At 43.7% G+C, this 288358-nt stretch overlaps 1 protein-coding gene across 2 annotated transcripts; it reads right to left on the minus strand.

Annotated features, from left to right (window-relative positions):
* Nucleotides 1-10066: 10066 nt before the first annotated feature.
* RASA1 (RAS p21 protein activator 1) lies at nt 10067-169075 on the minus strand. Of its 2 annotated transcripts, XM_077462433.1 has the most exons (26): nt 168623-169075; nt 115866-116018; nt 105823-105958; nt 97559-97629; nt 96646-96763; nt 94092-94123; nt 89632-89684; nt 81780-81930; nt 79557-79635; nt 76183-76303; nt 69719-69875; nt 62999-63086; nt 57104-57181; nt 55003-55160; nt 53103-53179; nt 52835-53007; nt 50093-50252; nt 48745-48887; nt 42665-42780; nt 40638-40724; nt 34412-34479; nt 33002-33090; nt 15617-15664; nt 14017-14094; nt 11854-11988; nt 10067-10843 (listed from the first exon to the last, which is right to left on the minus strand). In XM_077462433.1, the coding sequence occupies exons 1-26, from the start codon at nt 168877-168879 to the stop codon at nt 10760-10762; spliced, it is 2910 nt and encodes a 969-aa protein (XP_077318559.1). In that variant the 5' UTR covers nt 168880-169075; the 3' UTR covers nt 10067-10759. The 2 variants fall into 2 exon arrangements, with proteins under 2 accessions (XP_077318559.1, XP_077318561.1); XM_077462435.1 differs by lacking the exon at nt 15617-15664 and having other exon boundaries at nt 168623-169074.
* Between the last annotated feature and the right edge of the window lie 119283 nt (nt 169076-288358).

The following is a 288358-nucleotide window of genomic DNA, read 5'->3' on the forward strand; positions in this document are numbered from 1 at the left end:
ACAAGCATGCTCCTCCTTTCAACTTACCTCTGCCCAGCCAAGCAAGGAATTTCCTAACTTGGTGGATCTCCAGCCCCAGCTGACAATAGGGAAGTCTTTTTTTATTTTTTTATTTTTTTTTAATTATAATTATTATTGAAAAGTAATAACACATGCCAGTCTTTCAGGCTGGGGAGCAGTGCTCCAGTCCCTTTTAGTCCAGGGAATACAGTCACTGGTGAAAGCCAAGCACCCCATCAACATTCTGAAACTCCGAGCAATAAGTGACTCTCCAACACTGGACTCTCCTTTCTGCAGGGACACGCAACCAAGGTGCAGTCAGACAATACAACAGCTGTGGTCAACATCTGTCAAGGGGGGCACCAGGAGTCGTGCAACCTCGAAGGAAGCAAACCAGATAATCTCATAAAGACACCTGTACAGTGATTTCTGCAGTCCATCTGAGCAGTGGAAAGCAATTACCTGAGGTGCCACTGCCTGCATCAAGGGGAAGAGATCGTTTACCCAGACATCTCTAAACTGGTATGTTCAAAATGGAGAACCTCTGACATTGACATCCTAGCCTCCAGATTCAGCAACAAACTACCTGTTTGTGTCTAGGACATTGATTGCGAACCTTGACACCCCAGATGTTTTGGAACAAAATTTACCATGATGCTCATGCACTCTGCAGTGTAGTAGAGCATCATAGGAATTGTAGTTGCAAAACATCTGGGGTGCCAAGGCTTGCCCTCACCTTTTAGTGGTGATATTGGATGCCTTGGTAATCTTCTGGTCTCGGTTAGAATAATCTGACTCTGAGGACTCTGGAGTGGGGTATATAACTCAGTCTATGAATACTCAGCCTGTGTCCTGTACTCCAAGATATGGAATTTAAAATATGATATTAATTACGTTTGTGCCAAACCATGAAATATTTACCCCATGGTTGGGGTACATTAAAAAGGTTTTTTTGCTAGAAAATTACTTAGAACCCCCAAACATTATACTTTTTCTAACACCCTAGAGCAGTGATGGCGAACCCATGGCACGCGTGCCGCTTCCGGCACGCTGAGCCGTCTCTGTGGGCACGCCGTGACAATTACACTGTCATCGTTAGTCCGCTCCCGTGAACTACATTTCCCACAGTCCTCTTGGGATAGCGGTGACGTGTCCGAGTGGTCATGGTGCATGCTCCGAACGCTGAAGCCACGCCCCCCGTTCTCAAACATCTGACGCACCTGTTGACGTGCCTGCGTGGGAAATCTGACATACGGACACCACCGGAGCGACTGGAGCCTGACCCCGCACTGATTTCAACAACTCAAATGTGAGTGTTATAACCAATTGCCGACCGGGCCACAGTCAAAAGATGGCTTATTCTGGTAGAGCGTCCATGGACGCCCTCCCAGAATCTTTCTCCCGCGCGCCCTACAGTGCGAGGGGAGAGGGGAAGAGGGAGTGAGATGCAATGCTATGCCCATACTCTGCAGTACCCTGCCAATACTATGCAATACTCTGCAGTACCCTGCCCATACTCTGCCAATACTATGCAATACTCTGCAGTACCCTGCCCATACTCTGCCAATACTATGCAATACTCTGCAGTACCCTGCCCATACTCTGCCAATACTATGCAATACTCTGCAGTACCCTGCCCATACTCTGCAGTACCCTGCCCATACTCTGCCAATACTATGCAATACTCTGCAGTACCCTGCCCATACTCTGCCAATACTATGCAATACTCTGCAGTACCCTGCCAATACTATACAATACTCTGCAATACCCTGCCCATACTATGACAATACTCTGCCCATACTATGCCATACCCTGCCCATACTATGCAATACTCTACAGTACTCTGCCCATACTATGCAATACTCTACAGTACTCTGCCCATACTATGCAATACTCTGCCCATAAACTGAATAAAGCCTTTTTTTAACTAACTTACTACTCTTAGAGCGGCACTGCTCTATCTAAAAAAAAAAAAGGGGGGGGGGGATCATTATTAGTGTCATTGTGAAACGACTGTACGAATAGTTTTTTCTAAACTAAAACCTCGTTAGTCAGGTTTAATTGCAGTAATGGCACTTTGAAAAAAATAAGTCATTTATTTTGGTTTGCAGTTTGGGCACTTGGGCTCAAAAAGGTTCGCCATCACTGCCCTAGAGAATAAAATGGCAGTCGTTGCAATACTTTCTGTCACACCGTATTTGCGCAGCGGTCTTACAAGCACACTTTTATTTATTTTTTTGAAAAAAAAAATACACTTTCTTAAGTAAAAAAAAAAAAAATAGGATTTTTTGTACTCACCGTAAAATCCTTTTCTCTGTAATTCACTGACTGACAAAGCTCCTCTCTGTAACAAATAGGTTGTTAGCCTTATCACTAGGAGAATACTAGGCATAGTTGTAACACAACACTCAGAACTCTTAGTTCCGCCCAGGGGGGCGGTCCCTTGGGCTACAACCCTGCCATGCAGCCATCAGTACGTCAACAAGCAGTATAACGCAAAGATAAAAAGGAGGGGCGGGTGCTGCGTCGGTCGGTGAATTATAGAGAATAGGACTTTACGGTGAGTACAAAAAATAAAATCCTATTTTCTCTTATTCACCGACCGACACAGCTCCACTCTGTAACAAATGGGATGTCCCCAAGCAGTGCCAAACGAGGGGTGGGAAAACGGCATAAAACTTCACCCACCATGGCAAGTGGCAACTAGTGATACTTTACCCACAAAAAACAGTGCGTGGAAAACCACCACAAAAAAACTGGTATCCTCAACAGGAGTGAGCACCCAAGACCGCACCAAATTGCGGAAGTAATGCAACAGTGCATTAACATAACAGTACTGTGATTTTTTTTTTTTTTTTACGAAAAACCAGGAAAAACAGAAAACATATATTGCATATTCAATTGCAACTACACAGCCGCCTGCAAAACTTTGTGGCCAAAACAGGCATCAGCCGATGCACTGACGTTTACCTTGTGGAACTTGGTAAACGTGTGGACAGATGACCAGGTTGCCGCTTTACACACCTGAGCAGCAGACGCTTGGTGTCGGAAGGACCAAGATGTATCGCTTGCCCTTGTGGAGTGGGCCGTGGTCGGAAAGGGGGGCACCTGCCCCTTCAAGACGTAGGCTTGTACTACAATCTGTCTGATCCACCTGGAAATGGTGGCCGATGAGACCGCCATGCCCTTCTTTGGACCAGTCACCGACACAAACAGTGATTCTGACTTCCGGAAGGGAGCCGTGGCAGACAAATACACCTTAAGAGCCCGAACCGCATCCAGAGTGTGAAGGGGCACCTCCTTAGGTGCTTCAGCTTAGGACACAGAGATGGCAATACAATATCCTCATTGATATGAAAAGCCGAGACCACTTTCAGTAGAAAAGACGGTTGCGGACACAATACCACCTTATCCTTGTGGATAACGAGATGGGGGACTTGCAAGACAAGGCCGCCAGCTCCGAAACCCTCCTGGCCGCTGTGATGACCACTAGGAAGACCACTTTCTGGGAAAGAGTCAACGGGAATATCCCTGATGTTATTAAATGGCGGTTTTTGAAGCGCCGACAACACCAGGTTCAGATCCCAAGTGGGGAACGGTGGACGCACCGGAGGGACTACATGTCGTACCCCATGAATGAAGGTACTCACTAAGGAGTGAGATGCCAGGGGTTGCTGAAAAAAGACATCTAAGGCTGAAATTTGCCCTTTAATGGTGCTTAATGCCAATTTCTGGTCTAGTCCTTGCGGAAGAAACAGCAGGACCTGGATATGGAAAAGGAGCGCGGATGCAGCACAGTGGTGAGGGTGGTGTAGTGGTTAGCACTCTCACCTAGAAGTAAAAAGGGTCGCTGATTCGAATCCCAACCACAACACTACCTGCCTTGAGTTTGCATGTTCTCCCTGTGCCTGCGTGGGTTTCCTCCGGGTACTCCGGTTTCCTCCCACACTCCAAAGACATGCAGGTAGGTTAATTGGCTTCTGTCCAAAATTGGCCCTAGTATATGAATGGGGACCTTGGCTTGTGGGCTCCTTGAGGGTAGGGACCAATGTGAGTGTGCTATGTACAGGGATAGGGGCAATTGTAGACACTCACTCAGGTTGAACTGGATGGACTGGTGTCTTTATTCAACCTTACTATGAAACTATGCCATCCTTTCTCCTAACACACGGAGATGTAGGCCTTCCAGGTACGATGGTATATCTTCTGAGAAGAAGCTTTCCGTGCTCTTGACATAGTTGGGATCACAGATCCCAACAGACCCTGGTTCCTCAACACCAGGCTCTCAATAGCCATGCCATTAAAGCCAGCGATGGTAAAGCAGGATGAAGAATCGGACCTGAGACAGAAGGTCCTCTCGCAACGGCAGTTGCCAGGGAGCGTCTGCCACCAGACTCACCAGGTCTGCGTACCAAGGACACTGAGGCCAATCTGGGGCAACCAGTATTACTGGGATCCCCTTGGCTTCCACTCTGCGAATCAGACGTGGTAACAGTTTCAGTGGAGGAAAGGTGTAGATCATCTGGTACTGATCAGACGGAGCCACCAGCACGTCTGCCCACGGATCTCTTGTCCTGGACACGAATCTTGGCACCTATTGATTGATAGAGGAGGCCAGCAGATTCACGTCTGGTGTGCCCCACCTCAGGCACAGCAACCTGAATGTCTCCAGATGGAATGCCCATTGTCCTGGGTCCAGCATCTGTCGACTCAAATAGTCCGCCTGCCAGTTCTCCACTCCCGGGATGTAAATGGCCGACAGGGCTGGTACATGTCGCTCTGCACACCGAAGTATGTGAGCGACCTCCCGTGTAGCGGTTGAGCTTCTTTTCCCCCTTTGGTGATTGACGTATGCTACGGCCGTGGCATTGTCTGACTGAATCCTGATCGGACACCCTTGCAGTCTCATCGACCATGTGGAGAGGCACAGCCTGATTGCTCTCAATTCGAGCAGATTGATCGCCAACTTGGATTGTTCCATCGACCAGAGGCCCTGAGCCGACTGAACCTCCATAACTCCACCCCATCCGGATAGACCGGCATCCGTTGTGATCACCGTCCATTTCAGAGGAAGGAGTGAGGCTACCATGAGTCCCAATACTCGCATGCAAAAGAGGAGCGACGACCACTTGCGGATCATCAGCAGTTTTACAGCGGATCTCAGAGTCTGCTGCTTGTCTGAAGGGAAAACACTCTCTCGCTTCCCTGGAGTCCAGCAGCAAGCCTAGGTACTCCAGACGCTGGGTCGGCACAAGCACCGACTTCTTTAGGTTCAACAGCCACCCAAATTCTTGCAGGGTCTGCATGGTGATCGCCGCATCCTCCTCTAATTCTGAGGCGGAAGATGCCCTCAGGAGGAGATAGTCTATGTATCCCACGATTGCGATCCCATGTTGCCGTAGCAATGCCAAAACTGGAGCCAACTCCAGAACTGGGGGGGGGGGGCTGAAGCCAGACCACAGGGACCACAGGGAAGCCACAAACTGGTAGCGGGCTTCCCCGACTGCAAACCACAGAAACTTTTGATGCCGGAGGCATATGGGTATGTGCAGGTACGCATCGTGGATGTCAAAGGATGCCAGGGAGTCCCCTTGATGGAGTGCAGCAACTACTGAGTGAACTGATTCCATTCTGAACCTCTGCACTTTTACAGAGTGATTGAGGGCCTTTAGGTCCAAGATCAGAGGTACCCCTTCCTTCTTGGGAACCACAAACAGATTTGAGTAGAATCCCTGGAAGCGTTCCGATTCCGGAACCGGTACAATCACCCTGCGATTCAACAAATCATTTAACACCCCCAAGAGGGCCTCCCGGGGATACGGGTATGCTGGAGGGGAAGAATCTGTTTTGCGGCCAAGAGAGAAACTCTATCTTGTAGCCTGTGGAAATCAGATCGCAGACCCATTGGTCGGCTAACTGGGAGGACCACCGGGCTGTAAACTCCCAAAGGCCCATGTCTCGGGTGGGGGCAAATCTTCATGCGGTAGCGCTTTTATTCACAGGCTTGTGGTTCCAGGGACGTTTTTGACCGTCCGTGGATGTCCTGTCGGGCTGGGGAAGAGGGCCCTTGCCTATGGCGTGGCTCCTTAGCCTTCCTGGCCTGTGGGAGTAAAGTACTCTTACCACCAGTGGCATTTTTAATAATGTCATCTAATGAGGCTCCAAAGAGCCGATCGCCAAGGAAGGGTAGATCCGTCAAGGCTTTTTATCCAAAAAAGGATTTTAGCCAAATTAGGCGCCTCAGCAGCACAGCTGACACTGAAGCCCTGGATAGCAGAGGGAGAGTATCCAGGGCCGCGTCAGAGACTTATTTAAGGCCTTGCACTAGTTGGTCTGCTAGTTCCACGCAGACAGGGGAAGCCTGTTGCTCTCCCAATTCATGGTGTAAGTTGTACCCACTCAGTCAGTGTCTGTGACACAAGTGCGGATGCCAGTACTGGTCGCACGGCTGACCCCACCACCGTAAACGAGGAACAAGCCACTGCCTCGGCCTTCCTGTCTGTGGGATCCTTGAATGCAGGAGTCCCCTCAACCGGGATCGTGGTTACTTTATTTATCCTGGATACTGAGGGTCCACGACCGGAGGAGCTGACCATTTTTTGAGAAGGCTCTCCTCAAAAGGCTAACGCACCGCCATGTATTTGGGGACCGAAAAGGTCAGTTGCAGGCGACCCCATTCATTGTAAATTAACTTTTTTATATAATTCAGATACGGGAACACCTTGGGAACGTGCTGGCTTGCGGGACCCAAAAGGGACCGGTACATCAGCAGAGGGATCTTCAGGGTATCACACACAGCTGTGATAAGTACTGCAACAAGTGCTTTGTCGCGCCCGGGCCCGGACAGGGACAGGGACTCATCCTCACTGTCCCAACGGACCTTTCTTCCCACGCACCGTCTCCACCTTGGCAACGAACGAATTGAGGATCGCCGTCAGGATGTCCATGGGCACTGCGCAGTCTGCAGGTGACCCGGTTGCAATTGCCTGGATTTCGGGGGAAGAAAGCTGGTACCTAGTTTTGACAGGCGATCTGAGTGGAAGTGCTCCACTCCCCCATCCCTGTAATCTTAAGGGACACATCACAGGTCCCAAAAGATTGCCCGACCCTTAAGGAGGCATAGCACCGGATTGTGGGACAGGTGAGTGTGTCAAGTCAGCAGCTAAACACATAAATGAGTGGCGTTCCACTTTAAAGCATTTTTTTTTTTTGCTAGAAAATTACGTAGGACCAGTGCATTTTAGCACAGCTGTAAACGCAGATTAACAGAAGGACATCTGAAAAAAAAATTGATTTTTTTTTTTACTTACTGTAAAATCCATTCAGTTCATTGACACACAGCGCTCCATTATTCAGAACCATCGGGTTATACTGCCACCCACAGGAGTAGGACACTAGGCAGAAAAAAAAAAGACTTGGCTACGCCTATGGGCAGTCCTAGGTGGTATACACCCCCCTCTCTGCTCTAGGCCTTCAGTTTAGTAACGAGCAGTGTCAGAAGTATTAAAAATCCTTAGAGGCGTGGGTGCAGTGTCTGTCAATGGACTCAGAGAAATGGATTTTACGGTAAGTCAAAAATCCCATTTTCTTTTTCGCTCATTGACAGACACAGCGCTTCATTATTCAGAACCATAGGGACATCCCAAAGCAGTGCCAACCATGAGGGATGGGACAATGAAAAATCCTAAGGCTAACACACGAGCCAACCAGGTAACAGGAGCCCAACCTGAACAATACCCCTTCAAGAAGGAATAGACCCTCTAAAGAGCAGCCTGCAAAACCTTGCGGCCAAAAGATGCATCCGCAGATGCCAACACATCCACATCGTAGAACTTTGTGAAAGGGTACACCGATGCCCAACTGGCCGCCTTGCAAACTTGCGCAATGGATTCCTGATGACAGAAGGCCCAAGAGCACTAAGCGCCATAACAGGGAAAGGAGGAACCTGATCCCTGACAGAATAGGTCAGTGTCATCATCTGTCTGATCCATCCAGAAATGGTCACAGAAGCAGACAGCCCCTTTTTTGGCCTGTCCATGATCAGTGAGTCTGACCTCCAAAAATCCAAATCCCCCAAACCACATCCAGGGCAGATAAGGCAAATTCCTTAGGATCTGTTGACCAGGGACACAAGGAAGGCAACTCAATGTCTTTATTCGAAGGGAAATCCGAGGAAGGAACGATGGGAAAGAGTGAAGAACCACCTTAACCTTGTGTAACGCTGGGTAATGTGTACGACAAGATAATGCCACCATTTCCGACACCCTGCAAGCAGAGGCGATAGCCACTAAGAGGCCACCTTCCAAGACAGAGTAAGCAGTGGAATCTCCCGAATATATTGAGAGATGCTTCTGTAGAACAAAATCACCAAGTTCAGATCCTACAGCTGTAGAAGAGACCACAATGGTGGAACCAGACGTCAAACCCCTTGAATAAAGATATGCACCAGGGAGTGCGAGACCAGGGGACGCCGAAGAAGACCACCAAGGCTGGCACCTGGATGGTACTCAAGGCCCATTCCTTCTCAACCCCCCCCCCCCAGTGAAGGGAGGCCAGAATCTGAGCCACCAAGAACAAGGATGAATGCCCGGCGACTCACACCTGGATATATGTGCTTTCCACATCCGGAGGTAGGCTCCCTAGCCATGAACAGCAGCATCTGGCTCATCACATATGGGCAGTTTCTCTCATTCTAATTTTCAGGACCACTCAAGCTCCATCAGGTTATCAAGTCTTTTGTTATCTTAGCTGTGTGCTTAGGTTCGTTGTCCTGTTGGAAAATGAACCTTTGCACTCTGGAGCAGGTTTTCATCAAGGATGTCTCTGTACATTGCTGCATTCGTCTTTCCCTCGATCCCGACTAGTCTCCCAGTTCCTGCCACTGAAAAGCCTCCCCATAGCATGATCCTGCCACCACCATGCTTCACTGTAGGGATGGTATTGGCCAGGTGATGAGCGGTGCCTGCTTTCCTCCAGACCATATGCTAGCCATTCAGGCAAAAGAGTTCAAACTTTGTTTTGTCAGACCAGAGAATTTTGTTTCTCATGGTCACAGTTCTTCAGGTGCCTTTTGGCAAAATTGTGCCTTTTACTGAGGAATGGCTTGTCTGGCCACTCTACCATACAAGTCTAATTGGTGGAGTGCTGCAGAAATGGTTGTTCTTATAGAAAGTTCTCCTCTCCAGAGAAATTCTGGAGCTTTGTCAGAGTGACCATCGGGTTTTTGGTCACCTCCCTAAGGCCCTTCTCTCTCTCTCTCAATTTGGCTGAATGGCCCGCTCTAGGATCCTGGTGGTTACAAACTTCTTCCATTTATAAATGATGGAGGCCACTGTGCACATTGGGACTTTCAATGCTGCAGAAATGTTTCTGTACCATTCCTTAGATTTGGGCCTCGATAAAATCCTGTCTTGGCGGTTTACAAACAATTCCTTTAACGTCATGACTTGGTAAATGCTCTCATGTGCATTAACTGTGGAACCTTATATAGACAGGTATGTGCCTTTCCAAAATTGTCCTTTCAACTAAATTTACCACAGGTAGATTTCAAGCAAGTTGTAGAAACATCTCAAGGATGACCAGTGGAAGCAGGAGGCACCTGAGCTCAATTGCGAGTGTTATGGCAAAGGCTGTGAATACTTATGTACATGTGATTTTTTTTCATTTTTTATTTTTAATAAATTTGCAAAGATTTCAAACAAACTTCTTTTACATTGTCATTATGGGGTATTGTTTGTAGAATTTTGAGGAAGATAATGAATTTAATCCATTTTGGAATAAGGCTGTAACATAACAAAATGTGGAAAAGTGAAGTGCTGTGAATACTTTCCAGATGCACTGTAGCTCCATACTGAACAGAATAGCAGGAAAGCGAATACAGGCTGCTGTTGGAGCAGACATTAGTTGGGTGATTTACCCTCCATGGGCAAAGTTTAAGTTCACATGAAAATAGTAGAATACTTTCTGAAAACCATGTCTTCAGCACTGAACAAAATGCCACAAAGAGGAAACCGTGAAAAAGGATCTTACACACAGTATCACACAGAGCTAAAGTATGACTAAAAACTGGGTGTATAATAGTGATCTTTAATAGAATAAACGACAAAATACTTTACAAAATGTTTAATGCATGCACATCAGATACAACAATAAATTTAATGAAATCAATAGTGTAAACATTTTACAAAAGCTTTTCATTATACATATAGTTTGGACAAGAAAAAAAAAAAAAAAATCTACCATAGAAGATCAGTGGCACATAAAAAGTCTTTCATAATATGATCCCAGAAAGATAGTACACAAAAATAATAACACTTGTTCCTTTGTCAGTTTTGGGAATCAAAGAACATGTCAGGTTGGTTGAACAGTCGCAAGCAATACTATCAGAAACCATTTAGAAATACCAGTATAAAAATAGCTTGTAATCCAGTTACAAATGGCTGTTGAATAGCAGACTGTGTCCACCATCAGCCACCAGATTGTAGACTTTGGCATAATGCAGTGAACTGGAGTTCTTCTTGAGATCAACAGACAAAGGCTCAGAGGTTTGTACATGTCAGTTCCGAGTGTGAACCGTTCTTTCAGAGACCGTCTATCTCTACACTGCTGGCGCACACATTTCTGTCAGCAAAGAGTGCTTACTGCATAGTCCCACACGACAGATGTGGCTATTCTGTGCTATTTTTGGAAAGAGCAATTGGAAGTGATATTGTGAGGGAAATTTCCAGGTGTTCACATGCAAGCTCGGTGCAGGTATATGCTACCTGGTATTGTTTGATACACAATACTGGTTTTGTTTCTGCTGGAGAAGCTCTGTGATTGCCAGAAGTTTTTTGAGAACATGCTGTTGGAAGTAAAAAAATAAATAAATAAAATAAAGCTAATGCATGGAACTAAATGAGACTAATAATTTTACAATGTACTTCACTATAAGAATACAAATCATACATTAGCGAAGCAATAGTGAATAAAAGCCCAGCTATTTCCATATACTTATACTGTTATACATGTAGTACATCTACTGAGGCTACTGTGAGCTGCACTGTACAATCAGGAGGAGGAGTTTCTGACAGCTAAACCAATATAATCTGCATAAATGATATGCAGAAAAAAAAAGTAAAAAACAACACTCCCTGAAGCCCTATTGGCTTTGTTTGGCTTTGCAGTCTTTGCTGCTCTGCCCCAATGACAATGGTGAGTAATTCTTTGGAGGAGTAGAGAGAACGGTTTGGGAATCTTACTTTTGCACACAATATTTTATTCAACCGCCAAACTGAAAGGGTTTCTTTTCAGAGGAGGTCATCTACCCAAAGGATAGGTTCACCTGTGACCTTACCATATATAGGGTGTAGCATGCAACATGTTACTAAATCAACTGACCGCCCCCCACTGTGACAGCAAATGAGGACTGCTCCCCTGCTGTCAAAATTCAAAAACAGCGGGGCTCCACCCACGCAGCCACATCATTGATTTACAGAGTTCTGTGTGAACTACAACTAGTAAGTGCCCTCAGAGTTCACTGAACCTCCTGGACTTTAGTAACTGCCTGTCCTATGAAAGGTATGGGCAGACCGCTCTACTGACAGTCTGGCATTGCACCCATGATCTGCTGATTGTGGGTATGATGCTTTACAGGCTCTTAGGGGGGAAAAACAACACTTTGACCTGGAAAAAAATGTGCATTTTTTTTTTTTTTTAAGGTGAACTTAGCCTTCAATTCTGTGTTCTTTATATGTAATTATAAAAATCCAGGCAGCTTTATCATTAGTGGGCAATAGACATGATCATTCCTTAGGCTTTAAAGGGAGCTGAAAGCACCAGTTTAACTGTAAAAAAAGAAAATAAATAAAGTACCTGTTGTGCTCCTCGCTCATTGCTGATCGTTCGGAGTTCATCAGAATGTGCCACACACATTTCGTGCAAAGCTGCCAAGTTACGGGACAGGTCAGTCCTACAGTGTTCAGTAGTATCAGGAAGTTCAGGTACATTCTAGTGGAGATAAAAAATAAAGAACACAGGCTTTTTTGTAAGAATGTAAGTGTAAGAAACTTAAAGTAGCACGGTGATAAGTTCAATTAGAAAAGCCAATTACATCTCAAAGACAGCTCAGTTCTTATGAAAATGCCTGAGCTGTCTCCAAATATTGTAGTCTTAAAGAAGAATGCCAGGTATGGCTATTTTTCCAGTCTGGAACAACGTAACTATGCATATACAGTGTCTCTGGGATCCCTCTAGTAGCTAATAATCACTAGTAGTAGACACTGCTAGCACAATGGTCTACACCAGCTTCCTGGTCCCATGCCAAGTGACTTTCCTACTGCATTGTGAACAGAGGTGGTCAGCTGCTTGGCACTTGTGCCATACAGAGATCACTTTGCATCTACTCAATAAATGCAAATGGTTCTCTGATTAAATGAGGTGGAGAGGTGAGGTGGTGGTGCAAATTTTAAAAAGGTACAGGCTTTTGGACTGTCATTCTGACTATGACTTCAACTACCTAGTGAGACACTGACTTGGAACAAGCATGCAACCTGTAAGGAACTTCTACCCTGCATAAACATTTCATATCAGAGACTTGCTAGGTAGATGAAGGATGACCGCAATGGAAACTTCACCTTAACGAAACACACAAATCCATCCATTTAGGCCTCATGCACACTGCATGCATTACAGCTGCTTCTAGGGGTTTCCCCTTCATGTTAGCCTAAAAAAAAAAAAAAAAAAAAAAAAAAAAACAACACAGGAAACCCCTAGAAGCAGCTGTAAAAACATCCACTGTGCACTGGGCCTAAATGTCATGTCTGAGTTTTCTATGCACACATTGGCTTTTAGCAGCTGTGGCAGAGCGTTGCCTACCAGGGTCTAGGAGGAAGCTGTGACCCAGAATTCTCAACCAGGCGGGTTGAGGGGCTCCAGGGAGCATGTAACAAGAGGAGGAAACTGGCCTTTCAGTTTCCTCAGTGTTTTCTAAAGTCCACTTTGGGACCTGGAGCTCAGGGATTTCTGAGAAATTCGGGTGGGATGGAATCCATAGTCCTGGGTCCTGATTTTGAGAACAGCCAGCATACTGATTGGTCAGGTGTGTGTTGGGCTTTCAGTAGTAACCTGACCATGGTTCTGGGCTCCACTCCAGCAGATAGGAAGTCTGAGTACCAGGAGTTAGGAATGCTCCACAGTGGAGCCAGTGCAGCAAGAGGCTGCTAGCTAGGTGGTCGGTGAAAAAGTCTGTAGGAAACAGACAAGGGCTTGGAGTGTAAGGCCAGAGCAGCCGTGCTGCAAGTGAGAGCCAACTAGGCTGAATGTCATTTTGTTGATGGAAAAAGGAATGCTGAAACCCCTGCGAGGGAAACCTATGTTTGCTGAACTTTCTTTTAATAAAAATGGGTAAACAAAGCCCTTAAAAAGAAAACCAGCGAGTGGTGGTGTCCTTCAAACTCTACATTTGATGCTAGTAGAAGTTCGATAAAATACCCCGCGTGCATGAGGCCTTGTTGTCTTTGATGATTACTGCAGCAAAGCCCCACATATTGTATTAACCACTTGACCTCCGGAAGGTTTTACCCCCTCTGCATGTCCAGGGTATTTTTCACTATTCAGCACTGGCAATTGCACGGTCATGCAACACTGTACACAAAATTAAATTGATATAATTTCCACACAAATAGCCCTTTCTTTTGGTGGTATTTAAATCACCAGTTTTTTTTTTCATTTTTTGCTATAGCAATGAAAAAAAGTTTCATACAAAAAAAAACAAAAAAAACAAAACAAGGTTAGCCCAATTTTCTTGTATAATCTGAAAGATGAAGTTACGCTGAGTAAATAGATACCCAACATGTCACGCTTGTAGAATGGCGCCAAACTTCAGTAATTAAAAATCCCAATACACAAAATATTGCTCTCTGAATACTCTCTAGCTTGAATCAGGTGGAAATATTTTTTTCAACCAGGTCAGTGTTTTTCTTTTTTGCTGCACACTGAGTACAGAAAAGGCAAGGTTTTCTGAGAAATTCCACTCACCCCAAGTTCATCTAAGAACATGATCATACGATGCTTGTTACATTTTATGAATGGATTTACACCTTCCATGTAGGGTTCCTGCAATACAAAAGGTTTGAATAATCCTCTGTTTACAATGTTGTCATAATATTATTGCATTTACGTGTCAGACATGCCATTTCTGTCACATTTAAAGGGATTTTCTAGAATTAACACATTTAATCCTTGCTGGAAACCTCACCCACAAAAACAGTATAAAAATGTGGAGGGGCCAATTCTTCTAACGAATTAGGCTGACCTTTCAAAATTAGTAATGCCTACTTTCAAAGATTTATATGTCAGCAGTTGTCCATTAATGACTTAATTTAGCTGCAGGTAACTGGGCAGGCAAAAACAATGCTTGAATTAAGATGAAGTGCTTGGCCACGGACACCGGTGCTGTCCAGCAAGGGTCCATCTTTTAATTATTTCTTGAAAAAGCCCTTTAAACATGTGTCACAGATATTCTCAAATCTACAAACAAATACAAACAAGGTTTGCTTTGCCATTCAATTACAAAACAAGAAAAAGTTTAAACAATTTTAAGGATGCAAGAAATGGCAGAAAAGTGTAAAATGTGTGGCAAGAACAGATAATCATTAGACATACAAGTTACACATTTACACCATACAAATAAATCGATTCACATTAAAAGCCACACAAGAAACTGCTACAGGCCATTGTACAGAGTACCAATAAAAAGACTGATAATGAACGGCTGAAAACCGTAAGCTTTGCACCAGATGTCTGGGATGAATCTGCTTTTGCATGGGAGAAGAGGTGCCAGTCTGATAAGGTGGGCGTTATTTATCAACGTGCATTATATAAGATCTTGCTACATTGCTCCATAGTCATCAGATTCAAACTATCATCGTCCAGTTGTCATTCTTTCTGCATAGGATAAAATATGAATCTGCTTGCTATGAGGCAAGTTGATAAATAAGTCTCAATATAGGAACCAACGAAGCTTTTCTATATTGAAAAATACCACAAAATTTGGAGACAATATCAATTCCACCATTTAAAAAAGGTCCACTGTCATGAATTTCACATTAGTGATTTTACATTTGTGACTATGTACTTATGTTTACTAAAAGATACACTATATAATACAAATACAAAAGATTATTTACTCCTTTGTGTAATTGCAGTATGTGGAATGTGCTTCTAAATGACCAATGTGGCTTCTACGATGGTGAAGTGGTCTGCAATATACCTTATGTCTGTCGCAGGCATTTAACAGTAAAGCAATGGATACACAGACATTGAACCCTCTCTCACAGTAGATTGAAAGGCCCTATAAAGGCTCTCATTAACAGCAGTACAAAAGAACAGCCCAATTGCAGCAAGCACTGTCTGTAATTTCCAAAGTCTAGATAGATAAACGAAAACTTTAGAAACATATTTTACTGTAGATATCCTTGTAGGTTTTTCCACTTAGTGGCTACAGTACAGTGAGAGTGGCAAAAAAAGATGAGAGATGAACTACACTCACAATGAAATGGAGATCATGCAATGGCAAGTGCAAAAGCGTTACCAGTTAGAAGAATAAAAGATAAAAAAATAAAGCTTTTTTTCTTACAGCTCCAGAGGAAAAAACGCAGCTTTGTGGCACAGCAGCATCATGTCCCTCCCGTGCCAACCAGAATAAAAGGAATTGTTATTAGATCGTATTATGTACTTGGTGCATACTAAGAGTGCATCAACTAATTGTAAACACTGTATGTCAATATTACTTTAATTGGGATGTATGGTCTAAAACAATGGTGTGTGTCCTGCTTTGCATTGCACATTAGCATATACTAATCAATAAGTTATACAAGTAGTTTTAAATGAAATTTGTGCGATTTTTCATATTACCCATGAGCTGTCTCTTAAAGTGTATGTTAAGCCAAACTTTATTTCAGTTTTCAATAGAGTAGGGAAGGCTTAAAGGGGTTGTAAAGGTAATTTTTTTTATTTTCTACATAGGTTCCTTTAAGCTAGTGCATTGTTGGTTCACTTATCTTTTCCTTCGATTTCCCTTCTAAATGTTTTTTTTCTTTGTTTTCTTTGTCTAAATTTCTCACTTCCTGTTTCACCCCAGTAAGCTGTTCAGTAAGCTGTTCTGGCTGACTAACCACCAGCTCGGATGATGGTGAGAAGTTTACTGAGGAGAAACAGGAAGTGAGATATTCAGACAAAGCAAAAAAACATTTAGAAGGGAAATCAAAGGAAAAGGTAAGTGAACCAACAATGCACTAGCTTAGAGGAACCTATGTAGAAAATAAAAAAATTACCTTTACAACCCCTTTAAGAGCCGTACACATAGGCCAAATATCAGGTGGTATTGGCCAGTTCAATGGAAAACGGCCAACATTTGGCCCATGTGTACAGCAGCCAGTGTGGCTTCTGTCGAAGGGTCATGACTGAAAAACGTCTGCTGATCGAAATCAGATCGGCATGTTCTGAGAGAGCCCGCTGGGTTGAATGAAAAAAAAAAAAGCCTCACAGTGTGTACTAGGCTTTAGACAGTTCTATTGTTATCTGGCTCCCCACAGAAAATTTTCACCCCTAGTTCTAGTTGACCATCGTCATCAAAAGGGATGAACTCGGGCATGTTTGGATCCTAGCTTGAACCAACTTGAGCAAGCCTACCAGTCTAGGCCACTGCTAACCCCACAGCGGCATATATACAAGCCACCTATGATTGATGCAGTACACAGATTCACTCAGGTGGGTTTGAACTAGGATGTCAGAGCACATCCCTAGTCATCAAGGCAAAAAGTGTGGGGAGATCCAGTTTACAGATGTCAACAGAACAGAAGATGAAAGATAATCCTCCAACGGGACACCCGATTCTGAAACAATTCTTTATGATGGGAAATCTGTTCACTTTGGAGAGATTTCCTCTTATTTATTTGTCTCCGAGAGAGGAAATTAAGAGAAGAGAACTCTCCCCAGCAGGAAAGTCTCCAAAATCTTATAATGGCATTATAAAATCTTTTATAACCTTAAAGGGTTTTTACCTTGCCAATTCTTTTTTTTTCAAACTAAAAGAAAAAAAGTTTGGGTTTCACATGCACTTTAGAACAAATGATGTGGTATTAACACATTTCACAGCTAGCAGGTCAACTGTAGTGTATTCCATGTTTTTCAAAGTCATATTTTTATGGGGGTATTTTATTTACACATTCTGTAGATTTTCACTCTTGTGGCAGTCTCTCTAACAAGCCCAATCAGCCCCCTTGACTAAGCAGCTGCTATAATAGGATACACCATCTAAGCATTGTATTGTTCTTTGCATTCAAAAAGGAGCAGAATAAATTGGCATGCCAGTACAGAGACGCAGAGAATGCAAAGAACATGCCAAACATCTGTTTCAAAAATTTAAAGAGAAAAAAAAAAAAACATGATCATATTGGTTATTGTTGGTAATGGCACATTAAGATAAATTACATTCATTCATAATATATCTAAAATAAAAAACAAACAAAAAAAGAATTTACTTTAAAACAAACCTGTGACATATTTAAATGTATAAAAGGTTAATAGCAGACACGTTGAGAGCCTCAAAACGAAAGCTGGGCCATACGAGGATGGATATTCAACCACTTCAGCAGTAACCAGTCAAATTTCGTTCCAAGTATGGCCATTGTGATTGAACAGAAGTCAGTCTGCTGAATGACTTCTGTTTAACCACCTTATTGGAAAATTGACACTCAGTCAGTGGTGTGGGCTACAGACTGCAGCATTGATCAGTGTATTCTGATGGTGGGAATGTCTCCCAGCTGTCAGAATACAAAGACACAGCGAGGTGGATTCTCCCCCCATCCACCTAGAATGGGTGGATAGTGACTCATCTACAGCTAGTCCTAAGCTCTCTGGAGTTTGTACTTGCCTGCTCTCTTACCACAACTAGCATGAACAGTCTCACTAGCCAACAGCGATGCAAGGTTGGCAATTTGGACAAGTTCAGGTTTCTGGGAGAAAATCTGTATTTGCATAACACAGCACCCCAGGCTTCCATGTTACATAAACAGCTACCCTGCAATTTTTGACAGGGTAAATAAAATGACCAGTGAAACCTTCTGCCCAATATATATTTTTTTTTTTAAAGAACTTTGAAGAGAGAGTTCAAGAGGGCATGAAACCGTTAAAGAGGTAAACTGGATTTTTTTATTTTTTAAAAGGTGAAATCCAGGCAAATCAAAGAAGAAGAAAAAAATGTCTGCAGGTTCTGCTTCTTAACTGTCCAATCATAGGCTGAAGGCAGAGACAAGACCTAGCTGCACTACCTAACTGGAGTAGGGAAAGGATTTTTGTACTCACTGAAAAATTTTTTTCTCAGTCAGAGACACAGCTCAGCAATAAGCAACCTAGTGTTATACTGTTGCCTAAATGGGAAATTGAAGTTAGACACATAAACAGCATATGTGATGATGGAGCTTTGTCCCCCAAAGGACTCCTTGAAAAGCATTTTATGGTGAGTAGAGAAATACTAAGCAGGCATGTTATCAAGCTACTCATAGTCCTGCACAATAACCTGTGGAATCAACTTAGAAATAGTGGTTCTGAAAGATGGAAAACCTCTTTTAGGGCCTTCTAGAATGACAAACCACTAATCAGTCTGCCTAAAAGAAACAGTAACAGAAAAGTAAATCCTGATGGCCCTCACTACATACAGGCAATGGAGTGCAACCTTCTTGGGGCAAACCAGTGCTGGACACAGCGAAGACAACACAATATCTTCATTAATGAGAAAAGCAGATTTTCCTTTAGGTAAAAATGTGGGTTCTTGGTCTTAAAAGGACCTTACGTTTATATAACATCAATGGGGCTACTTACTGGATGATGCAGATAGCTCAGAAAACTTTTTTGTTTGACGTAATGGTCACAAAAAAAAAAAAAGACTGCCTTACAGGACAACACCACCAATATGTCCCAGATAGGTTTGAACAGAGATTTAACTACCACAGTTTAAGGGAAAGCCTAAAAATGAGCAACATGCTTAACCCCTTGTATAAAAGTACAAACCAGAGAATGGTCGGCAGAGAATGGATTGACAGGACAGGCATCCAAGTCATGATAGTGCCATGGGACAAGTGTTTTTCATGCCCCAACTGAAGGAAAGAACAAACAAGGCACCTTGAAAAAGTAAGTGGACCCAGAGAACCTCGCACTACTGAAAATAAGTCTCCCGCATTCAATGACTAACCTTGCAAGAAGAAGTAGATTTGTGAGCATTTATCATGATCAGGATTATTACATCCCAAATGATCAATCACTTAAAACCAGAGTTTCAACAGCCAGACCACCAAAGCCAGTGCAATGCATAGATGGGGCATATCGATCCCACTGTTCCACCAAGGCTTCTACTGCATCTGCCATTTAAAACCACATCCTGGAGACAAAATTTGTTCAGCTTCTTGCTGAACCAAAAAGCAAGCAAATTCACATTCACATCCCCCAAAGTAAGCCACATGTCCCCAAAAACCTCTGGATGGAGGGACACATTTGAGTCCAAAGCCAAGGAGATTTGCTCTCCCAGCAGATCATCCAGGTAACATATAACTAGAATGCTTCTGAAGCAAAGGCAGCTCAGAACGGACGTGAAGACCTTAGTGAACACATTTGGGGCTAGGTCAAAGGGAAGATCCACAAACTGTCAGTGATAGTCTTGAACAGCAGATCAAAGAAATCACTAAAGACCTGAAAAGATGAGAATGTGTAAAAAAAAAATTCTTATGTAAACGAGACAATAACTAGACTCCATTCAGTATTTTGTAGAGGTATAAAGGCATTGTGAGCCTCTAAATCCAAGATGGGATGAATATTGCCTTTTGCGCGTACACACGATCAAACTATCCGGCGGAATCCACCCGTGTGTGAGCTCCGGCGGACTTTTTTTTTTTTACCCAAAACTCGCAGTCTGGCAGACAATACGGCCGTGTGTGTGCTAGTCCGCCATACTTTTAAAACGAACAGACCGCACGGAGAAAAGTCCGTTCATTTTGAGCGCAGCTCCAGGTAGCCAGGACTAGTGAAGGAAGTCGCTGGCCCCATCACCTTGTATGGACTTAAAGGGGAAGCCCTACGCCGAAAAAACGGCGTGGGGGTCCCCCCCCAGGTCAATATAAGACCCTTATCCGAGCACGCTACCCGGCCGGTCAGGAAAGGGGGTGGGGATGAGTGAGCACGCCCCCCCTCCTGAGCCGTACCAGGCAGCGTGCCCTCAACATGGGGGGGTGCTTTGGGGAAAGGGAGGGCCACACCCCCCCCACCCCAAAGCACCTTGTGCCCATGTTGAGGAGGACAAGGGCCTCTTCCCGACAACCCTGGTCATTGGTTGTTGGGGTGTGCGGGCGGGGGACTTATCTGAGTCCGGGAGCCTCCTTTAATAAGGGGGCCCCTGGATCCCGGCCCCCCACCCTATGTGAATGAGTATGGGGTACAATGTACCCCTACCCATTCACCTGTGAAAAAAATGTAAATAAAACACAACACACAAGGGTTAAAAATAATTTATTGCACAGCTCCGAGGGTCTTCTTCCGTCCTGGGGGGTCTTCTCACCTCACTCCTCTGCTATCTTCTGCTCTTTTGCTAGCTCTTTTACTAGCAGAGGAGCCCGGATTTCTTCGTCGCCGCTGACCAGGGGTCTTCTTCCAACTTTTGGGGGCCTTGTCCCTTGTTCTTGCCGAGCCTCCGCTCCTTCTTCCAGCTCTTTTAATGGCGGTGGCCCGGTCGTCTGTCGCCGCTGTCTTCGCCGCCTTCTGTTCTTCTCTTCTTGAGATGTTGACTCGTCGCGGTCTCCGGCCGTAACGACAGGGACGTGGTGTGCGGCGATTTATATAGGGACATTGCCGGGTGATGTCCCCGCCCATTATGATGTCACAGTCCCAGAGGATGCTGGGACTGTGACATCATAATGGGCGAGGACATCACCCGGTGACCCCGCCCATTGTCCCTATATAAGTTGCCGCGTGTCCCTGTCATTACGGCCAGAGACAGCGACGAGTCAACATCTTAAGAAGAGAAGAACAGAAGGCGGCGAAGACAGCGGTGACAGAAGACCGGGCCACCACCAGTAAAAGAGCTGGAAGAAGGAGCGGAGGCCCGGCAAGAAGAACCAAAGAGGGGGACAAGACCCCCGAAGTCGGAAGATGAAAGCCGGGCTCCTCCGCTAGTAAAAGAGCTAGCAAAAGAGCAGAAGACCCCCCAAGACGGAAGAAGACCCCCGGAGCTGTGCAATAAGTTATTTTTAACCCTTGTGTGCTTTATTAAATTTTTTTTCACAGGTGAATGGATAGGGGTACATTGTACCCCATACTCATTCACATAGGGTGGGGGGCCGGGATCCGGCAGCCCCCTTATTAAAGGGGGCTCCCGGCCGGATTCCGATAAGCTTCCCGTCCGCAGACCCCGACAACCAACGGCCAGGGTTGTCGGGAAGAGGCCCTTGTCCTCATCAACATGGGGACAAGGTGGTTTGGGGTGGGTGGGCTGCGCGGCCCCCCTTTCCCCAAAGCACCCCCCATGGCCTGGTACGGCTCAGGAAGGGGCGCTCGCTCGTCCCCACCCCTTTCCTGACTGGCCAGGTTGCGTGCTCGTATAAGGGTCTTATATGGACCTTGGGGGGGACCCCCCACACCATTTTTTTGGTGTAGGGCTTCCCCTTTAAGTCCATACCAGGTGACGGGGCCAGCGACGAGTCAATCTCTCCACGAAAGGCGGCAACATTGACTTCCTTCGCTAGTCCCGGCTACCAGGAGCCACCTTCAAAAGAACGGACTTTCCTACGTGTGTGGGCAAGTCCGTTCATTTCAAAAGTCCGCGGTTTGTCCGTCAGACTAAGTCTACCGGATAGTCTGATCGTGTGTACGCAGCATTTGCCTTTTGAAACTGTAAACAGATTTCACCACCTCAATACAGGGCACTTTCCTACCCAGAAAATTTTTCAGCTTTCAGCGCTGACACATTTTGAATGACAACTGCGTGGTCATACTACACTGTAACCACGTGACATTTTTTATCATTTTCTTCGCACAAATATAGCTTTCTTTTGGTGGTATTTAATCACTGCTGTATTTTTTATTTATTTTTTTTAAATAAAATTGAAAAAAGTTTTTTAGTTTTTTCAGTAATTTTGTAAATAAGTAATTTTTCTCCTTCACTGATGTGCCCTGATATGCTGCACTTATGGCCACTAATAGGTGGCATGGATAGGCGGTACCAATGAGCAGCACGGACTAGCATCACTAATGGCACCGATTGGCAGCACTGGTGGCACTATATTGTAATCAGGGCACTGATCATCAGTGCCCTGATTACATGTGTAGCTGTCCCCTGCTAAGAGATGCCACTGATCGGCTCTCCTCGCCAGACACTATCAGCATGAGGCAAGGAGCGCCAATTACCGGAATCTCTGCGTTTACATGTGACCGGCTGTGATTGGACACAGCCGATCACATGGTTAAAGAACTACGGCCTTTTAAAGAGATCAGGGTCATGGCGTCATATGAAGTCGTCCCAGAACAAGAGTCACACCGCTCCTCCGTCATTTGATGGTGGGCGGACGAAAAGTGGTTAAAGGAGAAGTCCAGCCTGGGCTCATTCGGCTGGGCTCATTCGGCTGGGCTTCTCCTATGGGTCACAGGAGTGCAATTCGTTTTGCACTCCTGTAAACCACCAGAGAGCGGACTTAAGACCGCTCTCTGCTGACCTCACCAGGATCAGTCCAGGCACCACGTCATCCATACTTAAGAAGTCTGGATCCGCCAGGTGCGTGGACTGATGGCAGTCCCAGCCTCTCAGTGAGCCGCTGAGACAGCCACCCCCCACCCCTCCAATGAGCGTGGAGGAGCCGAGCAGGAGAGATGCTGACAGGCAGCTCAGGGAGGTGAGAAAACCAAGCCATAAGCGATGTTCGTTAGCTTGCTTCGATGCTGTATCCACCTAGGTAAGTATTAATATGGGATAAAAAAAAAAATGAAAAAATCCCATACTTTGCTTTTAAGTCAAAAATTTTAAACTTTTCAGTTGGGGAATAGAAAAATAACCTCCTAGGACAACAATGCTTAAAGAGGAAGTAAACCCTGATGAGTTTACTTCCTCTTTTTTTCCCTGCAAAGGTAAAGCATAATGGACTACTATGCATCGCATAGTAGCCCATTATGTGTCACTTACCTGACACAGGAGCCAGTGAAGTCGCCGCTGTCCCCTGTAGTCCGCCGCATCCATCTTGCTTGTGGCGTCTCGCAGCTCCGCCGAATGACAGCGGCGAAGCCGCGATGACGTCACTCCCGCGCATGCGCACAGGAGTGGCGTCTCGCAGCTCCGCCGCTGTCATTCGGCAAAGCCGCGATGACGTCACTCCCGCGCATGCGCACGGGAGTCGACAAATGCGGCAGCTCCATTCTTGGAACTGCCGCGTTTAGTGCGCCTGCGCGCCGCTGTCTACGGCGCATGCGCCGTAGACAGCGGTGCCCGTTTTCGGGCAAATATCTCCTAAACCATATAGGTTTAGGAGATATTTCTTGGACCTACAGGTAAGCCTTAATCTAGGCTTACCTGTAGGTCAAAGTGGTTTGTAAGGGTTTACTTCCTCTTTAAATGGCTGAAAGGAAGCCCATCTGACGTTGCTAAGAAACTGAAGATGTAATCTCGTGCACCCAGGAGTTGGTTGTGTGAGCTTCCCAAGACGTCTGCCCACCATGGATGGAACTGGCAGGGGTGGACCTTCATGTGGGTGTTGTATTTATCCTCAGGTCTGGATCCTTTGGTTTGCTAAAACATTTAGAACCCCCTGAACTCAGAGGGGTGGAAAGCTTTGGAAACTGGAACCTGAGGAATGAAAGGATTGTTTTGAAGGCATTGACCTGCTTCTGTTGATCCTTAGCTTTGCTAGGACTAAGTAAGTGACTCTCACTCCAACTCAACTTTAATCACTAGCTTCAGTAAAGAGCCTAAAAGACAGTTTCCCACAAAGGGCAGGTGTAACAAGAAACTCGCTCGTTTTTTCTGCCAACCAACACTTAAAGTGGTAGTAAATTTCAGACATGAAATATGAACAAAGCATATCCCTCTATAGAGCATACTTGTCACAACCCAGAACACCAAGTGTAATTTCTATCTGCTGCCTTGTTCCTCTGCTATCAGCACGAGTCAGTTCTGACAAGTTTTCCTGACACCAACAGAAAAAAAGTTGACATGGGAAGGATCTCCAGCACACAACCTGCGATTGACGGCCTCATCTTTGTTCCTGTGTGAAAGGGGTGGGGAGGGGGTGCATATTTTCCTTCCAATCAGCTCTCAGAGCTCTCCTCACTGAGCGCTGCAGAGTATAATTTAAGCTCCCTGCCCTCTGCCTTCTGGACAATCAGGCAAACTATAAATTCTACAATTTGAACAGAATGTAGAGGAGAGAGCTAAAAATAGACAACAACTTATGTAGGATGATTTGATTTATCTCGGTCTGTCTTTCAAAAAAAAAGTTAGTTGACAAGCCCAGTAGTAAAAGAAGAAATCTTACCCACTTCATAAAATGGCCTTACAGCTACAGCCTCTTCTGCAGCAAATACCGTACACATAGCCTCAGATACAAACAGAAGAAAAACCTCAACACATAATATAGCCTGCTAGCCACTCACAAGAGCGAGTCTAGGGACAGAAAAACGACTGTGACAGAACACCAGTATACCTAATAAACTGGGAAAACCTATGCTTGTTTGCTGCTTTAATCTACCAGTAGCTGTTAATGTCTTCCAATTTAAGCCATTCTCCTAGGGACACTAAGCAATACTGAACAGGAAGTGTAGAAGGGGTTATAGCTCTATGGGGATGATCTTTAAGGGCCATACACACAGGCTGATCACTGATGTGTTCTAGGGGGGTACTGAGGCGCCCTCTATCAGAACACAATAGCTCAGTGGGGGAGGACATAGGATTGTTAGCACAGTGGCTCCTCCAGAGCGCTTCAGTTTCTCCCCCCTTCACTGGGTTGAAGGAGGAAAAACTCACAATGAGTACCAGGCTTTCGTTTTCTATGTGCCTAGTATCTTTTTTTTTTTTCCAATAGGCAGCAATATAACCCCAGGTTGCTTATTGACCAGCTGTGTCCCTCAACGAACAATAGGTAAAGTCAGGTTTCCAGGTGCTTTCTGGAAGATGTAAATCTCATGAATGAATGGGCAGGACTACCAATTCTGTGGTAGGTAATATAGCTCTTATATGTGCAGTATTTAATCTATTCAGCAATTTGCCTGCATAATAATCACGTGCCTATAGCTATACACAGGTCCTTTACATATCCTTAAGGGCCCTTTTCTCCACAACATGTTGGCAGGGGACAGGCTGGCTGTGGATGCTTTCTAAAGAATACAATCCAACATTGAACACCTTTGTTTTGATGTACCCAAATGTATTTAGCCCACTAAAACTGAAAGTTCAATTGAGCTTTAAAGAGGAAGTAAACCCAGGTGGGTTTTTCTTCCATTCTTCTTACCCGCAAAGTAAAGGCATAATGTGCTAGTATGCATCACATAACTAGCACATTATGCGAAAAACTTACCTGCAAACACAGGCCGCGTCGTCCCCTCTACAGGCCGCATCCATCTTCCTTCCAGGAATGCGGACGTCACTCCCGTGCATGCGTGCGGGAGCCGCCGTTCACCGCACACGCTCCTGAAGGAATGGCATGGGCGGCCGTTCCTTCAGAGCGCATGCGCCACTGACAATCAGTGCAGTATACAGTAAATATCTCCTAAACAGTGCACGTTTAGGAGATATTTACAGTACCTGTAAGGTGAGCCTAATTCTAGGCTTACCTATGGGTACAGCTTACACAGGGAGGTTTACAAGCTCTTTAATATAACTTAAAATTGGGATTTAAGAAACACTGAAACCTAGCGCCCAGGCTCACATCGGTTTTTTCAGTGCTTGCATTCTTTTACAACTGCTAATAGACTACTATAAGGATGAATTTGGCTATTGCATGTATTGTCAAAATGGTTACAGATTAGAGGTCGGCCGATATATCGGCCGATATTTGCCGTTTTTTTAATAATCGGCATCGGCCGATTGTGCTGATAAAAAGCCGATTTAGAACTACAGCAGGACTTTGAAATGACTTCTGTATAGAAGTCAGTGTAAGTTGCCTGAGTCGTCATAGAAACACTTTCCTCCTCTCTGGGCAGGCTGCCAAGAAAAGAACAAAATGATACAATGTTTACACTTGAATGAATGAAGTCAACTCAGTGTGTAGAAGTTCTCAGTTTAACCATTTAAAGACTAAATCTTTTCTGACACTTGTTGCTTACAAGTAAAAATCCTGTATTTTCTGCCAGAAAATTACTTAGACCCCCCAAAAATTATATATATATTTTTAGCAGAGATCCTAGGGAATAAAATAGCGGTTGTTGCAATATTTTATGTCACACGGCATTTGCACAGAGGTCTTTCCAATGCATTTTTTTGGGAAAAAAATACACTATTTAAAAAATAAAAATAAAATAAAAACAGTAAAGTTAAAGTTTTTTTTAATCTAAATCATACATACACTGATTGGAGGTTTGTTTTGTTTAATAAATGTTTAAATGTAAGAAATTTTCTGTATATGAAGACTGCTTTCACACTGGAGCGGGCAGGCGTTGATGGTAAAACGCAAGTTTTAGCGGCTCTTTACCATCATTTTAGCGGGGCTATTTGGCTGCTAGTGGGGCACATATAACCCAGCTAGCGGCCAAGGAAGAGGTTAAATGCGCCCATGAAGCACTGCTGCCAAATCGCACTGCATGCGCTTCGGCAGTGGTGCCCATTCATATCAATGGGCAGGAGTGGTGGAGGAGCGGTATACACCACTCCAAACGTGCTGCTTGCAGGACTTTTTTTTTTTTTTAAGATCCTGCCAGCGCATCGCCTCAGTGTGAAAGCACTCTGTCTTTCACACAGACTGCAGGGGAGCCATTTTGCAGGCACTTTACAGGCGCTATTTTTAGCCCAAAAGCGCCTGAAAAATGCCCCAATAGGAAAGGTGTGTTGGGGGGATTAAAAAAAAAATAATAAAATCGGCCTAACTTATCGGCCCAAAAAATCGGCATCATATATCGGCCATCGGCCACCATGATTTCTAAATATCGGCATCGGCATCGGCCAGAGAAAAACCCATATCGGTCGACCTCTATTACAGATTGGTGAATTTTAGAACATACAGGCATTTTTACTGTGCACAGCTGAAATCTTCGCCTTAAATATTTGAACACAATCAGTACTGCAATATTACTTGGAGTCCAGGTGCATTAGAAAGATCTCCTTTTTAAATATACTCCACAGTAGACCTTACAGTCAAGTAAATGCCTAACAAACATATTAAAAACATTTGCATTCCTTTGGTGAAAGTTTTTAAAGCTGAAAAAAAAAAAAGACCCTTTCAGTGACCTTCTCCTGGCACTGCGAAGGTATATGTACCTTATCCTCCAGGAAGTGTTGATATAATATGTTGCTTCATTACATTACATTACATAACATAACCACTTCAGCCCGGAAGGATTTACCCCCATCCTGACCAATCCCTTTTTTGTGATATGGCACTGCATCGGTTTAACTGACAATTGCGCAGTCGTGTGACATTGTACCCAAACAAAATGGACGTCCTTTTTTTCTCACAAATAGAGCTTTCTTTTGGTTGTATGTGATCACCTCTGCGGTTTTTATTTTTTTGCGCTATAAACAAAAAAAAAAAAAAGGAGGGACAATTTTGAAAGAAAAAAAAAAAAAACACATTTTTTTTTTTTTTACATTTTGCTATAATAAATAGCCCCAAAAAATATATATAAAAAAGGAAATTCTACCACAGTTTAGGCCAATATGTATTCGCCTACATATTTTTGGAAGAAAAAACAAAAAAAATCGCAATAAGTGCATTGATTGGTTTGTGCAAAAGTTATAGAGTCTACAAAACAGGGGATTTATTGCATTTTTATCAATGCGACATACAGATGATCGGACACTTTTGACACCATTTATACATATGGCATTTATACAGCAATCAGTGCTATACAAATTCACTGATTACTGCATAAATGACACTGGCAGGGAAGGTGTTAAACACTAGGGGGCGATCAAGGGGTTAACAGTGTTCCCTCAGCGTTTTCTAACTGTAGGGGGGATGGGCTCACTAGAACATGACCGAGATGCAGTAGATCACGGTCATGTTGTTAGGCAGAACAAGGAAATGGCTAGTTTAAATAGGCATCTCTCCGTTCTGCTTCTTTGTGCCATGATCACGGGACACCGGCGGACATAAGAGTCCTCAGGACCTGTGGTCGCGTGCCGCTGGTAGAATGTGTGCACCACCCGCTAGCCACAGATGACGCAGCAACATGGGTACATTGTTTGGGCACCCATGCAACTTTGCCACCGTGAGCCAGTCGGCAAGTGGTTAAAGTTTAAGATTTGTACTATATAATGTTATGTGGACAATTACAGGAAATCCATTTTATGATTCATAGTTTCATAGTTAGTAGTAAGGTTGAATAAAGACACCAGTCCATCCAGTTCAACCTGAGTGAGTGTCTACCCCTATTCCTGTACATTGCACACTCACATTGGTCCCTACCCTCAAGGAGCCCACAATCTAAGGTCCCCACTCATATACTAAGGCCAATTTTGGACAGAAGCCAATTAACCTACCTGCATGTCTTCGGAGTGTGGGAGGAAACCGGAGTACCCGGAGGAAACCCACGCAGGCACAGGGAGAACATGCAAACTCCAGGCAGGTAGTGTCGTGGTTGGGATTTGAACCAGCAACCCTTTTTACTGCTAGGCGAGAGTGCTAACCACTACACCACTGTGCCGCCCACTAATGATTGAGATAATAATAATAATAATAAATCATGTTTTAAGATTGGACTTTTGAGGCACAAAATTGATTTCAGTGCAATTTTCTAGCGCACCCCCCCCCCCCCTTTGATAGTATATAGGGATGTTGCATTATCCTCAATCATTTCATTTATATCCTCAAGTTGAATAGCCAGTCCCCCCCAAAACAGCTTCTCTTGACTGCTCAGCTGGTTGTAGGCACTGACATCTGACACAATGCAGGACCACTGGTTTTGGATTGTAAGTGAGGATGCCGAGGGCCCAGCCACAAAAAAACAGAGAAGACAAGCACCAACAGGATAGTGGATGGAAAAGGACCTGGGAGGCCTAGAAGATGATAGGCTCAGCAATGGCAAGCAATGCCAAACTGCTGCTAATAAAGCAAACTGAATATTGGCATGCATTAAAAAGGGGATCAACTCAAGAGATAAAGCCATAATTGTCCCGCTCTACAAGACTCTGGTCCGGCCGCACCTAGATTATGCTGTCCAGTTCTGGGCACCAGTCCTCAGGAAGGATGTACTGGAATGGAGAGAGTACAAAGAAGGGCAACAAAGCTAATAAAGTGTCTAGAGGATATTAGTTATGAGGAAAGGTTGTGAGCACTGAACTTATTCTCTCTGGAGAAGAGACGCTTGAGAGGGGATATGATTACAATTTACAAATATCATACCGGTGACCCCACAATAGGGATAAAACTTTTTTGAGGAAGGGAGTTTAACAAGACATGTGGCCACTCATTAAAATTAGAAGAAAAGAGTTTCAACCTTAAACTGCGTAGAGGGTTCTTTACTGTAAGAGCGACAAGGATGTAGAATTCCCTTCCACAGGAGGTGGTCTCAGCGGGCAGCATCGATAGTTTAAAAAAACTATTCGATAAGCACCTGAACTACCACAAGATACAAGGATATACAATGTAATACTGACATATAATCACACACATAGGTTTGACTTGCTGGACTTGTGTCTTTTTTAACCTCACCTACTATGCAACTGTGTAACAGAGAGATATGAGGCAAATATACTGCCGTTGCTTTGTTCTGTTCCCCCTAGACAAGACAAGCATTTAAAGGGGTTGTAAAGTTATTTATTTTTTAAAATAACAAACATGTTATACTTACCTCCACTGTGCAGCTTGTTTTGCACAGAGTGGCTCCGAACCTGCTCTTCTGGGGTCCCTCGGCGGCTGTCTCTGCTTCCACCCGCAAGTACTTCTCACCTTCATGCGAGCCCCCGCATGGTGAGAAGCACTTGCGGGCATGCTCCCGTGATATAGCCGCTCGCTGTATCACTCAGCTCCGGCGCGCCACATCATTGGGTGTGATTGACAGCAGCGCGAGCCAATGGCTGCGCTGCTTTCAATCCATCCACTCCAGCCAATCAGCGGCCAGGCTGAGAGGCGAAGAGGATGTCGGGGGCGAGCACGGGACTTTCAAGGGGTCAGGTAAGTAAAACGGGGGGGGGGGGGGGGGGGCACTGTGAGATGTTTTTTCACCTTAATGCATAGAATGTATTAAGGTGAAAAAATATTTACCTTTACAACCCCTTTAACGTTTGCAGTGTTGGGGGGACCCTACTACAGAGGTTTTTGCTTCAACTTTAAAAATGTGCTAAAAATCTAATTAAATTTGCTCATCACAATAAGTATTGGAATAGCTGACTTGTATCAAGTTACTATTACTGAAGGGTTGCTAAAAATTCTTTAGGTAATTTAAGTAGGTTTTATAATTAATCAACAGAACCCTTCTACTGAACAGAAATGTAAGTTCAGAAGAAGATAATTCTATGCACATATTTATCTTTACCTCAGTATTTGTCACTCATTTACAAATATTCTTAAAATACAAATGTAAGAAAAGTTACATTTAGACAAAAGTTCAGATATATAACAAAGGGAAATTTGGGACTTTAAATGAAGCAGTTGGAATGCGGAGGCAAGAGTAAAAAGGTTTTTTATTCATAACATAGTAATGGTAGAGAAATAATTTTATAAACACACACGCACAAACACACAAACACACTTAATTGGCACAAGATTTAGAATGATGGATAAAAAATACATATCAATGAACTAGGGCAGTGGAAATTAAAGATTAATTCCTCAATTAATCGCTACATTTTTTTGATCGATCAAAATTCTTTTGATCGGTACTCGCCTCTCTGCCACCTTCCGGGTATTCAGGGAGTTCCGTCGGAGATCCGGTGACATCACCGACATCGATGTCACTTGACCCCTCCCCCCCCCTTCCCCTAAGTGCCTCCATCTGCTAATGAAGGGAAGGGGGAGGAGTCTGGTGACCTTGAAGTTCTGATTGAATGTAACGAGTACGGGGGAGGAGCTACGCATGACATTTTCTTTCTACCCATATCTATATATAAAATTATTCCTCTACCATTACTATGTTATGAATAAAAAACTTTTTTTACTCTTACCTCCGCATTCCAACTGCTTCATTTAAAGTCCCAAATTTCCCTTTGTTATATACCTGAACCAGGGATGGAGGCACTGAACCGGGCCTCATTTAAAGTCCCAAATCCCCCTTCTATAAAATTTAGACAAACGTTAACAAAGTTACAAGATACCAGTGTTTTGAAGTGATAATCGCTTAAAATGAATTGCAAGAAGCCTTAGAAACATATGTTTGCACTGTCCACAATGCTGAAGACATGATGGACAAGTTTGTGTTTCATAATTATGTTAATATAGACTTAAATTCTTTTAAAATTAAATATTAATGTCTAACTTGTATTCATAAATATGGAGCATAATCCCCCAACATTCCATAAAGCAAGCACAGGGAAAGCAATTAACTGTATGGTGCTTCCGTTGACATTCGGGATCTAAATCTATATTAGTACAATACTATTTGCACCTCGTGTCTTATTAGCTACAATAGATCCTACTGTACCTATTTTAAATTGTCCTCTCTGTATACCCTGACAGAGAATTTGGCAGAGTCTCCCACCTACCACCAACGAGACACCAATCCAGAGTTCCTGTACGCTCAACACTGTTCCAAACAGAAATGCAATTTAACATTTTTTTTAAATATGAGGAGACACGGTATGGGATTGGTCAAATTGATTCAACCAGGAGATGGAAATTAACATTAATTTCCCAACAAGGAAGGACTCACAGCCTAACCATGGACAACACAGATACAGAAGCCCCCTCCAAGGATTAGAGGAGTTGCCATGTCAGGGAAATAAATACTCAGAATGAATGCAGAGAATAACTAGTTCACAGGTAACCCCAGGGTGAGGTCAGACAGATTCTGGTGATCAGGAAGCGGCAGGACATCAATTCACTGTGGTCACATGATTGGGCAGGGAGCGGTTAAAAATACAGCCAGCATGTTGCCAAGTTTTTTTGTTTTTATACTTTTATACACAAACTAAGATCCTTGGCATAATTACATTTTTAAGCAACATGTCTATGGAGATACATGCATCTATAGTTTAAGATTCCTAAGTTTCTAAATTACAACTTTCATATCACACCCCTGCACACAAATAGAAATACCTAATAGAAACACACAATAATAAAACTGGATTTGTGGTTCTGGACAACTGTGATAAGAGGTATGAATTGACCTGTTCAAATGCCATACCTAGTGTAATCTAGGTGTTCACACAATTGTTCTGTATAGGCTTACAAACTGTACCCCAAAATAACCAGATTTAATTGGTTGCTATGGGTTTTTTTCCCCATTTTGTTTTACATGTATTTATATAGTGCTGTTTATTTAGGCAGGGCATACGGTACCATTCACATCAGTCCCTGCCCTCAAAGAGCTTACAATCTAAGGTCCCTATCTCCCATGCATACATGCATGCACACACAAACTAGGGCCAATTTAAACAGGAGCCAATTAACTTTCCAGCAAGTCTCTTGAGGTTGGGAGGAAACCGAAGTACCTAGTAGAAACTTGCAACCACAGAGAGAACCTGCAACCTTCACGCAGATAGTGTCCTGGCTGGGATGTGAACCAAGGACACCATTGCTGCAAGGCACACGTGCTCCTTTGTAATTTTTTATTTAGTAGCTTAGTGCCTAGATAGACTGTATTTCTTCAAATCGGTTTTAAATGTATTCTGCTATTTACTTACTTTGGATCTAAATTCAACCAAATTTGCTAAATTTTGCAGAGACTTGGCGACCAGCGTCAATGTCCTTGCAGCAGTTGGAGAAGGAGAATCTATCAGAGAATAAATATCAAAACAGTAAAGATTAGATCCTAAGAATACTTTACAGTTACCAGCTATGATACAAGCTCTTATAAATACAAGGTAATTACGTGTTTATACATTTCATTCTGTTCCCATCAAAGCATGTGGACACAGACATTTTAAAAAGAGAAGTATGACCAAAGCTTTTTTGGCCATACTTCTCTTGTGGGCCAAAGGAGTGCACTTGTGCCTTCCTGTGACCCAGAATCAGACAAAAGCGGGATAAAATCAGCTGACATCACAGAGCCACTGCAGACTCTGAAGGCACCCGACAATGTTGGGATCTACACAGATACCTTACAGGCAGCTGGCCCATCCTCTTAGCACACCGCTGAAAACCTGAGCCAGCCGCTCCAGTGATTGCTGACAGTCACCTCTCTCTACTTAGAGCGGGCCCAAGAACTCCTAATTTCTTGTATAAGCAAACAGAGGTTCTGCAGCTCTGAAGTCCCAGCCAGCATTGTCAACCCTGTCTGGTTTGTACCTTCTGGATTACAGAAGGCCTTCAGTCAGGGCTAACATCACTGCTTGGGATTTCAGTGCAGTAGAAACAGCTTTGTCAGCTCTATATAAGAAGTTGGGAGCTCAATGGATTTCTACCAGGTTCAACAGCTATTTTCTCTACTTTCAGTGCTTTTAAAGAGGTCACAACAAAGGAACGATATATACATTTCACAAATATACTATTTTTTTTTCACAGAAATGATTATACAGATATGTATGCAGATGTGTGAGGCTAAAAACTTTTTTCTAAGCATTACAAAGTTTTGTTATGGTAAAGTGTTGTTAAAGCTTCAAATATTAAAAACATATGGCCTCAGCACTTGCCATGCTAAAGGAAAAGTTCACCTTTGGTAATATGTTAACGGTGAGTACCTGCATGCGACCTCCTGGTCCCAAGCTGTGACAGAGGTCAGAGAATCTTCTCGCCGCTGTCACTATTTAAAAGGTTTAACTGCGAAGGGCTCCACCCAATGGGTCACATCATTTATTCAGAACGATCTGTGAATGAATGAACTACAACTACTGCCTGCCACTACGCAGACAACTTGTAGTTATCACTGAACTCGGAGGGCACTAGCAAGCTCTCTCTGAGTTCACCGATCTTCCTGCTTTCTAGTAACTGCCTGCCTGTACAGACATCTCTCCAGACTTGCATCCTGGACAAGATCAATAACTTAACAGTGCCCCCTATTAATAAGAAAAAATGCAGCACATTCTTATATTAGAAGCTACATCATACTTATTTTGTAACACTAAAGCGAGCACATTAAGGATTCTTTTTCTTACCTGAGATGATATTAAACATCCTTGGATTAAGGATAGCAGGACAGATTAGTCGTAGAAAAACAAAGCCGCTGAAAAATAGACACAGGAAAGGATTAAAAAAAACTGATATACTGAAGACTAATTCACACTAAATATGTTAAAACCTAGTAGCAAACACTGTTTTACAGAGCCCACAGTAGTTAAAGTGTTTGTGAAGCTGAAACATTTTTTTTACCGTAATGCATTTCCTGCATTAAGGTAAAAAATATTTCCGTTTGTGTATCACTCTCTCAACTCCCCTTATACTTACCCGAGCCGGATCTCAATCCAGGGATGTGCCCATCTGTAGCTCTCACAGGCTTCGGCTAAGAGCAGTGGGAACCATTGGCAAATCTTGTGATGAGGAAGCGGATCCGAGCCACGCTGTCGGTCTTTAGACACAGGCAGCGCAGCTCAGGATCAAGATCACAGGTGCACCGCCATAGGAAGTAGCCTCCTATGGTGGAAAACCGAGAAGAGAAGGAGCCAGACGCACTGGCAGGGGACCCCAGAGTAAGTGGCTTTGGTCTGCTCTGTGCAATACTACTGCACAGAGAAGGCAAGTATAACATGGATTAAAAGAAGAAAGATTTATTTTACTAACGATTTTTTATTTTTAAATAACAAATATGTCATACTTACCTCTACTGTGCAGTTCATTTTGCACAGTGTGGCCCCAATCTACCTCTTCTGGGGTTCTTCAGCAGTGTTGGTGGCTCCTCCCCGAATCGAGTGTCCATGTTGGAGAAGGCTCTCCTATGGTGGACACCCATGCGGGCTCGCTCCCAAGCCCGCACCTATGTCTATTCACACAGAATGCAGGAGGTTGTACCCCATACTCATTCACATAGGGTGGGGGGCCGGGATCCGGGGCCCCCTTATTAAAGGGGGCTCACGGATTCTGATAAGCCTCCCGCCCGCAGACCCCGACAACCAACGGCCAGGGTTGTTGGGAAGAGGCCCCTGTCCTCATCAACATGAGGACAAGGTGCTTTGGGGTGGGGGGGGGGGGGGGGGGCGCGCGGGTTGCGCTCGCTTGTCCCCACCCCCTTTCCTGGCCGGCCAGGTAGCGTGCTTGGAAAAGGGTCTTATATGGACCTAGGGAGGACCCTCATGACGATTTTTTGGTGTAGGGGTTCCCCTTTAAGTCCATACCAGGTGACGGGGCCAGCGATGCCTCCTTTGCTGGCCCCGGCTACCTGGAGACACGCTCAAAATGAGCGGACTTTCCTCTGCATGTGTGGCCGAGTCCGTTCATTTCAAAAGTATGGCGGATAGTCAGACGGACTTAGTACACCATATTAGTCCGCTGAAAAAGTGCCGCGTGTGGGCAAGTAGCTCGTTTCGGGAAGTCCGCTAGACTAAGTCCGCCGGATAGTCTGTTACGTGTGTACGGGGCATTAAGCCCCTTTAACATGATCTGTCTGACCCAATCTGACCCTCCATTCACCTCTATGGAGCGGCAGATGTAAACAGACTTGTGTCTGTTTACACCTGCCTCCTTCCAATCCGATATGTTAAAAAAAATGGAAAGTGGATCTGTCCCCTTCCATTTGATCAGATGAGAGGGCCCATAGAGTAGAGTGGGCTGTGTCTGTGTCCCCTTTGCATATGCAGAGTGGACACAGAACTGTCATCTTGCTCATTGTGGCCCACGACTGGTTACTAAGTCGCTTAAGTGGCCCTCGCTCTTCAAAAGGTTGGGCACCCCTGGTGTAAATGCATACCTTATTATGTTGCTTCTCTAGCTCTGTGTCAGCAGACAGTATGTTGGGTCCAGCCAATTCAGGAACATATTCAAGGTGGGCAGTCCTGGATTGCAGGGGAAGTTTGCATGTATGTAATCTTGCTGCAGCTTCTCCCCCCTGGGGAAAGTAGGGGTTGGAGACTACAAACAGCCTGGTTTGTTCCCCCACCCCCTTTACGGCATCCAGGTTCAACATGAAGTTGGATGACTGTATCTAGGACGAGGGATCCACTCGCATGCAGAACAGATGCGTTGGTGACCCCGTAGGATCAGTTCTCACCAATTTATGCATTTCTCCCTATTCAGCTGCTGCCACAACTTCTTTGCAGAATCAAGCTGGAAAGAAAGTCGGTAATTCTTGAAGCCCCAGCATGGCCCAGAAGGTCCTGGTATGCAGAAATCATAAAAATGGCGGTGGGGGATCCATGGCTCATTCCACTGCGTCCAGACCTACTCTCACAGGGGACGATATTCCATCCTACCTTACAAACTCTAAATTTAATGACTTGGCTATTGAGGCCCACATTTTGAAGAAACGTGGGCTATCCGCGTCAGTTGTCTCTACCTTGATTAATGCAAGGAAGCCATCTTCCAGAATCATATATTATAGAGTCTGGAGGGCTTATCTTTCCTGGTGCGAGTCCAAGGGTTGGCACCCTCGGAAGTATAGCATAGGCAGAATTCTTGCCTTTCTACAATTAGGAGTAGAGATGAATGAGTACTATTAAGGGCTTTAGGCTTTATCGTTTTTATTTTAAAGGCCACTTTCTTCGCATTCTTTGGTTCGGGTTTTTATGCAAGGGGTGATGCGGATTAGTCCGCCAGTTAGATCACCTTTGAACCCTTGGGACTTGAACTTAGTTTTGTCAGCGTTGCAGAAACAGCCCTTTGAACCAATAAAGCATACTCCTTTAGTCCTGACAAAGAAATTAGCGCTCTTGGTTGCTGTATCCTCAGCAAGGAGGGTTTTGGAATTTACTACTTTTCCCTGTAAGGAGCCATAGTTAATTATTCACAGAGGACAGGGTCGTGTTGCGTCCTCGTCCAGGTTTTCTACCTAAGGTGGTCTCAGGTTATCACCTGAACCAAGAGATTGTCCTACCATAGTTTTTTCCAAAACCACGTTCTAAGGAAGAGAAGTCACTACATTGTCTTGATGTGGTGAGAGCGGCCAAGGTCTATTTAGAGGGGACTGCCCAGATCCAGAAGACTGATGTCTTATTTGTGCTGCCAGAAGGTCCTAGGAAAGGACAGGCAGCGTCGTAATCCACAATTTCTAAGTGGATTCAGCAAGTTATAATTCAGGCCCATGGTTTAAAAGGTAAGGTTCCTCCTTTTTAAATCAAAGCGCACTCTACCAGAGCGGTTAGTGCTTCTTGGGCAGTGCATCACCAGGCTTCCATGGCTCAGATCTGCAAGGTCGCAACTTGGTCTTCAGTCCACACATTCATCAGATTTTATCAGGTGGATGTGAAAAGGCATGAGGATATCGCCTTTGGGTGCAGTGTGCTGCAGGCAGCGGTATAGGTCCTCAAGTCTGATGGCTCCCTGCTGGTTGTGTCTCCCGGCCCTCAAATAGCATGAGCTGGTGACAGGTACTCGGGTAATCAGATGAGCTGGTGACAGGTCCTCTTTATTGGGGGGGGGGGTCCAATCAGTGTGATTGGGTGTACACTGTAAGCAGTAATGAGCTGTTACCACAATCTTCTCCTCGCACACGATTACTGTGCGAGGAGGAGAGCCCGGGAACAACTTGTTACTGTGGGTTGACATTCTGTGATCAGCATGTGACTGGCTGTGTCCAATGAGCCAATTTCATTGGCTCTTTAGCACGATCGGGGATGGGCTGTGTCAGGGTGACAAGCCTCGTTCCCGATCGCTGTTCTGCGAGCCTCTAGGGGCACGCACGAGAACAGTGCACGTGACCAGCTGTGATTGGACACAGCCAGGCACGTGTTAAAGAGACGATTTTGCTCTTTACACTGATCTGGAATGGGCAGTGTCCAAGGTATACACCTCATCCCCAATCGCTATAGGAGCGGCGAATAGAAGAGGATGTCGTATGATGCCTGCCCAAGATGGCAGAGTGCTCCTGCGGATGTCATGACTATAGGCTGGTAGGGAAGTGGTTAAAGAGGTGTTCCACCCGTTTAAGTTTATTACAAGTCAGCAGCTACAAAAAGTGTAGCTGCTAACTTTTAATAAACAGACACTCACCTGTCCCACAGTCCAGCGATGGGGCTGCCCGAAGCCTCACTCCTTTTTCTCTCCGCAGCACTGGCTGTGACAGCTTGCAGTTTTCACAGCCAGATGTGCGCTGCACCTTCTCAGTGACCGGGCAATCTTCTGCAATGTGTCCCAGAAGATTACAGGAAAGGAGGGGGGAGAGGAGTCACCGCCTAGGCGTGAGAGCGGAAGTGGGTGCTGCCCCCCCCCCAAAAAAAAATTTGCATTCCAAATGTGGCACTTTTGAGTGAGAGAACTCCGCTTTAATGGGGTAAATCCTTCCGGGGCCAAAGTGATTAAAACAAACATATTATGATAGTACTTGATTTCACACACTACTAAGCACTAAAAATACATTGTGCACATCAGAAGATGAACGTGCTTCATTTGGTGATGTTCAGTATCTACTGAATGTTGAAATGTGCAGAAAAGCACATTAGTGGGGGTGGTTGGAGGAACTGACAATTTAATAACTTCTAGTGATATTTTAGCTGAAAGTCATGTCATTTTAAAGGCTGAGGGAAATTACTATCAATTAAAAATATTTAAAACATAAAAAGCATGATTTCACCCAATTAAAGAGCTCTAATAATTACTGAAATTACCTGTAAATGCTTTATCTATGCAATATGAGAGTTGCTATTAAAGAAGAATGGGCTTAAAAAAAAAACATCCATACTCCACTTCATGCTGAAGCTGTGCCATGCCTACTCTGAGAACTGGGCGGCAATCACATGGCCACTGATGGCACAGTTCTCTGTCTGCTCCAAGTGAAGAATGGTGATTGTCAGTCACCAATTTATGCTTTGGCAGCCCTCACTGAAGGGGCAGGCACTGTTGGCTCTGTCTCTCAGAGCCAGGTTATCAGTAAAGGGGTGGATCCCAATAATATTTTTATATCCCTTTGGAGTCTGGCATGGCCTGGCTACATCAGCCGATAGTTGGAAATAGCTTGCTATAAACTGGCTCTAGGTCACAGGAGAACAGAAGTACATGTAATTCCACAAGAAAAGCTTGGCTAAAAAAAAAAAAACACTTTGGCCATACATATCTATTAACTACTTCAGCCGCAGAAGGATTTGGCCCCTTGATGACCAGGCCATTTTTTTCAATACGGCACTGCGTTGCTTTCAACTGACAATTGCACAGTCGTGTGGCATTGTACTCAAACAAAGTTTACTTTTTTTTCCCCACAAGGAGAGCTTTCTTTTGGTGGTATTTGCTCAAAAAAAAGAAGAGCGACAATTTAAAAAAATAAAAATAAAGAAATAATAAATATGCCCAAAAAAGAATTTAAAAAAATGACATTTCTTCATCAGTTTAGGCCAATGTGTTCTACATATTTTTGGTAAAAAAATAAACGCAATAAGCGTATACTGATTGGTTTGAACAAAAGTTATAGTGTCTACAAAATAGGGAATACATTTATGGCATTTTTTATCATTTATTTTTTACTAGTAATGGCGGCGATCTATGATTTTTAGAGACTGTCATCACGAGGGGGACAGATCGGACAATTGACACTTTTTTTGGAACCATTGACATTTATACAGTGATCAGTGCTATAAAAATGCAGGGATTACTGTGTAAATGTCACTGGCAGGGAGAGGGTTAACACTGGGGGGCGATCAAGGGGTTAAGTGTGTTTCTAACTGTGAAGAGATGGGACCAACTAGAGGAGTCCTTAGTAGGAACAGACCATCTTTCTCTCCTCCCCTGTCAAAACAAGGATTTGTGTTTCCCCCACCGTGCAGCGAACATGCGCGCCTCTGGCAGCGTGCACAAGCTTCCATTCAAAGTACCTGCAGCTACTGAGGCCAGCGAGTGTTTGTTTCAAAGCTTATTTCTTGCTTGTTAAAGCCTCAATCTGGGCACCATATGAATTAACTCTAAACCCTCCCTTTCATCCTCCCGAACCCACTCTGAATGAGTTTCTATCTTTCTTACCTGGTGAAGCAAGATATGTTCATATCTTGCTTCAACAGGTTCACATAAGTCCCCCGTTTGCTATCCCTTGTTGTGGTGAACAACTAACCCAGTGGGGGTGGGGTGGTATGGGGGCTAACATATCCTGGAGAGCGACCAAGTATACGTAAATATTTGAATGCTCATAGCCTTGCCACAATTTTACTTTAATGTAGGATTTCATTATTATTCTACTTAAAAAAAAAAAAAAGATTGCCACGTCCATTTCCTTCAATAGTATATTTTCAATAATATAGTTTAGTCACTTACCTAACAACTCTGGTTCTCATAGTTGTGTTAGAAGTCCACTTTTGTTGAACAGATCTTTGTAAGCACCCATATATATACCTCAAAGTACTGTAAAAAATAAAACAGCAGAAAAGAAAATGTTAGCTAAGAAAATAAATATAATTCAATGGTTCCTAAACAGCGACTAACATGTCCCATATCCATATAATTCTTTAAATGCAGCTTCCATAACTTTTAAAAAGATGCTAAGCATCTAATCTTATATTTCTTACTATAGTCGTCAACATGAAGTATTGACAAGCATTCTTCAAAACATCCTGTTGCTCCCTAATGTCTGGGAGCATATTAATGTACTGAACAGAGTAGCTCAATACATATGAACAACCATAATATTCTCTCCATTTCCACCCCCAATCAGCTATCCCACATGGCAAAGCCCTAATAATGGGACCAGCAGAGGAAACAAAGCAAACCTATGTTTTTCTTAAAGGGGTCTTTAGGGATTGGGTACCACAGCGATGGAACACAGCCCTCCACCTGTATAACACCCTGCAGCTAACTCAATATGCTGCATCAATTTTAAGGTGAGTGCAGATACAGCTCCCAAAATTAACACAAATTCAGATGCACTTCTTCTATTTGTGGTATTAGAAGGTAGTGTGGCGTTGATTGAAAAAATTGAAGATAAAATAATAAAAAGAACTCTTAAAGTGGTTGTAAACCCTTACAAACCACTTTGACCTACAGGTAAGCCTAGATTAAGGCTTACCCGTAGGTCTGAGAAATATGTCCTAAACCTACACGGTTTAGGAGAGATTTCCAAAAAACGCATGCACCGTAGACTGCGGCGCGCAGGCGCACTGGGCATGCCGCTGCTAACGGCGTTATGCCGTTAGTGGCGGCGCCCGTGTGCATGCGCGGGAGTGACATCATTGCTGCTCCGGTGCTGTGAGTGGTCGAAGCAGCGATACCCGGAAGAAGATGGCCACTCCATGCTACAGGGGACAGCGGTGACATCGCTGGCTCCTGTGTCAGGTAAGTGACACATAATGTGCTACTATGCGATGCATAGTAGCCCATTATGCTTTACCTTTGCAGGGAGACAAAGAGGAAGTAAACCCATCAGGGTTTACTTACTCTTTAAGCAAAGAGATTTCTCTGAACAAAATCCATCACCTTATGACATTAGCACAAAACTTCATTGAGTGGGATAGGGTTATAGGGGTCCTCGAAATCTTGTCAGCATCCGTTCACCAGAAAGAAAGAGTCTAACACTGGGTACAAACTGTCTGCAAATCTGCTGGTTCAGGAGGAACCGGACGACTTTTGGTCAGTGTGTACATCAGACTGTCCGACAGAGGTCAGTCTAAAGACCAACTTTTGTCAACGGGACATGCTGGAAAACCAGCATCTGATTAGTGCATTTTGCAGTGTGTACTTAGCTCCAAGCCCAGGGTCTATGAATACGTTGCCTCTGCCCTGTATGATTAAGATATGTCTTTTTAAAACTTTGCAAATTTCTTAGGGAGACTTGGAAAGCCTGGGGAGAATCAAGTGTGACCATACTGAAGCTTTTGTGTTGAAGCAAGCATATCTACATTGGTAAGCATATTGTGTGCAGCCATAGCATCATGTGTATCGGAGGCTGGGGTAAGAAAATCTTCTGCAGCCTCTTCTTTTTTTCAAGTTTCAAGGTTTTCAAGTCTACCTCTTCTAAGGGATGTAGTGCAATTTCCACTTTTAGCCTATAGACCGTAATGGTAAAGGCCAGAACTAAGCCTGAGAAATTCTTCAAAATTTGGGCACCATAGAAATGGACCACAGCTCTGGACCTGTATAGCAGCCTGTGGCTAACAAAATGCACTGAGAAACTAAAGTCTCACAAAGTGGGGTAGAGTTATAGGGGTATGCCCAAAAAGGGCATGTCCAATCACCTGAAAGTAGCAGTCTATAATCCAGGGTCTATGAATATTCTCCTTGTGTCCTGTACTGTACAATTTTTTAATAAGATGTAACTGAACATATGCACACAAATAATGGTGACTTACGGTGGAAGGATTTCGGCTGCCATAAAAATCTTCTCCACCAATTCAGAAAGTAAGCCTAGGAGGTGTGCCAAGTTAGTGTGCACATCTTCATTTTTTTCCAACTTTGAGGGATTTAACTGTAAAAGATTTGAAAATAGCCATATAAACACCATACAAAGCTTTAATAATATATTCTAGCAATATTGATTTTGCAGAGTGTAAATGAAAATTGTGGTAACACCGCCTAACTAAATACTGTAAACAAAAATGGTGTAACTATATTTAGTGTCAGCACTGGGGTTCATGTACATAAACTGGAGTAAAGCAACCTAGGACAAAAGAAAAGATGTCGCCAGTAAGAATTAAGGTTTGATATTACATAGGCTGAATTGGCACGCTTTCCAGGAATATTTACAAGGGCAAAACAATGGTATGACACCAACCCATCGAAATAATGTGATTTTTGCACTCACCGTAAAATCCTTTTTTCTTGACGGACACAGTTCATTGATGGACACAGCTCCTTTAAATCTTGACCTTAGGGTCATCATGCCACCTTCAGGAGAGGACTAGGCAGAACATGTAACACATGTAAAAACAGCAAGACTGCACAGGGGGCGGTCCCACTGGCTATAACTCCTCATCCTGCTTCCTGCAGCTCAGTTCATCAAAAAGCAGTACAAACAAAACTAGGAGGGGTGGGGGTGCTGTGTCAGTCAATGAACTTTAGAGAAAAGGATTTTACGGTGAGTACAAAAATCCAATTTTCTCTTTCGCTCATTGACTGACACAGCTCCTTTAAATCTTGACCTTAGGGACATCCCCAAGCAGTGTAAAAAAAAAACGAGGGGTGGAAACAGCAAGAAATAACTTCACCCACAAGAGGAACTCCTCAGAGAAATTGCCAACTTAAAACGGCCGCCATCAAAATCTACAGCCAACTTATGCATTTAAAGATGCGTTCACAACAAACTTGTAACTTAATGAAAGTGTGAATTGCAATAAAAGCCCAGGAGATTCCAATTGTCCTGGTGGAATTAGCCGTGACAGGAAAAGGGGGCACCCCTTTAAGGCATAGGCCTGAACCACAATCTGATCCACCGAGAGATGGTGGTCGATGAGACCGCCAGACCTTTCTTCGGACCAACCACGAGACAAACAGAGTCTGACCTCCGGAAAGGAGACGTAGCAGACAGATACCATGTCCAGGGAAGTAAAGCAACTTCTTTCAGATGTGTCAGCTTAGGACATAGGGATGGTAACACAATGTCCTCATTTAGATGAAAGGCCGAAACCACCTTTGGAAGAAAAAAGGGCTGCAGACGGAGCACCGCCTTATCCTTGTGGGGGACCAAGTAGGTACAAAGTAGGGAGACGTGCACGACAAGGCCACCAACTCAGAAACCCTTCTGGCAGATGTAATAGCCACTAGAAAGACTACTTTCTGAGAAAGAGTCAACAAGGGAATCTCCCTAATATTTTCAACCATTTTTACCATGAGGCCCAGGACTCACATGTAGAAGCGCAGCAACGACCACCTGAGGTTCACCAACAACTTCACCGCAGCTTGAAAAGTCTGCAGCTTGTCTGATGGGAGAAAAACTCTTGCTTCTGAGGAGTCCAGCAGTAAGCCCAGGTACTCCAGGCGTTGAGTCAACATTAACACCGACTTTTTTAGGTTCAGTACCCAACCAAACTCCCCGGGAGTCTGTATGGTGATTGCTACATCCTCCCTTAATTCTGAGGCGGAAGCTGCCCTCAGAGGTCGTCTAGGTAACCCACGATTGAGATCCCACGTTGCCTCAACACCAGAACTGGCACCAACACCTTGGTGAAGACTCAGGGTGCTGACGCCAGGCCAAAAGGGAGGGCCACGAATTGGTAGTGCTCTTCCCTGACTGAAAATCTCAGAAACCTGATGCCTGAGGCATATGGGTACATGTAAGCATGCGTCCTTGATATCCAAGGACCCCAGGAAGTCCCCCTGATGGAGTGCAGTGACCACGGAGTGAACTGATTCCATCCTGAACCTTTGCACTTTCACAAAGCTGTTGAGGGCCTTGAGGTCCAGGATTGGACGCACCCTTTACTTCTTTGGGATTACAAACAGATTGGAGTAGAATCCCTGAAACTTTTCCAGTGCCAGTACAGATACTATCACCCCATCAGCAGCAGGTCCTGTACTGCCCTGAACAGGGCTTTCCGATGAGCCTAGAGGCGATTCAGTTCGCATTGTGCGCTATACAAGTATTTCATTCATTCATTCAGATGAAGGTTGGAGGGAAAGAATCTGTCTGACAAGAAAGAAACTAACTTGTATCCCGATGAAACCAGTTTGCAGACCCATTGGTCGGACAGTAGGGAGGTCCACCGAGCTGCAAACTCCGGAACGCGACCCCCCACCTGAGAGTCAGGCGGAGTTAAACCTTCATGCGGTAACATTTTTGCTCGCAGACTTGTTTGGCTTGCGAAACCAGGGGCGCTTTTGTCCTTCAGCTGGCGCCTTGTCGGACTGGGATCTCTTACCTGCCGACCCGGAGGGGGGTGGAAAAGCAGTTTCTGAGTGGAAAAAGAGGGCCCTTGCCTACGGCGTGTCTCCTTACCCTCTCTGGACTGTGGGAGCAACATGCTCTTCCCATCGGTAAGATTTTTAATGAGGTCATCCAGCGAGGCTCCAAATAGCCTATCATCTTGGAAGGGCAAATCCGCCAGTGCTTTTTTAGATGCCTGGTCTGCAGATCAGCAGTTTAGCCAAATCAGGCGCCGTAGCACTACTGCTGATACTGATTCTCTAGAGAGCAGGGGGACCGTATCCAGGGCCGCATCACAGAAACACTTAAGGCCATGCACCTACTGATCTGCCAGTTCTACGCAGACCAGGCAAGTCTATTGCTTCTCCAATTCACGGTGCAACAACTTTGCCCATTCAGTAAGTGTCTGTGACACCAAGGCCGTGGCCAGCACAGGTCGTAAGGCTGATCCCACCACCGTAAACATGGACCGGGCCACTGCTTCGGCCCTCCTGTCGGCAGAGTCCTTGAAGGCAGGAGACCCTTCTACCAGAATCGTGGTTACTTTATTCAACCTGGATACCAGGGGGTCAATGACCGGAGTAGTCGCCCATTTTTTTCAGGAGGCTCTCCTCAAAGGGGTAATGCACCGCCATTCTTCTTGTGATTGAAAAGACCCATTGCGAGCTTCCCCATTCCTTGTAGATGAACTTATCAAAATAAGTCAAATACGTAAACACCTTAGGCGTGCGGGATGGTTTGCGGGACCCAAAAGGGACTGCCACTTATGCAGATGTCCCTGCTGCATCCTGTATCTTCAGGGTATTCCACACTGCTGTGATAAGTGTTCCTACTATCGCTTTTTCCTGCGTTAACCCGGACACAGTCTCACTCACTGTCCAAAAAGTCCTGGTCCACATCCTCTGACATGTCAGAACAGGGGCCACCTGTCACCGTGGGTGGGGGGCAGGGCGCAGTTTTTACCCCCTTGCGCCCGCATGCCGCCTCCACCCTGGCCACAAAGGTCTCCAGGACCACTGACAAAGAGTCCATAGGCACCGCATTTTGTGCGGGTGAGCCGGTTGCAATAGCAGGGATGTCTGGGGAAGAAGTGCCGGCTTTTGACACCATGCTGACCCTCGCTCGCTTGCCACAACTCAGGAACTTAAGGTAAGGTACACATAATCCCACCCTTCTAGCTGCTTTTTAGACTGAGACCGCCCCCCCCCCCCCCCCCCGCAGGGCTCACCACCCTGACCGAGTACTGCACGGTCCTGCCGCCGTACCCAGAGTAAAAGTCACGCTGTTCTATAAGTATACAGACACCAACACTAGAGGTAAACCACGCTGAGGCTACAAGAAAATGGCCGCCGGTCGTTATAGCAAAAAAAAAATCACCAAGAAAATGGCTGCTGAACCTTCTAGAAAATGGCTGGCAGCATATATATATATATATATATATATATATATATATATATATATTTTGCATAAGGCTACAGGAAAATGGCCGCGGCCTCAGCAAAATGGTGACGGCCTCCCCTCATGGCGAACAGCTTGAATACCAAACTGACAGGAAAAAAGCAGGCAAAGAAAGAGCGGACCCTGACAGCCAGTGCAGCCCCCCTGCCAGGTACATGCACCACACCTCATGCACAGTCACACAGTGGCCCCAGCAGGGGGAGGAGGGAATGAGGGACAGGGAGAGAGGAAAGGGAGAGTGAGAGACCCCCAGTCGACCTCCCAGGGAATGCCCAGCTGCTCCATACTGCCGAGGCAGGGTGAGCCGTACTTATCCCTCCTGTCGGGACTGCTGGACGCATTCCACCACAGACCCATCACCCGAGCAGTACGGAGTGGCTGTCGGCCATTTCACACTGTGACACGGACAGCAGTAGCCCAGTCATATGTGTGCCCGGAGCATATAGCCCACCGGCCGCCCCTGGATTAGAAGGGGTATATCGTGGCCGACCCAGCGTGTAGCTAAGGTCTGATCACACTAGATGGCCAGGCTGGGGAGACTACTTCAAGGATCTATATTATCCAGCCTGTCACCCAGCCCAGCTGTTGATTGTAGATCACAGGATCAAAATTGCAGAAAAAAAATGAAAAATTCCCAAGACCAATGGTCCCCTCAGGGAGCCAGGTCCTTCTCCTACACTAGGCAGAAAAAAACTGAGCTGCAGGAAGCAGGGTGAGGGGTTATAACTATAATATGTCTGCTGTGTCGGTCGGTGAATATAAGAGAAAGCGGTGCTTTTTTATAAAAAAAAAAGTGATCAAACTCCAGGGAAATTAAGTAGTAATTTTGAAGGAGTTGCCCTACAGCCTTTACACTTAAAACGAGCTGACACCACCAGGAGTCCACCTGCTTAGCAGGGAATTTTTCCGCCGATTTCTGCTGAGCAGGCAGATGGCTGATTCGTGTCTGCTCTGCTTATGCAGAGTGGACACAGACACAGCTCGCTCTCCTCTATGGACAGTCAGTTGTAAAACGGAACATGTTTACACCTGACAGCCATCCGATGCAATAGACACCTGGGGAACAAATCTTCTTCCCTCTGTTCTTAGCATATCGGATGTCGGAGGGTGTCAAGACATATGTCCATTGACACCCGCCACTCTATAGAGGGCAATGGATGGCCTGATCAGGTCTGCCTAGAAAACTGACAGGCAGACCAGATCGGTCCGGCCGTGTGAAAGGGGCCTAAAATGCACATCTAGTCTGGTTGAATTACAGCGTCTAATATTAAATCAAATTATGTTTTTCTTTACTGAGTTTTCATGGCATTCTCACAGCATTGGAAACCTTGCTTCTAAAATCTTAATTCATAAATACAAACCTAGTTTTCAAGAGCAGCTTGTTATTAAAGGATAACAAGACCAAACAATTAGCTATATAAAAGCGATTAATAGTATTTAGAAGGATATGCAAGGTTTCAGGCACTTACCAGTACAAAAAACATTTGCCAATAATTCATATCTTACTACACACAGACTTCCAGTGAAGAATGCCAATTTATTTGATACAGACATTTTGCAGGGTATACAGACTGTCTACATCAGTTCCTACAACCTAATCTGTTAGGCAGGCCATACATGTTGCAAATTTTTTTCCTACAATCACGGTTGCAGGAAAGAAATATACACGATTCCTCCAACATCAAAAGTGCCGACTCCTGCCGAGCAATCGTCTGCGGAAGCCATCCCCGTCAGAAAAAGACAGTGATTATCGCTAGCGGCTATAACAGAAGCTAGCAATAATCGCAAAAGAATCCAGCAGGCTGGTTGTACCCAAGTTGATCAATCAACTTGGTACATTCAGCCTGCCCATTAACGGTTTGAATCTCGGCTGCTTCCTGCTCAACTGTGAGACTGGAAGCGTGCAAGGCCAGCCTTACACGTAGAAAAAATCCACTGCAGACTGGTCAGCAGAGAGATGGTACAGGCCATTTAATTATTTGACTGTCATGACATTTTTTAGATGCCTTTTTAACAGCAGACAGCTGCTGGGCTGTGACATAGCCTGCAACTGAAGCTTTGTTTATCTGTGCCTAACACCAAACTGTTTCTCATTTGTTCACATTTACTTACCTCACAAGACTGTTTGCTTTCCATTATTTTCAAAATTGTGTCTTTGAGAGCATGATGAACAAATGGAGTTGCAGTAGCTTTCATGTATTGCTCCATGAGTGTGCTTGCCAAAGTTGTGGCACGGAACAGAGTTGTAGCTTCATCTAAAATTATAAAGAACCCAAATCATACATTGAGGACATATTTCTCACACTGAACTATAACAATGCTAGGTTAAAACTGATATCAGGTCCCAAAAGGCTACGGGACCATTCCCAAAGCACAGCATGGCCCGCGCAGTGGGAAGCCAAATGTGAATTTGCAAGGAGTTACAGCAGGCTTCCCTTAGTCTCTTTTCACACTGGGGTGTAAAACGCCACAATTTTTAGCGGCGCTTTACCGGCAATTTTGCTGCACTATTCGGCTGCTAGCGTTCAAAAAAGGGTTAAAACCAACACAAAGCACTGCTGCAGTAGCACTATGCCGGCGTACTAGCCGCACTGCCCCATTGATTTCAATGGGCAGGAGCGGTGTATACACCGCTCCTTCCCTGCTTCAACGATACTGCTGAGCAGGACTTTTTTTTTTTTTACCGGCCTGCCAGCACACTGCTCCAGTGTGAAAGGAGACACAGCAGTGGCTCTTTCAGGGCACTTTGCAGGCACTATTTTTAGTGCTGTAGCGCCTGCAAAGCTCCCCAGTGTGAAAGGGGTTTTAGTAAATATGTTGGGACTAGGGGCCCGAAGGCTAGAGAACTGGCTGGGGCGAGAACAGCACTCGATCCCTGGATAGGCAAGGCCTTTTATTGGAATTCAGAAGCTAAAGTATGACCCTTTTTCCTTGTGGTTCATGGTTTGCTACAAAAACTAAAGCCTTGCCAAGCTGGGAGGGTTTTATGCCAAGGAGGGTCTTTTTGCCAGTGTCCCATCACCTAAAGGTGGTAGCAAAACCCTATCATCATGGCTATGATGATGCTCGGTGTTCTGTGATGTACAGTAAAATAACAGGAACATCAAAAACCCAATTTTTGTTATAATCAAACTGAGATTTTAATGGAATTTTGTTTGACACCTAAAAAGTCTCACTATTGTTGTGGATTTTTTTTTGCATTGTTATAGGTCACAGTAGTATACAGTATACACACGGGATGTGGTTCCACTAAATGAGTACCACTACTAGTTATTCCCTCGTTCAGAACAAGTAAATACTTTGCATAGCCTGGTCTATACTCGACTATGCGATTCAGATAAACTGTAAACCTTACACATTCTGCCAACTTATGAGCACAGCTATATTTGTTACACTTGTATACTTACTGCCAAGCACATCATAGCAGATATTTGGTAATAAAGATCTGTATAGCAAGTACCTTCCGCACTAATCTCTCGGTCATTTAGTGTTCGCAGAAGTAATGACTCCACTTTTTCGTGTAGAAAAATCCTTAATAAAATGCTAGCTAGTAGTGTACGATCTTGTCCACACACATGTGATAATGCTGTGACTACATGAAGCTCTTTTTGAAGAATTAGCTACAAAGAGAAGAAAGGCAATCATAATCAAGAAATCAAATACACATTATACTGTGGTTCTACAATACTATGCAGAAGTCAAAATGTAAATTGTTCATCCTGACATTTAACCTAGCCCCTTAGCTTAGGGCCCCTTCAGACTGGTGAACTTTTGCAATGCTAGAACAGACCTTACCAGCGCGACAAAAGTGGACGAAAAGGATTCCCCTCTAAATCCTATGGAACTGTGCAGCGTTATGAAATCACCTGGAATGAGGGATCTTTTGTACACTATTCAAAAATTCACCAAAAATACACCTTCTATTGGAAATATATCAAAAGTGCACAGCATCTGTGTTTTTGGTTAATTATTTGAGTTACATGTTTCACAGGTGCATGCTGGGAGTCAGGAAGCCAGAAACACACCAAAATTGTGGTAAAAGCGTGTTATGCATTTTTGAAAAAAAAAAGCATACCATGTTTAAAGCGCACCGGTGTGAAAGCACCCTTAATCTTAAAGTGATTGTAAATGATCACAGTGTAAAACAACTCATTCAGATTAACCACTTCAGCTCCAGAAGGTTTTACCCCCTTCCTGACCGGGCCATTTTTTGCGATACAGCACTATGTTATTTTAACTGACAATTGCATGGTCGTGCGACTCTAAACCCAAATAAAATTGATGTCCTTTTTCCCCCACATACAGAGCTTTATTTTGGTGGTATTTGATCACCCCTGTGGTTTTTTTTTATTTTTATTTATAGCGCAAAAATAAGACCGACAATTTTGAAAAAAACAAACAAACAAAAAAAAAACCTGTCTTACTGCTATAAAAAATTCCCAATAAAAAAAAAAAAAGTGTAAATCAAAATTTCTTCATCAATTTAGGTCAATATGTATTCTGCTACATATTTTTGGTAAAAAAAAAATCCCTAAAAGTGTATATTGATTGGTTTGCGCAAAAGTTATAGCGTCTACAAAGGATGGTAAGATTTATAGAATTTTTTTTAAATTGTAATGGCAGCGGTCAGCAATTTTTAGCGGGACTGCAACATTGTGGAAAACAGACACCTGGCACTTTTTGGGACCATTGCCATTATTACAGTGATCAGTGCTAAAAAGAATGCAGAACTAATACTAATAATGTGATAATGACACTGGCAGGGAAGGGGTTAACATCAGGGCTGATAAAAGGGTTAAATTGATTTTAAAGCTTTGTGTTTTATTTCTTTAGTATAACAAACATGTCATACTTCCCTCCACTGTGCAGCTCGTTTTGCACAGAGTGGCCCCTCCTCGCATTAGATAACCCCTAGAAGTGCTCTCCCAAGGGAAGTTACCTTGCGGGCGCACTCCCAAGTCCAGCATTTGCGTGCATATTGGACGTTGGATTTGATTGACAGCAACGGGAGCCAATGGCTGCGCTGCTATCAATCTATCCAATCAAGAGCCGGGACCCAGTGCAGAGGGGGAGATGAGGGTTTGCAACCCCTTTAAGTGTGCTCCTTGTTGTTTACATAGGCAGACTGCTGTTCTGCCTCTCCTCAGAACAATTGGCGTGTCCTGGTGGATATTGTAGTACACAAATAGAAGTACACTGAGCTTGCCAGTGAATGCCTGTGCAGCATGGGCGTGAGGACAAGTCTGATCATTGGAGGAGCGTACACTCACACCTGAAAACAATTTTATTACCAAATAATTAAAGGCCAAGATCTTAAATCACTAAAATTTTGCCACAAAACAAAAAATGACTAGACTGTATAGCCTTGTACACACAATCAGATTGTTGTCAGACTTTTGTCCGAAGGGCCTGTGTCTGGATTTTGTGTTGTATACTAATGGCACACACTTGTCGGCCAACAAACAGGAATGTAGCAACATACTACGTGGAATTTCATCTCTTGAGCACCACCCTTTTGGGCACCTTCTGCAAATGTGGTGTTTCGTGAGCATTGATTCCAAGCATGCGTGTTTGTACTTTGGACATTTGTGTGACGACGGACTTGTGTACACATGATATGAAAATCTGACAACAGACTGTTGTCCGCAGAAAATCTTTTAGCCTGCTATCCAACATTGGCGGAAAGTTGGACAACAATTGTCTGCTGAAGCATACTAACGGTTGGATTTTTAGGCAAACAGTCTATCATCACACAATTCCCTGCCAAAAATCTGATCGTGTGTACGAGGCTCTATACTAGCTCCATGAAATCCTACGTTTTTGGGTACATCACAAAATAAGTCATGTGCTGCTTTCTGATTTTAATTCCCCTTTGCTGTGGTAGAAATGATCATAATAGGATTTGGGCTAAGAAGGGGTCACACACTCCCTTTGCTGGATTATTTATAGCAATCATTTTTTTAATTGCAAGACCAAGAACTAAAGTATAGTTGTAGCCAGTTTAAATTTGTTTTATTCTTGAGGAAGATTAAACAGGTAACAAGATTGTCAAGACTGAATACTCCCATTTTGTTTCCATATTTCTTCTCGCAAATCCCTATAGTCTATTTGCTGCATTGTGATGGCCTAAGGGCCGCATAGCAGTGCATAGACAGGGAGCTCTGGACAAAAAATGTTTTGGGTAGACATAGCAAAACAATACCTCTTTGAACTCGTTGTACTCTTCTTCTGGCATGATTTTCTCCATAGAGTACCTTGCCCGGACACGCAAAGACCCTGGTTCGATACCTTTCAGAGGTATGTGGGAACTCAGCTGAAACCATTCATCTATTGCATGTCCTTTTTGCAATCGGTGTAACTGGCAACGCATAAATACTGCAACAATAGGGAATGACAATTGGTGATAAGGAGAACATTCTAGAAATGCGTCTTCATGGCGGCATATATATAAAATCTAAAACCATACTCACAAATGTCAGGGTCTTTGCTTTTCTTTGTTTTGTTACTGAGGCTAATCTCAAATCTGTTTATGTCAGGCGATAAATCACTAGGAAAAGAATACATATTTGCACTGAATAATTTAATGAAAACATATAAATCATTAGGGAATGTTTTAGCAGATTACCACGTATTTATTATAAGTATACAAGTTACTCAAAAAAAGGATAATGAAAGTTTTCATCACAGTAAAAGAATTGCACAAGTTATTGAGTTTACCACACGATCACTGTGGTACAGCAGACTTAGTCGTTACCAAATAACAGTTATTCACATCATCATCATGCATGTGGCCCCAGTAAACATAGCTGAAAACTCATACTTGCTGATTAGCAGGAAACATTCAAACCTTCATGTTCTGGCATACTAATCTGTATTGAAGTACTGCTGCCCATTCAAACGAATAGGCTGTCAATGAAAAAAAAAAAAATAGATCTGCCTCATTTTCTCCAAGTGCAGTGTATGACACTATACTGAGCAACCACAGGCTAACACATGTAACAATGTTACCACAATTGAGGGGTATGAATGAGTCCTAAAGGAAACTAATGGTTTTAGGTGATCTTTATTTTTTAGGTTATTTTTTTTCCAACTGTTTTATGGCAGATATTCACCATCTAGGGACATTTATTTTTCAAAAAATAAAGTTTTGATGCATGGAAAAAGGTTTCCAGGGCACTATAGGTCATCTAAATAGCAGCTAGTTTTTCCCTTTATCTGACATATAAAGTGGGTAGTCTGGGAAGATTCACTGCTCTGAAGAACTAGCATTCCACAGAATGAACTGACAAGACCAAACAGAAAATAGCTAACAGGAGCAGTAATGTTTGTATCGCCCTTCAAAGAAACCTGTACTGCCAGAACATTTGGGCTGCTATTGCTGACCTCTTTCTGAATATGCCATTTGCCTGGCTCTCTTGCTCATTCAGTGACTTCAATACTTTCTGAGGCACTAAAAGGGATGTATGCATATCAACAGTTCTAAAATTACTTTGACTTCCTTTTCTGTATGCTTATCCTGTGATAATGACTCAGTGTACTAAAGCTAGTGAAAGCCAAACAATTATTTTTAAGAGGTCAGCAGTGACAGCCCTCCTATTTCTTTCTCTAAAGCAAGGATAGGCAACCAGTAGCCCTCCAGCTGCTGTGGAACTACATTTCCCATGAGGCATTACAAGGCTGGCAATTACAATTACTCCCAGAGGCATGATGGGACTTGTAGTTCTGTTACAGCTGGAGGGCCCCAGAATGCCTACCCCTGCTATAAAGGCATAACGATAGTTGCGCTTTAACTCTCTTTCTTTAGACCCCTTTCTCACTGGGGCGGGAGGCGTTCACAGTAAAAACGACGCTAGTTTTAGCGGCGCTTTACCGCTGTTTTAGCGCCACTATTCGGTCACTAGAGGGCCATTTTTGAGCCCTACTAGCAGCAGAGGAAAGGGTTAATAGTGCCAAAAAGTGCCACTGCCGAAACGCTTTGCAGGCGCTCCAGCAGCGGTGCCCATTCATGTCAATGGACAGGAGCGTTGCACTGCATACACTGCTCCTTCACCACCTCTAAAGATGCTGTTTGCAGGACATTTTCTAACGTCCTGCAATCGCACTGTCCCAGTGTGAAAGCACTCAGGCTCCCACACTGGGGCTGCAGGGGAGGCATTTTTTAGGTGCTTTACAGATGCCATTTTTGTCCCAAAAGCGCCTGAAAAAACTCCTCCATGTGAAAGGGGTCTTACTATTAAGTATACATATCAGAGTGGAAAGGACAGTTTTTAAATGAGACATACTTGGTAAAAAATAAGAACGGCATAAATAAGGATTGAAAAAGACATATACAGAGTTTTACACAAAATATATTCAGGTCATAAAACTTACTCAAAGAAAAACTCTTCTGACCAAACAGGATTTTGGCCATCACGAGCATGTGTCTTGGCTACCTGAACACTATTCAGGTAAATATTGCAGTACGGACTAGTGAAGTGTTTGACTGGGAGCTTGTGTGCTTCTTCTATGTGCAAGTGGAGACTGCTGACCTGGAAAGAGGAATGAAATGCTTGATTAGACTGTAGCACAAATGTTCACTCAATAAGAACACTGTTTCAATCTAAGAAACCTAGGCAGAATTAGTGCTGGCACTGCTTTGAATACTCACCTCAGTACGGTCTCCTTCTACAACACTTCCTGTCAGAGAGCTATCCTGTGCTAGGTCAAAACTCACCCAGCTCTGTCCTGTGAACAGAGTCTAGAGGATGATTTTACTTTAAGGGAGTGGCATTTGACAGTGAAAGTAGCAAAAAAAGTGGTAAATGTTTACACTCTTCTTTTGTGGTGATAGCTTTGTTCTTTTTATATTTAACTGAAATTATTGCTTTAACAACACACATGCACAACTGCTTCCAACTGAATATTTATATACTTAAAGAGGAACTGTCTGCTCACATAATTTGTAATAAAAACCCCTTTGCCATTCCGAAGCTTCCCTCCAACCACTTTGCATATTTTATATATACTGTGATCCTGTACTTGCCAAATATGTTGCAGAAATCTCCCTCCACTGAGCTGGCTGCAGCCATTTTAACTGTGGGCAGCTGAAGCTGCTGCCTGTTCACTTCCTTGGTTTAAACAGACACACACCTTTAGCTCTGCAGCTTTCATCACCCCTCCCTTGCTGGCAAACTAACAAGAGAGAGAGCTGTGCATGATGTCATAAGCCTAGGATTTTTACCAGACAAGAAACAGGAAGTGGACTGTATAAGGCAGTGATGGCGAACCTTGGCACTCCAGATGTTTTGGAACTACTTTTCCCATGATGCTCATGCACTCTGCAGTGTAGCCGAGCATCATGGGAAATGTAGTTCCAAAACACCTGGGGTGCCAAGGTTCGCCATCACTGGTATAAGGTATTTACTGGCAGAAAAAAAAAAAAAAAGTTTTACTATCCAAAGTTGAAACAACAAGGGCAGAAGATTAAATAGATGGAAATTTGAAAAAAAATTATTGAAGGTACGCTTTAAGTGATAGTATTAATGCAGTACTGGGAGAGGGAGGGGCGGCAGTAGGAGTCAAACCATGCTGCATGTCCATGTGTGGACAATGAATATTATGAGTAACATTAGAGAGCACAGAAAGCAGAGCTAATGACCTATCCGTGTGCTGGCTGCTCCTTCACATCTAATCAGTAAGCAGTGGTTGGGGAGCTGAAAACACTATTAATCAATAGGAATGGGCTCGGGCGTGTTTGGATCGAACCCACCAGGAAGCCAGCACTGCACACCTCCAATCATAGGCAGCATGTGTATGTGCAGCTGCCGGTTGGGAAATGCCTCACTGCCTATGATTTGCGGTGTGCAGTGAGGACTTCCTGGTGGGTTCCACCTGAATACGCCCGAGCCCATCACTATTCCTTAACTCACCCAACAGAAAAAGTGGAATCACTTTCCTGGTTGCGCTGTCAAAAGTGACTGTTTATACATGGGCATTCCAGCTGGATAGTAAAGTATAAATAAGGGATTTTTTTTTTTCGATTTGGATACAGTAGGGGCATGTTATAACCCTTGTCTGTTTGTCATCTGTATCTCATTGGGGAGATTTCCTGTCACTACCATTGTTATAGCCAAAACAGGAAATTACTCAAAATTCCTTCAAAGTGAGGCAATTATTGGCTGTGACCAGAACCAACGACCCCAATGGAAGATTTCCCCTCTGGTTCTGTTCTGGTGACAACCCAAAATTTGTGAATTTCTTTCACTTGCACACTCGGATAATAGTAAAAAGGACAAATAGAGAGGTTGAATCTGTCTAAAGAGGACACAGACAACAAATAAAACCCTGACAGGTATTTGAATCCCTCTCCACCCTAATTAAAAAAAAAAAAAAATTACTTTAACAGTTTGCCTGGAGTTCAGTTTTTAATATAAGCCATGAAGTGTTTGTTGCTTTCACACAATAGCTTTACAATATTCACTTAAATACAAACCTGTCGAAGACGCTTATTGGATGTGGCTTGCGTAGTCTTCCGTAAGCTACAAAATGCCTGAAGACTTTTCATCCAATCCTAGTATAGGAAAAATAGAAGTTAAAGCGCAATAAAAGAAAGCCATTTATAGCTACTCTTTTGAAGATGACAGTTTGAAACCAAGGTAGAAACCCTATCTTAACAGACTGAATAAATGTGATGCATCAAGGGAGAACAGGGTGTTGGTTATGTATAGAACGATACAAAACATGTTCTATCCCAATGCCAGAATCAAGGGCTCTCGTTATAAAGACTAGGAGTGTTTAGGCATAGTGTGCCATCTGAATCAATATTCAGTATTTATTAATATAGTTAGAAAATGCTGCAGGTACTGAATGCACATCAAACAATTAAGCAACAAATGTAGAAAAAAAAAAAAGCTGTTCTCAAAGGAATAACTGCTTTCATCAGTTTGATACCAAATGTTGACAGGTAAAAAATTGTGTCGCAATTGCATATCACCTTATAAAACACAGGGAACGGTACAGAAAACGTCACATAAAAACAAAGAACCAATTTAGATGTTGAAAAATGGCTGAAAATATATGGTAAACTGATGGTGACAGATGTTTGTCCTTTTACAAACAGACTAATAATGTTGGTTGTTTTGTATTTGGACCCAACGTCATGCATAGCAATGAGCAGGAAAATTAACTGGATTCTTCCCATCTGGGCTACACATTTCTAACCCTAAAAACTAATATCTTCCCCTATTACTAAACAAACTCTTACATGTACATCTAAAGACTCCTCTATGATCATCTAAGAGGGTAATAATTGTATTACTTGTTGATCTTATGAGTATGTTATTTTTATCAGTTTTTTTTCCACTTCTCTATAGAAGATCAAGCTAGTTGTCTAGCAAAACTAGCAGTTACAGGACTGGGGGAAAGCATATTACACTGAAGCAGGGATTGATTCTTAAGACTGAATTATATGCCAAATTTAAGGCACTGGGGAAAAGCTTTGCTGGGACTGTGCCCAAAATGTACCCATATAACCCTGCTCACATCATGAGGGCCTTTTTTTCTTTTTTAATCATGCAATAAGGAGATCACAGAGAAAAGAGGGGAGAGACTTGTGCTGTAAACAAAGAGGTAACACTTATAGGGAAAGCCAAAATACTGATTATGCGAACTGTATAGTACAGGACACAAATTGATTCTTAGATCAAGGGACATGACAAGCAATAATTCAAGCGACGAGCAACAAACCAGCCAAAACATGAACAAGTCACAGGAAAAAAACAAGAAGGGTCAACAAACTAACAGACTGCTGAGAGCAGAAGCGCTTTGCATGCGAAGAATGGATCAGCAGAGGTTTAAATAGCCACCCATCAAAAGCAATTTTGAAAACAAAGAAGGAAACGGGTGGTGGCCATGCAACTTGTGAGAAAAGCAAATGCTAGATGCTGTAAAAAGCCCAAGAACCCAGATAATCTTTGTGAGAATGGGCTCAGGTATGTTAATAGGCACTCACTCCCTGAGTTGAAAAACCATTAAAAAAAACCTATTCAGTGGAGTGCAAGAGATAAGAATCCCATAAGGGGAATGTCCTGTGAGGAAACAAGTAGCAAGTTCCCAAGTGAAGGTGAGGCAGGCAGCCACACCCCTAAGGCCGCGTACACACGGGCGGACTGTTCGCCCAACTTTGTCCGCTGAACAGTGTTTGGGCGGACAGTCCGCTCGTGTGTGGGCTTTCAGCGGACAGTTTCAGCGGACAGTTTGACGAACAAGGTTTTTCGGAAATTCCGTAAAACTGTCCGCTGAAACCTTGTTTGAGCGAACAGTCCGCCCGTGTGTAGGCTTGTTCGTCAAACTAAGTTCCGCGCATGCTCAGAAAGGATTTACACGCCGAAAGTTGTAATGCAGTGTATAGGACGTCGTATTTTTCGTCCCGTCGTACGTGCCGTTCACGTCATCGCGCACGGTTTCAGCAAACTGTTCGTTCGTCGTGTGTGGCCATGTCCGTCCATGCTAATTTTGAGCGGACTGTTTGCCGAAACTGTTTGACGGACAAAGTTGGGCGAACAGTCCGCCCGTGTGTACGCGGCCTTAGGTGAAGTGTTTGACAAGCCTTCAAAGCAGGACATGGGAGGGAGAATTACATTTCCAAAGATAAGAGCCCCAGGGAAGCAAGAACTGACTTCGAGGATAATTTGTTCCCATGTCATGTAAGAACAAGCAGGGGCTCCCAAGAAGGAGGAGGGGAAGCTAAGGCAGAACTACAGCTGCCAGCACAATGGAGAGAATAAGGCTCTGTTTTTGGAGAGGACCTACCAAGCCAAACCATTTGAATATAGAGGAGGGCTCTACACGGGTAACATAACCTGAGGAAGATTCCAGAGGGACAAAGAGTTGCAACAGGCACCAAGGAAGCAACTTCTTGAAAAAAAAAAAAAATAAAGAGTGCACAAGACTTGCAAAAGTCAAGGTGTTAGGAAGAGGATATACAAGTCCAAACCAAGACCAGAAAAGGTACAAAGGTTGCAGGATGAGTAATAGGAAAATAAAGCGTAATGGGAAATTTGCATGCCTGAATGGAAGAGGGGCACCCAACCAAGTGGTTGGAATGTGCCTAACTCATGAACATCAGTGAATTTCAGATGATGGGAGATCTCTGGGTGAAAGTCTGTATAGCAGTTCTACAACCGAAGATGTTTGGTGAGCAAGGAAAGCAAGTGCCACAACATCTACAGAAAGCATGTAATGGGGTCTATTTAATAGAGATAAATAACCTCCCCACGTAGGAAGGAGCATCTCAGTGACCTTGCATGGAGACACCCAGAAACTGTCAGTCTCTAAGGAGTCTGCCAGTATACCTTGAGAGAAAATCTGAAGGAGCAATTGAGTAGTGTCAATGGGATTACATTCCTGAACGTGAGATCAGCCAGGAACAAGAAAGCCAAGCTGAAGGAAAGGAAAGTGGTGATTTTTCAGCAATGTAAGGACTTTAACAATGTGTAGGTAGATTGGCAAAATAACCCATCAATGCGACTGAATCAACAATCTTGGTGAATTACCTATAAATTACCTATAAATGTTAATAACCAGTTATATTATTTTGTATATTGAGTAAAGCAACCAGACTTTCTTTATAAAAACATATGGAGCTGGCCACAAGTTGGAGGGAGTCTACTCCACATTTTTACAGCTCTTACTGTTAAGAAGCCCTTATGTATGTGGAGTTTAAATCTATTTTAATCCAGATGTAAATAGTGCTCCCTTTTCCTTTGTGATTACCTTAAAATTAATAATTTTACACCAAATTTCACTATATGCACCACTTATGTATTTATACATGGTGATAGTATCCCCTTAATCACCTCTTCCAATGACAGAATAAATTCAGTTCAACTCATTTTTGCTCATAGCCAAGGTTCTCCATGCCTCTCAGTTTGGTTGCCTGACTTTCTCCAGTTCCCAAATAAATTTTTTTGAAAAATTGTGCCAAAAACTTAAACCTCATTTCCAGAGGTCTTAATGATGCTTTGTAAAGGGGCAAAATGTCTCTCTCTCTGGAGTCCATAACTCCCTATACAAGAAATTATTTTTCTTGCTTTAGAAACTGCAGCTTGGAATTGTTAAAAAGTGGTATTAAACCCCCAAAAAACCTAATAAATAGCAACTCAAAAATACTTAGATGTAGTGCTTGCGTTCTTGCAGAGCAACTGCAGTCAGAAGGTGGCAGCGAATATCTTACTACATCTTGAATTTCAGATTAATTTTAGCAATAAAGTGAGTGTGAGTATATATATATATATATATATATATATATATATATATATATATATATATATATATATATATATATATATATACATACATACATACATACATACACACACACACACACAGACATCTGTGATGCTGTTTGGATGTTACATTTTGAAAGAAGCTGGACGTCAGCAGTAGGAAGGTGGTGGAGGCCATGTTGGTACACCCCGCCCTGCTCAGCGCTAAACCTTTAGGCTTTTAAAATTAAACATACAAACAGCATCACAGATGGCAATATACTGAATTTATTTATATACGCTCACTTTATTGCTAAAATTACTATTAAATTCAAGACATAGGTGCTGGGTGTAGTAAGATGTTCACTGCCGCCTTCTGACTGCAGGTTTTATGTCAGATTAGCAAACCTGGTAGCGGTGAAACACATGTGCAGCTGACAGAATGTCACTTCTGTTACCTAAACTGATGCCCCCCCCCTCATTTTCACCTTGTAATCCAGCCCCTAATCGTTATTTTCAACTTCCAAGCTGTCCAGACAAAATAACAGATGAGACAATTTAGTACTGACAGGGGTGTTTACAATAGTCAGCTTTTATTCATGTAGAGCCTTCAAAAGGGAAAAAAAAACAGTTTGTTGTACCTGCATAAAAAGTGTTAGCTGGAGTTAAGCTTCAGTTTGTTAGTAAAGTTCATGTGCTGGTCTAACACTACCTTCCGCCTAGACTGGCAATGCTGCTGTCCAAAAGTGTCTGCTTTGCCACTTCATCCAGATACCCAAGGGAATGAAGTATGTTTACTAGCAGGATAACCAGGTGAAATAAAGGGGGAAAAAAGCCTAAAAAAGGAATGTGCCCACCACATATAAGGATTGGTAAGCTGCAACATATTAAATTTGGGTTTATTACCACTTAAGTCTATAACCTATGAGAACATCCAGATTGTTCTAGACTATTGACTCTCCTAGTTGTAATTATGCTAGAATATATGATGTATGCCTGTTTTTAATCTCCAAGAACATTAAACCCAATTTACCACATTGTGGCCCAATTAAACAAATATATTAAAGCGGAGGTCCACCCTAAAGTGGACCTTCCGCTCATTGGAATCCTCCCCCCCTCAGGCGCCACAATTGGCACCTTTCAGGGGGGAGGGGGTGCAGGTACCTGTACAGTACAGGTATCTGCACCCATTTCCGGGATAGCTCTCTGCGGAAAGGGGCGTAGATTACGCCCCTTTCCGAAAGTCCCCCGCTGCCTGCTGGGAAACACACAGATCCCAGAGGCAGCGGGTCCATCCTTATTGCGCAGCGCGACTCGCGCATGCGCAGTAGGGAACAGAGAAATGAAGCCGAAAGGCTCCACTTCCTGATTCCCATACCCAAGATGGCGGCGGCAGCACCCGAGAGACGATCGAGAGATCGGCTTCGGGTGCCAACATCGCGGGCGCGCTGGACAGGTAAGTGTCACTATTTTAAAAGTCAGCAGCTGCAGTATTTGTAGCTGCTGGCTTTAAAAAAAAAAAAAAAAAAAAAAAAAAACATGGACTCCCGGCGGACTCCCGCTTTAAGATAGTAGTTTTAAGGCTCCTAACTGCACTCTTCCAGCCACCATTATGCAGTTGCAGCATGGTGGTGTAGGTATTAATGGGTTAAAACAGGCATAGAGGCAGGCCACATAACATTGTCTCAGCACATGATAAACACTCTGCAGAGCAAACCACCACAGATCACTCTTCAGAAGGCTAATGCTAGTGTAAACTGCCCCTAAATCAGGTTCTAAGGCTATACATACATGACCTAACAAAGAGGACACAAAGAAAAGCTTCATTCAGCTGATGTCAGGCTCATGCATAGCTTTTCTGCAATGCTCTACAAGTATAAAAATTACAAAGCTTCGTAGTGCAGTCTCCGTCACTCAGCTCTTCATGAGCCCCTTCCAAGCCAGACCACCAGGTTTGTACCACAGCCCAACCTGTAACACAATACATTTCTCCATGACCCATCCAAATTGGCTTCATGTGTTGGGTATGCAGCATGTGCTTTGTCTGATGCTGGACTGCAATGTAAAGTGGAGAAACCAATTCCAGAAGTCTACAGAGAAAAAATATTTCATGTGTTCGTTACCTCCGCTTGTTCAGGCGTTTCACCGGCAAAATAGAAAATGTAATGCTCCTCACTAAAGTGCTGAACTACAATCTGGAAACAGTTTGGCCTAAAATAAAAAGAGGGGACAAACCCAGACAGTAGGTTATTTTTCCCCCATTTAAAGCCAATACATTTTTAGTTTATAAATACAATGGGGACAGAAAGTATTCAGACCCCCTTAAATTTTTTACTCCGTTATATTGCAGCCATTTGCTAAAATCATTTAAGTACATTTTTTCCCTCACTAATGTACACACAGCACCCATATTGACAGAAAAACACAGAATTGTTGTCATTTTTGCAGATTACAAAAGAAAAACTTAAATATCACATGGTCCCAAGTATTCAGACCCTGTGCTCAGTATTTAGTAGAAGCACCCTTTTGATCTAATACAGCCATGAGTCTTTTTGGGAAAGATGCAACAAGTTTTTCACACCTGGATTTGGGGATCCTCTGCCATTCCTCCTTGCAGATCCTCTCCGGTTCTGTCAGGTTGGATGGTAAACATTGGTGGACAGCCATTTTTAGGTTTCTCCAGAGATGCTCAATTGGGTTAAAGTCAGGGGTCTGGCTGGGCCATTTAAGAACAGTCACGGAGTTGTTGTGAAGCCACTTTTTCATTATTTTAGCTGTGTGTTTAGGGTCATTGTCTTGTTGGAAAGTAAACCTTCGGGCCAGTCTGAGGTCCTGAGCACTCTGCAGGAGGTTTTCGTTCAGGATATCCCTGTACTTGGCCGCATTCATCTTTCCCTCGATAGCAACCAGTCGTCCTGTCCCTGCAGCTGAAAAACACCCCCACAGCATGATGCTGCCACCACCATGCTTCAATGTTGGGACTGTATTGGACAGGTGACAAGCAGTGCCTGTTTTTCTCCATCCAATCCGCTTAGAATTAAAGCCAAAAAGTTCTATCTTGATCTCATCAGACCAGAGAATCTTATTTCCCACCATCTTGGAGTCCTTCAGGTGTTTTTTTTTTTTAGCAAACTCCATGCAGGCTTTCATGTGTCTTACACTGAGGAGAGGCTTCCATCCGGCCACTCTGTCATAAAGCCCCAACTGGTGGAGGGCTGCAGTGATGGTTGACTTTCTACAACTTTCTCCCATCTCCCGACTGCATCTCTGGAGCTCAGCCACAGTGATTTTGGGTTCTTCTTTACCTCTCTCACCAAGGCTCTTCTTCCCCAATAGCTCAGTTTGGCCAGACGGCCAGCTCTAGGAATGGTTCTGGTCGTCCCAAACGTCTTCCATTTAAGGATTATGGAGGCCACTGTGCTCTTAGAAACCTTAAGTGCGGCAGAATTTTTTTTTTTTGTAACCTTAGCCAGATCTGTGCTTTGCCACAATTCTGTCACTGAGCTCTTCAGGCAGTTCCTTTGACCTCTCATTCTCATTGGCTCTGACATGCACTGTGAGCTGTAAGGTCTTATATAGACAGGTGTGTGGCTTTCCTAATCAAGTCCAATCAGTATAATCAAACACAGCTGGTCTCAAAGTTGTAGAACCATCTCAAAGATGATCAGAAGAAATGAGTTAAATATAGGAGTGTCACAGCAAAGGGTCTGAATTCTTAGGACCATGTGATATTTCAGTTTTTCTTTTTTAATAAATCTACAAAAATGTCAACACGGGGTGCTGTGTTTATATTAAGGAGGAAAATGTTTTACTTAAAATGATATTAGCAAATGGCTTCAATATAAAAATTAGTGAAAAATGTAAGGGGGTCTGAATACTTTCCGTCCCCACTGCATGTCATAATTTTAACATCAAATAGAAAAACACATTTCTATTAACCAATAATTCAGTAAAACAAAATTATACTATATGGAAGCTGTAAAATCATTTGTTGTAATGTAAATTGAATTGTAGTGAAATAGCATTTAAAAGAGAAGAATGGCCAAAGTCAAGAGTCAGTGATTGACAGTCACTGATCTCTGCTCAGTGATGACAGAGAACTGAGCTATCAGTGGTTATGTGATTACTCGGTTCTCGTTCTTACAGCCGGCGATGAACAGTTACAGCATTGCACCGATGCTGCAGCCACATAAGCAAGTACATATATTCTATTTTTTGTTGTGTGCCATCAAAATCCCAACCAGTTGAAAAAAGTTTTTCTGATATGCATTAGGAATGGGGGCACTTTACAATTGCATCAGACCTAATTGACAGGCAAGTATGTAAGTTTTTTTTTTTTTTTTTTTTTTTTTTTTTACATCGTGCACTTCTCTTTTAAAGAAGAAGTCCAGGCAAAACCTAACTAATTCTAAACCTGCTCTGTGCCACATTCTAAACCTAATCTATCTAACCCTGTAAACAAAAATCACTGTACTCGCCTATCCTGCAGCCGGTCCGGTCCCAACATCAGCTGTCAGTCACGGCTTTGCTGTGTAGGTGGCTGGAGTAGAGGCATCAGACATACTATGGGGCTTCCGTTGTCTATGGGTGACGTCACTTCCTATTCATTTCACAGCCGTTGTAAGTCCTCTCCTGCACACAGAATCCACCGATAGAGACCGTCCCGTACTGGGTGCAGAATAGGCAAGTACAGCGTGTGTTTTGCTTTACAGGGTTAGAGAGGTTAGGCTTAGAATGTGGCACAAAGCAGGTTTAACGTTAGTTAGGTTTTGTTTGGACTTATCCTTTAACTTTAATATTATGTTTTCAATTCAGAGCACAGTAAAGGCTCTGTCACAATATGGGCAGTGACCCGTTTTTTTCTGCATTGGAAAAATGCAGATCACCACAAAGGCCACATGTTTTTATGTGCCCTGTTCAGACAACACTGGTGTGATGTGCAGGGCAGTGCAGGAAATATTGCAGTATGTGAAACTCATATGGAGCATACACCAAAAGCACAACAGTACCTTTTACTGTGAAAATCATACTAAACATCTCACAACTTACAAAAGCACGCCAAAAATAAAGCCCAAAATACAGAAAATGGAAACATTAGTAGTCAATTATACGAGAAAAGTTTATATTTATATATATATATATACACACACACACACACACACACACACACACACACACACACACACACACACATATATATATATATATATATATATATATATATATACATACATACATACACACACACACACATAAATATATACACACTATATATGTATTTTACATGCAAAATTGTATTCTTTATGAATACCCAGGGGAACTCTTATGCATGCAGAACTTGGTCTTGTTCGATCTGCACTGTGATTGTTGAGCTAGTGTAATTGACAGCGCATCTTCCCTCTCCCACTACTGTCTGAGCACAATGCTCAAAAGGAGAGAAATACTTGCCAGTTCTGACCAACAGCACAGGAGGGGGCGTGGCAGAACATACAGTACATATAGGAAGGTCTGCACAACCCACACCCCCTGTAACCTGCCAGGATCAAACATCTGTAGTCCTCCAATCTTAGAGCCCTGTTTCACCCTAAGCACAACCCATAACACACACTTGTAACTGCTCCAGTCTCTTTCAGGGAACAGAGCCCAGACCCAAACACCTGCTATTCTGGAGAGAGAGCCTACAATGGGGTAACAGGTTTCTTGTTGAGGACTTGTTTTTTTAATTCGGCTCAGTCATTCACAACAAGACAAGCTGTGCTAGCTAGTACGCTAGTTTCTCTCCTCCGAATTGCTGGCAGGTTGTTTTTGGCCTTAGTACTGCTGGGTTTTTCAGTGTGAGGAAGAGGGCGGAGGGTTACAGCAGAAGAGGCACAGGGCTGCAAGATTAGGCGGGATGGCTGCAGAATGAGTGGCATCAACTGGCTGGCTGTAGTTGTACCATAAAACACCAAAAAGTTAAGCTTAAACCTGGGTTGGCACTACATCCGGTATAAAAACAGAAAAAATATACTTTGATAACCAACTGCACAGATCTAAACAGGACCAAGCATTGTGCATTGGGTCGCACAGAGGATTCAAGAAGAATGTTAAACATTTAGTGAAGCTCCTTTAATGGTTTCAATTCACTAAACAATTTTCTAAGAACAGCATGAAAAACATAAAATACACATCTACAATCTTCTATCTTGACTAAAGTGGTGGAAAAGATAAACCTTAAATCATTAATAAGATTTTAAAAATTGAAACCCCAGTGCACAACATGAAAACACCATGGACACACAAAAGATGCAACTAGAAAATATATTTTTTTGTATGTAACACTTTATGGATAGTTTTTAGCTTTTATCCAACTATATTGCAAGTTCAATTCCCCTTACACTACATACAATATGCACCATTTCAATATTGTGTCCATTTAAAAATATTAAACATATTGTAACAAAGCCAGCTTAAAACCTGCATCTTATCCGGATATTAATCAGCCTCCTGTAATCAAAAGTATAATTCACCCGAGGGGGTCAGCACTTTTGACCGATTAGGCTTAGTACCAAAGCTGCTAGCCGAATTTTGGCCAAGGTTTCCAAACAGCATGAAGATTTCATCTGGGCGCTAGTTCTTATGCTTTGCCAGATTGGCTGCTAGGTGTTTATTTACTTTTATTTGGGACCTCCGTTTACCTCCTGTGACATGGGAATCCAAAAGGAGAGTGATCTATAGAGGGTGCCAAGGAAAATATCTTGGATGATTGGTTGTCAGAGCACTTTTTTTTCCTTATTTACACTTATACAGTGCATCCGGAAAGTATTCACAGCACTTCTTTTTCCACATTTTATTTTATTACAGCCTTATTCCAAAATGGATTCAACTATTTTCCTCAAAATTTTACAAACAACACCCCATAATGACAACATGAAAGAAGTTTGTTTGAAATCTTTGCAAATGTATTAAATAAAAAAAAAAAACGAAAAAAAATAAATCCCATGTACATAAGTATTCAAACTTTGCTCAATACTTAGTTGAAGCACTTTTGGCATTAATCGCAGCCTCAAGTCTTTTTGTTGTATGATGCTACAAGCTTGACGCACCTATTTTTTGGCCAATTCCTCACATTCTTTGCTAAATCTTTCAAGCTCCATCGGGTTGGATGGGGAGCGTTGGTACGCAGCCATTTTCAGATATCTCCAGAGATGTTCAATCGGGTTCAAGTCTGAGCCACTCAAGGACATTCAGAGTTGTCCCATAGCCACTCCTTTGTTATCATGGCTCTGTACTTAGGGTTGTTGTCCTGTTGGAAGATAAACCTTCGCCACAGTCTGAGGTCTATAGCGCACTGGAGCAGGTTTTCATCAAGGATGTCTCTGTACATTGCTGCATTCATCTTTACCTCGATCCTGACTAGTCTCCTAGTTCCTGCCACTGAAAAACATCCCCACAGCATGATGCTGCCACCACCAAGCTTCAATGTAGGGATGGTATTGGCCAGGTGATGAGCAGTGCCTGGTTTCCCCAGACATGACATTTGCCATTCAGGCCAAAGAATTCAATCTTTGTTTCATCAGACAAGAGAATTTTGTTTCTCATGGTCTGAGAGTCCTTCAGGTGCCTTTTGGCAAACTCCAGGTGGGCTGTCATGTACCTCTCTTACAGAGGAGTGGCTTCCATCTGGCCACTTTACCATCCAAGCCTGACTGGTGGAGTGCTGCAGAGATGGTTGTTCTGGAAGGTTCTCCCCTCTCCATAGAGATAGCTGGAGCTCTGTCAGAATGACCATCGGGTTCTTGGTCACCTCCCTGACTATGGCCCTTCTCACCGATCGCTCAGCTTGGTCGGGCGGCCCCGCTCTAGGAGTCCTGGTGGTTCCAAACCTCTTCCATTCACGAATGATGGAGGCCATGTGCTCATGGGGACCTCTAATGCTACATACATTTTCTGTACCCTTCCCCAGATATGTGCTTCCATACAATCCTGTCACGAAGGTCTACAGGCAATTCCTTGGACTTCATGGCTTGGTTTGTACTCTGACTGTTAACTGTAGGACCTTACTTAGACAGGTGTGTGCCTTTCTAAATCATGTTTAATCAACTGAATTTACCACAGGTGGACACCAATCAAGTTGTAGAAGGATAATCAGTGGAAACAGGATGCACCTGCACTCCGTTTGTCATGGCAACATTTCAAAACACACTTCCTTCACGTTGTCATTATGGGGTATGGTTTGTAGATATTTGAGGAAAATAATGAGTTTTGGAATAAGGCTGTAACATAACGAAATATGGGAAAAGTGAAGCGCTATGAATACTTGCCAGATACACTATAGGTCATGGAATTAGATGACCTGCACTCTAACATGTGGTGGAGGTTTACGAACAATTGTGCAGTAGGATTTCCACTTATGGGTGGAGGTGAACACATTGTGGTGCAGGAAGATAGCCATAACCGATTGATGTGCAAATGTAAATTTCTTTTTACCAGACTATGTTATTTTAAGTGTATTTGATACTTTTGTGTGGTTTAAAAGTGCTTTCTGCCATGGTTACCTAGATCATAATATTGCCGAACCCAATTATAAATCTTTGGACTGAGAATTTTGCGCTATATTGTGCGCATTTGTGTAGGCAAGCTATGGGGGTACGCAAATTGACACAGCTGCAATTCTCCAGTCCTGATTCACCATCTTCCACTTATGCAGTAAAGGGTGCTATTACTATGCTAACTAAATCCTTTACGATTTGATACAGCAGAGGCATTTCAAATTTGTGCGGTAAAGAAAAAGAAAAACAATTGGTAGTGACAAAACTGTGAAACTCTCAGAACATGTTAACAGAGGATTTGGAACCTCTCACCTGCCAAACAGACTGTCATGGACTACATAGACAGAACATACACTTAAATCAATTAATCCTTTGGGCTTTGTGGCACGTTTTTCACTTTCAAAATAAATAAGTTGGGCATCATTACCCTCTAATATAAAATACAAGTTCTTCCACCGTTTGCCTTTACCTATGGGGGAAAAAAAAAACAACACACAAAAAAGCAATACATTAGCCTTTGTTATAAGCTAAAATCACAACCATAGTGACCTAAAATACAGCTGACAGATCATCTGGGGTTATTTATGAATATATATTATTTAATATCCCCTTAGAAGTCGTCTGGGTTTCATAGGGATGACAAAGACCCTGGACCCGCATAGCACCCTGCAACTAACCACATGAGTTGCATCAAGTGCCGAGGTAAGCACCGAAAACAGGATCAAGTCCCAGAAGCAACTTTACAAGCCGCCTCCATAATATACATTCTGGGTACCACTCCCAAGGTTTTATAAAAGTTACACTGATCTGGATGTGCTGCTTCTTTTATGCTATAAGACAGTGAACTGTTGATTGAAATGTTGTTGACAGTGAAGAGCTGATTGAAGAATCAAAAGTAAGATAATAAACTAGTTAAGCCAAGATTATCTGTAAGGGGGGAAAAGCTTCATCATCTTAGGACTGTAGCAAAAAAATGAGGGTTCACACAGTGGGATTGAGTTAAAAGGGGTATGGGGGAGCGTAGTTGTCAAGATTGAGCCTTGTTGTTATGGGGCAAGTTGTGGGTGTGTTGCAACCCGCCCTTAGACACAGGCAAATCCTGCCATTCAACACACCAAACCCATCCTGCAACGCAGACAAAACCCACCCTTCAGCTCACAGAAAACCCGCCCCACAACAGCGAGGCACAATCTGACAAGTACGTTCTCCATCCGCTGTTTGCGTAGCATTGAATACTGCCTGTCAAATACCGTCTCCCGTCGAAAAATGCCTCAGACAATCTGCGCATGCGATACGTTTACATCACCCCAGCTGAACAACATATCACCTGGAGTAACGTTTGTTACTGTGCAAGCGCAGATCCATCGTGGGCATTTTTCAACGGGAGGCATTTCTTGATAGAACACTGGCTCACCTGTCCTCCTGCGCTGTCAGCATGAGGTGAGGAATGCCTATAACTGGCATTTTCTGTTTATTCTGTGATAGAGCTGCACTATTTTGGCTAAAAAATTGCATTTTTAATTTGTTAAAGTGTATTTTTTTTTTAAATGCATTCGAAGACCGCTGCAAAAATGCTGTGCGACATAAAATATTGCAACCACCACCATTTATTCTCTGGGGTCTCTCCTAAAAAACTATTATATATATATATCACATTTGGCTATTCCAAGTAGAAAATAATGATTTTTACTTGTAAGCAACAAATGTCAGAAAAGGTTTGGTCTTTAAATGGTTAAATTCTCACTCATTTACATCAGTTCTTTCCTTTGATGAAAGAACAAAAAGATACTTTTGTTTCTATTTATTCCCAGTGTTGTGCTAAAACTTGGCAGGCTGCCTGTTTTTTTTTTTTGTTTTCCAGCTGTGAAAACTCTCTGCACTTGTTAAAAAAAAATATTGACATGCTGTTTTGAAAATCAGGAAGGGAAAAAGATTGCGATATAGATTCTTAACAATTAAAGTGGTTGTAAACCCTTACAACACACTTTGACCTACAGGTAAGCCTAGATTAAGGCTTACCTGTAGGTCCAAGAAATATCTCCTAAACCTAGATATTTGCCGAAAGACGGGCACCGCTGTCTACGGCGCACTGAGTGCCCCGCGGTCAACAGCGATATGCCGCGAGTGGCGGCTCCCGTGCGAATGCGAATGACAGCGGCGGAGCAGCGAGACCCACAGAGAAGATGGATGCGCCGGACTACAGGGGACAGCGGTGACTTCACTGGCTCCTGTGTCAGGTAAGTGACACATAATGGACAATTGTGTGATGCATAGTAGTCCATTATGCTTTACCTTTGCAGGGAATAAAAGAGGAAGTAAACCCATCAGGGTTTACTTCCTCTTTAATCATGCAGCTCTACTCTGTGACATGGTAAAGAGCCTATTGTCACAGGATCTTTACCGTGATAGCCAAAGCATTGTGTCTGAGGGGGGAAGAATGAGAGGACGTCATATGACATCCTCCCAGAACGAGACTGCTTCCCACCCGCCGTATAGTGAAATGACAGGCGGGCAGGAAGCAGGTAAGATACAGTGGTGTGAAAAAGTGTTTGCCCCCTTCCTCATTTCCTGTTCCTTTGCATGTTTGTCACACTTAAGTGTTTCGGAACATCAAACCAATTTAAACAATAGTCAAGGACAACACAAGTAAACACAAAATGCAATTTGTAAATGAAGGTGTTTATTATTAAAGGTGAAAAAAAATCCAAACCATCATGGCCCTGTGTGAAAAAGTGATTGCCCCCCCCTTGTTAAAACATACTATAACTGTGGTTGTCCACACCTGAGTTCAATTTCTCTAGCCACACCCAGGCCTGATTATTGCAACACCTGTTCACAATCAAGGCATCACTTAAATAGGAGCTGCTTGACACAGTAAGGTCCACCAGAAGATCCTTAAAAGCTACACATCATGCCGAGACCCAAAGAAATTCAGGAACAATTGAGAAAGAAAGTAATTGAGATCCATCAGTCTGGAAAGGGTTATAAAGCCATTTCCAAAGCTTTGGGAATCCAGCGAACCACAGTGAGAGCCATTATCCACAAATGGCGAAGACATGGAACAGTGGTGAACCTTCCCAGGAGTGTCCGGCCGCCCAAAATTAAGCAAGAGAGGACAATTCTGCAAAGATGAGTGGGCCAAAATTCCTCCAGGACGCTGTAAAAGCCTCATTGCACGTTATCGCAAACGCTTGGTTGCAGTTGTTGCTGCTAAGGGTGGCCCAACCAGTTATTAGGTTTAGGGGGCAATCACTTTTTCACACAGGGCCATGATGGTTTGGATTTTTTTTCACCTTTAATAATAAACACCTTCATTTACAAATTGCATTTTGTGTTTACTTGTGTTGTCCTTGACTATTGTTTAAATTGGTTTGATGTTCCGAAACACTTAAGTGTGACAAACATGCAAAGGAACAGGAAATGAGGAAGGGGGCAAACACTTTTTCACACCACTGTAATATATTACCAGGCACATAAACAATATATAAATTCAGTGCCAACAGCGGGGTGAAATGAAAAAGAAGAGTGAAAGGCACTGGGCTGCTGAATTGTACAGAAATATCTGTGCCTTAGGTCCACTAGTTTTATGGGCTGCATAAATTTAACAGAAAACCGTCTATTTATTCTGCTGGATGTTAACAGAATCTGCACATTCTTGATTTTCACATTTCTTTCAAAGGAATCAGTTCTATAGCAATGCATGTGCTTAAACGTCATCAATAGTGAATGTAGAAATCATAACATAAGTTGCCCGGTGGAATGTTTCGGTCACATCTTGGAGGCCTTTTCTGCTAATGCGAACATCAAAATAAACCAAATACCATGTCCCCCAAAAATAAGCCCGGGTCTTAAATTAATTTTGCCAACAAAATACACAGTAGGGCTTATTTCCGGGGTAGGTCTTACCATGCAATGTCTTCTCTTCCCCTCTCCCTCCATGCCTGACAAGAATCCCCAGTGTAAACTGAGACACACCATGAACCTGTGTAATCTGATGCTGTACTTTTCTTGCAATTAGTACCATGCTTCCCCGAAAAAAAGGCCTAGCGTTATTTTCCAGGAAGGCTGCAATATATGTCCTACCACAAAAATAAGTCCTAGTTTAAAATTGGTACTTTGATGGGCACTGACAGGCATTTCTGATGGGGTACTGACTGGCAGCTGATGGCCACTGATTGGTGGTACATCTGATGGGGGCTGTGCTGATTATCAGCACAAACCCCCACTCTGACAGGGAGAGCCATGATTGGCTCTCCCTGTCAGCACGAACCAAGTAAAGCCATTTACCAGGTCACTTCCTGGTTCACACTGATCAGCTGCGATGGTCACAGCTGATCAAGTGGTAAGGAGCCTCCTTCAGAGGCTCCTTACCACGATCGGAGATGCAGTGTGTCAGAGTGAGGGCTCGCGCCGGCATGTTAACCTGCTGGACATCATGACGTCCAGTCAGGATAACTGAACCACCGCCCAGTCATCATACAGCTATAGGCCGGCGGGAAGTGGTTAAGTAAATCAGCCCTGATTCTGTGTTTTTCCATATTTAGGTTTCTATGCATTACTGGGCCATTATAATTTTTTTACATTCCTGGCCCAACATAGCAATCTTAGGATAAAATCTACTTCTTCTGCCTTTATGTACTAGTTTCTATAAAGGTATAAAGGGGATGGCAGCCTAAATCATACTGGGTAGAGCCTACACCTCAGATTTAGATATTGAGGCCCATGAGCAAAATTAATCCCAAACAGGAACCGAAAAAAAACTGGATAAGGCAGTTAACAGCCGTCACCAAATTTCATTTTATATAGTCAAACTGAAGGACAGGTTCACTTTAAAGCCATTGTCAAAGCGGAGTTCCAGTCCGCCAAACATTTTTTTTTTAGGACTGCTCTGTAACGGTCTCAACCTGTAAATGAACATTTCTAACATGTCATATTTTTTGCGCTATTACCTTCTTTAAAAATAGTTGCTTACTGATCTCGAAAGCAGGCAGGTTCCATAATTTTATAATATATATATATATATTTATTAATTTTTGGATATACTGTGGCTGATTCTCCCAGGGCTTTTCTGGGGCACATCTTTGCCCCATTTTCTTTATTACTCAATAGTGCCTTTTTTGCTCTGAAGATATCCCATCTAATACATGACGAATCAGTAATCCTCCCTTTTTTCAAATTTTATTAAGCTCCTCAACAACAGCAAATTGGATTCATGTCAGTTTTCATTTTTTACTTGTCTTGTAATGTAACTGCATGCAGGGAGAGAGCAGAGCTGTCAGAATTCATCGGTGATGTCGGAGGTGGGTGGGACCAAGCAGCTATTGAACACTAGCCAATTACTGGGCTTCTTAAGAAAGGGGGCAGAGCCGCATACATGTAGCGACCCGTCCTTACGCCATCCTATTGGCTCGTGTTCGATAGCTGCTCGGTCCCACCCACCCCCAACATCACAGATGAATTCTGACAGCTACGCTCTCTCCCTGCATAGTTACATTACAAGACAAAGTCACACACATCGGTGATGGGGATGGGCGGGACTGAGCAGCTATCAAACATCAGCCAATAGGATGGGGTCAGGGAGGGCCGCTATGTGTATTTATATCATAAATCATCAAAACAACAGAGAAGAGGAATATAGGATCCATTTTAGATGTTTTGCCTATCGGCCCATAGGATATAGTCCAAACCTATAAAAGGTAGAAGTAAACAAATATCCAAAAGGGGAAAATACGTAAATATCCGGTGTATAGCAATATACGCCGATTAATGCGCATCTCAATATCTATTAAAGACAGAGGGGATAAATCCAAAATACCAAGAAAACCAGGCATCACAGTGACAATCACATATGCTGGTATTGTGGCAAGTACATATCCACCTCTCCTCTGGCAAACTGGATACGTACTTACAATGCCAGCATATGTGATCGCCACAGAGATGCCTGGTTTTCTTGGTATTTTGGATTTATCCCCTCTGTCTTAAATAGATATTGAGATGTACATGGTTCGGAGCATATTGCTATACAACAGATATTTATTTTCCCCCCTTGGACATTTATTTTTACTTCTACCTTTATAGGTCCGGACTATATCCTATGGGCCAATATGCAAACCATCTAAGACAGCTCATATAGTCCTATCCTCTGTTTTTGATGATTTATGATATTCAGTAACAAACTCTGTATACAAACACACTTGCAATATATGTATGGCCCTGAAAAAGTTGGGGATCCCAGGTAACACGTAGACCAGTTACCAGAACATGTATCTTTCAGATATACATATTTCTCTATTTATTGCAAAGTTTCTCTATGCATATCTAAGTTTTTAATATTGTGTCTATGATAATTTTTATGTGTAATAAAATGTATCTAGATTTTTAAATTGGTTCTGTTCTCTTTTGGCATATTTAAAGTCCCACTACTGTTCTGTTTAAAAAATACCATATTTACTTATGCGATGATGCCAACCTGAACTTGAGATTGGATTTTATGACATTTCCTTTACCATAAAACTTTCTTTGTACTGATCTTTCCTGTGAACGGCTATGCAGGGGGATCATGTCAGCACATGTTTTTGCCACTAGTGGAAAGGCAGGCTTTTCTGCCAGCACAGCCAGAAACCCGATCACACTGGGCTGAATATGCTCTAATGCCTAGTGTTGTCAAATTGAAATAAGAAAACAGGGAGACTGGCAGGATCAGCAGGAATTGGGTAAGCTGCCAAAGGATCGGAATGATCTGACATGCAAATCGCTTAGGTACACAGACTACTCACTCTTCTTCCAAAGATATCCTTTCTTCACAATGTTTTTGTAAAATGCATCCTTTGTTTTGCGTTTGATTGTATTATAGATTTCTCTGCCATCAACTACATCATTAAGCACTTGCTCTTGATGCTGAAAAAAAATAAAATAAATAAGGGAAAAACACACACACTATTTTTTATATATATATATATATATATATATATATACACATACATATATATATATATATATATACATATATACACATACATATATATACATATATACATATATATATATATATATATACATACATACACAGACACACACACACACACACAGTGCTTTGCCAATTCCCCCCTGGGCATTTTTCATGCTTTGTTGCCTCACAACCTGGAATTAACATGGATTGTTTGAGGATTTGCATAATTTAATTTACAGACCATGCCCATAACTTTGAAGACTTTTTTTTTTTATTGTGAAACAACAAATAAGACAAAATAACAGAAAAAGTCAATGTGCATAACTATTCACCCCTCTAAAGTCAATACTTTGTAGAGCCACCTTTTTCAGCTATCACAGCTCCAAGTCGCTTTGGATAAGTCTCTATGAGCTTGCCACATCTTACCACTGGGATTTTTGCCCAAGAATATCCCTGCATTTAACACCACCTATCTTTCCCTCAACTCGGACCAGTTTTCTAGTCCTGACTGCTGAAAAACATTCCCATAGCATGATTCTGCCACCACCATGTTTCACTGTGGGGATGGTGTTCTTTGGGTGATGTCATCTGTTGGGTTTGCGCCAGACATAGCGTTTTCTTTGATGACCAAAAAGTTAAATTTCAGTCTCATCAGACCAAATCACCTTCCTCCATACATATTGGGAGCCTCTCAAAAAAAAAAAAAAAAAAAAAAAACACCTTGCAAGGTAAAGGCATAATGAGCTAGTATGCATAGCATACTAGCCCATTATGAATTACTTACCCGAGAACAAAGCCCCCGCCGCCGTCGTCCTCCTCCTCTCCCCCTCCAGCCGGCGACATCTATCCCAGAGGTTACTTCTGGGTATTGCGGCTCCGGCGCTGTGATTGGCCAGAGCCGCATTGATGTCACTCCCATGCGGGAGCCGCCGGGAACGGCACAGTACAACTGAAGCAAAGACACGTACGTACCATTGCTTCAGTTGGCTTAAGTGCGCATGTGCCGCATGACATCAGCACATGCAAATACAGGGATATCTCCTAAAACCTGCAGGTTTAGGAGATATCCAGTGCAGCTACAAGTAAGCCTAATTATAGGCTTGCCTGTAGTTTAAAGTGGTTGTAAAGGGTTTACAACCACTTTAATGCCCTCCTTGCCCGGTCCGTGAGTTTTGGTATGCAGCCTTCTCTTGGCAGGTTTTGCTGTTGTGCCATGTTCTTTCCATTTGGTTATTGATGGTGTGCCTAGGGATCATCAAAGATTTGGATATTTTTTTTATAACCTAACCCTGACTTGTACTTCTCAACAACATTGTCCCTTACTTGTTTGGAGAGTCTCTTGGTCTTCATGGCAGTGTTTGGTTAGTGGTACCTCTTGCTTAGATGTTGCAGCCTCTGGGGCCTTTCAAAAAGGTGTGTATATGTAATGACAGGTCATGTGACACTTACAGGTGGATATCATTTCACTAATTATGACTTCTGAAGGTAATTGGTTGCACCAGAGCTTTTTATGGGCTTCATAACAAAGGGGTGAATACATACGCACATGCCAATTATCAGTTTATTTCTGAAAAATAGTTTTATGTATATATTTTTCCAATTTTACTTCACCATGGTGAAGGTTTAGTTCATGGTGTTCTGATCCATCTGATTGAACTAAAGGCTGTAAAATAACATAATGGGTAAAAAGCCAAGGGAGGTGAATACTTCTGTAAGGCAGAGTGAGTGTGTGTATATATATATATATATATATATATATATACACACACACACACACACACACACACATACATACATATATATATATATATATATATATATACACATATACACACACACACACACACACACATACACACATACACCTTCTTGGAAAACAAGCGATTTTGAAAATACTCAAATGGACCCGATACAGTTAAGAGTTCCTTTTAGCAAAGTCCGCTGCTCCATCTAGTGGCAATTATTATACAATTATACGAATATGGAATCTTGACTTGTACAGCAAATTTACTACAAAATTTGACACTTCTGAGTATTCTGGTCTAAAGCCCTATGCTTTATAATGTCTCTCTGTTGTCATCTAATGCCCCCTAATAGAGTAGAGTAATCTGACAGTTGTAGTGAGGAGTATTCATTTTGCCCTTTTACAGAATGCATTTGTATTATGTGAACCATTCACAGAATACAAAGAGTTCTGTGAATGGGCAAGGGGTGAGGAGGGGCAGACAAATAACAGTGTGGCTTCTCTGTATAAGAAAGCCCATCTTTCAACTTTGCAGAGCTGAAACTATGTTGAGAACTATACTATCCAGCCTCATGGAAAGTTTAAATATTACAGAAAGTAGAACGACACTTAATGGCTAATTCCACCATTAAAGCGGAGTTCACCCAAAAAAATGGAACTTACACTTTAAGGGAGGTGACCCCTTGAAATGTGACGTTTGGCATGTCATTTTCTTGGGTGGTGGGCCGTACCCTCTTTTCAGAGGGTCCAATCTACCACTTCCTCCCGGCTCCCCCCTGCCTCTCGGCAATGACCTGGCACAGGTCCCAGATGATTGCCCGGCCAGTCGCGGCACGCCTCGCGCATGCGCAGTGGGTGCCCAGCTGCGAAGCCACAACCGGGCGCCCATACTTACAATGCCAGCACCGCAGAGAGGAGGGGGAGACGAGCGGAGCTTCACTCCCCCGCATCGCTGGACCCTGGGACAGGTAAGTGTCGGATTATTAAAAGTCAGCAGCTGCAGTATTTGTAGCTGCTGACTTTTTTTTTTTTTAGCAGAACTCCGTTTTAAGGCCATGTAATACCCATTTACCACCCGCCCCCGCCAGACACTGCCCAAACAGCCATGTCATTTATTCAGAGAAATCTGTGAATTAAAAAAAACTGTCTGAGACCACGACAGATGGACTTGTAGTCCTAAATGAAACACAAGTGCAGCTAGTACCGCACCCATAATCCATTGAGGCTTCCTCCAGCTCTCTAGCTGAAAGTCCATCTTGGTATGGACACAGAGCTGAAGGAAGAGACTGCAGGAGCTTACAATTAATGCACATTTTAGTTTGCAAAAATATTTGCAATTACTATCTTTTTTGCAAAAGGTGGATTTTGCCTTTAAAAGTGACATACATCTCTTGCAGATAAAAAAAATAAATGCTGCTTTACATACAAGATTTAAAGTAGAATCAAAGTTTTCTTACTTGTACAGGAACAGGGTCTTTCAAGTAATAGCCTTCAACTATTTGCTCTTTCCTATAGTGTTCTATAATATCATCAATTCTGTTTTTAAACAAAAATAAATTAAAAAAATAAAATAATTATATATATTCACTAATTACACTACACAGCAAATACCTATATGCTTGTTTCAGAAGAATGAAAAAAGTACAGTACAATGAAATTACATAGTTAACCACTTCAGTACTAGGCCATAGACATATGACATCCGCAGATGGGATATCCCATCCTGGATGGGTGTCATATGATGTCGTCGGCGCTCATGTGGGCCCCAGCCCATCAGAGTAACCGAGTACCTGTGACCAGCCCATCAGAGTACCAAAGTACTTATCTGCAGCCCATCAGAGTGCCTATCTGCAGGCCCATGCCTCATAGAATATACGTTGGGGTGTTTGCTTTCCAAAATGGGGTCATTTTGTGAGAAATTCCTGGTGCTCTAGGACCTTCAAAAGCGTGATAGGAAGGAATAAAATGAGATGTGTAATTTATGCTCCTAGAATGCCTGGATGTACTACTTTAATGTTGTACCTCTGTAGGTGGCCAGGCTGTGTAAAAGTCTCACACGTGGTATTGTCATACTCAGGACAAGTAGCAGAATATATTTTGGGGTGTAATTTTTGCTATATACATGCTATGTGTTAGAAATATTTTATAAATTGACAACTTTGTGTAAAAAAAAAAAGAAGAGAAAAAAAAGTGTTTTATTTCCACAATTTTCGCGCTTTGCTCACTTATATCTCAAAAAATAAAAAACCCAGTGGTGATTAAATACCACCAAATGAAAGCTCTATTTGTATGAACAAAAATGAGAAAAATTGTTTGGGTACAGTGTTGCAGTATTTGGTATTCAAAATGTGAGAGCACTGAAAGCTGAAAATTGGTCTGGGCAGGAAGGGTCTACAAGTGCCCTGTATTGAAGTGGTTAAATATTTGGACAAAAACTGTTCTCTGTATAGACAATAAACCAAAAACAGAATAAAGGAAATTTACAGGACGACTGTAAACACATTGTTTGAACGCCTTTAACAACTTAATGACCAGCCACCGCAGATATACTGCAGCAGGGAGGCCGCTCTGTGCCGGATCACGTACCTAGTACGTGATCCGCTCGCTGGGGTAGAGAGTGCGTCCCCACTCCCCTGGGTGTGCTGCAATTGGCTCTGGAGACTGTGTAGGTAGGTAAACAAACACAGGGCTCTCTTCTGAGAGCAGCAATATGCTGTTTTTTTCTTAGTAAAATCAGCACACACAGTAAAAAATGTTAAGCATACATTTTACCCCTTGATCACCCTAGATGTTAACCCCTTCCCTGTCAATGTCATTAGTGCAGTGACAGTGCATGTTTTTTTTGTTTTGTTTTTTAGCACTGATCACTGAATTGGTATCACTGGTTCCCAAAAAAAAAAAAGTGTCCGATTTGTCCACCGCAATCCCACTATAAGTCACTGATCGCCGATATTACTAGTAAAAAATAAATAAAAATTCCATAAATCTATTCCATGCTACATTTTTTGTACAAACCAATCAATACATGCTTAGTGGGATTTTTTTTTTTTTTTTTTTTACCAAAAATATGTAGCAGAATACATTTTGGCCTAAATCGATGAAGAAATTTACATTTTGTTTATAGCAGAAATTAAAACTGTTTTTTTCTAAATTATCACTTTGTTTATAGTTCAAAAAATAAAAACCTTACCGGTGATCAAATACCACCAAAAGAAAGCTCTATTTGTGGGGGGGGGGGGGGGGGGGGGGGGGGGAAAGAACATCGATTTTATTTGGGTACAGCATCGCACAATGGCGCAATTGTCAATTAAAGTAATGCAATGCCGTATCGCTAAGAATGGCCTGGTCATGAAGGGGGAAAACCTTCCGGAGCTGAAGTGGTTAATCTTGCAATAACCACATTATTATGGGACAAATTTTCAGATGTAGCACCACCTGCTGGTAAACTCTTGTATTCTTTTCTAAAAATCGTAGCTAAATGTGCTATGATGTTTATTCATCTTGTATTACAGTTTATATGGATCAGTAGGAAAGCTCAGTCCTTAATACCACCTTTAAGACAAATACAAATTGATACCTTTACCTGAAACAAAATGTACTGTAAAGAAAAAAAACTAAAAACAACAACATAACCTCTATATTAAACACACATTATGACAAACTATTTCCACCAGTGTTACCTGTTATAGTACCGACCTCCCATCATGAACTGATTGTTTGATGTTGGGCAGATCTTAAACCGCTGAATGTTTTCATTGGTCCGAAAATATAGTGAATAATCACCAGGAGTATTGTCAGAAGGCCTCACCAGGAAACTGCTGATCTGGCCAACTATGAACAGTAGAGAAGTGGAATCAGATAAAAAATGAAATGGATAAAACACTACATAATAAAACTACCATATAATTTTCAGTAAGAAACTCAATAAGGTAATGTTTATCCAGATTAGAAGATTAAACCAAAGGACAAAATTTCAAGAAAATGGTAAATAGTAGCAAAGAAAAACAGTCCCAGGCTCATCAAGATAATTGCACACATGTTCAGTTGATATTCCGGATTATGATAACGACACACAACAATCTGATTGTTCAATTTCCTTCACATCTACAGACAATTGTGGTAAATTAATTCAGCTTTGTACTACACAGCTGTTGGTTAATTTAAAGCTGTACTATTGGACTGTAATGTGTGGCCAAAATTAAGCAACTTGGGACCAAAATATGCATACTATTACTGGCCACAAAATGTATTATGAAGTCTCATTTGCCAACAGCAAGATGTGTGTGTGTATGGCAAGCAAGGTACAACCAATCAAAGCTCTGACTGATCTGCATAACAGGGTACACATAGGAATGAGTGCAAGAACCTGGAGGTCTCTGGTGCCAGTATAGTATGGCACAAGTAGCTTCAAGCAAATTCCTAGCAGGTACACTCCACTGCTGTTTCATTCATTGGAGAAAGCCCAATAAAATACTGGGTACTTCTGTCTATAGAAAAGAATGTGACAGCACTATTACAATCAGCGCTGTCACATGGGATGTCCATAAACCTAGCCTGCAATGACTTTTAGCTTAACAGATCTTTCCTTTCAACACTCTGCAGCTTAAAGCAGAACTATACTCACCTTGGATACAGTGTTCTGGAGTTCCCCGCTAGCTGCTGATATCGTCGGGTGGTCGGATTTTGGGTCTTTATCACCAGCTGCTTTCATTGGCCAGGCAGGGTTGACATCACTTCCACGCATGCAGGGGAGTGTAGTCAGCATTGCCAAATTTCTACAGTGAGGCATGTGGACAGTTCACTATACAGGGCGGACAGGCAGATAAGTAACTTTAATGAAGAAACAAAGCGTGTCTCTTTTACATTAAAAATCTTGTCTGGGGGTGTGGTTTGGCTATGGTGGTATGAGGACGCTTGTTCTGGGAGCTTTGCATGGACCAGGACTTACTTTCAGCTGACAAGCCTCTCTTTACAGCCACCTTCACATGTCTGGTGACTGAAGACAACAGCTGCATCCAGGACACCCGAGAGGAGCAGACTATTTTCTCAGCAAACACACCGCCCGTTCTTCTCCCGTGGCCCCTGCCAAGATGGCGCCGACATGCGGCGGCCCCGCTTCTAGTAAAGACACTGCAACCTTCAGTGTCTGTTGTAAGGGAGGATGCAGCAGCTCTACCGTGCCCTTCCTCTCCCATAATGTCCCCAGAGCTCCCATAGGCAGACTCCCCAGCCTACTCCAGGCAGACACAGGAGCTGGATGCTCATGCAGGGAACTCCTGGCAGACATCTCCACTAAGCAGGACCTACAGGCAATGGTCACTTCAATAGTCAATGCTCTCTCCCATAAACTGGTGGATTCAGTGGAGGAATGGGTAACTGATCTAGAGGCCTCTGCAAACTCTGACAGCAGGCTCACTGCACTAGAGGCTGACCAGAGCAGGCATTTCGCTGCCACCTCGTTGATGTGCAACTACGGTGAGAACCGTAATAGGCCAAACAACCTACACCCCTTAGGGGGATTCCGGAAGCCATTATGGGCACAGATTTGCATGCTACAGTGTCAGCGATCCTCAACCAGCTGCTGGGCAAACCACCTACTGCATAGCTGGAACTAGACTAGCACCGGGTCCAGCGAGTGCAAAAGCCCTGTCCATCACCCTTAACTTCAGCAGCCTCTGCAGTTCCTCTGAGAGACTCCCTTTGCCGGGTCCATTTTTAACACCATCAAAGAAGAAATATTACGTCTAAAGGCTCTATTGACTTTGACGGTGCCACAATTAGAGTGTATCCTGATGTCTTCCAGGCAGACCCGAGCAATGCGGGGGATGCTGCATCCCCTGTTGGAAGTTATCCGGGAGACAAAGGCGACCTACAGATGGGGCCACCCGTTCCATCTTATTGTCCGTAAACAGGGAGTGCAGTTTTCTATGCTCCCATGAGCAGTTGCCAGCGCTGTTTGACTTCTTGGACAAGCCCATTGTCGAGGTCCCGAACTGGTTGGACTTCTTGTTGAATACAGGGGCTTCCTACTCATCTTTGCCAAGATCACAGCGGACCAGGTGATCTCGTTCCAGAGACTCCAGTCGAGTCCTCCACATGCTGCCTCGGAAGACGGATTCAAGTTCATCCACTTCATTAGGCTCTATCACTGTAGGCCTGGTTTCTCCCTCCTGAAGAACACTTTCTGGATCATTCACTTCATAGTTGATCTTATATACATATATACACACACACACACGCGTCACCAATGCATATCTCTGCTATATTTGGCTTTCCTCCCCTGTATGTTGCCTTTGGACCCCCACCCCGAGCCTCCTCATACCAGCCCCACCTTGCACGCATTTGGCTTAGACAGCCACTAATCTCTAGAATAGTCTCTAGAGACCAGGGGCCTTGGAGCACCCACACGGTTCGGGATATACATGTGTCTCAATGGCCAATACCCAATCGGTGGTTTCCCTGGTCACGGCCGATTGCTGCTCCCTCCCTTTCTTTTTTTTCTGGGGGGCGGTGAGTCGGTCGCCCAAAGAGATTACTGCTGCTATGCAGATGGACCTCCTTCTCCTTAGTTTTTTTTCACATAGGACATGGATCGGCTGCTGATCAACAGCCCCACCATTGTTCACCTAGAGAAAGAGTTTTGCAGTTTTAAATTTTTTCACTCCTCCCATTCCAATGTGGGCATTGCCTGTTTTCGTGGGGCTATGGGGTCCATCTCGCAGCAGAGTACTTTATGAATATCTTCATTATGGGTTCTAGACTTATGCTCACATTATACTAGTTGACATAGGGCAGGGTTTTAGATATCTTACACATTGTGCCATCAGGCCAGGGATTAGTTTCGCCCCTGTGTTTCCCACCTCGATTTTCCCCTCCTCTCCCCCCCTCCCCTCTGTCGCTCTTTTATCTACCATCTCCTCTCTCCCGTGATCTTCCTTCTCTTGGGTTCCGCTGTCGCTCGTCCAGGGCTACCCTGTGGGTTTTTCTCCCTTAACCTCCCTGTCCGTGGACTTTCCATGGGCGTACCACAGTCCCTCGCCTATGTCTAAATCGAAAGGAGTCAGTATACTGGTCGCTAAGTCAGTACTGTGGACTCTGGATGAGGTGCAGATAGACACCCAAGGTCACTTCCTCCTACTGAAGGGGAAGTTTAGGATGTTCAGATCACCTTTGCCAATGTCTATTTTGTGGATCATCCCCAATTCCTCCAGGACCTTCTTCCTGTTCTTTTGGAATTTTCTGAAGGACTCTTATGCCGCATACACACGATCGGAATTTCGGCCAGCAAAAGACCGATAAGAGCTTTTCATCGGAAAATGTGACCGTGTGTATGCTCCATCGGAATTTAACTGGCTAAATTCCCACCAACAAAAATTTGAGAGCATGTTCTCAATTTTTCCGACGGAAATTCCGATCGTGTGTATGCAATTCTTGATGGTGGGAATTTGGTGTGACCGTGTGTATGCAAGACAGCTTGAGCGAAATTCCATCGGGAAAACCATCAGAGCTTTTTCAGACCAAAATTCCCATCGCGTGTACACAGCAGTCTTTGGGGGAGATCTTAATCTCGCTATGGATCCCCTATTGGACGTGTCGCGGGGTTCCCCTCACCTTTCTTATTCTCGCCTCAAACGTTTGAAGGCAGATCTGCAGCTCTTGCATCTGGTGGACCCTTGGCGTTTTTTGAACCCTCAGGAGTGGGATTACTCTTTTCTCTTCCGTCCACCACACATACGCGACTTGATTATCTCATCAGGCTTTACCTAGAGTTCCGGCTGCAAGCATTGATGTTATTTCCCTCTCTGACCATGCTCCTGTCCATGCAACCGGGTGCCGTCTCACACAGTCCCCCTTCGTGGAGACTGAATAAGTCAGTAATACAGTCCCCAGAGAACCATTTTACACTGCAGATAACCTTGACGGAGTGCTTTTGCATTAACCGCGAGTCGGTGGATAATCCGTTGGGTGGTTAGGGAGGCACATAAGCCGGTTGGGCAAAATGCACCAATTAGGAACGGTGGTCGCATTAAAAGGGAACGCACCTGCCGCGCGGAAGAACGTCTCGCAGAGTTGCGCAGATTGGAATGCTCCCACAAAGCGACTCTTGCACGCTCCGCTTACCAGGATCTTCTTAAAGTGTGGGAGGAGTTGGCGGTCTCTTATCTACTATAAGACGAAGCAAAAATTAGCGTGGGCCCATCTCACTATATATGAATTTTCCAAAAAAACAGGTACGTTACTGGCTCTGACCTTACCTGGTCCGCGTACCAAAACTTTTATTCCATACATTAAGGACCCCTCTGGACAGAAACTGGCCACCTCTAAGTTGATGGCGTCCGCCTTTAAAACTTTTTATCATGACTTGTATAACCTTGGTGGCTCTGCCCGATCAGCCTCCCCCTTGGTGGAAGCCTCCAGGATACAGCCCTACCTAATGTCTTCGGGAATGCTGTCCATGCCTCCCGAGATTCAGGAGGAATTGGAGGAGCCAATCACAATGTCAGAGTTGGAGAACTTCCCTCAGGTCTGGATGGCCTTACTCCAGCTTATTACAAAGCTTTCTTTGAGGTATTGGCCCCTCATTTGACTTCTGCGCTTAACTTCATAACAGATGGGAAGAACATGCCCCTGGACAGTCTGAGAGCTTACATCACATTGATCCCAAAGGAGGGGAAGGACCTCTCTCATTATGAGAATTACCGCCTGATCACCCTTCTAAATTCAGATCTGAAACGGTTTGCCAAAATCCTGGCCAACCGGTTACCTTTCCCATGTCCCTCGTCTCATCCACAGGGATAAGACGGGCTTTGTGCCTCTCCGTGAACCCAGGGATAACACAATCCGAGTCCTCAATTTGATCCCGCCATCTCTTCCTCCTGCGGTCTATGGATGCGGAGAAGGTTTTTGATAGGGTAAACTGGCAGTTTATGCAAGCCACTCTGGAACATATTGGTCTGGGGTCCTCTATGTTAAGCTGGATCCTCTCCCTATATTCTTGTCTCTCAGCTGCAGTTAAAGTTAGTGAAACAAGGTCTAATTTCTTTGCAATCATGAATGGTATTCAGGGATGCCCGCTCTCGCCCCTGATCTTCAATCTTACTCTGGAACCCTTTCTATGCACAGTGAGACTTGATTCTAGCATTGTGGGCCTCTGGAAAACCTCAGGCCTTCACAGATGATTTGATTTTCTGACGGATCCACTGACATCCTTGCCAAATCTACTACACTCAATCCATGAGTATGGCACCCTGTCATACTTCCAAATCAATTTATCCAAATCCTCTGCTCTCAACTTTATAGTGAAGCAGGCTGTAATCAGATGTCTCCGTCCCTCTTTTCCCTTTTCACTGGGCAACTGACTTTGTTCGTTATTTGGAAATGTCACGCCAGACCTTGCTACTCTTTAGTCTGCAAATTTTGAGCCACTTCTTTTAAACATGAGAGCTGACTTTGCTGGCATTCACTCATGTTGACCTGGTTTGGCCATTGCAATGCCCTCAAGATGACATTATTGCCAAAAGGTACTTTATCTTCTACAAGCTCTCCTCATCAGATTACCTCCCTGTTTTTCAAGCGAATGAACTCTCTTCCGGGAATTTGCGTGGTTCCATCGGAAATCCCATCTCCAACGCCAACTTCTCCATCACCCTCAACAGGGTGGAGTTGGCCTCCCAGATGTGCGGGCTTACTTTAGGGCGACTCACCTCACCAGGTTGGTGGACTGGCATTGCCATGCTGAGACAAAACTCTAGGTGGCTATGGAGCTGGAGGTCTCCGGTGACACGGCAAAGAGCTGGCCCTGGATCACCTCCCAACTGCCAAAAGACCTAAATACCCATCCTACTCTAGGTAACACTTTGATGGTTACGAGGGACACCTTTCTGAGCTCTTCACTTTCACCATTGCCATCACCCATGATACCTATTCCAAGGGAATCCGGGGTTCCAGCCATGCCCCCACAACCCAGTTCCAAAGTTTAGCAAGCTTTCCTCCACTGCCCTTACGAACACCTCGGTTCCCCCAATAGACATTTGGGGTAGCTTCCAGCTCAGGCATTTCCTTGGCCAGTGTGCTTGTTCTCTGGGCGTTTCCCCCCATCAACTTACAGAAACAGAGAGGGAACCAATTCACCACTGCCTTTCCAGTATCTATGCTGCCTTGATCCAACCAAAAGAAGATTTTACCAAGGTGTTCCTTTCTAAGTGGGAATCAGATCTTCCTATGTATTTCACTGATCAATAAAAGGAGAAAATTCTTCATTTTGCTCAGAAATCTTTAATTGCCACTAAGGTCTAAGAATCCAGCTACAAGATTTTGACTAGGTGGCATAGGGTTCCCGTGACTCTACGCTGCATTTTTCCACAGGTACCAGATAGACGCTGATGCAACCTGACCGAGGCACAATGTTCCACATTTTCTGGGACTGCCCAAAAATTAAACCATTCTGGCAGGGGGTGGATGACCTCCACCATCTGACCAATGTTGATCTAGCAGGAAACCCGGTGGCGTGTCTGCTGCAGCTCAAAACACGGGCATTAAAAAAAATAAGGCCTCTCTCACGATCCAGTTGTTGAATGTTGCAAAGGCTTGTATTTGACTGTGCTGGAGATCTGTGATTCCACCCTCGAGGTCTCTTTGGTACTCCAAAATGAATGAGCTTAGGGACATGGAGGATCTTGCGCGACCTTATACAAATCGGGAGACCTTTCGGGACACTTGGAGGCCATGGCAACATTTTGTATACATGGACGCCTATTTACGATATATTTCGGAACCCGTGTGAATTCCTGGGTTATGTCCGATTTTGGCCTTGGCCGGGCAACCCGATCTTACTTCTCTGGTCATAAGTCTCTTCACCCCCTCCACCCTTCATCATTTTACCTTCTTTACCCACTCCTCTCTTCCCCCTTTTGGAGCCAAGTGCCCAAAAACATGTTTTCAAGGCCCCTGGGGCCCCCTAAGTGACCCAAGGATTTTATTACATTACTTAGAGATGATATCTGTTGCCTCTAGCTAAGCCAGTAGTTCTGTTGGCTGATAACCGATTTAAAGTTTGTTTGATCTCTAAGCTCTGATGGCTGCGATCCGTTTTGCCATTTGTTTTACTCTATTATGTTTATTATAGCTGAGCAGTCCATATTATGCACAATTTATACTCCATGTTGGCCATCTGTGTACCCCTTTATGCTCTTTCCTGTTTGGTTTAAAAGAATTACAAAAAAATAATAATAATCTTGTCTGCCCGCCTATCTATATATATTATATATATATATATATATATATATATATATATATATATATATATATATATATATATATATACACGTTCCACTCTGACAGAGCAGACTGGGAGTAAAAAATATAAATATATGCCATTGGGCAGGACTAAATATAGTGAACCTGCATGGGCAAAGCATTTATTCACAAAGCTGTGTTTGCTGTAATACACATTAAAGGGACCATTATTTACAATTGGATAACAAGGCAGAACAACATGCTAAACTACACAAATGCATTTTAGAAATAATATACCCGTCATAAGATGATTATATGCCTCCTGTTTGTTGATTTTCCCATGGAACCACCTTTTGAAGTTAAAGGGGGAAAAAAAAAAAGGATTAGAGAAAAAATAAACAAACAACACACAGGTTTTGCTTTGTGTTTACAATATGATCATGGTGTCATTTTGTTTTCTCAATACTGCATACCAAATTAAACCATGGCCCCCCCACCCCAAAGCACCTTGCCCCCATGTTGATGAGGACAAGGGCCTCTTTCCGACAACCCTGGCCGTTGGTTGTCGGGGTCTGCGGGCGGGGTTTTATCGGAATCCGTGAGCCCCCTTTAATAAGGGGGCCCCCGGATCCCAGCCCCCACCCTATGTGAATGAGTATGGGGTACAATGTACCCCTACCCATTCACCTGTGAAAAAAAAAGTAAAAAAATAAAAAAAAAAACACAGGTGAATGGGTAGGGGTACATTGTACCCCATACTCCTTCACATAGGGTGGGGGGCTGGGATCCGGGGGCCCCCTTATTAAAGGGGGCTCACGGATTCTGATAAGCCCCCCGCTCGCAGACCCTGGCCGTTGGTTGTCGGGAAGAGGCCCTTGTCCTCATCAACATGGGGACAAGGTGCTTTGGGGTGGGCGCGCGGCCCCCCTTTCCCCAAGGCACCCCCCCATGTTGAGGGCACGCGACCTGGTACGGCTCAGGAGGGGGAGCTCACTCGTCCCCACCCCCTTTCCTGGCCGGCCGGGTAGCGTGCTCGGATAAGAGTCTGGTATGGATCTGGGGGGGGGACCCCCATGCCATTTTTTCGGCGTAGGGGGGTTCCCCTTTAAATCCATACCAGACCTAAGGGCCTGGTATGCTCTCGGAGGGGGAACCCATGCCGTTTTATTTTTTTAAATTTGGCGTGGAGTTCCCCCCCTTCAGAGCTCATTCTCTGATTGGCCACTGCAAAAGTTGCCTGGCCTGGAGCGACTTAAAGTCGTGTTGTAAGTCACCCCAAGTCGTGTCCAAGTTGCCTCCAAAAGTCGTGTTGAAAGTCGTGTTGCCCCTGTGTGACCCAACCCTAATTTTCCACTTCTTAATAAGTCATTAAACAGTACTGGACTAGCATAGTCAAGGCTTTGGATATCCTTTTTATACGCTTTTACATCTTTGTAAAGTTTCATTACCTTGTTACTCTGCTCTTATGACTGTTCTTTTCTACCTCCCCATGTGGCTTAGTATCAAGCCTGCTTAGTGCATCCATGTGAGAGCTAACAAACTCATTGACTATTTTTGCACAGACACCAATAGTGATTTAAATGTGGGAAATTAACCTTTAATTGCCATTTTAACCTGTGTGTGGCGCCTTTGTGTCTGTACCAAGGCCAAACATTCCAGGGTATGTAAACTTTTTATGAGAGCCATTTGGGTGATTTCTGTTATGATTTAACCACTTCAGCCTCGGACCATTTTGCTGGTCAAAGACCAGACCACTTTTTGCGATTCGGCACTGCGCCGCTTTAACTGACAATTGCGCGGTCATGCGATGTGGCTCCCAAACAAAATTGACGTCCTTTTTTTCCCACAAATAGAGATTTCTTTTAGTGGTATTTGATCACCACTGCGTTTTTTATTTTTTGCGCTATAAACAAAAATAGAGCGACAATTTTGAAAAAAAACTCATTTTTTTTTTACTTTTTGTTATAATAAATATCCCCCAAAAATATATAAAAACAATTTTTTTCCCTCAGTTTAGGCCGATATGTATTCTTCTACATATATTTGGTATAAAAAAAATAAAATAAATCGCAATAAGCGATTATTGATTGGTTTGCGCAAAAGTTATAGCGTTTACAAAATAGGGGATAGTTTTATGGCATTTTTATTTTATTTTTTTTTACTAGTAATGGCGGTGATCAGCAATTTTTATTGTGACTGCGACATTATGGCGGACACATCAGACATTTTTGACACATTTTTGGGACCATTGTCATTTATACAGCAATCACTGCTATACAAATGCAGTGATTCCTGTGTAAATGACACTGGCAGTTAAGGGGTTAACTAGTGGGTGGCAGTGTAGGGGTTAAGTGTTCCTAGGGGTGTGTTACTAACTGTTGAGGGCTGGGCTTTCATTTAGTGAACACTGATCTCTGCTCCAATCACATGGAGCAGAGATCAGCGTCACTAGTTGCTAGGCAGAACAGGGAGATGCTGTTTATAACGGCATCTCTCCGTTCAGCCGCCCCGTGAGACGATCGCGGGTAAGCCCGCGGCGATCGAGTCGGCGGGACCTGCGACCAGACACACGGGGGTCCCGACCAGAGCGCGGCAGCGCGCTCGCGATGGTAGGGCGCGACGTACATCGGCGTGCGCTGGTCGGGAATCAGTTAAAAAGGATCCAAAAAACTATGTGATAATAAATGGCATCATGTGATTGCTATCCTTAAAAAGAGACGTATGTTTTTTTTTTATTCATACTTAACTCAGTGGATGGAGCATCAGACGAATGCTGCAGCTGTCCCCCGCCATCTCTGCACTGAGAACCAAGCCACCGGACATCGCCGATGGCTCTGTTCTCACAGATCCCCCAGAGGAAAGCTGCTGTCACAGTCAGTGTCTCTCCTCTCTGATCCTCCACACTCACTGGTTTGCCGAGTTGTGGAGGGGCGGGGAGATGCTGTCTTGGCAGCTCGTTGAGCCACTGAGACTGCCATCAATCAAGGCAACTGGTGGAACCAGACTTGGGAAGTTGGGATGATGCGCTGCCTCAACTGAAAGTGGAATTCAGACCACTCTTCGCAGACCATTCCTGTGACCCATAGGAGAAGTCCAGCTTAAAAAGCTCAGGCAGGACTTTAAATAAAAGACAATTTTTTTGGCATGATCAGCCATATTGTCAATATTAACCACTTCAGCCCCAGAAGATTTTACCCCCATCCTGACCAGAGCACGTTTTAGAATTTGGCACTGCGTTGCTTTAACTGACAATTGCACGGTCATGCAATGCTGTACCCAAACAAAATTTACGTTCTTTTTTTACCCACGAATAGAGCTTTTTTATGGTGGTACTTGGTCACCTCTGTGGTTTTTATTTTTTGCGCTATAAACAAAAAAAGCGTAAATTTTTTTTTTTTTTTTTACTTTTTTGCTATAATAAATATATAAATATCCCCCAATTTAAAAAAATAAAATAAAAAATTTCATTTCATTCAATCAGTGTACTCTTCTACAGATTTTTGGTCAGAATAAATATCGCAATAAGCGTATATTTTGATTGGCTTGCACAAAAGTTATAGTGTCTACAAACTATGGGAAAGATTTATGCCATTTTTATTATTATTGTTTTTTTTACTAGTAATGGCGGTGATCTGCAATTTTTTGCGGTATTGCGACGGACAGATCGGACATTTTTGACACATTTTCAGGACCACTGACAATTCTACAGTGATCAGTGCTCTAAAAATGCACAGATTACTGTGTAAATGTCACTGGCAGGTAAGGGGTTAACACTAGGGGGCGATCAACGTGTGTTCCCTTAGTGTGTTCTAGCTGTATGGGGATAGAACTGAGTAGGAGGAGACATATCGCTGTTCCTACTTAGTAGGAAAAAACGGCATGTCTCCTCTCCTCTGACAGCACAGACAAATCCCTATGCTGGCGCTCATGCACACGATCGCATGTGGCCAGAAAGGGGAAGGACCTACCCATACGGGGTTTCGCCCAGGAGAGCCGTTCTGCCGCAGTATATCTGCGTGAGCCGGTTAAATCGGATTTCCGGACACATTATTTTTATTTTTTTTCTTCAGGAATCCGAGTATAGTGCATTATTAACATAAAGAACAATATTATATGTTTGCGAGTGGATGTCGATAATATATTTATTTTATACTCACAACTTAGTAAATCCTCTTCTGGTCTTTGCCATGATGATTGTGGGCATGTGAAGCCCAATCGCAATAATTTCCTTGATCACCGATGGAGAAGTGCATGCTGGGTAACCAGCATGCACCTCTCGATATCGTGCATGTGTGATGCTCCGGCGGCCGTAGCGCCATTTAGAAAGTTGACATAACAATTGTCTTGCTCCGTGGTTATGGCAACAGCCTTAAATTGCATAATTTCCTGCTGGAAAATAGCACAATTTTTGCTCACGGTACTGCCCACAGAGTCTCGGAAATGATGACTCACATTTCTCAGGAGCACAGGCAGGGGAGGAAGTGGCGAGGTGCTCCACGGACCAGGAAGTGTCAGATTAGGAGCATTACATAGCAACAGGGCATTTATGGCAAGTATTTAAAAAAAAAAATTCCCCCAAATGTTTCTTTAGGATTAAAGGTCTGTGATTATGTAAAACTATTTTCAGGGTAGAACTCCTCTTTAATACCAAAATTTCACATTTTCTGCCAGGGTATGCTAACTTTTGAGCACAACTGTATGTGGAAAAAACTTCAGTAATAATGCAACTGATATCATTTTTCTTGTGCTATACTTACAGCTTGCCTTCATGTGGATCTTCTTCCCTCCCCTTAAAAAATAAATAAAAATAAAATAGACATTTGTCAAAATCCTTTTTTTATTTTCCATGATACACATCACTCATTTCTTTTGCTTTATGATCCTCTTATAGTACCGCTAGATTACCACCACCTAGAAGGCCCTAACAGGATCCTCTCATTCCAAACTTAAAAGCCAATGCAATATGGCAATCTGGAGGCGCTCTGTACAGAGCATCCCCCCAGAAATGCAAGTTCCTCCTTGTGTGATTGGCTCACTGATTTTCCCAGTAGTCTGCACTAAGATACAAATTAGATTTTGGGAATCCAACAAAAATTGCATTTTTGGTGAGCTACTTCCAAAGGGAAATCCCATCTAAAGGGATTCAGACCCTGCTAGTTTCCTCATTAGAACAGCCGCAGATGATTGATAAAGTCACTCCTATTGACACAAACAGCTATTTCCTCAAAATAAAAAGGTAGGAATCTGCAACAAAATTTGTTTAAATCCCTGCAATGTACGTAGATCACACAGAGGGGGATTTCTTTTATTTCTCAGCAAATGGAGTTAAGAGTGGTGCAAATTGCCTCAAAGGGAACTTTTTAGGTACCTTCAGGTTAAACAATTTTACAATATGCTGACAACATTCTCTGGACCAGCTCACTAACTTTGAACGCACATGCACCGAGAATGCCCACTCAACTAATTTGTAGGCTCTATCAGCATGTAGATAAATGGAAATCAGACCCCAGTGTCAATTTGGAACTAGAAGACATGCTCAGCACTTGGGTAGCAACTAAATCTTGCTCACGAAATGTGGCTGCTCTGGAAACTATCGACAAAGTTCTCTCAAGATGGTACCTAGTCCCACAAAGGATAGCCACATTTTTTCCAAATTATCCACTGTTCTTTTTTACAAGCTGGAAAGACAGGGCTACCTATCCACATATCTGGTGAGGAGATAAAGCTAAGCAACTCCAGGTAAGAACAATCTTTCTATCCAACCTTCCAGTGCAAGTCCAGCACGCGATCTGGATGAGAAGTCAATAGAACAGGAAAAGGTTGACTGCAGTCGCAGGTGTGAAGCAATAGTGATAACTTTGAGATTAACGCATTTCACAAACCAAAATTTGCTTAATCATGATTAAGCGAATTTTGATTTGTGAAATGTGTCATTCTCTGCCAGGTCTGCATTGATGTTTTATGATTTCATATGAAGTCGCTTTGATGGATTTTTATCTTCAATGAAGTTATCAATATTGCTTCACACCTGCGAGTGCAATCAACCTTTTCCTGTTCTATTGACTACTTATCCACATGTCTGGTGGTCCTGCCCTATGTTCAGAAACTTTTGGACTGAAATCTTCAACATCCCCTGCCATATTGAAAAAACTCAAAATGACTAGACCGGTTGATCCTGCTACTCAATCAGCATTTCCCAGCCATTACCAGATCATAATCCAACTTCAAACTAGTGGGCACAAATTACCAATAGTTTAAATATAATGGCAGATAAAAGTATCATGAAATATTGATCATAACAAGTATAAAAACATGCAGACACAAGCCAACTTTCTCTGAAGGACCCTCAGGGCCAGACGTAGTTTCCCTAGTAATCAGTGAGGTTATGAACACGTTGGTCTATTTTTTAAAAGACATAAAAACCTACCCACTGGGTGAGAGTTACAAAAAGGAATGGACAAGAGCAAGTATAAACCAATAAAGTTTCTTGATTACGCCTTCCCTTTCATCGAGAGATGTTATATCTAGTAGTCTGAGGGCTTGACATACATGCCACTCCTGAAGATGTCCATTGGATGAAACATGCTGACTGGGAAGTGCTACATCAGATGATACCAGGAAGTTTGGTCACAATAGCCATTGCCAGAGGGGGGCAGCATTTTTATATGTTCCCACTCAACTGCTGTAACACCATCTTCTTACATACACACTGAACCAAAGCGTGTTTATATGAAGCAGGATTAAAATGGAGCGCTTCTGACCTTAATAGTAAAAGGTATCACTTGGCTCTGGTGAGTGAGCTGTATCTGATATATGCACAAAAAGCCATTTCAAATTTGAAGAGAGATTGAACACAAAAAGCAGCAATATGTTACATCACAACAGAGTGGACTTTTTACTTTCACATTGAACTCTGTTTTGCTGAAATTGTATGGGAGCATACTAGTATTCATATAGGTTTGTTTAATAAGCATACATTTATTCATTAATCTAATCAAACCCAGGTTTTACGCATAATTTACTTTTTAATTATATTTATTCAGTGCAGGGCACATTTAAGGTATTATAGAAGTAAAAAATGCCACATCAACCAGGGTTAACATAAACCAAGACTTGACCACAATTGCTGGGATTAGGGACTTGCAAATATAAAAAACAAGGTGCATAAAAAGTGTAAGCACTTATTAATGCCCCTACATGTTCCAAGCTTTCTTTTAAGTCGCTTGTCTCCACAAATGACTCAACATCAAGAACTATTAAAATATGTAAGCAAATGTACATCTAAACCAAGAAGAAACCACACAGACTAACCACTTCTTTCACCAAATCTTCAACTATAAGCCCCTGCTCGTTTGTACGAAGATTGGTAACCCACATCCATCCGTCTTCTAACTCATTGTGGACAATAAACATATCACCTTTCAAGAAACTGCAAAAAAAAAAAAAAAAAAAAAAGACAATTAGTATATATATACATACTCCATGCCACAAGCCTCAAATAGAGTTTGTACCTTAGACACGGTAAGTACGAGCCTGTGACAAAGCACAGAATTATATTTGCACAGGTTCTATACAGTGACAGTCGTTTTAAAGATAAAACTAGACAAAATTGTTTTCTTGCATCTCTGTATTTAAAGGAGAAGTTCACCTTTGTAAAAAAAAAAAATCTATATATATTAAATGCAATCTTTTTTCCGGTAAAAAAAATAGATTTTTTTTTTTTTTTTTTAAACTAGGAGACTGCAAAGCATTGCAGATCACAGGTGCAATGCAGGGCTCCTGCAGATTTTCAGTGTAAGCCGTCTGCTCCAACATCACATGAGCAGGCAGTTACACAATGACAGGTTCATCACTGAACTAGTTCATTGAGAACTACGATCCGACAAGTGCCTGTTGGTACTTGTAGTTCTCTCATTCTCAGAACTCTGAATGAATGACGCAGCCAGGTGGGCGGAGCCTTGCATGGTCGCTTTCTTTTTTAATTGTGACAGAAGGTGCAGGGAGAAGATCTGCAGCACACTGTCACAATGGAGGGGGGGGGGGGCATTATGTTACTGCTTGTGATACTGTAGTACATGGTTTGTGACCAAACAATATGATCATAGCTGAAATGTAAACTGGTCATATCACTGGTCCTTATCAGATATACAGCGTTTAAATCTTTTTTTTAATCTGAGAAACCAGAAAATATAGCTAGAATATGTCAACCTCCTAAATAATTTACCTTATTTCATCTGTGTCTGGGACTTTAGTGTATGGAAGAATGGCACGCACTCGCCGTCTGTCTTCAACTGGCTGCAAATAGAGTATAAGGCTCAAAATAATTTTCTGTACATAATATGAACATTTGTTAACTACCTTTTCTCAATAGTTTGCTAATAAAATTATTATAAAACTTCTTATGATTCACAATAGAAAAAGTATAACAAATATACAAAAAAATCAAGACCCCAGCAACCAGAAAAACTCTGCAAATAGCCATCTACAGGAAACATCTTTATTGAAATAAACCTATTAGAGAATAGGTGTGACAACCACCCAATGTCTTGCTAATCTGAGCACAGGACAATGTAAATTTCCAGGCTGTGCTGGCCAACCTCATACATTCTCCAGTGATCCACAGGAGCCAAACAATGGCACTACCACATGCTTTTCTTTAGGTACAGTGCCTTGAAAAAGTATTCACACCCATTGAAATTTCCCACATTTTGTCATTTTACAGCCAAAAAAAAATGTAAATGTATTTTATAGAGATTTTATGTGATAGACCAACACAACGTGGCACATAATTGTGAAGTGGAAGGAAAACGATAAATTGTTTTCAACATTTTTTTTACATAGCAGAAAAGTATGGTGTGCATTTGAATTCAGCCCCCCCCCCCCAAGTCAATACTTTGTAGAACCAGCCTTCGTGACAATTACAGCTGCAAGTCTTTTTGGGGATGTCTCCTCCAGTTTTGTACAACTAGAGTGAAATTGTTGCCCGTTCTTCTTTGCAAAATAGTAGCTCAAGCTCTGTCAGATTGGTTGGAGAGCATCTGTGAACAGCAATTTTAAAATCTTGACACAAATTCTCAATTGGATTTAGGTCTGGACTTTGACTGGGCCATTCTAACACATGGATATGCTTTGATCTAAACCATTCCATTTTAGCGCTGGCTGTATGTTTAGGGTGGTTTTCCTGCGGGAAGGTGAACCCCCGCCCCAGCCTTAAGTCTTTTGTAGACTCTAAAGCCCCATACACACTATCAGATTTTCTGCCGATTTACCAAAACCATGTAGTAGAAGGGCCTGCCTGATTGTATATAAATTTAAACTCCTAAGGTTTGACCTAATATTATATGGTTTTGGTAAATCTGAAAGAAAAAAAAAAAAAAATCAGCAAAAGATCTGATGGGCTTTACAGGTTTTCTTCTAACATTGACCTGTATTTGGCTCCATCCATCTTTCCATCAACTGACCAGCTTCCCTGTCCCTGCTGAAGAAAAGCATTCCCACAACATGAGGCTGTCGCCACTGTTTTTCACAGTGGGGATGATGTGTTCAGGGTGACATGCAGAGTTACTTTTCCACCACACATACAGTGGGGCAAAAAAGTATTTAGTCAGCCACCAATTGTGCAAGTTCTCCCACTTAAAAAGATGAGAGGCCTGTAATTGTCATCATAGGTATACCTCAACTATGAGAGACAAAATGTGGAAACAAATCCAGACAATCACATTGTCTGATTTTTGAAAGAATTTATTTGCAAATTATGGTGGAAAATAAGTATTTGGTCACCTACAAACGAGCAACATTTCTGGCTCTCACAGACCTGTATCTTCTTCTTTAAGAGGCTCCTCTGTCCTCCACTCATTACCTGTAATAATGGCACCTGTTTGAACTTGTTATCAGTATAAAAGACACAAGTCCACAAACCTCAAAACAGTCACACTCCAAACTCCACTATGGTGAAGACCAAAGAGCTGTTGAAGGACACCAGAAACAAAATTGTAGACCTGCACCAGGCTGGGGAGACTGAATCTGCACTAGGCAAGCAGCTTGGTGTGAAGAAATCAACTGTGGGAGCAATAATTAGAAAATGGAAAACATACAAGACCACTGATAATCTCCCTAGATCTGGGGCTCCACGCAAGATCTCCCCCCGTGGGGTCAAAATGATGACAAGAACAGTGAGAAAAAATCCCAGAACCACACGGGGGGGACCTAGTGAATGACCTGCAGAGAGCTGGGACCAACGTAATAAAGGCTACCATCAGTAACACACTATGCCTCCAGGGACTCAGATCCTGCAGTGCCAGACGTGTCCCCCTGCTTAAGCCAGTACACGTCTGAGCCCATCTGAGGTTTGCTAGAGAGCATTTGGATGATCCAGAAGAGGAGTGGGAGAATGTCATATGGTCAGATGAAACTAAAGTAAAACTGTTTGGTAGAAACACAAATCGGCGTGTTTGGAGGAGAGTGAATGCAGAGTTGCAACCAAAGAACACCATACCTACGTTAAAGCATGGGGGTGGCAACATCATGCTTTGGGGCTGTTTCTCTGCAAAAGAAATAGGACAACTGATCAGTGTACATGAAGGAATGAATGGGGCCATGTATCGTGAGATTTTGAGTGCAAACCTCCTCCCATCAGCAAGGGCATTGAAGATGAAATGTGGCTGGGTCTTTTAGCATGACAATGATCCCAAACGCACCACCCGGGCAACGAAGGAGTGGCTTCGTAAGAAGTATTTCAAGGTCCTGGAGTGGCCTAGCCAGTCTCCAGTTCTCAACCCCATAGAAAACCTTTGGAGGGAGTTAAAGTCCATGTTGCCCAGCGACAGCCCCAAAACATCACTGTTCTAGAGGAGATCTGCATGGAGGAATGGGCCAACATACCACCAGCAAGTGTGTGACAACCTTGTGAAGACTTATGCCGCGTACACACGAGCGGACTTTTCAACATCCAAAGTCCGAAGGACCGAGTCCGTCAGACTATCCGATCGTGTGTGGGCTGCAACGGACTTTTGATTCACCAAAGTCTGACGGACTTTAGAATATGGAACATGCTTCAAATTTTCCAGAAGGAACTCCGCCGGACCCGGTCCCCTTCGAAAACTCCGCTCGTGTGTATGCTACTCCGACGGACTAAAACCGACGCTAGGGCAGCTATTGGCTACTGGCTATGAACTTCCTTATTCGAGTCGGGTCGTACGTCATCACGTTCGAATCCGTCGGAGTTTAGTGTGATCGTGTGTGGCCAAGTCCGTTCGGCCGAAAAGTCTGTCAGAACTCCGTCGGAACTCCGGCGGAACTCCTTTGGAAGTCTGTCGGACATAAGTCCTCTCGTGTGTACGGGGCATTACAGAAAAAGTTTGACCTCTGTCACTGCCAAAGGATATATAACAAAGTATCGAGATGAACTTTTGATATTGACCAAATACTTATTTTCCACCATCATTTGCAAATAAATTCTTTCCAAATCAGACAATGTGATTGTCTGGATTTGTTTCCACATTTTGTCTCTCATAGTTGAGATATACCTATGATGAAAATTACAGGCCTCTCATCTTTTTAAGTGGGACTTTATAGGCATAATATGTGACACATATTTTGCCTATAAAGTCCCACCTGACAAGGGGAAATTTTTGTATATTCAAGATCGGGATGTTGGCTGTTAATTAGCAGAATTTGGTACAAACCTCCATATTTTTTGATATTCATCTTTTTAAGTGGGAGAACTTGCACAATTGGTGGCTGACTTTTTTGCCCCACTGTAGCATTTTGATTTTTGGCCAAAAAGTTCAATTTTGGTCTCATCTGAGCAGATCACCTTCTTCCACATGTTTGCTGTGCCCCCCACATGGTTTCTCCCAAACAGGACTTCTTATAGTTTTCTTTCAGCAATGGCATTTTTGCATTCCATTAAGGCCAGATTTGTGGAGTGCATGACTAATAGTTGTCCTGTGGACAGACTCTCCCACCTGAGCTACGGCTCTCTGCAGCTCCTCCAGAGTTACCATGGGCCTCTTGACTGCTTCTCTGATTAATGCTCTCCTTGCCTGGCCTGTCAGTTTATGTAGATGGCCATGTCTTGGAAGGTTTGCAGTTGTGTCACACTTATGCCATTTTCGGATGATGGATTGAACACCGCTCCATGAGATGTTCAAAGCTTGGGATATTTTATTATAACCTAACCCCGCTTTGAACTTCTCCACAACTTTATCCCTGACCTGTCTGGTGTGTTCATTGGCCTTCATGATGGTGTTTGTTCACCAAGGTTCTAAACAGCTGTATTTATACCAAGATTAAATTACACACAGTAGGGACTCTGTGTACTAATTAGGTGACTTCATTAAGGCAACTGGTTCCGCTAGATTTTAGTTTGGGACATCACAGTAAAAGGGGGCTGAATCCAAATGCGCTCCACACTTTTCACATTTGTAAAAGAAATTGAAAACCATTAATCATTTTACTTTCACTTCACAATTATGTGCCACTTTGTGTTGGTCATAAAATTCCAATAAAACACATTTACATTTTTGGTTGTAACAAGCCAAAATGTGAAAAATGTAAAAGGGGTATGAATATACCAGATGCTTTATTTTTTTCTTTTATCCCGTTTTGTTTTTTTCCTTCACTGTACTGGGGTCCAGTGCATTTTTGTTGAGTTCCAGCACAGTCTAGTGCGGAAAAAATGCAGCATGTTCTACTTTTTTCTCTGGAACTGGAACACCCTGGAACTGACCGCACTGGTGTGAACTATGCCATTGGAAACCATATAACCTACTTTCCATGTTTTTTTGATGCAGAAAAAAGATGCACTGGACTGCATGTGGTGTGAACTGGCCCTGAGAAGAATTTTGAAAATTAAGATCATTAGGGGCCGGTTCTAACTAGATGCAGCGAGCTGAGAAATTGTGGTACTAGCCCTGAGTCCCTGATCTTTTGTGAGACTTTTTTTGTTCGAAGGTTCTTCTTTCCTAATTGGTACTAAAATTCTGAATCATCCACCTAGAAAAGAGTCAGTGCTATTCAATGAATCTTTAAAAAGCAATTCCCCCATTATCTTAGTGTCGGAAACAAAACTGGAAAAAAACATCCTCTTAGGAGTTGCAGCTTTATTTTCTTCCATATGACATCTAGCACTGGATTGTATGTAGATACTTACACTGCCATAGCCATTCATTTATTTTATTGTAGAACATTCCCTATGATTTTCAGTACAGCATTTACCGTATATACTCGAGTATAGGCCGACCCGAATATAAGCCGAGGCCCCCAATTTACCCCCAAAAAAACTGGCAAACTTATTGACTCGTGTATAAGCCGAGGGTAAGACATGCCTGTCCATCCCTGTGTGTGTGTCCGTCCATCCCTGTGTGTCCGTCCATCCCTGTGTGTCCGTCCATCCCTGTGTGTCCGTCCATCCATCCCTGTGTGTGTGTGTCTCCATCCATCCATCCATCCCTGTGTGTGTGTGTATCCGTGTGTGTGTGTGTGTGTGTGTGTGTGTGTGTGTGTGTGTGTGTGTGTCCAGCCTACCTGTGTCCTGAGCCTTTGTCCCGAGCCTCCGTCCCGTGCCGAGCCTCCTTGCCTCCGTGCCTCGCCGCCGTGCCTCGCCGCCGTGCCTCGCCGCCGTGCCTCGCCGCCATGCCTTGCCTCCGGTCCCGTCCCGTCCCGTCCCGTGCCGTGCCGTCCTGTGCCTTGCCTCCGTCCCGTGCCCTCTTCGTTCGTCGGCGGCCATTGTAAAATTCAAAAGCTGCGCCGCCGCCTTCGCCTGTGATAGGCGGAACACTGAATTTCCCAGCAGCCTGTGTTCCGCCTATCACAGACGTCGTATCATCCTCGTCCGTAGTACGAGGATGATACGAAGTCCGTGATAGGCGGAACACAGGCTGCTGGGAAATTCAGTGTTCCGCCTATCACAGGCGAAGGGGGAGCCGGAGGCGCGGCTTTTGAATCAGAATGGCCGCTGTCTGTCTGCTCGACACGCTGATCGAGCGGGCAGACAGCGATGACTCGAGTATAAGCCGAGGGGGCACTTTCAGCCTCAAAAAAGAGGCTGAAAATCTCGGCTTATACTCGAGTATATACGGTAAGTTTGCATCAATGGTCTCCATCGGACTGTTTCCGTCGGAGTATCCAAAGGACCAAGTTTTCCAACTTGTCCGTAAAATTTTCCGACAAAATGCTCCGATCGGACATACTCCGACGGACAAAGTGCCACGCATGCTCAGATCAAATTCCTAGACCAAAGCTATTGGCTACTAGCCTGAACATAGTCCCGTCGTAACGAAATAACGTCATCACGTTATGTACAATCAGATTTTCCGACAAATTTGTCCGACCGTGTGTATGCAACAGTTTCGGACAAAATCCGTTGGACAAAATCCAACGGATTTGGTTGTCAGAATGTCGACCGTGTGTACAAGGGCTTACAAAGTGGAATTAACATGGATTGTTTGAGGATTTGCATCATTTAGTTTACAGCCCACAACTTTGCATCACAATAAAAAGAAAAAAAAAAAATCTTCAAACAACAAATAGGACAAAATAACAGAAAAAATTTCAATGTGCAAAACTATTCACCCCCCTAAAGTCAATACTTTGTAAATCCACCTTTTGTGACTATCACAGCTCCAAGTCGCTTTGGATAAGTCTCCATGAGCTTGCCATATGTTACCACTGGGATTTTTGCCCATTCCTCCTTGTAAAACTGCTCCAGCTCCTTCAAGTTGGATGGTTTGTGCTTGTGAACAGCAATCTTGAAGTCTGACCACAGATTTTTCTATTGGATTGAGGTCTGGGCTTTGACTACGCCATTCCAACACATTTACACGTTACCTCTTAAACCACTCAAGTGTTGCTTTAGCAGTGTGTTTGGGGTCATTGTCCTGCACGAAGGTGAACCTCCGTCCTAGCCTCAAATCACACACAGAGTGGTACAGGTTTTGCTCAAGAATATCCCTGCATTTAGCACCATCCATCTTTCCCTCAACTCTGACCAGTTTCCCAGTCCCGACTGCTGAAAAACATCCCCCCAGCATGATGCTGCCACCACCCTGTTTCACTGTGGGGATGGTGTTCTTTGGGTGATATGAGGTGTTGGGTTTGCGCCAGACATAGCGTTTTCTTTGATGGCCAAAAAGTTAAGTTTCAGACCAGAGCACCTTCCTCCATACATATTAGGAGTCTCCCACGTGCCTTTTTCGCAAATGCAAAATGTGCTATTTTGTTTTTTGCTGAAAGCAATGTCTTTCTGAAGATAATTGGATGCACCAGAGCTTTTTATGAGCTTTATAACAAAGGGGGTGAATACATACACACATGCCAATTTTATCAGTTTTTTTATTTTTAAATATATACATAAAACAATTTTTTCGAATTTTACTTCACCAACTTAGACAATTGTGTTCTGATCCATCACATATAAAAAAAATATATGAATATATATATATATGAAAAAAAAAAACAGAACTAAAGGCAGTAATGTAACAAAATAGGTAAAAAGGCAAGGAGGGTGAATACTTTTGCAAGGTACTGTATAACCTTTTTTATAGAACAATTCTGATAACAGTCTGAGATAGCTAGTTCTGCCTTTTGGGTCAGGGCATATTCAGGGGTAGAGTGCTACATTTAGTCCATGTGGTATTCTGAGGATGATAGCTGGCACTGTGGAGATAACTGCATTGGACAGTTTGTTTACTGTATGCCGAGGGGTGCAGTGAGAATACTGTGGCGTTCAGCAATTTTACTGAGGTGAATACACACCAATCAGCCATAAGATCAAAGACAGGCAAAGTGAATAACATAAAAGATCTCCAGTGTCCCTCAATGGACAGGAAAGGATTATATGGTGTACAATGTTAAGGTATCTGTATTCCAAGTCTGCCTTCAACAAGTTACCAAATTTTACCCCCCATCTTACTTCCCAAACTAAAGTAAATGTCATCAAGGGGCCATTTACACTAGTGCAATGACGAGCGTTGTTTTCTGTCTGTCCTATTCACACTGCAAAGTAGCCCGGAGGTGCACAGCAATGATCTAAAATGTTGGATTTTAGTGCACTGGACAGGATCGCAATGCGCTGCTGTACATCGACATGAAGTGTCTTTTGTTCACTTCAAATTGTTTTTTCTTCAAACAAAAAGGTAGCTGTGTGATGCGCTGAATCACACATACCACACTGCCGCTACAGCTGGTTCACTGAAGCTAGAACGGACAAATGTCACATCGTAAACTGGTTTACTGTGCAGCAGCTACCCCTTTGTTTGTAAAGGGGCCCTAAGAGTTGGAAAGTTATGCATTTGTATAACTAGGATGAGCAGTGTATGAGCACCGTTCAGTGAGGATGATTCCCATTTTTGTTAAGGATGTTACTATACAGATATTCTAAATCCATAGTCACTAGCAATGCATTTTGTTATAAATGCTGTATACTGTGACATTTGTTCAGGAAATCAGTAGCAGCATTTGTGGAAAATGGGTATACACTGCACTTACCTCTGGTGGTGCCACAGGAAACAAGAGCTTCTCTTCTTTCAATAAACAGGACACATGACTGTAATATCCTATAAGATCTGAAAGTGAAGAAAACCGTCTGCCTCCAATGTAGAAGTCACCACACATTGCTATAATCCTAAAAATAAATAAAAAAGTAAAAGTAAATTAAATATATTTGGGAATATGCTCTTCCTTATCCGGCATAACCATGCACCTAATGCTAAAGTATTAAACTGCATCCACCACTGACAAAAAACTGCATTCTTTAAGCAGGCGGCACAATATTTACATAATTTCCTTCTGTTTAACTTTTTTTTAAAAAGTAAGATCTCTCTGGACCTAGATTGGTAGAGCTAGTCACTATGGCAACTAAGAGCTACACCAGTGATGACATTTTAGTGAATTGGCTTGCATAAGTGAAACTTTTTTCTCAGGAAATCTAGCAAAATTAGGTAAATGGGTTACATATAGCCTGTAGCACCAACACATTCTGCAAGTCGACTGGTTGCTATGGACAACATCAGCACGGTTTTCATACATCAAGCCCTATATAGCAAAAGGAAACACTCTTCCTTTAGAAAGTTAAAAAAAAAAAAAAAGCAAAAGAAGCAAATCCCAGAGATATACATGTAGCGTTTTTATTTAACCTGTTGATTATGGATAACAGTAGTTGACCTTCTTCTGAGGCACAATATATGTGCCACTCTATGCATGTCCCCAGCAGGGAGACCAAGCAGTTACAGACACATCTGTAACATACTAATGATCAGGATGACTGTACCCAATCACAATTGCTGTGATAGGTTACCACAGTGATAGCTTTGTGAAACCCACCCATGTATTGGCTTTCTTCTCTGAATTATACAATGAAGGGAATTACTAGAGGGACTGGAGCAGCTATGCATGGCAACCAACTTCTAGCTTTCGTTTTCAAAGCTCAACTGAACAAGCTAAAACTAATTGGTTGCCATGCATAGATTCTTCAGACTCTGGCTGCTCCAGTTTTATTTGTAATTTTCCCCAGAGAAGTAGAAAATAGGATTTTTATAACGGCTTACCTGTAAAATCCTTTTCTTTTGAAGTACATCTTGGGACACAGAGCAATAAATAATTACCATGTGGCTTATAGTCCACCATAGCTCCATTTTTTTTTTTTTATTTCTTTTATTTTTTTGATTCTCAAAAGAAAAATTGACCCAAAATAGTGAAAAAGAAACAAATTTCTTTTAAGACCCCTTTCACATTGAGCCTAGGGCAGCATTAGTTTTAGTGCCAATTTTACCGCTGTTTTAGCAGCACTCTTTCGGCTGAAGAAAGGTTTAAATGTGCCGTGTATCGTCGGCCCTGGCATTAAACTTGATCAAGTGCAAATCTAGCTGTTTTATGTTTGGCTTTTTATATACTTTTTCTTTAATCGTACATCACGGGACACAGAGCAAAAGTAATTACTATGTGGGCTATAGCCCACCTTCAGGTGCTGGACACTGGCACACCCTAAACAGGAAGTTGCCTCCCTATATAACCCCCTCCCATACTGGGAGCATCTCAGTTTTGTAGCAAAGCAATACACGTGTATACTAGAAAGATGTACTTCAAAAGAAAAGGATTTTATAGGTAAGCTGTTATAAAAATCCTATTTTCTTTAATTGTACATCACGGGGCACAGAACCATAGTAATTACTGTGTGGGATGTCCCAGAGCAATGCCAACTGAGGGGAGGGAGACAAAACAAAAAGTAGGGCACCATGAGATCAGAGGACTTATACTGCTGCCAGCAGTACACTGTGCCCAAAGACAACATCCTCATGTATTTTTACATCCACGTGATAGAATCTCGTAAATGTATGGATTGAAGACCAAGTTGCGGCCTTTGAGCCATGGAGGCTTGGTGATGCACTGCCCACGAAGCACTAACAGCCCTAGAGGAGTGTGTTTTGATTTGAGAGGGTAGAAAACTACCTGTTTAAAGTGGTTGTAAACCCTTACAGACCACTTTCACCTACAGGTAAGCCTAGATTAAGGCTTACCTGTAGGACCATGAAATATCACCTAAACCTACAAGGTTTAGTAGATATTTGCAAAAAGACAGGCACCGCTGTCTACGACGCATGCGCCGTAGACAGCGGTGTGCAGGCACACTCAGCATGCCGCTGCTAACGGCGACAGTTGCCCATTATGCTTTACCGTTGCAGGGAGGCAAAGAGGAAGTAAACCCATCAAGGTTTACTTCCTCTTTAAACCATCAGCTAGAACGATTACTTGTCAAATCCATTTAGAATAGTAGATTCCCATGCTGCCTGTCCTCTTTCAGGACCTTCAGGCAATATGAACAAAACTATTTTCTGATTCTGAGCAGTAGTCTCTAAGTAGACTGCTCTCACCACATCAAGAGAATGTAGTGATTTTTCTTCCATAGAACAGGGTTCTGGAAAAAAATTAAGATAGAACAATATTCTGGTTTAGATGAAAACCTGATATTACCGTCAGTAAAAAGTTAGGCTGGGGACGCCATACTACCTTATTCTTGTCAACAATAATAGTATGGCTCTTTACAAGAAAAAGCAGTCAATTTTGAAACCCTTCTTGCAGCAGATATGGTTACCAGAAAAAATAGTTTCCTTGTCAAAAAAAGGACCAAGGGAATATGTTGTATTGGTCCAAAAAAAAAAAAAAAGGCTGTTTTGTAATGCCGCCAAAAACTAAATTCAAGTCTCAAGGATTCAGGGGTGACCTAACCGGGGAATAAAGTTACGAACCAAAGAAAGCGAAGCAAGTGGTCATTGAAATAATACCAATAAGTCCAAGACCTGTCCTTAGAAAGCATTCAAGGCCAGCTTTATTTCTCATCCCATCTGCAGAAAGTCAAGGATTCTACCTTTGACTTATTTCCTGGGGTGCAACCTCTGATTTCACACCAGGAGACATATGCTTCCCAGACTCCATAATATACAATTATGGAGGCCGGCTCCCTTGCATTAACCAAGATGGAAACCACTGAACCTGATAGCCCATGTTTCTTCAGCGTGTGGGTCTCAATAGCCAAACTGTTAAATTTATCTTATAAAGTAAAATAATAAAAATAGTGTAGCGCTTCAATAATAAGTGTAATCAACACAAATTATATAAAAATAGTAATAGCAAAACAGAAATCGCACAGAACCAAATGCCTAGAAATAAAAGTCCAACTTAAGGCACTCATTCAACTATGTTGATGGCGTAGGGGTGACCAAACCGTCACATAGAAGGAAAATGGTGTACTGGACGAATGTGTTCATGCGGGTAAACTTGATTGTAAGCATCAAAATGAAAAGTGGATAAATACTTCTTACCGGAGCAGTTGGACTCACACAGTCATATGACGGTAGAGTCTAGAAGGCTTGGGGTCACACTCTGGGACCAAAGACTGTAAGGAGAGAGGTCAGTTGAGCTGGTGGAGGAGATCCAGGCGGTTGTAGGCTCAATGGTGGATCCTTTCAGATGAAACATCAAAGGTCAAGGTAATCAAGCTCAGACGCAGCCCGTTGTACCAATACTCCAGCCTCCCCCGAATGGGGAGGGGGGTGTTTGTGAAGTTTTACACCAAAGCAATGGAGAGAAGAAAAAAGAAAAAAAGGCTCCACATGGTGCGGGTCAAACAATATAAAAACGTTGGTTTATTAAAGTCAAAAGGTAATAAATGACTTGGTGATCACATAAAAAACAAAATGAACTAAAAGCAATGTGGGGTACCAACAGCTCGCCCGACGCGTTTCGACATATGTGTCTTCAACTGATGCCCCAGTTGAAGACACATATGTCGAAACGCGTCGGGCGAGCTGTTGGTACCCCACATTGCTTTTAGTTCATTTTGTTTTTTATGTGATCACCAAGTCATTTATTACCTTTTGACTTTAATAAACCAACGTTTTTATATTGTTTGACCCGCACCATGTGGAGCCTTTTTTTCTTTTTTCTTCTCTCCATTGCTTTGGTGTAAAACTTCACAAACACCCCCCTCCCCATTCGGGGGAGGCTGGAGTATTGGTACAACGGGCTGCGTCTGAGCTTGATTACCTTGACCTTTGATGTTTCATCTGAAAGGATCCACCATTGAGCCTACAACCGCCTGGATCTCCTCCACCAGCTCAACTGACCTCTCTCCTTACAGTCTTTGGTCCCAGAGTGTGACCCCAAGCCTTCTAGACTCTACCGTCATATGACTGTGTGAGTCCAACTGCTCCGGTAAGAAGTATTTATCCACTTTTCATTTTGATGCTTACAATCAAGTTTACCCGCATGAACACATTCGTCCAGTACACCATTTTCCTTCTATGTGACGGTTTGGTCACCCCTACGCCATCAACATAGTTGAATGAGTGCCTTAAGTTGGACTTTTATTTCTAGGCATTTGGTTCTGTGCGATTTCTGTTTTGCTATTACTATTTTTATATAATTTGTGTTGATTACACTTATTATTGAAGCGCTACACTATTTTTATTATTTTATCTGTTGAACTTTGTTTGTTTTTGGTGTTGGCTGCTGTTGTGGCCGTTGTGGCCATCTTTTCATAAACTATAGCGCAGTGTTTTCCCTTTTTATATTTATCTTATAAAGTAGGATGGAATACCGGACCTTGCGAAAGAAGGTCTGGCCGCGGCAGTAGGGACCACAGGTCCTCTGCTGTCATCTTTAAGATCTCTGCATACCGAGATTTCCTGTCCCCGCTGGAGGACACAAGAATAACCAACTTCCCTTCCTGCTTGATCCTGCGAAATAGTAGTGGACGCAGGCAGAATAAGAGGGAATGCCTAAATCAGTGAGAAACGATTCCACAGAAATAGCAAAGCATCTGTTCCGCATGCTAGCGGATCCTTTGTTTTTGACACAAAGTTGTCTATTTCTTTGTTGGACCTGGACGTAAACAGATCTATGTCTGGGATCCTCCATCTTTGACATATTGACAGGAAGATATCACGTGAAGGAACAATTATCCCGGGAACAACTGCTGGCGATTCAAGTAGCCTGTCTGCCAATTTTCTATTCCTAGAATGAAGACCAACGATAGGCAAAGTACATTGTTTTCTGCCCAAGATAGGATATGACTCACCTTTCTCTAGGCTGCACAACTTCTTGTGCTCCCTTGGTTATTAATATAGGCCACTGCTGTGGCATAGACAGATTTAATCCTGGCAAGACAATACCTTAACTGAACTCAGAATTGCTCTGCCTAGTTTTTTTAGTATGATAATGGGCAAGGTCATTTCTGATATGGGCCACTTCCATGGTAACTAAAGGAAGTATTTTCCTCTTTGCAGATTTTTGGATATTAACCATAAACTAAGGCTCGGCATACCCAGCCTACAGTACCTGGTATTTCCAGGTGGTCCATCCGAGTGCTAACCAGGCCCGAACCTGCTTAGTCTTCAAGATCAGACACTTTCAGGGTGATGTGGCCATAAGATCTGGAGTCAGACACATTGGCAATCTAGAGCTTGAACCCTTTGTTCCAAGCCGATAGGATAATGTTTTGCGGCAGTCTCGAATGAAACGGAGCATAAGGAATGGCCTCGAATGAAGCCACCATCTTTCCCAACAACCTCATGAAAAGTTGAATGAAGAATTCATCTTGCTTCGACCACCTAAATCAGTTCCTTTATGGCGCTTATCTTTACCTGGGGCAAGAATACCCTTATCTGGGTGTAACAATGATCAGAACCAAGTATCTTAGCCCTTTTCATGCTTTTAATTTCTCCTAGGCTGAGAAACCAATCTAGATATTCCAGGTAGTTGAATGTGATGACCAAACTTTGGTCTAAACGGCTACTGACTGGTCTATCAAGAACAGATCGTCCAGGTAAACCATAATCATTATACCTTGGGCCCTTAATCTGGCTAGAAGAGGGGTCAGAACCTTTGTAAACACTCAAGGTGCAGTATCTAGACCGGAAAGCAGAGCTACACACTGAAAATGAAAATTTTCCACCTTGAAAAGTAGATATATTACTAGTGAGTGAGGAAATGGGCATATGGAGATATGCATCTTTGACGTTGACTGACGCCAGAAGTTTGCCTCCTTGTAGGATGGAGATAACGGATTGGATTGATTCCATGCAAAAAAATAAATAAAAAATTGTGGCTATATTCAGGAAGTGAATTTAGATTTTTGAGATCCAGAATGTCCATTTGGTTTTAACCAAACCTCTGTTCTTACTTGGGGGCCACCATGATCACTTTTTGGCAAAAGATAGTCCAATGCTTGAAAGACTTATTTTTCTCTGGATCCTTAGGAATGTATATTCTGAGAAAACGAGGAGAGGGGAACTCTTGGAACTCTAGTTTGTACCTTGGAGCTATTGAGGAAGTCCTCCATTCGTCTTGACACTCTTCCTGCCAGATCCTTGAGAACGGCAGAAGAATACCCCCCATAGAGAGCAGGGGTGCCTCTTCATAAGGAGGCTTCAGTATCTTGTAGATTTCCTACCCAGGACCTCTTTTATCCCTGGGGTTATCCCTGAGGATTACCTTTTGAACCTGATGGCGAAAACTGTCGTGACTGCCTGGGGGCTGATGCCCCTGGCACAGAAGGAGCTTTAAAAACTAAAAAATAAATTTACTCCTTTTCTTCAATGGCAAAAGGGGTACTTTTTCCACTAGAATATCTTTGGATGTATTATCCAAAACATAAATAGCTGTTTCACCGCAAAAAGGAAGACTAGCCAGGAGCTTCTGCATAATGCTTAGCGAAGGGCACAAGGCCTGAAGGGTAGAATCTCTCATAGCAACTATTGCAAACATAAATCTGGCAGATCCTGGGCCTGCTGAGCAGGATAACCTTGAACACCTGTTTAAACTGGTCTTTCAATGATTAAGCAATTACTGTCAGCGCAGTCAATGTGCCAGAGAAAAAAAGTGTTTTTTTTTTTTTTTTTTAATAGGAATTCCAACTTTTTATCCCTTGGCTCCCTAAGCATTTGAGCATTTTCGACAAGGCAAACTCTTATTCACAAGGGATAACACAGCGTTAATTGCTGGTATACCCTACTTAGTGAATTTCCTCCACCATAGGATAAAGTGTGAAAACTTTTTAGGAGGAAAAATAATGTTCATCTGGGTGATCCTCTCAGATACGAAAAAAGCTTTTCCAACAAGGAATGGACAGGAAAAGGCATGCACAGCTTGAGGAGGCTTTAGAGAACCCAAACACTCAGTTAAGGGTACATAAATGTGGAGGGGACCATTCAGCAAGAAATTGCACCAGCAATCTCAAGATTGAAACAGCTCATTCTCCCGCATTTGACACCCCAGAAGAGGAGTCGTCAGCCTCACCACAGTCCCCTGAGGGAATTCGTCTTCTCCCACCCCTAGTTCCTCAGTTTGAGGGTCCTGAGCAATGGAAGAGAACCTTTCGCATTTTTACCCACTGGGATGCAATTAAAGTCACTAAACTTTTCTCTCTCTTTTTTTTTTTTTTAAACCTATCCTGACCTTAGACCGATGCACAAAGCAGAGGTACTACCAGAAGAAATTGCATCCACTGCTTGAGCAATAGCTCAGCCACTGCCGCTGCTATTAATGCTCAGCCTGATGCAAATAGTAAATGTGTCAAATAGGAAATGCCTGTGCCACCAAAACCTCACTCATGCTCTTATGTCTCTCTGACAATTTTGCAGCCAGCGCAAATGGAGTTTTTTTTAATTTATTTTTTTTAAACACACTCGTGCGTTGGAGGATGCCAATGCAGTGCTAAGCCGGCCCCCAGCTTGCATCGAGCCCCCCTCTCTTTCAAAAATAGTTTTTATGAGACTGCTTATAAGGGAGAAATGAAGAGGGTAAGAATTCAGCCCAGGTGGGGGTGTCTGGAGGAAACAAACCCCCAAAACTTACTGGAGGTCTGCCTGCTAGCCAGATGAAAAAAAAAAAAAAAAGTGTCTGCTGCTTCTGACACAGAGTGATCTCCGAGCAAAGCATGATAAAGTACGTGCTCCATACAGCCCCCAGTGGTGACACTTAGGCATGACAACATTTACTTTAAAGGAGACATGTCAAAAAAAATCCTTAGAAAACGCCACTTACCTTTCCCGCCGCAGGGTTTTCTGTGGTAAAAACCAACAGACCCAATCTTTACCCTTCACGGTGGGTTCCGTTAAAAACCTTCAGGAACTGGGGACCCTTGGGGAACCCACAATTCTGGACCTGTAATAGCACCCAGCCAGTAAATCTTTATGGCCTTAATACCAAAAGTACTGGCTCCTGGGGTCCAGCTCTCTAAAAAGAAAAAGGTTTACAAGCAAAACTTTGTTTCTTCAGATACGAGGCCTGAGCACCATTCAATTTGGCCTAAAAGACGCTTTGAATGGATCCAGCTACAAAGCTAGCCAAAGCAAGGATTGCTCCAGTGGAGCACAGCACAGCACAGCACATGTTCACTCGATACTAACACCTTAGACACTGGCGAAAAATCTGAAATGCTCCCGGTATGGGAAGGGTTATATAGGGAGGCAACTTCCTGTTTAGGGTGTGCCAGTGTCCAGCACCTGAAGGTGGGCTATAGCCCACATAGTAATTACTATGGCCCTGTGTCCCGTGATGTACGATTAAAGAAAAAGTATATAAAAAGCAAAACATAAAACAGCTAGATTTGCACTTGATCAAGTTTAATGCCAGGGCCGACGATACACAGACGCATTTAACCCTTTCTTCGGCCGAAAGAGTGCTGCTAAAACAGCGGTAAAATCGGCACTAAAACTAAAGCTGCCCTAGGCTCAATGTGAAAGGGGTCTTAAAAGAAATTTGTTTTTTTTTCACTATTTTGGGTCAGTTTTCTTTTGAGAATGAGAATCAAAAAAAATAAATTTTAAAAAATTTTAAAAAGAAAAGAAATAAAAAAAATGGAGCTATCCATTTACCACCAAATAAAGATCCAATTTGTCTAACAAAACCAGATATAATTTACATTGATATATACAGTTTTACCAACAGGCACCAAAGTTGCAAACTGCATTCAGGCATCAAGGGAATGGGTTAATCAGAACACTGACTCAAATAATCAAAAAGTTTCCTAAATAATTATTGTACAACATTTAAATATTTAACAGCTGCAGAAAAAAATATATATTTTACAGATCGACATTAAAAGTGGAAATATAGGCAAACCTTTTTTTCCCGATTTTGGTGGAAGGGAGGGATAACCCTTGAAGGTCTATTTTTGCTATCTGTGTCTCATTGGGGAGATTTACCTTCACTTCCTGTCCCATAGCCAAAAAGGAAGAGAGGAAATTCCAGCAAACTAAGGGAATCTCTTGGGGACCCCCAGGTTACCAGAACTAGTGACCCCCATTGGAAGATTTCCCCTCTATTACTTTTCTGGGGACAACCCAAAATTTTGAATTTTCTTTTACTTTCACTGATAATAGTAAACAAGACAAATAGAGAGGGGGAATCTCCTTAACGGGGGCACAGACAGCAATAACCTGATAGATGTTCTAATCAATCTCCACTATCCAAAACAAAGAATGTTGGCTTTAGTTATACTTTAAGCAAAAAAAAAAAAAAAAAAAAGAAAAAAGAAAAGAAAACCTACTATGAGATTACAGTTTTATACAATTACCCATTGCAACTGTCACAGCCTGAAACAGGCAAAATTTGCATCTTTTTTTTTTTTTAGCTAGCCAATTAGGGGAGAAAGAGGGAGCAGCCAGGTCGGTGCTGTGTGTCTGAACGGACACACGGAGCTGTGACTTGGCTCGGGTGTCCCCATAGCAAGCTGCTTGCTGTGGGGGGGGGGGGGGGGGGGGGTGAAGAGGGAGGGGCCAGAATCACAGGAGAGGGACCCGAGAAGAGGAGGATCCGGGCTGCTCTGTGCCAATCCACTGCAACAGAGTAGGTAAGTATAACATGGTTATTATTTTTATAGGGAAAAAAAAAATTTGACTTTACACTCACTTCAAACTCTATAACAAAATAGGTCTTATCCATTCATTTCACAGCTGAATATGGAAAAAAGAAAGCAGCAGCCAAAAACATGATAAAAGCATTTGTCTATTAAGGATTAATATATGACTTACCTAAAATGTGTGACAACATTTGTTTTACTAAGAAAGGAAAGCACAAAAGATCCCGGCCTACGATCACTCTCCCTGATCAGATAGCTTCCAGTCCTTCCAGCTTGATGCAGTCTCTCCTCTGCAATCATTCTATCCAGTTTGCCATGATACCATCTGAAACAAAGCAGAGGGGATATGTTATTTATATTGAAAAGTTAAAACAGAAAAAATAAATCAAACTTGTGCACCCTCATTCTCTATTGTCAGTTGTCACATGATGTCACCCATGCCTTGAATGAACCGGAAAGGGGGCTGACAAGGGCCAGAGCACTGCATATGGGGGGAAAACCAACTCAAACTTGCCCGAACGCTTTCAAAGCCGACAGTAAATCCTAGGCAGCAGAGGCATTCCCTACTGCTTCCCAGCTTGAGAGCTCAGGCAATAAAACGCCTGAGCTCATCAATTCTGTGCTCTGTGACTCGGGGGGACTAAGCACTTGAGGGTCAGCAGGGCCGAGGGTGCGATCTACCTACCACCTGCTGGTGGTCAACAGGTAGATCACGATTGACGGGTCCAGTAACATGAGTAAGCATAATTTAAAATCTGATTGGTTGAGGCCACACAAAACTTTTAATTATCCTACAAAAATTGTCTGGAAGAAAATTTTAAATCACAAGATTGTTCAATGTGCTACACACACCTAAAGTAATACTAAAGTTATACACTTAGTACCGCTTTCCTAATTGATATACAGCTGTCACATGACCCAGATCTTTTCCAGCCTGTCTGCAGGGAAACATAAGCAGTAGGAGCGTCTAGTCCTCTGCTGCTGGTCACATATTTATATAAAAAAAAAGCCTTTGGAATACAGAGTAAAAATAAATATTATCAATAAACAGTTTTAAAATACAAATATATACTTGAAATCAAATCTTTATTATTTGGAAATCACATGTTGTGGGCGGATTTCTGTCAGTCACAGGCTGTCACTCCCCTTCACCCTTTGTCTTAGAATAAGAGGGAGGTGAATCCTCCATCTACATGTAACATCCAGCCCCTATTGTGTTTAGCTGGTTAGTGGGTATGGAGGAGGGAGGGAGTGGCCTGTCATTTATCACATTGTATATACCCACGTGACTCTATAGTCACATGGGCTGCTCACATGTGATAGGGAGTAAATGCTCAGCATAGAAATTCACAGAAAAATTAACATGCGATACAGGTACCTTAACGACTACAACACTTCCCCCAAATCAGCGGCAATGCTGAGCTGTGAGGCGGAGGTAGCTCAGGTATTCCCAGCAGAGGATTGGAGGGCTATGGTTGAAAATATGCATAACTGACTTTCCGGACGTCGACCTGGTGGACAAAATCCTACATGGCCTTAATACCGTCTACAAGTTGGCCCCTAACGAAACCCAATTGAAAATTGTACATCGGGCCCATATCCCCTTCCGGCCCATATCCCCTTCCTCTCCATGCCTCAGATGAAAACAGCTTCGACGTGTCCTCTCTGCCAACACCCCAAGCCCTCTATGACGCATCGTTTCTGGACCTGCTCTTTTATCTCAACCTTCTGGGACCAAATACTAGCCTATATCTTCGAGATAACTTTGCTGAAACTACCTAAAGATCCTCTGCTCCTTATCTTTGGGCACTGGGACCCCCAACTGCTCCCCTGGTCACTTACCCTCACACCTCCTGGCAAGGACTGGTCTTTGATATGCCTCCTGCTCGCTAGGAGAGCCATCCTAACTAACTGGATCTCCAACTCAAAGCCAACCATTCCTCAAGTCAAAAGAGACCTTCTACAGCTCCTATTTATAGACAAACTCAACACATCTGTCACATGACAAAGCTAAAAAGCGCTTCTACCACAGATGGGAACTCTTTCTGGCCTCAACACTCAGTCCACTGGAACAAGCACAGCTCGAAGAGCATTCATTCTTGTACCACGGACCCTCGCCTACTTTACCTACATCGCAAGCACAACAGTCCTCTGAACCACAGGCTCCTGCATGAGCTCAACTCTCTCAAACTGAACTCCTCCCTCTAGCTCACTGACTATAATCGGCTACCCTCTTGTCTCTTCCCAACTCAGAGCTCAGGTTACATCCTGTTTACCAACTCATATGCACTGCATTGTGTTTGTTATGTAATTGACTACTCTCTTTGAATTTACTTCACTTATACGAAAAACTCTGTTATTGTTGCAAACTTACTCTCTGTCTGTGGTATCTTTCAATAAAATCTTATAAAAAACAAAAAAAACACACCTTTACAAATCACTTGAGCATTCCCACCTTATGGCTTTAAGAAACAAAATAAAAATAAAAAAAAAAGTACAAAAACAGTAGTCAATTGCAACTGTTTTTGCAGATCAAGCAGAGGAAAAAATATGGAATCTGAGGAATGCATGGAATCGTAAAAAAAAAAAAAAAAAAAAAAACAAACAAACAAGAAAAACAAAAAAATAAAAAACAAACACTACAGTGCACCACCTCTGCCTTTTATAACAGCTTGAGATAGATATAGAGATATATATTCGGATGGAGTAAGGGAGGGTATAATGTGTATTTGTGATCCATTGGTAAGATTTACCTTCACTTGCTGCCCTATAGTCAAAACAGGAAGTGAGAGGAAATCCCTACAAATTCAGGATATCCCCTGGGACCCCCAGGTCACCAGAAATTGGGGTCCCATTTAAAGATTCCCCCTCTATTACTGTTCTAGGGATAACCCAAAATTTGGAATTTTCTTTTACTTCTACTTTTGATGAGAAAGGTAAACATGAAAAATAGAGGGGGTGAATCTTCCTAATGGGGGCACGGACAGCAATAAAAACCTTCTAATCTCTCTCCACTCTGTCCAAAATGTAAAAATGTTTTGTATTTAGTTATATTTTAAATTGATAGTTAACCACTTCATTACCCGCCCATAGTCATATGACGTCCGCAGGAGGGATCTCCCATCCTGGGCAGACGTCATATGACGTCCTCGGCTTCCCGGCCGTCTAGGGGGCGCACTCCTGCCACAAAGCTCGGGACCCAATGCACGTGCCCGGCAGCCGCGATGTCCGCCGGGCACCCGTGATTGCCCGTGAACACAGCAGGACCATGGTTCTGTGTGTGTAAACACACATATCCACGTCCGGTCAGGTGAGAGGAAACTGATGGCGTGTTCTCAGTACAGAGGAACACCGATCGGTTTCCTCCCCTTGTGAGTCCCCGCCCCCTACAGTTATAGTCACTCCCTAGGAAACATAATTAACCCCTCGATCACCCCCTAGTGTTAACCTCTTCCCTGCCAGTCACATTTACACAGTAATCAGTGCAATTATATAGCACTGATCGCTGTACAAATGTGAATGGTCCCATAAAATGCGTCAAAAGTGTCCGATATGTCCGTCGCAACATCAGTCACGAAAGAAAAATTGCAGATTGCTGCCATTACTGGTAAAAAAAAAAAAATGCCATAAATCTATCCCATATTTTGTAGACGCTATAATTTTTGCGCAAACCAATCAATATACGCTTATTGCTATTTTTTTACCAAACATGTAGAAGAAAACAAAAAATAAAAATTGGGATATTATAGCAAAAAGTGCGAAAAGCGAAAAAAAAACATAAAAATTTCAATTGGGTACAGTGTTGCATGACCGCACAATTGTCATTCAAAGTGCAACAGCGCTGAAAACTAAAAATTGTTCTGGGCAGGAAGGGGTGAAAATGCCTGGAATTGAAGTGGTTAAATACCCCTTTTATTCAGTGGAAGTGGTTGAGTGGTCATGTGACTTTGTCCTTACCGCAGTTCAACTGGGAGTGGGGCAAAGCTGGAGTGGGTCACATGTCCTGTGACATTGCTTTTTCAGGCCCTCCTCTCAGACCAGGTGAAGAAGAGTGAAGCTGTCAGTCACGGATCTGATCCGCATGCCAATGCTTTTGGGCTGATCAGATCCTTGACAGACAGTTCCAATCTACTTTGCATGGTCCACAGGGAGGGAGTGAAATAGCGATGTCACAGGGCATGTGACCCAAACCAGCTTAACACCACCCCCTATCTCGGTTGCAGTAATCAGGGAATAAGGAGTGTTTAGACATGGCTTACTTACATAGCAGAAGTGGAGCATGTGCAGTGGCTCTATGAGCCCGCTGATCATTGCCACCACACTATTGGTGCTGCATGCTGTACTAGAGCTGGGCAATTTTTCTTTTTTTGATGGACACCGCGCCGGTCCTGAGGAGCTTCTGGCAGGGGTTTTTAAGCAAGGCCGCGGCTTCGGTCTAGTCCGCTGTGTCCGGCCTTGGGTTTCCTGAAATTTTAAATCGATTTGACCTCTCAACTCGATTCAGGATTTAAATCTATTTTTTCCCCCAGCCCTAGGTTGTACAAGAAAAATAGTTCTAACTCAAGCTGTTCGAGCTAAACAAAGGGCATAGATATATTATAATAAGAACTGGGAAGGATTTTTTTTTTGTTTTGACTTTAGTGGTACTTTAAGTGGATTGCTTAGGTAGAGGTCTGCTGCATAGATTTCGTATAGAGAGATAGAGATACAAATATACACACACTGCTGCAGGAGAGCAACCATAAATGCACATTACATATTGATTCTTTAGTGGCATTCATAATTTAAAGTGGTTATCTGGGACCTGTTAATTCAGTAGAACAGTTTAGGATAAACTACAATTTAAGTGGATCTTCAGCAAACTTGTTTTTCCAGCGTAGGGAAGGGTTGGTACTTCTGTCATGCTTATGTGGATTTCTAGGTCCCATTGAATAGATTTCCCTCACTTCCTGTCCCAGGACACAACAGACATACACTATGAAGGAAGTCTCCCGAGTGGCACAGAAAAAACTTTGGCTTTCTTCACCTGAACTTATGTTTGTATTGGAAGATTTCTCCTTACTTCTGATCCAGTTCTTGTTCATACTTCAGCGTTTTGTAGCTTGAAGCTCAAAGGGCACTCAACAAGCAAAAAACTATTGTTTTCAATAGCCCTTGTTCATACCTGAGCATCCTCTTGTTTGTAGCAAAAGGTCTGTTGCTCAAGAAAGCTACTTTTTAGGCAGATTTTCAGTTTTTTTTCTGGAAAGGCCTGAAAAGCGCAACATGAGATTTCTTTTGAGTAAATTTTTAAGTGTTTTGTTGCTAATTTTTTATTCAAACAGCAGCTCTCTGCCTTTTTCAGCAGCACTCCACAACTCCACACTTAACGCCTGACAAAAGCCACAAAAATGCACATTCTGCTCCAAAAAATGCTCAAACAGGCTTGAAAATGTGATGCTTAGATGTGAACGCAGCCAGTGACACTTAAAACATTGGGAATCCCTTCCATCCCGAATGGCGATGGTCACCACGACAGAAGGTGAAAGTTAATACTGCAAATGGGATGACCGACAGCGGAAAAAAAAAAGCTTATGTTTCACATTTCTTATGTATCCAAAATAAATAACCCTTAGAAGAGAGATTCAGTCCAAAACATGTCGGGTTGCAACGTGGGACCCCTATAGCTAGATCACGGTCAGGCTGCTATTTTGATCCCACAGTTCTGGGTACCCTTGCTTTGTACATGTATATACAAGTTTCCACTATGTAATGTACTATGTTTTATAGACTATGTTTGATTTTATGATCATACACCAATAAAATTGTCACTAGCCTTTTAACTTTACTACTTGCCTCCTAACTGCCTTAAAGTCCCGGGGGGGGGGGTGACAAGTCCATGTCCACCCTGCATATGCAGAGCGGACACAGACATAGCTTTCTCTACTCTATGGGCCCTCTGATCTGATCTGCCATGATGGAATGGGACGGATCCCCCTTCTGGTTTTTTTAGTGGACCGGATTGGAGGTAGGTGGGTGTATACGGCCACAAATCTGTTTACATCTGCGGCTCAATAGAGGTGAACGGAGGGCCCGATTGGGTTGGACTGATCATGCCAAAGGGGCCTAATGCAGCTTTCACACTGACATGCTGTGGATTACCTGTACTGCAGGTGCAGCGCAGTACACCTGTAGCTTTCCTGCGGGTTAGCTGCACTTAGACATCTATTATATCATGCAGGTGTGGTGCACTTTCTGAAAGCTCACCACACCTGCAGGTAAATAACAGAAGTCTATGGCTCAATGCAGGTAACCCACCAGTGTTTTGCGCTGCACCTTTGAATCAGTTTGAAAGCAGCCCAGTAACCACTGTAGAAGAGAGATGTCCATATATACACTGTGGTTTTAGTAATAAACGTATCTTTAATAAGTCTTCCTTTCAGGTATCGCTGTTGCTGTCCCAGGCAGAGTACATTTGGTATCACTCCACCTATGACAGGAGGCAGCGCTATACAGGGAGCATCGGTTTATGCAGCTCTGTAGCCACTTGCTTTCTCTACCGCCGGCTTTATTAACAACACTGATGCTCTGGGATGACGGGTCCACAACCCACAATCTGGGCTTGCCAACCCACCATCCCAGAGCAGGAGGTTGCGGGCCACATCAGAGGGCTCCGCGGGCCACATGTGGCCCCTGGGCCACTGGTTGGGCACCCCTGCACTAGAGGAAGAACCTACAGCCCAATTAGTTTTGCAGTCCTGTGACACTTCAGCCCGTTCTCTGCTGATGTCAGTCCAGTCACTGCATCATCCTGACTCCAGGAATCTGGATCCGTCAGGTGCCTGGACTAATAGCTGTCTCAGCGAGCCACTAAGGCGGGTGCTCCCTGCCCCCGATTGACAACGGCTCTCTCTGCTCGGGGAGATTGGTTTGCAAAAAAGTTATAGCGTCTACAAAATAGGGGATAGATTTATGGCATTTTTTAAACTAGTAAATGGTGGCGATTTTTATTGGGACTGCGACATTTACACACACACACACACACACACACACACACACAACCTCCCTGCCCTTAATCAGTACACTGTTTAGCCGTGTAGATGTCCCCTTTTACACAAGCTGGTTACTGGCTTTTCTTGTGCAGTCACAAGAAAGGAAATGAATGCCGATAACCGGCAAGTGGGTTTAGATTAGGGCTGCAACTAACGATTATTTTCATAATCGATTAGTTGGCCGATTATTGTTTCGATTAATCGGTTAATAAACTTAAAAAAAAAAAAAAAGAAGAAGTGGGTCAAATTGACATTCATTTTCAACCACAATGACGGGAAAATTTGTAAATAATAGAAAACCTCTTGGTCAAAGGAATTTTCAGACAGTGTATGTGGTTTTTGTTCAGAAATGAAGTGAAAGTTTCAAACAAAATTCTTTCATTCAGCGAATGTACAAAGATTTTTCATCTTAATATTCTCACCTGAAAATTGATCCGTGATGCCAGCATAAGGCTCGGTACACACCTATGCAGCTTTTGATTTTTGAATAGTAGTGATGGGCTAATGGCGCTACCTCAAACCTTATATTACCTTTTATCTTCCCTATAGGCTCTGTGCAACCCAATATATGTTTGCTATAATGTCCCAATTTTTTTGTGTTTATGTCCAACAAATTTTTTCTGTTAACCCAAATTCAAGCACGTGCCACTACAAACCAATTATATTGATTACCCTACGTTGGATAACCTCGAAAAAGGTGGACACGTTCAGTTATTCACCAACGTAGTCAATCAGTCAGAATCCCAAAGGGATAATTAATAAATAAATTAAACCCTAAAGCACCCAAAACCACATATGAAATCCAAGAATCCCAAGCAATGTTCAAAATATTTTTTTTGTGATACTAATTTTTGTGATACTAAAAATATTAGTATACTAAACAAAAACAAACGCACTCCGTGTACAAAGCCCCTTATAGGGGAAAATATAACACCTATAATCGCACTGCGCTTGCGCAGTTCCTGTGCTAATAATTACTTTCACTGTGCACAATTATATTTCCACTATAATACCCCAGTGAGTGAAAAAAGTTATTGCAGTAAAGAAACAAAGACAACCAAAACCATGAAAAATAAAAATAAAAAATGAGATAAAAAATAAAACGAATGTGCGGGGTAATTCTAACCCCCTTACGAATGTAAAAAAAATACAAAAACCTAGAAAAAATGTGAATAAGATCAGAATATCAATAGATATATATATATATATATATAAAGTCCACCCGGGATGAGCATCTTCTGTAGCAAAATAAAGCAGGGATGATTCCATGCTGTCTCATAAACAATCCAGAGGGCAATGTAGAACCTATCTGTAAAGTAAATATTTTTTTTAAAAATCCCCCTTTCTTTGAAATAAAATTAACATAAGTGAAATAGAAATAAAAATTAATATAAACGAGCTACGTGGATACACTAAAGATTCTACAAAAAAAAAACCCTTTTTTGTTCCTGTGTAAGTCCGGTTCTCTTTCTCCTTAAGAGCATTATGTACAAAGTAAGGAGTATTAAGAAGACATTCACCATTATTCTTATATGTTCCCTTATGATAGTAGAAATCATCTTCTTAGTATATAAGCATTAGGAGTATGGTCACAAAAGATTGGCCCGCTTGATATAATGAGGAACGCAATATGTAAACAAACCTGTAGACCCACCCAGACCAGCGATTGGCTGGAGGCTGGGAATGGGCGGTACAGGTACCTTCAAAGACGTGGGTATGGGTGTACGTGATATCGCTGCTGATTGACTACGTTGGTGAATAACTGAACGTGTCCACCTTTTTCGAGGTTATCCAACGTAGGGTAATCAATATAATTGGTTTGTAGTGGCACGTGGTTGAATTTGGGTTAACAGAAAAAATTTGTTGGACATAAACACAAAAAAATTGGGACATTATAGCAAACATATATTGGGTTTCACAGAGCCTATAGGGAAGATAAAAGGTAATATAAGGTTTGAGGTAGCGCCATTAGCCCATCACTACTATTCAATTTTTAAACATAACCTGGTTTGCAGATTGTGTTCTTAGGGAGGCAGCAACCTCATAACGATTAATATAAATAGGTCCAACTTTTACATATGTGTTTTCTACATTGTTATACCTCATAAAAACTGAAACTAGTAATACATTATCAATAGAGCCTGGGGGAGGCACAGGCGTTCACATATATCCCTGTTTGACTGTGACCTACTCCATAAGCGCGGCCTTCCGTGTATAATTAGCTTTTGATTTTTATCTGTTTCTGCAGTGCTTTTTGCTGTACGTTTTGATTTTTGTGCACGTGATTTTACTGCAATTTGCGTTTTTTGCATTTTTTTTGGGGCAGATTAAAAAAAAACACATTTTGCGTTAAAAGTCCCTGACCCTTTCCAAATATGCAGCTGCTGAAAAAAGCACAGATATGAACGTGTCCCATAGGAAACCATGTAAATGAACTGTAGTGCATTTCTGCAAAAATCACCAATAAACATATAGATGTGAACCAGGCCTAAGACGTTTAGTAACATAACGGGGTTAAAAAAACTAAAAATTAGCCCTTTATAGTACAAAAAAAAAGCAGATAATCACTACTGGAAGGGGTTCATTTTTTTTTACTGTAGAACAGTGAAAGTAATATTTGCAGTAGTGATTATATTTTTGTACTATAAAGGGCTCATTTTAGTTTTTTTTTCAACCACATTATGTTCCTGGCCGATCGATTATGAAAATAGTAATCGATTAATTTAATAATCGATTAATCGATTAGTTGTTTCAGCCCTAGTTTACATTGTAATCAGCAGTGATTAGACACAGCGTATCACATGGTAAAGGGCTGCTGTGATTAGCCATTTACCTTGATCCGAGATCAGCTGTGTCCTAAGGACTGGGTGTGGTTCTGGGAGGACGTCAATAGATGCCCTACCAGAACTGGACGACTGAGCAGTAGCCATCATTTGGCTATAGTGTGGTCAGTAAGTGGTTAAAAGAATATCATTCCTGTCTATAGATGCTGAGAAAGCATTTGACAGGGTAGACTGGGGACTCATGATAGAAACGTTGGAAGTCATGGGTATAGGCCCGAGAATGATCCAATGGATCCAGGTACTCTATAACTATCCGCAGGCCTCGGTAAAAATTAATGGAGAATCCTCTTCTCAATTTCAAATGGGAAACGGTACTAGACAGGGGTGCCCACTGTCCCCACTTCTCTTTGCCTTATCTTTGGAGCCGTTACTGACTTTTATCCGAAAAAAACAGGATATAAGGGGGATCGGGTTGGGAAGGGACGAACATAAATTAGCCGCTTACGCGGACGATGTGCTTTTTTTCATTACCAATCCTAGGATTACGATCCCAAACTTGCTGAGGGCGTTGGAAAAATTCGGCAAAATATCGAATTTGAAAATAAACCTCGGCAAGTCCGAAGTTATGAATGTCAATATTAGTAACCAGGAAGAAGAGAAACTCCGGGCAGAATTCCGTTTCCCCTGGCGCAAGGAGATTAGATATTTGGGAGTTTTTCTTTCGGATACCATAAGGAAAATATTTACGAATAATTACATCCCCTTACTCGATGAAATAAAAAGAGAAATAAAAAAAATCTCAACATGCCCCCTCTCCTGGTTAGGACGTATCAATGCAGTTAAAATGATATTGGTCCCGAAGATCATATATAAGTTTCAAATGTTGCCCATTCCGCTCTCTCAGGCCTATTTTAGATTAATGAAAAATATAATTTCGAAGTACATATGGCAACATAAAAAGCCGAGAATTGCCTCGGCTGTGTTAAGCAGGGGGAAAAGACAAGGGGGATTGGCAATCCCGGACTTAAAAAGATATTACAATGCAGTGGTTTTGTCACGCGTAGTGGAATGGGCGAAAGAGGTAAACGAAAAGAGATGGGTGAGTGTAGAGAACGCAATGAGTCAAGCACTTTTAGGACGCACAATATGGAATCCTCCTCAGTTCAGGTCCATCGGACCAAAAGCTCATGAGATAACACGTTTAGCACTAAAGATTTGGGATCGTACACATTCACAAAATAAATGGGGATATAATTCACCCTTGATTTTTCTTAAAGAAAATGATTATTTCACACCTGGTAAACAGGAGGTGGGGGGTAACTGGATAATAAAAGAAAACGCACAATTAAAAGATATACTAGTTAATGGTAAAATAGCCCCATTTCAAGTACTGTGTGCGGACACAGAACTTATGAAGATGGATGTATGGCGGTTCCTCCAGCTAAGTCATTTCATCTCAAACTTACCTCAGCCAATCCGTAGTGAAGAGGAATTGTGACCGCTTGAGCGGCTATGCCTGAGAGAAAAATCAGAAAAAAAACATAACTCTTTTATATAAGATTCTCTCAGAGGGAGATGAGCTGGAGGACCCGCCATACATCCAAAAGTGGGAAAAAGAGTTGGGGTCACTATGTAGCACACAAATCCGCAATAAGATATTTAAATTAATTCACTCGGGGGTAGTAGACAATAAGCTGATAGAAACAAACTACAAGTGCTTAGCAAGGTGGTACGCGACACCCGATAAAATGGCCAAATATGTAGTAGAGCAATCTGCGGATTGTTGGCGTGGGTGTAAAAAAATTGGGACCATGGCCCACATTTGGTGGGACTGCCCCATTATTAAAAATTACTGGAGAAAAATCTTAGAGATAATAAAAGTAGTAACTAAAAAGGAAATTAGAGAAGATCCGTGGACGGTCCTATTTCATGGGACAGACGAACCCATAAAGCAATATAAAACCTCTTTAATACCCATACTGCTAGACACCGCCAAAAATCTAATCCCAAAAAAATGGAGAGAAAGTGTGAGCCCCAAAATATCGGAATGGATTTTCCGTATAAATGAAATACAAAAAATTGAAAATTATAATGAAGGGGACGAAGCCCTAACAGTAGATGAGGGAGGCTTAGATAAATGGGCCTCGTGGGAAGAATTTAAATTGTCTTGGAGATATGTTGAGGAAATTACACAATAAACACAAGAAGAAATCAATACCCGGTTAGAAACAACGGTCATAAATAAGAAACCCATTTGAAACCTGCAAGGAAAGGGGGGGGAGGGTAGGGGTAGGGGGGGGGGGGGGTAGGGGAAAGCAGAGGGGTATTTAATATTAGGATGGTGTAGGTTTTAACCACAAAGAAATTAAGGAATGTTTGTATATATGTGTAAACAAGGTTTTTTCCTTTTTTCTTTTTTTTCCTTTTTCTGGTTTGAAATTGTTCTAAATACACTCTGCTGGAAGAAAAAAAAAAAATAATTTTTTGAGATAAAGAATAAAAAAAAAAAAAAAAAAAGAATATCATTATTCCTTTGTTTTGTGTTTTTTTTTTTTTTTTTTAAGTAGGGTAGCAGAATGGAAGCTGAAAGTGAACACATGCATTTTACTTAGGCCCCTTTCACACTGGGGCGGTTTTCATGCGTTACAGCGCTAAAAATAGCACCTGTGTAGCGCCTGAAAAAAACGGGCCCCTTTCACTTCAGTGTGAAAGCCGGAGGGCTTTCACACTGGAGCGGTGTGCTGGCAGGACAGTGAAAAAAGTCCTGCTAGCCGCATCTTTGGAGCGGTGAAGGAACGGTGTATTCACCGCTCCTACCCATTGAAATCAATGGGACAGCGCAGCAATACCGCCGGCAAAGCGCCGCTGCAGCGGCGCTTTGCGGGCGGTTTTAACCCTTTTTCGGCCGCTAGCGGGGGTTAAAACCACCCCGCTAGCGCCCGCAGACCGCCGCTAAAATGACGCTAAAAATAGCGGCGCTTTACCGCCGACGCCCGCACCGCCCCAGTGTGAAAGGGGCCTTAAGGAAAACTTTAAGGCCTCATGCACACGGGACGTTAAAACAACATTATAAAAACGCCAGTAGCTTTTCAGTGATTTTTTCTATGTTTTTCATCATTTTTGCAATAGCGTTTTTTTCCCAATGGATCAAAAACACCGGTGAGCCACTTTTTTTTACAGCTGAAAAACTCCTCAGAACCCACTAGTTTTGAGTGGGGGTTTTTTTGTTTGTTTTTTAGGCCAAAACACTCCCCAGCCAAAAACTGCTGATAACAGCCTATGTGTGCATGGATACACAAGAGAACATTATGGGGAGTTTGACTGTAGAAAAAACGTCTGAAGCCAAAAACAGCTGCTGTAAAAATGCCCAGTGTGCATGAGGCCTAAATGCTACATTGTGGTGAAGACAGGGGAGGAAAAAAAAATGGTTTCTATAGTATTTATATAAAAAATAAACAATAAAAGGAAAAACAGGAAAGTGCGTTGCAAAATGTAAGCTACTGTATACCAAAACCCATCCAGGGCAGCCGCTACCCGCAGAGAAAAACAGTACAGAACACTTTCCTCTGGGGGTGGTATGAACCCAGCCTAAAAAAGACCCCCAAAACTTTAATAAATTTATATATATTAGAGCTGCGCGATTAATCGTTATAAAACCGCGATCTCGATTCTCTCCTCTGACGATCTCTCCCACTGAGAATAGGCGATTCTTTCATATAAACAAGTGGAGAGATTATCTGCTCACTCAGCTGTCAAAATAAAGCATCCCGGGCAATCTGCCAAGTTTAGAACTTGCATGAAACATTGTAACTAACTTCTTAGTTCAAAAGGCATAGAACTTCTTGTGTAAACAAATAATCTGGACAGTCTGCCAAGCTTTCAACCAGTGTAAATGCAGGAAGTTTAACCACTTAAAGTCAATCTTTTTCTGACACTTCTTTCTTAAGTTAAAATCAATATTTTTTGCTAGAAAATTACTTGGAAGTGGAACCCCAAACATTAATAAATAAATAAGTGTGTGTGTGTGTGTGTGTGTGTGTGTGTGTATGTGTGTATGTGTGTATGTGTGTATGTGTGTATGTGTATATATATATATATATATATATACACATACATATACATATACACACACACACATACATACACACACACACACACCAAAAGGTTATAGGCGAGCGTTTCAGAAAAGACCCATAAACCAAGTTACACGGGTTAGGTTTGTGGAATTCCTCCCTGGAATACAAGTTGGGCAACCAATACCTAAACAAGCAACCAGATGTCTCTGTGGTCTTGTCTGAAGACCCATAAACAAGCATCACCTGCGAGGCCTGAGGATAGGCCTGTGAACCACTTCTTGAGCAGAAAGCATAAGAAGTGCACAGCATAAACATTCGTAATCAATGTGAACTTTCAAACCAAGCAAACATCAAAAAATAAGGAACTAAGCTTTTCTTTTTACTAACATACTTTTGAAGCCACATCCTCAGCAATGCTTCAATTATCTAATTATTTTGAAGCAGCACAAGTTGAATACTGAGATTAAGCAGACCTTTGGTTGATTGGTGACAGTGGTTCATTTGAGCAGCATTCGGCAATTAAAAAGAAAGAAAAGCATGAACTCAATATCCTCAGGAAACCCCTCACTGTACACATTTACAAAAAAAACAGGATATACGTAGTAGTTGAAATTAAGATAGAAACTAGCTTATGGCATTTTATCACCATATGCAAGCAAAACAGAAAATTAGAACTTTTAGCAGCAGCAAAAAGTATGTCTGTGTCTCGGTCCTTCAATATTACAATCATCTGGTTTAGGGAATTATTTTATTTAAATTTTTAACACTTAATTTTCACATTCTATTTAATTTTCAGAAAACTCAAATTAAACCTGAATGTTTGATATTTTATAGATTTTCTTTGTTGAGATCCTGGCATATTTATCATCAAATTCTGTGACACGTATTCACTATGCTGTATTACACTGCTGGTGTTCTAAAATTAAAGCGTAGAATGACCATAGAACTCCTTAAACAAATCGAAAACAAAAACAAAACAAAAAACAGTTCACCAATTTAAAGCAGTACTAGAGGCAAGACTTTTTCTTTTGATTTATACTTAGCGACGTTGCATCTGTCCCCTGGTGCCTCTAACACTGGGACCTGAGCGATCGAACACCGACGATCACTCGGTTCTCAGTTCCCCAAGCAGAGAGCTGCTGTAAGTCATTCACAGGGGGCATGTGATAGCCAAGTCGTGGCACCTCCCTGCATTAAAGCCTAGTTATAGGGCAACTGGGTGGTAGCGTGAATGGATTACAATTCTGAGAAAAGGTTTGTCTCTTTCTCCATGTCAGTCAACCTCTGGAGACTATCACAGCATACATGTGAGGAACCTTGTTGACATACAGTGCGCACACCACCCACAATCCTGCCAGCCAGTGCCTAACTATATTTGTAACTTTTAAAAATAAATTTTTGCCCTAATAAGGCAGACAATACATATAATATAATCAAATGTAGTCTCTCTAAAAAATCCTGTGGATTTTTCAAACGTATTAACTTTCACTTTATTTTTGAACACATTTCTTAAAAAAGAATCTTAGGTTATATTATCTCCTACTGAACAAGGGAAAGAAAAAAAAAGGCCAGATGAGTTTGGTACACTAAAAGCTTGATCCATTAGTTGTGGGTGCAAAGTAAAAAGAAGAGTACATGAAATGACTTTCAGTGGTAATTTGTGGTATAAAACCACATCCTGTCAACAGCAATATGACAACCACATTTACTGCAAAGTACACCATCATAACTAGTATATTAAATGGCATCAAAACGTGAAGCCGTGTTATAAAGAATACATCATACAACGTTGGTCTTAAAAGAACTCGCACATGAAAACGGTTCTAACATTCCAATTTAAAAACAGTTTGCGCTTCATTGCAATGACGTTCATACTTGTTTTTCAAACTGCATTCAACTTCATGAAGGTTTTCAGATGTGCTTGTTCATGTGCTATATAGCTTTTTATGTGCATTTTCAACACACTTTTCAGACACACTAAGTGCCTGGAAAAATGACAGAAAAATGATCATAAATGCTCCTATTGCACATGCGTTTGCATTTATTGTTTTTTATTACAAAACACTCCCCTCTGCTCATTTTTACTATAATCAAATTTACACTTGAAAAAGCCAAATGCATCTAAACACAGCATTTATGTTAAAGCATTTTTTTTTGGCTGAACACTCCTCTTAAAAAAACACGCTTGTGGGTTTTTTTTTATTCAGCCTATAAAAACACCCAAATGTGCATGGATAGTTGCTTCTACAGGCTTAAACGCCAAATGTCTGTATAAGCAGCATTTTTTATGCCCAATGTGCAGGGCTGCTGATAGAAACCATGGGGCCCCGTACAGCCTACCTAATGGGGCCCCCTTCTGCCCCAACCTCAACCCCACCCCTTCATCCAGCGAAAGAGCTGATATGGGTGGGAAGGGGTTAATGATGCCAAGAGGTGCCCATGTCTTTACTTTGTAAACTTACAATCTTTATATATGTGCATTATATTAAAATATGCAGCAAAGTCAGTATAACTGGCAGAAGATGCGGGGGGTAAGTCAGTAGAACAACGGACAGAGTCCCCCATTTCACATCAGAGGCCCCTCCGTCACATCAGAGCCCCCCTCCGTCACATCAGAGCCCCCCTCCGTCACATCAGAGCCCCGCTCCGTCACATCAGAGCCCCGCTCCGTCACATCAGAGCCCCGCCCCATCACATCAGAGCCCCGCTCCATCACATCAGAGCCCGCTCCATCACATCAGAGCCCGCTCCATCACATGAGAACACCTCTCAACATCAGTCCCCATTTCAGGTTGGTGGGGGAGGGGGCCTCTCAGGAGGTGTTAGGATTGTTTACATTATAAAACATTTCTGACTGTTCATGTTGTGTCTGTGCTGGCAGGCCAGATGCAGTGTCAGTGGGCCTGTTTTAATCTGTGCCCACATGAGAGAACTCTCCTGCACAGCAGCGAGTCTCTTACCTAAGAAGCTCCTGTCCCGGGCTGCTAATCCTCAGACTTCTCTCCTCCAACCAATAAGAGCAGCGGAGGGGTGTGGTCTTGGGTCTGGGGAGAAGGCAAACTAGAACCTCTGGACTGGATTACAGAGCTCAGGTGAGGTCCTGGGAGACACAGATTTCTGGATTCTGTTTCCAGGATTTTGTAATGGAAAGATCCAGTGTGTAGTGTACAAGGAGCGCAGGGAGCCACGGGCCCCCTGGGGGTGTAAATTAGAAAGCGTTTTTTGTGTTTTCTCCACTGAACTGTCTTTGAAGCTGCACAGGCCCCCCCTGCTGGTCGGGCCCGGTACAACAGGGCTGGTTGTACTGGATTATCAGCGGCCCTGCCAATGTGAACAAGGCCTTATACAATCCTCTATGCTGCATATTTTAATAGTTCATGACTACACAAAAGGTGAAGCTAAAATGCTGTACACTGTGATACACAGTCTATACTCCATAATGCTGATCACCACCATATGCAATGCTGTATCTTGGCCTAGGCCGACAAGGCCCAGGGCTAGGGTGGCAATTTGCAGGGGGGCAGCACAAAAAGAGATCCCAGCAGCATGCGCTTCACTTTTAGTGTAGCGCCAAGCTTTTCGGATGGACTGGGCAGAAGGCAAATCAGTCTGGCACCCCATTAAGTGGCCGCACTGCTGCCAGTATGTGAACGGTCGGTGTTCCACAACTGGGGGGCCCTACACTTCTAGTTTTCTCACCTGCGTTTTCAGCTACAGAGAGACAGATGCCATGTCAGGAGGCTGAAACTGTCTGGAGGAGAAAGTCAGCTGACAGAGCGGGCCAGTACAGTGAAGAGGAGCAGCTCTCCACTGTGTGAGGAGATCCAATGTTGGGAAAGGTACAGTGGAGACATATGAAGGGAGCCTGGCAGGCTGCAAGTACCCAGGCTGAAAGGAAAACCACACCAGTTGAGTAGAAATTGCAGGACAACTACCTAGCTACCATGTGGCTTCTAATCTGTGTAGTAGGGATGGTGCATTATATAGCATGGGGTACCCAGGGTAGAAGGAAAGCTACACTATTTGGGTGAAACTTGCATGGCACTTAGCTAGCTGCCAAAGGGCTTTTATTCTAGGGATGGTGCAGATACAAGGGACACCGACATGGTTGATCACCTATACCTCACAGGTAGGTAGGACTCTCCTGCAAGTCTTTGCTTGTGTCAGTTGTACATATTAAGGAATCTTACATTTTATTTCTGTTGATTATGAGAAAAACAGATTGATTTATCCTTCCTTTGCTCAATGTCTGGACCACATCCCTTCACCACTGTGATATATGTTTTCTGCTGCACCACTGACATGGTTGATGTTCGTCCTCTTCTCTTCATAAATGTAGCAGAAATTTGTGCTTAACCAGATAACAACTGGTCCATAGCCGAATGACGGCTACAGGGCGGTTGCTTAACTCTGGGAGGGCGTACTATGACGTCATCCCAGAATTCCACTCCCGGGCACGCACTCAAGAACATCCGTGATCAAATGACGGAGCAATCACTTGTAAACAAACCAGTGTCATGTCATGACGCCGGTTCCTCCCTCCCCTCTCTGTACCAATCAATACAGTGTGAGATGGGAGAGATCGGTTACAGAAGCGCTGTGGGCTAGATCTGTAGTGCCCACAGCGCTGCTCACTGACAATTAACCCTGCCAATACCCTGCCCACGCCCAGCCAATACTCAGTGATACCCAGCCATGCGCGGCCATACTCGGCCTCTGTATGTGGCCAGGCTGTGAAAGTCTCACACATGTGGTATCACCGTACTCAGGAGGAGTAGGAGAATCTATTTTGCGGTGTCATTTTTGCTATGTGCATGCTATGTGTTAGAAATATTGTACAAATGGACAACTTTGTGTTAAAATAAAAAATGCATTTTAACCACTTCCCGCCCGCCGGGCGTCATTTGTGCGGTGATATCTGAATGATGCCTGCCGTTACAGGCATCATTCAGATATCAGCTTTTTCAGCCGGCGATTCCCTACACCATAAGAATGATCATAACGGCTGTTCTGCTGCTTGATTGTTCTTACAGGAGGCGAGAGGGGACAACCCCCCCCCCCGCCTCCCGTCAACCTCCGGTGCGTCTACTTACTCAACGCTACAATCGAAGCCAGGATTGTTTTTTTTTTATTTCAGGCTTCCCAGCCTAGTGGTGAAATGTGGGTTCTTATTGACTTATCTCACTGTAAAGAGGACCTGTTTTGCCATATTCCTATTACAAGGGATGTTTACATTCCTTGTAATAGGAATAAAAGTTATAAAAAATTTATTTTTGGGGGAAAACAGTGTCAAACTAAAATAAAGTAAATTGAAAAAAAAAAACAATAAAAATGTAAAGCACCCCTGTCCCCGTGTGCTCGCATGCAGAAGCGAACGCATGCGTAAGTCCCACCCACATATGAAAACGATGTTCAAAGCACACACGTGAGGTATCGCTGTGAACGTTAGAGCGGGAGCAATAATTTTGGCCCTAGACCTCGTCTGTAACTCAAAACATGTAACCAGTAAACATTTTTAAAGCAACGCCTATGGGGATTTTTAAGTAGCTAAGTTAGGGGCCACTACATGAGTGTGTGCAATTTTGAAGGGCAACATGTTGGGTATCTATTTACTCTGCGTAACTTCATCTTTCACATTATGCAAAAACATTGGGCTAACCTTACTGTTTTTTTTTTTTTTAAAGCACAAACCTTTTTTCCAAAAAAAAAAAAACACGTTTCAAAAATTGCTGCGCAAATACTGTGCAAGATAAAAAGTTGCAACGACCGCCATTGTATTCTCTAGGGTCTTTGCTAAAAAATAATATCTAATGTTTTGGGGTTCTATGTAATTTTCAAGCAAATAAATTACGATTTTTACATGTAGGAGAGAAAATGTCAGAATTGGCCTGTGTGCTCCAGAACGCCTGATGGTGCTCCCTGCATGTTGGGCCTCTGTATTAGAGCTGCACAAATCTGGCTAAAATGAGAATCACAATTTTTTTTGCTTAGAAGATAGATCACGATTCTCGCGGCGTAACATCATCTTTCACATTAAAACAAAAAAATTTTGCTAACTTTACTGTTTTTTTTTTAAATTATTATTGAAGTGTATTTTTTCCCAAACAATTGCATTTGAAAGACTGCTGGGCAAACAGTGTGACATAAAATATTGCAGCAATTGCCATTTTACTCCCTAGGGTCTCTGCTAAAATTATATACATTTATATTATATAATTCTTTTTTTTTAAATTTATTAATGTTTGGGGGTTCCAAGTAATTTTCTAGCTAAAAATATTGATTTTAACTTAAGAAAGAAGTGTCAGAAAAAGATTTAGACTAAGTGCATTTACACTGGTTGAAAGCTTGGCAGACTGCCCAGATTATTGAGCTGAGTGAGCAGATAATCTCTCCATTTGTTTATATGAAAGAATCGCCTATTCTCAGTGGGAGAGATCAGAGGAGAGAATCGAGATCGCGTTTTTTTAACGATTAATCGCGCAGCTCTACTCTGTATGTGGCCACACTGTGTAATAGTCTCACACCCGAGGTATCACCATACTCGGGAGTCATAGCAGAATGTGTTTTGGGGTGTAATTTGTGGCATGCATATGCTGTGTGTGAGAAATAACCTGATAATATGACAATTTTGTGAATAAAGGAAAAAAAAAAATCTTGATTTTGCAAAGAATTGTGGGAAAAAAATGACAACTTCAAAAAACTCACCATGCCTCTTACTAAATACCTTGGAATGTCTTCTTTCCAAAAAGGGGTACTGTTCTGGCATGTCAGGGTGTCAAGAAATGAGATAGGCTATCAGTACATCAGGGGTGATCAATTTTCAGATATTGGCACCATAGCTTGTGGACACAAATTTGTACTTATTTTTACCAAAGATATGTAGTAGTATAATTAAAGTACTAATTTGCAAAATTTTATAACAGAAACAAAGACATTTTTTTATTTTACAGAATTTTCTGTCTTTTTTCTTTTATAGCACAAAAAATAACTTTGTACTTAGTTTGTGAATCGGCCTTTAGTGTTTGTCACACTGCAATGCGATTTCCCAAAACTGCTTACAGGGTGTGATATACCACAGTAAAATGTACCCCCAACCACTCAGTTTCCCCAATTGGGGGGAGAGGAAATAAAGAACCCCCTCCAACTGCTAGGACACAGACTGTTGTAGCACAGAATGAAAGGGGATGTGTATTCTTACTCCCTCTAGAGGAGACTTTAAGGCATTAATGTTACATATGGAAGAAAAGGCCTAGGTGGACTTTGCAGTTACTAAGCTTTTCTCTTACCTTTCCCTCACTGCAGGATACTGCTGAAAAGACAGATTCAAACTTCACCCATCATGGCAGGCAGCGTTAGTAAAACCATCGAAGACCGGATCCCTTAATAGGGGTTCCACTCCTTTGGACCTGTATAGCACCCGTCAGGACAACTTTAGGTAATGTAGCAAGACCAAAAAAAGTTCAGATTCCTAGGGTCCAGCCCTCAAAGAGAAGCATTACAGGCAAAACTTGGTTCTTCTATGCGAGGCCCGGGTACCATCCTGTGGCCGCAGTGGCGTGCATGGATGCGGTTGTGGAGGTTTTTAAAATCCAGCACTGATCCCTCCTGGAGGGGTTATATAGGGGAATGAACTTCCTGCATTGGGTATACCAGTATCAACACCTGAAGGTGGCCCATAACCCATTAAGTAATTACATAAGGCGCTGTGTCCCATGATGTACGATAAAGAAAATGCACTGTCACTGTATAAATGACACTGGCCAAGAAGGGGTTAACATCGGGGTGATCCAAGGGTTAAATGTGCACCTAGGGGGTGCTTGCTACCTGTGTGGGGGATAGTTTGACTGGGGAAAGAGAGAGTAGAGGTTGATCAATATATGATGCCGATCTTTGTGGCCGATATTTTAGGCCTATTAAAAACACACGCGCACACACACACACACACACACACACACACACACACACACACACACACACACACACACACACACACCTCACCCACTCCGCTCCTCTCTGCTTGCTCCTGTCACTCTACCATACACTTGATATCCTCTGTACAGATTGCACTGGTTGGCTTAGGCAGGTGGCATTGGCTGGTGCTGACAGGTGGCACAGGCAGATGGCACTAACTGGCACTGGCAGGTGGCACTGGTTTGGAACTGACAGATGGCATTGGTGGGCACTGGTAGGTGGCGCTGGCACTGATTAGCAGTGTCAGGTGGCACTGATTGGCAGTGGCACTGGTTTGGAACTAACAGGTGGCACTATTGGCACTGGCAGCTGGCACTGATTGGCGATGGCAGGTGACAGACAGTTGCCACTGGTTGGCACCGGCAGGTTTCACACTGAGCGGAGTGTAACTGTGTAAAACTGACAAGTAACAGTAGAGAGGAGCTGTCAGAATTGAGCTTAATGTCGGGGGTGGGTAGGACCAGGCCAGGGTGGGCGGGACCCAGCAGCTTTCAAACACCAGCCAATGATTTGGCTGCTTAATGGGTGGGGCCACAGACACACAGCAGTCCACCCAGATCCCATCCCATTGGCTGGTGTTTGATAGCTGCCGGATTCCGCCGACCCCAACATAAAGCTCAATTCTGACAGATCCTGTGTTACCTGTCAGTTTCGCCGCGCTGAGTGTGGAGAAGGGAGGAGGAACGGCAGTAAGTGTTAAATAATAATGTTTTGATAATAATTGGCCGCTGCCGATTTATCAAAAATGACCAAATATCGTCCGGCCAATATATCGGTCGACCTCTAGGAGAGAGAGATCAGTGTTCCTACTTAGCAGAAACAAGATCTCCCTCTTCCCCGCTGACAGACCGCCGTTCTGCCTCTATAAATGATAGTGGGTTCCCGGCGGACATCGTGTCCGCTGTACCTGCTGATTGTTTCCCGCTACGTCCAATCACAGTGGGAGCGTGTCACTGGGGGCACGCTACCCAGACCCGGAAGAAGCCAACAATGTACGTGTAAGTTGTTTCGCGCAGCAGTATATATGCAGTGGGAGGTCCGGAAGCAGTTAAAATTGTTTTTAGGCAAAAGAGAATTTTTAAAGTCAATTCTACCTGGCAAATTTTAAAAATGTAACTCTGTTTTAAAGTGCATTTCCACATTTGTTTTCTGGCGATTTTGTAGGTTTGCCCACTATATTATAGACTCTTCAGTTCTTTGTATCATAGGTGTATTTTAAATGAGAGACAGCACATCAACCAAAAAAAAACAGATAAAAAAAAAACACAAAACAAAAGCCAAAATCGAGTTGCAGTTCAGCGAGTAGAATAAGTATTTGATCCTTAAGTAAAACATGACTTTGTGCTTGCTTACAAGGGTTTCTCCACCAAGTACTGAGGTAAGAGGTTTCTTGTAGTTGGTGACCAGGTTTGCACACATCTTAGGAGGGATTTTGTGCATTCTTTACAGATCTTCTCTAAAGTCTTAGCCCTTGTACACACGGTCGGAGAATCTGTCGGAATGTGTCCTATCGGACCGTGTCTTTGGATAATCCGACTGTGTGTGGTATGCATCGGACTGATTCTTTCGGAATATCCGTCGGACCCAATTTTCCAACATGTTGGAAATATTTCCCGACCAACTGGGCCGATCGGACATACTCCGATCATGTGTAGAGAATTTTGATCGGACCAAGTGCCACGCATGCTCAGATCAAATTCCTACATCAAAGCTATTGGCTACTAGCCTGAATGTAGTCCCATCGTAACGAAATTACGTCATCACATTATGAAAGATCGGATTTTTCGCCAACTTTGTCCGACCGTGTGTATGCAACAGTTTCGGACAAGATCCGACGGGCAAAATCTGACGGATTTCATAGTTTTCATAGTTGCTAAGGTTGAATAAAGACACCAGTCCATCCAGTTCAACCTGAGTGAGTGTCTACAATTGTCCCTATCCCTGTACATTGCACACTCACATCGATCCCTACCCTCAAGGAGCACACAATCCAAGGTTCCCATTCATATATTAGGGCCAATTTTGGGCAGAGGCCAATTAACCTACCTGCATGTCTTTGGATTTGGTTGTGGAAATCTCCGACCGTGTGTACAGGGGCTTAGAGTTTCTTCAAGCAGGGTTTGTACAGCATAGAACAGGACAATTGACATAACAAAAGCACTGGGCTATATCTTGTGCCTTAAAGGACAAGAGCGTTTTTTTTTTTTGTTTTTTTAAGAGTTACAACCACTTCCAGTTATGCTATGTGAATGGGGGCATGTAACAAAAGTAGGAATCACCAATTCTAAATGTGTATACTACGTTTGTTTACTAACACATTCTTCTAATTTTATTTCAGAACTATGCCACAAAGTAGTGCAGCAATACCACAGTTCCCCAGGGTCAACCACAGAACTATTACAGTGAAGAGAAAATCTGTTTTTTGCACATGATGTAACCTGTATTTTTTTTTTGGAACCACACAAACCACAAACCTCTAAACCAGCCCAAAGCTCTCACTGAAGGGACAAGTCAGGGTGGATGTAAATCAAAAAAAAAAAAGTAATCAGATTTTTTTGATTTTTAAATCAAATTTATTTTAACCACTTCCCGTCAGCCATTATATGATGTCCTTGACTTTGTGCGGGTATATCTGAATGAAGCCTGCAGCTACAGGTATTGTCTTTTTCAGCTGGTGATTCCCTATGCGATAAGAACGGTCATAGCAGCTGGTCAGCCTCGTGATCATTCTTACAGGTGGCGAGAGGGACATCCCCACCCCTCTGCCCTCCAGTGCTTCTACCAACTCACCATCTGTCATCGGATCTGCCCCAGATGTTTCCCATAGAGATTTCTGGCAGACCAGATGGTTGCCATATCTCCCTGTAAAGAGGACCAACCATGCCATATTCCTTTGACAAGGGATGTTTACATTCCGTATTATAGGAATAAATACGATTAAAACATCTATTTTTTTTTAAAGTGTAAAAACTAAACATTTTTCAGTAAAAGTAACAAGAAAAAAAAAATGTAAAAAAGCGGAAGCGAACGCATACGCAAGTCCTGCCCACATATGAAAGTGGTCATCAAACCACACATGTGAGGTGTCGCCGCGAACGTCAAAGCCAGAGCAATAATTCTAGCCCTAGACCTCTAATGCAAAACATGTTACCAGTAAAAAAATAAAAATAAATAAATAAAAGCGTTGCCTATGGGGATTTTTAAGTAATTTTGGCCCTAGACCTCCTCACTCAAAACATGTAACCAGTAAATTTTTTTAAAGCATCGCCTATGGGGATTTTTAAATAGCGAAGTTTGGCACCATTCCATGAGCGTGTGCAATTTAGAAGTGTGACATGTGTATCCATTTACTCGGCTTAAATTCATCCTTCACATTATGCAAAAAAATTGGGCTAACTTTACTGTTTTTTTTTCTCTTTTAGGCCGGGTTCACACCGCTGCGATGCGGGAACGCCGCGAATCCGCGGCGTTTTCCCGCATCGCATTACTCCCGCCGGCAGTTCACACTGCCCTATGCGGACGGCTGGGAGTGTCAATGATATGTTAATGACACCCCCAGATCCGTCCGCATATCGCAGTGCGATCTGCCGACTCGCACAGGAATCGGATCGCATGGTGTGAACCCCCATGCGATCCGATTCTGTTGCGGACCAAAAAAAGGGTCCCGTGCGAGTTTGCTGCGGGAGCGATGCGAATTCAGCCATAATATCTGTATGGCTGAACTCGCATCGCTACGGAGATCGGATGTGATTTGCACTGCAGTGCGGGTGCGAATCACATCCGGATCTCCCCCCGCAGCAGTGTGAACCCAGCCTTAAAAGCGTTGAACTGTTTTTTTCATTGATTGCAAATATTAAAGATTCTAACTACCAGCAAGAATATGTCCTTACATTTAACCACCTGCTTACTGGGCACTTAAACACCCTTCCTGCCCAGACCAATTTTCAGCTTTCGGTGCTCTCACACTTTGAATGACAATTACTCAGTCATGCGATACTGTACCCAAATGAATTTTTTGTCCTTTTTTTCCCACAAATAGAGCTTTCTTTTGGTGGTATTTGATCACCTCTGGGGTTTTTATTTTTTGCGCTATAAAAGAAAAAAGACCGAAAATTTTGAAAAAAAAACGCATATTTCTTTGTTTCTGTGACAAAATTATGCAAATTATTAATTTTTCTTCATAAATTTTGGCCACAATTTATACTGCTACATATCTTTGGTAAAAATAACCCAAATTAGTGGATATTTTTTGTTCTTTGTGAAAGTTAGAGAGTCTACAAGCTGTGGTTGCGAATCATACAAAATCGATCACATCTGATGTACTGGTGGCCTATCTCATTTCTTGTGACCCGAACAAGCCAGGAAAGTACAAATACCCCCCAAATGACCCCTTTTTGGAAAGTAGACATTCCAAGGTATTTAGTAAGAGGCATGGTGAGCTTTTTGATGTTGTCATTTTTTTCCCCACAATTCTTTGCAAAATTAAGATTTTTCATTTTTTTATTTTTTCCCACAAATTGTCATTGTAATAGGTTATTTCTCTCACATGGCATGTGTATATCACAAATGACACCCCCCAAAAAAAGTCTGCTACTCCTCCTGAGTATTTCAATACCACATGCGTGGGACTTTTTCACAGCCTGGCCACATAGAGAGGCCCAACATGCAGGGAGCGCCATCAGGTGTTCTAGGAGCATAAATTACACATCTAACTTGTTGACTACCTATTACACTTTTGAAGGCCCTGGAGCACCAAGACAAGGACACGTGACACTGATGACAGATGGCACTGATACGTGGCAATGATGACACTTATACGTGGCACTGATGACAGACGGCACTGATGACAGATGGCACTAATATGTGGCACTGATGACAGATGGCACTAATACATGGCACCGATGACAGATGGCACTAATACGTGGCACCGATGACGCGTGACACTGATGACAGATGGCACTGATAAGTGGCATTGATGACATGTGACACTGACTACAGATTGCCACGTGACACTGACAGGTGGCACTGATGACAAATGGCCCTGATACGTGGCACTGATGACAGGTGGCACTAATATGTGGGGCGCTTCACCCAAGAAATGATCCGGCGTTACGGTCAGCTGCTCCCATAGGAGATCAAAGAGTTAACACTCTAATCGACTCTATGGTCTTTGGAGGACAGGAGCAACGTCACAACGTCCCTTCCAGTCCAGGCTGGAAGAATTTTTTTTTTTTTTTTTTTTTTTTGAGCCTTTGCTATTAAAAAAGTAAATACGAGATTTGGGGTCCGTTTGACCCCAGAACTCTTCATAAAGGAGGACCTGACATCCTTCTTTCTATTACAATGGATGTTTACATTCCCAGTAATAGGAATAAAAGTGCTAAAGAAAAAAAAAATATTAAATTAAAAATGGGACAGTGTAAAAATAAACAACACTTTTTGTATAGTGCCCCCATCCCTTCGCGCTCTCACATGGAGGCAAAACGCATACATAAACGGTATCTGAATCACACGTGAGGTAACGCCGTGAACATTAGAGCAAGAGCAGCAATTCTAGCACAAGACCTCCTCTAACTGTAAACAGGTAACCTGTAAAGGAGTCTAAAGCCCCGACACTCCACGAGTCTGCACAATTTTTTAAAACGTGACATGTTAACCATTTACTCAGTATAACATGATCTTTCACATTATACAAAAAAAACTGGGGTAACTTTTTTTTTACCACTTACCCTCGGGGGTCTTAAACCCCCTTCCTAACCAGGCCAATTTTCAGTTTTCAGAGCTCTAACATTTTGGATGACAATTACTCAGTCATGCAACACTGTACCTATATGAAATTGTTGTCCTTTTTTTCACACAAATAAAGCTTTCTTTTGGTGGTATTTAATCACCACAGTTTTTTGTTTTTTTTTTGCACTAGGAGAAAAAAAAAAAAAAAAAAAGACTAAAAATTCTGTAAAAAAAATGCATTTGTTTTCCTTTGTTATAAAATTTTGCAAATTAGTCATTTTTCTTCATATATTTTGGGCAAAATTTATACTGCTACATATCTTTGGTAAAAATAACACAAATCTGTGTATATTATTTGGTCTTTGTGAAAGTTGTAGAGTCCACAAGCTATGGTGCTAATCTCTGAAAATTGATCACACCTGAAGTACTGACGGCCTATTTCTTGAGACCCTAACAAGCCAGGAAAGTACAAATACCCCCCAAATGACCCATCTTTGGAAAGTAGACATTCCAAGGTATTTAGTAAGAAGCATGGTGAGTTTTTTGAAGTTGTAATTTTTTCCCCACAATTCTTTGTAAGATTTTTTTGTCTTTTTCACAAAATTGTTAATTAGCAGTAGAGCTGCACGATTCTGGCCAAAATGAGAATCACCATTTTTTTGCTTAGAATAATAAGGATCATGATTCTGAGGACGTGAAATCTTTTACATTATAAAAAAAAAAAAAAAAAAAAAGGGCTAACTTTACTGGTTAGTTTTTTGTTTTGTTTTTTAATAATAATAAAAAAAAAATAATAATCACATTTGAAAGACTGCTGCGCAAATACAGTGTGACATAACATATTGCAACAACCACCATTTTATTCTCTAGGGTGTCTACTAAAAAATATATAGAATGTTTGGGGGTTCCAAGTAATTTTCTAGCAAAAAAAAGTGATTTTAACTTGAAACCAACAAATGTCAGAAAAAGGTTTAGTGTTTAAACTTTTTTCACTTGCAAAGTCTATTCCATTGACAAATTGTTACAATGTTTATACTTAAGTTCAACTGATAAAGAATGTTTTGATGCTTGGCAGCCTGCCCGGTTTTTCTTTCTTTTGAGGTCTGTGGCTTCAGAAGGGCAGAGAGAATTCTTTGCATAGAAAGAATTGTGAAACACTTTAGTCAAGATTGCAATAACTATTTATCTATGCAAGAAAGTAAAGTAAGCATAACCTCATAAAACGTTCAGGGTTTGGGTGATTCAAATAAAAGAGCCATGGTCTTGTCAACACAAGAGGGGAGGGGACCTGGATTGTTTCTGCAGGAAACGCATTTAACCCCTGATACGGTGTCACAGCTCACTAGTCGGAAGTTCCAAGCCCAATACCACTCGTTCCACTCCTCCTATTCAAGGGGAGTGAGTATTCTTCTTGGGAGAGGGGTAGCATTCTCCTGTAGATAGACTTGCATCGATGAACAGGGCCAGTGTTCAATCGGAAAACAACTTTATGTACTGGCAAATATTTATATACCCCCCCCCCCCCCGTTAAGCTAGAGGTTTTGTATAAGCTGAGTTTGTAATGGATAAGGCAGGAACCCCGATAACAGCGTTAGGCGATTTTAATGACGTATTGGACAGGAGCTTAGATAGATTCCCGCTGCTTGATAGGTCCAATATAACAGGCGAGAGCTGGCCATCATGATTTTTGACTAAAATAGGACTAAGCGATATATGGCGAAGACACCATTTGCAAGATAGCCAGTACTCTTGCTTTTCAAGCTCCCATCTTACTCTCTCTAGAATTGATATGGTCTTGGGGAATAGGGAGGCAATTCCGCTAGTGAATGATATAGAATATGGCCCAAGAGGAGTCTCGGACCACTCTCCGCTGGTACTTACAATAAGTGCCGGGGGTAGAGTCTGTCCAGGGAATGGAAAATCAATTCTTGCTGGCTGGAACTGATTGACAACCCTAGTGAATTGACCTCTAGGGTAAGTGAATTTATACAAATTAATGTAGATACAGAATTACCTGGGGTGGTCTGGGACTCCTTGAAGGCCTACCTCAGAGGTCTATTGACTCAACAGGTGGCAAGATTTAAGAGGAAGTCAAGGGACTGGGAGAGGGAAATTAGGAATGTGGTAACCCAGGCAGAGAGGCGCTATGTTGAAGGTCCAATCTTGGATAGACAGAGGGAATGGTTGGACAGACAAGCCTATAAAATGGCAATTACTAAGAGGATGGAGAATAGACGAATATTCCAGCACCAGTATTATTTTGGGGAAGGGGAAAGGGTTGGCCGTACCCACTCTCCTTTGGGCTAAATCTAATAATTCCCCTCCTGCGATTTTGGCAATTAGGACGTCAAGTGGGGATCTTACTACTGATCCATTAGAGATAATGTACGCATTCGGCAATTATTATAAGTCCTTGTAGAAATCTACCAGGGGAGTGGGTGGGACAAAAGTGGTTGCTTTTTTGCAGCAAATAATCCCAACCCTGTCAGAAAAAAAGACTAAATGGATATGGAGGCGCCAGTGACCCTAGAAAGGTTAAAACGGGCAGTAGCAGCGATGCCCAATCAAAAATCCCCAGGCCCGGATGGGCTGCCAATAGAAATATACAAGTGTTATGGAGAGGTATTGTTACCAGAAGAACTGTTGGAAACATTGGGATGGGCACTGGATGGTGGTAAATTACCCACCTCATTGTTGGAAGCTATTATCTTAATATTTAAAGAAAGACCAACAGGAAGTGTCCTCGTATTGCCCATATCATCTTATTACTATGCTCCGATGTTAAAATCCTGGCTAAAGTTCTAGCAACCTGGTTAAATAAATGCATATTCAAGCCAATACACCCTGATCAGTCAGGTTTTATTTCCAACAGATCAACTAGCACCAACATTAGAAGAGTTTTTTTAAACATGCAAACCCCAGCTGATAATGTAGGCTCCAAGGCCATTTTGGCCTTGGATGCTGCTAAAGCCTTTGATAGCTTGGAATGGGACTACCTATGGTTGGTGCTAGAGCGATTTGGTTTTTGTCCTCCTTTTATTAAATGGGTGAAATTACTTTATAATGAACCTAGAGCAAAAATTTGTATTGGTAGCGAATACTCTGAGACGTTCCAGTTGGAGAGAGGGACAAAACAGGGATGTCCCCTGTCTCCCTTTCTGTTTGTCCTGGCAATGGAACCCCAGGCGATCATGATGAGATCACGTTCGGATATTCAGGGATTCAAGCTAGAGGTCGACCGATATATCGGGCGATACTTGCCATTTTTAATTAATCGGCATCGGCCGATTGAGCTGATAAAAAGGCCAATTTAGAACTACAGCGCGACTTGCAAATGACTTCTGTAATAGAAGTCAGTGTAAGTTGCCTGAGTCTTCCTAGAAGCGACTTGTTTCCTCTCTGGGCAGTCTGCCAAGAAAAGAGCAAAAAGATACAATGTTTACACTTGAATGAATGAACTCAACTCAACTCAGTGTGTAGAAGTTCTCAGTTTAACCATTTAAAGACTAAATCTTTTCTGACACTTGTTGCTTACAAGTAAAAGTCCTGTATTTTCTGCCACAAAATCACTTAGACCCCCAAAAATTTATATATATTTTTTTAGCAGAGATCCTAGGGAATAAAATAGCAGTTGTTGCAATATTTTATGTCACACGGCATTTGCACAGAGGTCTTTCAAATGCAATTTTTTGGGGGAAAAAATACACTAAAAAACCTAAAACAGTAAAGTTAGCCCAATTTTTTTTTCGTCCAAAAGTTTTGACTACCTGTTTTTATTTTATAGGTTTTTTTTTTTTTTTTTAAGCTAAATCATACATACAAGTAAACTGATTGGAGATTTGTTTTGTTTAATAAATGTTTAAATGTAAGACATTTTCTGTATCACTTATGAATGCTGCTTTGATGGTAAAAAGCGGCAGGCGTTTGATGGAGCGGGCAGGCGTTGATGGTAAAACGCTGCTAGTTTTAGCGGCGCTTTACCATCATTTTAGCGGTGCTATTCGGCTGCTAGTGGCCAGCTAGAGGCCGAAGAAGAGGTTAAATGCGCCTGTGAAGCACCGCTGCCAAATCGCATTGCATGCGCTTCGGCAGTGATGCCCATTAATATCAATGGGCAGGAGTGGCACTCCAAACGTGCTGCTTGCAGGACTTTTTTTTTAACATCCTGCCAGCACATCACCTCAGTGTGAAGGCACTCTTTCTTTCACACAGACTGCAGGGGAGCCGTTTTGCCTGGAATCCCCTCCCTGGATGTAGTGACCAAGTTAAAATATTTGGATGTTTGGATTACTAGTGACATAAACCACTATGTCAAAGATAATTTAGTTCCATTATTGCTGAAACTGAAATAACTTAAGAAAATTCCCCTCTGCCATCGTCTCCTCCACAAATCTCTTCTTTATAGTTTTCTTACCCACACTGTTGATTTTAGAGATGAGTTCTCTCCTTCTCTATCCCCACTTCCCTTTATCATTAATCAATGGGTACCTTGACCTATACAACCTGGGATCTGGAGGTGTGCAGTGGAGGGTTGGGTTTAGGTGGGTTGAGCGGGTAGAAAAGGGAGTATAAAAAAAAACAATAGCTCTTTTCTAATCATTCTCTGCATCTGTTGTATTATATTTTGATAATGTATGTTTTTAAATTTGTCAATATGAACCTCAATAAAAAGTAAAGAATAAAAAAAAAAAAAAAAAGGATTGCGATAATGATTCTTGATGATTAATTGTGCAGCTCTAATTAGCAGGTTATTTCTCACACACAGAATATTCATAGCACAAAACACATTCTACTACTCCTCCCAAGTATAGCGATTCCACGTGTGTGAGACTTTTACACAACGTGGCCACATAAAGAGGCCCAACATGCAGGGAGCACCATCAGGCGCTCTTGGAGCATAAATTACACATATAATTTCTTGACAACCTCTTACATTTTTGAAGGCCCTGGAGCACCAGGATGACAAAAATGCCCCAAAAATGACCCCATTTTGGAAAGAAACCAACCCAATGTATAATCTTTCAGCCATATTGAGTCTTTTGAACATCATTTTTTTTCTACAAGTTTTTGGAAAACATGTAAAGAAAGCAAAAAACGCATATTTTTTTTTTTTTTTTTTACACACAATGTTGTCCATTTACACAATGTTTCCAACACATAGCATGTACATATCAAAAATTGACACCTTAAAATAGATTCTCTTACTCCTCCTGAGTACAGCAATACCACGTGTGAGACTTTCCCATAGCATGGCCACATGCAGAGGACCAACATGCAGGGAGCACCGTCAGGTGTTCTAGGGGTATAATTTTCAAATCTAATTTGACTACCTATTACACTTTTGTGAAGCACTGTAGTGGCATGGATGATAACTGATGTGGCATGGATGAGCACGGATGGGTACGGCTGAGCAGTGATAGGTACTGCTGAGTACGGATGGATATAGATGGGGTGGCTGGATATGGCTAATTATGGATGGGGGTGGATGGGATGGCTGAGCATGGATGGATGAGTACGCTGAGTATGGATGGATATGGCTGAGCACGGATGGGTACGGATAGGTACTGCCAATTATGGATGGGGGTGGATGGGATGACTGAGCATGGATCAGTATTGCTGAGGGTGGATGGATGGCTGAGCATGGATGAGTATGCCGAGCATGGATGGATGAGTATGCAGAGTATGCATGAGGATGGATGGATGGGTATGCTGAGCATGGATGGCTGAGTATGCCGAGTATGGATGGCTGTGTATGGATGAGTAAGTCGAGGATGGATGGATGGATGGATGAGTATGCCGAGTATGGATGGATGAGGCTGTAATGGGCACATACCAGCACTGTGGGCACTACACATCCAGCCCACAGCGCTGCTGCCACGATCTCTCCCCTCGCACTGTACCAATAGGTACGGGGAGGGGAAAGGGATCGGACGTGACACAGGTTTGTTTACTAGTGATTGCTCCGTCATTTGACGTGATTCGCTGGGTCCTCTGGACCCATCGTCACGGATGTTCCCAGGGGAGCACAAGAGCAGGATTCTGGGAGGATGTCAATTTATGCCCTCCCAGAGTTATCCGACCATGCTGCAGCCGTCATTCGGCTATATCGCGGTTGGCAATCGGTTAGTGTATTTTTTCCCAAAAAAGTGTTTGCAAAACCGCTGCGCAAATACCATGCGACATAAAAAATTAACGATTTCCATTTTATTCCCTAGGGTCTCTGTTAAAAATAAATAAATATATAAGTATATTGTTTGGGGGTTACAAGTCATTTTCTAGCAAAAAATACAAAAATGCAAGTGGTTAAATATTGGACGAATATCTGCATATTTGCATGTAGGGCTGCAACTAACAATTATTTTAATAAATCGATTAGTTGGCCGATTGTTTTGATTTTTTGATTAATCGGTTAATAACCTAAAAAAAAATAAAAATAAAAAATATATAAAAAAAAAAAGTGTGGTGTATGATTTAGTTAATATGTAAAGGTTAAAAAAGGCATTTATTCCTAAATATCTCTATAAGCAGGGGTAAATATAAATAACCAACTATATGGTTAGGGAGTAAAATCTTTAATCCACTCTGAGAATAACAGACAGAAGAGATATACTCTATATACTAATAGAAGTTGAATCTGGAAAATATCATTAGACTCGGATCAAATTTTGTTTATTTAAAGACTATTGCAGATTTTCAAACAGAACTGTAATATTACATGCTTTTCTGTAGCTTCTCCATCAAAGTATATTGAACCAAAAAAGCACAGTTTTGCATTGAAAAAGGTCCTTGACCCTTTCCAAATACACAGCAGCTGGAAAAAGCATAGATGTGAATGTTAAATGAACTGTAGTGCATATCTGCAAAAAGCACCAAAAAACACACGGGTGGGGAACCAAGCCTAAGACATTTAGTAACATAATGGAGTTAAAAATAAATAAATTGGCCCTTCGCTTTTTTACTGTGCAACAGTGAAAGTAATATTTACATTAGAGATTATTTGCTCTTTTTGAACTATAAAATGGCCAATTTTAGTTTATTTTTTTAACCCTATTATGCTACTGGTCGATTAATCGACTATAAAAATAGTAATCAATTTCATAATCGATTAGTTGTCGATTGATTAGTTGTTTCAGGCCTACTTGCATGCATATGAATCATCCTATGACTTTTTCTAATCTGTTAAGAAGAATCACTTACCAAGGGTTGTCATTGTGACAAAGTACAACTGATTCTATATGTACTGCATGACCCTTCATAAAGTGTCTGCATGGTGAAAGGGACCGGTGCAGCTAACATGTAGGTTATGAGACCATATGCTATTAATACAACTGATCTTCTAAATTAATAAAAAGAGGTAGGTTTATTTATTTTTACTACTTTATCTAATGCGGTTAGTGAAAGATTTTTATTCACAGTAAAATATATTTTAAAACAAGTGAACATATAATAATTCCCTTAAGTGTGTTGTCTGCACTCAGTAATGTCGTACCCCATCATAGTGACCCAATCATCAGTTTACAATTCCTCTATGCTCACAGATTCTCTGGACTGACTCTTGCATATGTAGACAGACATGCGTAAAGTAGAATGATCGTCAAAACTTTTTTTTTGGAACACAGTAAAAGGAGGGTTATAACCCGTGTCAGTTTTTTTTGCCATCTGCCTTGCCAATGCTCTGTGTGTCGATTCAGACATGAAGCCATGCTTCAGCCCTGCCCCCCTCTCTCCTCATTGGCTCACTGACATTCAATGACAGCAGCAGGAATCCATGGCGCTTGCTGCTGTGTCTCAGCCAATCAGAAGGGAGAGTCCTGGGCAGCCAAGGTTCTTGTGCAACTTTGCTGGATCGAGATAGGGCTCAGGTGAGTAGTAGGGGGCCCACTGCACACAAAAGGTTTTTTATTTTAACCACTTACGGGCCGCCGCACGCCGATATACGTCCTACGTTTGAAGAGGAATATTGTTGTTATGGCAGCAGCTAGCTGCCATAACCCCGGTATCCTCTTCTTTGGCCCTAGACCTCCTCTGTAACTCAAAACATGCAACCTGTAGAATTTTTTAAGCATCGCCTATTCGAGATTTTTAAGGGTAAAAGTTTGTCGCAATTACACAAGCGGGCACGGTTTTAAATCGCAACATGTTGTTTATCAATTTATTCAGCGTATTACTATCTTTCACAATATATAAAATATAAATAATATAATAAATTTTAAAAAAAATGGGCTAACTTTACTGTTGTATTACTTAATTCAAAAAGGTGTATTTTTTCCAAAAAAGTACGTTTGCAAAACCGCTTCGCAAATGCGGTGTGACAAAGTATTGCAACAACCGCCATTTTATTCTCTAGGGTGTTAGATTTAAAAAAATATATATAATGTTTGGGGGTTCAAAGTAATTTTCTAGCAAAAAAAACTGTTTTTAACTTGTAAACAACATCTCAAAAAGAGGTTTGGTTCTTAAGTGGTTAAAGCATAGAATGCAATAAGATACAAAACCTTCTGCCTTTAAAACCCCTTAATTATGGCAAACATTAAAGCCTAACTAAGCCTTTACTATAAAACAAAACCAAAAAAATAAAAATAAAAAGAATCAGCACAAGGGACACATTACTCTTACAATCAATACCACATACTCCCTGTGCTGTTGTCTCGTGCTTTAGTAGAAATTTTCCTTTTTTGCGCACAATGCCTTGTGAGCTTTGACTAATTGATGAGGCTCCTTCTCTGCGTAACACCACAATATGCGCTTTATATGCATCTTTTTGATTACCTTTGTTTAAATATTCTTAGGCTCAAATCGACCAAACGTATTATCTTGAGATTCCTCTCGATTTCCTACCACCACTTGACAGGCCTTTGTATTTTGTCAAGAAAAAACCTTTAGATGTGTATGATTTGCTATTATGTTACTATAAACCAGGGCTCGACAAAACCCGGTCGCCAGGTCGCATTGGCGACTAGAAATAGCGACCTCGCGCCTGGGGCAGCACAGCTGGGGGTATTCTGTGTCTGTGGACCCCCCCAGCGTGATCGCGTCGGGCCGTTCCGCCGGCGGCTGAAAATTTAGGCCGCGGCTTTGAGGCCTTCTGCGGTCCTATGATTCCTTATGGAATCTGGCGCCCTCTTGTGGTCGCCGTTGGTATGACAAACCAGCAATGTTAATGAAGATTCCTCTGCCTGTATTATATTACCTGCCTCTTCTTCCCTTTATTTAGAACCCCCTAAACATTATATATATTTTTTATTCTAACACCCTAGAGAATAAAATGGTGGTTGTTGCAATACTGTCTGTCACACCGTATTTGTGCAGCGGACTTACAAGCGCACTTTTGTTGGGAAAAATAATTTAGTTAATAAAAAAATAAGACAACAGTAAAGTTAGCCCAATTATTTTTTATATTGTGAAAGATAATGTTACGCCGAGTAAATTGATACCCAACATGTCACGCTTCAAAATTGCACCCGCTCGTGGAATGGCGACAAACTTTTACCCTTTAAAATCTCCATAGGCGACGTTTAAAAAAATTCTACAGGTTGCACGTTTTGAGTTACAGAGGAGGTCTGGGGTAGAATTATTGCTCTCGCTCTACCGATCACGGCGCTACCTCCTATGTGTGGTTCGAACACCGATTTTTATATGCGGGCAATCGTTTAAAAATTATTATTTTTTCTGCTTTATTTTAACTTTTTTTTTTTCCACTGTTCTTTTAAAAAAAATGTTGTGTCACTTTTATTCTTATTACAAGGAATGTAAAAATCCCTTGTAATAGAAAAAGCATGACAGGTCCTCTTAAATATGAGATCTGGGGTCAGAGAGACCTCACATCTCATATTTACACTAAAATGCAATTGAAAAAAAAATTGCCATTTGAAAAAAATAAAATGTCCCTCTAAGAGCTATGGGCAATGACTTGGAGACGGGGGGGCGGCGACGGCGCTGCTATCTTCCCCTCACTCGTCTCCATGTCAGGCCAGGGACAGGTCCGGATCGTCGTCACGGACCTGGCTCCTAACTTTTTAAGCTGGCTCCTAGATTCCAAGCAAATTTGTCAACCCCTGCTATAAACCATCTGAGGAGGTCTATGATAACTGTACCACTAATTTTGTGGACCTGTATCAAGTCCTTTTCAGAACCTTACATAATTTATCTTTACCAGTACTTGCCTCCTACCTGATTGCCACACTCGCCCAGGAGACTGCAATTTTAGCTTCACAGGTCCATGTGTTATTGATGTGGGTCCTATGGTGAGCACAGCTATATCTTGCTTGTGTGACTTTTTGGCATTGGTTGAGGATTTTCAGGGTCTATTTCTGCTTATTTTTATTTTATTTTTGCTCCCTAGTAGTCAGTACAATAAGCATCTGTGCTTCTTGAGCACACACACACATTATATATATCATCTGAAATATGTTTATATGAGTCTTCTATTATTGTTGTTTTGTATTCCTCATGAACAAAACTCCTAAAGAAGCAGTCATCCTGCAAAACATGTAAAGTGTGAGATTGGAACCACGTCTATTGAGGTCCTTCATGACCAGGGGGACACCTTATCCAATGTCAAATCTTTATAAAAGAGGAATATGTGTTTTATTGGAATTTTCTTACAGTCATTAACCACTTCCAAATCGCTGCACGTCGACATACCTCCTAAATTTGAAGAGGGATATCTTTGTTATGGCAGCAGCTAGCGCTTGTAAGATCGCTGCGCAAATACGGTGTGACAGAAAGTACTGCAACCAATCTAGGGCTGCAACGAACGATTATTTTCATAATCGATTAGTTGGCCAATTATTGTTTTTTCGATTAATCGGTTAGTAACCAAAAAAAAGTGGGTCAAATTGACGTTCATTTTCAACCACAGTGACAGGAAAGTTTTGAAATAGAAAACCTCTTGGTCAAAGGAATTTTCAGACAGTGTATGTGATTTTTATTCAGAAATTAAGTGAAAATTTCAAACAAAATTCTTTCATTCAGCGAATGTACAAAGATTTTTCATCTGAATATTCTCACCTGAAAATTGATCCGTGTGACCAGCATAAGGCTCGGTACACATCTATGCAGCTTTTGATCTGTTTCTGCAGTGCTGTTTGCTCACGCGATTCTACTGCAATTTTGCGTTTTTTGGGCAGATTAAAAAACACAAATTGCTGCAAAAATGCATTACATTATTTTCTACAGCTTCTCCATTAAAGTATATTGAACCAAAAAAGCACTGTGTTGCATTAAAAGTCCCTGACCCTTTCCAAATATGCAGCGGCTGAAAAAAAGCACAGATATGAACGTGTCCCATAGGAAACCATGTAAATGAACTGTAGTGTGTTTCTGCAAAAAGCACCAAAAAAAAAACATATAGATGTGAACCAGGCCTAAGACGTTTAGTAACATAATGGGGTTAAAAAGACTAAAATTAGCCCTTTATAGTACAAAAAAAGCAGATAATCACTACTGGAAGGGGTTCATTTTTACAGTAGTGATTATATTTTTGTACTATAAAGGACTCATTTTAGTTTTTTTTTTTTAACCCCATTATGTTACTGCCGATTAATCAATTATGAAAATAGTAATCTATTCATTTCATAATCGATTAGTTGTTTCAGCCCTAGCTTCATTGCTGGGTGCACTTACTACGAATGGTGGCGGCAGCACCCGAGAGCCGATGGAAACTTTGGCTGGGGTGCCGACATCACTGGATTCCAGGACAGGTAAGATTTGTATATATTCAGAAGCTACAGTATGTGTAGCCATTGACTTATTTATTTATTTTTTTGCTTGGGTAGGGGCGGAACTCCTCTTTAACCACTTATAAACAAATATATTTTTAGTGCTGGCATCCCTGGAGTTCAGCTTTAATTTACATCCAGTCAGGTATCTGCTCAGTTTACAGTTACTGGTACACATTGCTGATTAAATAAGTGGTGCACTACCATGATATTACAACTTTGGATTCTTAACACTTCAAAACTGTATTACTTTAAAAATCATAACAATATGACAAGAATGTAAAAACCTTTACGGCTTTCACACAGAGCTGCCCTTAAAAGCAGTTACATTGTTTCCTCCTGTACAAGTTCAGATTTTGACGCTTTGACCCTGTAAATGGTCTAGTTTTCCATTATGACTAACCACAAATTCAATTCAGTACTTAAAGAGTCTGCTGGGTAAAAAAAATAAAAAATAAAAGTCAGCAGCTACAGATAATGAACAAGTCATTTTTTAAGATACGGCACTGCGTTGCTTTAACTGACAATTGCACGGTTGTGTGACGTTGTACCCAAACAAAATTCGTCCTTTTTTCCCCACAAACAGAGCTTTCTTTTGGTGGTATTTGATCACCTCTGCGGTTTTTATTTTTTGCGCTATAAAACAAAAAAAACGCAACAATTTTGAAAAAAATAAAAACAATATTTTTTACTTTTTGCACTATAAACAGAAAAAAAAAAGCAGCAATTAAAAAAAAAAATTTTTTTTAATTTTTCTACAAAAAATAATAAAAAACAAAATTTCTTCATCAGTTTAGGCCAATATGTAATCTACATATTTTTGGTAAAAAAATAAAAATAAGCATACAGTATATTGATAGTGTCTACAAAATGGATAGATTTATAGCACTGATTATTTTTACTAGTAGTGGTGGCAATCTGCAATTTTTAGCGGGGCTACGACATTGCGGTGGACAGATTGGTCACTTCGGACTCTTTTTTGGGACCATTGATATTTATACAGCGATCAGTGCTATAAAAATGCACTGGTTACTGTGCAAATGTCACTGGCAGGGAAGGGGTTATCACTAGGGGGCAAGATCAAGGGGTTAAATGTGTTTCCTCGTGTGTGTTTAACTGTGGAGGGTTGTAACTGACTGGGGGAGGAAAGAGATTGCTAGCAGTTCCTAATTACTAGGAACAGCAGATCCGTCTCTCCTCCCCTGTCACAATGGGGATTTATGTGTTCGCATACAAACATCGTCGCTGCCGGCCACACACCTCGCGTTCCCCGCTGTGCAGGGAGCGCGCGCCTGCTATGGCTCTTAAAAAGCAGCTGACGTACCAATACAGCGGTTCCAGAGAATGAGCCGACCTGCCGCCGTATGACGGCAACTGGTCAGCAATGGTTAAAGTGAAACCACAGTCTGCTCATATAATTTGTAATAAAAACATCTTTGCCATTCTGAAGCTTCCTTCCAACCACTTTACATATTTTATGTATACTGCGATTCTGTACTTGCCAAATATGCTGCAGAAATCTCCCTCTAAGTTTGGCTACAGTCATTTTAACTGTAGGCAGCTGAAGCTGCTGACTGTCCATCTCTAGATTTACACAGAGGCACACCTGCAGCTCTGATTGGCCCTCCTATGACTTGGGGGGGGGGGGGACTATTTAGTATAGTATGTTTTTTAATGTGCCCACCCTTATTTATATTTGTTTCACATATAAAATGACCAAGGCCTCATTCACACGGCTGTAAAAAAATTACCGATCATGAACGCAATGACAGGTAATTTTTTTGCTATTCAGCACTGCGTTACTTTACAATTGCGCAGTCATGCAACACTGTAAACAAACCAAACTTATATCATTTTTTTTCACACAAATAGAGCTTTCGTTTTGATTCATTTTGAGAACCACTGGGTTTTTTATTTTTTGGAAAAAAAATATTTTTTTTTATTTACTTTCTGCTATAAAACATATTAAATCAAAAAATATGTTTAAAAGATAAAGTTTCTTCATGAATTTTGGCCAAAAATGTATTCTGCTACATGTCATTGGTAAAGGTAAAAAAAAAAAAAAAAATAATAATAATAATAATATATCCCAATAAGTTTATATTATATTTGTGTGACAGTTATAGCATCAAACCAGAAATATACAGGACTTTTTATTACATTTTTTACACTACTAATGGCGGTGATCAGAGACTTCTAACAAGGCTGCAATAATGCAGCGAGAAATCTGACATTAACCGACACTGACATTAACCACTTGCCGACCAGCCGCTGCAGTTGTACTGCAGCAACATGGTTCGGCTGCGTGAATCACCGTTAAGTTACGATGCTTCCTTTTTTTTTTTTTTTCGCCTCTAGGGGCGCGCGCCGCCTGCTCACCCATGGAGCTGATGTGAGTGCCAGCGATCGCGATCACTGCCGGGCTCCTGCGATTGCTCAGGGCACACTTGAGAACCAGGATTTGTGTGTGTGTGTGTAAACACACAGTTTCCGGTCTCTGAGGGGAGAAGAGACAGATCGTCCAGAGAACGGGGAAAAGAGACAGATTGTACAGAATATGAACAGCAATCTATCATCTCCCCTACACCGTCCCCTCCCCCTTCAGTTAGAACACACACTGCCAGTGAAATTTTTACAGTAATCAATGCATTTTTATAGCACTGATCGCTGTATAAATGCCAATGGTCCCAAAAATGTGTCAAAATTGTCTGCCATAATGTCGCAGTCCCGATAAAAATAGCAGATCCCTGCCACTATAATAAAAATGTCATAAAACTATCCCCTATTTTGTAGATGCTAAACGTTTGTTTTGCGCAAAACCAATCAATATACGCTTGTGATTTTTTTTTTACCTGACCACCTCCTGTACCATGTGCCCAGTCTCTGACCATCTCCTGTACCATGTGCCCAGTCTCTGACCATCTCCTGTACCATGTGCCCAGTCTCTGACCATCTCCTGTACCATGTGCCCAGTCTCTGACCATCTCCTGTATGTATAAAAATACTTTTTTTTTTTAAAACAGTCATTTTCGGTATCGGTCAGTTTTGGTTTTCGGCCTAGAGTATTTTTAATTTTCGGTGTCGGCACCAAAAAACCCATTTGGTGCACCCCTAGTAACCTACGATTGCGATCTTGCGTTGTCGTAACAATGCCAAAATTGGAGCCAATACCTTGGTAAAGACTCGGGGTGCTGATTCCAAGCCAACAGGGAGAGACACAAACTGGTAGTGGGCTTCCTCAACTGCAAATCGCAGAAACCTCTGATGCTGGAGGAATATGGATATGTGCAGGTACGTATCCAGGCTGTTCAAAGACGCCAGGGAGTCCCCTTGATGGAGTGCAGCGACTACCGAGCGAACTAATTCCATTCTGAACCTCTATACTTTTACAAAGCTATTGAGGGCTTTCAGGTCCAAGATTGGACGTACCCCTTCTTTTTTGGGGACTACAAAAAGATTGGAGTGGAACCCCTGGAACCTGACTCCGGAACAGGCACTATCACCCCGCGGCTTAGCAGGTCCCTTACCACCCCCAATAGGGCATCCCGGCGAGCCGGGATTAAAGGTTTTTTGGAGGGGAAGAATCTGTTTGGTGGCCAAGAGAAGAAGTCCATCTTGTAGCCAGAGGAAATCAGTTTGCAGACCCATTGGTTGGACAGCCAAGAGGCCCACTGGGCTGTAAACTCTCGAAGACGACCCCCCCACCTGAGAGACAGACGGGGCAAATCTTCATGCGGTAGCACTTTTGCTCGCAGGCTTGTTAGGTTTACGGTTCCAGGGATGCTTTTGTCCCTCAGAGGTCGTCCTATCGGACTGGGAACGTTTAGCCAAAGTCCCGGACAGACGAAAAAGCCTTTTTTGAGTGGAAAATGAGGGCTCTTGCCTGTGGTGTGGCTCCTTCGTCTTCCTAGCCTGTGGGAGTAAGGGGAGTCTTCCCACCTGTGACATTCTTAATAATGTCATCCAATGAGGCTCCAAAAAGCCGCTCGCTCACAAAGGAATGGTAGATCCATCAAGGCTTTTTTTTTTTATTTTTTTTTTTAAGATACCTGGTCTGCAGACCAGAATTTTAGCCAAATCAGGCGCCGCAGCACCACTGCTGACACTGAAGCCCTGGAGAGCAAGGGAAAAGTAACCAGGGCCGCATCAAACGTACTTAAGGCCATGCACTAACTAGTCTGCTAGTTCCACGCAGACGGGAGTAGCCTGCTGCTTCTCCAATTCGTGGTGCAAAAGTTTTGCCCATTCAGCAAGTGTCTGCGACCCCACAACCGTAAACAAGGAACGGGCCACTGCCTCGGCCTTCCTGTCAGTAGGGTCCTTAAATGCAGGAGTCCCCTCTACCAGGATCGTGGTTACTTTCTTTAACCTGGATACTGGGGTGTCCGTGACCGGAGGAGCCGACCATTTTTTAAGAAGGCTCTCCTCAAAGGGGTAGCGCACCGCCATTCTTTTAGGGACCAAGAAGGTCCGTTGCAGGCTCTCTCATTCCTTGTATATGAACTTATCAAAATAAGTCAGATACGGAAACAGCTTAGGTATGCTTGCCATTGGAATATATTTACATGCCAAGTGTGTTTGTGTGCATTTTTCTGCTCACAAGCTCCTCTCTGAATATATCTTTAATAGGTTTTTTTGAAAATGTGTGCATGGCTAACAAAGTTCTTTTTACAGGCAAAAAAAATAAACAATTTTGTATAATGGGGCTCATAGTAATGTGTTACACTTTAATTCACTGCATTTACTAGAGATACCTGGTAGATCTTCCTGGCCCCCTTCTTCCCTATTGTAAACTGACAGGGCTTGCTTTACAGAAGTACAGGATGCAGTGCTAATGCACAGAGTTCCTGCATCTTCCTTAAACTCTTTACCTGCCCCTCTAACCCATCCCAGCCTTGAGGATTGGCAGCCAGGTTGGGGCTAGGAGCAACTATTAGCTGCTCAAAGCTAGTAGAGATGCAGCGTTTCCCCATGTGAGCGATAGAAAGATCAGCTTCTTCCCTGCCCTAACTTGTTGATTGACAGAGAGGCTCCAGCTGTCAGCTGCTCAGAGCTAGAAGAGCTCCAGGAGGTTTTCGTGCGAGTGACTTGGAGACGCTGCCCCCACCATACAGAAAAGGGTGGAAAAGAAGGATGTGCAGGCCATGACCGCATCATAAGTCAGACAAAAGTAAAAAAATAAAAAAAAGTTAACAAATTTGCTAGTATGGCCAATATATAATCTTAACGTTGCTACCATGAGCCTATGTCGTTTTATGTTCACATAAAGATTGTTACAGAAGGGACTGAGCAAAAACACAAAATAAAATTGGCCCTGTGCAATGTGATCGCTGTGACCAATCACAGTGATCACAAAGGCTGCGTGCTAAAGTCATCGACTGTTTCCCCTCACACAGACAGCAGTGTAAGAGGAGAGGAGTTCTAAAAAATCAAAAACAAAAAAAAAACATTGCAGCCATCTTCATTGCCCGATTGCAACTACAACAGTGTAATTGACACACAACCATCCATTGTGTCCCCGATTGCAGACACATTTGTCTCAGTGTCCCTAGTGCAGCATCAACATCTGTATCAATGTCACCAGCACATCAGTACCCGATCACCATCAAACCAGTAGTGTCATCAGTGCAGCCATCAACATCAGTAGTAGCATCATAATCATACTTGTACCTGATCACTATCAAAAACGGTAGTGTCACCAGTGCCACTATCAACAACTGTACTCATGTCACCATCACAGCGGTACCTGATCATGGTTTAGCAAGTACAGTGTCACCCATGCAGCCATCAACCTCTGTACCAGCATCACCTTCATACCAGTTCCTGATCATGGTAAAACCAGCAGTGTGTCACCAGAGTCATCTTAACCTAAATGGCATGTCAAAAAAAAAAAAAAGTACAGAAGCAAGGGGGCCTTCCAGAGTCTGAGCATGACAGATGACAGTAGTATAGCTCTCTGTCAGATTTGGATTCTGAATGTGAACTTGTGGAGAGCAGTGGTTTAGTAACCAATTCAGAGGAGGAAAGGGCTCCAATAAAAAGAATCCGGTTTACTGAACAGCAGCAAGCAGGCACTGTACATCCTGGTGATGTGACAAGCACCAGCAGTGCAGCACACCCAGGTGAAAGGCCAAGTACAAGTAGAGAGGTGTCACATCAGCCAGAAGGGGCATTTTCAAATCCTTTATCCTCTAATTCAGCAGCAATTATCTTCCCATTTACAGTGCAACCAGGCATTCAGGCAAAAACTTAAATCAATACGCCAATTCGTTTTTTAATCATTGATTTATTCAATGTGGATTATAATGACCAAATTATGCAATCCTACCCGACAACCAAAAGATCCATTCTTTTTTTTTCCGCATAGGTGTCCATATACTTATTTCCAATTGCCCATTTACAACCCCTACATCCTCTATCACAAGTTCACAGACAGACCTAGCTCCCTCCTAAACTATCAAGAGAAGATTGTAGCAGCCTTATTTACCAGGAAGGCCCAGCACCTAAAAACCCTTTGTCCTGATACAGTCAACAGGCTTCCCAAATATTATCCTCTCACCCAAACAGGTCGAAGACCCCAGAGAAAAAAAAAAAAAAAAAAGTGTATGGATTGAGTGACAGACATTACTTTATATTATCAAAAAGTAAATTAATTTCAGTAATTAAATAAGTGAAACTCATTCTATAGATTCATCACAGAGTGATATATTTCAAGCATTTCTTTCAATTTTGATAAATGTAGCTGTAAGCCATTGAAAACCCCAAAAATTCAGTATCTCAGAAAATTAGAATGTTGCATAAGACCAATAAATATTAATAAAAAAAAAGAAAGAATTATTTTTAATACAGAAATGTTGGCTTACTGAAAAACACAGTATGCACTCAATACTTGGTGAGGGCTCCTTTTGCATGAATTACTGCATTAATGAAGCATGTCATGGAGGTGATTGGGCTATGGCACTGCTGAGGTCTTATGGAAGCCCTGGTTGCTTTGATAGAGGCCTTCAGCTCATCTGCTTTGTTGGGCCTGATATCTCATCTTCCTCTTGACAATACCCCACAGATTCTCTATGGGGTTTAGGTCAGGCGAGTTTGCTGGCAAATCAAGCACAGTTATACCATGATCGTTAAACCAGGTATTGGTACTCTTGGCAGTGTGGGCACGTGCCAAGTCCTGCTGGAAAATTAATTTGGCATCTCCATAAAGCTGCAGTTTCTAAAGGAGATCATGCCGTGACTGGCAGCTCCCGCACGCATGCATGGGAGTGATGTCATCGCGGCTCCGGCCAATCACAGTGTCGGAGCCGCGATACCCAGAAGGAAGAGGGTGAAAGATGGACACTTCGTGGAGGTGAGGAAATTAGGGACATCCCAGGCTTCGGTTTCAGGTAATTGACCTTTGCAGGGAAACAAAGAGGAAGTAAAAGTCATTAGGTTTACTCTTTAACACAGGGCACACTAGCCTCCACTCGTGGTTTGGCTGCTGTAACATACAAAAATTTAGGGAGAATACAAATTTTGAGTTATCTCTTTCAGTCCTTACCTATCCACATCCCTGCGAGTTACTTTAAACAAACACACTCAACATACATAGAATTCATTTGGGCCCACAAACGACCATGTCTAAGCAGGAAAATACTTTCCCTACCTAAACACAGTGGCCTGGTGATGCCACACATCTGCACTTACTACCATGCAAAACATCGTAGGCTAATATAATGGTGCCGACACTGATACTATGGGCTCAATTGGAGCAAGCCCAAAGTGACATATCCCTTATTCCCTATACTGGGAAACCCTCTGTTCGCGTTGGGACTTCATGACACGATTTTTCAAAATTTGATCAGCTCAGGCTTTTTCCAAGCCTCTCATTTCCGAGCCGTAGGAAGACCATTGCGCGATCCCTTTCCACTTAGATTTTTTAAGAGCACTTCAGCTCCGCCATTTCTTACAGTCCGTACCGCCTCCCAATGACCCTAGCCAACCCTCTAACAACCTTAGAAGAATTTTGTAGATGAGACTGGAGTTCTACCAAACACACACACACACTTTCTCTCACCTACAACCTGTTGATTGCGTGCCCAGCGGACTACCAACCCCTGGACCTGACTGGGTGGGAACAGGGTCTAAATCGTCAATTCAACCCCAATTCAAGAAACTAACTACAAAATTATGTCAAGGTGGTACAGAACCCCATCACTACTGCATAAATTCATCCCCTCAACATCAGACTTATGTTGGCGGTGCCAGAGGGACCAAGGAACTCTCCTACATATCTTCTGGTCATGCCCCAAGATTGTAGACATTTGTAGAAATGTCCACCAAATCGTACAGAAATTCACGGAATGTCCTATTCCAGACAACCTTGCCTTTTTTTCTTCTCCATGCTTCCATGATCCTGGAAAACACTTATAAGAGGTCCATAGTCCATCACCTTCTTGACGCTGCCAAAGCATGTATTCCTCTCCACTGGAAATCCCCACATCCACTGACCATCACCCTGTGGCTCAGAAGGGTTGAGGACAGACATCGAGGGGACCAGTACTCCAAAGACGGACAGAAGACCCCCGGAGCTGTGCAATAAACTATTTTAACCCTTGTGTGTTGTTTTTTTTAACAGGTGAATGGGTAGGGGTACATTGTACCCCATACTCATTCATATAGGGTGGGGGGGGTATTCGGGAGCCCCCTTATTAAAGGGGACTCCCGGATTACGATAAGCCCCCCGCCCGCAGACCCCGACAACCAATGGCCAGGGTTGTTGGGAAGAGGCCCTTGTCCTCATCAACATGGGGACAAGGGGCTTTGGGGTGGGGGGGCCGCGCGCCCCCCCTTCCCCAAGGCACCCCCCCATGTTGAGAGCACGCGGCCTGGCACGGCTCAGGAGGGGGGGCGCTCGCTCGTCCCCACCCCCTTTCCTGGCCGGCCGGGTAGCGTGCTCGGACAAGGGTCTGATGTGGACCTGGGGGGGACCCCCACGCCGATTTATCGGCGTAGGAGTTCCCCATTAAGTGCATACCAGGTGACGGGGCCAGCGACGCCTCCTTCGCTGGCCCCGGCTACCTGGAGACGCGCTCAAAATGAGCGGACTTTTCTCAAAAGTCCGTTCATTTCAAAAGTACGGCAGACTGGCACACACACGGCCGGATCGTCTGCCGAAATGCGAGTCCGGCGGAAAGATTGGAGTGCAAAACTACTTTCTAAGTCCGCCGTACTTTTGGGTAAAAAAAGTCCGCCGGAGGCTACACACGGGCGGATTGTCCGGCGGACTTGAGTTTGCCGGACTTTTCCACCGGAATGTTTGATCGTGTGTACGCGGCATAATAATATATATACATATATATGTAGACAGAGAATTTGATATTTAATTCATGTCCCTAATAAGCCTGAAGGTTCTCCTTGGATGTGGGGCCACTCTATGTGGCTAGGCTGTGAAAAAGTCTCACACATGTGGCATCCCCAAACTCAGAAGTAGTACAATGTGCTTTGAGATATAATTCTAAAGTCTGATACACAATGTTAGTTTTTTTTTTTCCAGTCAATCCGGCAGGCTGATTGGGAAAACAAAAACAGACAGATCGCAGTACCAACACAAGCGATGTCTGTGTGGTGATCTCTGTTGTGCCTTTATAGTCTGACAAGGGGAAGTCCGGTCATGGTGGTTGTGGTATGACATTTGGAGGGTTAAAACAGCCAGTGAAGGGGCAACATCTTCTCCTCTTAAACACCCACAAATTCCCATTGAAAAGGAACTTTTTTTTTTCTAAAGCGGAGCTGAAGTTGTAAGAGATAGTGAGCAGGCAGGCTTCTCTGGCACTGTAAACTGAGCTGGGCAGGCCAGATTAGTGCTAGGCTGGTTTCTGAGTGGCAGGATGACTTTCTCCTGCACAGGACTGATGTCATCCCTTGCCAGTCAATGAAGAGGCCTGAAGACTGGAAACCAGAAGAATATGCAAGGGACCGTTGGACAGGTAAGTATTCACCCTTTAGCTCCGCTTTAAAGCAGAACTAAACCCATCGATTTAACAGTTTCAAAAAAACTGTTACTGATAACTGTCACATTTGTTAATGCTCTCAACCAAACTGTCAAACCATTAAATGGCTGGTGTCATAACCGATCATCATGTGCAGCATCATGGCAGTTGTAGATCAAACAGCGGCAGGTGGCAGCTTTCTTGGCTGAAAAGGAAAGCAGCGTTAAGGCCCCTTTCACACTGGGGCGGTTTTCAGGCGCTACAGCGCTAAAAATAGCGCCTGTAAAAACCGGCCTCTTTCACTCCAGTATGAAAGCCCCGGGGGCTTTCACACTGGAGCGGTGTGCTAGCCTCATCTTTGGAGCGGTGTATTCACCGCTCCTAACCATTGAAATCAATGGGACAGCGCAGCTATACTGCTGGCAAAGTGCTGCTGCAGAGGCACTTTGCGGGTGGTTTTAACCCTTTTTCGGCCGCTAGCGGGGGTTAAAACCCCCCGCTAACGTCCGAAGAGCGCCGCTAAAAATAGCGGCGCTTTACCGCTGACGCCCGCACCGCCCCAGTGTGAAAGGGGCCTTAGTTCTGCTTTAGGCTAGGTCCTGAGAGCCGTGATTTGCATAGGCACAGCAACCCATTAAAACAGGGCTGCTGAACCCGTGACGTGTGTGCACAAACATGCACGCGGAACCCGCATATATGCGGAGAGGAGGGTGAGCGGTCACACAGATGGAGAGGTGGGCGTAAAGTAAGTACCTCTCCTTATCCATGCACTCCAAGACAGGACCACACAAGAATGGAGAGACACCTTTCTACACCCCATTTCAATTGCAATGCATCTGACACCTCAAACACAGGTTGCAAACGCACCCATGTGATCCTGTTGTGCATTTAAAAAAAGTAGAGCATGAACTACTTTAGATGTGGTGCATTTTCAGCCCATTCAAAATGAACTGTCCGAAGTTGCGCTGCACATGAATCACGCAGTGTACATTTCACATGCAGTTCCTAGTGTGAATGGGTCTTCAGGCCTCATGCACACTAGGCTCTTCTGAACATTTTTCTCCTGACAGGAGAAAGGCGACCTTAAAAATGCACCTAAAGCCCCGCTTTTCACACAGGTTTAGATGTAGCAAGGCGTTCGGTCATGCATTCTTTAGTTGGCCAGAACAGTTACTTATTCTGCCCATTGAAATGAACGTCCAAGTGCTGCTAAACATGCTTAGCATTTAGGCACATTTAGTCGCGTCAGGCGTTTCTTCTGCTCAAATATTTCTCTCCTGAACGCAAATTTTGGTGAACTTAGATTTCTGCCCCTAGACGCCCCAGCCTCTAAATGCCTGTAAAAAATAATGCCCCGTACACATGATCCAAAAGTCAGACGACAGATCGCCCATTTTTTTTTGCATGCTAGTTGTATATCAAACCTGAAGAATTTACTAAAGTTACGAAAAATTCTCGTACGACAGAATAAAAAAAAATTGGAAGTGATCTCCTGTGTTGTAGTTTAATTGTATTTTCGGATGACAACTGTACTGATTAAGCGAAAATCGCACGAGAACGATTTTCATGCTTGTCCAATAAAATATCAGATGAACTGTCGTGATCTCTGTACTAAATATCCGATTATTGTACGATCATATCAAAAACGGTACAATTGCATCCAATTTTTGGATTCTGCGTATGGCCATAAGGCTCCATGTACACTGGCAGACTCCTAAACTTGAGTTTAGCAGCTATTGGCATTTGGCAAAGCTCCTAAATTCAACTCCATAAAAGCTTGTGTGTCCATGTACACTCGATTTACAAGCAATTTTGCTGCGTTTTCCCGTGGCCAGCAGTCAAAGTAGTTCAAGCGTACATGAAGCCTTAAAGTAATTGTAAATAATCACCAAGTAAAATAACCCATTCAGTTTAAAATAAAAATGAAAGGCAAAACATTGGGGCTGATTTACTAAAGGCAAAACCACTTTGCACTGGAAGTGCAGTCGCTGTAGATCTGAGGGGGAAGCTCTGCTGATTTTATCATCCAATCATGTACAAGCAAACATGCTGTTTATTTTCCTTGCATGTCCCCCTCAGATCTACAGAGACTGCACTTGCAGTGCAAAGTGGTTTTGCCTTCAGTAAATAAACCCCATTGCCTCTGTTCTCAGCTGCATAAGAGCTGGGGGAGGAGAAGCAGCAGCACACTGATCTTGACAGTGAATGGCTGTGCAGCAGGGGCGTGTCAGGAAAAGTCTGACTGACCAAGCTGTGCTCTCCTGCTTAGAGTGGTATTTATTTATTAGGAAAGCAAGGGGACTAGCAAGAACGCTGAGGATTTCACATACAGGAAGCAATACAAAGAGAACAGGATACTTTCTCATACAAGTACACACCGAACAACTGGCTGACAACCAATGGCTGAGAGCGTTGACCGGAGTGTTCTGGTGGGGGGGGGGGGCGCCTCCTCCCCCAGCAGGGGAGATTGATGTACTAACATTGGATTGTTAGTACAGCAGCTTCGGCCTGAGCTGTCAGTATGTAGGAGGCTCTATGTGTGGATGGAGACACAGGATAACATGGGGAGGGGACCAAGGTATGTTTATGTGACATTCCCAGAGGTGATTCTGCCTGGAGATGGGAATGACTTGTCCATAACCTGGCCCAGCAGATCAGCCCCTGTAGTATTGGGGGGGGGGGAGGCACTGCCTGCTGACAGCTGTCCGTGTGGGGACCGGAGGTAGGCTGGGTGTGCCCAGGGTGTGTGTGTGCCCTGTATCACTGGTAGGTTGTGCTGTACTGACTGATAGTCACTGGTTGGGGGGGAGGGGAAGGGGTCAGTAGGTACTCACTGGGTGGAGGGAAAGGGGTCAGTAGGTACTCACTGGTGGGTTGGAGTTAGTAGGTAGTCACTGGTTGGTAGATGTGGGGGGGGGGAGGGGTCAGTAGGTAGTCACTGGTTGGTAGGTGGGGGGGAAGGGGTCAGTAGGTAGTCACTGGTTGGTAGGTGGGGGGGAAGGGGTCAGTAGGTAGTCACTGGTTGGTAGGTGGGGGGGAAGGGGTCAGTAGGTAGTCACTGGTTGGTAGGTGGGGGGGAAGGGGTCAGTAGGTAGTCACTGGTTGGTAGGTGGGGGGGAAGGGGTCAGTAGGTAGTCACTGGTTGGTAGGTGGGGGGAAGGGGTCAGTAGGTAGTCACTGGTTGGTAGGTGGGGGAGGGGGTCAGTAGGTAGTCACTGGTTGGTAGGTGGGGGAGGGGGTCAGTAGGTAGTCACTGGTTGGTAGGTGAGGGAGGGGGGAAGGGGTAGGTAGTCACTGGTTGGTTGGTGGGGAGGCGGTAGGTAGTCACTGGTTGGTGGAGGGGAGGGGTCGGTACTCACTGGTTGGTTGGTAGGTGGGGGGAGGGGCCGGTAGGTAGTCACTGGGTGGTTGGTGGGGGGGGTCAGTAGGTGGGGGGAGGGGTCGGTAGGTACTCACTGGTTGGTTGGTAGGTGGGGGAGGGGTCGGTAGGTACTCACTAGTTGGTACTCACTGGTTAGTAGGTGGGGGGGTCGGTAGGTAGTCACTGGTTGGTTGGTGGGGGGAGGGGTCAGTAGGTGTGGGGAGGGGTCGGTAGGTACTCACTGGTTGGTAGGTGTGGGGGGGAGGGGTCGGTAGGTACTCACTGGTTAGTAGGAGGCGCGCTGAGCGGGATCTCCACCTCCTCCTCCTCATACTCCGGTCCGTCCAGGGAGTCGGCTTCTTCCACTGGGCCCAGCACCAGGCCGTCGAAGGGTAAGGGCAGGGAGGGCAGCGGCGGTAGCGGAGGGAAGGCGTCCGAGGCCTGGTTAGACAGCAGTGAGGCGCTGGTGGCCAGAAGTGCCGCCTCCCCCCCGCCACCTCCTCCTGTCAGCAGCCCGAGAGAGCCGGGAGCCGCCGACATCCCTGAACTGCACACAGGCACGGTCCAGCGGCGGAAAGAAGCGGGTATGTGCGGGTGGCCGGCCGGTGTCGGCTGACTGACGGGGTCGTCTTCTCCCTCTCTCTATCTCTCTCACACACACACCGAGCTGACTGTGGGGAGGGGGCGGGGACCGCACGCGCCTCACACCAGCCCCTCACGCGACGTTCTTTCTCGAGGCCCCGCGCGTCAGGCTCGAGCACGCACCCGCAGACCAGCCCGGGACTTAGCCCGTGCCCACTACTCTGGAGAAGGAGGTTTTTTTTTCCCCTCAATAACTTTATTGAGAGTAAAACTTTTCCAGCAGAGCAGCGTTTATTATCCTCATAGAAGCCCTTCACACAGGGGAAAGTTTTACACCGTTATAAAAAAAGAAGAAAATTCCTTCCAGGACTGTTTGATGTGAATCTGTTCAGGAGCAGTCCTTAAAGTGGAACTTTATCCATAATAACTTGATAAAAAAAACAATGTTCTCTAGCGAGGAACAGGCATTCCCCATTAATACAATATGCTACCAAAATTAGCGTGTGACGTAAATTGCTTCCAGCATTGCTCCTTTATTTTCTTACTGGTGGTGGCCATATTTCTGAAGCCCAGAGCCCCTGAACAGCAGTAAATCCTAAAGCGGAAGTAAATCCATCAATTTAATGGTTTCAGGGCCAATTCACACCATAGAAACACAGTCCAGATGCATTTCTGCATGCACGCATCTACAGATCGTTCACTTCTCTGAGCTGGCCGCTCAGCTGTTGGCAAATTGCCAGCTCCTATCTCTCCACAGTGACTCGCCTGTTGATGATATCCTGCTTGTCAGTCCTGCTATCTTAAGCCGTCCAGTCGATCTCTGCCTTTACCTTAGTCACTTCTCTAGAGATGCTCGCCTGTGTTCCTGTTAAAGACTTACCTGGCTGACATTCCCTCTGGCTCCAGATCCTGCTTGCTGTTCTACTACGCTGTTCTCTGGCTCCCTGATGTTTTAGCTTGTCTGACTATCCCTTCCGGATCCTGAACTCTGGCTATGTTTTGACTACACTGGCCTGTGTAAGGGGTTTGGAAAGACAGAAGGACCTTCTAGCTTCCAGTACTGCCCCTTTAGTTAGGACCTCCCTTGGTTGTGACGTTGTATTAATTTATTTGTCATTGTCATGGCCGGTCTATTGTTGTTGCCTTGTTGGGTTTATTTTGGCAAAACTTATTTACTTTTTCAGCCTTGGTATGTCAGAGTGTGGCATTGTTGGAAGGGTCATTGTCATCCAGAACCAGGGAACCTATACATCAGTGGCTTCTTCAGTGGGTAAGCAATACAGTTTCAGTGGCCCAGCTTGAACCATCCTATTAGTTATACTGATTGGCTCGGCCTTACAGTAGCAGCAGCGGATTTCATATAAACTGTACTAGACGTCACTTGTTGCGCTCTTGTTCCCCTGATGATGCTGTTTGACAGTGAAACATGTTGGTATTAATCTGTGATGTTACTACGCCCACTGGCTGGATGATGGCGAGGCACTACTACTTGTTACATGCTGCATCTGCTTTTACATCTGTAAGTATATGTCTTTTTTTTTAATATGAAATTATTTGGCGGGTTTTACACTATACTCATAAGGGGCCCTTGTTCCCCTCTATGAGTATAGCTGCTATCTGTTCCAATCTTTGAGCCTAAGGCTGGCAGGGGCCTTTCACCATGGATGGATGCCTAGAGAAAAACTCATCCAAGCTCAACGCTATATAGTAAAGTTGGTGTGTCGAGTAGGTGGTGCTCTGGCTCAGTGTTTCTCAACTCCAGTCCTCAAGGTGCCCCAACAGGTCATGGTTTTTAGGCCCTCCATTATTTTGCAGAGGTGATTTGATCAGTTTCACTGCCTTTAGTAATTGCCACAGCTGTTTCATCTGAGGGGAATCCTGAAAACATGACCTGTTGGGGCGCCTTGAGGACTGTAGTTGAGAAACATTGCTCTGGCTAATCAAGCCCACAAAAGATCCATAGAAAGTACAGGCCATCAACTCAACAGCTTCTCCATAGAAATGTTTTAAGCATTGCAGCAATAACATCATCCAAAAATACTGACGCGTTTCGGCCTTAGGCATTGCTTTTGATGAAGGCCTAAGGCCGGAACACGTTGGTATTTTTGGATGATGTTATTGCTGTAATGCTTAAAGGGATTGTAAGGAGAATTTTTTTTTTTTTTTTTTTTTTTTTTAAATAACAAACATGTTATACTTACCTCCACTGTGCAGCTCGTTTTGCACAGAGTGGCCCCGAACCTGCTCTTCTGGGGTCCCTCGGCGGCTGTCTCAGCTTCCTCCCTCAGATGCTTCTCACGTTCATGCGAGCTCCCTCGCATGGTGAGAAGCATCTGCGGGCACGCTCCCGTGATACAGCCGGCGGCTATAACCGCTTGCTGTATCACACGGCCCCGGCGCTCCACGTCAGTGGATGTGATTGACAGCAGCGCGAGCCAATGGCTGCGCTGCTTTCCATTCATCCACTCCAGCCAATCAGCGGCCAGGCTGAAAGGTGGAAATACGTCGAGGGGGACGAGCGTGGGATTTTCGAGGGGTCAGGTAAGTAAAATGGGGGGCTGGGGGGCCGGCACTGTCAGATGTTTTTTCACCTTAATGCATTAAGGTGAAAAAACATTTACCTTTACAACCCCCTTTAACCTCCTCCCGCCCGCCCTATAGCCGAATGACGACCTTAGAGCGGGCGGCTTCCTTCGCCTGGCCGTCCCTGGACGGCCTGGTGTTTACTTCCGCAATGCGCGCCGCCGGGGGCGCGCATCACGGAAGTATTGTATTTGCCGTGTCTCCCGGAGACAGGCAAATACAGATCGCCGTGAACGGCCAATCAAAGCGGCCGTTCACAGCGCGATCGCAGCTGCCAATGGGAGATGATCTCATATGTAAACATATGAGATCATCTCCCATTGCCGTGTCTCTCCCTCCTCACACAGAGACAGCGTGTGAGGAGGGAGAGCGATCTATGTGTCAGCCCCAGTGCCATCTGCCAGTAGTGCCAGTGCCACCTGCCAGCGCCTGCCGTCAGCCCCAGTGCCGCCCGTCAGCCCCAGTGCCGCCCGTCAGCACCAGTGCCAGTGCCGCCAGCGCCAGTGCCGCCAGCGCAAATAGTGCCACCTGCCAGCGCCACCTGCCAGCGCCAGTGCCGTCAGCCCCAGTGCCGCCAGTGCCACCTGCCAGCGCCACCTGCCAGCGCCAGTGCCACCTGCCAGTGCCATCCGTCAGTGCCGCCAGTGCCACCTGCCACCACCAGTGCCGCCAGTGCCAGTGCCGCCAGTGCCACTTGCTAGTGCCACTTGCTAGTGCCACCTGCCAGCCCCAGTGCCGCCAGCCCCAGTGCCGCCAGCCCCAGTGCCAGTGCCACCTGCCAGCGCCAGCGCCACCTGCCAGCGCCATCTGGCAGCCGCAGTGCCATCTGCCAGCCCCATTTGCCAGAGCAATTAGCCAGAGCAAATAGCCAGCACCATCTGCCAGTGCCAGCCCCAGTGCCAGCGCCATCTGCCTCCAGCGCCATCTGCCTCCAGCGCCATCTGCCTCCAGCGCCATCTGCCTCCAGTGCCATCTGTTGTCAGTGCCACGTGGGGTCACTTTGTGGGCATTTCCATTGTCCTGGTGCTCCAGGGCCTTCAAAACTGTAATAGGTGGTTGAGAAATAAGATGTGTAATTTATGCTCCTAGAACGCCTGATGGTGCTATTTCAATATTGGGCCTCTGTATGTGGTCAGGCTGTGTAAAAGTCTCACACATTTGGTATCGTTATACTCAGGAGGAGTAGTAGAACGTATTTTGGGGTGTCATTTTTGCTATGTACATGCTATGTGTTGGAAATATCTTATAAATGGACAACTTTGCGTAAAAAAAATGCGTTTTCATTTTTATTCCACATTTTCCCAAAACTTCTGAAAAAAAAATGAACCATTCAAACGACTCATTATGCCTCATAGATTATACGTTGGGGTGTTAGCTTTCCAAAATGGGGTCACTTTGTGGGCATTTCCATTGTCCTGGTGCTCCAGGGCCTTCAAAACTGTAATAGGGGGTTGAGAAATAAGATGTGTAATTTATGCTCCTAGAACGCCTGATGGTGCTATTTCAATATTGGGCCTCTGTATGTGGCCAGGCTGTGTAAAAGTCTCACACATTTGGTATCGTAATACTCAGAAGGAGTAGCAGAACGTATTTTGGGGTGTCATTTGTGGTATACACATGCCATGTGAGAGAAATAACCTATTACATTGAAAATTTTGTGAGAAAAAAAAATCTTCATTTTGCAAAGAATTGTGGGAAAAAGATGACAACATCAAAAACCTCACCATGCATCTTAGTAAATACCTTGGAATGTCTACTTTCAAAAAAGGGGTCATTTGGGGGGTATTTGTACTTTCCTGACTTGTTCGGGTCGCAAGAAATGAGATAGGCCATCAGTACATCAGATGTGATCAATTTTGTGCGATTCGCACCACAGATTGTAGACTCTCTAACTTTCACAAAGACCAAATAATATCCACTAATTTGGGTTATTTTTTACCAAAGATATGTAGCAGTATAAATTGTGGCCAAAATGTATGAAAAAAAAATTATAATTTGCAAAATTTTATCACAGAAACAAAGAAATATGCGTTTTTTTTTCAAAATTTTCGGTCTTTTTTCATTTATAGCGCAAAAAATAAAAACCCCAGAGGTGATCAAATACCACCAAAAGAAAGCTCTATTTGTGGGAAAAAAAGGACACAATTCATTTGGGTAGTGTCGCATGACTGAGTAATTGTCATTCAAAGTATGAGAGCACCAAAAGCTGAAAATTGGTCTGGTCAGGAAGGGTGTTTAAGTGCCCAGTAAGCAGGTGGTTAAATAAATATTTTCTATGGAGAAGCTGTCAATTTGCCAGTCTGTACTTTCTATGGATCTTTCATGGATGGATGCCTAGATGGTCATTGTTGAATATGTGTGTTTGATCTTTGTTATGGGGATACAGTTAGTTTTTCAGGCCTTTGTCGTCTGTGGTGGAGGGCACAAAGTGGTTGGTTTTTCACGATATCTACACCTGGATCAGTAGATGGTTGATTGTTTCACTGACTCTTTTTGAAATGTATTATTTGAACTCTTTGTTGTTTCATGAACTGTGTGGAAGAGTATCACATCACAGAAATCTGAATGTCTTTTCACATAATCTGTTTTATTGGACTTTATTTGGGTTGATGCACATTTATTATATATATTTAGATCTAACGTCCAATATTCTGATATTTTATAGGTTCAGCTCTGTATGCATATTGTTGCACTAAGCGTACATTTTTTTTTTTCTTTTATTTGTTATGCATATACCATACTTGTGGGATGTCTCTAGAAGCTGGAAATTGCTGTAGTAGACATCGCTACTCCAGTGATCTCCACTAGATTCTGGGTCCTGTGCCAAGCAGATGACTTGCTGAATTCTAAACACAAGAGGTCGCCCAATCGGCAGGGGTACCATTCAGAGAATGGGCAACCACTCGGCACAGGACCCGGAAACTAGTAGATATCTGTGAAGTAGCATGGCCAAGCTGGACCAATGTAACTATGTAATAATGTCATACCTGGACTTCTTTAACCACTTCCCACCCGGCCTATAGCAAAATGACGGCCGGGCAGTGGTTCAGTTATCCTGAGTGGGCGTCATATAACTTCCTTCAGGATAACAGCCGCTGCGCTCCCGTGGGGGCGCGAATCGTGGCGATGTGCGGTGTGTCAGTCTGACACACACACCGCTAAACCGATCTTGGTAAAGAGCCGCCGGAGGCTCTTTACCGCGTGATCCGCCGTGTTCAATCACAGCTGATCAACAGCTTTTCCTCACTTATGTCTGACAGGCTGCTCTCCTGACGGGGGGTCTTGTTTATCAGAGCACCCCCCCCCCTCGGATGCCCACACTAGACCACCAGGGAAGCCGCCAGGACCACCAGGGAAGGGGGGGCAACATGTGGATGGCCAGGTATGTACCCCATGGCCATCCACATGTGCCAATCGGTGCTCCCAAATGGGCACTGACTGGCACTATTATGTAACATCAGTGATGCCCAGCAATGCCACCCATCAGTGCCACTAATCAGTAGAGGTCGACCGATATATCGGCCGATATTTGCCATTTTTTAATTAATCGGCATCGGCCGATTGTGTTGATAAAAAGGCCGATTTAAAACTACAGTGCGACTTGCAAATGACTTCTGTAATAGGCGTCAGTGCAAGTTGCCAGAGTCTTCATAGAAGTGACTTTCCTCCTCTGGGCAGTCTGCCAAGAAAAGAGCAAAGAGATACAATGTTTACACTTGAATGATCTCAACTCGGTGTGTAGCGTTCTCAGTTTAACCATTTAAAGACTAAATCTTTTCTGACACTTGTTGCTTACAAGTAAAAGTCCTGTATTTTCTGCCAGAAAATCACGTAGACCCCCCAAAAATGAGATATATATATATATATATATATATATATAATTTTTTTTATTTTTTTTTTTTTAGCAGAGATCCTAGGGAATTGTATAGCGGTTGTTGCAATATTTTATGTCGCACGGCATTTGCGCAGAGGTTTTTCAAATGCAATTTTTTAGGGAAAAAAATGCACTAATGATTTAAAAAAAAAAAAAGTAAAACAGTAAAGTTAGCCCATTTTTTATTTTTCGTCCAAAAGTTTTGACTACCTGTTTTTATTTAATATATATAGTTCGTTTGTTTTTTTTTGTTTTTTTGTTTTTTTTTATCTAAAGCATACATACAAGTAAACTGATTGGAGGTTTGTTTTGTTTAATAAATGTTTAAATGTAAGAAATTTTCTGTATCACTTATGAAGGCTGCTTTCACACTGGAGCGGGCAGGCGTTGATGGTAAAACGCTGCTAGTTTTAGCGGCGCTTTACCATCATTTTAGCGGTGCTATTCGGCTGCTAGTGGGGCACATATAACCCAGCTAGCGGCCGAGGAAGAGTTTAAATTCACCTTTGAAGCACCGCTGCCAAATCGCATTGCATGCGATTCGGCAGTGGTGCCCATTAATATCAATGGGCAGGAGTGGTGGAGGAGCGGTATACACCACTCCAAATGTGCTGCTTTCAAGACTTTTTATAACATCCTGCCAGCGCATCGCCTCAGTGTGAAAGCACTCTGTCTTTCACACAGACTGCAGGGGAGCCATTTTGCAGGCACTTTACAGGCGCTCTTTTTAGCCCAAAAGCGCCTGAAAAACGCCCTAGTGGGAAAGGTGTCTGTTAGATTTTGAGATGAAAGGGGATTTAAAAAAAAATTAAAAAAAATCGGCCTAACATATCGGCCCAAAAAAAATCGGCATCATCATCGGCCGCCATGATTTCTAAATATCGGCATCGGCCAGAGAAAAACCCATATCGGTTGGCCTCTACTAATCAGTGTCCATCAGTGCCACCTATCAGTGCTGCCATATCAGTGCCCGTCCTTGAAAACGAAAATGTACTTATTTACAAACAATTGTAACAGAAACAAAAAAAAAGTTGTTCTTTTCCTCAAAATTTTTGGTCTTTTTTTATTTGTTGCGCAAAAAATAAAAACGCAGAGGTGATCAAATACCACCAAAAGAAAGCTCTATTTGTGGGAAAAAAATTATAAAAAATTTGTTTGGGTACAATGTTGTCTGACCGCGCAATTGTCATTCAAATTGCAACAGCACTGAAAGCTGGAAATTGGCCTGGGCAGGAAGGTGTCTAACTGCCTGGTATTGAAGTGGTTAAAAAACGATTTCAGGTTCAGCAAGGGTTCTTTCTTATTCCAGCAATCAAGCTCGAGTTTTACACATTGAAAGACCCAGCAATTGCAAAATGACTTGCCTGTTAGTAATGGTGAGATCATCAGTTTATGGATGATTGTCTCGCTTCTTATTCTAGTGATGAGAAAATATGCTAAGTGCCAGATCTTAGGTAATGTTTAGTCAGCAACAGCAATATTTTAAATAAGTGTCCGCTATTGACATATCATATCATTATTATTTAAAATCAAACCGAAGCACCATATCGTCTGTCATTTATATTGCAGCAATACAAACTCTTCCAAAGCCATTTTATGCAACTGGAATGTAGAGAGGAAATTTCTCTTTCTTTCTGTGAAAGCATTTAATTATGAAATGTGTGCATATCTTCTATTCATTGAGGTATCTAACTGTAGTTACGGAATGCTGAGTTTCTGTTTTAGATGTACTCTTCATTTTCTTTTTTTTTTTTGCACCAGTACCATCACAACGTGGTTATGCTTCGGTAAGAATCTATTTATTGTGATTTGCAGTTACAAAGAAACAAATCCCACTGCTCTGCAAATGTAGTCATGCAGATTGAATTCATCATAACATGTTTAAAAAAATAAAAATAAAAATGGATTTTCTATTCCATAATGGAATTTGAATGTTGAAGATTGCTGAAGATTGCATGTGGGCAAACGCATGGTGGTACCTTTTGCGTGGAGCACGCTCATCAATGCCCAGAACTAGGCAGGGACAGCGTTGGGGGGAGGGGGGGGAGGAATCAAACATTATGGTGGTACCCCGGCGTAGAGATGAGCCGTATGCTGTGTGCAGTAATACATGTACAGAGTTCATTGTAAAGTACTGTCCCATGTCGCTACCAACACTTTCCTTCTGTATATTGCACTTAGCAGGGACCCCATGCATGCACTTTCTAACTTCTTCCTTACCATACTATGTGGCCAGGCTTTGGGCAACCGACCACTGGGGAGGGAGCCAGAACACTGACCCCCCTCGCTATCAGAGGACCTGTCACCTACACCAGGTACTATGCTTCACAACTGGTCACGAGGTACCTTGCACTAGTTCTTGGCTACTCGTAGCAACTGCATTCCTCTCTCGACTTGTGCTGCCGAGTTAACCTTGTAGTAGTTGCTTTACTTCATACCCTATATATAGGGGTGCAACGTATCAAAAAACTCACGGATAAGATTGTTCCTCAGATCAGAGTCACGGATCAGATCATTTTTCGGATCAGCAAATAATACTTGAATTTGCAAAAACCTGTGAAAATGCCACCACCATATAGTCCCCACTGCAATATATATCTCCCCCACTGTAATATCCACGTCATCTCCCCAGTCTAATATTGGCAGGGTATTGCAGATTATTGCTGGGTATTGGCAGGGTAAGTATTGGCAGGGTATTGCTGGGATGGCTGTGGCTGCCATCCGATTTCTTCCCTCCACTGTACAGAGAAGGGAGAGAAAAACTGGCGTCATCATGACACCGGTTTGTTTAAAGGTGATCGCTCCGTCACGGAGCGATCACATTGTAAACGCAGATGGGTGTACCAAGATGGTCGCCGCTCCGGAACTAGGCCAAAGCCACGGCCTTTCCTAAGGCCGAGACCGCGGAGCGCTCCGCAGATCGCGGCATGTGCCAATCCAAGCGGGGTGACCCGTTCGGATTGCGGATTGGTGCCGATCTGTTGCACCCCTACCTATATATGCTTTACTGACCCTAGTTCTTTCATACGCCAGGAACCATCATGCACATCTTTAAGTGACTTCAGAACACTTGATGCAATTTTTTACTTAAAAAATCTTGATTATACAGTAGAGTTCAACATGGGCATTAGCAATAGAACATCCCTAACTATCTATATTAGGCTGCCCAGGCATACCTCCACAAGGTAGTAATCCATGCTTGGTCTTCCACAGGAACTGGTGGATTGCCGCACTCTTGGTGCCTTTGAACAGACTGCAAGGGGCAGCAGACCTCCTCCTCCTCACTGCAGTGATCACGGCATTTCTCCTAGAGTGGGACTTTCAGAACCAGGCATTTCTATAATACATGGGTGGATAGGCTGGGCCTAAAAAGTCCGAAGGACATAACATTAACCCTGTCCCCAGCTTGGGTCAGCCACTGGTTAATTATTAAACTGTAGGCATCTTGCCTACACATGTTCTCTGATTAGGTGAGGTGGAGATTGTGCCATCATTGCCCCACCACTCCACCTCATTAAATTAGACTATGCCTTGCATTCATTGCTCGGCACAGGACCAAGATGGCAGCAGAAACTACAGTGATTTACAACTTGCACAGGGATCCCACGTGTAAAGAACATGCATAAAGGCGGTCCCCGGGTTACAAACAAGATAGGGACTGTAGGTTTGTTCTTATGTTGAATCTGTTTGTAAGTCGGAACAGGTAAATTTTTTTTTTAGCGTGTAGCTCCAGCCAAAAAAATCTAGTTTAAAGCTTTTTGGATAGCATAGTGAAGGGTTATCACGCCTGTGTTTTGGTGTCTGTGCCCCTGTTCAGAAGATTTCACCTCACTTTCTGTCCCAATGACAATTGGATTTTGAAAATTTTGAGCTGTTAGGGAAACACGGACTGGTGATAAAGCATCAGTGGAGTCACCTTTTTCCCATATTAACACATACAAGAGTGAATTTCCCTTCCTAGGGGTAGATTTCCTCTCACTTCCTGTTTTCTCCCTCCGTTTGTAAGTAGGAGTCATTTGTAAGTTGGATGTTTGTAAGTAGGGGAACGCCTGTACTTCACTACTTGCCACCCAGGCCAATTCTAACATTTCTCTCCTACATGTAAAAATCATATTTTTATTTTTTTATTTGGTGGAAAATTACATAAAATCCTCAAACATATGTTTTTTTTTTTGTTTTGTTTTTTAGCAAAGACCCTAGAGAATACAATGGTGGTTGTTGTAACTTTCTATCTCACACGGTATTTGGCCAAAAAAATTCCGACCGCTTTTTTGGGGAAAAAAAATGTTTTGTGCTTTAAAAAAAAAAAAAAAAAACCAGTAAAGTCAGCCCAATATTTATGCATATTGTGAAAGATGAAGTTACGCCGAGTAAATGGATACCTAACATGGTCACGCACTTCAAATTGGCACACGCTCATGGAATGGCGCCAACGTTTGCTACTTAAAAATCCCCATAGGCGACGCTTGAAATATGTTTACTGGTTACATGTTTTGAGTTACAGAGGAGGTCTAGAGCCAAAATTATTGCTCTCGCTCCAAAGTTCGCGTCGATACCTCCCAGATGTATGGTTTGAAAACCGGTTTTCATATGTGGGCGGGACTTGCGTATGCATTCGCTTCTGCGTACACACGGGGACAGGGGTGCTTTCAAAAAATATATTTTTTTCTTATTGTTAATTATACTTTATTTTTTTTTTATTTTTTTTTTTTTTTTAGTTTGACACTTTTTTGAAAAAAAATATAAAAATGATCACTTTTATTCCTATTACAATTAATGTAAACATCCCTTGTAATAGGAATATGACATGACGGTCCTCTTTACAATGAGATATGGGGTCAGTAAGACCCCACATCTCATCACTATGCTGGAAAGCCTGAAATAAAATAAATAAACAAATAAACCGATCACGGCTTCCCAGCCAAGGCAGCGCCGTTTTTTTTTTTTTTTTTTTTTTTAAATGCAGAGGCCGGGCGTGACATCATAACATCGTGCCCAGCCTCCAACGATCATAGAGACCATCTGGTCTGCTGGAAATCTCTATGATCAACATCCTGGGCCGTCGGATCCTGTCTCCGACTCACTGATTTTTGTAGCAGTGAGTCGGTAGCAGCACCGGAGGGCGGCGGGAGAGACGTCCCTGTAAGAATGATCAAGCGGTGGAACAGCCACTATGATAATTTGTATGGTGTAGGGAATCGCCGGCTGAAAACTGCAATATCTGAATGAAGTCTGTAGCTACAGACATCATTCAGATATCCCCACTCAAAGTCCATCACGTTATATGACGGTGGGTGGGCGGCAATGGGTAGATAGTACACACTGGCTGAATATCGTTCAACAGAAACCGACCGACATTCAGCCAGTGTGTGCCGCAGCCTGCCCAACAGGAGCTGACCTAACGTCCGGCTTCTGTTGAACAGGCATGCTGGAAAACCAGCAGTTGATCACCATCCGATCAGTGCCGGCAGCCAATGACTGCGAACACTGACTGGTGTGTTCTGACAGGGGGAGGGGGAGTAACCCTGTCAGAACACAATAGCACACAGGGGAGATTGCTGTACTAACATTGCATAGTTAGTATAGCACGCTCTTCAGTTTTGAGCAAAAGAAAAACCTGCCTGTGTGTACTAGGCATTACATTGGACCAAGCTGGAGCAATGTAACCATGAAATCAAATCAACAGCTGGAGTTGGGCTTTAATGAATTTATAATAAAGTGGAGGGCTCATTCACACCATGTTAATATGCACAGATCAACACAGGCTAAATTCAAAGGCATGTAGAAAACATTTATTATACATGCCCTATTCATACTACAACACTTTTTGTTAAGGAAAACAGGGTAAAGACTAAAGCATAGAACAAAATCTTCCTTTACTTGTCTGCAAAGGTTATTGTACAACATAAAATACCTAGTTAAAGAGAATTTTTTTTTTTTTTTTCCAAGAATGACAGGTTCTCCCCTGCTACTTTGTAAAAGCCCGTATTTAAAAACCCGACCTTTCAAAACACAAAATTCAGACACACTCTACTGTGGCCACCATCAGAAAACCCACTCTGAGAAACACTGGGGGAGCAGCGGTGTAATAAAGCGTGAAAAAAAATATGATAATTTCCTCCTTTTGTAACTCTTTAACCACTTGCCAACCGGCTCACGCCGATATATGTGGCACGGGTGCGCTAAATCACGTACCTGTACGTCGCTGCGTCATCTGTGACTAGCGGCCGCGTGCAGCGCGGGAGCGTCCCCATGGGTCCCCGCAGACTCGATGTTCACCGGAGGCCCACGATCATGGCACATTTCCCTGTTCTGCCTAGTAACATGACTGAGGGGACACACTTAACCCCTTGATCGCCCCATAGTGTTTAACCCCTTACCTATCTGTGACATTTTCTACGGTAATCAGTGCATTTTTATAGCACTGATCACTGTATAAATGCCAATGGTCCCAAAATGTTGTCAAGTGTCTGATCTGTCCGCTGCAATGTCGCAGTCATGATAAAAATTGCAGATCACCGCCATTACTATATATTTTTTTTTTTTTTTTTTTTTTTTTACCAAAAATATGTAGAATAATACATCTCGTCCTAAACTGAGGAAGAAATTTGTGTTTTTGATGTATTTTCGAGGGACATTTATTATAGCAAAAAGTAAAAAATATTGCTTTTTTTTTTCCAAAATGTTTTATTTTTTTTGTGCTATAAACAAAAAATAAATAAAAAGCCGCAGAGGTGATCAAATACCACCAGAAGAAAGAAAGCTCTATTTGTAGTGAAAAAAAAGGACATCAATTTTATTAGGGTACAACGTCACAAATCTGCTCAGGTGTCAGTTAAAGACAAAATGCTCTGATTGGACATACTCCAATCATGTGTAGAGAATTCCGATCGGACAAAGTGCCACACATGCTCAGATCAAATTCTTACACCAAAGCTATTGGCTACTAGCGTGAACGTAGTCCCATCGTAACGAAATAACATAATCGCGTTGGATTTTCCGACAACTTTGTCAATCAGACGGATTTGGTTGTCGGAATCTCTGACTTTGTGTACAAGGGCTAAAAAGGGCTTGGTCAGGAAGAAAAATGTTCTTAAAAAAGCAAAACGTATGAATGTCCACATACATGCAGGACTGCACAAATGACTGTTTCTTGAACTTTCACTTCTCATTAAAGCGAAACTTCAGTCATTTTTTTCACCTTTCCATCTATTAACTCTTCTGCCCTTGTTGTTTTAACCACTTCAATACCGGGCACTTAAACACCTTCCTGCCCAGACCAATGTTCAGCTTTCAGCGCTGTCACACTTTGAATGACAATTGCGCGGTCATGCTACACTGTACCCAGATGAAATTTTTATCATATTTTTCCCACAAATAGAGCTTCCTTTTGGTGGTATCTGATCACCTCTATGGTTTTTATTTTTTGCTAAACAAATAAAAAAAAAAAGACCGAACATTTAGAAAAAAATGTTTATTTATTTTTTATTTTTTTTCAGTTTCAAAACGTTATAAATAGTTTTCTCCTTCACTGATGGGCACTGATGAGGCTGCACTGACTGGCACTGATAAGGCAACACGGATGGGCACTGATGGATGGGCATGGATAGGGGGCACTGATAGGTGACACGGATGGGCACTGATAGGCGGCATTGTATTATACTGTACTGATGGATGCCAATCAGTGATGCCTATTGTGGGCACTGACTGGCATCCCTGGTGGTCTAGGGTGGCATACTTGGTGCTGGGCATCTCTAGTGGTGTCCCTGGTGGTCCAGTGTGGGGGGGGGGCTGCGCTAAAAATCAATCAGCACAGACCTCCCCCCCCCGTCAGAGGAGCAGCCGATCGGCTCTCCTCTACTCGCGTCTGATCAGCCGTGATTTTACCACGTGATCAGCCATGTCCAGAGTCTCCGTCTGAGACTCTTTACCGAGATCGTAGTTGCGGGGTGTCAGACCGCGTGCAGCGGCTCAAAATCCTGATCGCGTCATATGACGTCCGGTCAGGATTTTTGAAACCACTATGCCGCCATGTTTCTGCTATCGGGCGGGTGGCAAGTGGTTAACTTTGGATAGTAAAACTTTTTTTTTTTTTTTTTCTGACAGTAAATACCGTATGCAGCCCACTTCCTGTTTCTTGTCTCCTAAAAAAGCCTTGGCTTATGACCTCGTGCACAGGTCTCTTTCTCACTTTCTGAGACTTTGCCAGGAAGGAGGGGGGTGAGTCATACGAGGGAAAATGAGAGTTGCAGAGCTGGAGGTGTGCCTCTGTGTAAATCCAAGAAGTGAACAGGCAGCAGCTTCAGCTGCCCACAGTTAAAATGGTTGCAGCCAGACTCAGTGGAGGGAGATTTCTGCAGCATATTTGGCAAGCAAAGAACAACAGTATATATAAAATATGCAAAGTGGTTGGAGGGAAGCTTCAGAATGGCAAAGCTGTTTTTATTACAAACTATGTGAGCAGACTGCAGTTCCTCTTTAAAGAAGTGGTTTTGAAACATATTTGTGCATAGGTTTTGCTACAGATTAATTCTTACACAATAGTCTGTGCTTTGATATATAATCACAGGTTAATAACTCCTTGCATACCACACCCTTACCTGCATTTACATCCTACATTTAAAAGTGGATTCTTTGCTCATTTTACACTGGGGATGTTATATTTATCTCTGTAAGGAACTGTAACTCCCTCTTACTTCCTGAGAGAAGCCGCTGGTCCTTTATCTTGTCATTTAATTTCTATGCTTGCATTCTTCTTGTGTAGCTGAATATTGCTTATGCTAGGTATGTGCCTATACCGAATGCCATTCTAAATAGAGTACTGTAGTGCTAGCGTGCTGCAACATGCAGGCAAACCACCAAGCCCTTGATTCACTTACTCTTTGTGGGCCTACGGTCATGCAGCCATCATGGCTTTGCCCATTACTGTAGGTAAGTCACATTTCCAGCCTACCATTCGTCAGAGTCCACTGAAAGTAACAGGAGAAAAAGGTGAATTTCCTTGCATTGCCTAGACAGAGCCCAGATATAAACCCCCTGTGGCCTAGACGGAGCCCCACAGATTTAATGTGTTACTAAACCCAGGACCCTGCATTCACTATATCTGGTCTCCCACAATACACAGAATATGGGCATGCAATTATTTTCGAAAATATAAACTGCTAAATACCTTTTCTCATCAGCAGTATATATAGGAGTCTTGTGACATCTATCAATGTCTGGTTTCATTTTCCTCTGAGAATGCAGGGCCCCTGACCCTCTGTCTGGACAGTAATGATTGAGCCTGTGCTGATCACATGCACCCTCCCAAGAAAAAAAAAAAAAACTCTAGCAATACACACCAAACTGAGCATGTGCAGACTGATTCCAAAGGCTCTGTCTTATCAGGAGGTGGATTTGGGAAAGTGAAAGAAGGGGAGGATCAGAGAAGACAGGATTAAACAGCCCTTTTACACAATTCAGAAGAGTAGCACCCCCTAGCTGTGTTTCTAGAGTGCTAGGATTTTTGTTGTTGGAGTAGGTTAATAATTCCGGCCTGCCTGTGTGTTTTTTCTGGGTCAGGGATTGAGTGACTTGGGGAGGGCTGGATGACTCACAGGCAGCATGTCTGTGATCTCCCCCTTCTAAAAACCTACAGAAAATTCTAGAATAATGGGAGAGGAGGAACTGCCTGTCTTCTGAGGGCCCTGACCAATCCCCAACAGATCGGTTGGCAGGTAGCAGGCCCCCCACTGTGCTAGTGGAGTTTGGGGGGAAGCTGAAGATGGAGTGTTAGGCTTGTGGCCATCACAAGGTTGTCGGTGGCTCTTGCAGGTACCCTCTAGACGCGTGCAGAAAGGACCCTCTTCAAAAAACAAGGCACTGAATTGTTCTTTTGACTCAAATGTCCTGTGAAGATGTGGTGTGTCTGTCTATGGGGGGATCCCTTTCTACTTGCGGCTTCTTAGGGGGTGCACTACATAAGCATGCTTTACTGCATATACAGACTGATTTTACTGTCGTGGGCTTAGTAACACTTTAAACAAATCTGTGGAATGACTTGAAGACTGCAGCCCACAAACATTCACCATCAAATGTAACTGAACTTGAGCAGTTTTGCAAATATTGTCGTATAAGTGTAGATGTGTAAAGTTAGTAGAGACATATCCTAATAGATTAACCACTTCCCGACCAGCGCACGACGATGTACGTCGACAGAATGGCACGGGCAGGCATATTGGCGTACAGGTACGTCCAATATTCAATGCCGCCCTGCCATCGGGAACGCGCCGGCGGCGCGCTTCCGCGCTGCTCGGGACCCCCGTGAGTCCGGTCGCGGGACCCGCGGACTCGATCGCCGCGGGCATCCCCGCGATCGTCTCACGGAGCGGCCGAATGGAGGAAATGCCGTGTAAACAGCATTTTTCCATTCTGCCTAGCAACTAGTGACGCTGATCTCTGCTCCATGTGATTGGAGCAGAGATCAGTGTTCACTAAATGAAAGCCCAATCCCCCACAGTTAGTAACACACCCCCTAGGAACACTTAACCCCTACACTGCCACCCACTGGTTAACCCCTTCACTGCCAGAGTCATTTACACATGATTCACTGCATTTATATAGCAGTGATTATTGTATAAATGACAATGGTCCCAAATATGTGTCAAAAATGTCCGATGGGTCCCCCACAATGTCGCAGTCACAATAAAAATCGCTGCTCGCCGCCATTACTAGTAAAAAAAAAAATAATAAAAAATTATTAATAAAAAATGCTATAAAACTATCCCTATTTTGTAAACGCTATAACTTTTGCGCAAACCAATCAATCGCTTATTGCGATTTTTTTTTTTTTTTTTTTTTACCAAAAATATGTAGAAGAATACGTATCGGCCTAAACTGAGGGAAAAAAATGTTTTTTTATATATTTTTGGGGGATATTTATTATAACAAAAAGTAAAAAATAATGCGTTTTTTTCAAAATTGTCGCTCTATTTTTGTTTATAGCGCAAAAAATAAAAACCGTAGGGGTGATCAAATACCACCAAAAGAAAGCTCTATTTGTGGGGAAAAAAGGACGTCAATTTTGTTTGGGAGCCACGTCGCACGACCGCGCAATTGTCAGTTAAAGCGACGCAGTGCCGAATCGCAAAAAGCGGTCTGGTCTTTGACCAGCAAAATGGTCCGGTCTGCAAGTGGTTAAAGAAGAGGCTGGGGGCCAGATGAAGTGTTGGATCATTGCTGCATCCACCTAGGTAAGTATGATGGGTTAAAAAAACAAACAAAAAAAACATCTCTTTTAAAGCAAAAGGTGGTTCATCAAAATACTGACGCAAGGGGTGATCCTTTTTCCAACTCAGTAATTCTATTTTTGATTTTGTTTTTATTTTTTTCTGACATGTTGGTGTTTTTATCTTTCACTTGGATGTTATAAGTTGCACTGAGTAAATACAGCTGGATAAAACAAAAACTGTGTCTGTCTTCATTTCAGGCTGCAAAGCAACAAAATGGGATCATTTTAAATATTCTTCTCTATACCCACTGTATATACAGTTAGGTCCATATATATTTGGCCACAGGCACATTTTCTATGTTTTTGGCTCTGTAAAATAAAATTTAAAAAAGGAAACAATCCAAATGAATTTGAAGTGCAGACTTTCAGCTTTAATTGAAGGGGTAGAACATAAATATCAAGTACAAATTTTAGGAACTGCAGCCATTTTCAGAGGCTCAAATGTAATTGGACAAGTCAATATAATCATACATAAAATGTTAATTTTTAATATTTTGTTGAGAATCCTTTACTGGCAATGACTGCATGAAGTCTGGTAGCCATGGTCTTGTCTTTCCCCAGAAAGGAGAGTTCCAAGCCTGTTCCCTTCTCAGAGGTGGCAGAGCTGGGACCTGGAAATGATCTGCGGCACTTCACCAAAGGGATCTGATCTAGAGAAGGACCGTCTCACTCACTGGACTGTGTCCAGGGGAAAGTGGAAGGTGGCAGCTGTCCTGGGGACATAAGGGATGATCCCAAATTGATTCTTAGTGAATATGTGCTTTTGGGATATAAGTGTGAGATGTTGCTTGGACTGGGACGGCTCTCAAAGTCTCAGATATTGGCCATTCCCCATCCTCAGCAGTGTCCTGGACTTTCTGCTTTGATTAGAGTGCCTTCTTGTTCACTAAAGTGGAAGTTCTGCTTTGTGCCCTCCTCCCCCCTCCTCTTCTATTTTTGAAACTTTTTTTTTTTGGGGGGGGGGGGGGGGGAGTAGGTACCTAGTTCTGACAGGTACCTGCTTCCACTTCCTGTCGGATCACTGCGGTGGATCCACCAGAAGTTCTCCCCCCTCCCTGCCCGCAACTTTCTGGGACAGGTCACGGGTCCCAGAAGGCTGCAGGATCATTAACAAAGCGCAGCATAGCTCACGCATGCTCAGTGGGCAGCCGGCTGTGAAGCTGCAAGGCATCTGCTTCTGGATTGTAAGCTCTAACAAACAGGGCCCTCTGATCCCTCCTGTATTGATTTGTATTGTAAGTGTACTGTCTGCCAAAATGTTGTAAAGCACTGCACAAACTGTTGGCGCTGTATAAAGAAAACACCCAGGCAGTCTGCCAAGTTTTTACCATGAAACATTGTAACTAATCTTCCTTCTTCCATCAAAGGGCTAAACATGTGTGTGAAAAAATAATCCAGGCAGTCTGCCAAGTTTTTTTAAACAACTATACATGCAGGAAGTTTAACCACTTAAAGTCTAAATCTTTTTCTGACACTTGTTTCTTAAGTTAAAATCAATATTTTTTGCTAGAAAATTACTTGGAACCCCCAAACATTCTAAATATGTTAGCAGAGAACCTAGGGAATAAAATGTCAATTGCTGCAATATTTTATATAACGCTGTATTTGCCCAGCGGTCTTTCAAACGCAATCTTTTGGGAAAAAATAGATTTCAATGAATAAAAAAAAAATAAAAAAGACATGGTAAAGTTAGCCCAATTTTTTTGTTTTTAATGTGAAAGATGATGTTACACCGTGAGAATCGTGATCTATCTTCTAAGTAAAATAATCGGGATTCTCATTTTAGCCAGAATCGTGCAGCTCTAGGGGAATCCCTCCCATGGAGCCATTGTGTTCTCCCGGGGGGGGGGGATCTGTCCCCACTGGGAGAACTGTGATTATTGCTAGCAGGTGCTAACAATAATCACATGTAAAATCCAACAGGCTGGTTTTACCCAAATTGATCTATCAATCTGCTTGTGTACATTCAACCTGCCCATACATGGTTTGGATCTCGGAAGGTTTCTGCAAGATTTGAACCATCTATGGCTGATTTTAGAGTAAAATTATGAAAATGTGGTGCTCGTAAATGTTAATAAACATGTGGATGAGTGCAGATGTGAATATACAAAGCAAAACACATGTAAATAAAGTCCAAATGTGCTGAATGTTCTGATCCGCAATGGGGAAAAAACTTTGGAAGTGCAATGTGCCCCCACTCACCAAATGGCGATGACCCTCAGCTTTGCAATCTGGGGGTCACTTCAGGCTTATGTGATGGTATCCAGAGAAGCTCAGGAGTGGTGTTGTGCACATCAGATCAGAGGATTTCTTGTTGGAATTTCTCAACAGAGTCACCAGGCACCAAAAAAGGATAAAAAAAATGGAACTAATAGTGAAAAGTACCGTTTTGAAAAGGGAATTATTCAATATACAAATGGGTACTTACAAAAAAGTTGATAAAAACAGGCATGTGAAGGGATTAGAGATGGATCCAGACGCTGCTCACGGCGCGTGTTCCAGAAACCAGGAAGTGCATTGAAAGGAGCAGGAAATGACATCAGTGCCACCAGAAATGTCCAGTGTGCTAAATGTCCAGAACATTCAGCACATTTATTTGGACTTTATTTACATGTTTTTTGCTTTGTATGTTCACATCTGCACTTATTGGTTACATATGTGTAGCACTAACCCCCGAAGGAGCTGCTGATTAGATTGGGCTTACCCTTACCTTCTTTCTCCTCACTTCACGTCTAGGGCTGTCCCGTGATAGATGGCCCAGTAACTTGAGAGACTGACGATAGATCCACTTAAATGGATTTTATTTGCAAAAACGTAGACAATGAACAGTCTCTTAAAATGGGATCAGAGGGTTGGAAAGAAAGTTCAGGTACTCTTAAGCCCCATACACACTATCAGATTATCTGCTGAGTTTTTCCTTCAGGCCGCGTACACACGCGGGGACTGTTCGCTCAACTTTGTCCGCTGAACAGTGTTTCGGCGGACAGTCCGCTCGTGTGTGGGCTTTCAGCGGACAGTTTCAGCGGACAGTCTGCTGAACAAAGTTTTTCGGAAATTCCGAAAAACTGTCCGCTGAAACTCTGTTTCAGCGAACAGTCCCCTCGTGTGTAGGCTTGTTCGTCAAACTAAGTTCCGCGCATGCTCAGAAAGGATTTACACGCCGAAGTTTGCATTGCAGTGTATAGGACGTAGTATTTTTCGTCCCGTCGTACGTGCCGTTCACGTCTTCGCGCACGGTTTCAGCGGACTGTTCGTTCGCCGTGTGTGGGCAAGTCCGTCCATGCTAATTTTGAGCGGACTGTCCGCTGAAACTGTTTGGCGGACAAAGTTGGGCGAACAGTCCCCGCGTGTGTACGCGGCCTCAGATTTACCAAAACCATGTAGTAGAAGGGCCTGCCTGATTGCATACACATTGAAACTCCTAAGGTTTGTCCTCATATTATATGGTTTTGGTAAATCTGAAGGAAAAACTCAGCAGATAATCTGATAGTGTGTATGGGGCTTTAGTGTAAAAGTCAATGTTGAAGAACTTGCTTACTTTGACCGCATCCAGAGAATAGCCATTTGCAAGTGGATGTTCACTCAAGTTGGACAGTTCCTCTCTCACAAGGCCTAGCAGCCAACAAGGTGCTTACTCAGGAACAAGTCTCTGCCACAGATGTTGATTCTCTTGGGTACTTCAGCCCTTCCAGGCTCTTACTAAGAAACTAACCTGTACGTGGTCTTCTTCTGAAGACTCCTCCCCTGGAATGCTATGAAGTTACTGGGTCTCACCCAAACACCTCAGAATCCCCCTTTAGTTTCCCTGCCTCGGGCTAGCCAGCCCCGAGACAACAAGATCGGGTGGATCCGCATCCATAGCCTTCCTGGGGGCTGTCCAGAGGAACAGGACCATGAAGTCAGTACATCCTTCTGGACCGGAACCCCAAACCACATGACATCTGCATTTTAAATACCCTCTCCCAGAAAGCATAGCAAGAGCACCACTCCCACTGGGTGGGCTCAGAGAGAGAGTAACTTAAGCACCCAACCAGACCATAGTTCCATGCCTGCCAGAAGAGACGGTGCCCCCTGTGGCCAGGCTGAACATCTCATAGTCCAGTCAGACTGATGCTGAAGTCCAAATTTAGACCATTGTACCCAAACCAAACTGTAGTTCAGGCGTAACCTTAAATTTGAAAAACACAGTGCGTGCTCTTCAGGAGCCGCCGCTACACATGTTTATTATCATTTGTGAGCGCCACATTTTCATAATTTTACATTTCTAGTGATTGGCACTTTGTGTGTGGCAGCCAGGGGCGTAACTATAGGGGGTGCAGCAGTCGCGACCGCAACTGGGCCCTGTGCTGCAGGGGCCCCATGCAGCCCCCTCTACATATGGCCGGCAGCAGCATAGGCAGCTAGGGATACCACTACACCATGCACACGAGGTGGAGGGTGACTAGCAGAGCTCCATGCTCGACTATCGCACTGGCTGCTCTTTAGTTGTGCATTCTCCGCATGACCTGTGTCCTCAGCCGGCTCCTCAGAGTACCCCTCTCCTGCTGCATGCATTGCCGCTCAATCCGATGTCTGTTCTCCCCAGCCAGAGTCCCCCCCCCCAAGTCCGGCCCACAATGCACTGCATACTTCTCCCGGGTAAACAAACTTTAAGCACACAGATGCAGTGCAGCCCTATGAGAGCCGGCTCCCCGGAGGACACTGCAGGCTTGTCTGCCAGCCCCCCTCCTCCCCCGTCATACACAGATGATGAAAGGTCTTTCTGGGAGATATGCTGATCACCCGTCCAGCACACTGGATGGAGCCCAGGCCAACATTGATGAGTGTGTGGCCTGCAGCTTGGTCATGGTGAGTGAGAGGTACCCATCCCCCACACACCATTACATACCCCCTCCATCTCCCCCTGGGGACAGGGGCCCCTTCTCATGTGGGAATAGGGACCCCATCTCACCTGGGGGCAGTAACTTCATCTGCCCTGGAGAAAAGGACCTCATCTCTTCTGGGGACGGGGACCCCATCCTGCCTAGGGACAGTCCCCCAATGGGGCACCAAAAAAAAACTACTGATGCCAGTGGTGGAACTACAGGGCTCACAAAGGTCATACCTGTGACCATGCCCTGGAGTTCCACTTCCGGACTCGGAGGGAAGGGCCCTAGCTGGGGTTCAGGGGGGCCCTTCATGGTTTCTTGCATCGGGGCCCTGAAGGTTCTAGTTACGCCACTGGTGGCAGCTGTTGTTTTTTTTGTTTTTTTCAGTTTTTGTTTTTCAATTTTTTTTTCACCATTCAGCGTGAGTTTAAATTTGATATTATTCACTGGTTTTAGAGTAAACCTTTCATGGGAGAAGTATGGGAGTTGACAATGCTGACCTTCTTATGAAAATGCTAGTTGTCTGTTTTGCTGTTCTTATAGTATCAGTACTTTCTAGGGGAGGGACCAGTATGCAGTTTAAGATTTTCAGAGAAAAGACAGACATTCTTGTTTGCACACCAGTTCTTAGTTACATAGTAAGGTTGAATAAAGACACCAGTCCATCCAGTTCAACCTAAATGAGCATCTACAATTGTCCCTGTACATTGCACACTCACATCAGTCCCTACCCTCAAGGAGCCCACTATCCGAGGTCCCCATTCATATACTAGGGCCAATTTTGGACAGAAGCCAATTAACCTACCTGCATGTCTTTGGTGTGTGGGAGGAAACCAGAGTACCCAGTGGAAACCCATGCAGGCACAGGGAGAACATGCAAACTCCAAGCAGGTAGTGTCGTGGTTGGGATTTGAACCAGTGACCCTTTTTACTGCTAGGTGAGAGTGCTAACCACTACAAAACTGTGCCGCCAGTCTGTTCCTCAAAATCCATAAGTGAGAAGGCCAGTAATATAGTCAGGCAACTTTCATTTTTAGAAAGCGGTCAGAAATGGCAGTCTCTATGCTTTTCCAATGTCATGTTGATGTTCAGCATTTTCTGGATGTTAACAATTCACATATTTTAACTGATGCTTAAAATGTTTACAAAAAATGCGGTTTATTTTTTGTAGGACAGCTGCTGGTTGCAAAATGAGTTTATTTATGGAGGTGTATTCTGCCGTAAGTAATGTATAATGCGTGACAACACAAATCTTGTGAACATGATGGTTACATTTTACAGAGGTCACATCTAAAAACCAGAAGAACCAAAACAAAAAAAGAAGCACACAAAGGCGACAGCTGAGTCACCATTTGATGCTTAATTTATTTTCGCTGTCATCTGACAGGAACCTAAACTATAAAGAGTTCTTGTGTGGGCGATAATCAAAAGCTGCGTAGTATCATATGAGTTAGGCCTCATGAGCTGCGGTAGGGCCAAATAGCCCCTTCATAGCTACTGCACCTAGAATGAACACACTGGACACTGTAGCTAATTTCAATTCCACATTCGTGGGAAAAATTATTCCACATACAATTGCTACACAAGTCATATTGTAACTACTGTAAATGTTAAGATGCACTAATATACAAGTCAGATTTTAGGCATTCACTGCAACAAAAATGTCATTTTTGGTTAAAGCAGGGTCCAGGCTTTTTATGTTTATTAAAAGTCAGCAGCTAAAAAAGTGTAGTTGCTGATTTTTAATAAACAGACACTTACCTGTTCCATGGTCCAGCAATGAGGCCGAACAGAGTGTCGCTCCTCTCCCTCTCCTCCCCCACGCGCCTCCATTGCTACTCTGGGCACCCGGCTGTGACAGCTATCGGCTTCATGCCCGGGCACGCGCGGCGCATGCGAGAGTCGCGCTGCGCTCCCGGAGTGGACAGGCGATCTTCTGGGACCTGTCACGTGTCCCAGGAGATTGCCTAAGGCGAAAGGAGGAATCGCCTTGGCAGTCCCTGGGCGGAAGGAGGAAGTAGGACAGGAAGTCCCCCTCCTAACGAAGCCCCCACTCCCCCCCCCCCAAAAAAAAAATTACATGCGAAATGTGGTATGTAAGGGGGCGGGGAGTGTTTAAAGCGGAAGTTACATTTTTTGGGTGGAACTCCGCTTTAAATACTCCCAAAGAGTTAGTCACGTCTATGGCTTGGTTCACACTGGCACAACATGCTTTCCGACTCTGAGAGCACTTGTCCCATTAAGTGCAATGGAACCATTCTAACAGGAGTGACTCGAGTCGCTCCGACTTAGAAAGAGTTACCTACGCTACTTTTGGTCGGACTTTGGCACAACTTGAATTGATTTCTGTTAAAGAAGTCGTATGCAAGTCATGCCGAAGTCATGCTGGGACGTCAGCTTCATAATCGCATTAAGAGACACTCCTGTACCATGTCTGCAGTCTCTTACCATCTCCTGTATCATGTCTGCAGTCTCTGACCATCTCCAGTATCGTGTCTGCAGTCTCTGACCATCTCCTGTACCATGTCTGCAGTCTCTGACCATCTCCTGTACCATGCCTGCAGTCTCTGACCATCTCCTGTACCATGCCTGCAGTCTCTGACCATCTCCTGTACCATGTCTGCAGTCTCTGACCATCTCCTGTACCATGCCTGCAGTCTCTGACCATCTCCTGTACCATGCCTGCAGTCTCTGACCATCTCCTGTACCATGTCTGCAGTCTCTGACCATCTCCTGTACCATGTCTGCAGTCTCTGACCATCTCCTGTATGAAAATATTTTTTAACCACTTGACCACTGGGCACTTAAACACCCTTAATAACCAGACCAATTTTCAGCTTTTGGTGCTCTCACTTTTGAATGACAATTACTCAGTCATGCAACACTGGACCTATATAAAATTTTTGTCCTTTTTTTCACACAAATAGAGCTTTCTTTTGGTGGTATTTAATCACCGTTCGGTTTTTTATTTTTTGTGCTATAAAAGAAAAAAGACCAAAAATTCTGTAAAAAAAATGAATTTTTCTTCGTTTCTGTTATAAAATTTAGCAGATTAGTAATTTTTTTTCATAAATGTTGGCCAAAATTTATAGTACTACATATCTTTGGTAAAAATAAGTACAAATTGGTGGATATTATTTGGTCTTTGTGAAAGTTATAGAGTCCACAAGCTATGGTGCCAATATCTGAAAATTGATCACACCTTTAGTACTGATGGCCTATTTCAATTCTTGAGACCCTAACATGCCAGAAAAGTACAAATACCCCCCAAATGACCCCTTTTTGGAAAGAAGACATTCGAAGGTATTTAGTAAGAGGCATGATGAGTTTTTTGAAGTTGTCATTTTTTCCCACAATTCTTTGCAAAATCAAGATTTTTTTTTTTCCTTTTTTTTTTTTTCACAAAATTGTCATATCAGTTTATTTCTCACACACAGCATATGCATACCACAAATTACACCCCAAAACACATTCTGCTATTACTCCCGAGTACGGCGATACCACATGTGTGAGACTTTTACACAGTGTAGCCACATACAGAGGCCCAACATGCAGGGAGCACCATCAGGCGTTCTGGAGCACCCAGGACAATTCTGACATTTCTCTCCTACATGTAAAAATCATAATTTATTTGCTAGAAAATTACATAGAATCCCAAAATATTATATATGTTTTTTTAGCAAACACCCTGGAGAATACAATGGTTGTCGTTGCAACTTTTGATCTCGCACGGTATTTGCGCAGCAATTTTTCGAATGCTTTTTAAAAAAAACAAAAACAATTTTGTGCTCAAAAACAAAAGAAAAACAGTAAAGTTAGCCCAATGTTTGCATAATGTGAAAGATGAAGTTACGCCGAGTAAATAGATACCTAACATGTCACTCTTCAAAATTGCACATGCTCGTGGAATGGCGCCAAACGTCGCTACTTAAAAATACCCATAGGCGACGCTTTAATAATTTTTTACTGGTTACATGTTTTTAGTTACAGAGGAGGTCTAGGGCTAGAATTATCGCTCTCGCTCAAACGTTCGCAGCGATACCTCACATGTGTGGTTTGAACACCGTTTTCATATGTGGGCGGGACTTACGTATGCTTTCGCTTCTGCATGCGAGCACATGGGGACAGGGGCGCTTTAAAAAAAAAAAAAAATTCTTATTGTTCATTTTACTTTTATTTATTTTAGTTTGACATTTTTTTCACCAAAAATAAATTTTTTGATCACTTTTATTCCTATTACAAGGAATGTAAACATCCCTTGTAATAGGAATATGGCATGACAGGTCCTCTTTACAGTGAGATATGGGGTCAATAAGACCCCACATCTCACCTCTAAGCTGGGAAGCCTAAAATAAAAATAAAAAAAATGTTCTGGCTTTGATCGTATTGGCGAGTCGGTAGAAGCATCGGAGGGCGGCGGGAGGGGAGGTTGTCTATGGCTGGGTATTGCAGGGTATCTCTGAGTATCAGGGAAGTAATTTGTATCAAACTCACCATCTCCCTGCGCAAAGACGCACACAAATTTGCCATGGATTGGTGCTCCGGCGCACGCACATTCGCAGCCCTACTGAGAGGCGTGCACGAGTGCGCTCAAGCACACGCATAACGTGAATTCCCTGACCAGCCTATAAAAGGATCTTTAGCACACAGACAAGTTGCTGGTTTGTCTCAGCTCACCTGTGTTTCCCTGCTTCCTGTTCCTGTTTGCCACTTCCTGTTTGACCCGGATTGCCTGAAGACTATGCTGATTCTCTCCTGACCTGACCCCTGGCTTGTTTAAACGGACTTCCTGCTCTTAGCCTTGCTGCGCACTGGACTGATACTTGTGTTTGACCCTCGGCCTGCCTCTGGATTATTCTCTGTCTGCTGCACTTAGCCTTGCTGGCTCCAGGACTGATCACCTGTGTTTGACCCTCGGCCTGCCTCTGGATTATTCTCTGTCTGCTGCACTTAGCCTTGCTGGCTCCAGGACTGATCACCTGTGTTTGACCCTCGGCCTGTTTTTGCACCTCCTTTACTTGTTTTACAGACCTGCTGGCTGCTTACCTTCTGGTCCGGTCCATCCTGCACAAGCCTTCTTCCAGATCTTCACACAAGTCAGGTATCCCGCTGGAGGCTTGTGCCTCTTGGTGCAACCCATTCCCTGTATCACCTCCAGGGGTGGTGTGCGCTGAGTCGCAACAGCCACCGCTCTCTGCATCTTGGCCTCGTTGAGTACCTCTTTGCTGATACCGAGTATGGCTGGGTATCTCCGGGTATGCAGAGTATTGGCTGGTATTGCAGAGTATTGGCGGGTATTGCAGAGTATTGGCAGGTATTGCAGTCTCTGACCATATCCTGTACCATGTCTGCAGTCTCTGACCATATCCTGTACCATGTCTGCAGTCTCTGACCATCTCCTGTACCATGTCTGCAGTCTCTGACCATCTCCTGTGTAACGGAACTGTGCATTGAATTGCCTGGGCGGCTGCATTAACAATGTCCCGCCTCCTGTAATCACATCAGGCTGATTCAATGTCCCGCCATTGGATCAGTGTGCCATCTGTCACAGGAGGTGGGACACTGTTACTGCAGCCACCCAGGCAATTCAATGCACAGCTCCGTGACACACGGAGATCACCGCTCTGTCGAGCGGGAGGAAAGGAGGAGGGAGGACTGGGGACGAGCCAGGAAAACACCCTGCAATGGGCGGCACCAGCTGGCGGAGGCCCGCCCAGGCCCCACCCCCATTTTCGGCCCCATTATCGGCAAGATTTTCCTTTCGGCAATGTGCCGAAAACACCATTTTCGGCCGATATGTTTTGGCGGCTGAAATTTCGGTGCATCCCTAATATCTAGTGTGGTTTACTGGACACATATATATGATTAGTTTATTTATTTAAAAAACATTTTTGGAGGATCACATCCTTTATTGGATCACTGTGCTATATTAAGGTTGATGGTAGCGCTTTATTATTTATTTTATTTTTTATATTTGCATTGTGTAGTATTGCAGTGCAGTGCATTTTGGGATTTGGCAACCACTTGAGGACCAGAAGGATTTGCCTCCTTAATGACAATTGCATGGTTGTGCTATACTGTACTCAAACATAATTTTGTCCTTTTTTCCCACAAATAGAGCTTTCTTTTGGGGGTATTTGATCACCTCTGCGGTTTTTATTTTTTGCACTATAAACAAAAAAAGATTGACATTTAAAAAAAATATATATTTTTTTATTTTTTGATAAAATCAATATCCCAAAAAAACAAAATTTCTTCATCAGTTTAGGCTGATATATATTCTTCTACATATTTTTGGTAAAAAAAAAAAAAAAAAATCGCAATAAGCGTATATTGATTTGTTTGAGCAAAGGTTAGTGTCTACAAAATAGGGGATAGATTTATTTAATTTTTATTAAAAAAAATTTTCACTAGAAATGGCGGCGATCTGCGACTTTTAGTGGGACTGCGACATTGCGTCAGACAGATCTGACACTTTTGACACTTTTTTTTTTTTTTGGGACCATTGACATTTTGAGAGAAACCATGTAATCAGACCGAGATAGAAGTACAGTTAGATCACATTGTTTGTACTTTTTACTTTTATTATTAAACCAAAGTCAAAACATAGCTGGAGTTTGGTAGATAGTCAGACAAGCCAGAAGTCCAGGATCAAAGCAGTGGAACAGCAAGCAGGATCTGTAGCCAGAAGGGATGTCGGCAAAGCCAGTCTTTAAACGGGACCGCATGAGATAGTTTCTTGTGATGTGACCAGGGCCGTCTTTAATATTGATTGGAACCCCTCCCCCCATGCAATTTCACTCTCCACCTTCCCTGAGTCATACAATAAATAGCAGCTAGACTTAAAATCTGTTTACTGTATCAGATCAGGCAGCGATTGGGATTGGTTGCCAGAGGTTACAGCATATCATTACCGCTTATTGACTGGTTGCTAGAGGTTACAGCACACATTATGGCTCACTGATTAGTTGCTAAAGGTTACAGCACATGATTTCTGCTTGTTGATTGGTTGCTAGAGATTACTGTACAGTAATACTGCTCACTGGTTGCTATAGTTTACAGCACATCTTCTCCTCTCTGTAGGGGGGCATGATATGCATATCAATGCCACCTTTATTTACCTATCAATGCCCCCGGGCACAGATATTTACATATGGATGCTGCTGCTATTTACATACGAATGATGGTTATTTACATGTAAACACAGGGTCTGCAGGTGAGTCATCTTTACACAACAATAGGGCAGATCTGGGCAACATTAGCACAGGTCTAAAACTTCAAGGGACACTGGAATTTAAACTGGAATGGTTGGCAAGTATAAGGCAGCTGCTTTGGGCCCCACAACAATGACAGGGCCCAGGGCAGCTGCCCCTTTTGCCCTGCCTTAAAGACGGCCCTGGATGTGACCAAGGCGAAGGCAGAGCTCCTCTGGACTGGATGGCTTAAGTAGGCAGGACTGACGAGCAGGATCTTCAAAAGCTGAGTAACTGTGGAGAGAGATGGGAGCTGCCAATTAGCCGACAGCTGAGCTGCCAGCTCAGAAAAGGAAGGGCTGAGCCCAACCCTGACACATTTATACAACGATCAGTGCTATAAAAATACACTGATTACTGTGTAACTGTCAGGCAGGGAAGGGGATAACACTAGGGGGTGATCAAGGGGTTACTGTGTTTCTAACTGTGGGGGGATGGGACTGACTGGAGGAGGAGACAGAGCTCTATCCCTAATTACTAGGAACAGCAGATCTGTCTCTCCTCCCCTGTCAAAATGGGGATTTGTGTGTTTACATAAACAGATCCGGGTGGCCGGCAGACATTGCGGCTCCTGGCCACGTGCAGCGGGTCCCCCGCCATGCAGCAGCTGCATGCACTTGCCTGCTATAGCTCTTAAAGGAGCCGACCTACAGGTATGGAAATTTGCAGGAACGAGCCGACCTGCCACCGTATGACGGCGGCTGGTCGGCAAGTGGTTAAATTAGGGCTTATTTTCAGGGAAACACTGTACCTCCTTTTAAAGAGGTCACTGCATGGAGACACCATTACTTTGCTTACTTTATCAAACCCTGTGAGGAAACCCTTTGTACCAGCTGTTTCATGCTGCTGAAATATTACATTTAACGCACTTGCCAGGGCATATAAGGTCATTTTCAAAGAGCTAGCTGAAGACACAAGGCTTCATCTCCAAGAACAACTGAATATTACCTATTACAAGGGACAAGAACTTTCTATGCCTATTCAGGCCTGCAGTAACACTTATACTCGCTAAGGCCCCTTTCCAGGGCCAAAACTAGAGGGGCGTCTGCCCCAGGTGATGCATCTACATGGGCGCTGCCAGGGGTGCTGCCTCCACTCTCACTGGGAACAGCTGCTCTAAGGGTGTCACTGCAGCCGGGTCAAGTGTTATAGATAGGCAGCACCCGCAGCATAGTTTGCCAAATACTAGAGAATCAAATAGGAGGAAGACCGCACAGGTGCACTAGTGCTGAATCACTCTGCTCCACAGTGACACCCTGGAGCAAAGGCACCCGGTGCAAGCGGCACCCAGGGCAGAGTACTGTGGGGTCTCCCTCTTAGTCCTGCTCAGTGCCCAAAGAGTCTATGTCTTTTCTGCGTGCTGCATCACAGAGAAGGGGAGGATTCAAAGGAGGCTCTGGGCTCGGGGGTGCAGAGGAAGCCCTGGACTAGCAAGGCAGTATACAGGAGGCCCTGGACTGGGGGGTGCAGAGGAGGCCCTGCACTGGGGGATGCAGAGGAGAACCTGGACTAGGAGGGGAGTACACTGGAGGCCCTGGACTGGGGGGTGTAGAAGAGGTCCTGGACTTGAAAAGTGGGGTTGATGCAGTAAAGGACATGGATTCAGAGACCAGTGTGCAGAGGAGGCTTTGAACTTGGGATGGGCTGTAGAGAAAGCCTTGGACTAGGAGCAGAGTGCAAGGAGGCCCTGGATCGGGAGGGGGGGTGCAGAGGAGCCCCTGGACTGGGAGGGTGCAGAGGAGGTGCTGGAGTGGGGTGGGTGGGTTGCAAAAAAGGCCCTGAGCTAGAAAAGGGTTGGTGTGACAAAGATCCTGGATTAAGAGAGATGGTGATCAGGGGAGGCCCTGGACTAGGAGGGCGGTGCAAAGGAGGTTCTGGACTAGGAGGGGAGTACACAGAAGGCCCTAGACTAGCGACCCGCCCACATGCCTGGACCGGAACCAAGCTCAGCCTCTCAGCAAGCTGCTGAGAGCCTTAGCCGGCCGCAGAGCAGGGAAACAGAGACTGACAGCAACCAGCTCTCTGTTTAGAGAGCACTGAGAACTGAGTGATCGGTGGTGTTTTGATTACTTGGTTCTCAGCCTTAGAGCTGGCGGGGGGCAGATGCGGTATCTACCTAGGCAAGTATGATAAAATTCCCATACTTATCTTTTAATTATTTGACATCTCCTCTTTCCTGCTCTCTGACCCACGTAACAATTAGGCCTCATTCACATGGAGCATATGCATCCATGCCCTGTGTGATGGCCGTGTAACGCGTGGGGATGCATGAAGTTCTGTGCATCCTTGTGCAGGCAGTCCAGTCAAAATCAATTGGGACATAGTTGAATGTCAAAATTTGACCTGCAGACAGGAAGGAATGCATGTATCCAAATGCACAGTGTCTGCATTCGGATCTGTGGACCCACTTCTATAGGTGAAGCTCTCTGGTGGATGCAGATGCAGCAAAACGTGGCTCGGCATACAGGACCTGTCTCAGTGCCTGTCTGAATGAGCCCTTAGGGGAATTTATCAAAACTAGAGCAGACAGAATTTTGAGCAGCTGCGCATGGCAACCAATCAGCTGATAGCTTTCATTGTTCAAGCTAAACAAGATGAAGATAGAAGATGATTGGATGCCATGCGCAGTTGTTCCAGATTCTGACTGCACCAGCTTTGATAAATTCCCCTCACTGTGTTTTACATTTCTTACTCCTGACTACATTCTAAGTATAGCACATTCTTAAAGTGGTTGTAAAGGCATGCATTCTATACATGAAAGTAACAAACCTGTGTGCAGCAGCCCCCCAGCCCCAACTAATACTTACCTGAGCCCCCCTCTCGATCCAGCGATGTCCACAAGAGCCTTGGTTGTCCGGGGGCTCACACTACTGATTGGCTTTTGGCAAAAGACATTGGCTCACTCTGCTGTCAATCAACGCCAGTGAGTTAATCAAAAGATGGAGGGGGCGGAGTCGAGCCATGGCCCCATGTGTGAATGGACACACAGAGCTGCAGCACGGGAGCGCGCCTGCTTGGGTGCCCCCATAGCAAGCTGCTTGCTGTGGGGACACCCAGGAAGGGGCCAGGGGTGGCGGCCAAGAAGATCCAAGCTGCTCTGTGCAAAACCACTACAGACTGAAGGCCTGATCAGATGTGATCAATTTTCAGTAATTGGCACCATAGTTTGTAGACTCTAAGGCTCGGTTCACACAGGGGCGACTCAGATCCGACTTCAGATCGCCCCTAGTCGCCTCAGGTCGGACAACATTTAAAAATCAATGTAAGTGAATGAGAGCCGTCTTAATGCACGCTACTGAAGTCGCTCCGACTTCAAAAGAAGTTCCTGTACTACTTCAATCCGACTTGTAGGCGACTTGTACCCATTGATTTCAATGGAGGTCGCCTCCAAGTCGGATCTCTGTCTATACGGAGGCGACTTTGACAGAATTATTAGCTCTGAAGGGGGAACTCCACGCCAAATTTCCGAAAAAAAATTGGTGTGGGTTCCCCCTCCGAGAGCATACCAGGCCCTTAGGTCTGGTATGGATTCCAAGGGGAACCCCCTACGCCGAAGAAACAGTGTGGGGGTCCCCCCAGATCCACACCAGACCCTTATCCGAGCACGCTACCCGGCCGGCCAGGAAAGGGGGTGGGGACGAGCGGGCGCCCCCCCTCCTGAGCCGTACCAGGCCGCGTGCCCTCAACATGGGGGGTGCCTTGGGGGAGGGGGGCGTGCGGCACCTTGTCCCCATGTTGATGAGGACAAGGGCCTCTTCCCGACAACCCTGGCCGTTGGTTGTCGGGGTCTGCGGGCGGGGGGCTTATCGGAATCCGGGAGCCCCCGGATACCGGCCCCCCACCCTATGTGAATGAGTATGGGGTACAATGTACCCCTACCCATTCACCTGTGAAAAAAGTAAAAAAAACACAACACAGGGTTAAAATAGTTCATTGCACAGCTCCGGGGGTCTTCCGTCTTCGGGGGTCTTCTCGCCGGACTCCTCCGCTATCTTCTGCTAGCTCTTTTGCTAGCGGAGGAGCCCGGCTTTCTTCCTCGCCGCCGGCCTCTTCTTCCCGACTTCGGGGGTCTTGTCCCCCTCTTCGGTTTTTCTGCCGGGCCACCGCTTCTTCTTATAGCTCTTTTACAGGCGGTGGCCCGGTCTTCTGTCGTCGCCGCCTTCCGTTCTTCTCCTTCTTCTTCTCCTGGAGATGTTGACTCGACGTTCTCTCCGGCCGCAATGCCAGGGACACGCTGCGCGGCGACTTATATAGGGACAAGGGGCGGGGTCATCGGTTGATGTCACATGGGTTGATGTCACATGGTGACAGTCCCAGCATCCTCTGGGACTGTGACATCGTTTAATAAGGGGGGCCCCCTTATTAAAGGGGCTCCCGGATTCCGATAAGCCCCCCGCCCGCAGACCCCGACAATCAATGGCCAGGGTTGTCGGGAAGAGACCCTTGTCCTCATCAACATGGGGACAAGGTGCTTTGGCACCCCCCCATGTTGAGGGCACGCGGCCTGGTACGGCTCAGGAGGGGGGGCGCCCGCTTGTCCCCACCCCCTTTCCTGGCCGGCCGGGTAGCGTGCTTGGATAAGTGTCTGGTGTGGATCTGGGGGGCCCCCACGCCGTTTTTTCGGCGTAGGGGGTTCCCTTTGGAATCCATACCAGACCTAAGGGCCTGGTATGCTCTCGGAGGGGGAACCCACGCCAATTTTTTTTCATAAATTTGGCGTGGAGTTCCCCCTTCAGAGCTCATTCTCTGATTGGCCACGGCAAAAGTCGCCTGGCCTGGGGCGACTTAAAGTTGTGTTGTAAGTCGCCCCAGGTCGTGTCTAAAGCCGCGTACACACGGGCGGACTGTCTGGCCAACTAAGTCCGTCAGACAATCCGACGGACAGTCCGTCCTACTTTTGAATGAACGGACTTGACCACACACGATGAACAGACAGTCCGTTGAAAGCTTGCGCGATGACGTGTACAGCACGTACGACGGGACTAGAAATACGACGTCCAATACACTGCAATGCAACCTTCGGCCGTGTAAATCCTTTCTGAGCATGCGCCATACTTAGTCCGTCCAACTTGCCTACTCACGAGCGGACTGTCCGCTGAAACCAAAGTTGGACGGACAATATTACGGAAATTCCGAAAGACTTAGTCCGCCAGACTGTCCGCTGAAAAAGTCCGCTGAAGCCCACACACGAGCGGACTGTCCGCTGAAATGTGTTTCAGCGGACTAAGTTGGACAGACAGTCCGCCCGTGTGTACGCGGCTTTAGTCGTGTCTCCAAGTTGCCTCACAAAGTCGCCCTGAAGTCGTGTCGCCCCTGTGTGAACCGAGCCTTACTTTCACAAAGACCAAATAATATACACCAGGGATATGCAATTAGCGGACCTCCAGCTGTTGCAAAACTATAAGTCCTATCATGCCTCTGCCTCTGGGTGTCATGCTTGTGGCTATCAGAGTCATGCTATGCCTCATGGGACTTGTAGTTCTGCGACAGCTGGAGGTCTGCTAATTGAATATCCCTGATATACACCAATTTGTACTTATTTTTACCAAAGATATGTAGCAGTATAAATTTTTCCCAAAATGTATCAAGAAAAATTTCTAATTTGCCAAATGTTATATAACAGAAACGAAAAAAATAATAATTTTTTAACAGAATTTTCAGTCTTTGTTTTTCTTTTACAGCGCAAAAAAAAAACAGCAGTGATTAAATACCACCAAAAGAAAGCTCTATTTGTGTGAAAAAAGGACACAAATTTCATATGAGTACAGTGTTGTATGACTGAGTAATTGTCATTCAAAATGTGGGAGCGCTGAAAATTGGTCTGGTTATTAAGGGGGTGTAAGTACCCAGTGGTCAGGTGGTTAATTAGCAAGTTCATTCCAGCAACAGAGTTACTTTATTTTATTATAAATATAGGTTTGAATGTTGTGCAACTACCTACCCTTGTCACCTTATTCTGTGACTTGTGTTACTTTTCAGCTTTTATGTATTCACAATTACAGCAGAGATTTTCCCTTTTTGTCATGGTTTAAATTATGTATGTAAACACACGGTAAGAAAAAAAAAACGGTCCAAAAAAAACCTGCAGTGTTTATGCATCTTTAAATGACAGCAATCTTCTGGCTGACGTGTAGTGCCCTGCGTCTTCTTAGACCTGGTAATGCAGAGTGGACTGTCTGTTTATACAGAATATGAAGCATAGAAAATTATCAGTCAGATGGTATGTATCTCACATGGGAGAAGAGGTAAATAATTCAAAGACCTAACCAATCTGGCAGGAATTCTATTGTTTCAGTGAAAGTAACCCCTGAGCATTGTGAATTAATTTACAAGTACTTACTTTGCATTGTACTCATTAGAATGATAGATACAGTAACTGGCTAGTAAAACATCAGGAATAAATGATGGACCAAGACAAGAGAAAGCGTAACTGGGTCACTCTACTCCACATACAACTGTACTTGTAATCACAAAGCCTGGTATCTTAAAGAGGAACTGCAGTCTGCTCGCATAATTTGTAATAAAAACATCTTTGCCATTCTGAAGCTTCCTTCCAAATACATTGCATATTATTTTATATATACTGTACTTGCCAAATATGCTGCAGAAATTTCCCTCCACTGAGTCAGCATTTTAACCATGGGCAGCTGAAGCTGCTGCCTGTTCACTTCCTGGATTTACACAGACACACCTCCAGCTCTGCAGCTCTGATTGGCCCTCTTATGACTCCCCCCACCCCCTTCCTGGTTGACTCTCACAAGAGTGAGAAAGAGAGCTGTGCTGGTCATGAGCCTAGGCTTTTTACCAGACAAGAACCAGGAAGTGGGCCGTATAAGGTATCTACTGGCAGAAAAAAATGTTTTACTATCCAAAGTTAAAACAAAAGCAGAAGATTTAATAAATGGAAAGTTGAAAAAATGACTGAAGGTCCACTTTAACTGCTAAATTAGGAATCTAAAAGTCCTGGAAAATACCTTACAACATTAGTTATAGATTTTTTTGGATATGGCTAAATTCAAAATGAACTTGATGAAGAAGACGAAACATAGTACTTTAGAACTAGCAAAAAAATAGTACAGTTACCAACGTGTTTCAGAATCTCAGAAGGAAGTAGACTAACCCTTGTATATAATATCAACCCTATTAAAACTTTTTTTTGGTTATGGTTAGTCTGGGGAAATGCTAAAAAAAAACAAATGGCCACTGCTATTACCTATAACTGGCCTTTGCAGCAAGGAACACGTGGAAGGGCAAAGCATGCATTAAGCCCCGTACACACTATCAGATTGTCTGCTGAGTTTTTCCTTCAGATTTACCAAAACCATGTAGTAGAAGGGCCTGCCTGATTGCATACACATTGAAACTCCTAAGGTTTGACCTCATATTATATGGTTTTGGTAAATCTGAAGGAAAAACTCAGCAGACAATCTGATAGTGTGTACGGGGCATAACAAAACCAGAGAAATTCCCTTCTTAACCCACCAACCAGCCTACAAACAACCAAATCATCCTGTCTTAGCCCTTGTACACACGGTCGGACATTCCGACAACAAAATCCGTCAGATTTTGTCCGAAACTTGTGTTGCATACACACAGTCGGACAAAGTTGTCGGAAAATCCGATCGTTCAGAACGTGATGACGTTATTTCGTTATGACAGGACTACATTCAGGCTAGTAGCCAAAAGCTTTGGTCTAGGAATTTGATCTGAGCATGCGTGGCACTTTGTCCGATCGGAATTCTCTACACACAATCGGACAAAGTCCAATCAGATCATGTTGTCGGAAAATTTTATAGCCCAACTCTAAAACTTTGTCTGCTGGATATTCCGAAGGAAACAGTCTGATGGAGCCCACACACAGTCAGATTATCCGACAACACGGTCCGATTGGACATTTTCCGTCGGAATGTCTGACCGTGTGTACAAGGGCTAACAGTATGTGTTAAAAACAGGGGTTTGGTCTGCACACATTTGCAAACACATGAGTAAGCTACAGAGCCTCCTCAAGGCACTCTGGTCTTTTCTGTAGTCCTAACCCGTGTTGGCCACTCCATTAGGGGCACTGCCCCCCCATCCATGTGTCCAGCCCCCTAATCTACATGCAGGACGTCGAATGCATGGATTCCAATTTTTTTTTATTTTGAAGCACATGACTAGAGCCAGAGGCTCAGGCTTCAAAAAAGGGTGGGCTCGGGGTGAGAGCACTGCGTCCTAATCCTACCCAGTTGTGTGACAATAGCAAATTAATATTCAATATTGTCACACTGATTCTCCTCATGGCCAATCAGGAAGCGGATCCTGAGACCCATTTCCCAATTGGTCGAAAGGATAAGCGATCCCATTGGCCTAGGAGGAGATGCTCTCCGGGAACACACGGCTCTCAGCCTCACCGCCTCCTTCTCTCTATCCTAGCGTTCGTATGAGCGGCGCTCCAGGGGGATGATGTGATCGGTAGTGATGGCCGAACGGTTCGCCCGGCGGTCGTTTCGCGGCGAATTTCCGACTTTCGCCGTCCGCGGGTTCGAACGCCTTTTTCCGTCGTTCGCCCCGGCGGACTTACGTGTTTAATGTATACAAGAACTTTAACCTTTCGTGACACGTTTATCATGTGTTACAGGACAACCAATTGAGACATGACAGCTCATGGACACTTGGACATTCCCCCTAACCTATAAATACACCCGATCCGGTGGCCATTTTACATTCTTTCTTCTGTCACTGTAGGGAAAGGATCCTGTGTGGAGTAGGGACAGAGAAAACGCTAGCTATTTGGTACACAAAAGTTCTTTTCAGGACTGGTATAGGTGTTAGGTCAGCAGCCTGAGTTTCTTTTGTCAGTTTAGATAAAGGGACAGAGCGCTGTATGCTGCTATTTTAGGGACAGCTCAGCCAGATTAGTCTTTCTTCATCATCATCATCATCATCATCATTAGCTGTTACTATCAGGTCCACAAAAGAGCTGTTCCAGCTAATCGTTCCAGCCTACTCTTTTTTGCCAATTTGTATAGGGACAGGCAGGAAGCAGTGTGTCAGGCAGTGAGGATAATTTTAAAGACTTGCTGTTACTATTAGTTCCACAAAGGTTCTTTTCAGGACTGGTATCAGTGGTACGGTAATAGGCTTGTACACGTATAATATTCTTTCTTCCAAATATAGAAAGAATATTATACTTGACTGCTGCCCTTCTGCTGCAGTCTGCTAATCATTCACAACTCACTTGTTCCACAAAGCTCTTTATCAGGACTGGTAACTTGGTCTGTCTAGGGTGCTACGGTACATAGGCTTGGGTGCGGTACAGTCTGCTGTTCTGTAAGGACCGCTATCGGTCCACAATACATAGGGTTGCCGTGCACTACTGCTGACCGCTGCCCTATACTGCAGCAGTCCTTCAGCGGTATAGGGACTGACGCACAGTCTGCTAAACACTAATACACAACCTGCTTGGTCCACAAAAGTTCTTATAAGGACTGGTAACTTGGTATAGGGTGCTACGGTACATAGGCCTGAGTGCGTTACAGTCTGCTGTTCTGTAAGGACCGCTATCGGTCCACAATACATAGGGTTGCCGTGCACTACTGCTGACCGCTGCCCTATACTGCAGCAGTCCTTCATTGGTATAGGGACTGACGTACAGTCTGCTAATCACTAACACACAACCTGCTTGGTCCACAAAAGTTCTTATAAGGACTGGTAACTTGGTATAGGGTGCTACGGTACATAGGCCTGAGTGCGTTACAGTCTGCTGTTCTGTAAGGACCGCTATCGGTCCACAATAGATAGGGTTGACGTGCACCACTGCTGACCGCTCACCTATACTGCAGCAGTCCTTCAGCGGTATAGGGACTGACGTACAGTCTGCTAATCACTAACACACAACCTGCTTGTTCCACAAAAGTTCTTATAAGGACTGGTAACTTGGTATAGGGTGCTACGGTACATAGGCCTGAGTGCAGTACAGTCTGCTGTTCTGTAAGGACCGCTATCGGTCCACAATACATAGGGTTGCCGTGCACTACTGCTGACCGCTGCCCTATACTGCAGCAGTCCTTCAGCGGTATAGGGACTGACGTACAGTCTGCTAAACACTAATACACAACCTGCTTGGTCCACAAAAGTTCTTATAAGGACTGGTAACTTGGTATAGGGTGCTACGGTACATAGGCCTGAGTGCGTTACAGTCTGCTGTTCTGTAAGGACCGCTATCGGTCCACAATACATAGGGTTGCCGTGCACTACTGCTGACCGCTGCCCTATACTGCAGCAGTCCTTCATTGGTATAGGGACTGACGTACAGTCTGCTAATCACTAACACACAACCTGCTTGGTCCACAAAAGTTCTTATAAGGACTGGTAACTTGGTATAGGGTGCTACGGTACATAGGCCTGAGTGCGTTACAGTCTGCTGTTCTGTAAGGACCGCTATCGGTCCACAATACATAGGGTTGCCGTGCACTACTGCTGACCGCTGCCCTATACTGCAGCAGTCCTTCATTGGTATAGGGACTGACGTACAGTCTGCTAATCACTAACACACAACCTGCTTGGTCCACAAAAGTTCTTATAAGGACTGGTAACTTGGTATAGGGTGCTACGGTACATAGGCCTGAGTGCGTTACAGTCTGCTGTTCTGTAAGGACCGCTATCGGTCCACAATAGATAGGGTTGACGTGCACCACTGCTGACCGCTCACCTATACTGCAGCAGTCCTTCAGCGGTATAGGGACTGACGTACAGTCTGCTAAACACTAATACACAACCTGCTTGGTCCACAAAAGTTTTTATAAGGACTGGTAACTTGGTATAGGGTGCTACGGTACATAGGCCTGAGTGCAGTACAGTCTGCTGTTCTGTAAGGACCGCTATCGGTCCACAATACATAGGGTTGCCGTGCACTACTGCTGACCGCTGCCCTATACTGCAGCAGTCCTTCAGCGGTATAGGGACTGACGTACAGTCTGCTAAACACTAATACACAACCTGCTTGGTCCACAAAAGTTCTTATAAGGACTGGTAACTTGGTATAGGGTGCTACGGTACATAGGCTTGAGTGCGGTACAGTCTGCTGTTCTGTAAGGACCGCTATCGGTCCACAATACATAGGGTTGCCGTGCACTACTGCTGACCGCTGCCCTATACTGCAGCAGTCCTTCATTGGTATAGGGACTGACGTACAGTCTGCTAATCACTAACACACAACCTGCTTGGTCCACAAAAGTTCTTATAAGGACTGGTAACTTGGTATAGGGTGCTACGGTACATAGGCCTGAGTGCAGTACAGTCTGCTGTTCTGTAAGGACCGCTATCGGTCCACAATACATAGGGTTGCCGTGCACTACTGCTGACCGCTGCCCTATACTGCAGCAGTCCTTCAGCGGTATAGGGACTGACGTACAGTCTGCTAAACACTAATACACAACCTGCTTGGTCCACAAAAGTTCTTATAAGGACTGGTAACTTGGTATAGGGTGCTACGGTACATAGGCTTGAGTGCGGTACAGTCTGCTGTTCTGTAAGGACCGCTATCGGTCCACAATACATAGGGTTGCCGTGCACTACTGCTGACCGCTGCCCTATACTGCAGCAGTCCTTCATTGGTATAGGGACTGACGTACAGTCTGCTAATCACTAACACACAACCTGCTTGGTCCACAAAAGTTCTTATAAGGACTGGTAACTTGGTATAGGGTGCTACGGTACATAGGCCTGAGTGCAGTACAGTCTGCTGTTCTGTAAGGACCGCTATCGGTCCACAATACATAGGGTTGCCGTGCACTACTGCTGACCGCTGCCCTATACTGCAGCAGTCCTTCATTGGTATAGGGACTGACGTACAGTCTGCTAATCACTAACACACAACCTGCTTGGTCCACAAAAGTTCTTATAAGGACTGGTAACTTGGTATAGGGTGCTACGGTACATAGGCCTGAGTGCGTTACAGTCTGCTGTTCTGTAAGGACCGCTATCGGTCCACAATACATAGGGTTGCCGTGCACTACTGCTGAGCGCTGCCCTATACTGCAGCAGTCCTTCAGCGGTATAGGGACTGACGTACAGTCTGCTAAACACTAATACACAACCTGCTTGGTCCACAAAAGTTCTTATAAGGACTGGTAACTTGGTATAGGGTGCTACGGTACATAGGCTTGAGTGCGGTACAGTCTGCTGTTCTGTAAGGACCGCTATCGGTCCACAATACATAGGGTTGCCGTGCACTACTGCTGACCGCTGCCCTATACTGCAGCAGTCCTTCATTGGTATAGGGACTGACGTACAGTCTGCTAATCACTAACACACAACCTGCTTGGTCCACAAAAGTTCTTATAAGGACTGGTAACTTGGTATAGGGTGCTACGGTACATAGGCTTGAGTGCGGTACAGTCTGCTGTTCTGTAAGGACCGCTATAGGTCCACAATAGATAGGGTTGACGTGCACCACTGCTGACCGCTCACCTATACTGCAGCAGTCCTTCAGCGGTATAGGGACTAAGAGTTTTGTCACAGGGTCATTTAAAAAATGACATGCAGAGGAAGAGGCAGGCCCTTCCGCAGGGGTGGTAGGGGTAGGGCAGGAGCAACAGGCTTGAGCCAAAGTGGGAAGTTGCAGAAGGTGCGTTCAATTACTTTAAAGGATGCACCAGACTTGGTTGAGTGGCTCGCTCAGCCTTACTCTTCTGCACCCTCCTCATCCTCTCGATCTGCACCCTCTTCTTCACTCTCTGCTATGTGCACCCCCAAAGACACTACCACCAACAACACGACCACCACCACCACCACCACATACCTTCCGCTTGAGTCACTGGAATTATTTTCCGATCCATATCAAGAGGACATTTCTGATGCGCAGCCACTCTTGGTATTGGATCAGGAAGAGGAGGTAGCAACAAGCGCTACTCAGCAGTCTGACGCCAGTACCCAGATCAGCCCAAGGAGGAGGTTGGTCCCCGGTGTTGCTGCCTACTCTACTTATAGCGGTGGGGAAGGTGACGTTGATGATGACGTGTCTAGTGATGTCACGTGGGTGCCCACAAGAGAGGAAGAGGAGGGGAGTTCAGAGGGAGATATGGACCAGCAGATAGGGAGGAGAAGCAGCAATGACTTACATTGCACAGCAGGGACAAAGCAGACTGCAAATGTATCAGGAGCGAGTCATCGACCATGTACGGTCACATCTGGCGCTCCCAGGACACCGGCACATGGCTCCGCAGTGTGGGCTTTTTTTAACGTGTCCGCTGCTGACAATAGCGTTGCCATCTGCAATCTTTGCAGTCAACGCGTTAGTCGCGGTAAGCCCAATACTCACCTAGGGACGACCGCCTTAAGAAGGCACATGAGCAGCCATCACCGAGCCCAGTGGGAGCAACGGAACACACAAAGCCACACTGCAGGCTCTCACCGTCCAGCCTCGTCTTCTACTTCTCCTTCTCCTCTCTCCTCACAATTGTCCTCCACTCCACCTTCCATCACGCCAAGCTCACATTTTTCTGCAAAAAGGCAGGCTTCCGTGGGCCTAATGTTTGAGCGTAAAAAAATGATGACGCCGGATAACCCTCTTGCCCAACGGTTGGCGGCTGGCTTGTCAGAACTCATAGCCCGCCAACTACTGCCATATAAACTGGTGGACTCGGAGGCCTTTCGCAAATTTGTGGCCATTGGAACACCACAATGGAAGGTCCCAGGAAGGAAGTATTTCTCAGAGAAGGGCATCCCAGAGCTATATGGCCATGTTCAGCGGCAAGTGAATGTATCTCTGGCACACAGTGTCGGTGCCAAGATACATCTGACCACAGACACGTGGTCTAGCAAACACGGGCAGGGAAGGTATATCAGTTTTACTGCCCACTGGGTGAACCTTCTGACGGCCGTCAAGCATGTAACCCGTGGCACCCGTGTAGATTTGGTTTTACCGCCACGGATTGCATGCAGGCCTGACTCTTCTTCTCCTCCTCCTACTCCATCCTCCTCCCTCTCCTCCTCAGCTGCCTCCTCCTTTTCCGCTGCTAGCGTCTCTTCCACTGCACCGCCCAAGCTCCCCAGAACCTATTCCACATGCCAGGTGAGACGTTGCCATGCCGTGCTGCGTCTGTTGTGCCTGGAAGCAAAGAGCCACACTGGCCCGGCACTCCTTTCAGCTTTGCGTTCACAGGCAGATGAGTGGCTAACACCGCTCAATTTGACAGTTGGTAAAGTGGTGTGTGACAACGGTGCCAATCTGCTTAGCGCATTGAAACAGGGCAAAATCACGCACGTGCCGTGCATGGCACACGTCTTAAACTTGGTCGTGCAGCGATTCCTTGTCAAATACCCTGGGGTCCAGGACATCTTGCGGCAGGCAAGGAAAATCTCGGCCCATTTCAGAAGATCTTACACGGCCATGGCTCGCCTTGCTGACATTCAGCGGCGACACCATCTGCCGGTCAGACGTCTTATTTGCGATTGCCCGACGCGATGGAACTCAACCTTCTATATGCTTGATAGGCTGCTCCAGCAGAAACGTGCAGTTAACGTCTACCTGTATGAACTCTGCGAAAGAAACGGTTCTGGGGAGCTGGGTTTTTTTTCACCGCGCCAGTGGCTGCTCATGCGCGACACATGCAGACTTCTGCGGCCATTTGAGGAGATCACCAAACTGGTCAGTCGCAGCCATGGCGCCATCAGTGACATGGTACCTTATGCCTTCTTTCTGGAGCGTGCATTGCGTCGTGTCATTGATCAGGCTGTGGAGGAGCAGGAGCGGGAAGATGAGGAAGTCGCAATGCTGGATGAATTCCCAGGGGGGGCTACTCTATCTGAGACAAGTCAACAACAGGAGTCTGATGAGGAGTCAGAGGAGGATGGTGCCGGGGCGGATGAGCAGGAGCAAGAAGAGCATGCTTTAAACCTTTCTGGGATCCCTGTTGTGCGAGGATGGGGAGAGGAGAATGAAGAGGACGACATTATCCTGGATGATGAGCAGGAGCCAGGCCACCACACCGCTTCCACTTTAGTGCAAATGGGGGCCTTCATGCTCCAGTGTTTTAATAGGGACCCCCGTATAAAAAGCATGAGGGTCAAGGACCAGTACTGGGTGGCAACGTACTTAGACCCCCGGTACAAACACAAAATGGCGGAAATGTTACCGCCGTCGCAGAGGGCTGTCAGAATGCAGCACTTCCAGGCCTTGCTTCGAGAAATGCTGCATTCTGCTTTTGCGTGCGCTGGCAGAGGAGCAATTCCCACTCCCAGAGAAGGATTTGCGGGTACCAATCCAACAGCGCCTGCAAGAAGAGGCCGGTTTGAAGATGTGTTGGTGACTTCGGATATGAGGTCATTCTTTCAGCCGACCCATCGACAGGTGTCATCCGGATCCAGCATCAGGGAACGCCTAGACCGTCAGGTGTCCGACTACATTGGGTTAACGGCCGATGTGGACGCTCTGAGGAGTGATGAACCCCTAGACTACTGGGTGGGCAGGCTTGACCTCTGGCCAGAGCTTGCCCAATTTGCAATCGAACTGTTGGCTTGCCCCTCATCCAGTGTCCTGTCCGAAAGGACGTTCAGCGCAGCAGGGGGGATTGTGACCGATAAGCGTACTCGCCTAGCTCACCACAGTGTTAACTACCTCACATTTCTAAAAATGAATGAGGCATGGATCTCGGAGGAATTCAACACATGTGATCAGTAGACCATGTATATGTCTATAAACAATTTTTGGAATCAAGCACACAGACCTTCTTAATTCATTTGGCTCACTTCCCTGACCCAAAAAAGCACACCGTACTATATGCCCCTACCCTCCTCTTTGAAGAGGTTGAGCGGTGTCATATTTCTACTGGGGCTGCTTATTATGAGGGGTTCCCACCATCCCTGTGCTGTGCTGACTTCCTCCTGGGTGTTCTTATTATGAGGGGATCACACCATCCCTGTGCTGTGCTGACTTCCTCCTGGGGGTTCTTATTATGAGGGGATCACACCATCCCTGTGCTGTGCTGACTTCCTCCTGGGGCTGCTTACGGTGCTGCTGTCAGCGCTGTATGTCACGGAGCTGCTGTCAGCGCTGTATGTCACGGAGCTGCTGTCAGCGCTGTATGTCACGGAGCTGCTGTCAGCGCTGTATGTCACGGAGCTGCTGTCAGCGCTGTATGTCACGGAGCTGCTGTCAGCGCTGTATGTCACGGAGCTGCTGTCAGCGCTGTATGTCACGGAGCTGCTGTCAGCGCTGTATGTCACGGAGCTGCTGTCAGCGCTGTATGTCACGGAGCTGCTGTCAGCGCTGTATGTCACGGTGCTGCTGTCAGCGCTGTATGTCACGGAGCTGCTGTCAGCGCTGTATGTCACGGAGCTGCTGTCAGTGCTGTATGTCACGGAGCTGCTGTCAGCGCTGTATGTCACGGAGCTGCTGTCAGCGCTGTATGTCACGGAGCTGCTGTCAGCGCTGTATGTCACGGTGCTGCTGTCAGCGCTGTATGTCACGGAGCTGCTGTCAGCGCTGTATGTCACGGAGCTGCTGTCAGCGCTGTATGTCACGGAGCTGCTGTCAGCGCTGTATGTCACGGAGCTGCTGTCAGCGCTGTATGTCACGGAGCTGCTGTCAGCGCTGTATGTCACGGAGCTGCTGTCAGCGCTGTATGTCACGGAGCTGCTGTCAGCGCTGTATGTCACGGAGCTGCTGTCAGCGCTGTATGTCACGGTGCTGATGTCAGTGCTCTGTATTACGGTGCTGCTGTCAGTGCTCTGTATCTCCTGCACCCTCTTGTTTGCCTACCCTGGTCCCTGACCTTCCCTCTCCTCCATTGCCTTCATTAGCTCCATAGTCCTGAATTGTCAGAACAATTTCCCAAATAAAAAAAAAATGCTTGTAGTTATCGATCCCAAATTCACCTCATACATGTATTATGCTATTGTCCAGGTGGTGGGACTACGTGCTACCCCCTAATAATTACCCCGTGGCCGCAAATTCGACCTAAAGGTTTGCGAAATTCGCCTCCCATTGAAGTCAATGGAGCCCGCGGCGAACGGTCGTTTTCGCGAACGTTTGTGCCCGTTCGCGTTTCGCGTTCGCGAAACGTCCCGTCGGAAGTTCGTCCATCACTAGTGATCGGAAGTGGCAGGAGGCAGAGGATCCCCGCCAGCAGACTACCACAGAGTAGAGGTGAGTCCACACCGTGTGCATGAACACCAGATATCCCCCCCCCCCATCATCAGACTGATCTCTCTCTGAAGGGTTAAGTGAGCCGGTGATGGAGGGGGGGGGGGGTTATTGTGAGCGATGTGGGCTGGAGTGACGGGGGTTTTTTCCGTAGATTGGTCTGTCTGCCGCCCCCCCCCCCCACCGAAGGAGCACCAGCCGCCACTGGTCCTAACTCTAAATTTTGAGAGCCTCCACAGTGGAAGTACATGTATTATAGTGGAGAGGCAGGGGGCAGGGGGCAGGTGAGCCTGGAAGGAGCCCACCCATCCTTAAAGGCACAGGGGCACACTGGACACCCAGTACATAGCACTATGACAGAAAATGTACAAACAAATGGCAACTGCCCTCACCTATAACTGGCCTTTGCAGCAAGGAGCACATGAAAGGTGCAAAGGCCAATTATAGATGAGGGCAGTGGCCATTTTTTTGTACTGTTGAAATATTGGTGAGAGGACGCACTGGACACCTTTGCTGCCATTGTGCTATGTGTCCAGTGTATGCCTGTGCCTTTAAGAAGGGGTGGGCTCCCTCCAGGCTTACCTGCCTTCTGCCTATCAATTATAATGCATGTGCTTCCACTGTGGAGGCTCTCAAAATTTAGAGTTAGGAGGACTACAGAAAATACTGAGTACTTTGACGGGGCTGTGTAGCTTACGTATGTCTTTGAAAATGTGTGCAGAACAAACCCCTGTTTTCAACACATACTGTTAGACAGGATAATCTGGTTGCTTGCAGGCTGGTCAGTAAATTGAGTTGAGAATTGCTCTGGTTTTGTTTTGGAAGTGCTAAAACCCATGTCAGGTTTTGTCTGTGGCTTTGTTGGAGAAATTGACCTTTTTATCCTGTATTGTTGGCAGTGTCCTCACCAGGACCAGAAGTGAGGAGAAATCTCTCTAATGCGATCTATGTATACATGGGCAGAATTTTGAACAAATTTTCTTTTGAAAATCAGAAATTTCATGCATTTGGGATCTGATGGTGCCACCATTGATTTAGAAAATTCGATCGACCAAGCCTTCAATTTCACCTCATGTTGCTACAAAAAAGAAAATGTGAGGCTGGGAATCTTTTTTTCTTTTCTGGTCACAGCTCATGCAAATGTAATTTTTCGATCATATTTCTTGCACGATTCTGCATGTTTGTTAATTTTTCCAAAAATTTCCAACATGCCCGATCACTCAAATTCAATGGCCGCATGGAAATAGGCCATTTCTGTGGCCCACTAATGGTGTGAAATTCGAGCTAAAATTTTTTGTTTGAATTTTCGTAAGAATTTTTGTTCATAATTTGACCCATGTATGGCCTACTTAATGCCCGGTACACACAATGAGATTATCGGACAAACGATCATCCGTTTTTTTTTTTGCTTGCTTGTCTCATATCAAAAATAAAGAGATTACTAAAGTTAGGAAAATTCTCATACCCCAGAATAAAAATTCGGAAGTGATGTCATGTTTCGTAGAATAACTACTGATTAAAGAAGAAGTAAACCCTGATGGGTTTTACTTCCTCTTTATTTCCCTGCAAAGGTAAAGCATAATGGGCTACTATGCACCGCTAACCAGTCACAGCAGGACCCCTGTTAGAAACGACATGATGTGCCCTTTCTAAAGTGTGCATGTGTAAATACCTCCTAAACTGTGAAGGTTTAGGAGATAATTCCAGCACCTACAGGTAAGCCTTAACCCTTTCATGACTAAGCCTATTTTTGGAATTTGGTGTTTACAAGTTAAAATCCATATTTTTTGCTAGAAAATTACTTGGAACCCCCAAACATTATATATATTTTTTTAGCAGAGGCTCTAGAGAATAAAACGGCGATTGTTGCAATATTTTATGTCACACGGTATTTGCGCAGTGGTGTTTTAAACACAACTTTTTGGGAAAAGGGACACTTTCATGAATAAAAAAAAAACAAAACAGTAAAATTAGCCCAATTTTTTTGCGTAATGTGAAAGATAATGTTACGCCGAGTAAATAGATACCAAACATGTCACACTTTATAATTGCGCGCACTTGTAGATTGACGACAAAGTACGGTACCTAAAAATCTCAATAGGCGACGCTTTAAAAAATTTTTACGGTTACCAGGTTAGCGTTACAGAGGAGGTCTACAGCTAGAATTATTGCTCTCGCTCTGACGATCGCGGCGATACCTCACATGTGTGATTTGAACACCGTTTACATACGCGGGCGCGACTTCCGTATGCGTTTTCTTTGCTTCGCGAGCTCGCGGGGACGGCGGGCGCTTTGAAAATTTTTTTTTTATTTTTTTATTTATTTTATTTATTTTAAAACGACTAAATTGTTAAAAAAAATAAATAAAAAATTTGATCACTTTTATTGCTGTCACAAGGAATGTAAACATCCCTTGTGACAGTAATAGGTGGTGACAGGTACTCTTTATGGAGGGATCGGGGGTCTAAAAGACCCCCCACAACTCCTTTACACTTCAATGTATTCAGATCGCCGAAAACGGCGATTCTGAATACCGGATATTTTTTTAAAACCGGCGCCATTGGCAGCCGAGTAAACGGGAAGTGACGTCATGACGTCGCTTCCGTGTTTACGATGAGGAGACTGGAACGAAGCCGATTACGGCTTCGTTCCAGTTCCTCCGCAGCAGCCGGAGGCGTCGGACAGGGAATCGGTGCTCCCGATCGAGCGGGAGCACCGGTAACAGCGGCGAGAGGCGGCGGGAGGGGGGGACGTCCCCTCCCGCTCCTCCGGCATAACAGCCGAGCGGCTTTTAGCCGCATCGGTTGTTATGGCTGGAAAGCCAATCGCCCGCTGTAAAAAACGGTACCGGGATGATGCCTGCAGGTGCGGGCATCATCCCGGTATACCCCCCGGAAGCCGAGTACGCAGATCTGCGTACGCTCGGCGGGAAGGGGTTAATATAGGCTTACCTGCAGGTAAAAGTGGTTGTACAGTGTGTACAATCACTTTAAAGCAGTAGTAAAAAAAATCTGCAAGACAATGACATAATGTGCTAGTATGCATCACATACTAGCATATTATAAGAAAACTTACCTTAGAATGAAGTCCCATCACTGCCGAGAGGGCTGACATGTTCCCCTGGTGTTTCTTCCGGGTTTGGCGGGCTCCGGCGCTGTGAGTGGCCGGAGTCACAATGACGTCACTCCCACACATGCACACAGGAGCCCTCCTTTCTGTCAAGGAGCTTTTGAGACCCTGAGCAGTAGTAAATCTTTAAACTGTCGGCAGATCGGCCTCTATTGGCTCAGGTTTTCGGCACAATGCCAGAAAGGCAGAGAAACTGAGCATGTGCAGAGTAGAGTGAGACCATGTATTACTGAATTGTAAACAGTGTAGGCACTTATTTTTTATGTTTTACTTCATGAAGTGATCTAGCAGGCCTTCATTTTTTTTTTTTACCAAAGTTTCACTTTGTTCAATCCTTTCTACCCCCCTGGTCCAATTTACTTGCACTAACATGCCAGATCCTAGCTTCTTACTTACGTCTGTAGCAAAACCACTTCCTCCAGCGCTGTTCACTTTTTTTTTTTATGGAAATTGCCTTTGGAACTCACTTCCCCACAATACTGTCCTCGTACTAGGCGGTATTTAAAGAACAAATTTTGCTTTAAAAGCCAAATTATATTAATTTGTCCTTAAAGAAAAAACTGTTTTTTTTTTCTCTAAAAATTATTAAACTTAATTGCTACACAAGCCATTTAATGTTTTTAAAATTCCCTTTCCATTTAAAACTGCAACCAACTGTGACTTTCTAAAACTGACAAAAAATGTATGTCACTTCTTGTCTACGATGCCAACTGGGGGTATTCTGCATGCAGAGTAGAGAATGCATGAGGAAATTTAATTTTCTGCTCATGAGACTGGATCACTGCTTTTTCCAGAAGTCTGCACAGAGCTTGTCATTGTACAAACATCACCATCAATGGAAAATTTTATTTTTGGTGAGATAATTTTAGAGATCAATGCACATTAATTGGATACTAGGGTAGAAAACATTCCTATCCTGATACTCAGGAGTCTGTTTACTTCAGTATGTGTTGGGCTGCATTGCCCAACACAGTGCGCATGCAAAAGCAAGGCAATTTGCTTCATGTCCTAATAACTCAGTTCTGCTGTGTTAGCCCTTGTACACACGGTCGGATATTCCGACAGAAAATGTCCGATCGGACCATGTTGTCGGATAATCCGACAGTGTGTGGGCTCCATCGGACTGTTTCTGTTGGAATAGCTGACGGACCAAGTTTGAGAGCTTGGCTATAAAATTTTCTGACAGTATGGTCCGAAAGGACTTTGTCCTATCGTTTGTAGAGAATTCCGATCGGACAAAGTGCCATGCATGCTCAGATCAAATTCCTAGACCAAAGGCATTGGCTACTAGCCTGAACGTAGTCCCGTCATAACAAAATAACGTCATCACGTTCTGAATGATCGGATTTTCTGACAACTTTGTCCGACCGTGTGTATGCAACACAAGTTTCGGACAAAATCCGTCGGACAAAATCTGATGGATTTTGCTGTCGGAATGTCCAACCGTGTGTACAAGGGCTTAGTGTGTGGTTTAAAAAAGTAGGGCATTTTTGTGCAGCATGCTCTAATGAGCTGGAATGCTTTGCAGTGCCATGCGCATTAAACATTGTTAAATGCAATAACACACTTGTTGTGGTGTGAATGAGTCCCATTGAAACACAACTCTATTTAACTGAACTAAGCTGCCCAGACATACTGTACCTTAAAAAGGTGATAGTTCATTGCTGCCATTTTCCAAACCTTGGCAGCTCTCTGGTCTTCTGGAGTCTTCAGACAGACTACTGGGTGTAGCAATTCCTATTAGCCCCTGTACACACGGTCGGACATTCTGCCAACCAAATCCGTTGGATTTTGTCCGACGGATTGTGTCCGAAACTGTTGCATACACACGGTCGGACCAAGTTGTTGGAAAATCCGATCATTCAGAACGTGATGACGTTATTTCGTTACGACGGGACTACGTTCAGGCTAGTAGCCAATAGCTTTGGTGTAGGAATTTGATCTGAGCATGCGTGGCACTTTGTCGGAGTATGTCCGATCGGACCAGTTTGCCGGAAAATATTTCCAACAAGTTGGAAAATTGGGTCCGACGGATATTCAGACGGAATCAGTCCGATGCATACCACACACAGTCGGATTATCCGACAACACGGTCTGATAGGACACATTCCGACGGATTCTCCTATCGTGTGTACAAGGGCTTAGTTTTCCATGTCGGTTATGGCATGTGTGGGAGTAGGCTCCATCACAGATCGGACAGACAGGGCCCATAAAGTCCAGGAAAGGAGTCTAGACCTAATTGGCCCCTTCCCCGAATGGGCATGCTAACTCGTTAACCATAACAAGACCCAATCCTGTAGGCAGTCAGCCTATTGTGGTCACATGATTCAATGAGAGGTATCAACAACCCTAATACACTCCCAGCTGTTGTTGCTTGGAAGGGAGTAGATATTGGCTGGACCACAGAGTTATGAAGGCCCCTTGAACAGCCTTTAGGGAAAAGGAGCCTTGACAGCTGGAAGCAGGGCATCTCTGTGGGTGTGAACCTAAAGGGGAAGCTAAGGAACTCCCTTAGAATTGGCTACAAAGACATGAGGTGACTGGATGGAGTCTCAAATCTAAGAAAAGGCTATGTTGAGGCACATCAACTGCTCTGAGGAGATGCAGCTGTCACAAAAGTTGACTACCGCCCACATCCCCCAAATCCCCCCCCCCCACGCCCGTTGTGATGTTTTGTCAAAGCATTATTGGCGGTTTCGACCTTGCCAGCAATTGATGCTGCTTTATGAGCTATGCCCTCAAGTTAAATTCTGGGGTCTAATGCCTGTCTGGCACTGATGGTAAGGACAGGCCTGTTAGACTATGTGAGTTTATGTTTTATGGGTTCTCATGGTATACTGTGACTGGCATTGTTGTTTGGTACATTCAGAAAGTTATACTTTTGAAAAGTTCAATAAAGTTGTGGCTTTGCCCTATTTCCAACTTAATCAGCTTCCGTGTCTTTTTGGGGGGGTGAGGTATTGGTTTATTAATTGATCATAAATGAGCCTATGCTTCTCGGCAGTCATGTATACTGGAGTATGCAAAACAAGACTAGTACGTGAAAACAAGTTCCTGTAGTAGCAACTATTAATAAAAATATATTTTTTTAGGTGTTAAAAAGAAGTAGAATTGTATTTGATTTTGGCAAGACTGTGCTTTAAAATTACACATTTCCCCAAAATAAAACAAAAACCCTGTTTAGAATTTGTATCTCATGCATAAATTAGATTTATTTTTTCAAGCACTGTTGCTTGCCTGTTAGTTAAGAATCTGTTTTGACATGGTGTTCTTTTCCTCCTCTTCTCACCAATGACATCACATTTTTCATTACTGCTGCAAATGAGGTCAGTGTTGGACAGAGACGCATCTCGCCTAATAAAGAGCTTACTGAGCAATGGGGAACGAGAGTTGATTTGTAGATCATCTTGGTACTTCAAAAACATATAACTGGGTATGAGGAACATTCATCATCAAAATTAATCAATTCAAATAAATCTATTATTACTCTAAAGTGGGGTACACACTATAAGAAAATTGGGCGAACAATTGTCTGATTTTCCTCATTGTTTCACAGCAAATCAGAACCGATGAATGAAAATTCATATGAAAATTCCCATACGATGAAGGCTTTTTTGGTTGTTTGTTTCTCTGATCATGCGCAGTCTTTCTTTTCTGATTTTGCTTCTATGAAAACGGTACACATTAAACAAATATCATTCATTCTGTTCCTGTATGAGAAAAATTTGGGCGTTTGTCCCCATGGGTATTTTTGTACGAAGATTCGGAATTGGCTGTCCAAAGTTGTGTACACTCTATACAAAAAGCGTACGAAAATTCTTTGAACGGAAATAAATTCCTGATTTTCTTATAGTATTTACGAGCCTTTACTCTAGAACTATATTCCTCTTTAATGTAAGAATTTTAGAGTGTATTTCAACAATCTTCCCCAAAGATTGGAAGTGCATTTAAAATTTTTTAGGCATGTTATTTACCTGTTAAATCCTTCCTTGTGTGAATATCTGTTTGCTGACCACAGTTATACGGCAGCAGAGAGGCTCTCCTGTACCTTATACATGATCCGACACTTCCAGGTAAGGGGAGACTGTGCTGTGATTAGACACAGCACAAGCCAATCAGCAGGTGCCGGCCAATGAATGTCTGCTGGCACCCACTGATTGGTAAGGAGAGACACAGAACAAAGCTCTGCCTATGTAAACAAGGCAGAGCTCTGTTCTGTCAGTAGGGATGTGATGGATTTTCTTTCTCTGCAAAGCAGGGAATAAAATCCATCACATCCCTTAGTAAAAACAGCAACACGCCCTAGATGTTTAACCCCTTCTCAGCCAGTGTCATTAATGCAGTGACAGTGCAAAATTTTTAGCACTGATCCCTGTATTAGTGTCACTGGTTCCCACAAAGTGTGAAAAGTGTCGGTTAGTGTAAAGGCCCGTACACACGGTTGGACTTTTTGACAACAAACATGCAAATTAGCTGTTTTGGAGCAACATCCGACCGTGTGTACGCTCCATCGGACAAACTTTTTCTGTTTTCATGGGACTTTTGTTGGCTGTGCGAACGGACAAACTTTTTGACAACATAAGTCCGATGGAGCAAAGTCCGATCGTGTATACGCAAAAGCATCGGACTTTTGTACAAGGTACAAACGCGCGTGCTCAGAACCAATGCAAAAGATTAGACTACAATACAGAAGTTGACCAAAGGTGGCGCTGGAGTCATTGAACGTCCTCTTTTGAAGTGTCGTCAGTACGTTGTGACGTCACTACGTTCGTGTTTGTTGTCAAAAAGTCTGATCGTGTGTATGCAATACAAACTTGTGGACTACGTCCTTTGTACAAAAGTCCACGGGAAAGTTTGTACAAAGTCCGATCGTGTGTATGAGGCTTTAGAATGTCCGCCGCAATATCGAAGTTCTGCTATAAGTCTCTAAATGGCATCATTACTAGCATAAAAAAAAAAATCCAGTGTATGTCCCATAGTTTGTAGATGGTATAACTTTTGTGCAAAACAATCAATATATGCAATTTTTACCAAAAATATGTAGCAGAATACATATTGGCCTAAATTGATGAAGAAATTCGATTTTTTTACTTTTTTTATTGAATATGTATTATAGCAGAAAGTAAAAAAAAAAAAATTTTTTTTCTTCAAAATTGTCAGCCTTTTTTTGTTTATAGTGCAAAAAATAAAAACTAGAGTGGTGATCAAATAACACCAAAAGAAAGCTCTATTTGTGGGAAAAAAATTACATAAATTTTATTTTGGTACAGTGTTGCATGACTGCATGATTGGCAGTTAAAGTAACTCAGTGCTGTGACACAAAAAATGGCCTAGTCATGAAGGAGGGTAAAGTGGGGGTCAAGTGGCTATACAACATCTCTGTGACTGCTGCTGGGTGCAGTCATCTTGGATGTGATATCAGCAGCCTAAACAGACTCTTGGGTATCAGTCAAGTGACACTGTAGTATTCCCCTTTGCTCTTCCCCCTGGCAGCTACATAAAAAAAAGAGAATTGGTGGAAGGGGCAGAGATGCTAATTCAACAGTTATTAGACACTTGCAGAAAATGTCCTAGAAATGTTCAAAGGCTAGGTTAAGATTGTTCCTGATTTCTAGGGACATTCTTCGATTTCCATAAGTTTTACCTGTAAAAAGGTACCATTACCATTTAATAAATAAAGTTCCCAGCCTGGTAATCTACTTGCATGAGTGTGATTTACAGAGCCCAACCTGCACTGCAGTTGTGGTTGTAGCTCCTTCTGTGAAACTTCTGGCAGGCAGGAGTCCAGGACCCAATAAACAAAATAGCAGAGGATTCCACCTTAAAGTGGTTGTAAATCCTATTCATAAAAATTGAACTAAGCACATATATCTGTAGTGTTTACTTATCCCTCTCCAAAGCTCTATGCGTCATTTCTCTCTGGTGCTCCAGTCCTCTGTTATCAGCATGAGTAACTTCTAACAAGTTCTCTGACACATGAGATAACATGAGCTGAAAGTTTGTGTCAAGGCGGGAGCTTAGAGGGAGATAAGCAGTGAGCTTGTCTATTCGGACTACAGCTCTACATGTTCCTTCATTCCTCTGCCTATGTGGAGGGGGGTGTACCTCTTTTCACCAATCAGCTCAAACACAGTGGGGTTTATTTACTAAGGGCAAATTCACTTTGCACTACAAGTGCACTGCAAATGCACTTGGGAGTACAGTCACTGTAGATCTGAGGGGGGCATGCAAGGAAAATAAAAAACAGCATTTTTGCTTGTACATGACTGGATGATAAAATCAGCAGACCTTCCCCTCATTTCAGATCTTCCCCTCAGATCTAAAGCAACTGCCCTCCCAAGTGCACTTTAATTGCATTTGGAAGGGCAGTCACTTTAGATCTAAGGGGAAGCTCTGCTGGTATATGTGAAGATTTACATCCACTTTAAGTCTCCTCCTCTCCAGCAGAAATGCCACCCACTGAAGATATTATGCTAGTAGCGTTCTGCACTGAAGATTCTTTTAATAAATATGATGTGTCATGGGAAGAAATACTAAGTTTCAGTAAAGTGCTGAAAACCACATCTAATTTTTTTTCAAGTGATAGGTAGGGACGCGCTTGATGTTTGAATCAAACATAAGTTCGACTCGAACATTGGGTGTTCGCCCGTTCGCCGAACAGCGAACATTATGGGGAGTTCGCTGAAGATTCAAGCGCTGCAGAATGCCCCATAATGCACTGTGAGATCGCAGTGCATTGCTGTATGATGATTGACCTGACCTGACCCATATATATGTGTAGCAGGCATTTTTGTAATGCAATTTCTCCTTTTGGCAACAAGATGGAGACCGAGAGATGGTGACTTGTCCTTCCAGAAAGCTGGGCGGCACAGTGGTGTAGTGGTTAGCACTCTCGCCTAGCAGTAAAAAGGGTTGCTGGTTCAAATCACAACCACAACTCTACCTGCCCGAAGTTTACATGTTCTCCCTTTGCCTGTGTGGGTTTCCTCCAGGTACTCTGGTTTCCTCCCACACTCCAAAGTGTGAGTGTGCAATATACAGGGATAGATGCAATTGTAGACACTTACTCAGGTTGAACTGGATGGACTGGTGTCTATATTCAACCTTACTGACCATGACTATGAAAGCTGAGAAATAAAAAAGTTCCCTGGAAAAAAGAGTGTCAGGAAGGGATGAGAAGAGCAGAAGAACTGAGGTGAAAGAGAGAGGGCTGACAGGAGACTGAGGAGAGGAGATTTCTTAAAAGAGAGGGAGATACCAATACTCAAAAAGTCCTTTACTGGGACACAGTGACACTTACCAGTGAGGAGAAGGAACTGAGGGTCCAGAGTGAGGAGAGAGACACACACTGACACCAGGGACTATGTGTTCCAACAGAATGGGAGGGATATCCTGAAGCCTGAGAAAAAAGAGTCTGTGAAGAGAATAAGGAGAGCAGTCTGAAGAGAGAGAGAGACTCTGGCAGCATCAGAGGGGGAGAAAGCCAAGCTTTCCCAGAGACTGCCTGGAGACAGAGGAGTGAGGACGCCTGAGGGGAGCCAGGAGCAGAGACAGCCACGTGGTCCACTACTATTTAGTCCAGTGACCCTATTCAGCAGTAAGGATAAGCTCCGGTGTGTTCGCACAGCCCATGTGCAGAGCCCACCAGGAAGTTGGGACTGCGCTGCACTAATCACAGGCAGTGAGACATTTCCCAATTTCTGCAGCCGCACATTGGGAAAATGTCTCACTGCCTATGATTAGTGCACCACACAGCTCAGCATAGATGACCCACACCTTTCAGGGATCAAGATACCCATCTGGGTATCAGGTCGGCCACTGCCTGTTCACCTTGCGATTTTCACTATTAGTCATATCAATATGCCATCAGCAAGAGATCCAGTGCCTTACAACATCGTTAGGAGCATCAGGAGCCTGAACAAGCACCTGGGATTATCGTTGTGTCATGGCACTGAGGATGAGTGAGAGCATGCAAACCCAACATCCTTCTTGACACCATTCTGACACTGCATGCAGACACCAATTTCCCTTTTAAAGTGGTTGTAAATCCTTACAACCAACTTTGACCTACAGGTAAGCCTAGATTAAGGCTTACCTGTAGGTCCAAGAAATATCTCCTAAACCTACACGATTTAGGAGATATTTGGCGAAAGACAGGCACCGATGTCTACGGCGCACTGAGCGCGCCGCGGTCAACGGCGATATGCCGCGAGTGGCGGCTCCCATGCGCATGCGTGGGAGTGACGTCATCGCGGCTTCGCCAAATGACAGCGGTGGAGTGGCGAGACCCACCGAGAACATGGATGCGCCAGACTACAGGGGACAGCGGTGACTTTGCTGGCTCCTGTGTCAGGTGAGTGACACATAATGGACTACTATGCGATGCATAGTAGTCCATTATGCTTTACCTTTGCAGGGAATGAAAGAGGAAGTAAACCCATTAGGGTTTACTTCCTCTTTAAGTGTCACGGGATGCTTGTTTGAAAGCTACCATCTCTAGTAGTTTGCCCTTTTTAATCTCTACATAACAGAACATTATAGGGGATTACTGCTCCATGCAAGCTTGTTTATATCTACAAGGGCTCCACTGTTTGCTAGCCAAAGACACTAGTATTCTTCACCTCAGGACCTGCAACATTACAGAACTGTGTTTACTATACCTGTGTAACTCATTCTTTTCTTTGCATGTTTGCCTCTCATAGGTGTTTGCGGCCCAGACGGAGCTGAGAAGTTGACAAGTGTTCTCTCCTCCCTCTCAGCGCCTGTGTTAAGGGCTTATAGATTACTGTCCTTCCATACCTGCAGTTGCTAATTATTGAAGGTTGTCTCTTCCAAGACATGACACCGGGGAGGGAAAATGGCTAATTGGGAACAATTTGGACATTTTCACTTAGGAGTGTACTCACTTTTGTTGCCAGATTTTTACACATTAATGGCTGTGTGTTGAGTTATTTTGAGGGGACAGCAAATTTACATTGTTATACAAGCTGTACACTCACTACCGTACTTTACATTGTAGCAAAGTGTCATTTCTTCAGTACTGTCACATGAAAAGATAGAATAAAATATTTACTAAAATGTGAGTGTCACTTTTGTGAGATACTGCATATATACAGTCTAGTATATAATTATATACTCTGCATTTAGCATCGACTATATATTCTGTGTTTACTTTTTATTCAGTCAGTGCAGGCGGTGTATTAAAAAAAAAAAAAACTACACACACACACACACACACACACACACACACACACACACACACACACACACACACACACACACACACACACACACACACACACACACACACACACACACACACACACACATATATATATAAATATATATATATATATATATATATATATATATATATATATATATAAATATAAATTTCTTTCTCGTACATTACGGGACACGGAGACTTAATAACTGATGGGCTATAGGGTATCACTAGGTGATTGGACACTGGCACACTCTAGACAGGAAGTTCAATCCCCATATAACCCCTCTCCCTACTGGCGGTACCTCAGTTTTTTCGCCAGTGTCTTAGGTGTTGGTCACAAGTAAAGATGTGCTGTGCTGAGCTCCGCTGGAATATCCTTACTGGACCAGCTATGCAACCGGATCCATTCAAAGTGTCTTTTCCAGACCAAATTAGATGGTATTTACCTGTAATGCTTCTCTTTTTAGAGAGCTGGACCCTGGGACCCAGTATTTGTTTTTTTCAGCCATATTCCTGGCAGGGTGCTTTATGGGCCCAGAACTGTGGATCCCCCTATTCAAGGGGGCCCCAGTCTCTGAAGGTTTTTTTCCTAACAGAGCCCACCGTGAGAGGTGAAGATTGGGTCTGTTATTTAAACCCTGCAGCTGGATAAGGTAAGGGAGACTCCTCAAGAATTTTTCTAATTCTAGTAGGTTTTCTCCTTTTAAGTAAATGTATGCTATGCTTATAGTCGCCACCGGGGTCTGCCAAGAGCACATACCTTTCGTGCCTGATCTGTCTGCTTGGTGTCCACATTCTATGCTCCTCCAGCCATGCTCCAGGAAGGATGAAGGTAAGGGTTTTTTTTCCTTCTGGGATTCTCCATCCATGGATTAGGGGACTGAGACAGCCCTGGGCAGAGAGCAGGTAGCATATCGCACCACCCGCCGCCATCCACCGCCATTCGCCGCCGCCATTACAGCTGCTTCACGTCTACCGGCTCTTCCCTCTCCTCTGCCCCAGCCTCCTGGCTTGTCAGCAGGGTTAGAGCCTCTGCACGTGCGGGAAACACTCATTTTTTTAAAAAAACGAGCGGGGGTCGGAAGTGGTCGGAGGAGGGGGGGGGGTGGAGCACTAGGCTACACAGGCTTTAAAGTGCACTCTTTTTCAGATGCACACAGCCTATGGAGGGACACAGAGCTGACAGGCGCATGTGAGTGTGGAGGACACAGGCATTCCCAGGCAGCATTTACTTAGGCACCAGACTGAGTCATGGTAGTAGCAGCAGTTGCTGAACTACAGTGCTCAGCAGTTGGTGCATTTTTTTTGTGGTACCTCTACCTTTTTGTTGCTTTGCACTATGGGTAGAAGGGGTACAAGTACCCTGAAGAATAGGGGCTCAAAGAGGTCCCCTTCAGGCTCTGAGGACCCCCCTCTACAGCACCTTCCCCCCCTGCAGGACCCGGGGAGGCTGGCCATGGTGAGCCGTCAAGGTCAGGGGATGCAGCTGCTTCTGGCACTTCAGCCCCTGTATACATTACACAGGAGGTTTTTTCCTCAACCATAAACGGTTTCGATGAAAGATTAGTGGCATTAATCGCACGCATCTTCACTCAGTGGAAGAAAACGCACTAGGCCCCTCTCTGTTACCCAGGACCCTCAGAGTGAGGAACTCTGGGATAAAGGAGAGGAATCCCCCTCAGAGGATCGAGAGGAGACAGATGATTCCACTTCTGAGGAATCTAGTGGAGAAGGGCCCTCTCAGCTTCAGGATGAGAAGATGTTGGTGCAAATTCTTGCTGGATTGGTCCGTTCCACATTAAGTTACACGTACCTGAGTCAGTAAAAGAACCCACTTCTTCTCTGGGTTCACTGAAACCTCCTCAAACTACACATGCCTTTCCTGTTCATGGTTTACTGGAAAAGCTTATTTATTCTGAGTGGGATCACCCAGATAAACATTTTTTTCCTCCTAAAAAGTTTTCTACACTTTATCCTATGGAGGGAAAATTTACTAAGATGTGGGGTATACCGGCAGTTGACACCGCCATTTCCTCCGTAAACAAAAGCCTGACTTGTCCTGTTGACAACTCTCAGATGCTTAGGGATCCAACTGATAAGAAAATGGAATTCCTATTAAAAAATGTTTTTTCCTTGGCAGGTTCAGTAGCTCAACCTGCAGTGGCAGCAATTGGAGTCTGTCAATATTTGAGAGACCATGTTAAACAGGTACTTAAAGCTTTACCTGAACAGCAAGCTCGGGGGTTAGCTAACCTACCAGCGGCTTTGTGTTTTGCTGTTGAAGCTATCAGAGATTCTATCCTTCAGACCTCTCGCTTTATGCTTGAGTTGGTACACATGCATAGAATCTTATGGCTGAAAAATTGGTCAGCCGAATCGCTATGTAAGAAACTTCTGGCGAGATTTCCCTTTCGTGGTGCAAAACTGTTTGGAGAGGATTTGGACAATATATCCAAAGGATCTCTAGTCGGAAAAGCACCCTTTTACCAGTCAAGAAAAGGAGTAAATGTCCCTCCTTTAAATGGGCGCTTTGTCCAGTGCCAGGGTCATCAGCTTCCAGGCAGTCACGACGGCCTCCTCCGTCAGGCTCAAAGGTTAAAACTCAGAGTCAACCCCAGGGACAAAAGAAGTCCTGGGGGAGAAGGTCTTCAAGACAAAATGCTAAGACCTCCTTATGAAGGGGCGCTCCCGCTCACTCGAGTGGGGGGAAGACTACTAAAGTTCTCAGGGCTCTGGCAGGAGGAATTTTGGAACAAATGGGTGGTGTTCACAATAACTCTAGGTTACAAACTAGAATTCCGAGAATTCCCTTCTCCTCGTTTCCTCAAATGTACCCAGAGACCCAGAGAAAAAGAAGTCTCTCCTTCTAGCATTGGAGCAACTATTGTCGCAAAAAGTTATCATGGTAGTTCCCATGCAAGAGCAGGGAATGGGGTTTTATTCAAACCTTTTCACGTTACCAAAGCCAAACGGAGATGTCAGACCCATTCTAGATCTCAAAGATCTAAACCGATTTCTAAAGATACAGTACTTTCGCATGGAATCGATCCGATCGCTAGTCTCCATCCTGCAAGGAGGAGAACTTCTGGCGTCAATAGACATCAAGGATGCGTACCTGCATGTACCTATTTTCCCTGCGCATCAAAAATTCCTGCGTTTCAAGGTATAAAAAGGCCACTTTCAGTTTGTAGCTCTGCCTTTCGGGCTAGCTACTGCACCTCGGGTGTTTACAAAGATCTTGGACCCTCCTCTGGCCAGATTAAGGGCCCAAGGTATAACAATAATAGCATACCTAGACGACTTTCTCTTGATAGACCAGTCGGTAGCCTGCCTGGAACAAAATTTGGTCACCACAATCAACTACCTGGAATGCCTAGATTGGGTCCTCAACTTCTTTAAAACCAGTAAGAAGACTAGAGTATTTGGGTCTGGTCATAGATACAGCCCAGCAGAGGGTATTCCTACCCCAAGCAAAGATTAGTGCTATAAGAGAACTGATTCAGGTAGTAAGGGCAAAGGAGGGTGCTTCTATTCGTCTTTGTATGAGGTTGTTGGGGAAGATGGTGGCTTCATTCAAAGCAGTTCCCTATGCTCAGTTTCATTCAAGGCTGCTGCAAAACAGTATCCTATCAGCCTTGAAAAAGATGGTTCAGGCGTTAGATTTTCTGAGGCATCTGTCCCCTACAACACGTCGGAGCCTCGGCTGGTTGTTGATACCCGAAAATCTGCGGAAAGGAAAATCCTTTTTACCAGTTGCCTGGACAGTGGTAACAACAGATGCCAGTCGGGTTGGGGGGCAGTCCTGGAACAGTCGTCTGTCCAAGGGAGATGGTCCAAGATCAAAAGGGCCTTACCCATCAACATTCTGGAGATCCGTGTGGCGTATCTAGCCCTAAAAGCCTGGAAACTCAGGTTGCAGGTTTGCCTTGTCAGGATCCACTCCAACAATGCCACAGCAGTGGCTTATATCAATCACGAAGGTGGCACGAGTCGTGCAGCTCAGAGAGAAGTAAACCAGATCTTACTCTGGGCAGAAAGACATGTGCCATGCATATCGGCAATCTTCATTCCAGGGGTAGAGAACTGGCAGGCGGACTACTTGAGCCGCCAGCAGTTAGTCCCAGGGGAATGGTCTCTTCACCCCGACGTATTCTTGGCCATATGCCCGTGATGGGGGGGGGGTTCTCTTTGTGTCCAGGTTCAACAACAAGGTCAACAACTTTGTGTCAAGAATGAGGGATCCTCTGGCATTCGGGACAGATGCGTTGCTAACTCTGTGGCATCAGTTCTCTCTGATTTATGCATTCCCTCCTTTTCTGCTACTGCCAAGACTTCTTTGCATGATCAGGCAGAAAAAGAAGTCGGTGCTTCTGGTGGCCCCAGCATTGCCCAGAAGAGCTTGGTATGCAGAAATAGTGAAGATGGCGGTAAGTTCTCCTTGGACCCTACCGTCCCGTCCAGACCTGCTATCCCAGAGACCAGTATTCCATCCTATCTTACAAACGCTAAATTTAATGGCTTGGCTATTGAAACCCACATTCTGAAGAATCGTGGGCTTTCGGGCCCTGTGATATCTACCTTGATTAATGCAATAAAGCCAGCTTCCAGAATGATTTATCACAGAGTCTGGAAAGCATATGTCTCCTGGTGTAAATCAAGGGGTTGGCACCCCAGAAAATATGTCATAAGCAGAATCCTCGAATTTCTGCAAAATGGGTTAGAGAGGAAACTGGCCTTGAATACCATCAAGGACCAAGTTTCGACCTTATCGGTTCTGTTTCAACGTCCACTTGTTTTGCATTCTTTGGTCTGAAGCTTTATACAAGGGGTAATGTGCCTTAATCCTCCAGTTAGGGCGATTCTGAACCCCTGGGATTTGAATTTTGTTCTGTCAGCTTTACAGAAGCAGCCTTTTGAACCGATACATTAAATTCCCTTAGTTCTGCTGACAAGGAAATTAAAGAGGAAGTAAACCCTGATGGGTTTACTTCCTCTTTGATTCCCTGCAAAGGCAAAGCATAATGGACTACTATGCATAGCATAGTAGTCCATTATGTGTCACTTACCTGGCACAGGAGCCAGCGAAGTCACCGCTGTCCCCTGTAGTCTGGAGCATCCATCTTCTCAGGGGGTCTCGCTGCTCCGGCGCTGTCATTCGTCGGAGCCGCGATGACGTCACTCCCACACATGCACATGGGAGCCGCCACTCGCGGCAAATCGCCGTTAACTGCGACGCGCTCAGTGCGCCGGCGCATGCGCGCCGTAGACAGTGGTGCCTGTCTTTCGGCAAATATCTCCTAAACCATGTAGGTTTAGGAGATATTACTTGGACCTACAGCTAAGCCTTAATCTAGGCTTACCTGTAGGTCAAAGTGGTTTGTAAGGGTTTACAACCACTTTAATTTTTCTGGTGGCCATTTCTTCTGCCGGAAGAGTATCAGAATTAGAATTAGCGGCCCTCTCTTGTAAAGAACCGTATCTGATAATGCACAAGGATAGAGTGGTGTTACGCCCTCATCCTAGTTTTCTTCCGAAGGTGGTTTCAGGTTTTCATCTAAACCAAGATATTGTTCTGCCTTCCTTTTTTCCAAATCCCTGCTCTATGAAAGAGAAGTCACTACACTCTTTGGATGTAGTGAGAGCAGTCAAAGCCTATCTGGAAGCAACTACTTAGGTTTGCAAAACGGATGTTTTGTTCATATTGCCAGAGGGTCCTAAGAGAGGACAGGCAGCGTTGAAATCTACCATTGCTAAATGGATTCGACAAATAATTGTTCAAGCTCATGGTTTGAAGCAAAAGATTCCACCTTTTCAAATCAAGGTGCACTCCACTAGGGCTATTAGTCCTTCGCGGGCAGTGCATCACCAGGCCTCCATGGCTCAAATCTGCAAGGCCGCAACCTGGTCATCAGTCCATATATTCACCAAATTTTTTCAGGTGGATGTGAGAAGGAATGACGATATCACCTTGGGCATAGTGTGCTGCAAGCAGCGGTACAGGTTCCTTAGGTCTGATTACACCCTATGTTGTGTGGTTCCCCTCCCCTCAGATAGCATTGCCCTGGGACATCCCAAGTGAAAATGTGCAAACTGGGCCCAAAGTGTCAATATTTTGTGTGGCCAACAATATTGCCCAGCACTGCCTTAACCCTCTTGGGCATGGAGTTCACAAGCTCTTCACAGGTTGCCACTGGAGTCCTCTTCCACTCCTCCATGACGACATCACAGATCTGATGGATGTTAAAGACCTTGCGCTCCTCCACCTTCGGTTTGAGAATGCCGCACAGATGCTCAATAGGGTTTAGTTCTGGAGACATGCTTGGCCAGTCCATCACCTTTACCCTCAGCTTTGTTTAGCAGTGGTCATCTTGGAAGTGTGTTTGGGGTGGTTATGTTTGAATACTGCCCTACGGCCCAGTCTCTGAAGGGAGGGGATCATGCTCTGCTTCAGTATGTTACAGTACATTTTGGCATTTATGGTTCCCTCTATGAACTGTAGCTCCCCATTGCCGGCAGCACTCATGCTTGACTGTAGGCAAGACGCACTTGTCTCTGTACTCCTCACCTGGTTGCCGTCACACACGCTTGACACCATCTGAACCAAATAAGTTTTTCTTGGTTTTATCAGACCACAGGACATGGTTCCAGTAATCCATGTCCTTAGTCTGCTTGTCTTCAGCAAACTGCTTTCTTGTGCATCATCTTTAGAAGAGGCTTCCTTCTGGGACAACAGCCATGCAGACCAAATTATGCAGTATGGAGCGTTTGGTCTGACCCCCCACCCTTTCAACCTCTGCAGCAATGCTGGCAGACACATACGTCTATTTGGTAGAAAAAAAAACAAAAGGGTTAATGCTGAGCTAAAACAATATGATAATAATTGACTACAGAATATACAGAAAAAGCAAAAGGCCAATCCCCAGATGAGTTCCTTTCGTGACGAAACGTGTAGGGTGTAGCCAGTGATGCTGATGTCATTACGCTTGTAGGAGATTGATGGATAGCAAAACAACAGCGGGAAGCCTGTGGCGACGCAGCGATCTCCATCTCTGATAATACAACGCTCAAGTTTGATGCTCCTCTTGTAAGTGCATCTTTTACTGCCTAAATAAATACATTGTTTGAACGATTACACTATGGGGGCAATTTCTGTTTTTGTTTCTCGAGCAGTATGCTTGTAGTGCCTGGGAGCTGCCTAAGAAGTCGTTTTAGGTGCTGGGGATACCAGAAATTTCCCTGTGCTTGGTGAGACCACTGCAGTGTGGTCAAGTGGAGTCGGTAAGGGTTATTATCACACACCTGTGGTGGGTCACTGTCTTGGATTCAGTCACTACTTTGGATAGAGGATTTGTTTTTCATCCACCTTCGATTGGACTGTGTTCTTTGCACTTTATATGGACTTTTGCTTCTTTTCCTTTTGTGCACTTTATTATTCCTCACAGAATTGGACTTTTTTATTTTTATATAATTAATTAATATTGTTTAGATGGTGCTCCTGGTGTTCTGGGTTTTTAATTAATATGAATTTTTTATGGTGTCTGTCTTAGTTTTATATAGTGAGTATTTTTTTCACCATTATTTCATATCTGATTATAAATATTCTTTATTATAATTTTTTTTTATATATTATTCAATATCACTGATTTGTTTACTCACAGGAATTGCGGCGAGATAACTTCTTTAGTTTTCCTTTTGAGAATTTATTGGCAATACTTATTAGCGTTGCACTTTTTGCACTTCATAATTTCTGAGTTCTTTTATGGCGTCTGCCTTCGTTTTATATAGTGAGTATTTTTTCACCATTACCTCATATTTGAATTTTTTATAGATTACTCAATATCACCGATTTTTTTACTCACAGGAATTGTGGTGAGATAACTGCCTTGTCAGGGCTGGCTTAGCCCTTCCTCCTCTGGGCTGGCCGCTCAGCTGTCGGCTAATTGCCAGCTCTCTTCTCTTTCCACAGTTACCAGCTGTTCCCGATGATGCTTGTCTGACCTGGCTATTTAAAGCCTTCGCATTGGTCACATCACAGGGAACCATCTCCTGCTGTTTGTTTCAAGACTGGCTTGTTGTCATCCCACCTTGCTTCTTATCCTGCTTGCTGTTGTTCTCCTTGGATCCCTGACTTCCAGGCCTGGCTGATTACCCTATCTGATTAATGAACTTTGGACTGGCTGACTACCGATCTGGCTACAGGACTCTGGCTATGCTTGACTACGCTTTTTCCTATTTACCTTTTTATTTTTATTAATAAACAAGTGTGATTTGACTGTACTGCTGTCTCAGTCTGTTTCATGGTTTCCGACATGCCTCAGTTTTTTTCTTGAGAATTTCTTGGTATTATTAGCACTTTTTTCACTTAACATATGATTATTTCGCAAAGACAACCTCTGGATATGATGCTGAGCATGTGCAATCAACTTCTTTGGTCGATCATGGCGAGGCCTTTTCTTGTTCTGTTAAACCACTGTATGGTCTTGGCCACCATGCTGCAGCTCTGTTTCAGGGTCCTGGCAATCTTCTTATAGACTAGGCCATCTTTATGTAGAGCAACAATCTTCATTTTCAGATCCTCAGAGGGTTCTTTGCCATGAGGTGCGGTGTTGAACTTCCAGTGGCCAGTATGAGAGAGTGAGAGCGATAACACCAAATTTAACACACCTGCTCCCCACTCACACCGAGACCTTGTAACACTAACGAGTCACATGACACCGGGGAGGGAAAAATGCTAATTGGGCCCAACTTGGACATTTTCACTTAGGTGTGTACTCACTTTTGTTGCCAGCGGTTTAGACATTAATGGCTGTGCGCTGAGTTATTCTGAGGGGACAGCAAATTTACACTGTTATACAAGCTGTACACCCACTACTTTACATAGCAAAGTCTACAGTCAACAGTGGTGGTCCTGGACACGGTGCATCCTCTGCAGGTGGCCATGGATCACGCTTGTCCTTTTTTTCTGCTGCTGGCCATGTTATTGAGCCACAACATGCAGAAGAGTTGGTGGAGTGGAAAGCCATCCTCCTCCTCATCCTCTGTCTCCCAGGCTCAGAGTAGTTTTCCTTCCAACGCAGCTGCCAAAGCGGCCTATTCCACTGGCTCCTTGTCCACAGTCACTCCTACCGTATCCCCACCATCATGCACAGAGGAGTTCCCAGAATTATTGGACCACAGTGTCGGTTATATGCTGCTGGAGGATGAGCAGCGATTTGAAGGCTCCAATGTTGGAGTAACATGAGCCTAAAGAGAGGGGGTGCCACAGAAGGACAAGAAACTGACAGTCATGTTCCTCCAGCTGCAGCATACTGCCAAGTTTGCTCCAGTGATGGGGAGGGAAGGGATGATGAGGTCACTGACTGTACTTGGGTGCCTGAGAGAAGAGAGGAGGAAAGTGAGGAGGAGGAGGCACAACTCCAACGAGGCAGGATGTCCTCTAGGGGGCAGCTTAAGGGAAGCCACCCTATTGCATCAAGGGGAATTGCGCTAACCTCTGCAAACTATATGCGAATATAAGTGTGAACCCAAAAAATAACAATCAAGTGTAAATTACAACTGAATATCTCCAGTTGTCACATCAAAAATAAATTGCCTATAAAAATATGTAAATATATATGCATATATGTGCAGACCCAACCAATGACAGTCAAATATGCAACGGAATATCTCCAGTTGTTACACCAAAAATAAATCACACAAAGTGATGAAATAAATACCCATCATGGGTGACAGAAATTGATGACCATCTCATAAAAAATAAATAAATATATAAGTGATAAACTAAATTCAATTGATGCACAAATCAATAATAGTATAAATATTATATAAATAATTAAAAAGGAAATGGAATACCAGATAAATGTGAATAAATTAAATTAATAGTAATGCATAGTGTCCATATGTGAATAAATTAAATTAATAATAGTATATAGTTTCCATATGGTTGACCAGTCACCCGTGATGAAGTTGTAATAGAAGACTGAACTCCAATCAAAAATTCTCCAAGTGCAAATGTGCTCTTGCCACCACCACACATATAAGTTGGCTCCTTACCGACTCAATATGACCCCCCCTGTTACAGAGGGTCACAGCAGGCGAAAATATTTTTTGAATGGACTTTCAGGTTAATAGGCTGTTTGTCCGATCCTATATCTTCCACAAGATGGGGCTTAATAGGACGTGTGCGCCGGCCGGACGCATACAAACAAACCAACCCCTGCTTCCTGGTGATTGCCCCTGGGTGACGTAAGTTATTACGAAAATGCGTAGGGTGGAGCGACACGCCAACGTCACCTCGGTCTTCGTTTGTCAATCACCAGGAAGCATGGGTTGGTTTGTTTGTGTGCGTCTGGCCGGCGCACACTTCCTATTAAGTCTGATGCCAAGTTTTTTCTGTAAGTGCATTATTGTATTTTTTATATGAATTAAAATTGAAGGTTTTACACTATCTGGAGCCTTTATCTTTTATGTGGTACCACGCTGAACAGAGACCGGTGCACGGGAGGGCAGGATCGGTAGAGACTGAACTAGCCCCATCTTGTGGAAGATATAGGATCGGACAAACAGCCTGAAAGATGAGGTCACCTATGACTAAACGTGCGTCGGGTGGCTTAGACATGTTGACGCTATCACGTGACCTGAGCGAATGAGTACTCGTTTGCTGGCCGGCATTTAACGCTGATTTTACTGCATGTTTGAGAGTACCTTAGTTATTTTTTGAATAAAGTGTTGTTCAGTTTTTTACACTATGGGAATCTTTTTTGTCTATACCCTATGAGCGGTCCTCATATTTGAAAGCCTTGGGAGAAGTTTCTGTCCTATTTTGATGGTCCATTTGGGAGATTTAGTGGCATTAAGTGTGAGCTTGCAATCGCTTCTGTTTGGTAAGCGCTAGACATGTGCATTCGTTTTCGTCCGAATGCATTTTTGTCCGAATTTCGGGTATTTTCGTTTTCGTTTTGACAAACGATAACGAAAGCACAGAATCTGAAAAACAAAAGATCCGACATAAATAAATGCTTTATTTTCGTTTTCCTTGTTACAACAATTCGATATAGAATAGGAGATTAGATGTGACTCTGACAATAACAATCTGTGTCTATAGAACCTGTGGTCTACTGTGCCTAACCTTACCTCTATTAGTCCAAGATTATATAGAGAAAATATTCGACAGAGAAAAAAGATTTGACAGAGAGAAAAGATTCTGCAAGTTACTGTTCTAAAAAGTGTTTGGGGACCCGGGTCCTGCCCCAGGGGACATGTATCAATGCAAAAAAAAGTTTTAAAAACGGAAGTTTTTTCGGAGGCAGTGATTTTAATAATGATTAAAGTGAAACAATAAAAGTGTAATATTCCTTTAAATTTCGTAGCTGGGGGGTGTCTATAGTATGCCTGTGAAGGGGCGCATGTTTCTGGTGCTTAGAACTGTCCCTGCACAAAGTGTCATTTATGCAGGAAAAAAAGTCCTTTAAAATCACTCGCAGCTGTTATGAATTGTCGGCTCCGCAATACAGAGAACACTCATTGAAAGTCATTGATAAAATAAATAAATAAATAAAAAAGCGTGGGGGTCCCCAAGTTCAATTACCAGGTCCTTCAGGTCTGGTATGGATATTAAGGGGAACCCTGCATCAAATTAAAAAAAAATTGATGTGGGGGTCCCCCTAAAAATCCATACCAGACCCTTTATCCAAACACGCAACCTGGCAGGCCGCAGGAAAAGAGGGGGGGGGGGGACGAGAGAGCGGCCAAAAATTCCTTTATTAAAAATGATACAATGTATCATTGTGAGGCTGAGCATCTTTTCTATGGTGTGTTTGGAGTTTGAACTGCTCCCTTTCAGTGTAACACCCATCTTCAAGGAGGCAGTGAGAGTGCAAATTTGCAGTGGAGGATTGCTTTTCCTTCTAAAGGTAAATTATAAAGTTATATTGGGGGTACTGAGGGACACAGTGCTGAGTTAACATAGCTGCTTGTAAGCAGGGGTTACTGCCCTGGTTGTTTCTCTGTTACTCACTGAGTGGTATGGGAACCAGGCCTATATATTGGTGGGAAGGAGAGTGAGTGAGTGAGTTAAAAATAGAAGAGAGAGTGTGAATCAAGAGGGGTATGGACCTCTTCAGAGGGGCATGTGACGAGGCCTAGGGCCTGGAAGTAAGGAGACTATAAATCTGGGAAATTATCGCACACAGCGACCCTCCCTTCTGGCACTACATTTGGATGAGACCTGTCAAGAATTCATGAATTGTGAGACGTTGGAATAGCTGTGGATGTTATCCTTACATTTGGGAATAATTCTACCATATATTGAAATTAGGCTATGTTAGTTGGAAGGAGTGTTGCTCAGAACCTATGTGCCTTATTCTTATTGTTATGAAGAATTCTACTGAAGTTAAAGAATTACTGTAGTAATCACATTTTTGTCATGTGATACGGAGTGTGACTAATGGCAATAGAGTGGGTGTACATGCTTAATGACAGTTGGATATAGCAGTAAAGGCATCCATTGGTCCTCTGAAACTTAGGCTTGGTCTACACCTGGGCAATTAAATGAGTAGCCAGCTTGGAGATAGGAGTGATTGTGAGTAATTAGTTGGAAGCGGCGACTGGGTAGGTTCCTCTGGAGGTAATGGCTGAAATATCTTGGCACCTGTGTCTTGCTGGCCCCAGCTGTATTCCTGACCATATGTTAATTCTGATTGGACCATGGTAGTAAATTGGGTATCTGAGTTAAACTGTGAGGTACTCCTATCTAGGCTTATGACCTGCAGGGAGGAAAATGTGACACTGTACTGGTAAGCAAAGAGACATGGGGGTATTGAGCATACCATCCTAGTAAAGCTACTGCTGTAGGGAAGCTTCTGCCTGTAAGTATGGGAAATGGCTTAATAACCCAGACACTAGGGGGCCTTCCCCACATGCTGCTCAGGGGTGCAGAGATTCTGCTGTGCCTCCCAAATAGCTAGGTAAGCTATACATTCACATTGGTGGTGAAGGGCTAAACCGATTCTGGGAAATAATTGGGATTAGAGATTACTAAAGAATGGTTTAAAATACTGAAGAGGAAGAGGGGGCTACTGGGCGATTGTGAATGCTATTTGCCAGTTTGGAATTCAGTTGCTTAGGAAAATATGCTGCTGTAATAAATTATTTGTTTTTGTGATATATAAAACACAGTTGTGGTCTGATCTCTATGCATATTGCACTTGTGATTTGATTTACTTTGATTTGCTGCAAAATAGCTGAAAAGATACAAGTGAAACAATCGCTGGTAGCAAATCACCAGTGACAGGATCACTAGAGAGCAGGGAAGCTACTTAGCTGGTTTTACTCCCTTGCTAACCAATTTATTGAGCCATTGCCCACTGGTGTTCCCTCCCTGGCAACTGGGATTTGCATTTTGGGCAGTGAGGTAAACACTGTAGAAGCAGATAAGTGTTCTGTTTCTTATACCTGTTGCTGACAAGTTGTCACCAGTATTAGGATTGTCCTAGTGGACTTCTCTTCTTATTGTGCATGCACACCACAGTTTCATTCATTCCCTCTTGATGATGGCTCATACTCCACTTGACACTGCCATGAACACCGAGGACCCTTTCACTCTGTTTAACATATCGCTGCCCCCTGCACTTTGTAAATTTCATACTCTTGACCCCTGCACTTTGTATATAACATAGTCCTGACCCCTGCACTCCTTACATAGCACACACCTGATCCCTACACTCTGTACATAACCCACTCCTGATCCCTGCATTTTTTACTCCTTACTTCTTCATTTTGATCGTTATGCACTCCTCTGACCCATGCATCATGCGCTTCTAACCTGCGCACTCTGTGTGTTATGCACTCCTAACTTGGGCAGAGTAGGCTCCGGTTTTATTTAACCATATCCCTTTAAGCCCTGCCACTCTTAACGTAATTTGCCCGCACCCACCATTCAGCATGCTGTACTACTGCTTGCCCCATAATCATTCAAAGTGGCTCAGTAAGGCATAACCTAAATTCATTTTGAATCTAGTCACCTTACCAAAAGGCACATCAAAAATAAATAAAAGTAATTTATGGAAAGGCAAAATACAGCAAGGAAACATTGCATATGCTTTTTTATTTTATTTTACTGCCTTTTTAAGTTGGTGGCATGGTCTCTTTAAGCATTAATTTTACTAAGGATGAAAAGACAGTTGCTGTAATATCATGAAACAGCTATAGGTCACAATTCTTTATTACATTATTCCAATCCCAGGATGATATCATTACTGTAAAAATGAGTAACATGCAAAATATAGCTCCTGATGTAATCTTCTGTGGGAAACAGGAAGATAAAATGCATGTTAATGGCTTTTCTCTGGTACTGATTTGTTTTATATGGAAGAAACTATTTTATTAGGCATAACAAAAAAACAAAAGTAAACCACTAATTACTCTATACTGCCTTGTTCATTTCATAGTTTAATGAAATGGTAGGCAATGAGAAAAAAATGAAGTGCCCTCACAGGATAACCACTTAAGGACCGAGCCTGTTTTTTTAGACTCACTGTTTACACATTAAAAACTATTTTTTTTTGCTAGAAAATTACTTAGAACCCCCAAACATTATACATTTTTCTTTCTAACACTCTATAAAATAAAATGATGGTCATTGCAATACTTTTTGTCACGCCCTATTTGCGCAGCGGTCTTACAAGTGCACTTTTTTGGAAAAAAAATCACTTTTTTGAATTAAAAAATAAGACAACAGTAAAGTTAGCCCAATTTTTTTTTTTTATAATGTTACGTTGAGTAAATTGATACCCAACATGTCACTCTTCCAAATTGCACCTGCTCGTGGAATGGCGTCAAACTTTTACTCTTAAAAATCTCCGTAGGCCACGTTTAAAAAATTCTACAGGTTGCATGTTTTGAGGAAGTGTAGGGCTAGAATTATTGCTCTTGCTCTTGCTCTAATCATCGTGGGGATACCTCACATGTGTGGTTTGAACACCATTTCCATATGCAGGCGCTACTCACGTATGCGTTCACCTCTGCGTGCAAGCTCGTCGGGATGGGGCGCTTTAAAAAAAAAAATCGTATTTATTTTACTTGATTTTATTATTTTTACACTGTTTTTTTTTTTTAATTAAAAAAATCGGGTCACTTTTATTTCTATTACAAGGAATGTAAACGTCCCTTGTAATAGAAAAAAGCATGACAGGGCCTCTTAAATATGAGATCTGGGGTCAAAAATAACTCAGATCTCAAAAAAAAAAAATTTTCATTTGAAAAAATGACAACAAAAAAATGACCCTTTAAGAGGTATGGGCAGAGCTGACGTTTTGACGTTGCTTCCACCCTGCTATGGTATGGAGACAGGTGGGGGCCATGTTGCCCTCACTTGTATCCATACCCAGCCATGGATAGGACCCGATCGCCTCCACCATTACCAATGGATCCGGTAGGGGGGGGGGGGCCTCTCCCACAGCCGATAACGGTGATCTTGTGGTGAAGACCACCATTATCATTAACCGAACCGCAGCTGCTACCATTACCAAGATATCACTCTTCAAAGTCAGGACGTGTATAGTCGCGCGGCGGCCGGTAAGTGGATAAACAAGATACCGTATTTATTGGTGTATAACATGCTCAGGCGTATAACATGCACCCCAATTTTAGGAGGGGAGTTTAAGGAAAAAAAACTTAAATTTTAAATAAAGAACTTTGAAGCAAACCCATCTGCAGCCTCTAAATTGCCCATCAATGCACCCTGCTCAGTGCCCATCTGCAGCCTATAAATTGACCAACAATGCAGCCTGTTCAGTGCCCATCTGCAGCCTCACCTTTCCCATCATTGCAGCCTCGTCAGTGTTGGATTATCCCGGCTGTCTCCAAGGGAAGAGGAGGAGTGAGCGCTGCTGAATTACACAGAGCCGCAATCTCCTGTGTACCTGGCACTCCGTCACTCACAGCCACGCCTCCTGGCCCTGCTCATATGATAGACAGAACAGTGGCCCAATGCGGGGGCCAGGAGGCATGGCTGTGAGTGATGGAGCACCAGGTACACAGGAGATCGCGGCTCTATGTAATTCACCGGTGCTCGCTCCTCTTCCCTCAGAGACAGCAGGGACCGGTGTATAACACACCCATGATTTCCCCCTGATTTTAAGGGGGAAAAAGTGCATGTTATACACCGATAAATACGGTAATTGTTTTATATAAGGAAGTATATTACATGTGTTATACTAAGATATAAAAAAGATGTTGTTAGTGCTTTTGTTTTAAACTGTTACTGCGGGACCTTGCATTCACTAGTTCTGCATTATAGTCCCCCACAGTACATAGAACATGCAATTATTTTAGTAAATATAAATTGCTAAATACCTTTTTCTCAGCAGTATATAGCAATCTTGTGACTTCTATCAGTGTCTAAAGCTTGTAGGAGGAGTTTTTATTCTCATCTGACTGTCCTATGAGACTGCAGGACCCCTGACCCTCTGTCTGGACAGTGCTGATTGGCCTTGTGCTGATCACATGTAACCTCCCAAGAAAATAAATTCTCTAACAACACACACCAAACTGAGCATGTGCAGAGGGACTGTTCTATCAGGAAATGGATTGGGGACAGTACAATAGAAGAGGGTTGGGACTTTAAATGAAGCACCCAAAGGTGACTCCATCCCTGTAATGAATAAAAAAGGAGAAGGAAATTGGGACTTTGAATGAAGCAATTGAATAGTGGAGGTGGGTTACAATATGACGTATTTTATTTATAAATACTCTCAAAGCATTAAATCATTGTTAATATCATATATATATATATATACACATGTAGTGTGCACAAAAACTGAACATAGTAAACAAAGTACATACATACAACACATGATCGGAGTGATGAATATACAGATTAATACAAGAGGGCATGTACATGCCAATAGCACCATGCCCGATGTTGGCATGTACGCCTACATGGTATATGTACATCTGTCAAAAAATATAGAAACATCATAAAGTCTAGTAGTAATGAATAAATAAATATCAGTTTGTATGAGGTGTAACTGCAGCATCAAGTAAAGCTCTATGCGTTTCATGGGTATTCCCAATCGTCAGGAGCAGATGCGGCAGACATTCCTATGGAATATATATAAAAAGGGATGTAAAGAACTGAATTCTAAATAAAAAATACTCAAAATAATTATATAAGTATGAATGGTTGACCAGCAACACTCACCAAACCTGACCACAACCGCAGCTAGGAGTGGCCAGCCAAGGGTCAGGCGAGAATACAAACCCCACCGCGGGAGCTGAGGCGGCATAAAAACAAGAATGCAGCACAGGATGGTATCAGGGCATAAGCAGTATGAATAGAATCTCCATGTGGCAAAGAATTGGGTCTACTGCGTGGAGCAAGGATATCTAAAAACAAAATGTTTAAGGTATATGTGTAATTATAACAGTGACATGTTCTAAATAATAATTTTATATGAGTGAAAGTGTCAGATTGTGAAGGTGTGAGAGTGTGAAAAAAGCCACAAGGGGTTTGGACAATATAAGAGAAGTGCAAGAGGAATGTGAGAGTATCAGTGTGAAAAAGTGATGGACAGGTATGTGAATCAAAAAATAAAAAAAAATAAAAATCTAAAATATCTAAAACAAGTGGGAAGGTGATGGGAAGTAAAAACTTAAAAGTGGATGAGAAAAAGGAGAAGGCAAGAAAAAGTGAATCTGGTCCAAGAGAAAAGCTAACCCTAATGCTGCATAGGAGCACCACCAGCAGCCAACGCAGCCGGTGTGCAGTCCCCCAGCGGCAGACCGGTCAAATGAACAGCCCACTGCACTGGGGGATGTGAATATATGCCGCCAACGCCACATCAGTGGGCCAGTGGGGGAGAACCAACCGCACCTGAACCAAGTAATCACTCAGTGGCAGGCGCGCCAAGCTTCCCTATACAGGAACACAGGATGTTAGGGACAGGCGTCGGCGCAATGGCACCAAAACTGACGTCATGCGCACGGTGCACCCGCCGTTACACCCACAGCATGACAGACTTGGCGCCAATGCTTGGAGGGGCACCCGCCCACCCCTCCCAAATGTAATACGTGTAAGGGGAGGAGAGAGAGGGTCCACTGAGCGCATCTCAGCTCCCGCGGTGAGGAAGGACCACAGGACTGAATCAAGATCAAAAGAATGGAGTTTTCTATCTTTTACTACTGACTGGCTACCGTGATCATCCTACATTGCATTGTCAATACAATCTACCAAAGGTTTTCCATAATACACTATAATAGCAGTTTACATATAATAGCAGTTTACAATAGTTTTATTGTGAGAGCCACATCGTATAGTTTACAAATATGCAGAAACATTTAGGGTCCTTTCAAACCATACTGCTCATAAAAATACACAGAAAACACTTGTGTACTAACGCACATTTGCTTGCATTTGTATAAGTGTTGCATTGCACTTGTATATATTAATGTGTGTTGTAGTGTAAACACCTAGAAAACCATTGTTTTCTATGTGCCTATGCAGTCAGTTGCATTTATCCAGTGAAGGAAAAATGCAGGTCATTGGATTTGGTGTGAAAGAGTCCTTTTTTGGGCATGCTTACAGCTGTCCATGTATCACTGTTCACAGCGACTAGTCAGAATTCTCCAAAGGAGGAAATGAATGATAACCAGTGGCAATGGCCACACTGATCCTAAATGCAGGAATCAGGTGACATAATCAAATAAATATTTCAGAGATGATATAATATGGCTTAATATGCAATAAAGAAACTTATACATAAACAAATAAATCCATTTCCATAAATATGGTGTATATCAAAAAATATCAAGCACTTAACAAAAATATATTAGTGAATGTGGGTGATAATAGACCCACGTGCTGTGGGAAAATAGTACAGTGCTAGTCTCCCAATGTGAAATCACAAGTGAGAGCAGTAAATAAATACAATCAATAATAAAACAAAGCTAAAAATGTAAATAATAATAAAAAATTTTTTTTTTTTAAAACAAAAGAGATTTTAAGTGTCCAAAACTGTTTCCAATAGTATAAATCCTAAAGTGCACAGTGTAGCGATATTCTATATCCGATTCATAAAGTGTTGGTGCTTGTAAACATAATTTGGTGTAAAGTGCTGTAAGAGGTGGGTATCCCATGCAATCCGTCGTGGTAAGTATATGGGTGTCCCCTTACCTTACTGCTGTAAGGTTACAGCGTAAATTTATATATCTTTGGGGTCCTTGGTGGTCGTTCCCTTTAAGGATCCTACTGTGGTAACCCAGGTCCTGGCTGGCATTCCTATCCTGCCTATTTCAAGCAGCGTATGGCCCCTTTAAGGCAGGGGCGGATCCAGAGTCTAATCTCGGGAGGGGCACTGCTATAAAATATGTTTTTTTGGGGGCAATTTATATGGGAAATGGCTGGTATTTGCGCTTCAATCATTACGGCACCATGGTTGTTATGGTGTCAGGATGATTGAAGCGCATTATTTCTATTAATACATTGTAATATAAAATTAAATGGTTCAACTCACCATAATGCAGAATCAGTGGGAACCCTGATTATGTCACTTGCCATGTCGCCTGCCACCAAATGTGGATTGTCACTTGCCACGTCACTTGTCACCAAATGCGGATTGTTACTTGCCACGTCACCTGCCACACATTGCGGATTGTCACTTGCCACGTAGCCTGCCACACATTGCAGATTGTCACTTGCCACGTTGCCTGCCACACATTGCGGATTGTCACTTGCCACGTCGCCTGCCACCAGATGCAGATTGCCACGTAGCCTGCCACACATTGCGGATTGCCACTTGCCACGTCACCTGCCACACATTGCGGATTGTCACTTGCCACGTTGCCTGCCACACATTGCGGATTGCCACTTGCCACGTCACCTGCCACACATTGCGGATTGTCCCTTGCCACGTAGCCTGCCACACATTGCAGATTGCCACGTCACCTGCCACACATTGCGGATTGCCACTTGCCACGTCACCTGCCACACATTGCGGATTGCCACTTGCCACGTCACCTGCCACACATTGCGGATTGTCACTTGCCACGTTGCCTGCCACACATTGCGGATTGTCACTTGCCACGTCGCCTGCCACCAGATGCGGATTGCTACGTAGCCTGACACACATTGCGGATTGCCACTTGCCACGTCACCTGCCACACATTGCGGATTGTCACTTGCCACGTTGCCTGCCACACATTGCGGATTGCCACTTGCCACGTCACCTGCCACACATTGCGGATTGCCACTTGCCACGTCACCTGCCACACATTGCGGATTGTCACTTGCCACGTAGCCTGCCACACATTGTGGATAGCCACTTGCCACGTCACCTGCCACACATTGCGGATTGTCACTTGCCACGTTGCCTGCCACACATTGCGGATTGCCACTTGCCACATAGCCTGCCACACATTGCGGATTGCCACTTGCCACGTCACCTGCCACACATTGTCACCTACTGTGTCACTTTTCTGCAATCTCTCTGCTGCACACAGCTTCCTACACAGTGAGGGCGGAACTGGAGGGATGCAGGGCAGTGAGAGATGATGTCATCTCCCTGCTCCCCTGCCTGCTGGCTTCCTGATTGGCCAGCAGCCCTCCTAAGCCACCCAGCTGCCCCCCCCACCGTCCACTCAGCGCGGGTACCTGCGGAACCGGCCGGGATTGGACCCGCGGAACCGGCCGCGATTGGACCCGCGGAACCGGCCCGCTGGTACCCGCGGAACCGCCCGCGATTGGACCCGCGGAACCGGCCCGCTGGTACCCGCGGAACCGGCCCGCGGGTACCCGCGAAACCAGCCTGCCGGACCGGTATTCTCGGGGGGGGCAATTGACTCGTTGCCCCCCCCTGGATCCGCCCCTGCTTTAAGGGTGGCTTAGGGATGCTCAGGATGGAGTACCATATTTAGAGATTTAAGCAAAGAGGAGGGATGCCTCATAGTGTAGTACTTATAAAGCATTTATTTCAATTAAAACAAGGTAAAGACAGGTACTCACAAAACATATATACATCAATGAGCGGTGTACAAACGAGCGGCGTACTCGATCAGCGTCACTTCCGATGGCAGCCTCTTTTTCAGACTTGCTGTTTACATGTTTAAAATAGTTTTTTTTTGCTAGAAAATTACTTATAACCCCCAAACATTATATATTGTTTTTTTTCTAACACCCTAGAGAATAAGGGTGTCATTGCAATACTTTTTTTCACACCATTTTTGCGCAGCGGTCTTACAAGTACACTTTTTTTTTGGAAGAAATTCCCTTTTTTGATTTAAAAGTAGCCCAATTTTTTTTATATTGTGAAAAATAATGTTAGGCCGAGTAAATTGATACCCAACATGTCACGCTTCAAAATTGCGCCTGCTCGTAGAATGGCGTCAAACTTTTACCCTCAAAAATCTCCATAAGCAACATTTAAAAAATTCTACAGGTTGCATGTTTTGCGTTACAGAGGAGGTCTATGGCTAGAATTATTGTTTTTTTCACTCTACCGATCGCGGTGATACCTCACATGTGTGGTTTGACTACCGTTTTCATATGCGGGCGCTACTCACGTGTGCGTTCACTTCTGCGCGTCAAGTATTTTTCTTGATTTTATTTATTTTTCTGTTTAACTGTTTAAAAAAAAATGGATCACTTTTATTCCTATTACAAGGAATGTAAACATCCCTGTAATAGAAAAACGCATGACAGGTCCTCTTAAATATGAGATCTGGGGTCAAAAAGTCCTCAGATCTCATATTTGGACTTAAATGCAATAATAAAAAAAATGACATTAAAAAATTTTTACTTTAAGAGCTATGGGTGGAAATGGCATTTTGACGTCGCTTCCGCCCTCATATGGTAGAGACGAGTGGGGGCGAGTGGGGGCCATCTTAGCCTCACACCCAGCAACAAGAAGGACCGACGGCTCCGGTAAGCGGTGGAGGGCGCGGGAGGGGGAGTTGCACCTCTCCCGCTGCCGTGGTTAAGAACCACTTCCAGGCCGCCGCGTGCCAATATACGTCCTAAATTTGAAGAGGCATATCTTTACTATGGCAGCAGCTAGCTTCCATAACCCTGGTATACTCTTTTTTAGAAGGCGGTCTGCTTTTTCATATAATAGTGGTCTCTGTGGCGGATTCGCCGCAAGATCACTTTTATCAGCGGCAGGAGAGGGGTCCCCCTGTCGGCTCCGCTTACCGAAGCCGACGGTAGAGGCGGAGGTGATTGGATCCTTCTCCTTCCTTGGTATGGAGACGAGTGAGGGGGGGGGGGGGGGTGGCCCCCTCCCATCCCCATACCATTGCAGGGCGGAAGTGACGTCGACTTCCGCCCATAGCTCTTAAAGGAACATTTTATTTTTTTTCAAATGAAAAAAAAAACATTTTTTATTGCATTTTAATTTAAATATGAGATCTGAGGTCTTTTTGACCCCAGATCTCAAATTTAAAAAGGGTCCTCTCATACTTTTTTACAAGGGATGTTTATATTCCTTGTAATAGGAATAAAAGTGACACCATTTTTTTTAAAAAAAGAACAGTGTAAAAATAAATGGTAAAATAAATAAGAAAAATATATTTTTAAACGCTCCCTGTCCCATCGAGCTTACGTGCAGAAGCGAACGCATATGCGAGTAGCGCCTGCATATGAAAACGGTGTTCAAACCACACATGTGAGGTATCACCGCAATCCGTAAAAGCGAGACCAATAATTCTAGCCCTAGACCTCCTCTGTAACCCAAAACATGCAACCTGGAGAATTTTTTAAACTTGGCCTATGGAGATTTTTAAGGATAAAAGTTTGTCGCCATTCCACGAGCGGGCGCAGTTTGAAAGCATGACATGTTGGGTATCAATTTACTCGGCGTAACATTATCTTTCACAATATAAAAAAAATGGGCTAAGTTTACTGTTTTTACTGTCTTATTGTTTTATTTAACCACTTGCCGCCCGCCCTATAACAAATAGACGGTGGCAAAGTGGTTGCATAATCCTGACCGGACGTCATATGACGTGATCAGGATTATGAGCCACTGCGCGCCCCCGGGGGCGCGCATCTCGGCGATCGTTGTTGCGGGGTGTCAGTCTGACACCCGGCAACTACGATCTCGGTAAAGAGTCTCCGACAGAGACTCTTTACCACGTGATCAGCCATGTCCAATCACGGCTGATCACAGTGTAAATAGGAAAAGCCAGTGATCGGCTTTTCCTCACTCGCGTCTGTCAGACACGAGTAGAGGAGAGCCGATCGGCTGCTCCTCTGACAGGGGGGGTCTGTGCTGATCGATTATCAGCACAGCCCCCCCGAGGATGCCACACTGGACCACCAGGGACGCCACCAGACCACCAGGGATGCCCAGGACAAGGTATGCCACCCTACACCACCAGGGATTCCAGTCAGTGCCACAATGGATGCCAATCAGTGCCCATAATGGATGCCAATCAGTGCCCACAATGGGCATCACTGATTGGCATGCATTATTGATTGGCACTGATTGGCATCCATTAGTACAATATATTATAATACAATGCCGCCTATCAGTTCCCATCTGTGCCGCCTATCAGTGCCCATCCATGGCACCTATCAGTGCCCATCCATGCCCACCTGTGCCGCCTACCCATGCCCACCTGTGCTGCCTACCCATGCCCACCTGTGCCGCCTACCCATGCCCACCTGTGCCGACTAACCCATGCCCACCTGTGCCACCTATCCATGCCTATCAGTGCCAATTTGTGCCACCTATCAGTGCCCATCCATGTCGCCCATCAGTGCCACCCATCAGTGCCGCCTATCAGTGCCACATATCGGTGTCCATCAATGCAACCTCATCAGTGCCACTTCATTGGTGCCACCTCATCGGTGCCCATCAGTGCCGCCTTATCATTGCCCATCAGTGTAACCCCATCAGTGCCCATCAGTGAAGGAGAAAACTTACTTATTTGCAAAGTTTTGAAACTGAAACAAAAAAAAACATTTTTTTTTTCAAAATTTTCGGTATTTTTTTATTTGTTTAGCAAAAAATAAAAACCGTAGAGGTGATCAAATACCACCAAACGAAAGCTCTATTTGTGGGAAAAAAATGATAAAAATGTCATTTGGGTACAGTGTAGCATGACCGCGCAATTGTCATTCAAAGTGCGACAGCGCTGAAAGCTCAAAATTGGTCTGGGCAGGAAGGTGTTTAAGTGCCTGGTATTGAAGTGGTTAAAAAAGTGCATTTCTTCCAAAAAAAGTGTGCTTATAAGACCGCTGCGCAAATATTGTGTGACAGAAAGTATGGCAGCAACGACCACTATTTTATTCTCTAGGGTGTTAGAAAAAAATATTTACAGTATAATGTTTGGGGGTTCTAAGTAATTTTCTAGTAAAAAAAAATGTTTTTAACTCGGTCCTTAAGTGGTTAAATCATAATCACAACAGAAACTACCCAAATGACCCTGAGCAAAAGTTTACATACTCATGATTTTGGGCTGATAACATGCACAGAAGTTGACACAAAGGGGTTTGAATGGCTTTTAAAGGTAACCATCCTCACCTGTGATCTGTTTGCTTGTAATTACTGTGTGTGTATAAAAGGTCAATGAGTTTCTGGACTCCTAACAGACCCCTGCATCTTTCATCCAGTGCTGCATTGACATTTCTGGATCCTGAGTCATGGGGAAAGCAAAAGAATTGTCAAAGGATCTGCAGGAAAAGGTAGTTGAACTGTATAAATCAGGAAAGAGATATAAAAAGATATCCAAGGAATTGAGAATGCCAATCAGCTGTGTTCAAACTCTAATCAAGAAGTGGCAAATGAGGGGTCTGTTGAAACAAAACCACGGCCAGGTAGACCAACTAAAATTTCAGCACCAACTGCCAAGAAAATTGTTCGGGATGCAAAGAAAAACCCACAAATAACTGCAGGTGAAATACAGGACTCTCTGAAAAACATGTGGTGTCAGATTTTCTGCTGATTTTTTTCCTTCAGATTTACCAAAACCATGAAATATGAGTTCAAACCTTAGGAGTTTCAATTTGTATGCAATCAGGCAGGCCCTTCTACTACATGGTTTTGGTAAAACTGATGGAAAAAAATCATCAGAAAATCTGATAGTGTGTATGGGGCTTAAGGAGTAAGGATGAGCCGAACACCCCCCGGTTTGGTTCGCACCAGAACCTGCGAACAGTCCTAAACTTCGTGTGAACTTTAGAACCCTATTAAAGTCTATGGGACTCGAACTTTCAAAATCAAAAGTGCTAATTTTAAAGGCTAATATGCAAGTTATTGTCATAAACATTGTTTGGGGACTTGGTTCCTGCCCCAGGGGACAATGCAAAAAAAAAGTTTTAAAAAAGGCCGTTATTTTTCGGGAGCAGTGATTTTAATAATGCTTAAAGTGAAACAATAAAAGTGTAATATTCCTTTAAATTTCGTACCTGGGGGTGTGTGTATAGTATGCCTGTAAAGGAGCACATGTTTCCAGTGCTTAGAACTGTCCCTGCACAAAGTGTCATTTCTGCAGGAAAAAAAGTAATTTAAAAGCACTAGTGGCTATAACGAATTGTCTGCTCCCCGTAATACAGAGAACAGTCATTGAAAGTCATTGATAAAAAAAAAAAGCGTGGGGTTCCTCCAAATTCAATTACCAGGCCCTTCAGGTCAGGCCCCGCGTCAAATAAAAAAAAAATGATGTGGGGTTCCTCTCAAATATCCATACCAGACCCTTCAGGTCTGGTATGGATTTTAAGGAGAACTCCACACCAAATAAAAAAAAAAATGGCGTGGAGTTCCCCCCCAAAACTCCATACCAGACCCTTTACCTGAGCACGCAACCTGGCAGGCCACAGGAAAAGAGGGGGGGATGAGAGGGCCACATGCCCTCAACATTGGGAGGATGCTTTCGGGGTCTGTGACCCCTCAAAGCACCATGTCCCCATGTTGATCCCTGAAAACCCTTCTCTTCAGAGAAGCCCACCCTACCCACACCTAACAACAACTCCATCAGCTCACCCCCCACAGTGGTTATCTTTTGTTTCCACTTAACCCTCCTTTCTATATTGTAAGCTCTAACAATCAGGGCCCTCTGATCCCTCCTGTATTGATTTTTATTGTAAGTGTACTGTCTGCCCTCATGTTGTAAATCTCTGCGTAAACTGTTGGCACTATATAAATCCTGTATAATAATAATAATAATAAACTTCCTGCCAGCGCATCAGAACTGGATCGGAACTTTGGTATGGTAACTTTGGTCCGGTAGTTGCAGCTTGCCTCTGCGTCAGCCAGCTCCGTCACTCCGTCCCGTCCCGTCAGGTGGACCTGGTCTTCCGATGCTCAAACGAGTGTCTCTGGATCCTCTCAATCCGATCTCTGAGTCACTGGCACTTCAGGTCACTCACACAACCGAGCAGGGTGGCGCTCCACACAGGCAAGAAGTCGATTCCTCCGGGAGGCCTCTGCACAGGTCCTCACATGCAGGCCATGCGTTCCCAAGAGACCTAAAATGGCCGCTCAGGGTCCTTTTATCTCCTACCCAGCATGCAATGCAAGAGATGGTGTCTATGTGTAGGTCACTCAGCATCCTGCGTAAAAGGGTCAACTCTCCAATTTAAATAACAGTCACTTCCTGTAAATAGTTCATTGCTTGAAAGCCAATTATTTAAGTTCACTGTGGCCGCTAGATGGAGCCAAACACTAAGCCATAGAAACATCCATAGACTTTTGTTATAACATGCTAACATACATTAATAGACAGGAGAGTCAGTGCTACATATATATATAATTGTTTTATATAATTTTCTGTATGGGGGACCTTCTGTCAGGGGGGCCCTGCCCCTTCAGCCCAGTAAATCCTGCCCTTTGTTAATGCCACTCATAGGCTTCAATGGCTTATCCATTGTTGGTGCTCCCCCTGCAGCTGAGTTGGGAGTGGGATCATGTGACTGGACCAGAGCATCCTGAAAATAGGTAAGTATATACAAATTTTTTGTACACAAGTTATTTAGTATAGGTGTTGGGGGGAGGGGTTAAGACTAGTTGACTGTAAGCTGGAATTCCAATTTAACGTTAAACCCACAAGTACCGGTACTTTTACCATGAATTTAATTAACTGGCTTTTGAAAATGACAAAGCTAAAGTTTAGATCAGCCTTTTTCACCTGGGGTGCCATGAGGTTTCTTCAGGGGTGTCTTTGCTAAATGCCTAAAAATTGCCCAAGAATGTATAAAAGTCAGTAGGTGGATCAAGCCTGCCTTTAAGTTACACAAAGCCATGAGTTTTCATTGTGCACCATTTTAACCTTCCAGCCACCGGCATCCTAACAACCAGTGATGTCATCAGTGTTTGATTGCCTGCACAGCATCCTTATTTGACCCTCCCCTGACCCTCTCAATCAGGACTGGGGTCACATTAGCTGAGTGATGGAGAGAGACCGAGGGAGAAGAGAAACGCTGGAATACTAGTCAGTGCCAGTGTGCAAAAGTGCATTTGCTTTGGAAGAATAAATCACCTCTAATGTTGGGTGTCCTGCCGCTTTATGTAAAATGATTACAACTGTTTTTTTACATTTTAGAATGGGGTGCCTTGAGACTGTCCATAATTTTAAAAGGTCTCTTGACTGAAAAAAAAGGTTGAAAACACTGGTTTAGATGTTGGATGAAAGGTCTAGTGTAGAAAAACATTCTTGGCATGTAACTAATACAGTATTTTATTATTTTATTGAGGTCAAACACAAACATCAGAACAAAAAGAAGGACAACTGAAGAGCAAGGAGGGATAGAGGGATTTAGCGTCAAAAGAAGGACAGTCCCTGTGAAGTTGGGAGGCAGGAAGAAGTCATTTTTGATGAAACGACGTAGGGTGAGCGGCGTGCTGACGTCACTGCATTTCCACGTTAACCAGGAAGGGCGGGCAGTGTAAACAGGAGAGAGCCGGCCGGCTCGTGTTTTTTGATATACGCTTATACTCTGCTGGAAATTCGTGAGTTGTTATTTTACCTTATTGTATTTTATTAAAATTTTACGGAGTTATGCTATGGGAGCCTCTCTTTTCTTGTTTTGCTAAATGATTGTGGCGGAACGGGAGACGCTATAAGAAGGGAGCATGAAAGTTGGAGATATCAGCAGAGCCTAATAAGGGGACCAGGAACGTGCTATTTGCAAGCTCGTATGATTTCCTTAAAAAAGAGATCTTGGCAGCTGGTAAGCCTCACTGAATTTGGTGGTGGATAAACCTTTCTCCTCTGGGTGCACCTGCTACATGCGTGAAGGGTGGTTTTGTAGTCACTGAAAAGGGACTGAGATTCATCATTCTATCCATCTTTCATCTTCTTCGGACTGTTTTATATATTTGAAAATTATCGTTTCACTGAACTTTTTTGCACTATTTTGCAACCTTTGAGATTTTTGAAAAAAATAGGAAAGATTATGTCACTTTATAATTCTGTTTTTTTATAAGTTTTAGCGCAGCTGCTTTCTTTAAGATTATTGTATATTGTGTGTGTCTCACATTGGGTTGCAGCAAGAACTTATCATCATTATATATTTTTTTCTTTTGTTTCATTAACACTTGATTATTTCTAATTTCAACACTTTTTTGGCCAGCGCTGTTTTTCAACGGGTTTTTAAGTTGGGAGGCATGCTTGTGTGGTAAACCTGATTATTATTTATTAGTGCTCTCCTTTTTTTCAGTTGGGGAGCTCTCCCCAGTGATCACGCAAGCTCTAAGAGCTGAGCTACCAAAGGGGGATCCACCTCTTCTCTTTCCCCCAAATTGGTCACCAAGGTACAAACCTTAAGAAAGGGTTCCCAGTGACTCTGCTCCAAGTAAGCTCTGCAATAATACACCTGTAGCACCCTCTAGGTAGGTAGGTAGGGGGAGGATAAGATTTTTGAGGACAGGTAAATTTAGGCAGGCCTGGCTGGCAGTCAGGCCTGTTTGTTTTGTTTTATTCTGGGCTGGGAGTGGTTTAGGGCAGCAGCTGGTGACTCACAGGCAGCATCACCAAGACCTCCTTCTTCTTTCCAGAGGATTCTGGAAAGTGTATATACTTGACTGTCTATAGTTGTCCCAAGCAAGTATTTGTAATTTTACTGGGCATCCCATATTTCCCTTACCCCATCCAAGTTCAATTCCCTCAATAAAACAAAAAAAAAAACATAGCATATGGACTGTTCTATGTCTATGAGTGTCTGAGAGGTGAATGCCGTGCTGGGCAGGGAGACAGACAATCCAATGTTTCAGCAGCCCGTACCACTACACATCCCAGAATCTTGGATCTTTCTAGCAGTTTTTACAAACAGTCAATGAGAAATATGCAGTATAAAATTCCGGGGGGCGTTGCTTAGCAATGGCCGAGTGAGGACGTGTTTTTAAGGAGCTCCTGGCCATCCCGTCCCACCCTGCAAAACTGACGGCTTTATGCGGACACTAGAGAGGCATGATAACCCCCAGACGGTACAGGACGAGATCTTCGGAGGGAGGTAACCGTTCTGCTACCCTCCGGAGCGGTACCCAGTTGTATTTTTGAGGCACACAGAGACTATCGCTGGGCGCCATTATAGCATCGCCACGGGCACACCGCGTGGAAGAGGGCACCACGCTGGACTTACCGGCCTCCCCCACTGCAACTGCCACCCTTGACCCCCTCTCTGGGACACCAGCAGCCTTCCACACAGATATGGCTGGCACATCTCCACAGCCCAGCAGCATGCCCGATGATCTCCGTGCTATCCTACAGGCCCTCCCCACCAAATCGGATATGGAGGCCCTCACCCTCCGCATTGAAGAGGAGCATAGCAGGGACATCCAGGAGGTCAGGGCGGAGCTGCATACTCTTATGGCCCGAGTGGATTCAGGGGAGTCATTGCTTGCCTCCATCACACAAAGAGTAATGGCACTATATACAAGCCAGATGAAGGGAATTGGGTTAGGCACACCTACTCACTGTTCAGTTAATGTGAGAGATTCTTAATGTTACAGTTATTGCTATTGTTATGATATATATTCGGTGGTGACTAGGGGTGCTATATATATATATATATATATATATGTGTGTGTGTGTTAGTATTGCATAACAAGGGGCATGTAATGTATCGTCTCATGTTTTTTTTTTTTTTCCCCTTCTCTGATGCCAGCTTAACTGTCTTTGATTGACAGCCGTCAACATTTCTGCTTCCTCATACAGCATCGCACCTGGGATGGGGGAGGGGTGGTCAGCGAGAACCTCGCTGGCTCTTTCTTTCCGCAACCCCACTTAGGCCTGTGCTCATTTACTAGGCTTGCACTAGTGAGCGTCTCAGCACTTCAGTGTTTTTTCTTTAGAACAACTTCCACACCCTTTATGTGTGGTTTAATTCTTTTTATTTTTATCTGCTACCGTCTATCTTCCCTACTGATCTAACCTTCCGACACCCCTCCCTTACCTTCCTTCCTCTCCTTCCCATCCCCTCCTTGAACCCTACCTCCTCCCGTCCCTTTAACCAGGGGCCATGGAGGCAGTGAATGTGCTCTCGCTAAATGCGAGGGGCCTAAATACTCCTGAAAAAAAGGCGCATGCTGCTCCAAGACCTACGCCGTCTTAAGACGGACCTTGCGTTCGTCCAAGAGACACACTTTAAAGGGGGCAATCTTCCCATTTTGAAAAACAAATTCTTCCCGATAGTGTATCATTATACCAACGGGAGCGATAAGTGTCGTGGTGTGTCCACTCTGATTTCCCACAGCGTTCCTTGGATCTGCGAGGATATAAAAATTGACCCAGAGGGACGCTTTTTGTTCCTAAGGGGCGAGATTGGTGGCATCAATGTGACCCTGGCAAACATATATGTCCCTAACAGTCACCAGGACCACTTCATCACCAAAATGATAGACACACTGCTAGAGTACTCTAAGGGCCAACTGCTACTGGGTGGAGATTTCAATATCCCACTGATCCCCATGGAAGATACGTCTTCCGGACATTCCTCAATCACACCTGGTATTAGGAAGTGTATTGCTTGCGCTTTACACAAGGCACAACTGATTGATGCCTGGAGGCTCATTCACCCGACAGAAAGGGGCTACACCTTTTACTCCACGCCACATAAGCAATTTTCAAGGATTGACTACTTTCTAATCCTTCATTCCCAACTACATGCAATTAGGGATACATCAATTGGGTCTATTACATGGTCTGAACATGCCCCTGTTCTATTGTCTTAAGCCCTGACTGATGTTTTCACCTCCAGATTGAGGACCTGGAGATTAAATGAAAGTCTTCTCCAGGACAAATAAGTACTTAAAGATGTAGCCAGGGAACTGGACTGTTACTTTCAGACCAATGACACTCCTAACAGTCACCACGGCATAATATGGGAAGCCCACAAAGCGGTGATCCGCAGGGTACTAATTAAGCATGGATCACACGTTAAGAGGCAGCGCTCTTCACAGATGACATCGCTTCTTAGTGACCTGAACCTTGCTGAGGCCCGACACAAGCATGCCCACACTCCAGCCTTGGAGACGGAAATCCTGCTCTTACGCAAAAAAATTACTGATCTGATGCAATTTTGCGCTAAGGCAGAGATTCAGATTTGTTGACGGGTTTCGTATGAGTCTTGGAATAAATGCGGTAAGCTTCTGGCCAAATCCCTAAGTGACCAGGTGTTAGCAAACTATATACCGCATATTATGGCACCCTCCGGCCAGAAAATCACACTCCCACAAAATGTAGCAAGAGAGTTTAAAGAATTCTATGCATCCCTCTACAACCTTCAGATCCCAGCCCCCCCACAATCCCAGATAGAGGACTATTTGACCAGTTCAGGCATTCCCAGTCTGTCTGCAGAAATAGGCGAGCTGCTAGACGAGCAATCACCATAGAGGAGTTACGCTCAGCAATCGGGGCCACTAAATTAGGGAAAGCACTGGGGCCGGATGGACTGCACAGTACTATAAAACCCTATTGCCATCCCTAGAGAAATGTATGCAGAAACTCTTCAACTTACTGGTCTCAGATATAACATTTCCCTGAGACATGCTATCGGCACATATCGCAGTGATCCCCAAAGAAAGGAAGGATCCTACCACATGCGGGAACTATAGACCAAACTCCCTACTCAACACAGATCTCAAAATTTTCACAAAATTACTGTCTACCAGGATCCAACTTTACTTTCTGTCCCTGAGTCATTTGGACCAGGTTGGATTTGTCCCAACCAGGGAGGCCCGGGACAACACAATTAAAGTCCTCAACCTCCTGCACGTGGTCAATAAGAACAAGACTCCCTGCGCCTTCTTAAGCACGGATGCGGAGAAGGCCTTTGACAGGGTGAACTGGCAATTCATGACCTCCGTTCTAAAACATATAGGTTTGGGCAACACCATGTTACAAAGGATAAACTCAATCTACGATGACTCCTCAGCGCGTGTTCGGGCCAATGGGGTTCTGTCGGACTCCTTTGGGATTAAGAACAGAACACGCCAGGGCTGCCCATTATCTCCGCTCCTTTTCGCCATGTCACTGGAACCGTTTCTGCGTACCGTGCAAACCAACCCGGACATCACTGGGGGGGTTATGGGAGACTCACAGCAGAAGATTGCCGCATATGCGGACGACATGCTGTTCTCACTTACCAATCCAGGGGTCTCTCTTCCAAATCTTCTAAGCAAATTCAGAACTTGTGGTAATCTCTCGAACTTGAAAATGTATTTCAGCAAGTCCGAAGCAATGGGCCTAGGAGTCCCCTTGTGCCTCCTCACAGGCCTCCAATCCAGTTTTAAATTGAAATGTACAAACTTGGCCCTGAAATACCTGGGCACATTTATCCCCCCCAAACTATCTCTGGTATTCCGCCTGAATTTCCCTCCACTGCTGGTTGCTGTTTGAGCCCTGCTTACCAAATGGCACACGGGATTCCATTCTTGGTTTGGCAGATGCAATATCCTTAAAATGTGCATCCTCCCCAAATTTCTATACCTTCTACAAGCCTTTCCGATACAAATACCTTCAAGTTACTTTGAGCAGACCAGAGCTCTGTTTTTCGATTTTATATGGGCACATAGGAGGCCTAGACTCAATAGACGACAGCTCATGTTGCCCAAACAGTTTGGAGGCCTGGCAGTACCAGACCTTCGCAAATATCACCAGGCAACTCATCTGACCCGACTTATCAACTGGAACCATCACCAATCCACTAAACTATGGACCCGACTTGAACAGACCCAGCGTGCAATACCCCTGAACAGGGCCCCTTGGTGTCATAACTCACTACCAAAAGACATGAAGAACCCCTGATAGGTACAACCACGCGAATATGCTCAACTCTCTTTACACGCTCCTGCCTTACGTCACTCGATTCCCCGATACGCTCGATCTTGGGAACCCCGGAGTTTGTCCCGGGATACACAGATCCCATCTTCTGCTCCCTGAGGACGTCTGGATATTTCCAAGCCTCCCATTTCCTCGTAAACAGAAAGTGGGCATCTGTGATTGATCTTATGAGTCCAGGCGGCCCCTTCCTTTTGGACTACTGGAGGGCTCTCCAACTCGGCCACTTTCTTAAATCAATACCCCCATCCAGTAGCTCTGATCAATCTTTAACCACTTTAGAGACCTCTTGCTCAGAGGAGGGTGTTTTGCCACATACCCTATCGGCTACTTATCAATTGTTGATTACGTCACCGGATGACCACCACCTTTGTTGCCTAGATGCGTGGGAGAAGGAGTTGCAGTTCCCCTTTACGACGCGTCAAAAACAAAATATCCTTCACTTCATGTATAGATCCTCCATCTGCACAAAAACGCAAGAGACCAACTTCAAAATAGTTACCAGATGATATAATACCCCTGCAAAATTACAAAAGATCTTCCCTTCCTCCTCAGACCGGTGGTGGAGATGCCAGGAAGAACAAGGGAATGATCCTCCACATCTTCAGGACCTGCCCCATTCTGGAGAGGTTCTGGAAGACTATCCAGCTTATGGTGCAGAGGTTCACTGAACGCCCCTTACCGGCGTTTCCAGCCCTTTTCCTACTTCATGCCTCTAACAGCTCACGTAAAACCTACAAAAAATCTTTGATCCTTCACTTACTAGACGTGGCCAAGGCCTACATTCCCATATACTGGAAGTCCACACAATCTCCAACTATTGGCCTGTGGCTTAGAAAGGTGGAGGAAATAAAAAAAATGGAGGATCTAATCCTCACGGCCTACCATCAAAGCGAACGGTTTACCAAGACATGGTCCATTTGGAACATGTTCATCTTCTCAGTTGAAGGTTGGGTCAATTTGGAGAGTGATACACCAGATTAGAACAATTCTTTAGAGAATGACTGATGTTCGAATAAGATTATGATTGACGGTCGGCGATACCAGCCTATGCTTGTGACTGGGGCTTGGCGCGTTGGCTCCATCCCTGACCCCCTTCCTTCCCCCCCCTCACTTTCCCTCTGGCTTCCTGTCTCCCCCTCACCTCTTGCCTCCCCCCCTTTCCTTTCTCTCTCTGTTTCTTCTCTCTGTCACTAGCAGCTTAGGTATGTGGGGACCTATTGGGTGCCCCATGGGCCTGTGCTGCTCCACTTCTACATGAAAATGGGGAAAAAAGGGACGAGATTCACGGAACCATCATGTGGTCCAAGAGATCCCTCTGCAGTAAGATACCTCTCATTACAGCTAGAGAGATACTTGATGTTCCAGTTGGGTTTGTGTGATGTTTCAAAGACTATTGTTCTTTACTCATAATTGTACATCTCACATATGTCATGTGGGGTTTCTCAGCTCATTGTATACTATGGTATCCTTTGTATATGTTACTTATGGATGTTGTATTTCGTGTGTGGTTGCCCATCATATAAATAAAAGATTTGTAAAAAAAAGAAATATGGTATATAATGTAATACATTGTGCATATTAAAGTGGGAGTTCCGCCATTTTTTTGTTTTTAAAAGTCAGCAGCTACAAATACTGCAGCTGCTGACTTTTAAAATATGGACACTTACCCGCCCAGCGTGCCCGCGATGTCGGCACCCAAAGCCGATCTCTCGATGATCGGCACTTGGGTGCTGCCGCCGCCACCTTCGGTATGGGAATCAGGAAGTGAAGCCTTGCGGCTTCACTTCCCGGTTCCCTACTGCGCATGCACGCGTCGCGATACGCAATAAGGATGGTCCCCGCTGTCTCTGGGATCCGTGTGTTTCCCAGCAGACAGCGGGGGACCCGCAGGAAGTGGCGTAAATACCTGCAGAATCTGCGGCTATCTATGCCGGAAGTGGGTGCAAATACCTGTACTATACAGGTATCTTCAACCCCCTCCCCCCTGAAAGGTGCCAATTGTGGCACCGGAGGGGGGAGGGATCCAATGAGTGGAAGTTCCACTTTAGGGTGGAGCTCCGCTTTAAGAATGACATGGGACACTGCAGATACTGCAGAGCAGGAAAAGCAGAGGATGCTGGGAAGAATGATAAAACTTGTCTAGCAAGCAGTCTGTTTCTCTATGCAAGCTCTTGCTTTGACAGCACGCCCCAAATAGAATTATCCAAGTAGGTAGACAGATGCAGTCTCTAACTGCTCTACCCTTGGGCTGCCTAGTGCATCTTTCTAAAATCGAAAAGCTTTTTATTACATCAGCTCCAAGGTGTAAATCCACTGAGAGTAATGAAAAGAGTATGGCCAAGAAACAGATGACTCCCAAATCAAATGTGTTTAAAGATGAGTTCCAAGTATGGATTTTATAGCATAGTTACATTGGTGTAGTAGTGGTCTCTGTTACCACAGTGATCCTGCTATCTTCAGGGTCCTGTGCTGAGCAGCTGGTCTGCTTCATATAAGCCATGGGGGGTCATACACTTGGAATGGGCACCATTAAGAGAATGCCCAGCATTTTGCTCAATGAATTAAATATATTTTTGTTTGATGAGGTGGAGAGGCTGGTTACAACTCATTCTGGTGTAGTCAAATTCCCTAGCAAGTTCTTACGCACAATGCAAGTAAATGAAAAAAATAAAATGTATGAGAAGGAAAAATGCTGTAAGTAAGCACTTAAAATACTTGATTTTTGTGCTTTTACCTGCATTCTTTTCAAGTTTGTGACAGGCCCTCTTTAAAGACTAAGGGTCCTTTCACATGGGGTGGATCAGTGATGATCCGCCCCATGGATATCCGCTTGCTCAGCGGGGATTGCTCCGTGCGGCCCCATCGCAGTGCATTGCTGGCTCATAATGGGCCAAGTATGCACTGTGACCCCGCATGCTTGACCAATCACGGCGCCGGCAGCAAGGATAGCCATGATTGGCCACAAGCAGGATGCCTGTGGCCAATCATAGCTCAGGCTGTGTAGTACACGCCCCACACTATATAAGGCCGCCAGCGTGGTGGCCTTGTGTAGTGTGTTGGCGTCTGTAGGAGTTAGTGGGTGTTCTCTGTGTACCTTCAACACAGTATACGCTGTTCGTTATCGGCCGATTTTGCGTTCTTGCTCTTCTGTAATTGAGCTGTTAGCAATCTGCAGGAGTTTGTGGGTGTTGTCTGCGTGCCCTGACAGCAGTATACACCATTATATCCACCTATATAGCTAGCTATATTGCTCTTTTGTAATAGAGCTTGCAGTCAGTTGTAGGAGATTGTGCCTGTTGTCTGCGTGCCCTGACTGCAGTATACACCATTATATCCACCTATGTAGCTAGCTATATTGCTCTTCTGTAATAGAGCTTGCAGTCAGTTGTAGGAGATTGTGCGTGTTGTCTGCCTGCCCTAACCACACTATACACCGTTATATCCACCTATATAGCTAGCTATATTGCTCTTCTGTAATAGAGCTTGCAGTCAGTTGTAGGAGATTGTGCGTGTTGTGTACGTGTTGTCTGCATGCCCTGACCGCACTATACACCGTTATATCCACCTATATAGCTAGCTATATTGCTCTTCTGTAATAGAGCTTGCAGTCAGTTATAGGAGATTGTGCGTGTTGTCTGCGTGCCCTTACCGCACTATACACCGTTATATCCACCTATATAGCTAGCTATATTGCTCTTCTGTAATAGAGCTTGCAGTTGGTTGTAGGAGATTGTGCGTGTTGTCTGCGTGCCCTGACCGCACTATACACCGTTATATCCACCTATATAGCTATCTATATTGCCCTTCTGTAATAGAGCTTGCAGTCAGTTGTAGGAGATTGTGTGTGTTGTCTGCGTGCCCTGACCGCACTATACACCATTATATCCACCTATATAGCTCTTCTCTAATTGAGGCATCTGCCATCTGCAGGAGTTAGTGGGTTTTGTGTGCCTCCAGCACAATATACACTACCCAATTGCTGGTTTTCCCATCTCCCTTCAGGCCATTACCATGTCTGGAAGGCCAACAAGGAGAGGCAGACAGGCGCGAGCCGATAAAAGAGGGCAAGAAGGCTCTGTGTCTAGAGACAACAGTGCTGGTCGTGGACGCGGTGCATCGTCATCATCAGCACGTGGCCATGGGGCACGCTTGTCCTTCTTTTTAGCAGCTGGACGTGTTGAGCCGCATCATGCCGAAGACTTGGTAGATTGGATGACCAAGCCCTCTTCATCCTCCTTATCCTCTCTCACCCAGGCTCAGGGTACTAGCAAAGCAGCTGCCAATGCATCGTCTTCCCTCCTCTCAATGTCATCATCAGTGACTCCTTCCCTAGACCCACCACGTCCTCCTGAGGAGTCCCCTGAACTCTTAGAGCACAGGGTTGGGTACATGCTCAGTGTTTTGTAGGCTCTGATGATGATACTTAGCTAGAGGAAGGCAGTAGCATGATCGCAGAGAGAGGGGATGCTCAAGAAGGACAGCAATCTGGCAGTCATGTTCCACAAGCTGCAGCATACTGCCAGGTTTGCTCCAGCGATGAAGAGGGAGGGGATGATGAGGGCATTGACTCCACGTGGGTGCCTGGTAGGAGAGAGGAGGAGGAGGAGGAGGCACATGTCCAACAAGGCAGGATGCCTTCTGGGGGCCAGCTTAGGGGCAGCACACCGACTGAATCACACCGCAGAGCTCCGCCTGTGCAGGGCGCTGCCTCTGCGCGTTACTATAAAAGTTCTTTGGTGTGGCCTTTTTTGAGACGAGTGCATCAGATCGCACCGCTGCTATTTGCAACATATGTCTCAAGTGTATCTCGCGTGGCCAAAACATCAGCCGCTTGGGCACCACATGCTTGACCAGACATATGTTGACCTGCCATGCAGCTCGTTGGCAAGCGTACCTCAAAGACCCACACCAAAGAACAAAGCGGACCTCTCCTTGCTCCTCATCAGCTGGGATCTCCAACCCCACTAGACCTTCAGTCCTCTCTGAAACCTGCTCTGAGAGGAATGAAGGTGTAGAATTAGCTGTGTCACAGCCAAGTGCTTCCGGCTACTCTGCTAGCAGTATACCCACGTCCGATTATAGCAGGCAAATTTCCCTGCCCCAGCTGCTGGACCGTCGAAAAAAATTCACTCCCAGCCATCCACATGCCTAGCGGTTGAAAGCTAGCTTGGCTAAATTGCTAGCACTTCAACTGCTGCCTTTTCAGTTGGTAGACTCTGCCCCCTTCCGTGAGTTTGTACAATGTGCGGTTCCTCAGTGGCAGGTCCCCAAACGCCACTTTTTCTCACGAAAGGCGATTCCGGCTCTCTACCGGCATGTGGAAGGCAATGTCCTTGCCTCGCTGGACAGGGCAGTCAGCGGTAAGGTGCATATTACCGCTGACTCATGGTCCAGCAGGCATGGACAGGGATGTTACCTGTCTTTCACGGCCCATTGGGTCACTCTTCTGGCAGCTGGGAAGGATGCAGGACAAGGTGCAGTAGTGTTGGAGGTTGTTCCGCCACCACGCCTCCAAAATGCTACTTCTGGTTGTGACACACCTCTCTCCTCCACCCCCTCCTCTTCTTCTTCCTCCATGGCCTCTTCCAATGCTCTGTCCTCAGAACCAGCAATGCTCCATAGGCGTTCCAGGGGCTACGCAAGTACGCAGGCAAAACGATGCCATGCCGTGCTTGCGCTGGTTTGTTTGGGGGACAGGAGCCACACTGGAGCAGATATTTTGTCAGCTCTGCAGGGGCAGGCCGAGAGGTGGTTGGCGCCACGCCAGCTTAAGCCAGGAATGGTGGTTTGTGACAATGGCACCAACCTCCTCTCCGCCCTCCGACAGGGACAACTGACCCATGTGCCCTGTGGGGCTTACGTCCTTAACCTGGTGGTGCAGCGGTTCTTGGGCAGGTACCCGGGCTTACAGGATGTCCTGAAGCCGGCCAGGAAAGTCTGTGTGCATTTCCGCCGATCATTTAATGGCTGTGCTGGGCTGGCTGAGCTCCAAAAGGAGTTGAACCTGCCCAAGAACCGTTTGAGGAGGCCACAAGGATGGTGAGCAGTGACAGTGCATGCATCAGTGACACTGTACCTCTTGTCCACCTGTTGGAGCATACGCTGTGTGGAATAATGGACAGGACACTTGAGGCAGAACAGAGGCAGGAAGAGGAGGACTTCCTTGCCTCTCAAGGCCCCCTTTACCTAGACAGTGTTCCTACTGTCCCACCCATCACACAGGAAGAGGACGAGGAGGAGGAGGAGGAGGATGATTGTGTCAGCATGGAGGTGGAGGCTGGCACTCGGCATCAGCAGCAGCAGAAGCAGTCTTGTAGGGATGATTTACAGTCCCAAGAAACCCGTGGACTTGTACGTGGCTGGGAGGAGGTAGCTACGGATCATGTTGTCCTTAGTGACCCAGAGGACTCCGGACCAAATGCCTCAGCTAACCTACGCTGCATGGCCTCCCTGATCCTGCAAAGCCTGCGGAAGGATCCTTGTATTCTTTGGATCAAGGAGAGAGACCATTACTGGCTGGCCACTCTCCTTGATCCACGGTACAAGGGTAAGGTTGCCGACTTTATCTTGCTGTCGCAGAGGGAGCAGAGGATGAGACATCTCCGGGAGGCCTTGCAGAAAGGTCTGTGCAACGCGTTCCCAGAGACTGGGAGGTTACAAACTCCTGGTCCTGGACAACTTGTTGCTGAGGCATCGGTCAGAAGGAGCGGTGGAGAAGGTGGCCGTCTGACCGATGCGTTCAGACAATTTTTTAGTCCGCAGCCCCAAGGTATGATCGGTTCCAGCAACCATTGCCAGCGTCTGATTTACATGGTGCAGGAATACCTAGGGGCAAGGTCAGACTTGGACACCTTTCCCACCGAAAATCCTCTAGCTTACTGGGTCTTGAGGATGGATCACTGGCCAGAGCTTGCACAGTATGCAATTGAGCTACTGGCCTGTCCTGCATCCAGCGTTCTTTCGGAGCGCACCTTCAGTGCTGCTGGTGGCTTTGTTACCGATCACAGGGTACGCCTGTCCACCGACTCAGTTGATCGACTGACCTTCATCAAGATGAATCAGTCTTGGATCACCCACAGCTACCAAGCACCTGAAGCTGATGTAACCGAATATTTTTTTTTTTAAATATCACATCCCTTCAAGACTGCCTATGCTGATGCTGAGTGACTGTCCTGTTATGTTGATTGTCTATCCTCTTCCTCCTCCGCTGATATGTTGGAAGAACATTTTTGGTTCTGGGTGATGCCACCAGCCCAATTTTTCAGCCCCTGTTTAACAGGGGCGTTTAATTACAATTTTTGATGAAATGCTTTGCAGCAGGGCTCATTCCTGCACTACAACTAGAGTATATGGGAGAGGTTTCAGTGTCGTGGCACCAGCACCAGTGCCTAAGGCCCAATTTTTCAGCCCCTGTTTAACAGGGGCATTTAATTACAATTTTTTATGCAATGCTTTGCAGCAGGGCTCATTCCTGCACCACAACTAGAGTATATGGGAGAGGTTGCAGTGATGTGGCACCAGCACCAGTGCCTAAGGCCCAATTTTTCAGCCCCTGTTTAACAGGGGTGTTTAATAACAATTTTTTATGCAATGCTTTGCAGCAGGGCTCATTCCTGCACTACAACTAGAGTATATGAGAGAGGTTGCAGTGTTGTGGCACCAGTGCCTAAGGCCCAATTTTTCTGCCCCTGTTTAACAGGGGCGTTTAATTACAATTTTTGATGCAATGCTTTGCAGCAGGGCTCATTCCTGCACTACAACTAGAGTATATGGGAGAGGTTGCAGTATCGTGGCACCAGTACCAGTGACTAAGGCCCAATTTTTCAGCCCCTGTTTAACAGGGGCATGTAATTACGATTCTTGATATAATATTTCACAGCAGGGCCCATTCCTGTGCCCACCCAGAGTAACTGTGAGGACTTATAGTGTTGTGGCACCAGCACCACAACCACCAAAGGTCAATTTTTCTACCACTGTTCAACAATGGCATGTAATTACAATTCTTGATATAATCGTTCACAGCAGGGCGCTCCAGCACCCACCAAGAGTCACTTTGAGGGCTTACAATGTTGTGGCAACACCAACACCTTGTTCCGGCATTTCTGCAGAGCATATAGGGCAGGCCCCTACTTTCAAACATCCAACTTACAAACTTCTCCTACTTGCAAACGGAAGGAGACAACAGGAAGTGAGATGAAAAAAGATGGACGGCAAAACAAATTATACAGGGGTGATAACCTTCCCTATGTTTTCCAAAAAGCTTAAAAATAGATTTTTTGACTGGAGCTACACTTTAAAAATGTACCAGTTCAAAATTACACACAGATTCTACTTAACACAACAAATCTACACAGTCCCTGTCTTGTTTGCACCTCCTGTATACTGCTGTTCTGAGTATATAGGGCCTGGGGCTTTTTTTAATATGGGTACGGGGTTCCCCTTAATATCCGTACAAGACCCAAAGGGGCTGGTAATGGGCGGGGGGGCTACCCATGCCATTTTTCTCAATGCCATTTTTCTCAATGATTTTCATCCATATTGCCGGAACCAGATATTACATTAACCACTTCAATACAGGGCACTTAAACACCTTCCTGCCCAGACCAATTTTGAGCTTTCAGCGCTGTCGCACTTTGAATGACAATTGCGCAGTCATGCTACACTGTACCCAAATGAAATTTTTATCATTTTTTTCCCACAAATAGAGCTTTCTTTTGGTGGTATTTGATCACCTCTGCGGTTTTTATTTTTTGTGCTACAAATAAAAAAATACCGAAAATTTTGAAAAAAAAAATGTTTTTTTTTTGTTTCAGTTTCAAAACTTTGTAAATAAGTACGTTTTCTCCTTCACGGATGGGCACTGATGGGGCTACACTGATGGGCACTGATAAGGCGGCACTGATGGGCACCAATGAAGTGGCACTGATGAGGTGGCATTGATGGACACTGATAGGCGGCACTGATAGGCGACACTGATAGGCGACACTGATGGGCGACACGGATGGACACAGATAGGTGGCACAAATTGGCACTGATAGCTGGCACGGATTGGCATGGATGGGCGGCACAGATGGGCATGGGTAGGCGGCACAGATGGGCATGGGTAGGCGGCACAGATGGGCATGGGTGGGCACTGATAGGTGGCACAGGTGGGCACTCATTGGCGGCACAGGTGGGCACTCATTGGCGGCACAGGTGGGCACTCATTAGCGGCACAGGTGGGCACTCATTAGCAACACAGGTGTTATACTGTACTAATGGATGCCAATCAGTGCCAAACAATAATGCATGCCAATCAGTGATGCCCATTGTGGGCACTGATTGCCATCCATTATGGGCACTGATTGGCATCCATTGTGCCTGACTGGCATCCCTGGAGGATTACCTCTGCTGGGCATCCCTGGTGGTCTGTTGGCGTCCCTGGTGGTCCAGTGTGGGCATCCTCGGGGGGGCTGTGCTGATAATCGATCAGCACAGACCCCCCCTGTCAGAGGAGCAGCCGATCGGCTCTCCTCTACTCGCGTCTGACAGACGCGAGTGAGGAAAAGCCGATCACCGGCTCTTCCCATTTACACTGTGATCAGCCGTGATTGGACACGGCTGATCACGTGGTAAAGAGTCTCAGTCGGAGACTCTTTACCGAGATCGTAGTTGCCGGGTGTCAGACTAACACCCCGCAACAACGATCGCCGCGATGCGCGCCCCCGGGGGCGCGCAGCGGCTCATAATCCTGATCACGTCATATGACGTCCGGTTAGGATTATGAAACCACTTTGCCGCCGTCTATTTGTAATAGGGCGGGCGGCAAGTGGTTAAAAACGCAAGCAGTTTGAAATGACTTTTTTTCCGTTAAATGTCATTTTGTGCAGGGACTGTTCTAAACACAGGAAACACGTGGCACTTCACAGGCATACTATAGACACCCCCCAGGCACGATATTTAAAGGAATATTTCACTTTTTTTTCCACTTTAAAATCAGTGCTCCCGCCTAAACAGCCATTTTTAAAAACATTTTAGGCATTGACCCATGTCCCCTGGAGCAGGAGCCAGGTCCTCAAACCCTTTTTAGGACAGTGTCTTGCATATTAGCCATTAAAATTTGCACTTTTTATTTCGAACGTTCGAGTCCCATAGACTTCAATGGGGTTCTAACGTTCGTACGAATTTTCGGTCCGTTCGAAAGTTCTGGTGCGAACCGAACCGGGGGGTGTTCGGCTCATCCCTAGTACTGATGCCGAGCCATGTCCCTTCAGGGATAACAGCCACTCTGCAACAATCCTTCCCATTTGTTTGGCATTTTGATTCTATATCCTATTTGGGAATTTAAATCTCTCCGGATGCAAAACGCCTATATGACCTAAATTATAGACCCATGGTGGTATCTATATTAAAGGATTTGCAGAGATGAAAAAGTTATACTCTGAGGGTGGCAGCGACAGCCACCCTGTGTCCAGTGATACAGTCTCCAAAGCGAGAGGTCCCAGCCCTGCCTAGGCCATAGTGCCTGCCAGCAGCACCCCGAAGCAACAGCCTCTGGCTCTTGCAGCTTTGAAGCCCGTGTCCCAAGAGCACAAGCCTGCCCAGAACAGTCCAATTTAGCTGCTTACCCAGAATTCCTTTAGTGTTTCAGCACTCTGGAGTTTGTAGTTTCAAACAGTATCGCATCGCTGCCCCATTGATTTCAATGGGGAGCAGCGGTGGAGGAGCGGTGAGTTCACCACTCCTAAGAAGTTGCTGGCCGGACTTTTTGTGACGCCCTGCCAGTGCACCGCTCCAGTGTGAAAGCCCTCGGTTTTTCACACTGGAGTGAATGGAGCCGCTTTTTTCAGGCGCTATTTTGAAAAAAACGCTAGCAGTGTAAAAGGGGTCTAATAGTTTCTTGAAACTATCAATGCCCCCCCTGAGACCACCGCCTGTGGAAGGGAATTCCATATCCTTGCTGCTCTTACAGTAAAGAACCCTCTACGTAGTTTAAGGTTAAACCTCTTTTCTTTTAATTTTAAAATCTTGTATATAATCCCTTATCATCCCCTCCAAGAGTTTACATACTATTGATGTTAGGCTAACTGGTCTGTAATTCCCAAGGATGTATTTTGGGCCCTTTTTAAATATTGGTGCTACACTGGTTTTTCTCCAATCAGCTGGTACCATTCCAGTCAGTAGACTATCAGTAAAAATTAGGAACACTGGTCTGGCAATTACTTTACGAGTTCCCTAAGTACCCTCGGGTGTAAGCTATCTGGTCCCGGTGATTTATTAATGTTAAGTTTCCCAAGTCTAATTTTAATTCTGTCCTCTGTTAACCACGGAGGTGCTTCCTGCTATGTGTCATGAGGATGCACACTGCAGTTCTGGTTACTGAAGCCCCCCCCGATTCCCTCGTGAAGACTGAGGAGAATAAGAAAAATTAAATACCTTCACCATCTCCCCATCCTTTGTAACCAGATGTCCTTCCTCATTCTTTATGGGGCCAATATGGTCTGTCCTCCCTTTTTTACTGTTTATACCTGACCTATTGGAGGGTCTTTGCTAGTTACACCTTTTGCATCCAACATTTTTAGGCTGTCACTGCCCTGTAATATATATATATAATATATATGGAAATTGTTGGATCAGTTCTAGAGACAGACTGTCATATCCACATCCCTGAAAATGTTATTAAAACAGAATTAGAGAGAGCACCACTCCCCCATGAGGTGATGGGACTTTCACGGATATGTCACTGTCTCTGAGGTAAGCACATACACAATGGATGATAATAAACATTTGAATGCATTACAAAGGTTACACAATATAAAAATGTAATCGATTGGTAACATCAGGCCATATACAAAGCTGACCCAAAATGATACTCAATCCATAAAAGCTTGAGAGATGCTTGTAAGTAAGCTGACGCGTTTTTCAGACTTCTTATCTGCTTTTTCTGGGCAGCTCAACATGCATCTATATCATTATTCAAGTTACAAAAACCTAACATTTGTATCAATCACAATGAATTCATATATATATATTTTGTTTAACAATAATATCATTGCTCACCAAATTCTATGACATTAACTCTGTATCGACTGCATCATCAAAGTAGAGTGAACGGACCCTCATTCGGTAATAGAACAGTGATGTCAGAGTCACCGCAACGGTCTGGTGGGCATCGGATTGTATCCAAGGCAGGGTAGTATTAAACCAATGATTATCTATAGGACCAAACATATATATATTCAGATGCAAGATCCGTCAGATCATCATATATGTAGGGACATATGTTGAATATATCCACATTAGATACTAAGTGACATGAGAAGAGAGAAAGGGAGGGAAAAAAAGAAAAAAGAGAAACAAAGGAAAAGAAAAAAGGGAGAAGAAAAAGCATAAGGAAGAAGAAGAAGAAGAGGAAGGGGAGATAACACAGGAGCGGGGCGATAGGTTAACTATTAAATATCTCCATATATACAGAGCAGAATATCCAGCCACTAGATACACCGAGAGCCACCATAATAGGTGGCTAAAGGTGACTACCCAAAAGCTTGTACACACATCTCTGAGCCACAGGCATAACCATATGGAACTATCAATACATTCTACTACCTACATATCCCACAGAATGCCTAAGCGTTATTATAGGGAGTAGTTATGGTCCAATGCTAGTTACTGGAGTATGGTAGAGAAATGCTGCATATTTTTACATGGATGAAAAATGTCCACAATTTTAGATCCGTGCCTTGCCATCACCACTGTATGCGTCCCGCTGCCTCTGACTGTCACTTCAAATCAAATACCATCAAAGAAAGCTCTATTTGTGGAAAAAAAAGACACAAATATCGTTTGGGTACAACATTGCATGGCCGCGCAATTACCAGTTAAAGCAGCGCCGTGCCAAATTGTAAAAAGTGGTCATTGAGCAGCCTAATCTTCCAGGGCCGAAGTGGTTAATGCGGGGGGGGGGGGTGCAGATAAAAAATCTTCTGCCTTTACAACTCCTTTTTTAAGTCACCTTCACCATGCCTAAACTACTGACTTGTTATGGAGAACAACTATTGTATTAGGGGAACCTCTGTTATTCAAGCACAAACACAAAATGCCTAAATGTAAACGTAAACGTAAAAATGGCCTTAGTTTCCACCTTGTATGTACCTGGCAAGGGTAGTGATATGGTGGAGGAGAAAAGCAATATTTTATGCACTTGGGTGAATTATAATCATTAACCGCTAGCCGACCAGCCACTGCAGCTGTACTGCTGTAGCATGGCTTGGCTGCGCGAATCGCCGTTATGTTACGTCTGTAACATAAACAGCCACTAGGAGGCACTTGTGCGCTGCCAGAGGCGCACACGCGCCCCCCCTCCCTGCTTGCTCCCCGAGCCAATGTGAGTGCCCGACAGTCTCGATCACCGCCGGGCTCCCACAATCACTCGGGGCGCATGGAGAACGGAGAGTTGTGTGTGTAAACACACAGTTTCTGGTTCTCTGCGCAGTGAACTGATAGATCGTCTGTTCATACAGAGTATGAACAGTGATCTGTTAGATTCCTTGCACAGTCCCATCTCCCCTTCAGTTAGAACACTCCCTAGGATACATATTAACCCCTTCAATGCCCTCTAGTGTTAACCCCTTCACTGCCAGTGACATTTTTACAGTAATCAATGCAATTTTAATCACACTGATCGCTATATCAATGCCAATGGTCCCAAAAATGTGTCAAAATTGTCTGTCATGTCTGCCATAATGTCACAGTCATGATAAAAATCGCTGATCGCCACCATTACTAGTAAAAAAAAAATTATTAAGAAAAATGCCATAAAACTATCCCCTATTTTGTAGACGCTATAACTTTTACGTAAACAAAGCAATATATGCTTATTGCAATTTTTTTTTTACCATAAATATGTATAAGAATACGTATCGGCCTAAACTGAGGGAAAAAAAAAATTTTAATATATTTTTTGGGGATATTTATTAGAAAAAAAAATATTTGTTTTTTTTCAAAATTGTCGCAGAGGTGATCAAATACCACCAAAAGAAAGCTCTATTTGTGGGGAAAAAAAGGACATCAATTTTGTTTGGGAGCCACGTCGCATGACCGCGCAATTGTCAGTTAAAGCGATGCAGTGCCGAATCGGAAAAAGTGGTCTGGTCTTTAGCCAGCCAAATGGTCCGGGGCTTAAGTGGTTAAAAAACCATTGCCAGTTGCTCTTGTTCCTTAGGCGCTTCAAAAAAAATCCAAACTGCAAAGAAGTTATCAAAAATGGAGCTGAGTTTTGTCAGAATTAGAGAGAGAGATGAATGAAAAATAGCCTCCCATACCAGTCCAGGCAATTTTGAATATTTGGTGATGTCCTAAGGACTTTGAAATGTGACATTCCAACATTTGTGACATTTACATCTTTAGGAATGTTATTGATCATTTCTTCACTGTATAGGTAGATGTCTTGATCTTTTCTCCTTTTCTTGAGAAAAGAAGGTGAGAGAATATGTGAAGGTGGTCTTTGGTCAGCGTTTCACTGTGAAGCCAGAGCTTGCACTATTAAAAAACCAAGTTAACAATGGCAGGCTCCAGATTTCTCTCAGCACAGAGTTTCTTTAGTTGTGTTTTCAGATCTCTACAGAGGCTGGATGGTGACAGACTTCTATAGACATAGCCGGGTCATGGAAATGGAGCAAAAAATAAATAAAAAATCAATAAATGGAGCAAAAAAAAAAATCAATAAGCTCTCCACTTAAAAGCATAAATTTGGGACTTCTTAAAACAGAATGCATTCACTTTCACCACAAATCCAAAAAACAAGAGGCTTATTCCTTATTTAAACAAAGAATGCAGACCCATACCAATCAGTAAAGTGTCCTGAAAGCAAAATGTACTAAGAGCTTTTCTGCCATAATCATCCCTCTCACTCAGTTTACTAAGTGAAACTGTAGGTTTTCAACTACAGATGCCAAAGAAGTATTTGACAAAGTAAAATATTTATTGACTATCTGTTGTTGAACAGGCTTATCCCTCCTTGCCCCTTTTCCTAGCAGTTGACACTTTGAATGTTCTTTGGCAACAGAATCATTCTAAAAGGTGTCCATTTACTAGCCAGCAATCTGGCCCTCATTTACACATCACAGCTATTTACTGTGTATAAACATTTCATAAGAGAGCATGTTTATAGCCCAACTCCAGGATAAAAGTAAAGTAAACTCTTACGAGATCATGAGCAGAAACATGCCTCAATGAAAATTAAAATTTAAGATGGAAAAAAAAAAATAAAGTTAATAAAATTCCTATTGAAGGGGGACCATGTCAAAAGTTGGTGGTGACCTACAGCGGTGGAATGTTGTCCTCCACTTGTCCAATCCTGCGCTCCGTTTCGGTCAACCTCTCCTGCAGCTTGTGTATGTCTTAGAGGATGAGAGAGATGTCCACTTTAACCTCCTCAATTTTAGATGTGAGGGTCGTCTGGCAGAGAGAGACAGCGTTAAGGATGCGAGTGGTGTCTCCAGAGAGCAGGCCTTCCCCCCCTGAGGTGGATGTGGCGCCATATTCCCCCGCTGGGTCCCACTCCTCATGGTGGACTTTGTCTAGTTTCGCCAGCGCTCCCGGAGCTTGCTTCTGTGAGTGATGTAGGCAGTTTATACCATAATAGAGGGTGATTTGGCTGCACAGGATCAGATTGAATGAGAACATTCAGCCGGAGCTCTCACTCTGCACTCCTTATGCCATGCAGCTTCAAGGCATGCCTTCCTGGTGTTATATCTTTTACTCGGATGTCATATGTTGCACTGAATAAGTACAGCTGTATAAAACAAAAACTGTGTCTGTCTTCATTTCAGGCTGCAAAGCAACAAAATGTGATTATTTTAAAGGGGGCAATTCTTTTCTGTACCCACTGTATTTAGTTCTGCATTGCTGCAGTCAGCCAGTGCCAATTTGTGGTTTGTTCGGCATCCGATATGTTCAGCCTGGCTGTGTCAGCAACCATGAAATCAGACTAAGACAGAAGTACAGTTAAATCACACTTGTTTATTAATAAAAATAAAAATGTAAATAGAGTAAGTGTAGTCAAAGCATATCCAGAGTCCAGTAACCAGAATGGGTAGTCAGCCAAGCCAGAGTTCAGTAGCCAGAGTTCAGTAACCAGATCGGGTAATCAGCCAGACCAGAAGTCAGGGATCCAAGTAGAGGAACAGGAAGCAGGATAAGGAGCAAGAAGGGATGTCAGCAAAGCCAGACTTTAAACAGGAACGCAGGAGATGGTTTCTTGTGATGTGACCAAGGCGAAGGAAAGAATGAAGTGAGCTGGAGATCTTTAAGAAGGCGGGACTGACGAGCAGACCCACAACAGCTTGTTAACTGTGAAGAGATAGGAGCTGGCAAATAGCCAACAGCTGAATGGTCAGCTCTGAGAAGAAAGGGCTGAGCGCAGCCCCGACAGGCTGTCTGTTAATCATTCTATCAGTAGGTGGTACTGTCACCTCTGGTATTAGTGTGAGATCTTACAGTAGGTATGGATTACAAATATTTATCTACTTTCCCAACCCACCACTAGGAGCTTCCTTTGCCGGTGGTGTATTATGGGAAAGAGTAAATATTTGGGGCTGGTGAATGCAGGCTCTTCCTCTCCAGCTCCGGCCTGGGGAGGGTGCACGTGATGGAGCTTCTGATTTAGGTCTGCTTGAGGGGGGCCTGGAGAGTGATCAAGCCTGGACCTGAGGCCTGGTACTGCTGATCTTTGCAGGAGGCAGGATAGGGTCCCATCGAAGCTGGTTGACTCTCCTGCAGAAAATCTGACTCAGGACGGAGACCCAGAGTAGGAATCCCCTGGCGGTTCAGCAGGGCTTGTACCCTAGAACCTCAGGTGTGGGAGCTGGGTGCCTCTCCTGGAGGTAAATTGTTGCTGATCACATGGTTAACAGAAGGAAGGTAACCCACAGGAGTGACAGATTCGACTTAAAGGCCCTTCTTCCTGTTCTGCTTTAAGTCTGAGCATCTGCAACCCTAACCCTCTCTCCCATTGACTGTGAGTATTCAGTAATTTTATGTATTCACCTACAAGTGACTGGTGCCCATCTTCCTACATGTTCCACTATGCCTAAGTATTCTACATCTGACTTAAATGTCAGCCCACCCTATCTCTGGGGATATAGCCATGCTTCCAGAGGGTCAGAGGGTTCTACATACCCCAAGATATTTTTATACTGTATGTATTTTTGATAAATATGGGATTTGTTCCACTTAAAGTTCATGAAATTTTAGCTGGGCACATATATCTGTAGTGTTTTCTTATCTCTCTTCACAGCCCTCAGTCCCGTTTCTTTCTCCTGCTCTTTCTCCTGCTCCAGTCTTCTGTTATCAGCATGATACTTCTGACACATTCTCCGTCAACTCAGATAAATCCAGCCCAAATTTTGTGTCAGGGTGGGTGCTATAGATTAGAGCCTATTTACAGCTCTGCAAGTCTCTGCCTAGGTGGAGGGGGCGTGTCCCTTTCCTCCAATCAGCTGTCTCACAGTGTATGGCAAGAATCCACACCCACAGGTGAATCAGGAAGAGAAAATTCTAACAGGACGTGCACTTTTCGAAACAATATATAAAGCTGAAGAAAGCAGATATACAAGTAAAACTTATGTAGGAGGATTTGTTTAATCTCTGTGTATCATCTGAGGCTTTTCATCATTATATGCCAGGGTTTACATCCTCTTTAAGGGGAAACAACACAATGAACTATATTTCAATCAATTGATGCCCTTCCAACTATTCCAAGATTATGTTATGATTCTGATCATTTGCAAATATCCCCTTAATGTTTTTCAAGTAATTTGTAATAAGCTATTCAGTGACAATACAAGACAAAGGCAATTGCACGATTGAAGATTAATGCATTAATGTATTATGTTATGTTATGTTATGTTATGTTATGTATTATTGTATGTCAGGAAAGGGGAAGCATTATTGTTTGGTTTACAGACCACCAAAAAAACAAAAAAAACTTAGACCCATTACTTGAAAATTATAGTTTTGAGAGGCTTACAAGATAAAGAAAAGATATTAGTGGACTTGAAGAAAAAGGACAAACTATGCTAATTCATTTACCTTGTAAAATAGTATAATATTTATACAAAATGTATTGTTTACAATTTATCTGTTGCAGAGGCTATGCTGTAAAGGGAAAATCTATACCTATCTATCAAGAGTGCATGGGAGAGCAACATTAAAGGGGTTATAAAGCTTTGTTTTTTATTCATAAATAGGTTCCTTTAAGCTAGTGCATTGTTGGTTCACTTACCTTTTCCTTCGATTTCCCTTCTAAATGTTTTTTTTCTTTGTCTGAATTTCTCAAACTTCACACCATCATCCAAGTGGTGTTTAGTCAGCCAGAACAGCTTACTGAAGAGGAACAGGAAGTGAGAAATTCTGACAAAGAAAACATAGATAAAAAGCATTTAGAAGGGAAATCGAAGGAAAAGGTAAGTGAACCAACAATGCACTATAATAAAGGAACCTATTTAGAAAATAAAAAATGAACCTTTACAACCCCTTTAAAGAGAAAGTAAAGGCAAAAAAAAAAAAAACACACCCTGTAAGGCAAAGGCATAATGAGTTAGTATGCATAGCATACTAGCTCATTATGAAGAACTTACCTGAGAACGAAGCCCCCGAAGCTGTCCTCCGTCTTCCTCTTCGCCGATGCCATGTATGCCGGAGCGACTTCCGGGTCTCGCGGCTCCGGCGCTGTGATTCGCCGGAGCCGCGATGATGTCACTCCCGCGCATGCGCATGGGAACCGACACTCGCGGCATATCGCCGCGATCTGCGGCCTGCCCAGTGCGCCTGCGCGCCGCTGTCTACGGCACAAATGCGCCGTAGACAGCGGTGGCTGTCTTCGGGTAAATATCTCCTAAACCGTATAGGTTTAGGAGATATTTCTTGGACCTACAGGTAAGCCTTAATCTAGGCTTACCTGTAGGTCAAAGTTGGTTGTAAGGGTTTACAACCACTTTAACGGGGTGAATGTTGAGAGAATCTCCTTTATAACCTATGTAAATTTGATTGAAATAACAAGCATTGGATTCTTGCGATAGCTAAGAAAAAAAAAGCCAAGAACAATATCTTCTCATTAGTTTCACAGTCAATTCAATTAGTATGTATACGATCCTAAATTATCAGCTTTTGATGCAGCACAATGTGACTATTGGTAATAGCTCTATTATATCAGGCATTTGCATTGTATATTTTTTAGCACCCTTAATGTCTTCTAAACCACGTTGTTAAACATAGAAAGAAGGTCGTAGAAGGTTAGAGGTTTACAATGAGGACAGGACATTCAAGGCAAGGAATGAGTACCGGGGAATATAAAATGCTATGGCAGAAAATGCTCTGTATAATTCATGAGCTTTTTCTCTCTTCCGCTTGTCATCTTGTCATTCCTTCACTGACTTCTTCATAAATTATATAGTTTATGGGAATATGACACACACTACTTCTGTAAAAGAAATGTGATGACTTCACCAACATTAGCCATTTACTTCAAGTTTACTAGTAAGCACCAATAAAAATTGAACTTGATGACCTTTTCTTGGCATAACATAGAGTAGTTAAGGGGAATTTCTATCAAGGACTATATAAAAGCTTTCCTGTTTAAAATGGTTGAGTAAGCAAAATATAGGAACTCTCATTATGATCAGAGATCTGTATAAACGTTTAAACACACACGCATCAGGTGCCGTAATGTGCTTGGCCGGTGGTGCACTGCTCAGAGATTTTCCCTAGATTGAAGTTGCCCTCTTTGTACAGAAGGAAGAAGGCTGCAGATGATGTAGCACACATTGGAGTTGATTTACTAAAGGCAAATAAGCTGTTTTCTTTGCAAGGAATTTTACCCTAGAGCTTAGTGAATTAGGTGAAATTTGACTTTGCAAAGAATACCCAAGTAATAAAATGCCTTTTCACTTGGACATGATTGAATGGTGAAAGTTAGCAGAGCTTTACCTCATTCTCTAAGCTCTATGGAAATTTTGCCTAGCATAGTGAACAGTCTATTTGGCTTAAGCAGATCAATTCCATTGTCGTTTTGGAGAGGTGCTGCATGCAGCAAAGCAGTATTTTGTTGAGAGCCAATGTATATGTCATTTGGTTCAATAAATTCTTTTAGAGAGAGAATGCTCAGTAGGAGTTAGAAATGTGTAGTTAGTTGGTGTGATAGTTGCAAAGTTTACATATCGACCCACACCTGATAGTGTTTGACCTTACATCCTGCAGTGTTTGCCACAGGCAAAGACAGATTGTAGATTAACAAAAAAATAAATAATAAAATAAAAATGTCAACCGTTAGACAGACAGTAATAAAATAACATGCAGAGAACATACAGAGAAAAAGGAGGCTCCAGAAAATATGACAAAGTCAGTGGAGAGAAGAGAGCCAAGCAAAGTGGGTTTAGCAGGGCTTGGACAAGAGAAGGGGGACAGGAGGGGCGGCAGCGCTGGGCACAGGGATAGCAGGTGGGGGGGATGCTCTGTGTGGCTTTGGGCCCCCGGACTGCAACAGTCACCATCTCTCCCCACTGGCTGCCCGTAAAAGTAACAAACTGCAGAGGCAAGGGAAGCTTTCCTTAGTTTCCTCCTCAACTCTGATGTATCAAAATGAGGAGGAGCCTGGGGTAAGGAGCCAAGGACATTGTTTTGCTGCATCTGTGGTCTGTAAGTTTCAGCGAGGGAAAGGGGTATTATACTGGGAACACAATGGGGGATGGAATCGGCAAAGATTGATGGTTTGGTGTTGAGTTATTCACTTTTGGGTCATTACAGAGGAGAAAGGACACTTTTTACATCTGGAGGAAAAGAGAATTAACCTCCACATACAGAAAGGCTTCTTCACAGTAAGAGCTGTGAAAATGTGGAATAGACTCCCATAAAAAGGAGCCTCAGACTCCCCCCCCCCAAAAAAAATTAAAGTCTAAAAATGTTGTAGCTGCTACTTTTAATATAAGGGCACTTACCTGTCCAGGGATCCAGCGATGTCCTTACCCAAGCCGATTTTTCAATTAGCTGTGGGTGCAGGTACTGGCAACTCAAGTAAGGGAAACAGGCAGTGAAGCGGTGCGGCTTCCTACTGTGCATGCATGAGCCATGCTGCACCTTGAAGGAAAGGAGGGGGGGGGCGAAGTTCCGGTGCTTCTGACCGGAAATGGGAGTGGGTACCTGTCAAAGCCACAAAAAGTGTAAAATGTGGCAGTGGAGGGGAGGAGGATGCAAACAAGCAGAACTTCCCCTTTTTGGGTAAAGTTCCACTTTAAGAACTAGTTCTGGCCAGCTCAGTAGATTTTAAACTGTTTTAAAATGAAAAAGAATGAAACCTTATAATTACTAATATTTTAACCGTGTGCTGTGCTGAACGTAAAATCTATACACTTATGATATACCAGGTGTGACACTTATGATATGACATGTGCTCTTAAAAATAAAATATAGCATTACTCATACCCATGCATACAAATTTGTTGTATAGCTAATGTTCATAAAATACTGTAGTGCCAAAAATGTGAACAGTCCCCAATTGTGCAAAATCCTCTTTTAAGCCGTGAGTGTACATGCTCCAGCAAGAAGAAGCTACCACCAGTTGTAAAGGTTGAGACCAGCTCAACCTTTACAACAAAGGGCCATCCCATCCAGAGAAGGTATTACCCTTATAAACCAAGAGATAAAAGGCAAACCATGGTGCTCACCACTATGAGGCCGCGTACACACGCGGGGACTGTTCGCTCAACTTTGTTCGTCAAACAGTTTCAGCGGACAGTCCGCTCAAAATTAGCATGGACGGACTTGGCCACACACGACGAACGAACAGTTCGCTGAAACCGTGCGCGATGACGTATGTCACGTACGACGGGACTAGAAATAGGAGGTCCAAGACACAGCAAAGCACCCTTTGGGCTCCTTCTGCTGACTTTGCGTTAGTAGAAGTTTGGTTAGAGACGATTCGCGCTTTTCAGACTTCAGCTTAATTTGTCCGTTCACTGCGGCGCAGTCTACCTGTGAGGTTTGTATCTGTCTTTCGGTACGCGTGGATCAGTTGTACCTGTTATTAGGCGCTTCTGGTCCGCTCGTTTCTGGGTTTCAGGTCGTTCTTCATAGGTCTGGCTGTTCTTCAGTGCGTTCAGTTGAGCTTGTCTGTCCAGCCGACCGTTTCAAAGCCATGGAGTGTGGACGTACTCGGGAACGAGTTCGTGCTATATGGGGGCTTGGTGTTGGGGTTAATACTTTGACCCGAGCCCAGTCTGTGAACAGGGTGAGGAGGAGTTCATGGACAAAGAATTGGTTGCGCCAGCGTGACCAATTCTCGCATATGTCTTTACTCCGTGAGATCCGTGAGAATAATCCTGATGATTTCAGGAATTATCTCAGGATGACGGACCCCGTTTTTCACCGTCTGCTGGCTTTGCTGACCCCTTATATCAGCAGGCAGGATACCTGCATGCGGCAAGCCATCACTCCGGAGCAGAGGCTCGTCGCCACGTTGCGCTACTTGGCGACAGGGAGAAGCCTTCAGGACCTCAAGTTCTCGACAGGCATCTCCCCCCAGGCTCTGGGGATCATTATTCCAGAGACCTGTTCTGCCATTATTCGGGTCCTGCAGAAGGAATATATGAAGGTAAGTTTGTTCTTTTAATATTGCATTGTATGTTTGTATTAATTTCATCATGACTTTTAATATCCATGACAGGAATATGATGTGAATGTCCCCTTTATATGAATGCATGCATTTTTTTTTTTTGTGTCATTTTTTTTTCTTTAAATGTTTTTTTTTTTTGTGTGTATTTTTTTTTAGCTTTTTACCTTTTTTGTGTATACACCCTGTGTGTGTGGAGAGAGAGAGAGAGAGAGAGAGAGAGAGAGAGAGAGAGAGAGAGAGAGAGAGAGATATATAGAGAGAGATATAGAGAGATAGATATATAGAGAGAGATATATAGATATAGATATATAGAGAGAGATATATAGAGAGAGATATATAGAGATAGATATATAGAGATAGATATATAGAGAGAGATATATAGAGAGAGATATATAGATATAGATATATAGAGAGAGATATATAGAGAGAGATATATAGAGAGAGATATATAGAGAGAGATATATAGAGAGAGATATATAGAGATAGATATATAGAGAGAGATATATAGAGAGAGATATATAGAGAGAGATATATAAATATATAGATAGAGATATGGATTGTCAACTCATTAATTATTCCCCCCACTCAAATTTGTTTCATGTGTTGTATACTTAGTAATTAGTCCCCCACCCCACTCAAATTTGTTTCATGTGTTGTATACTTAGTAATTAGTCCCCCACCCCACTCAAATTTGTTTCATGTGTTGTATACTTAGTAATTAGTCCCCCCTCCCCACCCCACTCAAATTGGTTGTATACTTAGTAATTAGTCCCCCCCCCCCACTTACCCACCTAATTTATGTCCCCTGGTCCATCAGAGGGCTGATTAATCTGTGAATTGGTCTGGTCCGCCTACTTTTTTTTTTTTTTTTTTTTTGGCAGAAAACAAATTTGCAAGATTTCTGTTTAACTGTTGTTCCAAAATGTTTTTGAATTTTATTTGTTATGAATTGTTTTTATTTAATGACTAATTTTTTTTTTGTTTCATGTGTTTGACTCCCCAGCTTCCTTCAACGCCACAGGAATGGCAGACTGTGGCTTCCCAGTTCGCTGCCCGTTGGGACTTCCCCAACTGCGGAGGGGCCATCGACGGGAAACATGTGAGGATTGTGCCCCCACCCCATTCGGGGTCCTACTATTGGAATTATAAGGGGTTCCATAGTGTGGTGCTAATGGCGGTGGTGTCGGCACAATGTGACTTTCTTTATGTGGATGTGGGGAAGAACGGCCGGATGTCTGACGGAGGAGTCTTTAGGCAGACCGAGTTCTGCCACCGTCTTACCACTGGTGGCCTGGACTTGCCACCAGATGCCGAAAATGTGGAGGGGCTCCCGTTTGTTTTTCTGGCTGATGAAGCGTTCGGTCTGAGTGAACATCTCATGAGACCCTTCCCCCAAAGGACCCTCACCCCGGAGAGGAGGATTTTTAATTACCGGCTGGCCAGAGCAAGAAGGGTTGTGGAGAGTGCTTTTGGCATTATGGCCAGCCGGTTCCGTCTGTTACTGACAGCCATCAACCTGGCAGAATATAAACTCAACTATGTTATTCTGTGCTGCTGCATTCTTCACAATTTTCTAAGGAAATTTTCCGGTAACCAGTACCTGCAGCCTATTGGGCCTGAGGCCGGACTCAGGCTTCCAGAACTGACAGGGCTGGATCATGCCCTTCCTGGCTTAGCCCCCCAAACAGCACGTGAGGTGCGTGACCGCTATGTCAGCTATTTTAATGGTAGGGGGGCTATTCCAATGCCAGCTGACCAATAAAAAAATAATTTTCTTGAAATATGTCTTGTCTGTTCAAATTTTGAAGTTTGGTTCTTGTTTGCTTTTCACGTTGCTTGTATCCTACATTCTCCTAATTCAGGGATATGCAATTGGCCAACCTCCGGCTGGTGCAAAACTACAAGTCAATCATGCCTCTGGGTCTCATGCTTGTGGCTGTCAGTCTTGCTATGCTTCATGGGACTTGTAGTTCTGCAACAGCTGGATTTCCACTAATTGCATATTCCTGTGCTAGTGCATTTGTATAGCAAAGTGGTTTTTGACAATAGGAAATAAGGCCCTTTGTGACAGAAAACACAAAATGACTTCCCAAACTGGTATTGTGCATTGAAAGAAGTAGACACACACACATACACCTTTTTTTTTATGATTTTTTAATAGTGCACATTCAAACCAGTGCCTCTTATTTAGATTTTTTTTGGTTTTTGTGTCTTTTTTTTATTTATTTTTTTTATATAAATTCCTTTTTTTTTATTTATTTTTTTGGGAAATTGGGTTTTTAAAAAAAAAAAAATTATATATATATATATTTTTTTTAAAAATTCTTTTTTTTTTTTTTCTTTTTTGGTAAACATAGAAATATATAGATAGATAAAAAATGCAATTATCACAACAATAAAAAAATAAAATCAGATTTTTAACTATTTACATAAAACAAGGGGTAAAGCCAAATTTTGAAGATGCACACCAAAAATTGGTAATGTCAACATGTGCTATGTACCATCATGAGTGATCAATGGACGTGTTTGGTGTGTGCAATCCCTTCCTCTCACATACTAGTTAGAGGAAGGGTTTGCAAACACCAAATGCGTCCATTGCGATCCTCTGATGGCACATAGCACATGTTGACACATCTTCAAAATTTGGCCTCTAAAAACTCTGTTTTTAAAACATTAAAAACGTTTTTACAAGGGAATGAAGAACATGATCAATTGGGTTTTAGGGAAAAGGGGCTTAGATTCTCCCTAAAACATTGATCATGTTCTTCATTCCCTGCCTCATAGTGACCAGTTCTCTTTGAATATTGAGAATCTGGTTCTCCATCCGGTCAATCTGCCCATTCCAGGCCATGATGTCACCAATTAGCCTCTGGGCACTGTCCGCTGAAAATGGCTCCGCGGCTTCTCCAATCACAACCAGATCATCACCTAAAAACATGTGTAGATAAAAAATTGGTTAAAATATACAGCCATTAATTGTTTACCTTAAGCTGGGTTGTCAGACACTCACTTTCACTTTGTGGGGTGTGTAACGCCACCTGTTCTTCCTCCTCCACATCTAGCCCTGGGCTGGGCTCATCCAGTGGAGCTACGGAGCTTGGTCCAGCGGAGGATACCGAGCTTGGCTGCTCCCTCTCCGACACTGGGCTGGGCAGCTCCAATAGCGACGCGGGGCTGGGGCTGGGGCTAATTGCCCAATCAGGCTGGCGAGGTCGGGGGGTCCTGGGCTGCTCCGCCTCTTGTCTGAGTTGTTGTTCCCCTATGAGAATGGAAAAAAAAAAAAAAAAAAATACTTGTAAGCATGGTGATATTTGAGTTCCGAAATTTGAATATGAAACATTGGTTTGAAGTGGTGTAAAATTATTAGCTGGTTATTACAAGATTCTAGTTTAATACATCCTTAAAATGACTTTTTTTTAGTTAGGCTGTGTTCAGACTGCTGCGATGTGTGAACGCTGCAAATCTACTGTGGTTTCACGCATCGCATGCGCAGTTCGCATGCGGAGTACCTGTGTGTGATTATGTCAAAAATGTTCTATGAAGGCCCAAACTACACTTATAAACGTTTCCTAGTCCAGATGTTGAACCAGCATTTTATCTATCTATCTCATTTTTTTAATTGAGTCTACATTGCACTGAATAAATTTATGAAACTTTAGTAAAAATTTATATCCTATAAACTGAGCGTGACAATTCAGTTTATCATGAACAATACAAAAAAAAATAATAACTAATTAAAATCTAATCCAACACCAGATAAATTTACACCATACACAAATTCATGCTATTTACGCCCACATATACGAACAACCATATGCGCCATATTTTCATAAATATCATAAACTACCTACACGAACGATTACGATCTAATCCGCCAGATTTACATACACCGCCCACACGAACGATTTATATAATCCGGCAGATTTACATTCACTATCTACACGAACGATTACGATCAAAATCCGCCAGATTTACATACATTATCTACACGAACGATTACGATCAAATCAAACGATTATGCCCGACAGTCACGAGAAACGCGGAGTTTACTCACTTTTTTTCAGGACCTTTTTGATGCGGTAATATTGGTCCGGCTCCCTGGACTTGATGTCCGACCATCATTTCCGCAGCTGGTCCTTTCCTCTTCGTACCCCAAATTTTGTCTCCAAGGCTGTGACTACCTCGTCCAAGA

Source organism: Lithobates pipiens, unplaced genomic scaffold (genome assembly GCF_037356315.1).
Source record: "Lithobates pipiens isolate NorthernLeopardFrog02 unplaced genomic scaffold, aLitPip1_a1.2 Scaffold_3, whole genome shotgun sequence".
Classification (NCBI taxonomy): Eukaryota; Metazoa; Chordata; class Amphibia; order Anura; family Ranidae; genus Lithobates; species Lithobates pipiens.

Excerpts from the sequence above, each read along its gene's own strand:
- RASA1 (XM_077462433.1), bottom strand. The coding sequence starts at position 168,879 with ATGTCGGCGGCTCCCGGCTCTCTCGGGCTGCTGACAGGAGGAGGTGGC. Across the intron at positions 81,931-89,631 it reads ATATAATCATCTTATGACGG|TTGGCCAGATCAGCAGTTTC; the intron begins GTATATTATTTC and ends TACTGTTCATAG. Across the intron at positions 48,888-50,092 it reads CCGAGAGATTAGTGCGGAAG|ATGAAGCTACAACTCTGTTC; the intron begins GTACTTGCTATA and ends TTATAATTTTAG.